The sequence below is a fragment of the Corythoichthys intestinalis genome, chromosome 14, assembly GCF_030265065.1.
Source record: "Corythoichthys intestinalis isolate RoL2023-P3 chromosome 14, ASM3026506v1, whole genome shotgun sequence".
In the NCBI taxonomy this organism is placed as follows: domain Eukaryota; kingdom Metazoa; phylum Chordata; class Actinopteri; order Syngnathiformes; family Syngnathidae; genus Corythoichthys; species Corythoichthys intestinalis.
Genome location: NC_080408.1, coordinates 22,791,386 through 23,075,431, shown reverse-complemented (window position 1 = coordinate 23,075,431; position 284,046 = coordinate 22,791,386). Strand labels below are relative to the sequence as shown.

The following is a 284,046-nucleotide window of genomic DNA, read 5'->3' as shown; positions in this document are numbered from 1 at the left end:
TATATGTTTTTGCATTTAAATCAGTATCAAGAAACAAACAAATACGAATATAAACAAAGAAATATTTGTAGGACAACTGTCAAATGCCAAGATACCAAGAGTGACGCACATATCTTACGCATTATCATAAAATGAAAGATAAATATTAGAACAAATACTAAGTAAGTATGCATAGGGACAGTAGGGACTAAAACACAACCAACTTTTCAGGGTGCTCAAATTGTCCCCACCATTTTTTAAGCAACCTTGTTTGCATTATATAATGAGTTGTTATAAAGATAATTTAGATTGTCTTCCCATATGTTGTAAGAATAGAATTGACCCTACCATTATTAAGTGAATTATTTTCATTATGTTCAGACTTCTATTTACCCCTTTTCACTTGCTGAATGTGGAGGTCCATTTTTTTCACCCTTAAACGCAAAGTTGATTGGCTGATGACATCCCCCCCTTTCCCCCAACCCACCCCCATACACACATAAACACATTCACACAGCCCCGATACAGACAACATGTTGCCAACATGCCGCCTCCTCCGCCCCTCTTTGAAGAGGAGGGTTATTAGAATTTTTTTGGGGGGGCCCGCAGCAGCCACTGTAAGTAATGTAAAAAGATGTCAAAGTTGTGGAAGTATGGGAACACACCACTCATTTTGTTACTGAAACTGCATCAGAGTTCGCACAACATTAAACTGTGTGAATTTGCCAACCTCCAAAACTCGAGTAGGAAGCTGCGTAGGGACCTGTCCTCCTTTCATTTTTTTTGTTGAGTTTGGCTGTGCTTGTGGACAAAACAGTAGTGTTTTACCTGCAGGAAGGCTCCATTTTTATTTATTTTTGTTATTCCCCGGCTAAAACGTTTTTTTCTGTTATATTTAATTTCTTTACTTAGACAATGTTGAGTGGTCTTAAGACAAATGTTTTTTTTTTGGGGGGGGGGGGATTCCTGGAGAGTTAAGAGATTATTAACAAGTTTGTATTTATTGTGTAATATAATTCAAGTTATGTTCACATATTGCAATTTAAATTTGCTATTAAATTCCAGACATTTATTGTGGAAGTTTTCAAAAAGGTTTTTGAAAACAAAGGTTTGAATTAGAGATGTCCCGATCTGATATTTGGATCGGATCGGACGCCAATATGGGCAAAAAAATGCGCATCGGTATCGGATCGGAACACGGAAAAATTCCGATCCAGACTTTGGATCCAGTTTTTTTTACAATTCCGGTCCGGGTTTTCGAGCGGACCGATTTACATAATCCATTCCAGTTTTTGCTCCGGTTTCCCTAAAATCTGGTCCGCATTTTACGGCACACCTTCAACACACTACAGTTACATTACCGTCTCCCTATTTACTGAGAGACTTTATCGGTAAAAATGTCAGCCGTGTGGGATCATTTCGCCTTAAAGGACGACAAAGACGAAGAGGCAGAGTGCAACATATGCCACAATAAAGTCAAGCGTAGTGGTAAAGCTGTAAGAAGTTTTAATACAACCAACCTAATCAAGCATTTAGCGAAATACCACCACAAACAATATGAGTGTGTTAAGAAAACCGAAGACAAAAAGAAAGGTCCTACGCAACTAACACTGGCAGAAACTTTTGCTATGCGTGACAAACTGGCACTCGACAGTCCCAAAGCCCAGGGAATAACAAGAGTCATTGCCGAAGAATTCATTCTTGACGATGACGAGCCATTATCTCACGTGAGTAAAGACGCACCATCCAACACTTAGAACCACGGTACAACATGCCTAGCCGTCATTACATCCTTGAGCGATTCGGCTGTGGAAGATTCGAGAACGATTCACAGACATCCAAATTCCGATTATTGAAATATGTCAAATAAAGTGGAACTAATACACAGCGCGGTCTTCGGGACGCAATGAGAAACTGACCGCATTGCGTCCCGAAAGTAAACATAATGCTTGTCATAGACCCGGGTAATGCCAATGCTCAACTCGCGGCTTTAGCTCAACTCATGCCGCTGGATAAAAAACACAAGAATATCTGACTGCTACTGACAGCCGCTACAAACTACGTCAACGTCGTTTTACTGGAGATAATAGATATCATATGTATGTAGAACTAGATGCTACATGACACACGACTGCCTTAGCAACATTGAAGTATTGAAAACCAGATGCGTTAGTAAACAGCCGCCATCTTAAAGCAGAAGACTTCCCTAGTAGGCTGTTATGAACCTTCCAAGCGAACCTAATTAGCTTTTTATCTAAAATACTCCTAAATCGGCAAAATTTTGACTTGAATATATCTTCAAAACAGTTTTAAAACTTTCACATGTCTAAAGTAGACAGAAGGGAAATTATGGAATAACGGGAGCAATTTTAACAACTTTAACAGTTGATTCGCAAAATTAAATGAATTGAATATAGTTTAAAGCTGCTGATACAGAATGGGGACTTGAGTATTTTATTTCCTGTTTTAAAATGTTAACTTGATACTGAAATAGTCGTTTATTTAAACCTGAGAGACTTTTTATACAATTTTTGTAACTAATGCACGAAACATTAAAAGCATCTAATCGCTCGGGGTATTTGTGGAATTTTCCACTGAGGTTGTTGGTGTGTTTTGCTTTTTTAAGACAGTTTACAATATTATTTGCACGTTTTACTGACTGACTATGCCATTTCTATTTGTTATTTATAATGTTTTGTTTGTCACAGAATAAACAGGTCAGTTTCTTGTTACCAACAGTTGTGTGTTATTCAAACCCACCTAATTCAGCTGGCTAGTTGTTATCAAGAGTACTAAAACCTTTTTCAACATGAGTCTGACAACTAAGTAAGGAGGCTAAATAACTTTAAACTTAACACATGCTCAGATAGGTCGGTATCGGATCGGAAGTGCAAAACAATATCGGTATCGGATCGGAAGTGCAAAAACCTGGATAGGGACATCCCTAGTTTGAATCGAATGGTGTATCACTGGGACCAATATAAATGAAAATGACTATAAGTCAGTCCACATTTGTATTTGCATTGATCATGTAGCCTATTAGGTTCATTTTTGTGAGAAATGTAGCCCAGACCTCTGTTCACCCAATCTATTTGGTTTTATTAATTAATGTCCCATCCCATACTGACTTGTAGCTTGGTCACAGGGAAAATGTGGACTGGATGTGGGGTTCTCTACAGGATTAAGTGGAATGGATTGAATAGCGACACACTGAAGGGGCTTTCTACCTTACTCTATGAACTAAGGGGAAACTGACAGATTTATGATCATATTTACGTTAACAATGACAGGTTATGATTATTGATTCAAACTAATATCCTGGCAAATTATTATGATATTTTTTTCTTTTATCCCAGACTAATAGTTTTTTCTGTTGTTTTTTATACCTGATGTTTTGGCGACTACCTCTGGAAGTAGTCGTCCAAACATGTCAGGTAAATGAAACAACCTCAAACAATGGTCTGGGCTAAAAGAAAAATTCATAATTTATAAGTGTACAACCCCTAGCAAAAAGTATGGAATCACCAGTCTCGCACGAGCACTCTCAGACATTTTATCATGTAGAACAAACTTCGATAAAAAGCATGAAAAAATAATGAATTAGTTCAAAAGTGCAACTCTTTAGCATTCAGGAACAACAAAAGAAACGAATAAAAACATTGTGGTGGTCAGTAAATGTTAATTTTATAGAGCAAGTGCAGGGGAAATACACTGTATATGGAATCACTCCATTCTGAGGAAAAAATATGGAATCATGAAAAACAAAGAAATAACAATCAAAACACATCTATTTAGTATTTAGTAGAACCACCTCTGGTTTTTATGACAGCTTGCAGTCTCTGATGAGTGACAAACAGTATTCTTCATCAATTTGGTGCCAACTCTCTTTGATTGCAGTTGCCAGATCATCCTTGCGGGTTGGAGCCTTGCTGTGGACCATTTTTTTCCGTTTCCATTACAGGTTTTAAGATAGGGTTGAGATCTGGGCTATTTGCAGGCCATGACATTGACTGGATGAGTCTTTCTCCAAGGAATGCTTTAACAGTTTTAGCTCTGTGGCATGATGCATTGTCATATTGGAAAATGACAAACATATTTTCAATTGATGGGATAAGAAAGCTGTCTAAAATTTCAATGTAAACTTGTGCATTTATTGATGATTTAACCACAGCCATCTCCCCAGTGCCTTTGCCTGACATGCAGCCCCATGTCATCAAGGACTGAGGGAATTTTTGTGTTTCAGACAGTCATCATTGCAAATCTTACTGGAACAGCACCAAACATAAGTCCCAGCATCATCACCTTGTCCAATGCAGATTCTTGACTCTTGACAAGGTGATGATGACAAAATGAACTCAATACAAGTAATATTCTGGCACCTTCATAGTGAATATGTCAGCATTTAAAATTTTTTTTTTTTTTTTTTTTATTTATAAAACAACAAATTATATAGAGGGGCTTAAGAATATTTTAAGGGGGCTTCAGTCCTAAAACACCCCTAACGACGCCACTGATTATTAGTATTATTTTATATTATATAATTGTATTGTTGTTATTATTTATTAGAGATGTCCCGATCGGGTCCAATCACGTCATTTTCAAAGTATCGGAATCGGCAAAAAAATATCGGACATGCCTTTTTTTAATATATATATATATATATATATATATATATATATATATATATATGTTTTTTTTTTTTTTTTTTATTAAATCGTTTTCTAATTGTATTTAACGTTACAGACTTAATATGTTTCACTCATCCAGAGTCTTTAGTTTAGGCTTAAAGAGCATATGACACGAGAAAAAAAGTCTTAAATGGCATTATTATGTGAATTAGAATCATATTTTGAGACAATTCGACTATATACAACAATTTAGCAAAGCACAGATGATGAGAAATTAGTCTTTTAATCTGCCGGTTAGCCACGCCTACCATTATAGGCCTTTAGCGTCCCCAACAGGTGGATGACGTCAGCGGTAGACTGGGCTCATCGGTTTTACTATTCAGCCCATTGAGGGGGAATTATTCAGAACGAGGAAAACGCGACGAAGAGAGCCGCAAAATGTCATTGTTTCAGTCTCTCTACTTCAATATTTTTACAGGATATTCTTTTTATCCAAGTATTTTTCACCAATAGCTAAATAAATGGCTTGAGAAGGACCAGTCAGCCCGTCGAGGGGGAACTATTCACAACGAGGAAAACGCGACGAAGAGAGCTGCAAAATATCATTGTTTTTGTCTCTTTACTTCAATATTTTTACAGGATATTCTTTTTATCCAAGTATTTTCACTTCTCTTCAAAGCGGAAAATCACACATAACTATCCTGGATTATTTGACATAACGACCCGGTTGTCGATTGTCTTTGCGGATCGGCAAACCGCCCGGCGGAGAGCAATTTACAGTTCGTTCCCCGGAGGAGGGTGGCTGGAGTTGTTGTGCAGCTAACGTGCTGCTGCTAATGAGCATTAGGAGAGCTTTTTACATGCCTATCAATGATCAAACGTAAGTAGTCCTTCATTTAAAGGAAGTTTGTAGTGTTTACTTTGTAATCGCTGTATTCGTATTTGACATAATACAAAACAAGATGTTTACTCACTTCCTCGTAAGTCCAATGGTCCCACAGTAAATATCCACGGTGAATGGGAACCTTTTGAAACTCCAAAAAGGCGCATACGCCTCTCCCTCATACAGAATGATTTTTCTGCAGCCGTTTGGCTGGCGTGATGCGAAAAATAAACATATTAATCCGCAAAATCAGCTGAATCCTTCGTCCTCATACACAACAGTACACTGTAGCGTGAAGAGGACGTCTTCTACCGTACACGTCACAGCGCCCTCCTCCTCAATGCAAGACCGAAGCCGGAAGTCACTCATTTTCATGGCGCGGGATTCAAAAAACTAAATAAAAATAGCGATCGCTTCCACACACATCCAAGCGGCACATTTCATTCAGGGGCATAAAATACCGCATGTATTATGAAATAAACTTGCTTTTTCGTGTCACAGGCACTTTAAGGTAGAGTTCTCAAATTTATCCCGTTAACGCCGGTAATTAATTTTTTAGAAAATTTATCACGTTAAAATATTTAACGCATGCGCTGCACGACCCACTCACGCACTGTCGCATCCAATCTGTAATGGCGCTGTTTTATTTATATATAGAACTTAAAGGCAGCGTAAAATGAGTAGAGTGAATTTTGGCAGCCTTTGGAGCCTTTTTTTAATTGGCTAAAGCCTTACAATCCCTCTCCCTACGATTAGAAATATCGTGGGAAGCAATGTGGGGAAGAAAGGTAGTAACTGATCTTTTTCTTAACACCCCATGTTATTTCCGAACGCAGAGAATATATCAACTGGTACCACTACGCACAGTCATGGTTGCACTTCCCATCATGCATTTGGGCAGAACAGTTAAATGGCTACAGTATCATTTACTGAAAGCTCAACAAATACACTAGATGGCAATATTTAGTCACAATATACAAAGTCACATTTATCCTTTAAGAATTACAAGTCTTTCTATCTGTGGATCCCTCTCACAGAAAGAATGTTAATAATGTAAATGCCATCTTGAGGATTTATTGTCATAATAAACAAATACAGTACTTATGTACTGTATGTTGAATGTATATATTCGAGTTTTATTCATTTTTTTCTTGATGCATTGTCAAAATGTATATGATCGGGAAAAATTATCGGGAATGATTGGAATTGAATCGGGAGCAAAAAATAGCAATCGGATCGGGAAATATCGGGATCGGCAGATACTCAAACTAAAACGATCGGGAGCAAAAAAACATGATCGGAACAACCCTATTATTTATTATTTTCATTAAAATATTTGTTACTATTATATCGTCCCTACCAAACCTACGCCCTTGCTTTGCGTGTATAAACATATCTAATGAATAATTATTCCGAGGTGTACAGAGGCGCGTCTGAAAGAAAAGCCTGATTGGCCAAGCGGCCTGTCAATGAAATGTAGGCGGGATCAGTGAGAGGGACGAAGGGGGCGGGTACTTGAGACCAACGACGATTGAGCGAGCTGTCAAACGGCAACCATCGCCGCTGAATTATCGCTGCGGGCGGAGAAAAACAGTGAACATGCCTCCACTAGTGGGAAGGAGAACATTGTAGGCAGAGAATTTCTGCAACGCCATCTTAGCCAAGCGTGAGGGGGACGTAGTTAAGCGGTGGGCGAGCTAGCCACAACGTCTCTGCTAACTGGAGTTTGTTGTCAAACGAGCTAAGTCAGCCAGCTAGCTTCCAACACCGAGTTATGACGGACTTCTAACTCTATAAACGCCCCTTTTTACCCTTTTTTGCTCCGGAATTATCCAGCATGAACTCCCATCTGCATGTCCAAACAGGTAAGTCCGCTGTTTTGTATGTGTAAGATGAAACTTACAATTTCCTGCCTAGCGTCACAAAAGACAACTTTCTTTACCATTTGCGTGGCGTCGGACCTACCCAGTAAATACATTAACGAACGGCCTCCAGTTAACACGTTGACGACGATAGACGTCCAATCAATTCAGTGCCATTGACGGCAAAAGACGTCTGATGCATTTTCTCTTGGAGGGCTTTGTAGTGGGCGATCGTGTTTCAGTGCGTTTGACGGCGAGAGACATCCAATCAATATGGGCTGGGAGAGCGGGCGCGGAATGATTACAGCCAACCCTCCCGATCGGACGTCTGCGGCCGTCAATGGCAGCCATTAGTTCATAAGGTTGCTTCAAATGAATCCCTCTTGGCAGCCTCGGCCGTCTGCGGCATCTCGATAATGAGCCTCCCGACCCCCGCGGAGGCTACTCATTAATGTTGCTGGAGCCCCCGCGGAATGACAGCTATGCCGCGTATCGCTGCACTTTGGAGCCAGATGGTCATCGGATAAGCTGGAGCTGCTGCTCTCCGCTCGTTTCAATGTCACCTTGCTCAGGTATCCTGCAGCAGTGCTCTTAGTAGACGTTGAAGTCGGACCAGGGCTTCTCCAACCTTTCTAAAATTCTTCCTTGGATCTCTTTGTGCAGAGGTGGTTAACATTCCCACGTTGAAGTACAGTCTTGTGTGAAAAGTACAGGTATCTGAGGTGCTCAGGTATCTTGTGAGCATTGTTCTTAGACGTATAGACCAGTGGGTTTCCAACTTTTTTTTCCCCAAAGGCAGATGGCAAAAGTACTTGCACTCAGAGATGGGTTGAGTAGCCAAAAATTTGACTCAAGTAAGAGTATAGCGTTACTTCAAAATAATATTACTCAAGTAAAAGTAAAAATAATCATCCAAAAAATTCTGAAGTAAAAGTAAAAAGTGTTTGGTGAAAATAATACTCAAGTAATAAGTAACACTGTGAGTAGCTGCTTATATTTTTGTTGGATTTTTTTTTTTTTTTTAAACATTGTTTTTTTTTCTGAGCACAAAGTTATCTACCGTATTTTTCGGACTATAAGTCGCAGTTTTTTTTCAAGGGCGTATGTTTGCCTAGGGACGGTAGGGACATAACCGTGGGTGCACATAAGTGGTCCGCCTGCGCGCATGCGTACTGGACGTAGACAAACACGCTGGCCCTCAACGGCTTCCATACGCTTTTGTGTACCGATGGCTGACCACTGTATTTGCGGCGGACGCAAGAAAATCACTTGTCAAAATGTCAAAGAGGCAGGCCCACTGAGTAATTATTTCCGTGTTCCCCCACCCCCGTCAAAAGACAGACTGACGACAGAGACTTCATCGGAGCTACCGAAAAAAAGGACTTTTGCTGAAAAGTGGCTGCAGGAGGTACCATGGCTAGAAGCAAATGATGCTCGCACGGAAATGTGGTGCAAAATTTGCCGTGAGAATCCCAATGTCGCTGATAAGAGGAGCGCATTTTATGTAGGGTCAAACAATTTCAGCCATCCAAACTTTGAAAAGCACGAAAAAAAACAGAGCGCATGTGGCAAATAAGTGAACTATCGATGTCAGACAGGGCCCCACTCACCCTATGGACAAGTGGCGGAATAAAGTTAATGAAGAACAGCGCCATACACTGACAGACGTGTTTTTGCTTGCATTTCACAAAGCTAAACATGCACGTTCAACGAGCTCTTATGAGGTGGACATCCCTCTTTTACAAAGGCTTTGAGTTAATGTGGGAGGCAAAAAAAAAAATATGCGCACCCCTGTCTATTTCTTCACATTTCACTTCAAAGTAATGGCAATTTTGTTGTGCCAGTTGATGTTAATCAAGCTTTAATTGTTAATATAATTAATTAAAGGTAATTGGCTCTAAGTAAAGCTTGTCATAATTTTATCGCATCAGGCGGGTCGGCTCTCAAGCTCAATGAGGACCAAGTCAGATCTCCAGGTCCTCCTCTGAGAACCTGGACAAAAAAAATATGTGCACACTAGCAACTTTTCAGGATGCTCAAATTGTCCCCACCAACTTTTAAGCAACCTTATTTGCATTATACAATGACTTCAGCTATAAAGGTTATTTAGATGGTCTTCCCTTGTGTTGTTTGGATAGAATTGACACTACCATTATTACGTGATTTACTTTAATTATCTTCAGAGTTACCCCTTTTCACTTGCAGAATGTGCGGGTTTATTTTTTTCCCCTCAAACGCAAATTTGATTGGCTGATGACTAGAACCCCCACATTCACACAATCCCGACAGAAATACATGTCAATCTGCCGCCTCCTCTGCCCCCTTTGAAGAGGAGGGATATTAGAAGTTTTTTTTTTTTTTTTTCCCGGCCAGTAGCAGCAGTAGCCACTGTAAGTAATGTAAAAATATGTCAATGTTGTGGAGGTGGGGAACACACCACAAATTTTGCTATGAAAGTCCAACCTGCATCAGAGTTGGCATAACATTAAACTGTGTGAACTTACCAACCTGTAAAACTAGAATAGAAAGCTGCTTCGAGAGGTGTCTTCCCGTATGTTTTCTACTGTCGACTTCAATTCGACTGTGCATTTGTGGATTTATTCATTAACCCTTTAACACCGAACGTGTCGGCAGCGACGCGTTTACGCATGTCGTCTTTGAAGCTTCGTCACGCTGTAATTACGTCACCCACGTGCCGCTGGTTGGTCTCATTTGAAAGTGCGGAAGTTGATGTCCACACCAGTTTTTATTTGAAGTCAATCGACCAAGAAAAACGGGAAATAATGTCATTTGAGTTTTATAGTTTTATTGCACTCATAAATATGCATTAAAACGCTGCATGTACCATGTATCTATCTCCATATTTCCATCATTTCTTGTCCTTTTTCAAAACCGAAAGCAGCACAAAAGACTACATATCCCAAGATCCGTTGTGATGTCAAGAAGGACGAACCGAATGTGAACATTTTTAATAAATTGCCGAGCTAGGCGCCAACTAAGGAAAAGGAGGCATGAACACCGGTTGGATTGCACGAGCGACTTCGAAACGTGCAGAATGAATCGAAAACTAAATTTAGCGCAAGCTAATGCATTTTTCATCAACTCAAGGAATAGGATGAGCTGTATTTGTCGTTGTTTTCCTCTGATTAGTCGGCTTCTCGGCGAGTAGAAGTGACAGCAGCGCTCAAACGGCAGAAGAGTAGGCTCTGTGACATTGTATGTGACGCAGCTCAGTGACCTGTTCAAAAACAAACTTTATTGAGAGCGCAAAAAAAAAACAAAAAAAACTTTTTCGGCTCGCATGCCTGAAAAAATGGAATTGAACTGAACTACTTGTCAATATTTTTGAAAATACTTTTTTTTCAATGTTATATATATTTTTTTTCTTCACTATGAATCTTTTCAATTTTTTATATAGATGTGTATTCGAGAAGCTTGATTGCATGTACGCATACTTTAGATAAGGTGATGGGTATAATACCTAACTTCACAAAGAGATATCCTCCAAACCCTCTTTGTGTTAGATAAAATGTATAAAAAAAAAAATTCCTCACTATTTTGCACTGTATATAACCTGTTTTGACCATAGTATGTGTAAAGGCATACTATGTGTAAAAACTCCTATGACCATACCCGCTGTTTGTGTTGAATAGTCAAACATAAAACTATTCAATCTTAGTTTTTTCTATTGAATGTTTATCCTAACAAGTTGAATAAATATTATCAAGCTTTAAAACGGTTGGTCGAGCATGTTCGGTTGTCAATGGGACACCAACATTACAAATTACAAAATGTATTTATTTTCTACATCTTTAAAAAAATAAATAAATAAATAGCAGCTGATACACATTTTTTAAGCCCCCCCCAAAAAACAAAAACACAACCACTGTAAATTTCCTTGATATGAAGCAAGCATTTTGAAAAATGACTTCTTCCCTATGAAAATAATTTTAACTTTTTTCATTTTTATATTGTATTTGTATTTATATTTTAAATTGCTTTCAAGATGACATATCTGTTCTATGTGTTGGATATTATCAAGTACATTTCCTCCCAAAATGCGACTCATACTCCGGTGCGACCTGTATTTTTTTTCTCTTCATTGCGCATTTTTGGGCTGGTGCGACTTATACTCAAGTGTGACTTATACTCCGAAAAAATATGGTATATGTACTATTGTTACAATGATACTGTACAATAACCCATTACATAACCACAATAAGCTAAAGAAATACAAAAAAAATCATTGAATTCCAATGAGAAAAAAGAAAATTACATAAATGAAGCATTATTCGTCCAAAGAGCATGACTGTTTGAATAGTGAAGAGTTCCTTCATAATTACTACAGTACCTCGACATACGATCGCTTCGACACGCGATCTTTTCGACATCAGATGTAAAATTTGACTCGCCATTTGTTTCTACATCCGACGAAATGCTCGAAATACGACGATTTATGACAGCGTCGCAATTTCATTGTTTTCCCGCAAGACGCACACACGGCGGATTTTCTTGTGAGAGAAATCAACATGGGTTCCAAGAATGTTAAAGCAGGTGGTGGAAAAAGAAAAAAGGTGGGGCTTACCAATGGAAAAATATGAGCGTGGAGTGCACGTCCGTGAACTGCTTGACAATACTCCTCCGACATCCGTTTGTCTTTACAAGGAAACGTGACAACCAGCGCCAAAGAGATCACCAGCTTCATCAGGTTTTTAAACTTTTTCAGAAACTGTGCAAAAAAACAACAAAACAAAAAAAAAACACGCTAACAGCCCGCAACAATAGGACGTTAAAAGTGAAAGGAATATCTCAACTGCGCTCTCACTCTGCCGTCAGTCCCGCGGTGCGTTCAGGTACACCATACAAAATACGACTGCTGCATTAGAACCAGATTTGTTACATTATTACAGGTAATATTATTATTATTACTATTATTATTATTCCGATTTTTATTCATAATGCATTTGTTTTGCGCTTTGTAATTGCTATTTGCAATAATAACAGCAGTATTTATTAAGGATTTGGTGTAGGTTTTTGGGCTATGGAACGAATTAATGGAATTATAATATATTCTAATGGGAAAATCCTGCTCAACATACGACCATTTCGACTTGTAAACAAGGTTCTGGAACAAATTAACTTCATAAGTAGAGGTACCACTGTACTGTATTTTCAAATTAAAAGCATCATATCTCCAGTTTTCCGTGGTCAATCGGTGCCAACTAAAAACTGGGAGAGAGGTTAAAAGCCACACTTTCGAGTCATGTTGAGGGCAGCGCTGTGTATGTCAAATACTTCAGTTTTTACGATGCTTTAAAGACGCCATGTGATTGAACAGGCTGGCGAGAAGATAGAACAGCTTGCGTCTGATTGGTATAATGGAGTCATGTGATTATTGTCACGACGTCTCATTGGTGAAATCCGTAGAGCTACCTTGGTAATACACCAGACAGTACTCGACTCTTGGCTTCGCTGGCAAAAAAATAAATAAATCTAATGTGTACAGTCCCTGACAAAAGTCTTGTCACTTATCCATTTTGTAGAAACAGTTGCTAATAACCTGACTTTCAATTATTCAATTGATTTCAGAAATGGCTCATATGAAAGCTAAAACCCTCCCAAATGATGTTGAATGTAAAAAAATATATTTGCTTCACTGAAAAAAGATTTATCATTTAATGAAGACATAAAGGTCAAATTTTGGCAAGACAAAAGTTTTGTCGCTTACAGAAAGTAGTGTGAAAATTTAACAAAAAATGTACTGCAAGTATATCACCATTTACCATTCAAATACAGAAATATGTTACATAATATAAGCGAATTAAGTAGTGGTGTTGTGAGATCCAAATTTAATATTTTGTATGACTTCCATGGGCTTCGGCAAGGGTTCATACAATTTATTGATGAAGTCATCAGGAGCATCATAGAAAGCAGTCTTGCATGCCTCCCAGAGTTCTTGGGTTTCGTCTTCCATGCTTCCTCTTTCATCCTACCCCAGACATGCTCAATGATGTTCATGTCTGGTGACTGGGCTGGCCAGTCCTGGAGGATCTTTATCAGTCGGATATTGCTTGAACACTTTTACAAATATGAATTCAGCTGGCAAAGGTACACACTTTACTTTAGAACAGTACTTCTCAAATAGTGGGGCGCGCCCCCCCCAGGGGGGCGCAGAGCGATGCCAGGGGTAGCGCATGTGACCTCGGGGAACTTTTTTTTTTTTTTTTTGCCGTACTAGAATGAAGTGTACTTGCACATCAACTCAGTGGGTGGCAGTGGCGCTCTCATTTTCAAAGTTCGCGCAGTATTTTTAAAGTAAGCAAGAGCACACGGAATCACGGAAGAGACTCATGAAGAGCTGGAGAGCTGTGCGCCGTTTTCGAAAGCCGTTTTCTGGTCGGACTCACGCAGCGACCCACTGTCTTCTCCGGTTCTCACGTGTCCGCCTGAGAAATGCCATTTTCGGCTTTGGATCGTCACGACCACCGCCCTCACCTACGGTTCTCCCTCGGCTGCCGAGAATGCGCCTTTTTTCGGGCCGTTTGCGTTTTGGCTTTGACATTTAATACAGTGGTAGACGAGGAAAGACCACTGTTTACTGTGTCTAAAAATGATTATAGCGGACAGCCGGAAGCCAAATCAATTAAGACGCCACTTAAAGACATTAGACCCCAATCTCACTGATAAGCTGCTTGGTTGTTTTTCAGCGAAAACGTGCCGAATATTGCCAACAATCGTCCCGCTTTGTCAGTGTGATATCAGTAAACCAGTGAGGACTGTTAGCATGCTCAGTGCAAAATAACCCCACATGATTGCAAACTGGAGGTGATACTTGGAGCAGCGAGCAGCGAAAATAAAAACTGTCCTGTCCAAAGACACTTTTTTCTTCTTCTTCTATTCAGTTTTGTTTTTTTGGTCAAATTTTTTGGCATATTGTCCTCATGAGTTAATGTTTCTAATCAATTTGAATTTGTTATTATTTACTGATTTTATTTTTCAGTATCAAATGGTCAAAAATGTACCTTGAGTGTATTTTTACAGTTTGGATGTGACTTGTTTTTTTTTTTTTTTTTTTTTTTAATTCAGGCAAATTGATGCGCGTTATGTCTTTTCTGTTACAAACAAAACAATGTTAATAAAGTTATACTTTATAAGTTGATCTGTTATTTTCTCTAATAGAAAAAAAAGGATACAATGTGAGGCAGAGGCGTACTTATAATAGTAATATTATAGACAAATGATACTATTTACAGTGGCGGCAGAGTTTGGGGGGGCGCAAAACATTTACGTCTTCTTTGGGGGGGCGTAACAGAAAATAATTGAGAAGCACTGCTTTAGAAAAAAAAATACTCATTTGTGTAACAATAATTCTTATAATAAATTACAATAGAATAGACGTCATTATAGTACAGTGAGATTACTGTAAAGTCGCAACTCCCTTTCAGTGCTTCGCACAATGAATTTGTTATACAGTGGGGAGAACAAGTATTTGATACACTGTCAATGGGAAAACCCATTGGCAGTGTATCAAATACTTGTTCTCCCCACTGTACATAGTTTTATTGTATGTTTGTTTATTTATTTTAAAAACTAAAATATACCCACTAGACAGTGTACGAAGCAAGTAGAGTGTTGATGTTGAAATAAATAAATAGATTGATTACCAGGAATCATTAATAGCAGCAGTCCATGACAATATTAGTAGCAGCGACAATACTGCAACAAGGTCAATGGTTACATGTTAGCATGGAGAGAGTTGATGGCTCTGGGGAAAAAAAACTGTTCTTCAATCTGTTCTCGCTGTGTTGCACCTGTAGCGTCTACCAGAGGGAAGCAGTTCAGGTAAAAAAGGACTGATTTGAACTCCTGTATTTTAGTAATAGTTAAAAAAAAAAAAGTATAATTCATTGCCACTTGACGGTATAGTATGAGGGGCCGTACAAGACATTTTTCATTCTGGCCCTCTCACACACATACATTCTCCTTTCACATACATATATATTCACTCTCACACACATACATTCTCCTCTCACATGCATACATTCTCCTTTCACATCCATACATATTTACTTTCACATTCATACATTTTTACTTTCACATTCATATATTTTCACTCTCACATTCATACATTTTCACTCTCACATTCATACATTTTTACTTTCACATTTATACATTTTTACTTTCACATTCATACATTTTTACTTTCACATTTATACATTTTTACTTTCACGTTCATACATTTTCTCTGTCACGTTCATACATTTTCACTCTTATATTCATACATTTTTACTTTCACATTTATACATTTTCACTCTCACATTCATACATTTTTACTTTCACATTTATACATTTTTACTTTCACGTTTATATATTTTCTCTCTCACGTTCATACATTTTCACTCTTATATTCATACATGTTTACTCTCACATTCACACATTTTTAGTCTGTGAAATGTATGTTTGTATAAATAAAATATATGTGTATAAGAGTGAATATATATATGTATGTGAGGAAAGGATGTATGAACGTGAGAGGAGAATGTATGTATGTATGAGTGAAAGTATAGTGAAAACGGAAGGAGTCTAGTTGAAGCGGAAGCCAGCTCTGATTGGCTAGCTCTGACTGGTAAGCTCTGATTGGCTGAGAACCTGACGCGGGTTACTGTTCATAAAATAACAACTAAGGGTCAGCAAGCATGGAAGAGGACGCACAATCACTTCGGCAAGAAGTTGGACTTTTGCAAAACATTTTGTCGACCCTAGAAACTGTAACTTCTTTGGCTTCCTGTCTCGAGCGGCGGCAAAGGACACAATCAACTGCACCCAACAATGCTAATTATGACGCAGTTGAAAGTGAAATGAGAGACATTTTTAGACCGAGCAACTCTCGAACCTCTTCAACTGTCCAAGCGAGAGCTAATATGACCCGCTCGTAAACTACTGCGGTCAAGCCACCTTCCACTCGTAAAAACGAAGTCAAGCTAGCCGCCCCTCATTTGGATCATTGTTTGCATTGTGTGCATTACAGTAATGCAACGCGCTGGCTTCATAATGGAACGCGGTGGCTTCACAGCGCAAGTCCCCCGGAGGCTTCACAGCGCTAGTCCCTTTATTGAAAAAAATAAATATGAATAAATAAAAAACGGGAAGCCACCCAAGAACGGGTCCACTTGAGAGAGGCACTCGAGCACCCCGAGACCAAAACTAAAGTATTGTGATATAAAAAATAATTTAGGAATTCCGAGTAATACTACTTAGAAAATTGCTAGTTATTTCTGTCATTTACCCTTATTTCAAATATTAATTTAAAAATATCTGGCTGATATCCCAGGACGGATCCACTTCTGAGGTATACTAGACGACCCCAAGACTCGAACTAAAGTACTCTGATAAAACTCCGATGTATCATTTCAAAATAAAAGTACTTTGAAAATTGCCCATTTTTGCTGTAATTTCGCCTGATTTAAAAAATGGATTAAAAAAAATCTGGCTGATATCCCGGGACGGTTCCACTTCTGGGGTATACTGGACGACCCCAAGACTCGAACTAAAGTACTCTGATAAAATTCTGATGTATCATTTCAAAATAAAAGTACTTTGAAAATTGCCTATTTTAGCTGTCATTTCGCCTGATTTCAAAAATTGATTAAAAAAAATCTGGCTGATATCTTTCCTTACATACATATATATTCACTCTTATACACATATATTTTATTTATACAAACATACATTTCACAGACTAAAAATGTGTGAATGTGAGAGTAAACATGTATGAATATAAGAGTGAAAATGTATGAACGTGAGAGAGAAAATGTATAAACGTGAAAGTAAAAATGTATAAATGTGAAAGTAAAAATGTATGAATGTGAGAGTGAAAATGTATAAATGTGAAAGTAAAAATGTATGAATATAAGTGAAAATGTATGAATGTGACAGAGAAAATGTATGAACGTGAAACTAAAAATGTATAAATGTGAAAGTAAAAATGTATGTATGTAAAAGTAAAAATGTATGAATGTGAAAGTAAAAATGTATAAATGTGAGAATGAAAATGTATAAATGTGAAAGTAAAAATGTATAAATGAAAGTAAAAATGTATGAATGTGAGAGTGAAAATGTATGAATGTGAGAGTGAAAATGTATGAATGTGAAAGTAAAAATGTATAAATGTGAAAGTAAAAATGTATAAATGTGAAAGTAAAAATGTATGAATGTGAGAGTGAAAATGTATGAATGTGAAAGTAAAAATGTATGAATGTGAGAGTGAAAATGTATGAATGTGAGAGTGAAAATGTATGAATGTGAAAGTAAATATGTATGGATGTGAAAGGAGAATGTATGCATGTGAGAGGAGAATGTATATGTGTGTGAGAATGAATATATATGTATGTGAAAGGAGAATGTATGTGTGTGAGAGGGCCAGAATGAAAAATGTCTTGTACGGCCCCTCATAGTATAGAGGTCCAATTCATTTTTAACTGTGTGGCCTCCCGGACGTCTATTGCCATCGACGGCAATGAAACATGAACATTGACTGCCAGCTCTACCAGTTCAAATGGATTACATGTCGATCGCTGTAAATAGTGACTGAATTAGTGTATTGATATGATTTTCACCTTGTTCTATTGCATGAGTACAAAAATTATTAGCACCATTAAAAAAAAAAAAGAACAGCACATAAAATTGTTGCCCTGCCTGTGTTGGCTTTTATGGTGCTCCTGAAAGAGAAGCTTGCGTTTATGTCATTGATACAATATGTTTCCTAAGTCGTTCCTAATGTTGTCATCTGACTAGACATGGCAAAAGCACTTACACTCTGTTCTTAAGTAGAAGTAAATGTACTTGTGTGAGGGAGGAAATATTATATATCAACTCTTGTACTGAAGTGCAAGTAGAAAAAACAGACACTGCACATTTCAAGCTTGAAAACAATTGTACTTCTTCACAACTGCCAGCATGTTTGTGATGCACACATTTTATTGCTGATTACTGAAGAAGAGATGTCATCTAGTGAAAATGTTGAGTCATCATAGATGTGAAATGCACTTTTGAAGTTTCACTCTTGTTAATAAAAGGGAGCAAAAAAAAGTCAAGACACATTAAAATACATTTTAACTGGGAGAAGCTGGTACCAAAGATGGCTGATTCGTGTAAATGGCAGACAGCGAGTCAAAGTAGCCTACTGCTGCGAGTTGGACTCCATATCAAAGTTCTGTGTATACATCAAGGGCGTAGGTTTGGCCATGAGAAATAATCTGAGATATCCAAGGACCGAGCTACATCTGAGGCATACTAGACTACCCCAAGACTCGAACCAAAGTACTCTAATGAAATTCTGATGTGTGATTTAATTACAATTTTTTTTTTTTTTCATGTCAGTGTCCCCCTGAAGTGAACCTTTTCTTAAATAGCTCCCCGTTTTTTCCAATAAAGTGACTTGCACTCTGAAGACACCGTGTTGCGTTACTATAATGTACATAATACAAAAAAAGATCCTAATGCGAGACGGCTAGCTTGACTTTGTTGTACTTTGAGGAGGCTGGCCTGAACGTTGTAGTTTTGCAGGTTAGAAAGTTCACACAGTTTAATGTTATGCTAACTCTGATGCAGGTCGGTCTTTCAGTAGCAAAATTAGTGGCGTTTCCCCCACTTCCACAATTTACTTACAGTGGCTGCTGCTGGCCAAAAAATAACTTCTAAATATCCCTCCTCTTCGAAGGGGGTGAAGGACGTGGCATGTTGTCGACATGAATCTGTTGGGGCTGTGTGAGTGCGTGTGTGTCTGGGTGGCGTCAAGTCATCAGCCAATCAAACGTGCGTTTGATGGTAAAAAATGGACAGGCACATTCAGCAAGTGAAAAGGGATAAATGGAAATCTGAACATAATGAAAATAATTGCTTGATAATGGTAAGGTCTATTTTATCCTTACAACATATGGGAGGACATCCAAATAAAGTTGCTTGAAAGTTGATAGGGAGAATTTGAGCATCTTTAAAGGTTGGTAGTGTTAAGCCTGAGTTATACGCCGCGTTGCGGTGACGGCGTAGCGACTACGGCGTCATTCGATAGTTCGGTGGTGAGGGAACGCGTTACTCTGTAATTCACCGCCAAGCCACTAGAGGGGTGTGGCGTTATGTTTGTACGGTTTTGGGGCGTGCTTGTTGACTTCCGCTAGTCGGAGAAAAAAATAAACAATGCAAGATGGAACTCTTGAAAGTAAATATTCTGCTCATCAACAATGAATAAATATTGAACATAGAAATGTTGAGGGGCAGGCGATGCAGAAGACTGTTTCGAGGCGGTCTGGCCGACTTTTGATGCCGCACAGAGAGTTTTAGACTCGGGTGGAGAGAGCTAGCTGTGGCGGCTAGCTTCAAACTGGCGTAGAGCACTGCGTTCAAAGTCTGCAAAGCCCTCCAGCTCGATTTGTTTGCCGTGTCCTACAACCAGCCAGTGGGAAGCCATAGCAGATTTCTGGCGTCTATGGAACTTCCCAAACTGCGTCGGGAGCCTTGATTTTAACGTTATCATAAATAGCCCCGAGGCACTCTCAATCAGTGATGATGTATCGTGTGTGAACTGTCTGTTATTGAAAATTAACGATCAAAACAACTCTTTTGACACCAAATCTGTGCTTTATTCTTCATATACTTGAAGTGTGACACGTAAATAAGTCAGACTCACAGCAAACATATGTACACAATAAATGATGAAGTGCACCAACCAAAAATACGACATAAAGTGATAAAAAGTCGGCGGTTTTTGGCCGACTGGGTCACCGTTTCGTGTGGCCACTCGATTCCGAACACACACGTCTCGGTGGTTCTTCTTTTTTTTTTTTTTTTCCCAATCACCGACCTTGCCATTTAGCAATCACAATAATGTCTTGACGAGACTTGCTCTTCGATGATACTCCCGTCGGCTTGGTCCATTTTTGCGTGTAGAAAATAATGTTTGATTCTATTCTACAATTGCGGTGATTTGGCGCTAAACCGGAAACAACAGTCTGAGCGGACCAATCACAGTCCGTTTTCGCCACTTCATACACGTCTACGTGACGTGAAGGTTAGAAAATTCAAGAGGCGCACGTCAGGCTACGGCGTAGGGTCGTAACTCGGTTCTTCCTTGATGGCGTAGGTCTGACGTGGAAGTATAACTCGGCCTTTATGCCTCTCCTGCCCCTATGCAAACCTATGCCCTTGGTAACATAAAGAAAAGCATGACGGGCTAACATAGTCCTACTTATTTACTTAAAGAAAAAGATTGGACAAAAGTATTCGCCAAACAATTCTTATAGTCGACAACATCATACAGTGGGGCAAATAAGTATTTAGTCAACCATTAATTGTGCAAGTTCTCCTACTTGAAAATATTAGCGAGGCCTGTAATTGTCAACATGGGTAAACCTCAACCATGAGAGACAGAATGTGGAAAAAAAACAACAGAAAATCACAGTTTGATTTTTAAAGAATTTATTTGCAAATCATGGTGGAAAATAAGTATTTGGTCAATACCAAAAGTTAATCTCAATACTTTGTTATGTACCCTTTGTTGGCAATAACGGAGGCCAAACGTTTTCTGTTACTCTTCACAAGTTTTTCACACACTGTTGCTGGTATTTTGGCCCATTCTTCCATGCAGATCTCCTCAAGAGCAGTGATGTTTTGGGGCTGTCTTTGGGTACCACGGACGTGTACTTTCTTTAGCAGGGGGACACGTCTGGCCGTGCAGGATTTGAGTCCCTGGCGGCGCATCGTGTTACTGATAGTAGCCTTTGTTACTGTGGTCCCAGCTCTCTGTAGGTCATTCACTAGGTCCCCCGTGTGGTTCTGGGATTTTTGCTCACCGTTCTTGTTATCATTTTGACGCCACGGGGTGAGATCTTGCATGGAGCCCCAGATCGAGGGAGATTATCAGTGGTCTTGTATGTCTTCCATTTTCTAATACTTGCTCCCACAGTGGTTTTCTTACACCAAGCATTTTACCTATTGCAGATTCAGTCTTCCCAGCCTGATGCAGGTCTACAATTTTGTCTCTAGTGTCCTTCGACGGCTCATTGGTCTTGGCCATAATGGAGTTTGGAGTGTGACTGACTGAGGTTGTGGACAGGTGTCTTTTATACCGATAATGAGTTAAAACAGGTGCCATTAATACAGGTAACGAGTGGAGTCTCTCTTGACCTCGTTAGACCTCGTTAGAAGAAGTTAGACCTCTTTGACAGCCAGAAATCTTGCTTGTTTGTAGGTGACCAAATACTTATTTTCCACTGTAATTTGGACATAATTTTTAAAAAAATCAAACAATCTGATTTTCTGTTTTTTATTTTCCACATTCTGGTTCTTAGGTTGAGGTTTACCCATGGTGACGATTACAGGCCTCTCCAATGTTTTCAAGTAGGAGAACTTGCACAATTGGTGGGTGACTAAATACTTATTTGCCCCACTGTATAGATTCTTATTTACATATTTTTAATTTATGTCATCATCCACTGAGGATGGAAAAAAGTATGAAGTCTAACATCACAAAGGTGAAACTATAGGTATCTGTTCTTCAGCGTAGGGAGCAAAAGTAATCAGTATTTGTGCTTTATTCTGTCGTGTGATTTATTGCTGACAGCCCCTATTAGCGTGTAATCCAGTGGGACACATCTGGGTGGTGTTACTATGGTCTACTTGGCCACCCAACCCTCCCCCCGGACCGCTCCCTGAGGACGCCCATCTGGTTTGCACTAACAACAGGCCACATTGAAATGGCGGAAAAAGAAAATCCCACTCCCTTTTCTTTCCGTCTCTGCTCCTTGTTTTCAGTGAAGGATCTCCTCATACAGTATGTACAAAGGGTGTAGTTTATGCGAGCAAATATAGAAGGAACATGCGCCTGTTCCTTTTTCAAATAAACATGCGGTGGAGTGCCCTTTCACACTTATGATAAGGAATATTTTTATATTTGTGTTGTGATGACAGAAAAATGTAGCAACGTGGCACTTATCAGTCCCTGGCAGTCTATCAAGTAACCAGGGGCGGATCTAGAAAAATATTGATGAGGGGGGCAGAAACGTTTTGAGGGTGGCAAATATTTTATGATAATATACAGTAATACATCATCGATTATTCGTACAGTGTTACGATATTCTGCGACGATCCGATTTATGGGCCATCGATCGATTAAATAAAAAAATATGAAGACATTTAACACAATCATTTCCAATTAAAAATACAAATCAGTTTTGATATGTATGACAATTTTGTCATATTTTTTTAGCCCTTTACAGTCCAAGCATTTTTTGTGAAATTAGGGGTTGATTTTACTATGAGTATTTATAAACTAAAAAAAAAAAAAAAAAAAAAAAACAGTTGAAACATGCCTTGTTGCACAGTCATCAAAGGATCATTTCATTAACTTTATTCCAGATTTTTTACATTGTTGAAAGTGTCAGTTGAAGTATTTCAAATGCCAAATATGGAAAATCACACACATTGCTTGGTTACTGATAAACTATAAATCTCAATTAGGTTTTCACAACTGATCATAAAAATTGAACATCTTGGCTTTAATTTGACATATTGCACATCGAGGTTGAGCAAATGCGCACGGAGTAATTTACATTCCAAATGTGGCAGTTTTGGACAATATTTTTTAAACAATAGACATTGTTGTCACGAAATGTGAAAAATAACATTTTCTATTCATTTCAATGAAATGAAACTTCATCTTTTATGTCTGGGAGGGGTCTGTTCATGATAAATGACAATAATTTTTTCATTTCATTACCTTTGAGAGATCATTGCAATTGTTGATCAAATCCTCTTTCTCTGAATCCATGTCCCCTCTTTCTGGGGTCTCATCTTCAGACGCTGCATAATTCACAGCTTCTACTTGCCTGCTAAGGACCAGATGCTCTTCTACTAGTGTTCTACACCTCTTTTACCCCTGCCTTGATGTTGTAAAGCCATTTTGTTTATGTATTTTAGAGAAAATTTGATTATTCCAGCAGAGACGGGATAGGAAACATTGCGGATGCAAGATGGTGGCCACTGATGTAAACGTCAACTCACTAACTTCAAGTCAACTCAGTAGTTACCATGCGACAGTGCTGCCATCTGGTGTTGAATGAAAGCTACTATTTCTCTGTATACTGGCCAGAAATGATGTTTTTATAACGCGTACCACAGACATTATGACCCAAAGAAGTCAAGGGGATGCTGGCGTCCTCAATTGTACAACTTGGAGTGTAAAGGGTTAATGAAAGAAAATATATTTAACAAAACGGCATATTGAAATTATAATCCTGTATTTTGATCAAATTACATTCATTTGTGCTTAACAAATTGAAATATTGATCAACGTCGATTCTTACTCCCTAGTGTCAACATATGGCAGATGTATATACCGTACATATTGAATTAGAGTTTGCTAAGAAATCGTATGTTCACTAGGGCTGCAGCTATCAATTATTTTAGTAGTCGATTAATTAATGAACTAGTTAGTTTGAATAATCGAGTAATCGGATTAGGGAGGGTAAAAAATTAAAATACCTGATCTGAGCCTCAAACGGTATACAAAAATAAATAAATGAGGATCTGAGTACAACAAAAGAACAATTGACTAACTTACAAGGCAAAAGTCTGCTAACTTAAATGCTATGAAATGCTTTTTTTTTTTTTTTTTTTTTTTCTTCTATACACCATGCTCTTAACAAATGGTTCAAACACACAGTCCCACAAAAACAGCTAAATATACCTATAAACTAAATTACGAATGCATTAAAAAAACATTAGCTTAAAAACGTAGCTTATGTTGGTCTTAACAGGGAGCAGCTGGATTTAGCCATGTGAAATAAGTAATGTCATATTCACCATTGCCACTAGAGGGCAGTGTATCCACCCAAAAAAATAAAACTAAATGCAAACACTTTCAAAACGATCGAGTTAGTCGATTAATCGATGCAGCACAAGTACACACTACAAAAAGCCACAAGTGACATTTACAAATTGATATAAAGAAACTTACTTACATACAATCTTTTTTAATTAATGTTATAATAAGGATCCTTACTGACACCACTACTTAATTGATGGCAGTAAATGTCAAATTGACTGGAGCTTTATTTTTTTAATCGGCACCAACTGGGGTGGCAAGCCTGTCTTTTAAGGTGGCAGTTGCTACCCCATGCCACCCTGGTGGATCTGCCCCTGCAAGTAATTCTTGTAAACAGAAAAAAAAAATGTACAAAATTTGATGTTTCTGAAGTATTTTCACAGGAACCTGAATGTTTACGTTTTTAACCTGTGAACATGACATGCGCACTCCCAAATACAAATGCAGTCGATTGTGTGTGGTTCTGCCAGATGTTTCCAATCAAGCTCGAAATTGAATGGTAATTGCTATCTATTCTCAGCGGCGGCGGCAGCGTTCAAAACAAGCGCGCCTCCCACTCGTCTATTCTCGCCGGTGAAATTAGAGAGGCGAGTTTGAGGCCTGGCACGGGCCGCACTCGTTTTTCTTGGCACGCCGTGGCTTGTCTCGACGTTTGAAGCGGATAGAAAACGAGCGAAGAAGGGGATGAGGAGCCTTTTAAGGACACAGTGATCTCACCAGTCATTCAGCGGCTGGGATAGAACACAACATACGCCGTTTTTAGGTTGTGATCTTATGACAGCGCAACTTGGCTTCGCTTTAATCAAGGCGTCGTTTCTTGACTTTGATACGCGTTATTTATAACGCAACTCGAGTGCCTTACACTATTAAAATACGCAATAAATGAGTGTTCATGACTTCAAGAACTCCTAGTACTCCTAGTGGATTTTTAAAATGACATTATTGAGTGATAAACAAGCTGCTGAAGGAAATACAGTTCTGTGGATTTTCTGGGGCCGCATTACATGATCATGATTTACAGCAGTAGGGGATGTTGGATTGAAGTCTGGAAATTTAGGATTGGAGTGAACAGTTAAATGGTGGCTCTGTGGAGTTAGGGTTGGGGGTTTAGGGTTGTGGGTTAGTTTGGGTTTAGAATGTCTGGAGAGTTTGTGGTTAGGAGGATACCTCTTGGGAATTAAGATCAGAGGTGGTTAGGCTCGGTGATGATTTGTAAGAGTTATGGTTGAGAGTCTGGCTGGCGACTTTGGAGAGTTGGAGTTTTTTGTGATATCAATGAAGGGTTAGCTTGAGGTTAGTTTAGGATGTTGTCTCTTGAATTTTAGGATTGGGAGGATTTAGGGTCAGGATGGTTAGGGTTGAGGTTTAGGTTCCCATTTCTGGAGGTTTGGGTGTGGATGGTTTGGGTTAAGGTGATGACAGTAAGGACCTATTGTTGGGTGTTGGATCAGTTTGGGGGGGGTTAGATTTGGACATTAAGGTTAGGTTTGTGATGAAGTCTCTGGGGAAGGGTTTTACTAAATTCAGAAATCAAGATTAAATATTGAATTTTTTTCCCACTCAAATATTTAATCAACCAAATGCAGATGCAAACTGACTCGTTTGACAGATTTTGAACACGCCCTCGAGTCAAGACAATGGTTTTCAAGCATTTTATTACACTCCAGGTGAGGTAAACTGCAAAGCTAAACACACATAACAAAGAAAATAACACATATTGTGCACCAAAATACATTTAATTTCTCAAACGCCAGCTAGCTTAATGCTAGTATACCACAGTCAACACCACAGTATTAAAAACCACCAGCTAAAACAAAACATAAAAAACAACCTTTAAGGGGATCCACGGATAGAAAGACTAGTAGTTCTTAAAAGAAACATTATTATGTAAATGATTTGATATTAAAACCCCTCTTGTTTTAGTTTTTATACAATTTGTAAAATTAAGTTTAACTACTAGATTGCCATTTTTGCTGACGTCACAGGGCGGTGACGTCACATGGTTACGCTGCCGGGCATCCGGAGTACAACTTTAGCAGCATAAACATGTAATCTGTTCAGCACTTTCAATTTGAACCGGATAGGAACATTAATGAGCATGACAGCACTGTTGATATTTCACAAAATGAGCAGCAAAAGCAAAATGAACAGGAACGACTGAATGAGACTAGACGAGAATATGAACCCGGTGTTCTGTGCTACACCGGCGAAACGTGCTACAAGAGGCAAATTTGACACCCAAAGTACTGCTGTACGCTTTCAGCTTGTTTTATTTAGAGGCATAAAGGAAGAACAAACTAAAACATGCTTTAAGAAAATACTTAAACGTAGTAATGGTAAATGGTGTTATACTTATATATCAAGTAAGGGTGGTTTAAATACACTGTGTGACAAATGTGGTCAACAGATCAACACTCTGCTTTAAAGCTACCACAAGAATACACAACGCTTAAAAGTATGAGAATGAAACACATGCAAAATTATTTTGAGGCAATGAAAAGATAATAAAAGACTCAATAAAAACATAAAGAGGAAGTACTCACCGCTTTTAACCAATGTGTGCATGTGTTGGACGTCTCGCTGTGTAGAAGGAATTGCTGAAGACCGGCAGTGTTCATCGAGTAAGTGACAAACTACTTCCATCACCCTGAGCGTCCATTGTGCGCATACAACATGGCGCCCTCCGTAGGTCAAAGAATGACTAAGAATTATAGATTTTCAAATCAATATCAATATTTTATGTGTTTCTAATGACATATTTTAGTAAAAGGGAACAATTTTGGTTTATTAGAGCCTACAAGTCTTTAAGTCCGAGGTTTCCTTTAAATTCACAGCAGACAGACGGCAAGAGCCACATGATTGGACGTTTCTCATCTTCAATGGAAAGATATTGTGATCGACAATATATTGCAATGTAATTGCTCATCGCATGATTAAGTCAAGAATGGAATGTTTCTATGAATTCCCCTTTTTCTTACAGTAGGGCAAATAAGTATTTAGTCAACCACTAATTGTGCAAGTTCTCCCACTTGAAAATATTAGCGAGGCCTGTAATTGTCAGCATGGGTAACCCTCAACCATGAGAGACAGAATGTGGGGAAAAAAACCCTGAAAATCACTTGTTTGATTTTTAAAGAATTTATTTGCAAACCACGGTGGAAAATAAGTATTTGGTCAATACCAAAAGTTCATCTCAATACTTTGTTATGTACCCTTTGTTGGCAATAATGGAGGCCAAACGTTTTCTGTAACTCTTCACAAGCTTTTCACGCACTGTTGCTGGTCTTTTGGTCCATTTTTCCATGCAGTCCTCCTCTAGAGCAGTGATGTTTTAGGGCTGTCGTTGGGCAACACTGATTTTCAACTCCCTCCACAGATTTTCTATGCGGTTGGGATCTGGAGACTGGCTAGGCCACTCCAGGACCTTGAAATGCTTCTTACGAAGCCACTCCTTTGTTGCCCTGGCTGTGTGTTTGGGATCATTGTCATGCTGAAAGACCCAGCCACGTCTCATCTTCATTGCCCTTGCTGATGAAAGGAGATTTTCACTCAAAATCTCTCGATACATGGCCCCATTCATTCTTTCCTTTACCCAGATTGGTCGTCCTGGTCCGTTTGCAGAAAAACAGCCCCAAAGCATGATGTTTCCACCCCCATGCTTCACAGTGGGTAGGTATGTTGTTCTTCGGATGCAATTCAGTGTTCTTTCTCCTCCAAACACGCGTTTCTACCAAAAAGTTCTATTTTGGTGTCATCTGACCATAACACATTCTCCCAGACCTCTTCTGGACCATCCAAATGCTCTCTAGCGAACTGCAGATGGGCCTGGACGTGTACTTTCGTCAGCAGGGGGACATGTCTGGCAGTGCAGGATTTGAGTCCCTGGCAGCGCATTGTGTTACTGATAGTAGCCTTTGTTACTGTGGTCCCAGCTCTCTGTAGGTCATTCACTAGGTCCCCCTGTGTGGTTCTGGGATTTTTGCTCACCGTTCTTGTTATCATTTTGACGCCACGGGGTGAGATCTTGCATGGAGCCCCAGATCGAGGGAGATTATCAGTGGCTTTGTATGTCTTCCATTTTCTAATAATTGCTCCCACAGTTGATTTCTTTACACCAAGTGTTTTACCTATTGCAGATTCAGTCTTCCCAGCCTGGTGCATGTCTACAATTTTGTATCTGGTGTCCTTCGACAGCTTTCTGGTCTTGGCCATAGTGGAGTTTGGAATGTGACTGACTGAGGTTGTGGACAGGTGTCTTTTATACCGATAATGAGTTAAAACAGGTGCCATTAATATAGGTAACGAGTGGAGCCTCGTTAGACCTCGTTAGAAGAACTTAGACCTCTTGGACAGCCAGAAATCTTGCTTGTTTGTAGGTGACCAAATACTTATTTTCCACTCTAATTTGGAAATCTTTAAAAATCAAACAATGTGATGTTCTGTTTTTTTTTCCACATTCTGTCTCTCATGGTTGAGCTTTACCCATGTTGACAATTACAGGCCTCTCTAATCTTTTCAAGTAGGAGAACTTGCACAATTGGTGGTTGACTAAATACTTATTTGCCCCACTGTACATTAATAAACGCATCAATATGCCCTTTTTGTCTTGTCAGTGTGCAGGACGTCCTCTCACGGGGCATTTGGCTACCTGGTGCTTATCATTTTAGGAATGTTCAACCATGCTGTTGATTTGCCCTGTTCCACTCAAACATGGATTTCATTTCACTTGGAATTTTTTACTTTGTGAAGTAGTCCTCATCAAGGGTAAAAAACATACCATCAAAGGATTCCTTTACTGTCTAATGCCAATTTCCGACTCTCATTTTCATGGAAGAAATTAAGTTTTCTGGAATGGAGAAAGTATTTATGAGCAGAGATAAACACGACCTTTTGTCCCAGCAGAGGAAGTTGTTAAAAACAGACGGTACAAAGGTTCGTGTCACCTGAGAGCCATTTACTTGACTAATCTCCGAACAATCACCCATTATTACAGCCGTTATGTTTCAGGGCTTTATTTAGAAGCGCTCGTGAGAGCCGCTCCACTGGTCTACTTGATATTTCTGGAAAATAAATCTGAACGGTTTATAGACCTTGGATTGTATAAAATCGTTCTCGATGAACCAAACTGTTCTTGAGCGGGAAAAAAAAAAATCACATCTATGGAATTTTTACTAATGGAATCATTTCTAAAAAGAGTTGTTAGAGTAATCATTCATATTCCTTCATTCGGATTTTATTGTTATATTGTTCGAGATGACAAATCTGCTTGAATAGAATGGTTGAAAGTGATACTAAATGGATTCATACTTTTTGAATCGTCGTATCACATTTTTCTCAATGAAAAAATGTTTTTGGAAAATTAATGTATCAATCTATTAGGAGTGGGAACCTCTTGGTACCTCACGATACGATTTGCGATACAAAGCTCACGATAACGATGATCTAACGAAATGGCGATACAACGATTATTGATACATTGGTCAGGAAATCATTCTAGGATATTATACAAACAACTAATTAACAAAAACAAGCCTCTGCTATGAATTGGAATGAGTTTATCACTAGTAGACGTCCAATCGGTTTGAAGTGGGAGGGTGGCAGTCATTCCTCCCACTTCAAACCGATTGGACGTCAATGGCCGTGAGTTGCAGCCAATGCCAGGCAATGAGGTAATTTTGGGCCATTTAAGGTCATTTACCTGTTGATTTTCAGTTACTTCCCGTTGATTTTGGGGTATTTTATGGGTCACTTTCTGTTTATTTTGAGTGACAGAACAGGAAGTGACCTGGGAATCACCCAAATGAAAGGCAGTGACTCAAACTCAAATGGAAATGACCTGTAAATGCCCTAAAATGAAAACCAAGTGACCTGTAAATGCCCTGAAAATCGGACAGAATGACTGTGAATGCTCTGGTTTCGAATAAACAAACGTTCCCAGTCTGAATGGATTGGGCGTTGAGCACCGTCAATGCAGCCTTGGAGTTAACTGAGACACTATTACGATGGAAGATTTTGGTAGCAACTTGTTGGTTCCTTTTTATTTATTTTTTGTTAGACATTGACACCTTTTTAAAACGATATCTCGATTCTTGGCAGGAGCATATCGATAACCTTTTGAGATACAAAGTATCACGATATATCACCATTTTGATATTTTGTCACACCCCTACAATCTATAGTCTGTGAATCAAACTTCCATCTAAAAGGTTTTAAAAATACAAACTCCATTCAATTATACTCTATTAATAGACCTTTATTAAAATTGAATTACATGACATTGTTTTAATAATTCATTGTCACTGTATCTACTTGTAGTTTTCTTAAACCCTCATTCTTTTTAATGAGCCAAATATCGTCCTTAAATTGACTCGTAACCCTCGGAAATGATACTCATGAAATATTTTTTAACTGAATGTTACCCAACCTGATATTATATTTATAGTAGAGCTGAAACGAATACTCGAGCAACTTGAGTAACTCGAGTTTAAAAACTGATCCGAGTAATTTTATTCACCTCGAGGAAGCGTTTAATTTTGCCAGCTCTCAGCATCACGTTTTGCCCGGACTACTTTTAATGCAGGACAACGCGCTGACGTCACGTGCGTAGAGGAAGAAGCAATAATAAGAAAAAAAAAACCTAACTGCAGCCGACAGCCGCTACAAACTACGCCGACGTTGCTAAAAACTACGCCTGCATGATGCTAGTGTGGTAGCAGGTAGTGTCCGATGCGTCTCATAGATTTATGCATTCTCATTGATTCTCATGCATTTAGGACTAGATGCGAAATGACAGACTCGGCCGCGTCTGGGCAGCGTTAGTAAACAGCCGCCATCTTTAAGCAGTAGACTTCTCGGCACTAATAAATATAACGTTACTGTCACTCGCTCACGTAACGTTAGCCCTTCGGAGTGCTAGGTTTCTGTTGATTATGACCACTGTCGATGCGTGGCTAACGTGTCTTACATGCAGGCTTTATTTAATCTGTTAAAACACAGCGCTGTAGAGAGATGAGGGTGTAAAATTAAAACATAATAAGCTAACTGTCAGTTTTAGCTCAGTAGTCATTGCTGAATAAAACACCAAGTAGCACTGGTCCCTAATGTGCTCCAATACAGCAGGTATCATACATTTATTTTGAACACTGCAAAAACACAAAATCCTATCAGTACTTACAGTTTAGACTAACTTAAAACTTAACTAGAACTTAAAAATAGCTCGACACAAATGGAAATTCAACTAAAACACGTGGGAAAAACATGTTGCTTTCAAGTGATGTGTGTTATCAAGTGTAATTACATTTTTAGGTAAGAAATATGTGGGGTTTTTATTTTTCTTTTTTTTAAAATAAGATCTAGAAGTTTTTTGGTAAATGGACAGTACTTATATAGCGCATTTATCTGCATGGTTACCATGCCCAAAGCGCTTTACAGTAGCACACATTTACCCATTCATGCACCAATGGGGCTGCTGCCATGCAAGGCGCTGTCAACCAATTGGAGGCAAATCAGGGTTCAGTGCCTTGCCCAAGGGCACTTCAACAGTGGGCAGTCGTAGCCGGGAATCGAAACACTGACCCTTTGGTCTAAGGACAACTCCAGCTACCAACTGCGCCACGGCCGAGTGAAAGCAGTGAATTTTTTTTTCTAGTCACATCTGAGATGCAATTGCTGGCTGTTTTCAACAATGTACATCAAAAATAAAGACATTGATTGACTGAAAATGGTCCAGTATTGGATTAAATGTCTTTTTTTTCTCATGTATATTTATAATTTCTCTTTTTTTCCCCAAAAATAAATGTTTTATCCAATTACTCGATTAATCGATAGAATTTTCAGTCGATTACTCGATTACTAAACTATTCGATAGCTGCAGCCCGAATTTATAGTGCTTGAACCATATTGAAGAGAGGAGAAAATTAATATTCTTGAATGAAATTTTAACCTTGGAAAATGATATGAAGATCATTTTAAAATGGAAGTTTGTTTTTATAGTCCTACAATCACTTGTACTGTACTCTTCCAGATTGAATCAAATCAGAACTAAGGGAAAACAATACGAATTGAATTGTTTAAAGAAAAAACGAATAGTAGCCTTAGCCTATATACTTTGAATGATGTGATCCTTATTTCCTGTCTAGGTCTCCACCGGCTCAACGCTCAATATGTGAGAGCCCCCCCACTAAGGAGGACCCCCGTAGCCGTGAGCAGCCGCTGCTGAGCCCTCCTCGGCAAGTTGACGACAATCCGGTGCTCTTGTCATGTGGGTACAACACGGAAGAACACTCCCGTTACCCCCACTGGTGTCACCATCTTTATCGTCATCATCATCGTCATGGACCGGAATAAACGCAACTCTATCGCCGCGTTCCCCACGAGACCCGAACGCCTCGCCGAGGATAGAGACGGAGGGCTAGGGGTGTGCGAGATGGGAATGGGACCGCCTTCGCAGGTTAGTCTGTCAGCACGTGCTGAAAAGATATCACAATCACCAAAGTACTTAAGTAGCTGTGATGGACACTGTTACGAACAGATGTTGTAGTTTACATTGTCAGTCTCCCCCCACATAATTTCTTCAATTTTTAAAAAATTGAAATGTCATTCAAGTTGTTTTTTTTTTTTTTACACCTCGATTTTGGCTATCTGGAAAAAAAACTTAAAAAGCATTTTGAGTTAATATAAGTGTGCTTTGGTGGTCATTTTTATTTTTTCAAAAATACATTTTTTTTGTGGTCTGAAATTGTTTTTGCGTATTTTTTTAATCCAGGTTTCTTCACATTATTTTAATGAACACAAAAATCTTAACTCTTTCTTTTTTTTTTTTTTTTTTTCTAAAACTTAAAACTTTGTTTTTTATTTAAAAAATTAAATAAATAAAAGGCAATAACTGTTATTCAATGGACATCCACAATAGGTCAAAGTATAAAGACACTATGTTGGACAAAATGGCTTCGCTGTTTCTAACTCTTAACTAGGGCTGCAGCTATCAATTATTTTAGTTGTTGATTGATCTATCAACTAGTTAGTTCGAATAATCAAGTAATCGGATTAGGAACATTTAATGCATTGCAGAATATATTTAAGGAGATGTAAAACAAAGGCTTGCTAAGATTGCATTTTTAAAAGAGCATTCAATGCGAATGCAAAATAAAATTCCCGGGTTTATCTTCTATTAAGAATTTCACTTTCATTTATAAATTAATTAAAATACCTGTGTTTAGCCTCAAACGGTATAATGAAATAAATAAATTTAAGTACAACAAAAGAACAACTGGCTAACTTGCATAGCAAACAACCGCCAGCTTAAATGCTATAAAATGCTTTTTTTTTTTTTAATTATTATTATTTTTTTAACAACGCTCTTAAATCGTTCAAACACATATTCCCACAAAAAACAGCTAAATATACTTATAAACTAAAATAAGAATGCATTAAAAAAATATTAGCTCAAACAAAAACTTACCTTCAGTTGGTCTTAACAGGAAGCAGTTGGATTCAGCCCTATTAAATGCGTTATTTCATAGTCACACTGTTGCCACTAGAGGGCGCCGAATCCACCCAAAACATTAAAACTAAAATGCAAACACTTTCAAAACAAACCATTGCAACGCCACTCCAATTAAACGAATTCTTGAAGCAGGAAAATTTGTTCTGAAGCTTTTTCGTAATCGAATTACTCGAGTGAATCGATTAATCGTTGCAGCACTACTCTTAATGCTTTCAGAGCCACGGACAATGATAGACGTCAAATTATGTGGCTCTTTTCATCCTTCTGCTGTGACTTAAAATGAGTTAATTACTAGTAGACATCCAATCCATTTGAACCAGAAGGGTTGGTAGCGAATGAAGTTCAAATGGATTGGACGTTTATCGTTGTCAATGGCAGCTAATGAGTTAATGCTTCCTTCTAGGTGGGTAGGGTTTGCCCTTCGTCCTACCGGGCCCTTATCAGTGCCTTCTCCTGCCTTACACGCCTGGACGACTTCACCTGCGAGTGGATCGGCTCGGGCTTCTTCTCTGATGTTTACAAGGTGGGTGAGAAATGACTGCCAATCATGTCAGTGGCTAATTAGAATCAAAGTCATTTCTGGTGTCATCTGATTTCGGTTGACATTTTGAAGTCAAGATGAACACCATCACTTATGAGACAACATGTAAGCCAATGGGGGGGGGGGGGATTATTAACGCTCCCCCTTCCTCCCTTTCGCCACCAGTCCTGAGGATCCAAGTCACGCGAAGCCTCAAGAAATCCTCCCCGATCCTGCCACAGACTTCACTTTGAAATTTAATTTGATCCTCAATTGCCAAAAATATTTAAATATGATAAGGTGAAGTTTCCTCACCACAAAATACGAAAGTCTTGTTCTGTAATCATTATTACAGGCTAAGAAGATTCTACTCATCTTGGCAGGGGGTTGGCTTGTAATGAAACTGGAAAATGGGGAGAAGATGCATGGGGGATGTGAAGTGTGAGGAATCGGGACAAGGGGGTCGCAAGATGAACATTGGGGGCGGTGGTTCTCCTGACGAGTGACCATCTGTTATTCCTGCTGTCCTGTCAAGCTAAGCCCCCACCCTATTTTCCAAGCAGGCATGCTCACATTAAGAAATGCAGTAAATCTCAAACTTTATCCATTATCCAGCATTTCTAACCTGTTATTACATTCGAGCTTATCATAGCAATCTTGATGATGTTCTATGGCTCCGCATGACTGATCTATCTCTTGAGATAGTTTCAAAAATATTGTGATTATTCGGTGCCTGGCATCCACTTAATATTTTAAGGGTAAAGATCACTGTTAGGTGCCTTTAGTTTCCTCATCAGAATCAGTAAATCATGAACGTTTAGCATAAGAATAATATTCTGATGTCTTATCACAATTTCTCAACATTGCACATACTGCATATCAGTTATCAGTACAAAGATAATTCTCTTAAAATGTGTTACACTTGTTTTCAGGGTGGATCTAGAAAACAATTTATAGAGTAGCGAGAGGGAGGCAGCATCTTTTTGAGGGTGGCAAAGATTTCATGATGGTATACGGTCCCTGACAAAAGTCTTGTTGCTTATCCATTTTATAGAAACAATTGCTAATAACCTGACTTTTAATTATTCAATTGGTTTCAGAAATGGCTCATATGAAAGCTAAGACCCTCCCAAATGATGTTGAATGTACAAAAATATAGGCCTATTTGTTTCACTGAAAAAAGATTTATCATTTAATAAAGACATAAAGGTCAAATTTTGGCAAGACAAAAGTTTTGTCGCCTACAGAAAATAGTGTGAAAATTGAACAAAAAATGTACTTCAAATACAAAATAATGTTACATAAGCGAATTAAGTAGTGGTGTTGTGAGATCCAAATTTAATATTTTGTATAACTTCCATGGGCTTGAAGGAGGAGGCGCTTGAGGATTTTGCCACCACCAAACTTCACTGTTTTCTGAGTGAATCTCGGATTCATGCGGGCTCCAGTAGGTCTCCTGCAATATTTGCGGTGACTGTGGTGTAATTCAATAGAAGCTTCATCTGAAAATCCACCTTTTGTCACAAAACAGTCAAGTTTGGTGGTGGCAAAATCCTGGTCTGGGGTTACATCCAGTATGGGGGTGTGCGAGAGATCTGCAGGGTGGAAGGCAACATAAATAGTCTGAAATATCAACAAATCTTAGCTGCCTCTTATATTCCTAACCATAAAAAGGGACAAATTCTGCAGCAGGATGGTGCTCCATCACATACATTAATCTCTACCTCAAAGTTCCTCAAGGCAAAGAAGATCAAGATCCTCCAGGACTGGCCAGCCCAGTCACCAGACATGAACAGGATGAAAGAGGAAGCATGGAAGACGAAACCCAAGAATGTTGATGAACTCTGGGAGGAATACAAGACTGCTTTCTTTTATGTTCTTGATGACTTAATCAATAAATTGTATGAATCCTTGCTGATCCGCATGGATGCAGTCCTTCAAGCCCATGGAAGTCATACAAAATATTAAATTTGGATCTCACAGCACCACTACTTTATTCGCTTATGTTATGTAACATATTTTTGTATTTGAAGTACATTTTTTGTTCATTTCACACTACTTTCTGTAGGTGACAAAACTTTCATTCAAAGGCCTTTGATCGATATAATAGAAGTCAGTTCCAATTTACCTAAAGAAATAAAAAATCAGTTTTGAGGAGTATGAAAATTTTGTTGGACAAAACGGCATACCGAAGAATATAATCATTTTGCATTTTGATTGAATACATTCAATTATGCTTGAAAATCGATATATTGATCCACGAGGATTAATTGTTACACCCCTAATGTCAACATATGCCAGATGTTTACACATAATGAATCAGCGTTTGCTAAGTATTCGTATGTAGATACTAGAAAAAGGCAGAAGTAACATTTACAGATAGAATATGGAGAAATTTAGCTTCAATACGTTTTTTTTCCTATTGTAAGGATCCCCACTGACACCACTGCTTATAAATTGCAGAAAATGTCAAATTGATTTTTTTCCATCAGTGCCAACTTGGGTGGAAAATGGGTTGGCAAGCCTATCTTTTAGGGTGGCGATTGCCCCTCCATGCCACCCACGTGGATCCGCCCCTGCTTGTTTTTTACCTTTATTTTTTCATTGGCATGTCCTCCAAACTATTCAAATGAAAGCATTGGTTCTTAGAGTTATGATACTTAATCCAAACAATTGTTTTATTTTCCACAGCAAATTTTTCCATAAAACAACAATTTTTGATCAAATAAATTCTATCTTCCCATTTTGTATGTCCCTGTAATTGCTGTCAACCCTGTCATTATGAGGTAACCAGCCCTTTATGAAGCCCTCTGATGTTTTTCCAGCGCTAACGCAACCAGCATTTTGTCTTTCGTTAAGTGGATAGTTGGCAAAATAAATATTTATACTAGTGTCTTTTAATTTTCTTCATATTATGTGTGTATTTGGATGTCGCCCTTCACATTCTGGATTGCTGGTAAAATATAAATTGATGTATCAACCTTATATTTGTTAAATAGCGCTCAGTCAACTTGCTAACTGAATTCTATTGCTAGGTGAAAGGCCACCATTGTGTTCTTGAACTGCTAACATTAGTTAAAAAAATGTCGTCCTGGTCAGCAAGATCACAGATTTTCCAATTTTCGTCTAAAAGACACATTGTGGTGTTTTGATATTCTATTTTTTCATTCAGTAATTGCTTGAGTTGGACTTCAAGCTAATGCTTTGTACCAGTCAGCCGACATTTTATGACCGTTGTGTAATACCGAGATAGTGTGATGCGCTTATCAGAGTGTGTACAACACAAGGCGAGCCTCGCTGGGTTACGTGAGCGTTATCTAACCGTCTGATGGATGGAAAGGAAAATCCTGATGATGCCCAATCATTGTATATTGATCTGCGTGTTGTTCCATACTCAGAATGCTGACCTTGCTTTATTTTTCAATGTGCAGAATTTTTCCAGCAAGTGTTAATCAATGGCGACTGCTTGGCTTCGCAGGTGTGTCACCGTGCGTCGGATCAGGTGATGGCGCTCAAGATGAACAAGCTGAGCAGCAACAGGGCAAACATGTTGAGAGAAGTGCAGCTGATGAACCGCCTCTCGCACCCCAACATACTCAGGTTTGCTATTGCATTATTCCCGTCCCAATACTCAATCATTTACACTCCAAAAATGTAAGTCAATAATTAAAAAGTACAAATGCATGAAATACTACATGAATTGAAATGATGTCCCATTCTATTGAAGGGACTATGAAAAAAATATATATTTCAATTAATAGTTATTAAAACGAAACATACAAATGTAAATTTAAAGCTACATTCATTTGTTTATTACGTCATAATCAAAATAGTGTTTAAATAATATTTTCACTTAAAGTTGATCAGTTTATATAAATGGAATAAGGTAATGACATTTTACAAAAAGATTTTCAGTTTGCTCACTTGCCACACATTTAAATACACTTGGAAGGACAAAATGAAGAACATATTTTGTGAATAGCCCCACAATGTAATTAACTCATTCACTCCCAGCCATTTTCACTGGAGCAACCCCCTTCGCTCCCGGCCGTTTTACTGGATTTTGACTGATTTTGCAAGGCCCACAGAAAATTCTGTTATATTCTTATACAAACATGGAACCCACCAAAAGAAAGATTAGACTCTTTCAGCAGGAAAAAATGTTAGTTCATATCTTTTTCCATTCTTTAGAAATCAGCATTAGAAAATAGCTTAGTTTGAGCAATTTTCCAATTTCGGTTGAAAAAACAGAAATTGAACTTTTTGTAAAAGCATACATTTCAAACATAACTTTGACTTTAACACAGCTATTTTTTGCTTTTGTGACATCCCAAACATCTGAATAATGTTTTCCTTCCACAAAATAGCATAAACAACAAGACAAATAGAGCTTTTGATAGCAAAGTAACAATTTATTTACGCATAACTAAACTATTGAACTGAGAGATGACGCTGTTGTGGCTGCAGCTGTATCGGCAGACGGGGTAAATTTTTCCCTCATCACCGCCTGTCTCATCAAGATTTTTTAAAATCTTTTGTAGTGACCACTACCTCATAACAGAATTCGCCTAGGGAACTTGTGTGGGGCATGTGCCTTGTGTTTTACATCGTTCTCCACATTTTTCTCACACTTCTTACTTCTTCCAACTTCCGTTTCCTGACTATTTCTCTTCATTCATTTCCTTTCATGGTCCGATATGTGTTCTTACCAAATGCACTACTGCCCCCCAGTGGCCAGTTTTATTGCTTTAAAATGGATTTTGAGCGTTGTGCTTTGGAGCGAAGTTGCATCAGAACCTAGAGATGTCTCTTGTGGAAAAAAAACGTAAAAGAAATACGTTTTTGCGACACTGAAACAATTAAAAATAGAACGTATTTATACGTTTTTGGGAGCAAATGAGTTAAGAAGAAAATAAGAACAACAAAAAGTACATACTGTAAGCAGCACACTCTATATTTTAATACTTAAAAAAAATATATCTGTTCTTATACAAGCCGCACTTGACTGCAATATAAGCCACTGATCTCATAGCGGGGGGGAAAATGTAGCGGTTTAACGCCCGAAAATTATGGTATTTCATGCAATTAAATTAAAAAAAAAAAAAAAAAAAACTAACTAAAAACTGCAGGCATTAAAAATCACTCACCTTTTGGCAAAATTTGACGTTTTGAAGTCAAAAAGAGTCACGTACGTGAATTGTGTAGATCTGAGGAGAAAATTTTTAAGGGGGTTTCGGGTTGTAATTCCATCTAACTAACTAACGACATGTTTTATTGAAGTTGCTAAGCCTGTCGTGATATGCAATGAGTCTATTTATCGCAAGGTAAACTAAAATGAGGGCAATAATTTTCACGGCTGCGTTTTATCCCCGCGTGCGTGCGTGCATGCATACATTTGTGCCTGCATTTAGATGACATATGAGACTCCAGTTCATTTCACAGATGTTTATTGGTAATCAACACGCCGTAGAATTACAGTTCAGACTTACAAAACAAGGAAACACATGTATATTAAACACTGTAAATGCATTGCTACATTGCGACTAATGGGGAAAAAAAGACAACCTACTTTAGCCTGCTATAAAACATTGGCAATCTTCTCCAAAATGCAAACTTGGCGTTAAAAGGTGACACTTTAAAGAAAAAGAAAAATCTATGAGTGACACAGCAAGCAATGACAGAAAGTGCTTTTTTGCCGAGTGTGAAGCTGTAAGCGGTTTAGCGAACATACTTCCGGTGAACATTTCAAAATAAAAGCACGTCATGTTCATATAAATGACGATTTCTGGAGTTAATCACCCATACTTCAGAATTAATACTTTATTACTAAATGCTATAATACTACAGAATTCAGATTCTACACTAAGAATAGCTTTAAAATGACACCTTTTTTGAAAAAATATGATTGGCAATGAATATTTCGGTATAATACTATTATATATAGTAGTATACTATCATAATAATGCTATTTTATCTAAGGATTGTTTTAAATAATGTTGGAAAGGTGAAGTCAATGTTCTGAATCTGTTTACATTCCATTCTTTTGCACTAGTAAATGCCATCAACATTTGACCTCATTGTTTATGTGTGATTAATTTAGGGCTGCAGCTATCGAATATTTTAGTAATCGAGTAATCGACTGAAAATTCTATCGATTAATCGAGTAATCGGATAAAACAAATATATTTTTAGGTGAAGAGCAATTATAAATATACATGAGAAAACAAGACATTTCATCTAATTTTGAACCATTTTCAGTCAATCAATGTCTTTATTTTCGATGTATATTGTTGAAAACAGCCAACAATTGCATCTCAGATGTAACTAGAATTAAAAAAAAAAAGACTAATTCACTGCTTTCACTCAAAAAACTTTAGATCTTATTACAAAAAAATATATATATATCTTACCTAAAAATGCCGTTACGCTTGATAACACACATCACTTAAAAGTTTGGATTTTTTTCCCACGTCTTTCAATTGAATTTCTCTTTGTGTCAAGCCATTTTTAAGTTCTAGTTAAGTTTTAAGTTAGTCTAAACTGTAAGTCCTGATAGGATTTTGAGTTTTTGCAGTGTTCAAAATAAATGTATGATACAGGCTGTATTGGAGCACATTAGCACCAGTGCTACTTGGTGTTTTATCCAGCAATGACTACTGAGCTAAAATTGATAGTTAGCATGATTAAGTTTTTATTTTACACCCTCATCACTCCACAATGCTATGTTATGTTAAAGCCTGTATGTAAGACACGTTAGCCAAGCATCGACAGTGGTCATAATTAATAGAAACCTAGCCCTCCGCAGGGCTAACGTGACTTCAGAACAGGAACGTTAATCTTATTTATTAGCGCTTAGCGCTCTTTATTAGCGCTTAGCGCTGTACTGCTTTAAGATGGCGGCTGTTTACTAAAGCTGCCCAGACGCGGCCGAGTCTGTCATTTAGCATCTAATTCAACATACATGTGATCTCTATGAGACGCATGAGACGCTACCTGTACCAACGTAGCATCGTACGGGCTAGTATTTAGCAACGTCGGCGTTGTTTGTGGCGGCTGTCGGCTGCAGTAAGTTTTTTTTTTTTCCCCCCTTCTTCCTCTCCGCACGTGACAGAGCGTTGTCCCGCATTAAAAGTAGTCCGAGCAAAACGTGATGCTTAGAGCTGTCAAAATAAACGATTACTCGAGGTGAATAAAATTACTCGGATCAGTTTTTAAACTCGAGTTACTCGAGTTGCTCGAGTACTCGTTTCAGCTCTAGATTAATTATTGTTATTTTCATGTTTATTTGTACTTTAATAAAGAATTTAAGTGTTCCAAAATGTTTGTGGATTAAACAGCCTAAACAAAAATTTCATTGCTAAATTAGTAAAATAATTTTTTATTTTTATTTTTTTATCGTCGCCTAATCGTAAAAATAGTCGGCTGACTAATCGAGAGAAAATTAGTCGTTTGGGACAGATCTACCGGAACATATTTCCTCCACACCCTTCTCACGTTTTTAACCCCTGACCCATTTTCATGCCTGAAACTGTTATTAACATAACCAGATATAATGGTATTTCTAAAAACATAACAAAAAAGGTAAGGTGATGCATTTATAATATATGCTCTTTATGAACTTGCAGCATATTTCGTACACCAAGAGCGTTGTTTTTGTTTTTTTGCATTCTGTATTGTGTGGGTAGGGGGCACACATGCATAAGTGTGTGTTTGTTTTACAATGCCATCTTTGTTGTGTTTGCCTCCTGCAGTAGGGTGTGCATTTCTGTGTGTTGTCGGCCAACATTGAAGGGACTCATTGTTTCACTCCAAACAAGATGACCTTTTCTTTGGCTGGTGGGAGACCCTCCATAATTGTGTTTATTCACAAGTTGATCTCACACACTAAACAAAAACATAAACTATCAAATCTCCAAAATGTGACAAGTGTGGTGGGAAAAGGAGGGTGCATGGATTGGATGTAATCATTTAGAATAGATATTAAGAGAAGAAAAAAAATCTCACTTTTAATTCTATGGTTCTTAAATTAAGAGTTATGAAATTTTGTACACGTATATATTTTACCTCGAAATACCTCGAAATACGATCGCTTCGACATCCAGTGTAAAATTTGACTCGCCATTTGTTTCTACATCCAACGACATGCTCGAAATACAACGATTTATGACAGCGCCGCAGTTTCATGGTTTTCCCGCAAGATGGACACATGGCGGACATTCTTGTGAGAGAAATCAACATGGGTTCCAAGAAGTTCAGTGCAAGTTGTGAAAAAATGAAAAGGTGACTCCTACCATTGAAATGTGGATGTAAATGATAGAAAAATATGAGCGTGGTGTGCCCGTACGTGAACTGGCTCGACAATACAGCCGTAGAATGTCTGCGATCAAAGAAATATGAAGAAATCGCCAGCTTCGTCAGGTTTTTAATAATTTATTTCAGAACTTGTGCAACACAAAAAGCCTACTGTCCGCTGCAATTGACACCAAAAACAACAGGACTTCAAAAGTGAAAATAAAATCTCTACCGCACCTATCTATTTGTCACATCAGTCACGCGGTGTGTTCAGGTACAGCACGCAGAACACATCCTCCTCATTGGAACCCAATTCGTTACATTATTACAGGAATTATCATTCCGATTTTTATTTATAATTTACTCCTTTTACTATGAGCAATTGCCATTTGTAAGGGTACCGGCTTTTTTTATCAGGGATTTTGTGTAGGATATTGGGGTGTGGAACGAATTAATGGAATTTATTAGAATGTTTTACAATGGGAAAATCCTGCTCGAAATATGACCATTTCGACTTACAAACAAGGTCCTGGAACGAATTAACTTTGTATGTAGCGGTTTCACTGTATATTTATATATACTGTACATATAAAAAGAAAGAATTATTGCCGGTTGTGATAGCGCTGATTCTCAAGTTAATTTTTTTCAAAGAAAAACCTTGCCTTCAAAAATATTGGGATATCGATTAAAAATTAATATAAAAAAATACAGATATAAAAAAAATCAATGATTTTCAAATCATATTCAACGTATATTTAATTTAATACACTACTAAAACAAGATATTTAATGTTCAAACTGTTAAACATTATTGCGTTTTTTAGCAAATAATCATTAACTTAAAGTTTATGGCACATTCCAGAAAAGGTGGGACAGGGTCATGTTTACCACTGTGTTACGTCACCTCTCCTTTTTACAACATTCAATAAAGGTTTACAAACTGAGGACAATAATTGTTGAAGGTGGATTCTTTCCCATTCAGCTATTCAACAGAGGGACTCGGTTATCGTATTTTACACTTCATAATGAGCCACACGTTTCAGTTTGAGGCAGGTTGAAGCCACGCTGTTGTAACAGGTGCAGAATGTGGTTTGGCCTTTTTTTGCTGTAATAAGCAGGGGCTTCCATGAAAAAGATGTTTCTTGAATGGCATCACATACACCACTATGTTCATAGGTGGCATAGACATATAATAATAACAATAATAATGTATTTCTTGTTGTTGTTTATTCTTCTCTTCTGTCTGCTTCCTTTTGTCCCCCATAACACTTTCTTGTTTGCTGCTTTCTCCTAATAACTAAAACATAATGAGCAACCACTATTCGAGTATATTAAACTCCCATGTGATACATTAAAACTGTTCAAACCAAAGACACTCTGTTTCCTATTCTCCGTGTGTAGCAGCTGAACAGGACAGGTTAAAAAAAATTAAAAGAATGGCAGCATATGTTTCTCCAAAACCTGCATGTACCTTTTCTTACCCATAAAATTCTGCCTACTGCCCGTAGTTGGCTGGGATAGGCTCCAGCACCTCCGTGACCCTCGTGAGGAAAAGCGGCATGGAAAATGAATGAATGAATGAAAAATTCTAAGTTGATGATTATTTGCTAAAAACAATAAACTTCATCAGTTTGAACTAGAACAGTCAAACGATTAAAATTTTTAATCGAGTTAATCACCAGTGTTGGGCACGTTACTTTAAAAAAGTAATTAGTTACATTACTCACTACTTCTTCCAAAAAGTAACTGAGTTAGTAACTGAATTACTCTATAGCAAAAGTAACTAGTTACCAGGGAAAGTAACTATTTCCGTTACTTTAAAAAGAACTTGTTGTATGTCAAAGAAATTGGAAATTTTCTGAGCAGTATTCGAGTCAGTGGAATAGAGAAGAACAGACAGGTAGTTAACTTGTTAGGTGCTTCAGCAGATTTGAATTGCTTACCACAGATGTCGACAAAAGCTTTGCCCCGGGACATAAATTACACATTACATGCAGGTTCTTTCCTTTAATTTTGATAAACTTGAAATAGTGTCTCTATCTCCACTTCTTAAAGGACAATTTTTCTTCTGAATGCTTTGCCATCCCGACCCTGTGCATCTGTTTTGCGTGTGTGTGTTTGCCGCACGCGCTGTTCTGGTTTGCTTGTGAAATCACCGGCTCTGATTGGCTTACCACGACACATGACTCTAACCCTCAGCCAATCACAATCACTTCCATCGCATCTCTCACGGGGCTGCATTCAGGTAGGCTCGTTTCCCGACAATTCACATCACCTTCAAAGCGTCTGCCGTCCTCAAGATGGAAGCAAAATTATTGCTGGCTGACAGTGGGAGATGGGAACGAGACTAGCATCAGGTGTAGCAAACACAGAAACGTTACCAAACTTTGGAAAGCATTGTCTAATTGAATGAGCAGGGACAAACAGCTTGGGAGTCAGAAGTACGTGCGCTATTCTCGAACTTGAACGCACCCCAAGTCTTGGATGACAAATCAACAGAGCAGAGTCTCGACTCGACACGGCTGGTAGTTTCTTCAGTTTATTCAGAGTAAGTAACGCACCGCTTTTGATCGTCAGTAACGGTAACGGCGTTGTAACGGTGGAAAAAGTAATTAGTTAGATTACCTCGTTACTGAAAAAATAACGCTGTTATGTAACGGCGTTATTTATAACGGCGTTACTCCCAACACTGTTAATCACAGCTTAAAAATTAATTCATCGTAATTAATTGCAATTAAAGCCATCTATAAAATATGCCATATTTTTCTGTAAATTATTGTTGGAATGGAAAGATAAGACATAAGACGGATATATACATTCAACATACTGTACATAAGTACTGTATTTGTTTATTACAACAATAAATCAACAAGATGGCATTAACATTAACATTCTGTTAAAGCGATCCATGGATAGAAAGACTTGTAGTTCTTAAAAGATAAATGTTAGTACAAGTTATAGAAATTTTAGATTAAAACCCCTCTTAATGTTTTCGTTTTGATAAAATTTGTAAATTTTTCAATCAAAAAATAAACTAGTAGCTCGCCATTGTTGATGTCAATAATTACATTACACTATGGTGCTTAAACCCATAAAATCAGTCACACCAAAGCACCAGCAGAGGGAGACAAAAACACAAGTAACAAGTGGACATGACACTGTTCTGTTATTTTAATCTGTTTGAGCGGGGCATGTGCGTTAATTGCGTCAAATATTTTAAAGTGATTAATTTAAAAAATTAATTACCCCCCGTTAACACGATAATTTTGACAGCCCTAGTTTGAACATTAAGTATCATGTCTTTATAGTGTATTTAATTGAATATATGTTGAACATGATTTGCAAATCATTGTATTCTGATTTTATGTTTAACGCAACATCTCAGCTTCATTGGGATTGCTGTTGTAAAACAAGTCAAAATAGATGCCTCTCGCCTCATTTAAAGGAGAAGCATGTTTAAGCCTGTATGTAGGGACACTAGTATGGAGCACACCTTGCCAAGCCATGCGAAGAAGAAAGGCTTGGAACAACAGTCCTGCTAGAAGAAACACTTGTCTTGTCGGGTCTTGTCTGCTGCTGGAATTTCTGGAATTAGCTCTTGTGTTTTCTTGCTTGTGGGCTTTTGTCATTAATAGTTACAAATAGCCGATAACCTATTTTTACATTTGTATAATAATGAAGAAGCCCAATTATTCCTTAGTGCTTTGATGTCATCTTTTCTTAAAGGTTAAATGTGAAAAATAAAACAGTCACTGTTCCTTTTTGCTGCAGGTTCAAGGGAGTATGTGTGCACGAGGGCCAGCTTCACGCTTTGACTGAGGTAAGAGAACACATTCTTTACTGTCCAGCTTCATTTAACTAGTTAAAGAAGCGTGGACGTTATTAAATGCCCTGGCAGGTAAAACATTCGCAGCAGAAATAGACACGTCATGAAATAGCCGACGTGATGTTTGCGTGTGGCCGGACTCGGGTGACGACCTCATGCTGTTTTGCTGTTTTGTCATCTGACCCTCAATTGGCCCTGAGGGCAAGAGGGGGGAGCCTACTTATGAGGCTCACTCATATGGAGAATGAAGTCACCGTGTAGCCAGGGCACAAGACACTCAATTAAACGTGAGGATTTTCAACCATTTCCCATTTCTGAAAGTGTTCTTTAGGCTTTTTATTGCCTAAAAAGATTTAGATGAGGCCTTTATTAGATCAGAGTTCTCTTAATAATCAGCAAATGCCAAGTCATGTGATCCCTTTCTTTAATTATTTCAGTGCCATTGAGGATGATAGCTGTCCAATCATGTGGCTCTTTTTATCCTTCTGCTGTGACTTTAGATTTGTTTGTCACTAGTAATTATCCAATCTATTTGACCTGGGAGGGTTGGCAGCCTATGTCTATTGCTGCTAGTGGCAGCCAATAAGTTAAATAATAATAATTACATATTTTCTTTGTCAGGGGTCGACAATATAAATGGCCCGGTGGCCTGGACGTACTTTCAAAACCGTCAAGGCCACCAGAATGCTTCTACCACTGGCCTGGTGGAGCCAGTAAAAATAATGCGTAGATTAAGAAAAAAATCTTACTTCACATTAATACCCAGTCGTTCCGTGTTTCGATGATGTTACGCTGTCCCGATCAAAGACGACCTTTACAGTCTATGCAGCAGCCGTTGCTCTCCGCTGGGCATAAACACACCTCGTTCGTTCGCTCGCTCGCGTCCACATGAACGCGTGCAACCTGATTACTGCTGCTGATTGATTGTCAATATCTCAGTACCCACCTAACGTTATACTAAAAGACGACATGTTTCCAAAACCCCCAGCACCTAGCCAAGCACCGGGGGGAAAAACACCACTCAGGAAAGACGAAGTCACCGGAGGAGTTGAGGGAAAGTGAAATCCCAATATGAAAAGAAAAGGGAGAGAAAGTTTCAGGCTAGGCTACAAATGAGACAAAAACCAAGGTTTACTGTGAGTTGTGCAGATCAATGCCCACTTATGCAGACAAGTAAGCTAGAGAAAAGTTAACGAGTATGAAACTTTTGGTATGAACATAACGTGATAATTCATCCACGTGACTACGGAGAAAATAATATCGGTATTACGGCGGTTTAGCTTGAAATCGTTAGCCATAATTGCCTTAGTCATTTCTTTGACTTCTAAATTGTTGCCACGACAACCGAGCCGGGGGAGACTTCTAGAGGGCGATCAGGGGAAGACACTTAAGCTTCGCTCAGGCATGGGGGTCTTTCACGGGCCCGCCTCGCCCTGGAGCTCCCAAAAAACAGAAAACATTAAAATATGTTTAAGTGGCCAGTGTAGTCGATTTGGGTTATTTCATGTTTCTGGTTGGGTTATTAATGTTCCGGGTTGGTGAAAACGGGTAAATGCTGACGCCACACGCTAGTTTGTTACACGCCGACGTTACACAAAAATGATAAAAAATTATAAGCATCATTTTAGCGTAAAAAGCCCCTGGTCATATGACCAGTGGACTCAAAATGTGTGGGATGATAGCACTCCACTGGCTGCATGAGTTAGGCTACGCCTCTTGTTTGTACACTATACACTAGATTATGGAATTGGAATAGGGTTATTTGCACTAGGTTCATGTTTCTGCACAGTTTTGCTGCACTTTTCATTAAATCTACCGCAAAAAAAAAAAAAAAAATCATGTTATCCAAGCAAATTGTTCTTTTTCGTGATCATTGGGATCAATAATTGACGCCTTGACCTGGGCCAGTGGTTTTGATAGTGGTGCCAGTGAACTTCAATTCAACTAATTTCCCCTATTGCCTACTTCTGAGAGTTGTTCATTAATGACTTTTTTTCACAGATATCCCGATGTTGTCCAACTCCAAAAATCCGATACCGATATCAAACCATGCGGTTGTGGAATAAACATATTATAGCTAATTGTATTGTGATGCCTGACTGGATACTTTAATACCAACAATGCTCGCAGAAAAAATCCAATTATCATAGTTTAGAGACATCTCATTTGTAATGGTCAACAAGCATAACTGCTGTGCTAAGCTGTGACCAGCCCGTGTACACAGGCAGAAGGCTTCTACATTCACTGTGAAGGCAACATGAATACTGGCCCAAAACTGAAATTACCCGATATCATTAAAAAGTGCTTTTATCAGCCGATATGGCACAACTCTATATTTTATGGTATTATGCATTTTTTTCCTGAAAGGATTTGTATAAAATCATGAACTGTGATATTAATACCATTGGTATAAAAAGTAGTAAATATTTCATTTATTTATTTATTTTTAATTATTTAATACCATTGATATAAAGAGTAATAAATATTTCATTTATTTATTTATTTTTAATTATTCTAGTTGCACATTTTTTTACATTCAATTTAATCACCAAAGTAAAGGTTTTTGCTGCATTTAAATATTTAATATATAACTATGTAAAATACGTGTTTACCATTTCATACAAACATAATACATAAACTATTGTATTTGAGATGGGTTTTTTTGTGTGTTTTTTTTTTCAACGTGGTGTGGAGGGGGGTGTAATACTTTGACCTGTCTTTAAAGTAATGCTATTTCAAGCAATAATAATCTGGACTAACTACAGGATTAGGTTTTTTTTCTTAATGCTAGAAAACAATACTCCTTTGTGTCACTCTTTGCTTAAACTCTCATCTGCAAAAATACCAATTTGCTGTAATCAAATTGATACATGAAACATATTCCGATAGTGGCTGTACACCCCATATGTGCAGGTGCTTTGGGAGGATAGTAACACTCGGCAAGCATCCAATCATATTGCACTTATGTCATCCCAGTTGAGTGTCATTTCTTACTCAGAGTTATTTAACAGCATCAGCCTCATGGCCTAAATCCGGGCCTTGATCCGTGTTAACCACTCGCGTTCCGTGACGCCTTTACGTCGGGATTAGTGCGTCTTTATGGCGAGGTCAGCGAAGTTCTTTCGGATCAAAGAGCCAAAGACACCCGTCGCTCAGCAGAGTAAGAGCTTACTCTACTTCCTGTCAAGCCAATTGAAACGGCGACATGACATTGTGCCTGGCAGGCTTGCCCCAGGGTTGTCTAGTGACCCAGAACCTTGCGACCCATTGGATAGTCTCTGCGTGATACGACTTGCCATCCGACTGGTTCAACTGTGTAATGAGCACCCAGTACTACGCATTAGTAGAGTGGCCATCCAAGTGAAGCTTTTATTTATTATTCAAATATATTTTATGCCATTTGAGAGGTCACAAATGGAATTTTCATTGAATATATATATTTTTTTCGAGAGGACTTTTTGTTTTCTTTTTAATATTTTAATATTTTTATGAAATCTGTGTTTTTAGTATTAGGCTTCCAATCCATTCACGGTGAAAGATAAACGAGAAGTGCTTTAAAAATGAACTGTTTTTACGATGACCAGACAGTAACATCGGCATGAATTATGAATTAACTGTATGTGGGTGTTATCTTCATACCTGTAATTTTTCTAACATTTTGATATTTATTTGTCCATTATTTTAGTATATTCATTTAAAATTTAAAAGAATATTTTTATATATATATTTTTTACAATTCTTGATTTTTTTTTTTAATGTCTAAGTATTATTTATTAATATTCATATTTTTGCATTATTGTTTTTTGGGGTTATATTTGAGTGTTTATTTATTTGTATATCAGTCATCTAACTCTGTCCCCCAATATTTGGGCATTTTGTAATAGTTTTAATCTTTTTAATTACATATACCGTAATTTTCGAACTACAAGGCGCACCTGTATATAAGCCGCTACCCACCAAATTTGACACTAAACCGACATTTGTTCATGGATAAGCCGCACTGGACTATAAGCCGCAGCTGTCCTCACTGTATTATGGGATATTTACACCAAACTATATAAACCGGTAATACTATATTTGACAGCGGCATCATAAAACTGTCATAAGATAAACCACCAAAGATGAACCACCTTTAAGCTTTGAACCAATTGGCTGCAAAGCTTAATTGCTTCAAGAAGCTTTAGTTGGCCATCACAGCTCTCTTTGAGAAGACATTCAACCTCTGCTGCCACCTGCTGTCAACACTGTTTTCGTCAACATGCCTCCTAACATGCATTGCACCACTACAGATGTAAATAACAATCAAATTCATGTTCTATGCTAATTATTTCTTCAGTTACGGTTCTAGTTGTTACATTAATTGCTAGTTATGGTATTCGGTAACACTTTTGACAGTGGCGCCATAAGAGTGCCATAAGACCATCATTATTATAACATGACACTGCCATGAGCATTAATGAATGCTTACGACAGATGTCATTTTGTGTCATCCGGCAAATTATCTCACTTTTGAATGGATGCAAAGATCTGAGCTGGGCATAAATGGAGTTAGTGACATAATTCATAATGTCATTAATGCCCATGAGAGTGTCGTTTAATAATTAGGCCTTCTTCTGGCTGTCTTTTGGTGCCACTGTCAAAGAAAGTGTTACCTATTAATCCAAATAAATCAACAAATACGACGCACTGGACTAAAAACTGCAGGATTCAAAATGAGGAGAAAAAATTAGCAGCTTATAGTCCGAAAATTACGGTATATATTATAACTAGATATCGAACTGGCCAATACATTTTGGGTAAAATACCTGGAATGTTAATTTATCCCTTTGTTGCTTGTTAATTTGTGAGATGCCCAAACCCTCTTTTTATTTTAGCAACATTGTCATTATACTGATAATAGCAATCATTTTTCTGTTTTTCTTTCTGTGGTATCATATGATTCATATTCACTGTTTGCATATAATTCTTTTACTGTTTATGCAGTACATCAATGGCGGCAACCTGGAGCAGCTTCTGGACAGCAACAAGCATCTTAGCTGGCCTGCCAGAGTCAAACTGGCCAGCGACCTCGCCGGCGGTCTGGCCTACCTGCACGCCAAAGGCATCTTCCACCGAGACCTAACCTCCAAGGTGGGCCAAAAACAGAATACTGTGCAGGCTAGTGTTGTGGTACTGTGGGGTAACTTATTACTGCCCTCTACTGATTTGACACATCAGACAAGTGATTTCCAATCACAGTGTCGTGTACATTAGTAAGCTGTTAGAGGTCATCGCATGCTTTCACGATAGCGATCTGGAAATATTGATTTATATCCTGCTAGTAATGTATCTTTTTTCCTCCCCAATCTATGACAGTGATTTATAGTAACTCAAAGAACAATTTCATGCTTTCCCACCTGATGGAATGAGGTAGCATAAACTATTTATGGAGCAGAATTATCAATAGCTTTGTGTTCAGCTGTACAGGCACGCATTTCCCATTCATTTAGGAGTACTTTGGGACCAAATCATGAACATTTGCGCTCAATTTTTTGTTTCCTGTTTGTTTTTTGTCAAGTAAAATACTATGCGCCATGGCAAAGTAATTGCTGGGAAACGCTTGTCTCAGCAATAGTAATGCAGTACTTTTCAATAGTCTTTTAACAGTACTTTCAGCCTAGCAACACTTAGAAAACACTTTTAATGAGTAGTTTTAGTTTTAATTTACAATACAGTGGTACCTCTACGACATTAATTGGTTCTGGAAGTAGTCTTGTAAGCTGAAAATTCCATAAGTAGAGACTCGTTTTTCATGTAAATGCCCTAATCGTTCTAAGCACTACTGAAATGCCACATTAAATTTTACAATCGGGGAAACACTGGAATAAAACAACAGCCAAACATATTTGAATCATTCCATATACCTAACCTAACCGTAAATACCGGTATTGAGGTAGATAATTAAACATAGTGCAAAGGAAAAACGAAAAACAAATCTAACCTTTCGAGTGAGGCAATGTCCTCTTTCACGAGATTGATGGTGCCTTTTGGCTATCTCACTATTTGTGACACAAAAACGTGAGGTGCTCTAATGTGCTACTAATATATTGAAACGTGTGGGGTTAAAAAACACTGAACAAACGCGAGGAGACTTGAGCTCTTTGGCTTGGACGTCCACCGACGGCCACTATATCAACAACACCGTCGCGCCTCTGTACGTTATCATACTGCGACACTGAGATTGAAACGTCATCAACAATAGGCCAATAGGAGAGCAGAATCCTATTTTGAAGCATGAGAGAAAAAAATATGACCAATAGAGCAGCAGGGTCTTATGGTGTGACATTTAAAAGCAGAAAACATGATGTACTTGCGTATCTTTTACATTCTTGTATTGTATTTTTGCCTCTCATAACCTGAAATTTCTTTCTTAACAAGAGGCAATATTTTGTGGAGACGTTTGTAAGTAGAGGTACCACTGTAGTTGTCTTTACATTTGTATGACAATAATGTAATATAATAATAATAATATGTTTCTTAAAACTTGGTAAACCTAATAACTGTTTTATGATACTATTTCACTTTATATGGAGAAAAATAGTTTGACGTTTTGTAATCTACTGTTGTGGGAACCTACATAATATTGACAGTTATGTTGTAAGCGATAATAATAATAGTGCTGACGCTGTTTTTTTCTCGTGGCAGAACTGTTTAATCAAATGCGATGACAGCGGCTACACGGCGGTGGTGGGAGACTTCGGACTGGCCGAGAAGATCCCTGCTAATCTGTACGTGCTACACATCCATTCCACTCCATTTGATTTGCGTGCTTTGGTTGCTGTATGAGAGGGTCCAAATATTAAAAGCAGCGCTCAGTAGAATGCAAACTGTAACCACAAAAGCACATTCCTACCCCCTACCACCACAATGCTCAGTGGACAAATCCCGTTGGTTACTTGCTAATCCCCGCTAGATTGTGCATTTGTAAAACCTTGTTAGTCCCGAGCAGCACTTAAATTGACTCCAGCGACCAAAATGAGGATAAGAGGTTGGGAGCGACGTCTGTCTTCAAGTGTACAGTGCATCTTAATTTTATGGAGCGTTCACATTTGGCTGTCAATTATTAATTAATAATTATTAAGCCTGTCAACAATAACGCGTTAACGACCATGATTAATCTGGAAATATTAACGCAATTAAAAAAAATAACGCAATTTACCGCTCACACTAAGTTTGGCCACAACTGCCTCCCGTAGTCCCACACGGTGATGTTTACATTCTCCGCGCGGCAATGCAGGACAAAATGCAGCCAGCCACGATGAGTGAGGATGATGACCCAGGACTGCTTCATGGCAAATTCCGTTTTAAAAAGCTGCCTAATGGAAATCTGGATAAAACAAAAGTTGTGTGCACATACTGCTGTGATGAACTGTCATTCCATCGAAGCACAACCAGCCTAAAGTACCACCTTCGGGCAAAGCATATCTTCGCTAGTGTTAGCAATGACGCTAACACCGCAAACACAAGCCGCAGTCATCAAGCTACACTGGCAGAGTGCGGACTCGGACTTGTCAACAAAAGGACAACAAGTAGGTTGACTACTGCTGTCGCTAGATGGGTTGCCAGAGACTGTAGACCCATTAACTTAGTCGAAGATAAGGGCCTTGAAAATCTCATCCAGATAGCATCGGCAACCCAACATACAGATCACCTTCACGGGCAACTATTGCCACAAAAATTCATAAATTTTTTGAAAATGAAAAGGCAACGAAGGTGGAGCAACTAGCCAGAGTTACGTTTGTTGCACTGACAGGAGACCACTGGACAAAAAAAAAAGGGTATGACTGGCTAACTTAAGCAGTGTTTCTAAACACCTTTACACACTTTTTAGTGTAATGTTTTTCAGTTAAGTATGTGAAAATTGACAAATTATTATTATTTTTTGAAATCACACAGCTTTCAGGCCATTTAGTGTAAAACTGCAAATGCTGCATTTATTTGTGTGAAATGTTTAATTTAACAGACAAGTTGTTTACACATTTTTTGAAACACTAGCTATTGTTACTGTATTGTGCTTGTCTGCTCTTTAAGTTGGCAGTTAATTTTGGGCAATATGCCAAACGGTACTTGAGCCACATTGTTAGCCTGATGCACTTTAATCTGTTAAGCTCTTTTCTGTATAATACTGAAATTTTATTTTATTTTATATGAGCTGAGTTGTTAAATAAAATTTTAAAACTCTATTTGGTTAAGTATTAATTCATTTATACATCATACATTTCATCTGAAAACAAATTTTAAGTCAATTAACGTGTTTTCCCAGATTTTTTCCCCCTGAAGAGCAACTTTATTCATCCCGAGGGAAATGTAATTAATCATGATTAATCACACAGTTGACATATGATTAACTAGATTAAATTTTTTAATCATTTGACAGCACTAATAATTATATAATTATTATATATGTTGATTTTGAGTGACTTCCTATTCATTTTGGGACATTCTTGAGTTGCTTCCTTTTCAGTAACCCCAAATCAACCAAATCAAGTGACTTGTAAATGCCCCAATAGGAAAAGGGAGTGACCAGTGCTTAATTTATAAATCATAAGGTGCCGGAACGCAAAGTACATATGACAGCGCAGGGATGATGAGACGGGCACAGGTCCCGGAACATACACAGAAAATGGTGCTGAAAACAACACACAAATGCCCACTTGCCATGCTGTGGGACTCACAAGCCTCAATTTCAGATAATATCCATGGTATAAATGTTATGACAACTTTTTACAATTATTTAGGCTATACTCTGCACAGCACGGGCAATTGCCCACATAACCACAGATGGGACTTACAGTGCACAGTCAGCAATTAGTTTCTCAACGTGTCTAACTTGTAAAAGATTAACAACAACAAAAAATCTGAGATTACAATAAATAGAACAAACTTATTATTTTCCTAGTTTTATCTCCCCTGTCTTCTATGGCCCCAAAGTTCCCACCGGCTTACAAATTGTGCAGCCCAAACCTGAATTTCCCATAAGGGTGCTAGCCTGTTGCTCCGGCTGTTGGTGGTCCACCTGGCTTACTGCTCTCGCTGTAGCTGGACCCCAGTCTGGGTGGCGCTGAACCTGACCAGCTGCTGCCACGGTAGCAGCCTTCTGCCCTGGCTTGGCTGGCTGTCCGTGAACCTGGCTATCTGCTGCAGCACTTACCTCCTGCTGCACCCGTTCCTGCCCGTTAGCACGATCGCTACAGCTTCCCTCATGCTTGCTGCTTTTCTGACTCATTTTTAACAGTCTTCCTTCTTTTTGAAAAAAGAGAGTAAATGCGACTGTGTTTTTGGCATGTTATAAAACCGTTTGATCCTGGCTACATGCTCCCCAGATGCCGCAAATTACCAAAGGTTTTTTTTTTTTTTTTTATGTCAGGGGCGTGATTTGTTGGTCCAGCTTTTCAGTGCATCAAGAAATCTCCGACTCTTTCAAATGACGTTAAATTTTCATGAACAACATGCAATTCTTGGGATTTGTTCTTTAAATGAATTGATGCATGTTATTATTTTATTTTATACATTTTTAAAAAACGTTTTTATATTATTATCAATACACGAGAGGTGCCGGATCTGCCCAAATAAGTCACAGAACACAGGCAGGCCAAAATCAAGAGGTGCTGGATCTTGTTCCGGCAGGATCTGGCACAAATTAACCCCTGGAAGTGACCGAAAATCAAATTGAAAATGATGCGAAATGCCCCAAAATTAAAACATTGCCTGACATTAGCTGCCACTGACGGCCATAGACGTTTAATCTGTTTGAAGTGGGAGGGATGGCAGTGAATGAACGAATGTTCCCAAAACCTCCCAGTTCAATGAGATTGGATGTCTACTAGTGATAAACTAATTTCAATTTGCAGCAGAAGGATTAAAAAGTACTGACCCATGTATCGATAATTTTTGTATCGCCAAGTCGTGAGATCATCGTCAATGTGATCCTTGTGTCGCAAATCGTATCGTACCCCTCATACTAATGGTATTTTTAAAAAATGTGTGTTTGTTCAGCACGGAAGGAGCAAAGCTTTCAGTGGTGGGATCTCCTTTTTGGATGGCTCCCGAAGTTCTGAGGGATGAACCTTACAATGAGAAGGTACATGCGCACAGACTGAGGAACTACCAATGGAAGACACGTAGCTAGCGGTACTGAATGATTATCTTCCTCCTAGGCTGATGTCTTCTCCTACGGCATCATCCTGTGTGAGATCATCGCGAGGATCCAGGCTGACCCTGATTTTCTTCCAAGAACAGAGGTGAATGTCAAATTCACTCAATAGCGTCCCCTGGAAATAAATCGTGTCTTTTCACACTGTTTCTTGTTGATACTGAGCAGAACTTCGGGCTGGACTATCATACATTTCAGCACATGGTTGGAGACTGTCCGCCCGACTTCTTACAGCTGGCGTTCAACTGCTGCAATGTAAGTCATTCTAGAGGCCATTTGACGGTTTTATCTTTAACTTCCTGAAAAGACAGAAGCAGCAATCAGATTACATCTCTAATCTGAAGACTCCACTCTTAGGGGTCTTTTAGAAAGCTGGATAAGATGCTGGTCTATATAGATTATTTGTAAAAGTCATGAAAAGACTAAAGAGGATCATTTAAAGGGGTTTACTGTTGATCATTTTCTAGCCATGATGATTTTTTTTTTTGCTCCTCCAGATGGACCCCACGCTGCGGCCGTCCTTTCCAGACATTGTGCGACACTTGGACGAGATACTGACGCGCCTGAAATTGGGTGAAGAGGCGCAGCAGTGCCCTCCACTGGTTGGAGAGGTTGACAAGAAGACTACAATGTCCAAAGGTTGGTTCAATACAGGTAGTCCCCAGGTTACGACGTACCACTATTTACGTGATTTCAACTTTACGATCCCAGAGTTTCGGCCGCCATTTTGTCTCCAGTCGGTTAAAAAAAAAAAAAAAAAAATGATAATAATGTAGGGCTGTCAAACGATTAAAAATTTTAATCGAGTTAATCACAGCTTAAAAATTCAAAATTCAAACCATATATAAAATATGCCATATTTTTCTCTAAATTATTGTTGGAATGGAAAGATAAGACACAAGACTGATATATACATTCAACATACAGTACTGTATTTGTTTATTATAACAACTCAACAAGATGGCATTAACATTATTAACATTGTTAAAGCCATCCATGGATAGAAAGACTTGTAGTTCTTAAAAGATAAATGTTAGTACAAGTTATAGAAATTTTATATTGAAACCCCTCTTAATTTTTTCGTTTTAATAAAAGTTGTAAAATTTTCAATCAAAAAATAAACTAGTAGCTCGCCATTGTTGATGTCGCCGAGCGGTGACGTCACATGAGTGTGTTTTGTCCCTCGACCGACGCCGTAGTTCCCTGTTTACTTGTCCATCCATTGTACATCATTTGAGTGCTGGCTTTACAATGTACGAGACCTCTGATCGTTTGTATATTGTGACTGAATATTGCCGTCCAGTGTATTTGTCGAGCTAAACGACAGCTAAACGAAATGTTTGAATAGTTTGTCCAAAGTCTGAGCATCATTAATACGGATAGAAGCGCTTTTCTTTTTGTGAACATTATTTTTGCTCTGTATTCTGTCCTCAATGTGTGTGAGTACACAAATTGACAGATAGCGAACAACAGGAGCTCCAAAGAGGAATCAGACGTTGTGGCAAACTTGAATGGGCTTTACTGTAGTCATCAATTCTCTTGACAGGGGCACGTTTCTGATTATTGTAAAACTGAAAATAATAAACATTGTGCCAATAACTTGCACAAGTCACAAAATAACACAAAGTATACACACACGTTTCCATTTGAGCAGTAGCACTAGCCAATTAGCTCACAAGCAACAAATAATGTTACAACATTGCACCATATATGTACACGAAATGTACATCACCAATAATTACACAATGCTCATGAATATATACAAAGAAAGAATGCAAGAATGCAACTCACAAGCGATGCATGTATAAGAGACAAACTGTAATGAGACAGCGAGAACTGCCACTGAATACTGGATGCAGCTGGTCTGTATAGCACTGTATTGGGATAAGTTCGCGTCGACCTATAATCACGTCTGCAGAGTGTGCTGAAACCCATAAAAATCAGTCGCACCTAAGCGCCAGCAGAGGGCGACAAAGCACCAAAAAACACAAGTAACAAGTAGACATGACACTGTGCTGTCATTTTAATCTGTTTGAGCGGGGCATGTGCGGTAAATGCGTCAAATATTTTCACGTGATTAATTTGAAAAATTAATTACCACCCGTTAACGCGATATTTTTGACAGCCCTATAATAATGATAATGTTGACTTTTGTTTTGTGATGCATGCTTTTATTTTGGCGCAGGAAGCGCAGAGCAGGTAGTACTTCCCCATGCGAGTAAGAGCGCATGACCATACAAAGAAGAACGCACGCGCACACACGAGGAAGAGCCCATTTACGCCCACGAAGAAGTGGGCAAGAGACAAGTGAGAAAGAGAGGGGATAGATTACAACTGTAAGCCTGCGCGCACATTTGTTGCTTGTTAAGCATCCACAGAGGCAACACCTCTATATATAGTGGTATGAAAAAGTATCTGAACCTTTTGGAATTTCTCACATTTCTGCATAAAATCACCATCAAATGTGATCTGATCTTTGTCAAAATCACACAGATGAAAAAACAGTGTCTGGTTTGACTAAAACTACCCAAACATTTATAGGTTTTCATATTGTAATGGGGATAGCATACAAACAAGACAGGAGGAAAAATAAGTAACCATCAAATTAAATATTTTGTGGCCCCCCCTTTGGCAAAAATAACTTCAACCAGACGCTTCCTGTAGCTGCAGATCAGTCTGGCACATCGATCAGGACTAATCTTGTCCCCTTCTTCTGTACAAAACTGCTGTAGTTCAGTCAGATTCCTGGGATGTCTGACATGAATCGCTGTCTTTAGGTCATGTCACAGCATCTTAATGGGGTTCAAGTCTGGACTTTGACTTGGCCACTCCAGAACGTGTATTTTGTTCTTCTTAAACCATTCTGAAGTTGATTTACTTCTGTGTTTTGGATTATTGTCTTGTTGCAGCATCCATCCTCTTTTTAGCTTCAACTGTCTGAAAGATGGCCTCAGGTTTTCCTGCAAAACATCCTGATTAACTTTTGAATTCATTCTTCCATTATGATTGCAAGTTGTCCAGGCCCTGAGGTAGCAAAACAGCCCCAAATCATGATGCTCCTTCCACCAGCTGTTGGCAGCTGTTCCATTTTTCCTCCACACTTGACGTTGTGTGTTACTCCCAAACAATTCATCTTTGGTTTCATCAGTCCACAAAATATTTTTGCCAAAACTTTTGTGGAGTGTCCAAGTGCCTTTTTACGAACATTAGACGAGCAACAATGTTTTTTTTAGACAGCAGTGGCTTTCTCCGTGGAGTCCTCCATGAACACCATTCTTGGCCATAGTTTTACATATAGTTGATGTGTGCACAGAGATATTGGACTGTGCCAGTGATTTCTGTAAGTCTTAGGAGATGCTCTAGGGTTCTTTTTTACCTCTCTGAGTAATTTGCGCTGAACTCTTGGCGTTGTCTTTGGTGGACAGCCACTCCTTGGGAGAGAAGCAACTGTGCCAAACTCTCTCCATTTGAAGACAACTTCTCTGACTGTCGATTGATGAACATCCAGACTTTTAGAGATGGTTTTGTATCCTTTCCTAGCTTTATACAAATCAACAATCCTTGATCGCAGGTCTTCAGACAGCTCTTTTGACCGAGCCATGATACAAATCAGACAATGCTTCTCATCAAGACAGTTCTTACCAGGTGTGGGTTTTATAGTGGGCAGGGCAGTTTTAAACCACTCATCAGTGATTGGGCACACTCCTGACTTAAATTGTTTGGTAAAATTTGGTTTCAACTGCTCTAAGTCTCCTTAGATAGAGGGTTCACTTACTTATTTTCCCCCCTTCTGTCATTGTTTGCATGCTATCCTCATTAGAATATGAAAACCTATTAATGGGTGGGTGCTTTTAGTTAAAGCAGACACTGTTTTTACATCTGTTTGATTTTGACAAAGATCAGATCACATTTGATGGTGGTTTTATGCAGAAATGTGAGAAATTCCAAATGTTTCAGATACTTTTTCATACCCCTGGAACACCTTTTATCCTGTTTATTGTGCGTTTTTAATTGTGGTCGAATACTTGGGCCAAGTTTATGTGATTGTATTTGATGATGTGCGGACGCTAACTGATACATGATAATCGTTTGTGTGTATTGTTATTGCTGTATCAGCAGCTAGTTATGAAAGCAAATTTAATTTGCTGTTATTAAAGATTAAACTAATTTAATTTCATTGTTTTTAGTTTCATTATGCAAGTGTTGATGTCATGATCAGCTGAATAAATTTCGCAAACCACACGGATGTCTGACATCGTCATTTCGGTGCTTAGCTCGCTGTGTAGCTAGGAGTTAGCTCCATCGTCTTGGCGAGGACAGTACAATGAGATATAATAAATGTTTTTGGATAGTTATTTTGAGATTAAGGGGTACTTAAAGGTTAATTCCGATTTACGTGGAAATTTGGGTTACATCGCCATCGTAGGAACGGAACTCGTTCATAACCCAGGGGCTACCTCTATACCTTTGTAAAATTTAGTAGAGATCTGCTTACATAGAATTATTTTCACATGTTCCGGCACGTTTTGTGCACATTTTGTCCTATTAGGACACTGTTCTCATAGCAAGCGGCATGTATATTAGGCATTTTTTTCATTCATTCATTTTCCATGCCGCTTTTCCTCACGAGGATTGCGGAGGTGCTGGAGCCTATCCCAGCTAACTACGGGCAGTAGGCAGGGTACACCCTGAACTGGTTGCCAGCCAATCGCAGTATTAGGCATTTTGTCATGTTCATTTTCGATATACAGTTGTTTAATGACAGACCACACCTAATATAATGACTTTTACAAAGAAGATGCTTGCTGAAAGTATGGCGATATAGTACTGGCATTGATAAAATGTTTGCATGCCTTTAGGGCAGCCATCGTTAGGAAATACAGGCTTTTATTTATGTGTTTGTCCAATACTGCATATAGGAAAAATGAATTCTTAGTGTTATTTTTTCAGTTCATTAAACAAGATTATTTCTGATGAGATTCACATGATAAAGGTGTTGTGTCCCTTTAACTCGTTGGCTACCATTGACAACAGTAGACGTCCAATTCATTTGAACTGGGAGCTGCCAGGCCTCCCAGCTTAAATGAATTGCATGTCAGCTAGTGACAAACTATTTTAAATTCACAGCAGAAGTATGAAAAGAGCCAAATGATTGGACTGCTATCATCATCAGTGGCATTGAAAGAGTTCAATTATTTTGACCTTCCTGTTTGTCCAATCAAAGGGGAGAAGATCCAGGGCCTGAAGCGACTCAACCCGCTGATTTTCCCGGACGACAAAATTCCCCCCAAATCACCTCGCCCCCGCCGCAACATCTGGCTGAGTCGCAGCCAGTCGGACATTTTTTCATGCAAGGCAGGAAGGAAGGTGAACGTGCGGGACCCTTACTACGAGCCGCCGGCTTCACGGCGAGCCAGCAAGCTACGCAAGGTTAACCCGTTCACAGCACGCGAGGACCTGTGCGGTGGGAACATCAAGTTCTACGACGTGCCCAGCAAGTCTGTGTTTTCGCTGGTCTTCGACCTCCGCTCGCCGCCGGGAAGCGCCTTCACCAGCCGGCCGCCGGCCCACACATCAGCCGCCGCCACGCCGGTGTCCTTCTACTGGCAGCAGTTACCCGGACGGCAGTGTCACTCCCTGCCAGTGTCGCCACTGCTGCCTCGCTCAGAGTTCCTGTACCACCGCCACGTTGCCGCAACCACGACTGCCTCAGCCGTCAACAACAACAACAATGGCCTCCTACCCTGCAGCGCACACCTGCCAGCATCTATAATAACACGTGAGTAAGAAATCAATCAGCTCTGCATCAAAATTCCATTTGCTGCACACTTAAACTAAACAAAAAGAGTGAAGAACTCTTAACATTGAAACCTGAACACTGTCTTGACAACTTCATTTGAAACTTTAACTAGTGACTCCTCAATCAATTCTTCTCAGGGGTGACCATCAGTGTTGTCAGTAACGTGTTAGTAACGCGTTACTGTAATCTGATTACTTTCTTTCAGTAACGAGCAATCTAACGCGTTCATTTTTCCAAGCCAGTAATCTGATTAAAGTTAGTGTCCTCAGTTCCTGTGCGTTACTATTTTGTTGTTGCCTCATACCGTATGTAGAATGAAGAATACTGTAGTCACGTACGAAGAGCATTTGATTAGAAAATACTGCTCTTGAGTTTGGGAGTGACATCACATCTCACGTTTTCTCATCGGAAAAAAAACGGGTCACGTATATTACAATGCTGTGTGTGCGCCGTCTGCCACGGCGGTCAACAACATAGCCTGGCTACCTATCAGGATGCTAACAGTAAAGGAGCCGGAGAGATACAACAAACGGCTGCATTCGCTCACTGGAGATACAGCCATTACTTCACATATCCGTCCAGTGAAGATGACAAAAATATCTCCGTGCGTTGCAAACTCTGCACTGGCTCAGAAAGACTGTCGACCGCTATAGACTCGACATCCAATTCAACAAGGAAGCACTTGGAATTACAGCACAACACATCGCAAAAAAAACTCGTTTTGGCTAAGTAAAGCAAAGGATAGTCTCCAAGGTGCTAGTCACATGATCTGTTCGAAAAATGATTTTGACTCATTATGAAAACTGTACGTTGTAGGATTTTTGTTCATTTCATTCATTTTTGTTGTTTTATTGCTTTACAACTTTTATAGACAACATTTTAACGGCTAGGTCTTTATTTCAAAGGGGAAGTTCAGAATTTTTTACATTAGGCTTAATCTTGGAGTTAGCGGGGATTTAATTAGTCGTTGAACTTTATTTAAACAAATTTCGGGCAGTTTGTCAGTTATTTGTTAGTTTTAGGGCTCCGGAATGGCTAAGCTAGGGTGAGTCAATGGTGGTTGAAATCAACTCCATCGACTAATTAAACCCCTCTAACTCAAAGATTAAGCCTTATGTGAAAAACTCAATTACACGCGATTACATTTTTCTGTTATTTTTTTGTTGAGGCAGCAAAAGGAGAAAAATTGGTAAAAAGTAATTGATAAGTTACTTTTAAAGTAACTTAGTTACTTTGATAATAAAGTAATCATTAAAGTAACTAGATTACTTTTTTGAGGTGTAATCAGTAATCAGTTATTAAATTACTTTCTTAAGTAATCCGTGACAACACTGGTGACCATATAATAGTGCTGTACGATATGACGATATATACATTGCCAAATCAATATAAAACTTTCAACATTTTACATGTCTATCGCCATTATCGCCATAAATAGATTTATTCGGTCAGCAGATGGCGCCCAATTTGCTCTAACAACAATGAAGGGATTCCATCAATAGAACAGCAGTACCACCAATCGGCCTCAAGATGTCTCTATAGCCACTCATTAGTTAGCCAATTGGCTCCCTCTGCCAACCGTATGTGAGTAATGCATGCAATACAATTGAAAATAGCAACACATGCAGTGGGGAGAACAAGTATTTGATACACTGCTAGTGGGTTTTCCCATTGGCTGTGTATCAAATACTTGTTCTCCCCACTGTATATTCCACACAATTCGTCCCAGTATCAATATCAATTCATTTACTATTAATGATATTAAACTAACTTATAATAAAGCAGTCTTAAAAGTCAAAACCACTAATCACAAGTATTAGTAGGTAATTAGATATGTTGAACACCTTGGTTTTGAATCTTATCCCAGGATTAAAACTTTAAATTCTGAAACGGTAACCTTATACTTGAGATGTACCGAAAGCAAAATTCTTCGCCGAAAGTGAACATTGGAAACACTTGGCCGAAAACCGGAAGGCCGAAAAATACACATGTATACAATTCATTTTTTGTTTCATTTAAAAAATAAATGTATTATTTGTTTTCTGATTACTGGCCTTTGCCTTGGCATGGGTTCTACTACCCCGGAGGCTTGAGAAATTTAGTTTGAAAGGTGTCGACTCTGAAACCCCATTGGAGGATGCATTCCCAGTGACAGTGAGTGTTTTGTGGCAAACTCTGAACACGTCTTATAGCAGAGATGCTGGCATTGTCATAGCATTCTGTTCGATGGATGGAGACACACGCGTCACGGCCGATGAAACCTTAATAATTGCGATTTTTTTGGGGGGGAAGTTTGGGACACTCAAAAAAAATGAATCTCACATCTCCAATTACTAAGATAAATGAGATCTCGATGTACCTTTGTGTGAAACTGTAGTTCACAACCACAAAAAACTATTCTGTTCTCGACGAAACTAGTAAAGCTCTTAAAGGCCGATTGCAATCTCTCCCATTACTTAAAATAAGACTCGCTGTTACCTGTGCAACAAGTGGATTCGATCGAGAGCCAGGCGAGTGGACCGAGTTCTAGCGGTGACGAAGCCGAGCGAAGTCTCTCCCGGTCGGATTAAACAGTGACTGGAAGAGGAGTGTGGAAGTCGCGGGGAAAAAAATGTGACAAAAAGAACTGGTCATGCCGTAAACGTATTGTATTAAACCACAGCAAATGCACATGTATGCATTTAGACTTGTAAACTGGTTGCTTGATTAAACACCACCAAACTACTCACGCACGGGCTCAAATGCACTGTACACGGGGCGCGGGCCATTGTTGCTTCTCGCCATGTTTTGATCACGTCCATCACAGGAGGACTAAGATTCTTTACACTATTCGATGGTAAACTTTGGGCCTTCAAAACCAATAGCCAATAATGTATTTTGAGGTCTTTTCGGTGCCAAATTTTTTGGTGTGTTGGAATTAGACTTTTTAGCCAGATTGCCGGAATCAACCCAGCCAAACCCCCGGAACCACGCTAACACAATTGCAATGACCCGGTCCAACGCATCCCAACAACCCGGCCAAAAGGCCAAACTCTTTTGCCTGGTATACCAGACTCATCGCTGTTCCAGTGCTTGAGTCTGGCGACCGTCCGGCAGATCAAATTCCGAGGGCGGAGCAAGCCACAGCAAAAAGACAGCGGAGTGGACCAATCAGCGACGGGCAGACGTGATGTTTTTGAAGCAACAAGTAATTAGCGTGAGCGGAGAATGGAGAAGTTTATTCAACATGGCTAGCGCGAGCCATGTTGACTGTTGTCAATGACTTGTTTCGATGTGTTTTTGGTCAATTAAAACTGGTTTTACCGCGGATTGGGACATATTCTCGGCTCTCCCGTTCGCCATCTGTGTTGTTGTAGACACGACTTTCGGCGCGCAAGAGTGACGTTACTCGTTAAGAACACGTCACGCAAATAAGCGAATCTGATTGGACGATTGATTTTGTACCTTGCTCGAGAGGCTGTTAATGGGCTGGGTCCCAGACTATTTCTCACAGTGTTTGAAAAACACAGGGAGAATAGTCTGGCTGTGCCAGGCAACAAAATCTTAGCGTTTACCTTAGTTTAAACCCCTTGTATTGACTCCATTTTAAAAGCTGGAAAAAGGCTTTGAAGCACAAGTGGACAATTATCCCAAGTCGACAGCAATCAGACAGCAAGGCAAAAACAGCAAACAGACCCAGACAAAGAGGAAGGCTGGATCCAGGGTCACAATATCACAGGTCAACAAAAGATTCCTGAGGAAAATGACAACATTTAGTTAAACATTGTCTTTGAAAGGCTCTGGTAAGGCGGGATGTGGTCCGGAAGAATGGTGTGTTTGGGCGTTGTTTAGGGTTATTGTCTGTTGTGGATTGGGCAGGAGGTTTCGGCGTTACTTATGTCAGGGGAACGAGAGTTGAGGATTTTGCCAGCCACACGCCATGTGAGTGCTGAGTGCCAACTTCTTAGTCGCGGGTTCCTCTGTTATCAGATTTTCATTGTGGGAGGAAAGGATGTCCTTTCATTGTTGTGGACTGTCTATTGTCGGTTACCAGAAGAGCTGATGATGGGGTATGGTCGGCCAGACGTGTGCTTGTAGATGTTTTGGCCATCACCTGCTTGTCTTGCTCCATCAGCGTCAATCTCGCTCAGTCAGCTGTATGACACGCGCGTTGTCAGCAGGCATCCTGTAGTTGTTATTGCCCTTATCTGCCCGTTGTCTTTACGCTGTAGTTCCAATCACGCCACGTCCAACTCCTCACACTTCAAATATATTCTACTTGTTTTCTTAAACTGATTTAAATGCTATTTATTTTGTATTGGGTGTGTTACAGTAACACAAACAGTTAAACAGTACATATGGGGAAGGATACGATTCTCTTCAGGTCACATCTCTACTTTATACCCTTTCCCCTGTTGGAAATTCCAGTCCTCATTTGAATCCAAAACACAGGCAAGAACTCTAATTGGAAAACCTCATCCTAATCTGAGATTTTTTAGTTGGTTTTTAGTAACCAAATCTGCACCTCCTTCCTCACAGCGGCCGTCTGCCGGTCAGAGACCGTCCTAACGGGCACCGAAGTGCGACACAAGCCGGGGCTGAGTGGCTGGGCCCGGAAATATACAGTTGTGGAGATCCCGCCGTACAGCGGGCCAGTGGCGCCAGACGGGACGGACAGCGAGGACGATGATGACGTGTTTGGTGAGAGCTGGTCTCCGAACGTCCCCCTCGGCGAAGCAATGGACTGCTCTAGCATGTTGGAGGACCAACACATGCATGTCATGCCACCATGAGGGAGGCGACATGGACTAAAGAATGTGAAGAAAGCCGATTAAGAGCTTTTCTAACACAACCGCGACATTGGTCGCAATCAAAACGCTGATAATGCTAATATTGTTTATATTTATTACGAATATTACGGAATGACTTTGATTGTTTCCCTCCATGTCTCCCTGCCCTCGAAAGATTACGTTTATGCTTTTGCTTTGGAACAGATCTCTTCGGTAAAAGTGAATCGAGCGCTCTGGTTACTTTCCAGCTTCCGACGAGCATTTCTAATCTGTTGTGGTTTTACTTGGTGATCCTCGATTGTCTTTAATGGACGTCTTCGATGCTAACGTAATTAATTCAAAGACAACGTAATGCAGTTCCACATATTCACCAGCAGTCATGTTGTCTTTTTTTTTTTTTTAAATGAATCTGCTAAATGCAATTAAGAGATTAAGATTGCCTCCGTAGGAACTAAAATGCACTATTTTGTCATCTTTTCTATGCAAAAAAAATAATAATTTCACACTGTTGCGCAGAAACGAGGATGTGATGTGTTTTAAAAGACAAAAAAACAAGTCTTACCTTTGTATATTTGTGTAAAAAAATGTGCAGACTGATTTTGCTTTGAAATAACAAAGCTTCGCCCAGGTTTAATTTGTTTCAATAAAAACTATTTGACACGGACCCACTCAGAAATTGTGCAAGTTTATGGAAATAGTCAAGGAAATTGGAGGTACCGTATTTTTCGCACGATAAGTCTCACCTGACAATAAGTCGCACCAGCCAAAAAAATGTGCAATGAATGGTAAAAAAAACATAAGTTGCATTGGAATATGAATCGCATTTTGGGGGGATATTTATTTAATAAAATACAACGCCAAGAACAGACGTGTCATCTTGAAAGGCAATTTAAAATAAAAATGAAATAGAACCATTTTTAGTGCTATTTTGTTCAGCCCTTCTCAGTTGTTTTAGTTTTAGCTCTCGCCAATGTTGAAACACAGGCCTTGACTGCCCTCTTGTGGTTTAGTGTGAAAATAATATGTGAAATGATATGATAATGTGTGAATAATTTCGCACATAAGTCGCTCAAGAGTATAAGTCGAACCCCCTGGCCAAACTATGAAAAAAAAAAAAAAAAAAAAAAAACCTCGCTACTTCGCGCTTCTAACTTCGCACCTTCAGTCCATCGCGGATCCCCCCCCAATAAAAAAAAAAAAAATACAGCTGGAAATGTCTGTCATTTTTAGCGTAGAATCAATCATTAATCAGTCTAATACCGTATTGGCCCGAATATAAAACTGTGTTTTTTGCATTGAAATGAGACTGAAAAAGTGGGGGTCGTCTTATATTCGCGGTCTAGACATTATACCCATTCACGACGCTAGATGGCGCCAAATATCATTGAAGCAATGTTCTGTCATGACCGATCTCAGATACTCTTAAGTTTAACTAGTTTGCATTAGTTTATTGCAATGTTTTTCCTTATTCAGATTTGTTTCAAGACTCCAGTTACAGTTAGACTTCACTTTGATGGTTAATGCAGTTGTTGCAATTTTGTTGTTTTATCACGATAGATTGGTTTATTCTATTTCAAAAATAGAAGCCATTCATTTACGAATGTGACTGCACTTTAGTTTACATATTTAAATGTTCAGATATTAAGATTTGAATGTGGCAAAACAACATGCTTTTCTCTCAAATATATTGTTATAATCATTTGTTTCAGATGTACTGCAATTATTTTCTGTATAAAAATTAATTTGGTGTTCAAAAAGTCTTTTTTTCAAACTTGTCTTGAAAAAGAGGGGGTCGTCTTATAATCAAGGCAGTCTTATATTTGAGCCAATACGGTATTTCGTTCCCCAAAAAAACTATTTAAAAAAAATTATTCACTCGCATATTTTAAACTTTTAAACAAATGACGTCACAATGAAAAAATTTGCGTCTAAAAAAGTCACGGATATCTACCTCATAACTATAGCTTAATTGTATTTTTTTTCGTTTTTTTCGTTTCGATGATAAATAATCAATCCTAACAAAGAAAAATAGAAAAAAAAAAAAGTTTAAAAGGTTATATATATGAAAAATTCTGCGATTTCTGCATCGCGACCCTTGTTATATTACCATATTTCACCCATTAAATCCCCCAAAAATCCGGCTGTGGCCATTCACAGCTGTGTCTTGACACTTGGTGATACACACTACATGGAGTTTTTGGGTCAAAAAGAGGCAAGTACGCGATAATATCTCGTTAAGATCATGGTGTCTTTAATTATGCTGTCGTGTGCTCTCACCTCCAGCTGTTTAAAATGTATTTTTTAAATGCCCTCCTGTTCAACTTTTTCTTCCCCCAGAAAATTGAGATTTTAAACTTTCCGATGATGTATCGCACATGCATATAGGACAATTTTGAAATTTGGCCAAATTGGGGGTCTCAGAGCAGAACTGTCAACTGAGTGTTTTCCGCCATATACATATATTTTTTTCATTATACTGCGGGGGGAAAAAAAGTGAGAAAGCATATCTTATATTTATCTCTTTCCGATGATAAATATGAATACAGTGACCCCTCGTTTTACGCGGTTAATGGGGACCAGAACCCGCCGCGATAAGTGACAAATCGTGAAGTAGCGCCCCCCCACACACAAAAAAAATCCTTAATCTTCTTCACGTTGTCTCCAAATCGTCCATGTCAAAATAAAATTTTATAATTTTATTTTTATTGTGTGTTTAATGTATTTATTCAGATTTAGTATTGGAAAGATAGATAGATAGATAGATAGATAGATAGATAGATAGATAGATAGATAGATAGATAGATAGATAGATAGATAATAACAATAACACAGCAATGGGTCTCCTAGTGACCCACATTCAAAAGGCACGTGTACCAGTGCCTCCAAAACCGTGACAAGTAGCGTGTACAGCTTTACAAAATGTTGGTCAGGCCCAACACGATCACATTTTTTTAACTATTCAGATGACTGATAAAAGTAAACATGTATACCCTTAAAAAAGACTGGAGGGTTTTCACCCGAGCTGCTACAAAAATTTATGAAGCACTGGTCCATCTGGGCCTTTTCAACAAGATTCTCAGGGAATCATTATACAGTGCCCTCCATAATGATTTGACTTATAATAATTATGTGTTTTTTAGCTGCTAATATTTTTTTTCTAAATAATATGAGACCTTAATGGAAAAAAAGAGAAAAATGTGGTGCTGTCTACACGCCAACAAGCTGTTTGGGAGGCATGCACGGAGAAAACCTTTCCTCACTCACAATCATAAACGCTAACATCTGGAGTTCACCAAGCGGTATTGGGGCTTAACTGGGACCGTGTGCTTTGGTCAGATGACACCAAGATTGAGCTTTTTGGCAACAAACACTCTAAGTGGGTCTGGCGTGCCACGAAAGATGCGCATGCTGAAAAGCACCTCATACCCACTGTGAAGTATGGGGGTGGGTCGCTTCCAAAGGCCCTGGCAACCTTGTTAGGGTGCATGGCATCATGAATGCTTTGAAATACCAGGACATTTTAAATCAAAATCTGTTGCCCTCTGCCCGAAAGCTGAAGATGGGTCGTCACTGGGTCTTTCAGTAAGACAATGACCCTAAACATATGGCCAAATCTACACAGAAATGGTTCACCAGACACAAAATCAAGCTCCTCCCATGGCCATCTCAGTCCCCAGACCTCAACCCCATTGAAAACCTGTGGGGTAAGCTGAAGAGGAGAGGACTCAGGTCTCTGAATGATTTAGAGAGATTCTGCAAAGAGGAATGGCTGAAGATCCCTCTTTGTCTTTTCCCATCTTGTGAACATTATAGGAGAAGATTAGGTGCTGTTTTGTTGGCAAAAGGGGGTTGAAAAAAGTATTAACACCAGGTGTGCAAATAATTGTGACACACATTATTTGATGTCAAATAATTATTTCTTTATGTGGGATTTTTTCCCCACTGAATAAATGCACTTGTATTGAAGGTTGGATTTTTCTCTTTTTTTTCCCATTAAGGTCCCATATTATTTAGAAAAAAAAAATTATTGGAAGCTAAAAAACACATAATTATTATGAATCCAATAATTATGGAAGGCACTGTATGCCACTCGTAGTCTCTTGAAATTTGCTTTGTGATAATTAGACCACAGATGCGTGAAGTGTAAATGTATTGAAGTATAATTTTTTAAAAAACAACAAAACGTATGTATATATATATTTTATTAAATGGTTTTTAAACACTTAAAATGTATTATTTATCATATTTTAAGAATGTTGCTTTGCCGCTGAATTATTTTAAAACAAGAATAAAGTATTAAATGCTTCATTGAGTGAGTCCACTCAAATCTGCTCAAGCTGCTCTCTTACAATGAGTTGCCACAGCAACTGTTTAACAAGTTGACGCATGTGGCGCTTTGAAGCTTCGGCTTCCAGGCATCTGTGGCAAGATCAAACATTAAACGTCTGTCAATCATCGTTAACTTTAATAAGCAACTCCAGTGCAATGTCTGTCCAACAAAGAGCAGAGAGAAAGGGAGGGAGAGGGAGACTGCAATCGCCTTTTTTTTTTTTTTTTTTTAAATCCACGATGGACTGAGGGCGCGAAGTTTGAAGTGGAAGTAGCGAGAGATCAATGTAAATGCATTAAACACACACACAATTATATTTTATATTTCTAGATATATTTCTATATTTATATTTATTTATATATATTTGTTGGGGGGGGCGCTACTTCACGTTTTTCACTTATCGTTGTACCGCGAAAAACTAGGGTTCACTGTAGTCCAAAAAATACGGTACTCAGCTGTACTAATCCTTCTTAAAAAATTAGCATATTGTGATAAAGTTCATTATTTTCTGTAATGTACTGATAAACATGAGACTGTCATATACTGTATTTTAGATTCATTACACACAACTGAAGTAGTTCAAACCTTTTATTGTTTTAATATTGATGATTTTGGCAAAGTCAAGAAAAACCAAAAATCTAGCATATTTCATCCGACCAATACAAAAAAAGTGTTTTTTAATACAAAACAAGTCAACCTTCAATTAATTATATCAGCTATGCATTCAATACTTGGCCGGGAATCCTTTTGCAGAAATAACTGCTTCAATGCGGCGATGCATGGAGGCAATCAGCCTGTGGCACTGCTGAGGTGTTATGGAGGCCCAGGATGTTTCGATAGCGGCCTTAAGCTCATCCACAGTGTTGGGTCTGGTGTCTCCCAACTTCCTCTTCACAATATCCCACAGATTCTCTATGGGGTTCATGTTAGGAGAGTTGGCAGACCAATTGAGCACAGTAATGCTATGCTCAGTAAACCATTTACCATTGGTTTTGGCACTGTGAGCAGGTGCCAGGTCGTGCTGAAAAATGAAGTCTTCATCTCCATAAAGCTTTTCAGCAGATGGAAGCATGAAGTGCTCCAAAATCTCCTGATAGCTAGCTGCATTGACCCTGCCCTTGATAAAACATAGTAGACCAACACCAGCAGCTGACATGGCACCCCAGACCATCACTGAATGTGGGTAATTGACACTGGACTTCAGGCATTTTGGCATTTCTATCTCCCCAGTTTTCCTCCAAACTCTAGCACCTTGATTTCCGAATGACATGCAAGATTTGCTTTCATCTGAAAAAAGTACTTTGAACCACTGAGCAACAGTCTAGTGCTGCTTCTCTGTAGCCCAGGTCAGGTGCTTCTGCCGCTGTTTCAGGTTCAAAAGTGGCTTGACCTGGGGAATGCGGCACCTGTAGCCCATTTACAGCACACGCCTGTGCACGGTGGCTCTGGATGTCTCTACTCCAGACTCAGTCCACTGTTTCTGCAGGTCCCCCAAGGTATGGAATCGGCCCTTCTCCACAATCTTTCTCAGGGTGCGTTCACCTCTTCTGGTTGTGCAGCGTTTCCTGCCACACTTTTTCCTTCCCACTGAGGTCCCTTGATACAGCACTCTGGGAACAGCCTATTCACTCAGAAATTTCTTTCTGTGTCTTAGTCTCTTGCTTGAGGGTGTCAATGATGGCGTTTCAGACAGCAGTCAGGTCGGCAGTCTTGCCAATGATTGCGGTTTTGAGTAATGAACCAGGCTGGGAATTTTTAAAAGGCTCAGGAATCTTTTGCAGTTGTTTTGAGTTAATTCGTTGATTCAGATGATTAGGTTAGTAGCTTCTTTAGAGTACCTTTTCATGATATGCTAATTTTTTGAGATTTTTGGTTTTTCTTGACATTTTTGCCAAAATCATCAATATTAAAACAATAAAAGGCTTGAACTACTTCAGTTGTGTGTAATGAATCTAAAATATATGAAAGTCTAATGTTTATCAGTACATTACAGAAAATGATTAACTTTATCACAATATGCAAAAATTTTTTATAAGGACTAGTATAAAACCCTATTAAATGACTTCAAGCGCAAATTTAAAACCCTAATGTGAGAAGGAATGTTCTCTAGTCATTTATTTTCACATTTCAAATTGTTTTTGAAAATTAGGGATTTCTGTCCTCAGGGCCGAAGAGGAAAAGACCATCTGGACTACTGTTATCACAAAGTTCAACGGCCAGCATCTGTGATGATTTATGGTCCATAGAATGGATAACTTGCATATTGGCCGGCCACTTACAAAAAGACATGGCGCATTAGGATGCTCAAAACTGACCCCAACTGAACTCTAGTAAAAATGGAAAAGAATTTCACTTGAAAAGCTTTAAAAAATTAGCGACCCCAGTTGCCAAATGCTTATTGTTGCTTAAAGGAAAGTTAATGTAACACGGTTGTAAACCTGCCACTGTCCATTTTTTCTGCTAGCATAGACTGATTAGCTTTGAAATAACAAAGATTTAGCCGAGTTTTGTTTCAGTGTCAATAAAACGCTGGCTTAGACCCAACTTGGCAGTTGTGTAAGTGTCTCGAAAGAACCCAGAAGGGAAATGGGGACGCCACGAAGAAGAAGCAGTGGCAGCAATGTCTTTTGTCCAATCAGAAGGCTTTGAAGCGAGGCGATGTTCAGGAAGTGAGCAGAGAGGAAGTTTGGTGGTTTTCTTGCGTCATTTGCGCCTTGTATTTGCTGATGCAGAGTCAAGGTAGGACAGCAATTTTATGTCACGTTTTATCAAAAAGCGTACCGTGTTAATGAGCTTATGGTTTGGGCTGAAAGGAGCAGGTGTCGGGATATCTCATAGGGGAAGTGATGGGAGGTCTGAGTGACTAACTTCAGGTTTTTTAAACTTCTGATGCTTCCACAGCGGGGCCTACTTGCATTCGTGAAATTGTCAGGAGAAGGGAAGTAGGTTGGTAGTTCACCCAGGTCAAGTACCTAATGTTTGGTTTTTCTAGGTTTAAGGAGCTCTGATCTGGAAACGATTGGATAGTTTTGCTTATTTGAGTCTGAGGGTTCTGGGTGTGGCCTTCTGAAAATAAATCATTTGCCTCAGTTCTGGCGGGAAGTGGTGAACCACAAATGGATAATGACGGAGGTTCTCATACCTGTTTTGTCCACATACCCTACCTGAAAAGAATCTTATAAGGACTTATGCCAATTAAACGTAACTATTGTTTAATGCTGTAGGAATGAAAAAAAGTTTCCCTTAAAAGTCGTAATTTGAAGTCCATCCATCTTCAACCGGTTATCCGAAGTTGGGTCTGGGGGGCAGTAGTTTCAGCAGGTCGCAAACTACCCTTTCCCTGGCCACATGAACTAGCTCAGACTAGGGGGATCCAGAGGTGCTCCCAAGCCAGTGTCGAGATATAATCCTTCCACCTGGTCCTGCCCCGAGGTCTCCGCCCAGCTGGACGTGTCAGGAACACCTCCCTAAGGGGCGCTCCGGTGGCATCCGCAACAGATACCCAAACCACCTTAATTGACTCCTTTGTACGAGAAGGAGCAGCAACTCGACTCTAAACCTCTCGCAAATAGCAGTGTTTCTCACCCTGTCTCTAAGGCTAGGTTAATACCACAGGTCTTAACGCAAAATTCTGATTTTTTTTGTCATATCTGTCTTCTTGGCGTGCCCGTTCAGACTGCCTTTATCCATTGAGCCCGTTCAAGTATTCCCCATGCGCACTAATTCGCAGTCCGAAATGCGTTGAGCAAACTGACCTGCATGCGCAGGACCATCAAAACAAACGACTACTGTAATTTTCGGATTATAAGCCGCCCCCCCACCAAATTTGACACGAAAACGGCATTTGTTCATAGATAAGCTGAACTGAATTATGAACCGCAGTTGTCCTCACTGTATTATGGGATATTTACACCAAAAGATATTAACCGGTAACACTTCATTTGACAGCGGCATCTCAAGACTGTCATAAGACCAAATCAACCACCATGAAGCTTTGAACCAATTGGCTACAAAGATTCATTTTTTTCAAGAAGCGTAATGTGGCCATCACAGCCCCCATGGGGGAGACAGTCAACCTCTTCTGCCACCTGTTTTCAACACTGTTGTCATCCAACATGCTTCCAAGCTTGCTTTGCGGCGCTACAAATGTAAATTACAATCAAAATTCATGTTCTGTGATAATTATTTCTTCAGTTACTGTTCCAGTTGTTTCATTAATTGCTAGTTATGGTATTTGGTAACACATTATTTGACAGTGGTGTCATAAGACAATCATAATTATGACATGACACTGTCTAGAGCAGCGGTTCTTAACCTGGGTTCAATCGAACCCCAGGAGTTCGGTGTGTAAGTCCAAGGGGTTTGGCGAAGGTAAAGAATTCCAGAGACCGATTTTCGTAGGCTGATCAAATCAAGGCAAAGTGAGTTTTTAGACCAGGTTTTGGACTGGTTTGCTCCCAATTTACAGGCTTAATCCTTTTCATTTAATTGCTACTCCTCAATCCGATGGGAGGAAGAACTGGTTTGCTCAGTGGAAGGTTGACTCGCACTTAGTATGAGGGAATACAACAGACCAATGGGCAGCGTGGTCTGAAATTTTGGCCTGTTTGTAAAATATGCTGGCAAAACTCGAAGAATTTTGAATAGGAATTTGCTAAATTATTAGCTTGCTAGCTTTGATATATTGTTTTTGTAATTTGAAAAAAATTGCTAAATTATCTAATTCCAAAGGGTTCGGTGAATCCACGTGAGAAACTTGTGGGGTTCGGTACCTTTACCATGGTTAAGAACCACTGGTCTAGAGCATTAATGAATGCATATAACGTTCGGGTCCGATCACGTCATTTTCAAAGTATCGGAATCGGCAAAAAAATATCGGACATGCCTTTTTTAAATATATATATATTTTTTAATTAAATCGTTTTCTAATTGTTTTTAACGTTACAGACATAATATGTTACACTCATCCAGAGTCTTTAGTTTAGGCTTAAGGTAGCGTTATCAAATTTATCCCATTAACGGTGGTAATTAATTTAAAAAAAAAAATTGTCACGTTAAAATATTTAACGCAATTACCGCATGCGCTGCACGACCCACTCACGCATTGTCGCATTCAATCTGTAATGGCACCGTTTTACCTATATATAGAGCTAAAAAACAGCGTAAAATGAGTATAGTGAATTTTGGCAGCCTTTGGAGCCTTTTCTTAATTGGCTAAAGCCTTACAATCCCTCTCCCTACGATCAGAAATATCGTGGGAAGCAATGTGGGAAGAAAGGTAGTAATTGATCTTTTTCTTAACACCCTATGTTATTTCCCAATGCAGAGAAGATATATCAATTGGTACCACTACGCACAGTCATGGTTGCACTTCCCATCATGCATTTGGGCAGAACAGTTAAATGGCTACAGTATCATTTACTGAAAGCTCAACAAATACACTAGATGGCATTATTTAGTCACAATATACAAAGTCACATTTATCCTTTAAGAATTACAAGTCTTTCTATCCATGGATCCCTCTCACAGAAAGAATGTTAATAATGTAAATGCCACCTTGAGGATTTATTGTTATAATAAACAAATACAGTACTTATGCACTGTATGTTAAATGTATATATTCGTCCGAGTTTTATTAATTTTTTTCTTAATGCATTGCCAAAATGTATATGATTGGGAAAAATTATCGGGAATGATTGGAATTGAATCGGGAGCAAAAAAAAAAAAAAAAAGCAATCGGATCGGGAAATATCGGGATCAGCAGATACTCAAACTAAAACGATCGGGATCGGATCGGGAGCAAAAAAACATGATCGGAACAACTCTACTTATAACAGAGGTCATTTAGCATCATCCGGCAAATTTTCTCACTTTTGAACAGATGTAAAAGATCCGAGCTGGACATAAATGGAGTTAGTGACATGATTTGCCGGGTGACACTTATTGACATCTGTCATAAGCATTCAGTAATTCCCATGATAGCGTCATGTCATAATTATGACGGTATTCTGACGCCGATGTCAAATAAAGTGTTACCTATTAACCCAAATAAATCTACAAATCAGCCACACTAGAAAATGAGGGAAAAAAGTAGCGCTTTATAGTCTGAGAATTACGGTACACATGCTTGCTCATTTGGAGCACAGAAAGAAAATCGAGTATTCTCAGGCTTATCCTTTTCCACTCCATTTTCTTTTTTATGACTGTTGTCAAGCCCGCCTCTTCCCAAAAAAACGAAATCAAGCTAAGCGCTAACGCTAATGTACAGCTCCAACGCTGCCTTCCTGCTTACCTCTCGCTCTTTGCTGACGTAATTGCTGCATGAAATCCGATTCGGGAGACTTGACAGTTCAGACCGCAGCCATATTCTGGAAAAATGTGGCCCAGATCGGATTTTAACCACATATGAAAGTGACCTAGATCGGATTTGAAATGGTCCACTTTTGTGCGTTCAGACCATCAAGTTAATGCCTCACTCGAGTCGGAAAAACATGAAAAATTCGGATTTGTGCATTAAGACCTGTGGTATGAACCTAGCCTAAGGGAGACACCAGCTATTTGCCTGAAAAAAACCATTTCGACCGCTTGCACCCGCGATCTTGTTCTTTCGGTCATGACCAATTGCTCATGACCATGGGTGAGGGTCGGAACGAAGACAGAATGGTAGATGAAGAGCTTTCACTCTCGGCTCAGCTCCCGCTTTGTTGCAACTGTGTGATAAAGCGACTGCAATACTGCACCTGCTGCCCTGATTCTCCATCCAATCTCATGCTCCGTTGTTCCGTCACTCGTGAACAAGACCCCGAGATACTTGAACTCCTTCTCTTGAGGCAGTACCTCATTAGAAAATGTTATTGTTATGTATTTTGCCAAGGTAAAAGGTCATAATCTCACTAGAATGAAGTTTTATTTTTCCAAATGAAGTCAAAGAAATATGATATTAAACGAAGCGTTTGACAAGCAAGAAATAGTACAGCTAGTACAGGGAGTGGGTTCAACTCTAAGCTAGGAGTGGGAACCTCTTGGTACCTCACGATACGATACGATTTGCGATACAAAGCTCACGATAACGATGATCTGACGATAAGGTGATACAACGATTATCGATACATTGGTCAGGAAATCATTCTAGGATAGTACAAACAACTAATAAACAGAAAAAAAAGTTTCTACTGTGAATTGGAATGAGTTTATCAATAGTAGACGTCCAATCCATTTGAACTGGGAGGGTGGCAGCGAATGAACATTCGTTCATTCGCTGCCATCCCTCCCACTTCAAACGGATTGAACGTCTATGGCTGTCAGTGGCAGTCAATGCCAGGCAATTAGGTAATTTTGGCCCATTTAAGGTCTCACTGGAACAGGTTCTTCAGGCAACAATCTTTGTAAATCTCACTGGAATGGCACCAAACAAAAGTTCCAGCATCATCACCTTGTCAAGAGTCAAGAATCTGCATTGGACAAGGAATCAAGAATCTGCATTGGACAAGGTGTCAAGAGCCAAGAATCTGCATTGGACAAGGTGATGATGCTGAAACTTTTGTTTGGTGCCATTCCAGTGAGATTTACAAAGATGGTTGCCTGAAGAAGACATCAAAATTCCCTCAGTCCTTGATGATGTAGGGCTGCATGTTAGGCAAAGGCACTGGGGAGATGACTGTGGTTAAATCTTCAATATATTTCAAGAGTTTACATTGAAATTTGACATTTTAGATTTCTTATCCCTTCAATTGAAAATATGTCATTTTCCAAGATGACAATGCATCATGCCACAGAGCTGAAGTCCTTATCCAGTCAATGTCATGGCCTACAAATAGCCCAGATTCCAACCCTATTGATAACCTGTGGTGGAAACATTGACACCTTTTTAAAACGGTATCTCGATTCTTGGCAGGAGCATATCGATAACCTTTTGGGATACAAAGTATCACGATATATCACCATTTCGATATTTTGTCACACCCCTACTCTAAGCCTATGAAAAGCTAAATAACTTTCAATATCCTGAAGATATAAATGTACTAAATGAGTGAAAGACTATTCATTGCTTTTGTCAGCCAAATAAAATGATGCCAGTTTTGACACCCATGCCTCAAATGATCCCGATTTGTACTTTGACAGATCGAAGTGGATTAAAAAAAAACACAAAAAAAACCACAATGCCTCTGCACTGAGAAGGAGGCCTCAATTCACTAGATTCCAGTCGCATCTGGTCCAAAACAGATCTGGACCGGCGGTCTTAACGGAACGTCTGAGAAGCCATGAGAAGAGTCTGGAGAAAAGGGGCCAGCAAAGACAAGGTGTTTGGTTGTGACCTTCTTGAGCACTTGAACACCTCTGGCCAGGACGGTACGATGAAGACTGAACAAAAGCTGAACATTCAAACTTGCTTATTGGGCTGAATCATGGAGGTTGTCCCCCTGCAGTCCCTCAGGTGTTGCGGTGCTGCAGCCAGTTCATTGAGGAGCATGGCATCGTGGACGGCATCTACAGGTTGTCCGGTGTTTCATCCAACATCCAAAAACTCAGGTGATTTGTCACTCTACCCTCTGAAGTGACCGTGTCTTCCGTTGCGATCGTAACCCCATTGTCGCCTCCGAAAACAGGAGCGAGTTCGAAAGCTACGGGACCCCCGATCTCAGCAAGGAGGTGTACCTGCAGGACATCCACTGTGTCAGCTCACTGTGCAAAGCGTACTTCCGGGAGCTGCCCAACCCTCTCCTCACATACCAACTTTACGACAAGTTTGCTGTTGAGTAGCAGCCGACACCTCGCACTCCTCCACTTGTCCTTATGTTCTGATTCAGTTTAATAATATTCAAAACAAATTAATTGGACGAGAGTTGACAAACATACAGTTGTGTTTAAAATTATTCAACCCCCGCAGTGGACAATTGTTTTTGAAAGTTTGACATTCATTTTTCATCTCGTTTATAATCACATCAAATAATGACATGACAAATAGACAAATACAACTGAAATAACAACAATATTTTTGGGGATATTCCAATTAATGGCCTTTCTGTGATTACCTCATAGACAAAATTATTCAACCCCCAAGTCCGCCACGCTTAAGAACAAAGGTTTCCATCAGCTGTTGTCAAACTGAAAACATCTGTAGATGTGAACGGAACCCTAATGAACAGCAATTAAGCAGATTTAAAAGGACTGTGACATATGGCTCTTCTTGGCAGTTAATGACATCTTTACAACATGGTGAAGTCCAAGGAATGGTTAAAAAAAGTTCATAGAGGAGGTCATTTCACTTAATAAGCAGGAATATGGATAAAAAAAAAACATAGCAAAAGGACTAAAAATTTCAATAGACACAAATGGGAGCATAGTCCGCAAGTTTAAAGCTAAAGGCACAGTGGAAACGCTACCTGGGCATAGTGGAAAGAGGTTACTGTCTGCAACTGCTGTGCGAGACCTGAAGTGAAAGGTGGAGAAAAATTCCCTGGTGACAGCTGAGGAACTATGACAGGACATGTCATGGGAAAGTATTCAGGTTTCATCCTAGACAATAAGACGCACACAGCGAAATGATGGCTTCCACGTAAGCTTGAGAACGATAAACCGATACGACCGGATATCCGGTTTTACAGGTGAGAGATACGACTGTATCGATAGTAAGGTTATTATTCGATAGTAATTAGCCATCAATTATTCAAAGTGTTAGAACCCACTGCAGGCCTGTATGCCTTTTCCTTTTTTTTCCCCTTGCAGTCATCAACACTAATTCCACACACCTGTCCTGCACACCTGGTCATTACCTCAGCCTCCCTACGTAAACACCCACAGCCCTCTAAGCCATTGCGAGTTTGTTAGCCCTCACTGCAACTTACGAGCGTTCCTAGTTACCTTGTCTTGTCGGTTTTTTTGATACACTTTTTGACCTTGTGGAGTTTTGCCTCTAGCCTGCTCCTCGTCTGTGCCTCTGCCTTTGATACAATTTTTGACCTTGTGGATTTTTGCCTCTAGCCTGCTCCTCGTCTGTGCCTCTGCCTTTTCTCTGTGACCTGAACCTTGCTACAGGACCAGCTCTAGACGCATCCTGCCTGGGCCTTCGCCTTCCTCGTCCCCCCCTGCTCGAACAGCCTTCCGTGCCTCTCCAAGGGCCAAGACTTCTTCCTCTCTGAACCATTGTTAATAAATCTGCTCTGAGCACTGCATTATTGGGTCCGTTTGTTCTCTGAGCCCTGTCACAAAGAACCGATAGTAGAGATAGGATTCGGCTTTCGCGAACAAAAGAATCGGCATTGGTCAATGTGATAATAATTGACCATTTACTTCATATGCAGCGCTTGTGTCATACACCACCGCGTACTTAGAGTGTGACCGCATGCATGATATAATATGGACAAGCACCACTAACAGTCGTGGTTGCCTCAACTTCCCATCATGCATTTCGGCAGAACCGCTAGTAGTTGCCGTCATTACCCGATTGTCACTGGCGTGTCATAGCAACGTGAGAGCTAACAAAACCACTCTAATGCACGCTCCGTAGCGTTTTCGTCATAGCCCAAAACGAAAACAGTAGTGGCAACAAAGCAACAGCAGGTTTCATTCTTTTTTTTTCTAGAGCTGCTGCATACAATTAATATTTTTTGTTCGTAAGATGTTTACATTGAAAGTTTGCACTTAAGTTACTTCGTGTTCAAAACACCAGGAAATACAGTAATTGAATTACTGCACTTTATTGTTGTCTGTCACTGGAGTTTTATTTTATTATCAATCCCATCCAGCAAAATGACGGTCATTTAGTAAGCCAAATTTTTTTTTCATAAAAAAATAAAACATATTGGTATGAAATTTTGTTTTTTAATTTTGCGATTAGAAATGTGGTCTTTTTTATGTTTAAAATACTGTACGAACACACACAACAAATGTTTTCTATCGTATCGTTTTCACTCTGTATCGAACCGTATCGTTCTTAAACTGTATCGAATCGTATCGAATCACTCACCCTTAAAAATCTATCGTTTTTTAATCGAATCATAACCTGTGTATCTAGATACATATCGAATCGGCTTCATGCCAGAGATTCCCAAACCTATTTCCACGCAAGAACTTCCAGGCACATCCCCAGCTGACTCCAAAGTGCAAGAGGTATGCCAAAAACCATGTGGACAAACCACAAACGTTTTGGGATACTGTTCTATGGAGTGATGAGACCAAACTGGAAATTTATGAGCCAATGGATCAACGGTATGTGGGGAGGAGAAAGAGTGATGCTTATACTATAGAAAAGAACACCCTAACTACTGAGAAGCGTGGTGGAGGGTCAGTCATGCTCTGGGGTTGTTTTGCTTCTTCAGGTACAGGGAATCTTCAGCATGTGCAAGGTATTATGAATTCAGTTCAATACCAGGACATCTTGGATGCAAATGTCATGAAGTCATTGACAATGCGGAGGCTTAGGTGAGGTTAGATCTTCCAACAGGACAATGATCCTAAGCATACCTCTACATCTACCAGATCTTGGTTGCAAAAGAAGTGCTGGAAGATTCTGGAGTGGCCATCGCAATCACCAGACTTAAATCCCATTGAAAATCTCTGGTGGTACTGGAAGAAGGCAGTTGCAGCACGCAAGCCCAAAAATGTTCATGAACTGGAGTTCTTTGCCCATGGGGAATGGTCAAAGATACCTGTGGATCACTGAAAGAAACTTGTATCAAGCTATGCTTCACGTCTAAAGGATGTTATTGTTGTAAAGGATGTTGTACTAAGTACTAATGTTATACATACCGAAGAGGTTGAATAATTTTGTCAATAAAGAAATCACAGAAAGGCCATAAATTGGAATCATCCCCGAAAATATTTTTGTTATTTCAATTGGATTTGCTTATTTGACATGCCATTATTTAATGGGATTTTCTCGTAGGCCACACAAAATGATGCAGCGGGACAGATCTGTTCCCCGGGCTGCCTGTTTGACACCCCTACTGTAGACATGTCAGGGATGCCGGCAGGCAGGCAGGTTGTGTGGACCCATTTGCAGGGAACAAAAAGCGGCAGGGCAGATGGCGATGAACTCAAAAAACGTTTTAATGATATCTAACAAAAACACAAAGTACAACCAAAACCACTGGGGATCAAAAGGGCAAGATTCAAACAAATCTTACTTCAATCGGAGGGACGCATACACGAGGGCTTGGACAGGATCTTGGCTTTGACACGGACATAGACGCTGACACTGACAATTATGCAACAAGGACTGAAAAGAAACTGGGAGCTTATATACACACGCAGACAAAGGGTAACGAGACAATGAGGAACAGATGGGTGACACAGGTGGACGCTGATTGCAGGATACACTGGGAGAACACACACAGGTGAAAGCAATGGGCAATCACAGGGACAAGTCACACTAGGAGAAAACAAACACAAAACCTAACAAGACATTTATGTTATTGGTTCATACAATTGCCTGATATGTTGTTATTTTGATCCCATGTGACCTGTGATATCCAAATCAGATTTGATTAGGCTTAACCTGGTAAATTAAAGCTTCCATAATAAGTTTACATCAGTTCTACACATGTGAGGATCAGATTCAGATTGACTTGACAGGGAAAGTTTTTGCAATGTATGGCTTTCTATCCACTAAGAACGCTAACATTTCACTGCAGGAGGCTGTGGCTGTCCAGCTGGAGGAGGAGCGGCTGGTGAAAATCCGAGATGTCCTGCAGGAACTTCCCAAACCTCATTACAGGTTTTTGTTCCAATGCGCCGTTTCTCACAGAATTGTCTTTTTTCTCGCCGACTGAATGTTTTTTGCTTGATTACCTTCAGAACTCTGGAGTTTCTGATGTCCCACCTCGTCAAAATGGCGTCATACTCGTCCGAGACCAACATGCATGCTAGAAACTTGGCCATCGTCTGGGCACCCAATCTGCTCCGGTGTGGATACCGCACCGCATCCTGATCTGGTCAAGGCCGTTCGAGAACTCAATCTTTTTAATCTTCTTCTTAAGGTCAAAGGACATTGAGGTGTCCGGTTTCAATGGTACTGCAGCCTTCATGGAGGTCAGGGTGCAATCCATTGTAGTGGAGTTCATCCTTACACACGTCCCTCAACTGTTTCCTGAGCCAGGTGAACACAGCACAGACAAGCAAGCATGTCTTCTGAGTGCAGTTTTTTAAAATGTCCGCTTTCTTCAGGTGTGGCACATGTCAGGAGAAAATCTCTTCCTTCTCCAACGGCTATCTTCGGCCAGGAGGAATCACTGTTCAAGGCTCAGCCTCCCGCCAACTTTGGACATATCAGTCCAGGGGATGGTCCCCTTCCAATGAGACCATATCATGCTATTATAGAAGGCACGGACAAGTGAGTAGAGTAGCCAATATCTGAGAACCGCTCAGAAACCCAGAAACCTCTGGTTTTCGTTTTTGGGGGGGTTTTGTTGACATGTTGGCACACTTTTCTCACCTCAGAAGGAAAGGCTCCTTCAAAGGAAGGAAGTGGATGTCCATCTTCAACATCGGCAGTCGCTTCCAAGACCCCAAAAGACGGCATAAACACTCGGCCAAAGGTAGATTTTGTAGAGCCGCTGGCACTAATTCCACTTGGTCGATGTGACAGCATTTTGGTCACCAAAATGTGGGCAAGACACAAACTGACAGTCGAGGCCAATTTGAGAGAATGGAGTTTGAAATTGAATCAGAATTGCTTAATTGCAATTCAACTGGTAATGATTGTGAAAGAGCTAAAGAAACAACTGAGTTACAGGACATGAATATATTGCTTCCGGGGAAGCAAGCCTCTGCATGGTGGTAGGATGAATTTGCGCATTTCAACGTTGCATTGAAAACTAAACACATCCTCTGCTCTAGGAGAGGGTAGCACTCAAATGTCATTTTGTGCGTAACCCTTTCACATACAGTGAGAAGCAGAAGTATTTGCACCCCTTGGGATTTTGCAAGTTCACCCAGTTAGTAAATAGGTAGAGGCCAGAAATTTCAATCATAGATGCATTTCCTTTTACAGTATAGAGACATAATCTAAAAAAAAATCCAGAACTCACACTGTATGATTTTTCAATCATTTATTTGTAATGTACTGGGGTTCATAAGTATTTGTGCCCCTGAGAAAATCAGTGCTAATATTTAGTCCAGAAGCCTTTGTTTGCAATTACAGAGGTCGGATTCTTTCTATAGTTCTTCACCAGGTTTTCACATATGGAAACAGGGATTTTGGCACATTCTTCCGCAAAAATCTTCTCTAGATCTGTCAGGTTTTGGGGCTGTCGTTGAGAAACACAAAGTTTCAGCTCGTACCGAAGATTTTTTATTGGGTTGAGGTCTGGAGACTGGCTAGGCCACTCCTGACGGATATGCTTTTGACGCAGACACTCCTTGGTTAGCTTGGCTGTGTGCTTCGGATCATTGTCATGTTGGAAGATCCAGCCACGACTCATCTTCAAGTCTCTGACTGAGGAAGGAGGTTGTGGCTCAAAATCTGACGATACATTTCACCATTCATCCTCTGTTTTATACAGTACATTCATCCTGTCCCCTTTGCCGAAAAGCAGCCACAAAGCATGAGATCTCCACCCCCATAATTCACAGTGGGGATGGTGTTCTTGGGATTGTACTAATCCTTCTTTTTCCTCCACGCGACGAGTAAAGTTTGCACCAAAAAGTTCTACTTTCGTCTCATCTAACCACATGACTTTCTCTCATGACCCTTCAGCATCATTCATATGGCAAACTTCAGACGGGCCTTCACATGTACTGGCTTTAAAGGGGAAATGTGAACTAAGGTTGGCCAACCATGTTTTTGAATAATATCAATGGCTAAACAATTGTAAGCATATTTTCATTTTTTTTTTTGTAACGCAACCCTTCCAGATTCTTTGTTTAACCCATAGCAACGCCCTTGACAACGAAAATGCTTTTCTTCGGCAATCTTCGGAAATCTTCGGAAATTACGTCACACCGGGAAGTGCGAGGGAAGTCCGCCATAGAATAGTATTGTTTGTTGCATTGCTTCTCGGTAAGATGCCACGGCGGTGAGTGGCGATGTTTTGTTCTCACTCAAATGAAAAGTTGTATGAGTGGCCAAAGGATAGCAGGGCACCAATGGACATATTTCGTTCGCACAAAGTGAATGAATTTCATGCCATCATCGAGTAGTGTTCTCTACTGCAAACACTTCAAAGATGCTTGCTTCCTTAACCGGTCTGTTTATGATCAAGGATTTGCCAAAAAATATGTGTGATTTTTGGATAGATGACTGATGACTTTGTCAAAGCAGAGCTGCCAACTGTTGTGGAATGAACAGTATAAGCTAGCGATGTTAGCCGAGGCTATCCCCGATCATAGTTGTCGTTGCGTTCGCTAGGTTAAGCGTGTTTAAAATGTGCGTCATCTACGATCTTGTCCGAAAGGGTTAATCCACTGTCAATCGGGAAAGGGGTGTGGATGTGCACATAAGCGGGTCGGCGTCGCGGTAATTCACGGTCACGTTGCAGTATGAGACACACACCGCCGGTGAGTTTTTGCACATTTATTTGTATTTGTATTATGTATTTTCACCTTCATGCTTCAAGCATTGCATTGCATTTGTACGGTTCGCCGTTTTCTTTCACGGTGATCGCTTGATAGCCTTCTAGTTTGTGTTTCACCGCTTCGCGAGAGCCACTGACAGGTGACAAGTGTTGCTTTTAATGTCTGGCAGCGAATCAGCGAGCGCGCAGGCCACGCAGTGAATCATGGGAAATGTAGTGTCGGGACAACACTGAAGTGGTGCTTTGTAATCTGTTCGCTTGTGTGAAAAAACTACATTTTCTCACACCATTAGACACCACTTTGTTTTCTTATTGTTGCCACAATAAAGTGGAGAAAGCCATCGGCGACTGTGATATAGTGGATATTATTTAGTTGTAATACGGGAGTTCACCATCGAGTGTACGCATGTCATTTAGATGTGTTATTGTTTGTGCCTTACTCCTTCACTAAAAGAGAGAAAAGTTGTTCAGAGTCACTTGGCAAGACGTTGAGTAAAGTTGTAAAAGCCTATAAAGGTGTCGTGTGGGTCACTCGGTCAAGATATAACAACGACTCATCTCCTTCTTTCCCCCCAACGTTTTTATATTATTATTTTGTATGCACGAGAGCTGCGGGATCTGCCAAAATGAAAATGAAGTCTGATTATTGTTTTTTTTTACAATGTCATCAGATAGACAAAAACATAAAATTATGCGCAAATGCCTGCATCTTCAAATCATGAAAATAATAACAGCCTATATCTTACCAATGTTGTAATCTCGATGGGTCTTGTATCCATTCCATGTCAGGAAGTCTGGGCACATTGTTTGCATCCTGATTAGCGTCTGGCTAATAACATAAAATTCCAATCCCTTCTTCTTCCTCCAACTCTTCAAAAACTTGGATCTCCTCCCTTGCGCTTGATCTATCGCTTATATCGCTGTTTGAATCATTGTTTGAAGGGCTTTGTATGGCGGCCGTATGTATGGAGGTGCCATCGCCTTCCCGGTGTGACGTATCACTTCCGGGTTCGTCCCCTTTCAGGCTCGAACTTCGGAAACGCGATTATTTTGTCAAATATACAACATATAAATTATTTTTTCATGCTTTATTTGTCGGACAATGTTTAATTACTTTACTTGTGACCCTATTTGGCATGTGAAGAAATTACTTCACATTACTGCTTTAACAGGGGAACCTTCTTATTGCACCGTAGTGTTCTACTGACAGTAGCTTTTGAAACTGTGCATTCAGCTCTCTTAAGGTCATTGACCAGCTCCTGCCGTATAGTTCTTGGCTGAGCCCTCACTTTTTCTCATCATGAGTAATGCCCCATGAGGAGAGATTTTACATGGAGCTCCAGTCCGAGGCAGATTATCAGTCATGTTTAGCCTTTTCCATTTTCTAACAATTGCTGCAACTGTTGATTTATTCTCACCATGCTGCTTTCCAATTGTCCCATGGCCTTTCCAGCTTTGTGGAGCTCACCAATTTTTTTCTCTAGTGTCTTTCGAAAGCTCTCTGGTTTTGCCCCATGGTCGCCGTTGGATTATGACTGACTGTGGGGTGTACAGGTGACAATAAAGAGCTCAAATGCGTGGTGGGTGGGTTGTTACCCATGGGGTAAAGGTGGACTTTTTACAAGGTAGACTGACAACTCTTTGAGTGTCATAATTATTGCTGATTCTCAGGGGTGCAAATACTTATGAACCTCAGTAGATTACAACTAAATTACTGAAAAATCATACAATGTGACTCCCGTTTTTTTTTTTTTTTTTGTTTCGTTTTTTGAGATTGTCACGATAAGTGGAAATGCATTTACAGTGGGGCAAATAAGTATTTAGTCAACCACTAATTGTGCAAGTTCTCCCACTTGAAAATATTAGAGAGGTCTGTAATTGTCAACATGGGTAAACCTCAACCATGAACGACAGAATGTGGGGAAGAAAAACGAAAATCACATTGTTTTATTTTTAAAGAACTTATTTGCAAATCATGGTGGGAAAAAAATGTATTTGGTCAATACCAAAAGTTCATCTCAATACTTTGTTATGTACCCTTTGTGGCAATAACGGAGGCCAAACCTTTTACTGTAACTCTTCACAAGCTTTTCACACACTGTTGCTGGTATTTTGGCCTATTCCTCCATGCAGATCTCTAGAGTAATGATGTTTTGGGGCTGTCGTTGGGCAACACAGACTTTCAACTCCCTCCACAGATTTTCTTAGGGGTTGAGATCTGGAGACTGGTTAGGCCACTCCAGGACCTTGAAATGCTTCTTACGAAGCCACTCCTTTGTTGCCCCGGCTGTGTGTTTGGGATCATTGTCATGCTGAAAGACCCAGCCACGTCTCATCTTCAATGCCCTTGCTGATGGAAAGGGATTTTCACTCAAAATCTCTCGATACATAGCCCCATTCATTCTTTCCTATACACAGATCAGTCGTCCTGGTCCCTTTGCAGAAAAACAGCACCAAAGCATGATGTTTCCACCCCCATGCTTCACAGTGGGTATGGTGTTCTCCGGATGCAATTCAGTATTCTTTCTCCTCCAAACATGACAACCTGTGTTTCTACCAAAAAGTTCTATTTTGGTTTCATCTGACCATAACACATTCTCCCAGTCCTCTTCTGGATCATCCAAATGCTCTCTAGCGAACCGCAGACGGGCCTGGACGTGTACTTTCTTCAGCACTGGGACACGTCTGGCAGTGCAGGATTTGAGTCCCTGGCGCCGCATTGTGTTACTGATAGTAGCCTTTGTTACTGTGGTCCCAGCTCTCTATAGGTCATTCACTAGGTCCCACCGTGTGGTTCTGGGATTTTTGCTCACCGTTCTTGTTATCATTTTGACGCCACGGATTGAGAGCTCTTGTTGGAGCCCCAGATCGAGGGAGATTATCAGTGGTCTTGTACGTCTTCTATTTTCTAATAATTGCTCCCACAGTGGATTTCTTTACACCAAGTGTTTTACCTATTGCAGATTCAGTCTTCCCAGCCTGGTGCAGGCCTACAATCTTGTCTCTGGTGTCTTTCGACAGCTCTTTGGTCTTGGCCGTAGTGGAGTTTGGAGTGTGACTGACTGAGGTTGTGGACAGGTGTCTTTTATACCGATAATGAGTTAAAACAGGTGCCATTAATACAGGTAACGAGTGGAGCTTCGTTAGACCTCGTTCGAAGAAGTTAGACCTCTTTGACAGCTAGAAATCTTGCTTGTTTGTAGGTCACCAAATACTTATTTTCCACTCTGATTTGGAAATAAATTCTTTAAAAATCAAATAATGTGATTTTCTGTTTTTTTCCCACATTCTGTCTCTGATGGTTGAGGTTTACCCATGTTGACAATTAACTTGCACAATTGGTGGTTGACTAAATACTTACTTGCCCCACTGTATAAGTGAAATTTTAGACCTCTAGCTATTTTCTAAGTGGGTGAACTTGCAAAGTCACAATGGGTGCAAATACTTCTGCTCCTCACTGTATGAGTGGGCAAAATTAATACAACGACAATCGGATGTCAAATGGGGGCAACAAAATATTGTTCTGTGGGCCGCTGGTTTGAGACCCCTGTCAAAGATGAATGTAATTAAAACGCTTAAGAAAAAAGAAATTATGCATGAAAGGGTTAAATGACGCGGATCCAAGAAATTTTACAGTTGATAGGACTTTTTTGAATTGGTGTTATGGAATGACTCTTGTAACTGATTCCACATCAGCCCTCAAATCATTCAGAAGCTCCAAAATGCTAATGATTTAGGATGTTATTATTTTAATTGGAAATCTTACACAGCAACCAATAGATTTCATTACATTTCAGTCCCCCAAAGAGAACAATTACAATGCGGCAATAAAACCGCATGCCTGCCAGATCGTTGCGACAAATTTTGCTTTCTTGTCCCAAAAATGTTGACCCAAACTGCTTGACTCATGCGGCTCCTCCTCATGGGGTTTGACAGTAAGTCTTGTTAGTATCACAACTACGATATTTTTTACGTATAGAGAAGGAAAGACCAGTGTTGCGACCAGCCCGAAGCATGGACTCCCTCAGCATTCCGTCATATAGCAATGAAGGTGCTTCTCTTTTTATCATCGCCACAGTCATCTCACTGAGAGATTCATGAACCTCAAAGTGCAGTTCTGTAATTGTTCCTTTCATTCCAGAGCCCATACGTCCTCTACAAACATCTCGATCCACCAAAATCTCCGGCTTGGAAGTTTCAGCCACACCTAGTCCATTAAGCAGAAGTGAATATGCCGTGACCTACCGCAGGGGGACAGGACTTGTAAGCGGGGGCACTCAGGGCACGTACACGGCTCTTGAAGGTGATAAGGAGGGAGGAGATAATGTGGGGACGAAGGACATTGGAAGACTGGAGTTGAAAGTTGAAGAAGTAAGGAAAGCAAAGAAAGAGAACCAAGTGGTGTCAATCAAGAAGGAAATTGTTCTTGATGAAGATGCAAATACATTAGTTGACAAGGAAGAAGAGGAAAAGAATGAGGTACCAGTTAAGGAAGACTGTAGATCAGAGCCAGCAGCAGAAGAAACACATGCAGAAAGCCTGAATTACCATGTTGATGATGATGTTTATCAACAAGATCCCTACGAAGGTATAGTCCCCCCCCAAAAAAATCCTTTGATGCCACTAGTTTATGTTTAATTTTAAAAAATTCTCAATTGCAGATATGCAAGGAGCTGCAGAAGCCAAAAGCGAGGACAATGTTTTTGCCTCTTCTGATATAAACTCCACGGATGTGCAACAGCAGGATGACCAGGAGCTTTCAGGCTACATTCAAGACAGCTTTGAATTCCTAGATCACATGGACTGTAGCATTTCCTGTCAGGTAATTGTGATTTTGGTCTGTAGCTGCATTGGTTTGTTAATAAGGGTGTAACGGTACATGTATTTGTATTGAACCGTTTCGGAACGGGGTGCTCGGTTCGGATCGGAGGCGTACCGAACCGGTTTCTGACGTAATGTAACCCTTACTTTTCGAGACTGTGAGTCGATCGGGTTACAGTTTCTTTGTGTAGATTATATTTACCCCATCTTCTTTACTATAATGAGGACCAACTTGGACACTATATAACCCAGAAACGTCAACGGCGCGACAACGTTGCTGCCGCGAGAACGCAGTGAAACGTTAAAGCGTTTAAAGCGTTGAAGTCAATCAGCCAATGCACACCAGTCGCAGTGCAGCCGCATGTAGACGCGTCCCAGAAGCGGCTCAACGCAACGCACGTAAAAAGAACGGCAGAGTTTATAATTTGACGTGAGACGCGGCCCTCCTGCGTCAATACTACTAGCTAGGATCGGGCAGACTCGTGTAAAAATACAGTGGATCCGGTCAATTTTCAAACTAATATGCAATCGTAACCCACTTTTTGAGTCCATCAGATTTCTTGAGTGGTAGATCAGGGCACAGTTGACATTGCTTTGCTGATTTACTGCTGTCTTCTCTGCTCTAATAATAACCCACATGGCCCCGTGTTCAATACAAAACCCTCCAACCACAACAAAACAAGTAGGAACTAATATTCACATAGGAACTAAAGTTATACAACATAAACTATACAATATAAATGAATACTACATAACATTTGTAAAATATAAACACATAATAAAATAAATAATAGCCCATTTAAATAAAATAAATTGAAATAAGCTAAAACACCTGTAATTAAATAATAAGAATAATACACAGATCCTGCTTACACAATTAAATTTATTAATTTCTGTGTGGTGGTTTGACTTGAGAAAATCCACCAATAAAGCTTTTGAAAACCATTCATGAGAAAAAAAAAGATTAATTGAGGCATTTCATTTGTAAAATACATGTTAAAATCTTTGTCATTGGGATTGCAGAGGACATCTTTTTTCTTCCTTCTTTCAGAAAGAAAGCTGAACAATACGCGAGGTCTGAAAGGCAAATTGTTGTTGGATTATTATTTTTAAATACCCGCTACTTTTTGAGCAGGATTCTAGCTTTGTATAGGCTAATGTTCCTATTGTTGAAAGCACAAAAGTGTGTAATAAACAAATAGCACATTTATATTTTGCATTTTGTTTTCTTACTGTACCGAAAATGAACCGAACCGTGACCTCAAAACCGAGGTATGTACCGAACCGAGATTTTTGTGTACCGTTACACCCCTAGCTGTAAATATTATTTTTAACGGAAAATGTTGTCTGAAGATAGTTCTTGTGTAACCAGACAACCATAACAACATGGGCCTTGTTTGAAACCGTTTAAAGACCTTAGGCTTAAGACAAACGGTTTTAGCTTGTCATGTGCTATCTATTTGACAAACATAGACTGATTGAGCCAAATGTCCAAATCCTTAAAGTCCTAGGTGTATCTTTGAACAAAATAAGAAAGACCAATACAAGAAAAGTAAATACAAGAAGATCAAGGACTGCCAAGATTTAGATCAGAAGATCGAGGTCTTGCCAAGTACTTAAATCAAGAAATATGGACTTAGATTGGAGTACCAAGTAGTAATAGATTTTATTTAAGACGTGGGACAAATAATCTTTTCCTCACCCTAAGACCTTGGCCTGTCTTTGCCCAATATAGAAGGATTTTTTAAATAATAAATAAAGGTCCTGTCTAAGAGTTGTTGATACCTTGGACAGTGGGTTCCTTTAAGTTACCAGTGACCCAAAGAGTTAATCTTAGCCTAAAATACCTTAGCTTGCTTAATATCTGACCTTAAGTTAGACTTAAAATTTAAATGTTAGCTTGCTTATGATTATATGTCATATAGTTCAAGGTGTACAGTGCCTGGAATATACAGTCCCTGACAAAAGTCTTGTCGCTTATCCGTTTTGTAGAAACAATTGCTAATAACCTGACTTTTAATTATTCAATTGGTTTCAGAAATGGCTTATATGAAAGCTAAGAGCTTCCCAAATAATGTTGAATGTACAAAAATATATTTGTTTCACTGAAAAAAGATTTATCATTTAATGAAGACATAAAGGTCAAATTTTGGCAAGACAGAAGTTTTGTCGCCTACAGAAAGTAGTGTGAGAGTTGAACAAAAAATATACTTCAAATACAAAAATATGTATACCATAAGCGAATTAAGTAGTGGTGCTGTGAGATCCAAATGTAATATTTTGTATGACTTCCATTGGCTTGAAGGACTGCATCCATGCGGTTCGGCAAGGATTCTTACAATTTATGGATGAAGTCATCAGGAACATCAAAGAAAGCAGTCTTGCATGCCTCCCAGAGTTCATCAACATTCTTGGCTTTCGTCTTCCATGCTTCCTCTTTCATCCTACCCCAGACATGCTCAATGATGTTCATGTCTGGTGAATGGGCTGGCCAGTCCTGGAGGATCTTGATTGAAGTATGCGATGGAGCACCACCCTGCTGCAGAATTTGTCCCTTTTTATGGTTAGGAATGTAAGAGGCAGCTAATATTTGTTGATATTTCAGACTATTTATGTTGCCTTCCACCCTGCCGATCTCTCGCACACACTCATAGTTGATGTAACCTCAGACCATGATTTTGCCACCACCAAACTTCACTGTTTTTGCGGCAAAAGGGGGATTTTTCAGATGAATCTTCCATTGAATTACACCACAGTCCCCGCAAATATTGCAGGGGACCTACTGGAGCCCGCATGGATCCGAGATTCACTCAGAAAACAGTGAAGTTTGGTGGTGGCAAAATCATGGTCTGAGGTTACATCCAGTATGGGGGTGTGCGAGAGATCTGCAGGTAGGAAGGCAACATAAATAGTCTGAAATATCAACAAATGGTGTTAATGGTAAATGGTGTTATTAGCTGCTTCTCACATTCCTAACCATAAAAAGGGACAAATTCTGCAGCAGGATGGTGCTCCATCGCATACTTCAATCATGTACCTCCAGGACTGGCCAGCCCAGTCACCAGACATGAACATCATGGAGCATGTGTGGAGTAGGATGAAAGAGGAAGCATGGAAGACGAAAGCCAAGAATGTTGATGAACTATTGGAGGCATGCAAGACTGCTCTTTTTGATGTTCCTGATGACTTCATCAATAAATTGTATGAATCCTTGCCGAACCGCATGGATGCAGTCCTTCAAGCCCATGGAAGCATACAAAATATTACATTTGGATCTCACAGCACCACTACTTAATTCGCTTATGTTATGTAACATATTTTTGTATTTGAAGTAAAGATGTCCTGATCGATCAGGATGCCGATCGATCGGGTCCGATCACGTCATTTTCAAAGAATCGGAATCGGCAAAAAAATATCGGACATGCCTTTTAATATATTTATATTTTTTAATGAAATTGTTTTCTATTTGTATTTAACGTTACAGACAAAATGTATTACACTCATCCAGAGTCTTTAGTTTTAGCTCAGAGTAAGGCTATCAAATTTATCGCGTTAACGGCGGTAATTAATCTTTTTTGAATTAATCACGTAAAATTATTTAACGGCATTAACGCATGCGCTGCACGACCCACTCACGCATTGTCGTGTTCAATCTATAATGGTGCCGTTTTACTTGCATATCGAGCTAAAAGATAACGTAAAATGAGTAGAGTGAATTTAGGCAGTCTTTGGAGCCTTTTTATAATTGGCTAAAGCTTTAAAATCCCTCTCTCCACAATTAGAAATATCATGGAAAGCAATGTGGGGAAGTAAGGTAGTAGTTGATCTTTTTCTTAACACCATGTGTTATTTCCCAAAGCAGAGAAGATATATCAATTGGTGCCCCTACGCACAGTCATGGTTGCACTTCATTTACTGAAAGCTCAACAAATACACTAGATGGCAATAGCTAGTCACTATATACAAAGTCACATTTATCCTTTAAGAATTACAAGTCTTTCTATCCGTGGATCCCTCTCACAGAAAGAATGTTAATAATGTAAATGCCATCTTGAGGATTTATTGTCATAATAAACAAATACAGTACTTATGTACTGTATGTTGAATGTATATATTCGTCCGAGTTGTATTCTTTTTTTTTTTTAAATGCATTGCCAAAATGTATATGATCGGGAAAAAGTATCGGGAATGATTGGAATTGAATCGGGAGCAAAAAAAAGCAATCGGATCGGGAAATATCAGGATCGGCAGATACTCAAACTAAAACGATCGGGATCGGATCGGGAGCAAAAAAACATGATCGGAACAACCCCAATTTGAAGTACATTTTTTATTCAATTTTCACACTACTTTCTGTAGGCGACAAAACTTTTGTCTTGCCAAAATTTGACCTTTATGTCTTCATTAAATGATAAATCTTTTTTCAGTGAAACAAATATATTTTTGTACATTCAACATCATTTGGGAGGGTCTTAGCTTTCATATGAGCCATTTCTGAAACCAATTGAATAATTAAAAGTCAGGTTATTAGCAATTGTTTCTACAAAATGAATATTTTGTCAGGAACTGTATTGTGGGTTCACAAAATGTCAACAGTATCAAAATTTGTCTTTTTAGATCCCTGTCCACTTCTTGCCGGATTCTTCTTCTCAAATGAACGAGTTCTCTGTTGAACCTCCCGGTTATTCCGACGACGAGTACGAACTCATGGAGCAACCATTGCCTTACACCGAGGGGCCCAACACGAGCCTGAGCACCAGCCCCAGCACAAACGATCAAAACAAGCTCAAGTCCCACCGGCCGCCCAGTGTTGATGCGAATGAACGGCATGGAAAATCCCTAAGCTTGCCTTACATGACCTCACCTGTTTGTGAACCAGGGGAGTGTTGCACTGATGACGGAGATAACACGGAAGATGACGATGCTGTCCACTACTATAGCAGTGATGAAGAAAGCAGCTTGCTTGCTACAAGCCTTCCTGCGGACTTCTTTCTAAGCAGCCCAAGTGATCTTGAGCCGGACAATGTTCCAGCTAGTACTGCTGAAAACGTTTCCGTGGACGAGTCATCTGAAGAAATGGAATTTAACCCTGAATGCTGTACGGCCAAACAACAAAATAATAGCGATAAGAGCCAGGATGACGCAGACGTAGGCGAAAACACAATACCACAAAACGAAGAAAGACTTAAGGACCAAGAGGACAAGAGTCTAAGGTGAAAAGCACTTGCTTGAAAATATAAAATGCCTTAAATGACATGAAGGAAATAATGATTAAGAAAGAAAAAAACAATAACTTAGCTCTCTGAAAGAGCACCCAGCAGAGGGCGGACAATATTTCCAGAACTAGAAACACATTAGCACATTACCGTATTTTTCGGATTATAAGTCGCAGTTTTTTTCATACTTTGGCTGGGGGTGCGACTTATACTCAGGAGCGACTTATGTGTGAAATTATTAACACATTATGATTAGGGCTGTCAAACGATTAAAATTTTTAATCAAGTTAATCACAGCTTAAAAATTAATTAATCGTAATTAATCGCAATTCAAACCATCGATAAAATATGCCATATTTTTCTGTAGACTATTATTGGAATGGAAAGATAAGACGCAAGACGGCTATATAGATTCAACATACTGTACATAAGTACTGTATTTGTTTATTATAACAATAAATCAACAAGATGGCATTAATATTAACATTCTGTTAAAGCGATCCATTGATACTTGTAGTTCTTAAAAGATAAATGTTAGTAAAAGTTATAGAAGTTTTATATCAAAAACCCTCTTAACATTTTCGTTTTAATAAAATTTGTAAAATTTTCAATCAAAAAATAAACTAATAACTCGCCATTGTTGATGTCAATAATTACACAATGTTCATGGTGCTTAAACCCATAAATTCAGTCGCACCAAAGCGCCAGCAGAGGGAGGTAAAAAACACAGGTAACAAGTGGGCATGACATTGTGCTGTCATTTTAATATGTTTGAGCGGGGCATGTGCGTTAATTGCGTCAAATATTTTAAAGTGATTAATTAAAAAAATGAATTACCGCCCGTTAATGCGATAATTTTGACAGCCCTAATCATGATATCATTTCACATGTTATTTTGTTGTTTTGGAGTGACACTGATGGTTTGGTAAACTTGTTAGCATGTTCTTTATGCTATAGTTATCTGAATAACTTAGTAGCTATGGCCACGTTCGCGTTCTGCCTTTGGCAATGAGTGTTCAATTGTATTATTGACTTTTTTATATTGAAATGCATGCTTTTAGTTTGTGGCGCTTTCATGCCCACATGGGGGCGCACTTGCACTTGTTTACGTGAAGAAGAGCGCTCACACGCCAGAAGAAGACCGACAGCTACGTAGCTCTGAGTGAGTGGGCGAGTTAGCGAGAGAGAAACACGGCTGCGAACCTACGTTCATTGTTTATGCTTATAAAATATCTCTACCGAGGCAACGCCTGTGTGTGTCATCTTTTCTGTTGTTGTTGTGTGTTTTCCACCCGCGATCGGACATTTAGAGCCAGTTGTGTGGTTGTTTGAACGATGCGCTAATGCTAGCGAACGCATGCTAACCGTTTGTGTCATGTCATTGCTGTAAAAGCACCTAATTATTAGAGGTGTGCATCAACACTGCCCTCACGATTCGATTCGATTACGATTATGAGGGCCACAATTCGATTCGATTCGATTCAGAGGGTCACGATTCGGTTCGATTCGGCAATGCATCGCGATGCATTAAAGCCTGGGATGCATTAAAATTCGAAAGCAAAGCATATTTTTCGTGAAACATTAGAGAACACAAGCGGTCAAACATTAAACAACTTTTTATTGGCTCTTGTGTCACTCCTGGTTGAAGTCAAATGAAAATGCTTTCATATATATATATTATATATATATATATATAAAACATCACAGCATTTAATTAGTGCTTTGAATGAGACCAGGGCCTTTTTCTTTTTCTTACACACAGTAGCAGCCTTTCACACAGGACAACATCTGAACTCCTGTGCAAAATCAGTAATAACAGTCACTGTATTTTAGTCACAACGACCCATCAATAAAAATATTCAAGTAAATATTAAAGAAAACGACAAAGAAAATATTGAAGTGCAGCAGCATCTTTATCGCAATATCAATCCAGGGATCAGTTCAGTTGCAAACAAAACATCAACTAAATTGCAATGTAGAACAAAAGTAAAATGTAGGCCCAGCCCACTATATATGTGCAATAGAGGTTAGATCGGGCCTAAAAAATCCAGCCAAAGTTTAATATAAATTTTTTTTAAAAAACAGGAGAAGATTCAAAAGGATAACATTTCTGTTGCCTTTGTCTGCATAAATAAAGGTGTCCTTCGTAACGAATTCTCAAGTTTTCTTAATGTTTAAATAGTCTACATATTTTTATGAGCATTATAAAAGCATTTACACAACGAAATAACGGCAGGAAAGTTTAATATAAAAAAAAAACACACAGAGGAGAAGATTCAAAAGGATCACATTTGTCTTGCCTTTGTGTGCATGAATAAAAGTGTCTTTCGTAACGAATCGCAAGCGCCACAGTGGGAGGAGAAGAAGAAAAGCGAGCGGCGCCATGGCATTCATGTGCTTGCACAAGCAATTGCACAATACAGAGAGCCTGCTCTCGGTTTTATCCCTTTTTTTTATTTATTTTTTTTATAATTTATTAGTCGGCGCGGCGGCCCGACCTGTCCCGAACGTGAATGCTTAACATTTTGGGCCCGACCATCTAACCTCTACGAGATAGGACATAACATAACAATGGCTAAAGCGGAGAAAGAGGGAGTGAGAAAGATTATTGATGCACCTAAGACATTGAAAGTAGACATCTGGAGACATTTTGGCTTCTAAGAGGTTGGTGGGAAACTTGACCAGAGTTATGCGTGTGTAAAAAATGAAACATGACAATAATAATACAAATGGGTAAACCAAATCCGTTGCATCACCGGAATTGCGCAGGGAAGATTTTTGAACGTACTTATATATTTTAAAATGCGCTGAATCGATTCGGCTTGTTGCCCGCATCGACTCGAATCGTCCATGCCCCGCATCGGGATGCATCGCCGCATCGATTATTGTTGACACCACTACTAATTATCATTTATTTACGTCGATGCGAACCTGTTTGGTATCGAGGACGAAATTGATTCAGCAAATTATATGGACGTTCAGCATCGTCATTTGGGAGTTTAGCCCGCTGAATAGCCAGGACCGAGCCGTAGCGTCCTGGTGAGACAGTATATTCGCATTTCGTTGTTCATGCACTGTACACTGTGCACTTATTCCGAATGTTGTTCTCTATTGTATTTTTATATTAAAGTGCCTTTCAAGATGACATGTCTGTTCTATGTGTTGGATTTTATCAAGCAAATTTCCCCCAAAAATGCGACTTATACTCAGGTGCGACTTGTACATGTTTTTTTTTTCCTCTTCGTTGGGCATTTTATGGCTTGTGCGACTTATACTCAGGTGCGACTTGTAGTCCGAAAAATACGGTACTCAACATCCGCACCAGGTTGTTGACATTTTCTGCATATTAGTTAAGTGTGTTTGGCACAGTGGCTTAATATCTTAAGATTTTTTAAATGTACGACCTCACGTGACCCCCCAAAAAAATCACTTTGCAATCTCCTCTCACACGAAGTGTACTTGAAATGACTAACAGCAAGCACACTACACCTAAATTGATGTCGAATAGTACCATGTAATGGTATCATAGTACCGTAACTTACCTGTGAAAGGCAGCATGGTGCCGTAGGGCTTAAACACTGCCAGAAATCACAAAGTAGAAGATTGAGTATGTAGCAGAATAAGAAATGGAAGGCTAACACTTAATTTGTGTAGTAACTAAATTGTGATTGCAAATTCTTCTCAAAATTTTATTTTGGTGAATGATTTGTTAGACATGTGGCACAAACACTCTACACAACTAGTTACTCCTTTGTTTGTGTCCAGGAATAGCTAGCTTCAGTGAACTTCCTAATTGAGCGACTATAAATGAACACATTCAATATTGTTGGACCTGTCTGTTTTCTGAGAAGATCAGGGAGAACAATAAACTACCCACACCAAACAATAATCGCTCATGAGAATCTAGCCTTGGCTTGTACTGACCACAGATGAGGGAACAAAACTCATTTGTTGGTACGCATGTCTCCAGCATTCCAAAATTCTGTGCAGAAATGGGAAATATAAGAAATCGAAAACAGACACTGAGCTGCCCATGTTTTCTAAAATGGATGGCTAAATTTCTACAAACCACTTGTTATAGAACCTGTAGAACCTGAATACAAACTGTAATTGTTTCTTTTCTGTGCAGGAATGAAGATCTCATAATGAAGGAAGCTGGGCCTGAACCTTTCTCCTTAGAAATGCCATCAAACCAATGTCTAGACTTAGCAATGCAAGAGCACACAGATGAATCAAGTGTTGACACCACTGATGATGTAGCAGTTAGTAACGTAAGACAGGAAGAAGAGGTCCTTCACTACTCTGTTTCTGGTTGTGCTCAGAAAGAAACATCCGAAGCAGAGGAGCTCCTAGATGTTTCTGAAGAGGTGACAGCATCTGTTAAACAGGACACGGATGAGGGAGAAGATGGCAAAAACACAGAGGATATGAATCCTGAAACTATAGGAAATTTGCCTAAAAATCTCTCAAAAGAAGAGAACAAGGAACTGAGATCAGGAAAGACGCAGGAGGAAGACTTCATGATAGTCTGGAAGGAGCTTGAGGAGGTCGTTTGTGAACTGATTGAGGAAGAAGAAAGAAAGACAGTGGAGGGTGAATACAGCGAAGAGACCAACAAGATAGAGACAATTCCAGGACAGAAGACTGAGGTGAAGGAGATGAACTCTACAGAGAGATTTGACCAAGTAGCTGAGGTTGTAAAAATGTTGGTGCCCGAAGCACCAACTTGTGTGGAAGTGGAAGTGACCCCAAGTCTTGAAGATACACCTCTGAAAAAGGTCAGGTCTGACGAATCAGAGTCTAGAGAAGGTGTGAGTCTTGACGAGAAAGGTCCAGAGAGATGTGAACAAGAAGGTACTGTTCGGGAAAAGCTTGTGCCTGAAGAAGACAAACCCTTTCGCAAGGAAATGTCCGTGACACCAACTCTTCGAGATAGATCCCTGAAAGAGGTCAGGTCTGACATTCAAGATTCTGGAGAAGCCATGAGGGTTGAGGAGCAAGAACTAGAAAGGTGTGAACTAGATGTTACTGTTAAGGAAAGATTTGTGTCTATAGAAGTGAAACCTATTAGTGAGGAACTGACAGTGACACCAAGTCTTATAGATACACCCCTGAAACTTCTCAGGCCTATTGTTTCGGGGGCTGGAGAAGCTGTGACGTTTGAGGAGCAAGGACCAGAGAAGTGCGAACCAGAAGCTACTGTTCAGGAGAATTTGTTGACTGAAGATGAAAAACCTGTTGGTGAAGAAGTGACAGCAAAGTCAAGCCTTAGAGATATACCACTGAGAGAGATCAGGTCTGACATCCCACTGTCCGGAGAAGACAGGAAGCTTGATGAACAAGTTCCAGACAGATGTGAACAAGATGTTCCTGTCAAGGAAAATTTGGTGCCTGAAGAAGACAAACCAATTTGTGAGGAAGTGATAGTGACGCCAAGTCTTAGAGATATACCCCTGAAAGAGGTCAGGGCGGAAGTTCCAGAGATTGGAGAAGCCATGAGCATTGAGGAGCAAGGACCAGAGAAGTGTGAATCAGATTTTATTATTAAGAAAACGTTTGTGCGTGAAGAAGAAAAGCCCATTTGTGAGGAAGTGACAGTTACACCGAGTTTTAGAGATGCAACCCTGAAAGTTGTCAGTTCTGATGTTGCGCGGTCCGGATTTGCTGTGAAGGTTGAGGAGCAAGGATCAGAGAGGTGTGACCCGGAAGTTACTCTTCAGGAGAATTTGGAGACTGAAAATGACAAACCCATTTGTGGGGAACTGACAGTGTCACTAAGTATTGGCGATGAACCCCTGAAAGAGGATTTTCCCAAGTTTGAAGAAGCTGCAAGGACTGAGGAGCAAGAACCAAAGTGGTGTGAACCAGAATTTACTGTTGAGGAAAAGTTGGTACGTGAAGAAAACAAACTCATTTGTGAGGAAGTGACAGTGACACCAAGTCGTGGAGACACACCCCTTAAATATGTTGCGGAGTCCCAAGAAAATGTAAAGTTTGAAGAGCAAGGACTAAAGTTACCCAAAGAAGAATGTACCCTAAGCGAAAAGTTGGTACCCATCGAGAACAAACCCAATTGTGAAGAAGTGATAGTGACACCAAGTCTTCGAGATACACCCCAGAAAGATGTCAGATCTGATATTCTGGAGTACAGAGAAGGTATGAGGTTTGAGGATCGAGGAGTAGGAAGGAAGCTGGTTATCTCAAAATTGCCCAACGTTTACCAAGTGAAAGCGGTACCAATTGTCCCACCCAAGCCCCAACACTGTAAATTGGTTGCCCGGAGTCTTCGACAACAGCAACAACAGCGAGAGAGGAGGGATGCCGACACGCCAGATGATGTCGGTGCCACCTGCGGCAAGGACTCGCCCCGAAACAGCCCGCTCAGCATGTGCTTCGACGAGGCTGTCGCTATAGCTACTTTGAGGCGAGAAAAGGAGCGTGAAAGCGAGCGGGAACGGCAACGGGACAAGGGGGTTGAATTCCAATGACATTTCAAAGTTGCATTATTCACAAAAGTTTTGGATATTGGCGTTTCGAGTGAATTTTAGGATGGACAAATCATGCACTTTGTACAACGTTTTTGAATGCCCATTCTAACTATTCTTTATACTGTTCTCTAACACAGAGCTAAATGGCAAAATTCAGCCCGAGTACAGTTTTACACAAACCTCATGCTGGGAATAAAACATGAAATCCCAATCATAATTCAAACAGGATATGTACTTTTCCAGTACATGTTAAATATATCTTAAACTTACACCTTCGAGCATCTATATTGGAATCATTCTGTGCAGTGTATTTCTATGGAATACCCATAGGCGGAGTTTGACTTTTGAGACAGGAGGGGCACAACATGTTGATGACCCCAAAACGCAGTGTCAACAATAAAATTAACTAACAAGAATATTTATAATAATAAGATTATTTTATTATTGATTATGTTTACCATCATTCTTGAGGGGAATTTTAAATCAGGCTGCCTAGGACAGCTATACTTTTCGCCAAGATCATCATCCATTGAATATGGTACGCCCGCCAGTGTCGTGCCAATGTAGTTACCCTCGTCAAATATTGTATGCCCTGGGCGGACCCGCTGTGCAGCACTGATTTGCTTGATTTCCATGTTTTGATGATGTAGTTATCTACGAGGTTTTAAAACATGGCCCATCCATCTGTCGTATAACGTAACATACGTACTGAACGTAAAAAAAGGCAAAGTTTCACTCTTTTACTCGTAGAGTGACCTATAACTGTTATTACTGTAATTCAAGTCCTGTATGGAGTTTCTCCAGTTTAATAAACGTTGATGTCCAAAATTTATAACTGTGGTTCTTTTCTGGCTTCAAATGACTTTTTTAAGTCGACATAACTCATAACTAATATGTGTGTGCGCTCCGGCGGACAGGGGACAGAATTTTTGACGGGGGTAACTACATTGGCAAGTCACTGGTGGTGGCTCTGTTGTAAAATTAGCGTCTTTAGTGGGGCAAATTGAAAGTCCGCTCACCATTTCGATGGTGGTCCCTAGCGTTTGATGGTCCACATTTTCAATCCTTGGTTCTTGCTCAGTAGTTGTTGTCGCTTTTGAAAGTTTAGGTTTTAAAAAATTCCGTATATCCATCTTGCCTCTTTGGTCCTCAGGTGGTTTTGGCTAAGCAAAGCAAATCACCGTCTAAGGTGCTTTTTTTTCTTCATTTCATTCATTTTTGTTGTTTGTTTTACTGTTTTACAAGTTTTATAGACAACATTTTACCAGAAAATTCTAAATTTTAAAATCATACACAGTATAGGAAAGTCAATTACATGCAATGACATTTTTCGGCCACCAGGGGGCCTGGCCCCCTTGCCCCCCCCACCCCTTAAACTCCGCTTATGGGAAAACCCTGGATGTGCATGCACTGATTTTTGGTGAGCTCATACATTTACAAAAGAATTTCAATATTTTGTACAGCTAAATAGTTTTGATATCGTTAGTCTTGACCGAACTTGTGCTAGCTTCAGTTTTCTATCACTGCAAGTACAGTATATGTACAGGTTTTAAACAATGAATATATGAATTAAACTGGGTTTGTATTACCTGTCTGCAATTTCATTTACTTAAAAAATACATTAATGATGTAGTTTGCCCATTTTTTATTCTTTGTTACGTGTAGTCATTTTGTGTGTAGTCACGTGTCAGGATGCATAAGCAGCTTGGAAGATGAATGATACACACAAATAAATATAACATTGATCCCTCGTTTTTCACGGTTAATGGGGACCAGAACCCGCTGCGATAAGTAAAAAAACGCGAAGTAACGCCCCCACACCCACAATTTTTTGTGTGTGTTTGTGTGTGTGTTCAATGTATTTATTCAGATTCAGCATTGGCTAGAGATGCACGTTTAATGAACAAAAACTAATTATTTAAATTAAAAAATGTATTATATATTTTAATAAATGGTTTTTAAGCACTTCAAATGTAATAATTATGTTTTAAACATGTTACTGTCCAACCGAATTATTTTCAAACAAGAATGAAGTAAAAAAAAAAAATGCAAGTCCCGATTAAATGCTTCATTGAATGAGTCAACTCAAATCCATTCATGCTGCTCACTTACACACAAAGAGTTGCCACAGTGACTGTTTAACAAGTTAAACGATGATTGACGCATGCGGAGCTTTGAAGTTTTGGTTTCCAGGCATCATCTGGCAAGATCAAACCTTAAAGTCTGTCAATCATCGTTAACTTTAATAAGCAACTCCAGTGCACTGCCTGACCAAGAAAAGGAGCAGGAGGGAGAGTGAGACTACCTGATCGGATGGGGACAGCTCATCTGTATTTTTTAATTGGAAAAAAAATCCGCGATGGACTGAGGGTTCCAAGTTTCAAGCGCAAAGTAGCAAGGGATCACTGTATTCATGTTGTGTACCTTTACTGTATGTTGTGAAGTTGTCAAGATGTGGTGTTATGTGCATTCATACTGTTGAAAGACTGTTATGTTGTATAATAGGGAATGTTGTTCTAGTCGTTTTATGTGCATAAAATCCTATACTATGTACCATAATTTCCGGACTATAAGGCACACTTGTCTATAAGCTGCCACCCACCAAATTTGACACGAAAACTGGCGTTTGTTCATAGATAAGCCGAACTGGACAATAAGCCCCAGCTGTCCTCACTGTATTATGGGATATTTACACCAAAAGATATTAACCGGTAACACTTTATTTGACACCGGCATCATAGGACTGTCATAAGACCAAATGAACCACCATGAAGCTTTGAACCAATTGGCTGCAAAGCTTTATTGCTTCAAGAAGCTTCATTTGGCCAGTCCCTTGGGGGAGACAATCAACCTCTGCTGCCACCTGCTGTCAACACTGTTGTCATCCAACATGCCTCCTAGCATGCATTGTCGTGCTACAAATGTAAATAACAATCAAACTTCATGTTATTTCTTCAGTTACTGTTCCAGTTGTTTCATTAATTGGTAGTTATGGTATTTGGTAACACTTTATATGACAGTTTTATGGCGCTACTGTCCAAGACCATAATTATGAAATGACACTGCCATGAGCATTAATGAATGCTTATGAAATGTGAAGGTGAATAAGAAGTAATGATGTGTTAATCAAAGCAGCAACTTATTTAAACCTTAACCCAGGTTTGAAACCCTAGCCCTGGTTTTAAACCCTACGTTGACAACTTAACTCTTGTTAGAAACACTACTTCGGACCCGAACCCAAGATTAAAACCCTAATCGAAACCCTAAACCTGGTTGTTGACTAGAGCAATATAATTTTGAGTATGGTAGTGTTAAATTGTATTTACTTACGTTTGTTTAACCTTATACAAAAAAACTACCCAAAACAAAATATTTATCAGTATTAAAAAAATAATTTATTTGTTCAACATAAAAACCATCACCAGTAAAAAGTACATTGACTTGCATAAAAACGTCAGCTGTAATCATCTGTTACGAGCCAAAATAGTTTAATTGAATAACAATAGGATTAATATAATCTTTATAATAATGTAAATCCCAAATACACGAACATTTTTAACTTACAAATTTGGCTAAAACACTTGGACCAAAGCGCCAAGAGTTTGCTATGGCCTTAGACTCCAAAACCTTGGACTGGTTAAAAAATAAGACATTGATTTTGCTGAAGAGTTGACCAGAATACAACAACCAATGCCTTGCTTTTGACCTGGGACCTAAAGACATCGAGTCAGTTGAATTCAATCAGAAACCCCAAGATCCTAGTCTAGCATTGGACTTTTCCCAAAAAAAACTAGGACCACAACATCTTGTTCTGGCTAGGAGTTAAGCTAAAACACCTGAAACCGAAGATAAATAGTAGATCTGGTTATAAACTTTCTCAGGAAGACATGCGTACGTTTGGGGTTTTTGGCCAAAGCATTAGGATCAAACACCAATGTCTGGATCAGGACTTCTTTAGAAGAATTCCTATAAGTTGAGACAGAAATGTAGACCTGACTTTTCCCCAAGAATTGTTAGCTTACAACAAACTACAGTGGATTCTGTTATCCAGAATCTGACTAAATCCTAAAAATAAGAGAAGCAGCATTTACAACTCATCAAATATGAGACAAACTATATCAAATGAGTGTCTAAAAGACCAAAGAATAACAAATCTAAATGTAGAGTCCGTCATCCATGAGGATGCTGGAATGATGGCGAGAACTTCCACGACTATGTTTCCGCTCTCTGTCACTTTCTCTCCTCTCCCGATCACTTATTGTCGTGTCTCTGTGACTTTCTCGCCTTTCCCGATCACTTCCTCTCCTCTCCCGATCGCCTCCTGTCTTGACTCTGTCACTATCTCTCCTATGATGCTCCGTGCTCCCTCGATGCTCCTCCACGTCCTCAAAATCTCTTTCAAACTTCTTTCGGGCGCTCTCGATTCGGCTCACTCGTTTGTCCTCGCCACGCACTTCTGCTTCCACCTCTCCCGTCGACCTCCTGTGGTAACTCTTCTGGCTGGCTATCTTATCATCTGAATAGTTCCTTCGGCTCGATTTGTGACTCCGATGCGAACCCCTCCAGTCGTCACTTCTTTCGTGAGAGTCCCTCATCATTGACCTCTCCCAATCTTGTTCTTCTCTACTTCCCGTTTCTGTCCTCGAGTCTTTTGCTCGAATCTTGTCTGTCAGGCTGCTTTTATTTTTGGCGTATCTATTGCTTCCTCTCTCATGATTGGCCCGCTCACCAATATTAGCTCTTCCATCAGGATTCCCAGTCGTCATTCTTTCTTCTTGGTGGCTTCTCTCATGTCCTGGCTTCCTTTTAGAATCCCCTGTATCTCTACGTAGTTCCGTCCCTTCACTTTCTCTGTCGCGTCGGTCATGTTCTGGCATCCTAAGGGAGTCTTGTGTTTTGGTAGGTGCTTCTTTCAATCTGTCTTCGGTAGTTTTCTCATATTCTGACTTCTTTCTGGATTCTACTGTTCTTTCATTTGGATCCTTCCCAACATTGTCCTTCTCTTTGGGTTTCTCCTTCTCTTTTTTAAGTGAAGATGTTTCCTCTTTTTCCTTTTTTCCCTTCCAGGCTGTGATCTGGTTCTCTGTTTCCTTGTCCAGTTTGTCTTTCTTCCTTGTCCCTTCCTTCTTCTCCTTGGATTCGCTTTCCTTTTCTGCATTTTTGCCATCCTCAATCCTCTTGTCTAATTTCTCTTCCATGAGGTCCAGCTCTTGCTCTAGCTCAGCCAGCTTCTTGGGATCAGACTCCAGGTCGTCATCCACTTCCACCTCCACTTCCTCGATCTCCTCATACTCTTCCACTTCAATGCCGTCCATGGTTTTCTGTAGTTGGGTCTTGACCTTGTTGAGCTCCAGAAGACCATCCTGCAGATCTTTGCACACGTCCCTTATCTTGGAGGCGAACTTGGTCTTGGCACCTTTGCGCAACTCGTGGGAGTCTTTGGCGAGGAAGAAGACATCGAGAGCAAGGAAGAGCGCCGACATGACACCTGTGGTGACACTTATGGCCTGGGCGGCTTTGGCTGCTCCAGCTCCCGCACCCAGAACTTGGACGGTGCTGATGAGCTTGTCAGTGTTTATCATGAGGGCTTTCCCTGCCCGGCCGCCTTCCTTTACCACGTGCTTGATGTTGTGATTCAGGGCCTTCTTCGCGGCACTCTGCGAGTATTTCTCAAAGTCCCATTCCTGTAGGGTATCTATACCCTCCTGCACAAAATCCATGCAGTCCCGGATATCTTTGATCCTCTCCTGATAGTCTTGGATCATCTTCTCCACTTTCTTGCGGTCCATGTTAGAATGGACAGTGTCAGTGATGTTGGCGGTGGCCGAGGTGATGCTTCCCGCTGTGGCCACGCCGATGCCCACCGCTGTGACAATGATGGAGGCGCCGAAGGTGAACGGTGCCAGGATGAGCCCCGTGATGGTGGTCAGGCTGCCGGCCACGCTCGCCACGCCACCACCCACGGCCGCTGATACAGTCTTCTTGTGGAACTGGTCAGCGGCATCGGCGATGGCCAGCAGCTCCAGGATACACTGTTGCAAGGACGCCCCCCGCTGGTTGAAGAGGTGCACAAACAGTCGTGCAGCCATGTAAACACGGTCGGCTGCCTCCTCCATTGCCCTGCAGATGCAAATATTACAGATGTTTGCTGGACACTTCATTAGATATGCATGCAATGCATTCAACAGATTCTCGATGACTTCTGTACATTTACAAATCTGTAAATCTGTATCTGTTGAGTCCTACAGTCATCCATCTAACACTCTATTAATGTACCACTTCAACCATCAATCTGTCCACCCATTCATCACCATCAGTCTTATCTTTTTATCAGTCCATCCATTAATCACATATCTATTTGGTGTTTAACTGTCCATCCGTCAGCCATGTATCACTTCACCCATCTTTTTTCCTACCCAATCATTTCAACAACCTTTTATTAATCTGTCAATCGAATAAAATATTTGTGTATCCACTTCTCATCTGTTTTTAGACCACCTGGAGAAAGGGCTTAAACATTTACTTCCTTAGGTCTTGTTCTTCTTGCGAAGGACACAAACAAAAATGGGTACTCCTTTCACAATTAAATTTGGTATATATATTGCAGCGATGCAAACGCATCGATTTTCAGAGCTGGTTTAATATTACAGCTGATAATTGCACTAATTAATTACAGACTTATTGTTGCCGGTAGGTCCCCCAGTTAGCCAGTAGAGGGCATGCTGATGAGACGTTTAGGGAGCAAGCTGAATGGTGGTTGTTCATTTTGAACTTGTTTGATCTACACCATCATGCTTAAAGCCATCCAACCATCCATCTAACACTTTCCTTTATGGAGGAGTCTATCATCCTACAAGCTATTGTCCATCATCATCTATTAACCATACATCTTATCTATCTCATTAGCCGCCTGTCACTCGTCATCAGCTTTACAATATAATTTAACCGTCCATGTAGTGTTCATACTCCCATTCATCTCTCCTACCATCCATCAAACACTCACCGCCTATCTGTATCTGCAATCAACATCCATCTATCATCAGCTATCACTCATCCATTCATCTTTCCTTCTTACAAGCAAGCATTTATTTATCAAGATGTCACAATCCATAACAAAGAAAATAAATAAAGCATGCGCGTACATTCCCTCCTCATCTTCTTGAAAATTGGCTGTCTCGTTCCATTCAGCCCAGCCTACAGAAACAGGACGTGAAGACCAACCACATCAGACATTTGCATGAGGAAACAAAAAAAAAATTAAAATGTCTAGACATTACACTCACCTTCGACATTATTCCACCATTCCAATAGGCCGTCATTTTCCTTCAAGGAAAAAAATACATGACACTCATCTTTGACCTTATGATTAAAGGTCAACCAATACAGTGGTACCTTCAAGATACAAAATTAATTTGTTCCGGAGTGGCTTTCATATCAGGATTTTTTTCGCGATGTCAATCGTCCAATTTTTTCCAAGCTCAGAACACCACAGTCTTTATTTGTGATGCTTTTTCGCCCCTAGTGGCGTTTAAGTGTAACTAGTTTGTTACGTTCCAGCTCATTCTACAGATGTTTTTACATGACTACTTGAGCTCGTAGCAAATAGAGAGAGCTAAAAGACAAGCTAACTTCGGCAAATACTAAAAGACAAGCCAACTTCGGCAGCCATTGCTTGGCATTTCATCTCGCTGAATGTGCCTTGCTAAAGTTATAAGTTATATTCTTCTTGTGTTTCAGATACTGTACATGAGCATTGTGTAGCACATTGTGGTATGTATATTTCGTTTACATTTACAGTCTAACGTAGTTAAAATATTACATTGCTGCGAGCAGGAATTATCTATAACATAGTATGTGTTATCTTTTGTATGATGAATAAATTTTCTTAAAATGAAGCAAAAAAAAAAAAACTTCGTAAAATAAATTTTTCGTATCTAGAGGTACCACTGGATATCTGCCGTATTACCGTATTGGCCCGAATATGAGACGGTGTTTTTTGCATTGAAATAAGACTGAAAAAGAGGAGGTTGTCTTATATTTGCGGTCTAGACATTATACCCATTCACGACGCTAGATGGCGCCAGATATCATTGAAGTGATGTTCTGTCATGACAGATCTCAGCTACTCTCCCATTCACTCCGCTAGATGTTGCCAGATATCACTGAAGCGATGTTCTGTCATGACAGATCTCAGCTACTCTCAAGTTTAACCAGTTTGCATTATTTTATTGCAATGTTTTTCCTTATTCAGATTTGTTTCAAGACTACAGTTACAGTTAGACTTCACTTTGATGGTTAATGCAGTTATAGCAATTTTGTTGTTTTATCACAATAGATTGGTTTATTTACATTTCAAAAACCAGAAGCCATTCATTTACGAATGTGATTGCACTTAAGTTTACATATTTAAATGTTCAGATATTATGATTTGAATGAGGCAAAATAACATACTTTTCTCTCAAATATATTGTTATAATCTTTTGTTTCGGATGTACTGTAATTATTTTCGGTATAAAAATTAATTTGGTGTTCAAAAAGTCTTTTTTCAAACTAGAGTTTCGAAAGATATATGAACGAAAAGAAAGAAAGCTACATGGACTTTTTCAAGATCGGCAAATATAATAGGATAACTTTGTTCACTGTTATGGTGATGATTTTTCCTATTAAGTCGACCGATATATCGGGCCGGTATATGGTCTTTGTAGGAGATCGGTCGATATCAGCCAATATAATAAGATAACTGATATCCACTGTTTGGGTGATGATCTTTCTAATGAAGGTTGCCAGATATATTGGCCAGTTGATATAACAGGCAGTTATATGGACTTTTTGAAGATCGGCCAATATAAGCCGATATTATAGGATAACTTATATTCACTGTTTTAATGATGATCCTTGTTAATTGTGATTTTGCACCACCTAGAGGCCAGTATTACAAAAGCAAGCAACAGAAGAAAAAAAATACTTCCAATATATACATTTATATAACGAGTGCTTCAATTGTCTTTCATAATCAATGTGCTTTATAAAAGTCTATCGGACTCAAATATTTGCTTACGAAATTTTTACTTTATACATCGGCATTCGGCTGATTTTTTTTTTTTTTTTAATCGACATCAACCTTTGTCCCATACAAGTCGACCTCTACTTATGATATGATATTGCATATGGACACACACCTCCTCTGATTCCAGGGGGTTTCCACTGGATGGGTATGCTGCCATCTCAACCGGCAGGATCTCCACAGTGCTCTCCTGAAACAAATCACAACATGAAAGTGATAACATCACTGAGCTTGGAAACATCACACACCCTCCTAACCTACATCGTATGAAACCTAACTTTAGCAAGATGGAAGGATTGATGAGGATTAAGAAAAACATACCTGTGGCGGGGTTATCTCCTGCATCTCCACACTCTCTTCAATGAGGGGCATCTTTTCTCGGGCCTGGGCGAGCAAAAAGGGATCAAGTATCACTCAAGAATTGTACTTTTTATTGCTCAAATTTGATAGAAATCAGACAAAATCTATAGAAGTCTGTCTTCAAACCCTTATAGAGCAATGTTGGCTGCCATCGACGGCACTAGACGGCCAATTTATTTTAACTGGGAGGGGGCGAATTAACATTCATTCATTTGCCCCACCCAATCAAAATAAATTGGACGTCTAGCGCCGTTAATCACAATTAAGGTAAGCATTTACAGTCAGTCCTTCCAGTTCAAATAAATTGGATGTCTATTGTTGTCAATGGCGGGCAGTGAGTTAATAGTAAATATTCTCTTATTTTGTTATTTTGAAAACGATTAAACTTAGTTTTATTTTTATATTTATTTAAAGAAAAAGTGGGGAATAAAACCCTACTCTCAATTCTATTTTTTAATTTTAAAATAACTAATAAAAAAATAAAATTATTCTCTTTACTCATTTAAAATTTCTATTTATTTTAATTGTTTATTAAAAACAAAAAAGGGAATTTAAAAAAAATGTCATTGAATAATAGGATTCATAATTTATCGACTTAAGTGTTGTTGGGTGTCATAACCAGGGTATATTTTTGTTTCGATTCATTTTTTGTTTTTATTAACATTTTATTAGTTTATAATTTTATTTAGTCATAATACATATATAAATAACGATTCATAATAATTTTATATATATATATAGCGGAAAACACAGACAAGGCTGAAAAAGCAGTTTCTGCTCTTGCACCCCTCTTTAAAATAAACTGCTGTATTTTAAGCCAAAAGAACTGCTGTGTTTGATAGAACAATATGTCGATATGCTGCCATAGCAGTTTCATGGCGCATTAAGCCCCTGAACTATTTTTAATTTGCCCGTTTTACCCTGGAGACCCCGTTTACAGAAACCGCGCAAACGCTTTTGTTTCAACCTAGCCATAAAAAGAAGGTAAGTAATTATATTCATTATTTGAAATGACTATCGTTTTTAGCTTAGAATCATTAATTGATGTCTAATATTTAGTTTAAAAACAAAAAACAAAAAAAAACTTTATAAAATTATTTACTCACATATTTTAAACTTTTAAACAAATTATGTCCCAATGAAAAAATGGCATCTCTAAAAAAGTCACGGATATCTACCTCATAACTATTGCTTAATTGTACTGTTACTATTGCATTTCCCCTGATATTTTAGATGATAATCGATCCAAACAAGGAAAAAAAAAAACATTTAAAACTGTAAATATTTGAAAAAGAAAATCTTAACCATTCCTTGATGTCTGCGATTTCTGCATTCCGACCCTTGTTATATTACCGCGTTTCACCCACAAAATACCCAAAAAGTCTGGCTGTGGCTATTCACAGCAGTGTCTTAGCACTCGGTGATACATGCTACACAGAGTTTTTTTGATCGAAACAAGGTAAGTACGCAATAATATCTCGTTATAATCATGGTCTTTAATTATGCTCTCTCATGCTCTCACCTCGAGTTAGGTTTTAATTATTTTTTTTTTTAATGCCCTCCTGTTCAAAAATTTTCTTTCCCCAGAGAATTGATATTTTAAGCTTTCCAAAGATGTATCTCACATGCATACGGGACAATTTTGAAATTTGGCCAAATTGGGGGTTTCAGAGAGGAACGTCAAGTCACCTGAGTGTTTTCTGCCATATACTGTATATATATAATTGAGACATGGCATCCACATACTGTATGTGGACATCAGTTATTTTAAATTACCCAACTGACGTAATAATTTGAGCTCATTTTTGAAAGACTTGAGGAAACAGACTTCTAAACTTTTTCAAGACGGCTACTTGAGATTTTTTTTTTTTTGTTTTTTTTGTGGATCTACTTTTGATAGACAAGCTAAGTCTAAGTAAATTGCATGTGGCTAAGTGGAACTTGCTCGAGGTTTACCTGCGCGTTTAGCTTTGGCATTTTGGGAAGAGTCGTCTTGATTCTGAAGGACACGATCTGGAGAAGGATCAAAGTTAAATGACACTCAGACATTATGCAGATCGGTAATTAACAAAACAAAGTGCTGACTCGTCTTTTCTTTTTGATGGTCTTCCTGCGTCTCAGCCCTCCGCCCTTAGGTGGCGCCATGTCATCCTTGTCGTCGTCCTTGTCCTGGAAGTATCAGGAGTGTATTAGCACTAGGGGTGAAAGTGGTGCAGAACGGTCTGGTACGTCGTTCCGGCATAAGATTCGGGGCGAGTGTTCTGACAAAATGTCCTACACCGGCGAGATGTGCTACAAGAGACATCTCTGGGTTCTGATTCAACTTAGCTCCAAAGCACAATGCTGGAAATCCATTTTAAAGCAATAAAACTGGCCACTGAAGGGCAGTAGCGCATTTGGTAAGACCTGCAATCCGATTCAACAGGACGAACGGCTGGCCGCACGGCCGGGGCGCCCGCGGAAGATGACCGAATGGACGTCCAGGATGCCAGGCGGCAGACAACCGAGCGGAACGAACCGGACCACCAGTGCAGCGGACGATGCCGTTGAGTCCGTGCTGCTCGCCGAGCAGAGACAGGCGGCGATGAGGGAAAAGTTTACCCCGGCTATCGCGGCCACAACAGCGTCATCCCTCAGTTATGTGTAAACAAATAGTTACTTTGCTATCAAAAGCACTATTTGTCTTGTTGTTTATGTTATTTTATAAAAGGAAAACATTATTCAGATGTTTAGGATGTAAGTAACTAAAGCATAAAATAGCTGTGTTAAAGTCAAAGTTACAGTGCCCTCCATAATTATTGGATTTATAATAATTATGTGTTTTTTAGCTTCTACTATTTTTTTTTCTTGTTCTAAATAATATGGGACCTTAATGGAGAAAAAGAGAAAAATCCAACCTTCAATACAAGTGCATTTATTCAGTAGGGAAAAAAATCCCACATAAAGAAATAATTATTTGACATCAAATAATGTGTGTCACAATTATTAGCACCCCTGGTGTTAATACTTTGTACTACCCCCTTTTGCCAACAAAACAGCACCTAATCTTCTCCTATAATGTTTCACAAGATGGGAAAAGACAGAAAGAGGGATCTTCAGCCATTCCTCTTTGCAGAATATCTCTAAATCATCCAGAGACCTGGGTCCTCTCTCTGTACTCTCCTCTTCCCTCACCCCACAGGTTTTCAATGGGGTTGAGGTTTGGGAACTGAGATGGCCATGGGAGGAGCTTGATTTTGTGTCTGGTGAACCATTTCTGTGTAGATTTGGCCATATGTTTAGGGTCATTGTCTTGCTGAAAGACCCAGTGACGACCCATCTTCAGCTTTCGGGCAGAGGGCAACAGATTTTGATTTAAAATGTCCTGGTATTTCAAAGCATTCATGATGCCATGCACCCTAACAAGGGCCTTTGGAAGCGAAACAGCCCCACAGCATCACTGACCCACCCCCATACTTCCCAGTGGGTATGAGGTGCTGTCTACACGCCAACAAGCTGTTTGGGAGGCATGCACGGAGAAAACCTTTCCTCACTCACAATCATAAACGCGAACGTCTGGAAATCGCCAAGCGGTATTGGGGCTTCAACTGGGACCGTGTGCTTTGGTCAGATGAGACCAAGATTGAGCTTTTTGGCAACAAACACTCTAAGTGGGTCTGGCGTGCCACGAAAGATGCGCATGCTGAAAAGCACCTCATACCCACTGTGAAGTATGGGGGTGGGTCAGTGATGCTGTGGGGCTGTTTCACTTCCAAAGGCCCTGGGAACCTTGTTAGGGTGCATGGCATCATGAATGCTTTGAAATACCAGGACATTTTAAATCAAAATCTGTTGCCCTCTGCCCGAAAGATGAAGATGGGTCGTCACTGGGTCTTTCAGCAAGACAATATAGGAGAAGATTAGGTGCTGTTTTGTTGGGACAAGGGGGTTGTACAAAGTATTAACACCAGGGGTGCTAATAATTGTGATACACATTATTTGATGTCAAATAATTATTTCTTTATGTGGGATTTTTTTCCCCACTGAATAAATGCACTTGTATTGAAGGTTGGATTTTTCTCTTTTTTCCATTAAGATCCCATATTATTTAGAAAAAAAAATTATTAGAAGCTAAAAAACTCATAATTATTATAAATCCAATAATTACGGGAGGGCACTGTATGTTTTCACAAAAAGCTAAATTTCTCTGTTTTTTTCATCAGAAATTGGAAAATTGCTCAAACTAAGCTATTTTCTAATGCTGATTTCTAAAGAATGGAAAAAGATATGAACTAACTTTTTTTTCCTGCTGAAAGAACAGAGTGTAATCTTTCTTTTGGTGGGTTCTATGTTTATATAGCAATAGAACAGAATTTTCTGGGGGCCTTGCAAAATCAGTCAAAATCCAGTAAAACGGCCGGGAGCGAATGGGGTTGCACCGTTAAAAATGGCTGGAAGTGAATGAGTTAAAAAACATTTATTAAAATATGTACATAAGTTTTTTTAAAATTATACTTTTGGGGGGAAAAAGTGAAAAAACATGTCTTATATGTACTGTATATCTTCCCAATGCTAAATCTGAATACATTGATTATACAGCAAAAAAAAAAAAAAAAAAAAGACCGGGGGGGGGGGGGGTTTGCACTACTCTGCGGTTTATCACTTATCGCAGCGGGTTCTGGTCCCGCGAAAAATAAGGATCACTGTATTATCAAGTATAGGTGCTTTAAACATGCTATGTGACTAATGTGGGCCACAGATCAACACTCTGCTTTAAAGCTACCACAAGAAAACACAATGCTTAAAAGTACGAGATGGAAACACACGCAAAGAGTATTTTGAGGCAATGAAAAGGTAATAAATGACTCAATAAAAACAATCTTTTTTTTTTTTAGGTTTTACATAAAATTACAGAAAGTTTATAGCAGTAGCCGAATGCATGCGCAAAACCTGTTGTGTTTTTTTGTGTGCTGCATTTCGATGGTTTTAGTTAGAACACAAAACAACAACAAAATTCTGGCTCCGTGGCAACCTTTATGCCAGGGAGCTCCGGAAAGAAATTCTAGCCACTTTCAGCCCTGATTAGCACATGTTGGCTAGTCTTTCCTCGTGAGTCGAAAAGTATCCTAACCTGTTTGTCAGCGGTTTTGGGCGTCCTCTTGAACATTCCGGCGAAGCCTCCCTTTTTCTCCTGCTCAACATGAACATGCAGTAATGCGGTTCAGTATGTTCTGACATTTTGTTTTTTTTCCTGACGCTGAAAGGCATACTTAAGACATACTGTACTAGTATATGTATGTACATAGTGTATCGTGTACTCACTTTTGCAGTGGCAGCTTCAAGAATGACAGCATCACCTGATAGTTCGTCACCTGACAAGTCGTCCTTAGGGAAAAAAAATAAAAAAGACCAATAATAAAGACTTAATGAAACCCAAAGAGAATAATTGTTCCAAATGTTATTTAAAATAAAAAGGGAAGTTTGCTTAAAATGACAAAAATTGACAAAGGCTATTGTGAAATACAAAAATAATACAGTAAATGGCTATTGTTGTATTTGTTGACGATTGTAGATTTTCCTCCTATCGCCTCTACTCCGGTAATTTACCTTGTCACTTTCTGCATCCTTGGCATCACTGAGAGGATCCTAAAAACAAAGTTGATGTCAGTTTCCACCATTTTCTCATTAAAAAAAAAAAAAAAAAAAAGAAAGAATGAGAACACTGGGCGTCAAAGTCACCTTGTTGACGACGGAGCGTGGCGCCGGTTTGGGTGACTTTTTGAACATTCCTGCCAGACCTCCAGTCTTTTCCTGGTAACAAAATATTGTGTTAGAAAAGTGGAAAATAATCCTAGCAACATCTGTCAACTACATTTGTACTTTTGGAGCGTTTTCTTCGGTCAGGTTTTCATTGCTTGCAGATAATAAGTTCTTGTCCTGTCCGCTGTTGGACTCCTGCTCAGAAAAAAATAATTACAGTGAAACGGCATGGATGCTACCACTACTAATACTACTAATAATAATTTGATTTTTAAAAAATTCTCTCTTGGGTAGTCGGTCACCTACCTCATCAACTGCGGCCTCATCTGCTGCTTTCGGTGCTTTCTTGAACATTCCACTGAAAATGCTTTTTTCCTTGAGGGAAAAGATTTTTTTTTAAAAACAGTATTTAAAAAAAAAAAATCAAATTTTCAGTGCAGTTAAAACATTAAAATACTGAAAAAATATGTCTACATGTAATATTTTTAAATTGTTGCAAAAAAAAAAAAATCTTGATTTTTTTTCCTTATAATTTGAAACGGAAAAGGTAACAAAAATCTGAATATTTTACAAAACATCTTGAAGTTCATTTAATTAAAAGATATTTACAAATTATGAATAAAAATGTTGAAAAACAAGTTAAAACTAAGAGTTCATTTTAAAATGTTTACGAGTAAAAAGAATAAATAATAAAAAGAAAATATTTGTTCTAAATATAAATTTAAAACAAAATATTTTAAACTAAATATGTCACAAAAAACTTTGCACCCAAATAAATATTGTACAGAAATAAAATAAATTTAAACCATCTGGTGCGCACCAGAAACAAACAGGTGTACATTTAAAGTGCTTAAAGAGCATACGACACGAGAAAAAAAGTCTTAAATGGCATTATTATGTGAATTAGAATCATATTTTGAGACGATTCGACTATATACAACAATTTAGCAAAGCACAGATGACGAGAAATTAGTCTTTTAATCTGCCGGTTAGCCACGCCAACCATTATAGGGCTTTAGCGTCCCCAACAGGTGGATGACGTCAGCGGTAGACTGGGTTCATCGGTTTTACTATTCAGCCCATTGAGGGGGAATTATTCAGAACGAGGAAAACGCGAGGAAGAGAGCCGGAAAATGTCATTGTTTCAGTCTCTCTACTCCAATATTTTTACAGGATATTCTTTTTATCCAAGTATTTTTCCCCAATAGCTATATAAATGGCTTGAGAAGGACCAGTTAGCCCGTCGAGGGGGAACTATTCACAACGAGGAAAACGCGACGAAGAGAGCGGCAAAATGTCATTGTTTCTGTCTCTTTACTTCAATATTTTTACAGGATATTCTTTTTATCCAAGTATTTTCCCCAATTGCTAAATAAATGGCATGGTCATGACAAATAACATGGAATATGAATGGAATATGAAATAATAAAAATGCATTTATTCAGGACGACATGGCAAAATTACTCCATAATGGTCAAAACTGTCGACTTCACCTTTACTGTCGCACCTCCTGAACGATATTTTATGACACCTAAATCGGACATATGTCATTTTCCTTCCCCGGCTTCGGAGAATGTAAACAAACCAGAAGGCGTAACAGCTAGCCGACATGCTAACCCGAACCGAGTGATGTTTCAAAGTCTTCGAAGCAGAAAATCACACATAACTATCCTGGATTATTTGACATGACGACCCGGTTGTCGATTGTCTTCGCGGATCGGCAAACCGCCCGGCGGAGAGCAATTTACAGTTCGTTCCCCGGAGGAGGGTGGCTGGAGTTGTTGTCCAGCTAACATGCTGCTGCTAATGAGCATTAGGAGAGCTTTTTACATGACTATCAATGATCAAACGTAAGTAGTCCTTCATTTAAAGGAAGTTTGTAGTGTCTACTTTGTAATCGCTGTATTCGTATTTGACATACCGTATTTTTCGGACTACAAGTCGCTCCTGAGTATAAGTCGATCCAGCCATAAAATGCCCAACGAAGAGAAAAAAAACATATACAAGTCGCACCGGAGTATAAGTCGAATTTTTGGGGGAGATTTACTTGATAAAATCCAACACATAGAACAGACATGTCATCTTGAAAGGCAATTTAATATAAAAATACAATAGAGAACAACATGCTAAATAAATGTGCAGTGTACAGTGCATGAACAACGAAATGTGAATATACTGTCCTACGCTACGGCCTGTCCTGGCTATACAGCGAACTCCCAAAAGACAATGCTGGACGTCCGTATAATTTGCTGAATCAATTTGGTCCTCGATAGAAAACAGGTTCGCATCAACGTAAATAAATGATAATTAGGTACTATTAGTAATAAGTAACAGGTTAGCATGCGTTCGCTATCATTAGCACATCGTTCAAACAACCACACAACTGGCTCTAAGTGTCCGATCGCAGGTGGAAAACACACAACAACAACAGAAAAGATGATACACGCAGGCGTTGCCTCTGTAGAGATGATTTAAAAGCATAAACAATGAAAGTAGGTTCGCAGCCGTCTATTCTCTCTCGCTAACTCGCCCCTCACTCACTCAGAGCTACGTAGCTGTCCGTCTTCTTCTGGCGTGTCACATAAACAAGTGCGAGGGCGCCCTTACGTGGGCGTGAAAGCGCCACAAACTAAATGCATCCATTTCAAGATAAAAAAGTCAATAATACAATTGAACATACACTGCCAAAGGCAGAACGCGAACGTGGCCATAGCTATAAAGAGTTATTCAGATAACTATAGCATAAGAACATGCTAACAACTTTACAAAACCATTAGTGACACTGCAAAACACCAAAATAATATGTGAAATTATATCATAATGTGTTAATAATTCCACACATAAGTCGCTCCTGAGTATAAGTCGCACCCCCAGCCAAAATATGAAAAAAACCGCGACTTATAGTCCGAAAAATACGGTAATACAAAACAAGATGTTTACTCAATTCCTCGTAAGTCCAATGGTCCCACAGTAAATATCCACGGTGAATGGGAACCTTTTGAAATTCCAAAAAGGCGCATACGCCTCTCCCTCATACAGAATGATTTTTCTGCAGCCGTTTGGCTGGCGTGATGCGAAAAATAAACGTATTAATCCGCAAAATCAGCTGAATCCTTCGTTCTCATACACAACAGTACACTGTAGCGTGAAGAGGACGTCTTCTACCGCACACGTCACAGCGCCCTCCTCCTCAATGCAAGACCGAAGCCGGAAGTCACTCATTTTCATGGCGCGGGATTCAAAAAACTAAATAAAAATAGCGATCGCTTCCACACACATCCAAGCGGCCCATATCATTCAGGGGCATAAAATACCGTGTGTATTATGAAATAAACATGCTTTTTCGTGTCACAGGCACTTTAAAAAACAGCTATTTTGTGGTTTTTCACTTATTGCAGCGGGTTCTCGTCCCCATTAACCAGGAAAAACAAGGGATCACTGTAATAATGTGTGAATAATTTCACACATAAATCGCTCCAGAGTATAAATCGCACCCACGGTCAAACTATGAAAAAAAAAACTGCAATTTTTAGTGCCAAAAATATGGTAATCTTTTTTAAGCAAATTAAAAGTAAAATGAAATTGTAAAATACTTTAAATAACAAAAAAAAGTTAAGGGAGAATGATCATCTCTGATGCGGATATTTGATTCTCTCTTTGCGTTCCCTTTTGCCTTACCTTGGGCTTTTCCGACAGATTGTCGTTACTCGAGGACTTCTCCTTGTCCTGTGATTACAAAAACAGATGTTTTCTGTCCTGTCATATTTAGGTGCCAAGATGTGTTTAACTTGGAGTGCCATGACCGCTATCTCACCCCTGTAGCTTCGTCATCTGCAGATGCTTTCGTTGTGGTTTTCTTCAGGCCGCTGAAGAGTCCACCTTTCTCCTATATGGAAAAATATGTTAGGATCACAAAAGCGTGGCCAGACACGGAAGGCTCACATTGTACAAAAAGTGAGACTGACCTCATCCACCTCGTTGTCGTTACTGTAAGATCTTTTGAAGATGCCGGCCAGACCTCCTTTTTTGCCCTAAAAGTACACTATTTGGCTCAAAAACCAAAGAAAAATCAAAGACATGCAAAATGAAGATGGTTTTTAATACCTTAGGGACGTTTTCGGACAAATTCTCCGAACTCCCGAATGCCGCTGCTTCACTTTTTGCTTCCCCATCCTGAACAATCAATCAGAATCGTTAAGTCATTGGTTGCCAATGTTGTCTACTAGTGACAAACTAATTTAAATTCAAGGCCTCATAATTGGATGTCTATCGACGTCAATGGAACTATAAAAGCTAATAAAACCATCACTTAGCAGCAATGAAGCAATGAAGGCACCTTGTCGCCCTCTGTAGGCTTCTTGAACATGTTGCTGAAAATGTTTTTGTCCTGCAGGGGGAGACAAAAATGAACGTTAACACAACAACTAATACGTACTGTGCTTGGTGTGGATTTAAATTGACACAAATGCAATTGAAAAAAAAAATGGGGAGAGGTTACTTTTTCATATGTATTTCAATTAGAATATGATTAAAAAAAATAATAATAATAATAATGCTACAAGTTCACTACTATTCATTGAGGGAGGCAAAAGAAAACATTAAATTGAACTAAAAAATCAATTTCTGGAGAAACTGCATCGGTAGCGCTGGTCGGTAAACTCCTAGTACACGCATGTACACCTACTTGTAGTAGAAGTAAACAGAAGTACACCTATGTTTTTTACTGGTATGGGAAAGTAAAAAAAGGAATTTTTCACATGTAGTGCAAGTACACGCAAGTACATGTAAGTATAGTACAAGGACACGCAAGTAGACGCACCTTTAGTACAAGTACATGCAAGTACACGTACTTGTGGTACAAGCACACGCAAGTACACGTACCTGTAGTACAAGTACACGCAAGTATAGTACAAGTACACTTAAGTACACATGCCTCCAATACCAGTACACATAAGTACAATACTAACAGTATAAGTAATTGTAGTTGAGTAGAAGTAAGTCCACGTATTTGTCGTTTAAGAAAACACACTTATTGTACAGTGCATTGACGTAGGTGGCCATCTTTGACATTGATGTCTTTGGCAGTGTTTGGCATTAACTGAGACTGCAAATTTTTTGTCAAAATAATTCCAAAAGTAAAAGTATTGCATGCAAAGCTACCCACAATTCCATTTATTATTTATTTAAGATTTTAATCATATTGATATGTAATCAAACTGGTAATTGGATAAAAACATGCACAAATGTACAACAGATTAAATAAAATATATTTAAATTAATTTAAAAAGTTATTAATAAATATTAGTATTAAGTAGCATTAAAATGAATCCCAAAATCCAAAAACACTAATAATTGAATTTAAAAAAAACAACAACAAAAAAATGTAAAATCCCTTCATTTTTTTTCCAATTACAATTATTCAAAGATACAGCTAATAACCCATGAAAGGTTGGAATAAGCCAATTTTAAAAACAACTAATACAACACAAATAGTCCACTGATATTTTATAATTATATATATATATATATATATATATATATATTAGGGCTGTCAAACGATTAAAATTTTTAGTTAATTACAGTTTAGAAATTAATTAATCGTAATTAATCCCAATTTAAACCATCTATAAAATATGCCATATATTTCTGTAAATTATTGTTGGAATGGAAAGATAAGACACAAGATGGATATATACATTCAACATACGGTACATAAATACTGTATTTGTTTATTATAACAATAAATCAACAAGATGGCATTAACATTATTAACATTCTGTTAAAGCGATCCATGGATAGAAAGACTTGTAGTTCTTAAAAGATAAATGTTAGTACAAGTTATAGAAATTTTATATTAAAACCCCTCTTAATGTTTTCGTTTTAATAAAATTTGTAACATTTTCAATCACAAAATAAACTAGTAGCCCCCCATTGTTGACGTCAATAATTACACAATGCTCATGGGTGCTTAAGCCCATAAAATCAGTCGCACCCAAGTGCCAGCAGAGGGCAACAAAACTCCAAAAAGCTCCAAAACTATGCCCGCTCAGACAGATTTAAATGTCAGTACAGTGAAAGGCCAACTTGTTAATTGTGTTTTATGGAGTTTTTCCGCCCTCTGCTGGCGCTTGGGTGTGACTTGCATATGTTATGTGGCGTAATGTCGCCCTCTGCTGGCGATTCAGTGCAGCGGATTATTTGGGTTTCGGCGCGCTTTTCTGACGTGATTATATGTCGACGTGAACTCACACTAATAGACAGTGCTATTCAGACCAGCTAACGTCCGCATCCAGTATTCAGTGGCAGTTCTCATAGCCCCATCACACTGTTTGTGTCTAATACATGCATCGCTTGTGAGTTATATTCCTCCTTTGTTTATATTCATGAGCATTAGATAGTTATTGATGATGTGTATTTGAATTTGTTCACATATATGGTGAAATGCAGTTACATTGTTAGATGCTTGCGAGCTAATTGGCTAGTGCTACTGCTCAAATGGACACGTGTGTGTACATTTTATGTTATTTTGTGATTTATGCAAGTTATTGACACATTGCCTTGTTATTTTAAGTTTTACAAAAATACAAGAAACGTGCTCCTGTCAAAAAGAGATGACTTCAGTAAAGCCCATGCAACTTTGCCACACCGTCTGATTTCTTTTTGGAACTTATGTTCGCTATCTGTCAATTTGTGTACTCACACACATTGAGGACAGAATAGGGCTACTAGTTTATTTTTTGATTGAAAATTTTACAAATTTCATTAAAACGAAAACATTAAGAGGCGTTTTAATATAACACTTTATCCATGGATCACTTTAACAGAATGTTAATAATGTTAATGCCATCTTGTTGATTTATTGTTATAATAAACAAATACAGTCCTTATGTACCGTATGTTGAATGTATATATCCATCTTGTCTTATCTTTCCATTCCAACAATAATTTACAGAAAAATATGGCATATTTTATAGATGGTTTGAATTGCGATTAATTGCGATTAATTACGATTAATTAATTTTTAAGCTGTAATTAACTCGATTAAAAATTTTAATCGTTTGACAGCCCTAATATATATATACAGTATATATATCAACTACCTATATTATATATATCAACTACCTACCATATTTTTCGGACTATAAGTCGCACCTGAGTAAAAGTCACACCAGCCCAAAAATGTGCAATGAAGAAAAAAAAAAAACATATAAGTCGCACCAGAGTATAAGTCGCATTTTTGGGGGAAATTTACTTGATAAAATCCAACACATAGAACAGATATGTCATCTTGAAAGGCAATTTAAAATAAAAATGCAATAGAGAACAACATGCTGAATAAGTGTACAGTTTGATAATGTTACATGATGCATGAACAATGAAATGCGAACGTGGCCGGTAACATAGCTATTAAGAGTTATTCAGATAACTATGGCATAAAGAACCTGCTAACAAGTTTACTAAATCATCAGTGTCACTCTGAAACACCAAAATAACATGTGAAATATTATAATGTGTTAATAATTTCACACATAAGTTGCTCCAGAGTAAGCCTGAACGATATATCGTTTAAACATCGCCATCGCGATGTGCGCATGCGCGATAGTCCCATCGCAAGGACGTGCGATAGTTTTTTTGTTTTTTTTTCTGATCCCCATCGCTTGATCTGCTTCATTCGCTCGCACAGCCTCTCTCACCCCCTTTCCCAGCTCTCAGTCACTGCAGCACTTGCTTATTAAAGTTAACGATGGCTTTGATCTGGTCAAAGAAGCCTGGCAGCAATCTGTCAATCAAACTGTTTAACTTGTTAAACAGTTTCTGCAAAGGAGCGCTGGCTGGAATGAATGTGTGTGTCTGTGGGGGGAGAATGTGGAGACGTTCGAGACATATAAAATAAACGCCAGAAGTGATTATGAGGAGTTTGTAATTTCAACATGTCACTCTAAGAGTCACAGCCATGTTAGGTAAACAAAAGCATTTAATAAAGCCAAGCATTTTTCTACTACAGTACTTTATTCTTGTTTAAAAATGATTCAGTAGGACAGTCATGTTTAAAACTGATCATAATTATTACATTTAAAGTGCTTAAAAAGCATTTATTAGTAAAAAAAAAAATATATATATATATATATATATTTTTTTTTTTTTAAATCATACTTTGGGGGGAAAAAGTGAAGAAAAAACATGTCTTATATGTATCTCTTTCCAGTGCTAGATCTGAATAAATACATTGAGCACACACACACACAACAAAAATGGGGGGGGGGGCTACTTCGCGGTTTTTCACTTATCGCGGCGGGTTCTGGTCCCTATTAACCGCGAAAAACGATGGAATACTGTACACTGTGGTCATGATGAGTCATCCAAAGTCTTTCCAAAGAGCCATTCAAGTCATCTAGTAAAAATGTCTTTTAAAATATATATATATATATTTTTTAGGGCTGTCAAACGATAAAATTTTTTAATCGAGTTAATTACAGCTTAAAAATTAATTAATCGTAATTAATCGCAATTAATCGCAATTCAAACCATCTATAAAATATGCCATATTTTTCTGTAAATTATATATATATTCTGTAAAATAAATTGTTGGAATGGAAAGATAAGACACAAGATGGATATATACATTCAACATACGGTACATAAGGACTGTAGTGGGCATTTCACTCTACTGTCATTTAAATCTGTCTATGCTGTCCTCACTCCGAAGCGTCTACTTTTTCCAAAGCTAGACAGCTAGTGAACGACGCCTTAATCATCAGACTTCTTCCTTTTTCATCTGATTTATTAATAAAATGGCCTCAAAACATTGTCCTCTTTAGACCGTAGTAAAACTACACAAAAAAAGTACACAAGCATTGCATTAGCAACAACATTAGCTTAGCACGCTATACAGGTTCACTAAACATAAACAAAAAGCGTCTCATACAAAAAATATAACATTTCGCTTACTAACATAATATGTACATTCTTTACAACAACCATACTTACGGACAAATCTTGTCCAAGGATCATATAAGCACAACATTACAACGTAGGCGTCAGCCCGAGACGTCGTGCAGCCATATTGAACTGGCAAGAAAGCAATAAACCATGTCGCAAAGCGACCACAAGAGTTCGCTGTTAGACAGCACAAAAAACCTTGCTGTAAAACATACCAAAAGGCAGAATACTGTCTGAGCGGGACGTGCGTTAATTGCGTCAAATATTTTAACGTGATTAATTTAAAAAATTAATTACCCTAATATTTTTTTAATATCGCAATATAATATCGCAATATATCGCAAACCCCAAAAAAATCGCAGCAATAGTTTTTTCCAATATCGTTCAGGCCTACTCCAGAGTATGTCGCACCCCAGCCAAACTATGAAAAAAAACTGCGACTTATAGTCTGACAAATACGGTACATTAATGTTAAATTAATAACTAATTTAGTGTTTTCTGTAGCAAACTCCTCCTTGGGATGACATCAGCCGTTTTGGGTTACCTTGGTCACGTGCTTCTCAGTGGCGTCGTCGCCGACCGCTGCTGCAGTTGTGGCCGCCCTCTCCTTGTCTTCTTCGTCATCCTCAAATCAGGACATCGCTCCATTAGAATGGGGAAGAATAAGAAAACAAAATTACAAAGGAAATAACTCACTGATGAATCAGCCCGCTCTCCTTTGGGAGTCTTCTTCAAGAAAACACCAAACAGCCCTCGCTCTTTCTCCTGATCCCAAACAACAACAACAACAACAACAAAAATCACGTTGGCAATATCCAAACACAATATAGAATTTGATACAGAAATATAAAATGTTCAATAATGTACCGCTTTTCCCTCAGATAAATTCTCACTGCTGGCTGACAACTTCTTATCCAAGTTCTCATCCTGCAAAAAAAGAAGCAACAATAAGAACATATGTTTTTTAAAATACTTAAACACAAAAATGTCTAATTAAACATGAAGAAGGGAAAAAGTAAGGTTTAATTTTATTTTCATGAGATGTGAAAAATTCCATATATTTTTTTTAAATTAAAAATAGGCAAACAAAAAAAATATTATCAAAGTCAACTAAATTAAAAAGAAACACTTTAAATACTTAAAGACTTATAGGCTCTAATACAGCAACAATTGTGGCAATTGTGCTCTTTTACTAAAATATGTTATTAGAAACACATAAAACATTGCCCTTTATTTTAAAAATCTATAATATTTAGTTCATGTTTTGACCTACGGAGGGCGCCATGTTTTATGCGCGCAATGTACGCTCGGGGTGATTAAGTAGTTTGTCACAGTCAATTGACTAACACTAGCGGTGTTCTGCAATTGCTTCTACGCGGCGAGACGTCCAACAAATGCGCACATCGGTTAAAAGCGGCGAGTACATACTATTTGTGTTTTTATTGAGTCTTTTATTACCTTTTCATAGCCTCAAAATACTTTTTGGATGTGTTTCCCTCTCTTTTAAGCATTGTGTTTTCTTGTGGTAGATTTAAAGCAGATTGTTGATCTGTTGACCACATTAGTCACGAAGCGCATTTAAACTACCATTATTTGATGTTACTACATTTAAGTATTTTCTTAAAGCATCTTTAGTATGTTCTGTCTGTATGCAAATAAGTAAAACAAGCTGAAAGCACACGGTAGTACTCTGGGTGTCAAATTCGCCTCTTGTAGGACGTTTCACCGATGTAGCACATTTTGGCAGAACATCGGTTTTGTCATACTCTCGTCTCGTCTGATCCTGTCTTTCCTGTTCATTTTGCTTTTGCTGCTCGTTTTGTCAAATATCGACAGTGTTGCCATGCTCATTAATGTTCCTCTCGGGTTCAAATTGAAAGGGTTGAACAGATGACATGTTTATGTCGCTAGAGTCATACTCTGGAAGCCCGGCAGCGTAACCCAGTGACATCACCACCCTGCGACATCAACAACAATGGCGACCTACTAGTTAAACTAATTTTACAAGTTGTATTAAAAGGAAAATATCAAGAGGGCTTTCAATATCAAGTTATTTAAGTCATAATAACGTTTATCTTTTAAGAACTACAAGTCTTTCTATCCGTGGATTTAAACACGATTGTTAACCTATTGGCTGCCATTGATGGCAATAGACGTCCAGAAGGATGAAAAGAACCACATGATTGGGTGTCTATCATCATCGTCAGTGACAGTTAAAGAGATTAAATATATTTCATTAAATGAAAATCTAAAGTAATATTCAGTAATACTGTATGTCAAAGGTGTATTTATTTACTTGTTCAGGCTGAAGCGCTTTAGCAGCTTTCTTGAAGAATCCACCAAATATTCCTCCCTTTTCCTAAAACAGATTTTTATCATCACTTTCCTACCAATGGATTTCCTTCATCAAAGATGAGGGAAAAAAAGTCACCTTGTAATTTTCCTCCGAAGGTCCGTCGCTGCCCACTGACCGCTCGTCGTCTTGTGGCTGTTTGCTCACCTGGACAAAACAGCAACACTATCACTTATGAAGGCCATTTCACACTAGCGGCAGCCCTGCGTGAATGGACTCGCGGCAACCCATTCATTGTGTATGTTGGAGGTAACTTCTCAGCGAACTTAGCAGTGGAGGCTGCTTTCAACGGATCGGCAAGTCTTGAGTGAATTTTCGCCGAGTGGCGGGGCCCAAAATAGAAACTCTATTTTAACAGTGTTGCCACATTGACATCAACAACATATCCAATAGCAGAGAGACAGCCGTACTGATATCTGTGCTATCAGGCTGTTTTCGCAGACGAATGCGCACAAATTACGGCCGAGGAAACCTTGATAAATGCGCTTTAAGTTTGGCGAGCTCTGGGACACTCGAAAAATGGCTGTCACTCTTCCTCCTAAGCTAAATGATATCTTGATGTGCATTTGTGTAGCAATGTAGTTCACGAAAACAAATAAAAAAAATACTTCACCTTCTCAATGAAACCAGTAAAACTCTTTACACGGCTATTGTAATCTACCCTTCTCCTTGAAATTGGAAAAGTCGCTGTTTTCTTGTGCATTGGTGCTTTGGACTATCGTAAACTAACTGTATGGCCCGGCTAGGAGGGCCATACTACTTGTACTGGGTTGTTGGGGCCAAGGTTTGTTAAATTGATGCATAAGAAACCTCGAAATCAGAGCTTCCCAATGAATTTTTTTTAATGTATGCTGGATGGATTTATTGAGCAGTTCTTGAAAAAACTGAAAATTGGCAAAACCACAACGTACAGCACATTTAAATGTGTACATGAAACCGTAAAATTTGAAAGCTAACTTCGACATTGCAACTGCAAGAGACGTGTCTTTTGCCTAAAAAACGACGCTGTCGCCTCCACAATCAGGTTGGATTAACTATGCTAATTTTTGGCATTTTTAATTCATTTTCCGCACCAAATGGAGGCCTACAGGGATCAATCCCATCTAAGAACACTCCCAGACACATAAAGCACAACTGTGTAAAATTTCGTCAAAATCAGCCCAGCCGTTTCAGAGTACATAGGGAACGAAAACACACATGCACCCCCCACACACATAGACAGACAAAGTTCCATTTATATATAAGAATAGATATGCTTTCTAGAGTCTACCCGCTTTTCCCTTCCAGACAACATCTATGTCAGCCCACGTGGCTCCTCCCGTTTTGTGCTTGCAGCTGGCTGCTTTTAACACTCTGCTACCGTTAGTGTGAAACGGCCTTAAAATTTCATCGCCTCATATTTTTTCATCTCGTCTTGTCACATTGTGTTTTATCATTGATAATTACATATGAGATGAGAAGCTTCTTACTTCTTCTGTGTTGGATGCGTCGCTTGTTTTGGGTGACTTCTTGAACATTCCACTGAATGCGCTTCCCTTCTCCTGAAACAGGGACCCAAAATATGGTGTTAGTTTAAATTAGATTTATTTCACCCAACTTTGGCAAGAAACACAGACAGGGAGGTAGGTTTGGACTTTCTAGAGAGAAGCTGGCAGCAGGGTTCAGCTCAAAATGCTTGATCAGCTTGCTCTGAACACCGCCACTCGCCACTACTCCATTATTTGACAAGGGGCAGGAGGAAATTAACATACAATACAGCCACTTGTAACTGAGCAGGTCTACAGAATACTCACTCATACTGTACATGTTTACAGTACACTGAGCTACCCTCAGTTCTTGATTGATATAATCATTGATTCATCCACTCAGACTTCCAATCACACTAATCACAGAGTGGTCCCACACAGTCAGTTCAAAGGTACAAGAACTGTGCCACATACAAACATCATTGGAACTGTTTTATGTAACATTAATGCATAAGGCAACATCAAATCAGAATAACATAAGGAAGGAATATCATGAGTTAGCATGTTGTAAAATTTCTCCAACAGTTTACAATAACAGTGTTGAAAGCTGATACCCACACAGTACCCCGCCTAATCACAGCAAAATCTACCCAGTTCAATAAAAACCCAAACAGCCCAAATTCCAACCTCCCGTTCAAGATAAGATGTTTCCCTTTCATCCCATACATATTTTTGCTTTATAACTACCCTAGTTTTAGCACTATAAGGAACACCTGGCTATAGACCCGACTCACCTACGTCACTAAATGACGTGTCGCTGTATCCGGCCGCCATATTGTACCTATTTTTTAGACCTATTCTCATTGTTTTCAATTAGTCGTGCAAGTTATAGAGCAATTCATGGAAGCCCCGGTGTTATCTGACGCTGTAAACTCATTGGATGCGTTGCATAAAAGGCATTACGTGGAAAAGCTTCAGTTTATCCGTTCACCAGATCCGTATTTGATGCCTAAATCGATTTTTTTCAACCCGCTGCCTTCGCCGTCTCTGCCTGACCCTGATATTTACAACTATCTTGTCCACACAAAATCAGCCTATTCTCACGAAAGTTTGAAAAACTTTAAGAGCTTGGAGGCTTATAAATGCTACGTTGCTGGTTGGGTGAAACAGGTCCTCTCGTACACGAAAATTCGGCAGGAATCTTGTGCTCGGAAGGTGAGTTACAAAATTTTCAATTCAAAATCTTTTGTTCTTGCTAACATCCACTGTCAAGCCTAATGTATTTCATGTCATTTGTCAATGGAGCTAGGGCTTTTAATATTTATATGGTTTAGCGATAGCACTCTCACTACATACAAATATAATATGTAATAAATATGAAGTGCGATAGCACTACTCCAGATTGTCCCTAGTTGAATTTATTTTTTGGCTTTTGACCTCAATAGTGAAATTGTAAATTAAGTGTATGACAACTGTCTGATTATGCCCTTATAATTATATATTTTCAGGTAGTTCATTCACAACGTCTGAGTGTTGTCGGCGATTAGCCTAGCAATGATCTTAATTGTGGTTGTCAGCCCAAAACCCTCTAAATATATATTAAATGCATCTTACCAGATATAAAATGACTACTACATAATCTGTGGTAGTCGTTTGGAGCCCAGTTTTCTCGTCGAACTGCAGCAGTCAATCTCGGTCTCCTCTCCAGGTCTCTCGGAATACGGTAAAACTTCAAGTCTCTCCGTCTATCTTCTCTGTTTTTGCAACCGACCGCCACACACGACATCACCATTTTGATTATTAATGTTAACGAGCAGAAAAACACGCCATAATAGGAGGATTTTACGAAGCGCTAATGCATTAACATGACGAGTATACGGACAACATGGCGCGGGGGCGTGGCAGTGACGTCACGTGAGTAGGGTCTATAAACTGCCACCCACCAAATCTGACACGGAAACAGCATTTTTTCATAGATTAAGCCGGGACTATGAGCGGCAGCTGTCCCCACTGTATTTTGAGATATTTACACCACACGATATCAGCTGGTAACACATTATTTGACAGCGGCATTATAAGACTCTCATAAGCCCAAATGAACCACCACGAATCTTTGAACCAATTGGCTGCAAAGCTTCAGTGATTCAAGAAGCTTCATTTGGCCATCACTGCTCCCTTGAGGGAGACGGTCAACCTCTGCTGCCACCTGCTGTCAACAATGTTGCCGTCCAACATGCTTCCTAGCATGCATTGCAGCACGATAGATGTAAATAACAAATCAAAATTCATGTTCTGTCATAATTATTTCTTTAGTTACTGTTCTAGTTGTTTCATTAGTTGCTAGTTATGGAATTTGGTAACACTTTATTTGACAGTGGCGCCATAAGACTGTCATAAGATCATCATAATTATGAAATGACACTGCCATGAGCGTTAATGAATGCTTATTACAGATGTCATTTTGTGTCATCTGGGAAATCATCTCCCTTTTGAATGGATGCAAAAGATCTGAGCTGGACCAAAATGGAGTTAGTGACATAATTTGCCAGATGACACTTAATGACATCTATCATAAGCATTCATTAATGCTCATGATACTGTCATGTCATAATTATGACAGTCTTATATCAGTCTTATGACGCTGCTGTAAAGTAAAGTGTTCCCTATTAACTCAAATAAATTAACAAATAAGCCGCAAATGATGGAAAAAATTAGCTGCTTACAGTCCAAAAATTACGGTAGAAAAAAATAAGTCAACAGTGTTGGTCACACTGCAGTTTCGCTAATAAGCATCATGGTAGTAGTTCTTCTTGAAAAGGTGAAAGCTATCTTTTGTTTCAATAAACAAACTAATTGGTAACTAACCATATTTTTACACGCTATTAAATGACAAAAATATTTAGAACATAATCAATGTCACTGTTTAAGTACAACTTTGACATTATTTTCTAGAACTGATTCTTAAGTGCATTCTTGGCAAAGTAAAAAAAAATGCAGTGCATCTAACGTATTTTAATGTTATGTCATTTTAGGATTTTTTTTTATTTATTTATTTTTTTTTGTCTTTGTCCCTACAATTCCAAAATGATATGCAGTTCACAGCTCAGGCATTGAGAAGTGCTAAAATGCTAGTTGGACTGTTAGAACGAATCATAACGGTTCCTTCCAAACCTGCCAAATTTTGTCAAATGTAGCCCAAATGAACGCACAAGTTACAAGACAAAATGTAACACAAAAAATGGGGGTGAACTCACTTTAGTTTTCGTGACATCGGACAGACTGTCGTTGCTCGCTGACAACTCTTTTTGCGCGCTCAAGTTCTCCTGAAATCAAACTTTGGATTCAGTGCATAAAGCAATAGTAATCTTTTAGTACAAATGACCATGTCAAAGATGGTTGCTCAAAGAATCTAAATATGCAAATTATGAATTTTTTAGAACCATGATAATGAGAAAAAATATTGTTTTAACTATCAAAATGGAAACCTTAGCTGTTAAAATTTTGGAACAAATGTGACGTCAGATACACCCGAATTCTCTTTTGCCGCAAGCAAATTAGGGCCAAGATTATTTGGGCCGCGAGGCAAATTAAAATAGCGATTGAAGTTCAGTGGTTCATCTTTTCTAAAATTATGTATTGGATGCGGGAGCGGCTGCAGCCAGTTTTGAGCCTAGCCAAGCCGAGCCAACATTGGTTTTAGTGTCTTCATTGAAGAAAGAATCTGCGTAAGCGATCAAGATAGAATTAATAGAATAGAGAGAATAGAATAGATTTTCTTTATGCCATTTTTCCGAGTAAAATCTGTGTATGAAATGACTGTATCATTGCTACAAAGGAGTAAGATCGCCACACCAAATGAAATTTTGGCAAGAAGTCTCACCTACAGTGACATGATTAGGACAAAATACACAACATTCTCCTTGTCATATATTGTTTTTGTTCGAGCAAAATTGGTGTATATATATGTGAGTATAGAAGTGATGACTTGCATGTAAACATTGCCGTCGCAATAGCACATGAATTTTTGGGTGTATCTGACATCACGAGCAATGGCGGAATATCTGAAATACTTTCATCTGATTGGCTAAATTACCGCTAGCATTAAAAATTGGCCTTATTGAAGCGTTTTTCAAGTATTAAACAGCAGAAAAAACTATGTGAACTCTTAAACAAAATTCTTTCTGCTGGTATGCACTTGATCAAAAAGAACACAATCACTAATGATACAATCGTCCTAAATGATATAGAGAGGAAAAGCAAGTTGTACCTCAGCGCCAGCTTTGGGCGTCTTCTTGAGTAATCCGCTAAACAAACCACCTTTCTCCTGGATAAACAACATGTAGGACATGGGTCACGAATGAGAGAAAGTACAACGTGTCTATCTGCTTAATATCCATAGACAGAATCTGAAAGAAAACACTCTTGCATCCTCAAAGAATCTCAATGTCAAACTTGCCCTCAATGTTATCAGTTGTCATTGTCAAGATTAAGGAACTGTCAAAACAAACGTGTCGGATTGGAAGTTTCAAACAAACACGCTTCTCGTTTCCATTTACAGAATCTTTCAATATCACATTCAGTGAACGATACTGTGAATGACTGCTGCACCTGTTTTTAGCCTGTTTAGAAGTTGCTATATGTAACTATAACAGTGTACAGAATAGGCATGTGCCGGTATGAGATTTTGAAGGTACGATAAACCGTGAGCAAAAATACCGAGGTTTCACGGTATTGCAATTATAGCTCCAAAATGTGTTATTTTGAGATTTATGGGTTAAAAAAATAACTTTTTTCCATTGAACAGGATTTTTTTTTTTTTTCCAGAACATAGTTGCAAATTGGAACATGAATATATTGTTAAAATAAATAAATAATCAATTAAAAAAGCATATTTTAAATAAAATTAAAATATAACTTATAGACTATACCCACAGCCACAGCTCAAGTTGCTCAAGATTAGAGGAAGAACAAAATAATTTCTATAAAAAAGTAAAAACACTTCTGAATAAATTTTTAAAAAATTTATACTGCATGACTTTTTTTTGAGGGTGGAAAAGCTCAAGTGAAGTTTCGCCATTTTCAGCCACTGTGTCAACTCTAGTCTACATGATGTCATGCCTTTGTGTTAAAAAGAACATGAATAATTCATAAGTTAATAAGTTAGTTAAAAATGTAAAAGTTAGTTATAATGTACATATTGTTGTGGAAAGGTTTCATCTAAAAAAAAAAAAAATTGGGAGTGCGGCCTCTCCTTGATCCAGCGAACGTGGATTTGTGCTTAGGGCAAGATCATCTTTCGCAATTAACGATCTTTGACGATATCCGTTTTTTCCCTTCATTCAAGTGAATCAAGCTTGTTTTCTCACTCTGCGGCTGTAACACTCGACGAAGTTGCTCTCCCAGCTAAGTCTAGGCTAACATTCGTCTTTGTAAGCTTTCAGTTAGTTTGTATATCGAATTTGAAAGAAAAATGTGTGTGTTGTTTTTGGCGAACTTTTTCATGGTGCTAATCTGTTGAAGCTGCTCACACATGGAAAAATACAATTGTACAACGTTTTAAATGTATTAATTTTGTATATTCCACCTACCAGGATTTGAGAGCTCAATAAATTTAAGAAAAGAACGCCTTTTCTGCCACTTCCGGCTGCATTTTTGACACATGAAAAAAAGCGAATACCGTACTACGGTCTGACGGAAAATTTTAGTGGTTTTGAAACCGCAACGTTTTCACACCACGGTAAACCGTGAAACCGGTAACCGGCACATGCCTAGTACAGAATGATGATGGATTGACTTCATGGTGCACATTACTGAATACTGATATATTCAGTTTAGTTTATGAACTAAATACAGCAAATAAAACAAAAAATATTTAACCATATTTTTGGCAATTAAAAAAAAAAAAAATTAACCTAACCCCACAAATTTCTGTCGTTCCCTAACGTGGGTCATGTAGGCCACTATAGCATTTAGTATACATATGCGGTGTCAATTGTAATTGTTATGGATTTTATTTATCATGGTGAGCACGTCCTCCTCAAAGTTCTGAGATCAAGGGTTCAATCCCGGGCTCCGGCCTTCCTATGTGGAGTTTGCATGTTCTCTGCGCTCCTGCGTGGGTTTTCTCCAGGTACTCCGGTTTCCTCCCACATCCCAAAAACATGCATGGTAGGATGATCGAACACTCTAAATTGTCCCTAGGTATGAGTGTGTGCGCGAATGGTTGTTCGTCTCCTTGTGCCGTGCGATTAGCTGGCAATCGATTTAGGGTGTACCCCGCCTACTGCCCATAGATATCTGGGATTGGCTCCAGCACCCCCGCGACCCTCGTGAGGATAAGCGTCTCGGAAAATGAATGAATGAATGAATTATTTTTAGATATTTTTAATAGGGCTGTCAAAATTATCGCGTTAATGCGCGGTAATTCATTTTTTAAATTAATCACGTTAAAATATTTGACGCAATTAACGCACATGTCCCGCTCAGACAGTATTCTGCCTTTTGGTATGTTTTACAGCAAGGTTTTTTGTGCTGTCTAACAGCGAACTCTTGTGGTCGCTTTGCAACATGGTTTATTGCTTTCTTGCCAGTTCAATATGGCTGCACGACGTCTCGGGTTGACGCCTACGTTGTAATGTTGTGCTTATATGATCCTTGGACAAGATTTGTCCGTAAGTATGGTTGTTGTAAAGAATGTACATATTATGTTAGTAAACGAAATGTTATATTTTTTGTATGAGACGCTTTTTGTTTATGTTTAGTGAACCTGTATAGCGTGCTAAGCTAACGTTGTTGCTGATGCAATGCTTGTGTACTTTTTTTGTGTAGTTTTACTACGGTCTAAAGAGGACAATGTTTTGAGGCTATTTTATTAATAAATCAGATGAAAAAGGAAGAAGTCTGATTATTAAGGCGTCGTTCTCTAGCTGTCTAGCTTTGGAAAAAGTAGACGCTTCGGAGTGAGGACAGCATAGACAGATTTAAATGACAGTAGAGTGAAATGCCCACTACAGTCCTTATGTACCGTATGTTGAATGTATATATCCATGTTGTGTCTTATCTTTCCATTCCAACAATTTATTTTACAGAATATATATATAATTTACAGAAAAATATGGCATATTTTATAGATGGTTTGAATTGCGATTAATTGCGATTAATTATGATTAATTAATTTTTAAGCTGTAATTAACTCGATTAAAAATCGTAATCGTTTGACAGCCCTAATTTTTAATCAAGATGTTATTATTTTTACTTCAGTTCTTGCTTTGAAAAAGATACTAAATCAAGTTGAGAAAGTTAATTAAAATAAATAAAATAGTAAGTCCAAGAGTTGTCCGATAATAACTTTTTAATCAGGAACCGATATCCCGATATTGTCCATCTCCAAAAATACGATATCAAACCGATAGCGATATAAGCGGTCATAGACTTAACATATTATGGCTAATTGTATTGTGATGCCCCACTGGATGATTCAATCATGTAACAACAACGTTTTCCAAATAAAACAAACATTCTGTGAAAAGTAAGAGAACAACTTCAACTTAAGTTATGGGAAAAAGTGCCTACATTTTACTACTATATTCATTCTTGAAATCAAAATATTGCAAGCTTAAGTTTTTTGGGGGGGATCAAGTGCAAGTGCAAAGTGCCAATAAGGCACATATTTTGTCTTCGGTGTGTGTTGGGGTTCACAAGTCAACAGATCGCTAACAAATCAGGCTCTAAAAAGAAGTTAGACGCTGGAGTAAATTTAAATTGCAATGCAGAATATATTGTATGGCATTTGCAGCCACTACTGACAGTCATGGTTACACGTCTTCCCATCATGCATTTGGGCAGAGCAGGAGACGATCTGTTTCTTAACAGCTTAATTGAACACAACGCAGATCATACTGTATACCATTCACAGCCACTACTGACAGTCATGGTTGCACATCTTCCCATCATGCATTTGGGAAGAGTGGAATATGATCTTTTTCTTAACACGCTTAATTGAACACAACGAAGAACATACTGTATACCATTTGCAGCCACAACTGACAGTCATGGCTGCCCAACTTACCCTCATGCATTTGGGCAGAACAGTTAAGTTGCTACAGTATCAAAAATAATATTCCTATCTCTAAAAAAAATTATGTTCACAAAAAGAAAAGCGCTCAATGCAAAGAGAACTGGCATTCCCAATCAAAATAGCTATACAAAATACACATAAAACTTACTCAGACTTTGCCTTGGCTAGATCTCTGATTAATTTGAAACTCGCCATTGACACCTTGTTCAATCAGTACTTTACTTATCTTTCCATTCCAACAACAATTTGCAGAAAAATATGGCATGATTTAGAGATGGTTTGAATTGCAATTAATTCATTCTTCTGCTATGATTAACTAGATTAAAAATTTTAATCGTTTGACAGCCCTAATTATAATTCCATTAATTCGTTCCACAGTCCAAAAATCTACACGAAATCCTAATAAATACTGCTGGTACTATTACTAATGGCAATTACACACAGCAAAACAAATAAATTGTTAATAAAAAACGGAATAATAAAATAACAATAATTCCAGTAATAATGTAACGAATCGGATTCTAATGTGGCGGACGTGTTTTACGAGCTGTACCTGATCACTTTTAATGTTTTGTTAAGAAAACCGTCAACTGCAGTGGACAGTAGGCCTGTTGTGTTGGACAAGTTCGGAAATAAATGATAAAAACCCTACGAAGCCGGCGATTTCTTTGGCGATGTTGCCACAATAATATTTGTCACCTTGACTTAAGACTAAAGACCTGCGAACGGAGGTCGGAGGAGGACCGTGGAAATCGTAGACATTCTACGGCTGTATTGTTGAGCCAGTTCACGGATGTGCACCACACACTCATATTTTCTATCATTTGCATCTTCATTTCAATGGTAAGTGTCACTTTTTTCCTTGATTCACCACCTGTACCAACATTTTTTAAACCTGTGTTGATTTCTCTCATAAGAAAATCCGCCGTGCGTCCGTCTGCGGCGCTGTCATGTGGTCGTATTTCGAGCATGTCGTCGGATGTAGAAACAAATGGCGAGTCAAATTTTACTTTGGATGTCGAAAAGATAGTATGTCGAGGTACCACTGTTTTGTCATACCCCCAATAAAGGCTTGAGAAAAGACGTATGGTAAATGAAAGCCTGACCTTTTTGTCCAACTGGTTGTCCTCATTGCCGGAAAGGTCGCTGGGAAGCTCGTCGGAATCCTACCAGGAAAAAAACGGAATACCAAGTGCCCCAAATAAATCGTACAAGACAATCCGTGTTTTACCTGCTCGGGTGACGCCTCTTTACGAATCTTGGGAGGTTTGCGGAGGATGCCGCTGAAAAATCCTCCTTTTTCCTGCAAAGTAAAAACCGGATGGTTGTTGGTGACATCATCGATGAATATGATGATAATGTTCTAAAAGCGCCCCATTGACCTCTGAGGAGGGCTTCGCAGACAGATCGTCGCCACTGTCCGACAGCTCCTGGAAGATGAAAGAAAAGCTTGACATCATTATTCTAAAACTGAATTCATAATACAATACAAAACGGAATGCATGCACTTTATCAAGCGATTAGAGAGAAGAATTTTGACCTGGTCCGACTTAGCTTCAGCAGCTTTCTTCTTGAACTTCCGGTTTAAATTTTTTCCAGCTTTCGATCGTTCTGACGTTTTCTGGTCGTCTTCATTCTCCTCCAAATCACTGTCTGATTTTCCCATCTGACAACAAAATGCAAAAACAAATTATGATGAATGGAATTGCCTGGAAAAAAAAACATGATTAACAAAGCAAAAGTCGAAACGTGTTACCGTCACCACAGCAGGTTTCCGGAACATTTCGGCAAGTCTACCGCCAAAGTCCTGAAAAAAGAAAAACCAACATAAGGTAAGTTTTTGTTGAAGCTAATATGGTTGTTTATGCATTTGTTATTAAGTTTAGAACAGGGGTGTCCAAACTTTTTGCATAAGGGGCCAGATTTGGTGTGGTAAAAATGTGGGGGGCCGACCTTAGGTAACGTCCTTTACGTAGAACAATATATTTAGGCAAATTTTAGCAAGCCATTCTGTGTGTCACATTTGCTTTATTATTTTTTTAAATTAATAATTTCAACAATATCGCAACTAACCTTTGTGGCGTTCTCTTTCGACTCTTGGGCTCTTGTGAAATATTGCTGCTGTAAAATTAAACTAGCTTCAAGTTGCTTCAATTTCTCGCTGCGTATCTTCCCTGTAATCTCGTACATGTCAGCGTGTCTTGTTTGGTAATATCGCCTCAAATTGAACTCTTTAAAAACACCGACTGTCTCTTTGCAAATGAAGCAGACACAGTTGTTGCGTATTTTAGTGAAGAAATAGTCCATTTTCCACCTATCCTTGAAGCGTCGGCTGTCGCAGTCAACTTTCTTTTTTTTTTTGTTGATTGTCGCCATCTTAGAATATTGGGAATAAAGGGTCACACCGGGTAATGTTGCTGAGAGTGCTGCCGACTTTTAGTGGGTAACTGAGGAGCAGCATTTAGTGTGTAAGCTGGTAGCAGTACTGCTGACCAATTTATGAAGTCTGTGTGCCAGACGTTATTGATTTTATGACAGAGGCTGGGGGCAGGATAAAATTTTACCACGGGCCGCATTTGGCCCCCGGGCCGGACTTTGGACATGTCTGGTTTAGAAGTATATTTACCATTTTTTGTGGGAATACGTGTTTTTATTATTTGTTAAGAGCATTGTAAAAAAAATTGCATTTTTTAGCGTTTAAGCTAGCGGACTTTTGGTATGCGAGATAGGCAATTGTTCTTTTATTGAACTTAGATCCTCATATATATATTCTTTTGATGTTGTTTGAGGCTAAGCTCAGGTATTTTAATTTTCTTTTTAACTGCATTTAGGTTAGGGTTTGTGAAATGAAAGTGCAATTCTGCAAAGTTTGAAGAAACACTCAGGAATTTTATTTTGTATTCCTATGTAATGCTCTTTTTGAAGTGTAATATTAGCAAGCCAAAATAAATATTATTTCAAGCATTGACACTTGATGTGTTTTAGATATCCTAAAATTTATTCTGCAACGCATTAACTATTTGTAATCCGATTAATCGATTATTCGAATGTACTAATCGATAGATTAATCGATTACCTACAGTGCCCTCCATAATTATTGGCACCCCTGGTTAAGATGTCTTTTTTAGCTTCTAATATTTTTTATTTAATTCAAATAATATTGGACCTTAATTGAAAAAAAAGAGAAGAATCCAACCTTCAATACAAGTGCATTTATTCAGTGGGGGAAAAAAATCCCACATAAAGAAATAATTATTTGACATCAAATAATGTGTGTCACAATTATTAGCACCCCTGGTGTTAATACTTTGTACAACCCCCTTTTGCCAACAAAACAACACGTAATCTTCTCCTATAATGTTTCACAAGCTTGATTTTGTATCTGGCGAACCATTTCTGTGTAGATTTGGCCATATGTTTAGGGTCATTGTCTTGCTGAAAGACCCAGTGACGACCCATCTTCAGCTTTCGGGCAGAGGGCAATAGATTTTGATTTAAAATGTCCTGGTAATTCAAAGCATTCATGATGCCATGCACCCTAACAAGGTTCCCAGGGCCTTAGGAAGCGAAACAGCCCCACAGCATCACTGACCACTGAACCTGTTTTTTTCCATTAAGGTCCCATATTATTTGAATTTTTAAAAAATTATTAGAAGCTAAAAAATACATCTTAACCAGGGGTGCCAATAAGGGTTAGGTTAATGATGATGGTATTTGGACAAAACTGATTCAATTAAATTCACTTTTGTTCTCCCCCAAAAAATAAAGATATACATTAGAGATGTCCCGATCGATCGGCATCGGACCCCGATTACGTCATTTTCAAAGTATCGGAATCGGCAAAAAAATATCGGCCATGCCTTTTTTTAATATACTGTATATATTTTTTTATTAATTAAATCGTTTTCTAATTGTATTTAACGTTACAGACATAATATGTTACACTCATCCAGAGTCTTTAGTTTAGACTTAAGGTAGGGTTATCAAATTTATCCCGATAACGGCGGTAATTAATTTTTAAAAAAATGTATCACGTTAAAATATTTAACGCAGTTCATGCATGCACTGCACGACCCACTCACGCACTGTCGCGCTCAATCTGTAATGGCGCCATTTTACCTATATAGAGAGATAAAAGGCAGCGTAAAATGAGTAGAGTGAATTTTGGCAGCCTTTGGAGCCTTTTTTTAATTGGCTAAAGCCTTACAATCCCTCTTCCCACGATTAGTAATATCATGGAAATCAATGTGGGGATGCAAGGTAGCAATTGATCTTTTACTTAACACCTTATGTTATTTCCTAACGCAGAGAAGATATATCAATTGGTAGCACTACGCACAGTCATGGTTCCGCTTCCCATCATGCAATTAGGCATGGCTACAGTGTCATTTACTGAAAGCTCAACAAATACACTAGATGGCAATATTTAATCACAATATACAAAGTCCAAAGTCTTTCTATCCGTGGATCCCTCTCACAGAAAGAATGTTAATAATGTAAATGCCATCTTGAGGATTTATTGTCATAATAAACAAATACAGTACTTATGTACTGTATGTTGAATGTATATGTTCGTCCGAGTTTTATTCATTTTTTTCTTAATGCATTGCCAAAATGTATATGATCGGGAAAAATTATCGGGAATGATTGGAATTGAATCGGGAGCAAAAAAAGCAATCGGATCGGGAAATATCGGGATCGGCAGATACTCAAGCTAAAACGATCGGGATCGGATCAGGAGCAAAAAAACAGGATCGGAACAACCCTAATATACATGAATAAATCAAAAGAACAAATGCATTTGATGTTGGTTTACTTGTTTGGGTTCTCCACTTTTATCTCGTTTGCTTTTGTCGCCGGCGGTTCGTTCCTTTTCCGAAGCGCCCTCGTCCTTGTCGGGATCCGGGAGTGCCTCTCCTCCCCCGCCGCCGCCCTTGGAGGAAGTCAAACTTTAACGTCTGCGCACGTGATGACAACATCAACAACACCAGTGGTCCATACCTTAGGTGTTGGCTTGAGGTGCTTCATAACGCCCTTCAGGGCCCTCTGTCAAGAACAAGTTACACACTGTCACATCCCATGCACTTGCAATAATACACGCAAAATATTAGACAGGTACGTACAGGTTTGCTAGCGATGGCCCGTTTGTCTGCAGCGTCGTCACCTCCGGCCTCGATGTTAGTCACATGACTCTGAAGCAAACACAATTAGTGTGAGTCATAGTCAAAAAACTGGTTTGGACATTTTTTTGTTTGTTTGCAAGTGTGTGTTGCACATTGGACCACGCCCACACGCTCCCAGAAAACCCGTTTAGCCACAGATTCCAATTGAACAATCCCTTTTGGCTCAGCTTGTGACATAAGTCATCTGTATCCATTGTACAACATGGCCGCCGCTCGTATTTGGTTTGACTAGTCAAGTGTAGTCGAAAAATAATGTTTTTCTCATTGGTTGTCAATGAGTTAAGTTATGAAATTGTTTGGACAATAACCTGAACTACAGCGGCCATCTTGTGTATTTAAAATGAAAAAAAAAATCAAATAAGGTTTGATTAGCATTGTTAGCATTAGCAACCCTGTTGCTTACGATGAATGACGGCCGTTTGTTTTTCTGGCTTTTTTGTGACTTGGTCATCACAACGGGCGGGCGCATCTGCACGCGAGGGGTATGAATGGTGTTTTACAAAAAAAATAAGTAAATGAGAAAAATGTGAACCCAAGACTCCAGTAACAAACCTGCTTGATGTCAGTAGCCACTTCCGATGGGACGCTTCCCGCGGAAATCTTGAAGATGACCACATGTTTAGCACAGCAACAATAAGAACGGCATCACAAGCTGGCGTACCTTCTTGCCTTCGCCTTCGTGCCGGTTATGTCTCGTTGGCTGGTTCTTCTCCTGTCATTAGAAAGAGAAAAAAAATGAACTCAAACATGATTTTGTGCAGCCAAGTCACCGGGAAGTACCAGTACCGAACCTGTTCAGCTCGTCGAGGTGCTGGCACTGGAGGTTCTGCATTTTTCTCCTTCGTCTTGCTTTGCGTCACATTTTGTTTGGCCTGAAAAATAAATGTACATTTTTTAATAACAATGACAATAGTTTGAATGAATTTTCAGAGGAAATAATAATAACTGATTGTTTTCACCTCGCTATCAAACACTGATCTTTTTAGACGATATTGGGTTTGGCTCGGTTCCTGCAAGAACAAGACAGTGCTTTAAATATGACAATCAATTGTCAAAATGCAGGGATGACAGGCAATTACCATGTTACAGTCAATTAGTTAATGAGAGCTTACGTGAAAAAAAAGGTACGGAAAGCAAACGCTATTAACGTCAGAGTTAACTCTGAGTTTGACACTAACATTGCGTTTAGTGCTGCAACGATTAATCGATTAACTCGAGTAATTCGATTAGAAAAAAAGCTTTGAATCAAATATTGCTGTGTCGAGGAATCGTTTAATTAGAGCGGCGTTGCATTGATTTGGGCGGAAACACTACCCTCTAGTGGCAACAGTGAATATGACATAACATCTAACATGGATGGATACAGCTGCTCCCTGTTAAGACCAACATAAGGGTATACGTTTTTTGTTTGAGCTAATATGATTGTTTATGCATTCGTAATTTAGTTTAGAGGTATATTTAGCAGTTTTTTTGTGGGAATATGAGTTTGGATGATTTGTTAAGAGCATTTAAAATAAAAGTTTGCATTTTATAGCATTTAAGCAAGTGTTAAGTAAGCCAATTGTTCTTTTGTTGTACTTCAATCTCCATTTATTATTTTTTTAAGCTCAGGTATTTTTAATTTGTTGTTAAATGTATTTATTGCTCTTGTAAAATGAAAGTGCAATAGCGTACAGTTTGAATGCTATTTTTAGACCGTGACGTCGCCATCGTAATGCGGAAGTGGGACATTATGGACACGCCCTCACATACAATCCATGTTATTTCTGCTATTTTTTCTTTGGTAATGTTTCAAAAAAGAACAAGCCGATCAAACACTGCTGCCATGGAACTTGTGGAAACGACTCCAGACATTATGACATAGGAAGGATGTTTTGTTCATACGTTTCCCGAAACCAAAAACTCTGAGGAAAAAATGTGATGGATGAATGGATCAACTTGCCCAGATGTCCAAAAGACCAGTTTAACGGCAGCAAAGTGAAGCCATTCACATTTCATATGGTGGAAAACACAGACAAGACTGAAAAAGCAGTTTCTGCTCTTGCACTCCTCTTGAAAAGAAACTGCTCTATTTTAAGCCAAAACAACTGTTGTGTTTGATAGAACAATGTCTATATGCTGCCATAGCAGATTCATGATGCATTAAGCCCCAAAACTATTTTTAATTTGTCCGTTTTACCCTGGAAACCCCCGTTTACAGACGTCGCACAACCACTTTTATTTCAACCCAGCCATAAAATGAAGGTATTATATTTATTATTCAAGATGTCTGTCATTTTTAGCTTACAATCATTAATTGATGACTGATATTTCGTATTGAAAAAAAAAAAACGACTTTAAAAGATTATTCACTCACATATTTTAAACAAATGAGGTCACAATGAAAAAAATAGCGTCTGTAAAAAAGTCACTGATATCTACCTCATAACTATCGCTTAATTGTATTTTTTTGTTAGTGTCTAATTTTCTCCCATATTTTAGATGATAAATAATCGATCCAAGCGAAGAAAAATTGAGAAAAAAAAAAAAAACGCTTAAAAGGTAAATATATGAAAAAGAACATCTCCACTCCTTGATGTCTGCTATTTCTGCATCGCGAACCTTGTTATATTACCATTTTTCACCCATAAAATCCCCCCAAAATCCAGCTGTGGCCATTCACAGCTGTGTCTTGACACTCAGCTATATATGTTACATGGAGTTTTTGGATCAAAACAAGGTGAGTACGTGATAATATCTTGTTAAAGTCATGGCGTCTATAATTCTGCTCTCTGTGCTCACACCTCCAAGTAGGGTTTTGCTGTTTAAAAAACATTTTTAAAAAAAAAAAGCCCTCCTGTTCAAAATTTTTCTTTCCCCATAAAATTGAGATTTTAAGCTTTCCAATGATGTATCACAAATGCATATCGGACAATTTTGAAATTAGGCCAAATTGGGGGTCTCAGAGCGGAACGTCAAGCCACCTGAGTGTTTTCCGCCATATGCAGTAAACATTTTGTTGGGAGCCATGGTCCTACCGAGGACGAAGAGGTAAGCCATTTTGATATTTTTACTTATTTTTTTAGCGTAGCGTTTTGCTGCGCTGCTTCTGTCTGACAATGATTGACCTGAAAGAAATTAAAATGGTATCTGACTGCCACTTTTACCTTTTCTGAACAACTTTAGTAAGGGGGAAGTGTAAAGAAATTGTAGAATTAATATTTGTTACTCATGAAAAAATTTAAAGTGTTCGTTGGCTGTCACTGAGTAGCATTTGCGATCGCTACACAAAAATTGCTATGTAAATTGCCCCCCAGAACGCTCTGAGGAGTAAGACAACCAAAGGATATACTATATGAGAAAAGCAGGGCATATGGTGGTAAAGGATAGATTGTTGAAACATGAGAATGTCATTGTCAGTGGCGTAAGGCAAGGCACACAAGAAAAAGGTGTTGATAAAAAAGCTAACTCTGGATCAGGTCGGCTTTTTTCCCCGTCTTTTTCAGCCCTCGACACTCAAGCCATCTCTTTAACTGAACATTTGTATGTTCTTCCACATCTTTACCATTGAATTTGGCACCGGGGACATCATTTTCGGACAAAGTTGGTAGGTTAAACTCAGTAAACATCTCATTCGTACACTATTTCCATTCATTTACTGTTAGGGACAAACGCCTAGCAACAATTGCTAACGTCATAAATCTTAACGGGCAAAAGTGACGTGTTGCTTGCACCATTCTGCATAGTTCGAAAAAACACTCAGGAATATTATTTTGTATTTGCGTTTATGGTAATGCCCTTTTGAAACTGCAACACTTTGTTTTACATCTCCTGAAATTGATTCTGCAATGCATTAAATGTTCCTAATCCAATTACTTGATTATTAGGAAGTAACTAATGGATAGCTTAATCGATTACTTAAATAATAATTGATAGCTGCAGCCCTAACTGCGTGTAAAATCCATCTTAAAACAATTTTAGTATGACATTTAAAAAAAAAACAAAGGCCTCTACACGCTATTTTAACTTTTTTTTTGTTAGAAAAATATTCCTTTGCACGTACATTGTCCTGTGGTCGTGGAGGCAGAATGGGGACAGGCTTGTCTGATGATTCTGCATTGTTTTTTTGTGGCTGCAAGCAAAATTGTCATATTACAAAACAACATTACTGGACACTCAGTTGCCAGGCAGATTAGGTACCTCAGGAGGCCACGGAGGCAGTTTGGTCTGAAATAACAACACAGAAAATTACTAATATAATTGAGAGGAATATAATAGTTATTTCCCTATCTGTTACAGTGTCATCTCATCTCACAGGTCTGGTTTTCTTCTTGGCTTCAGGCTTTGTCATGCACGACTCCATCCCGCTTCCCTAAAAAAAGACAAAAGGTTGCATTCAGAAATGCCATCGCCAGTCCACTTCCATGTATGCAAAAAGGTGTAAGTTAGACTTAATGAGCACATTTTAATCATTCAAATCAGGCACTATCAAGGCACTAATGCCTTGATTAGTTTAATCAAGCTTAATTTCCCCATGGAAACGAAATGACAAACTGTTCCTACATACATTTTAACTGTTATTCAGTTTAAAAAACATGAAGACAAAAAAGGTTACATGTTTTAATGATTAAAATTTGCACAGTAACACTGCTAGTTTTATTCTTAGTCATTTTCAACAAGAAATGACAACACAGCTTTGAATCATATCTTGTACAACTTGTATATCGAGGTATCATTGTACTCTTCTGGATTTCAGGAAAACAAAATAACATTTTTTTAAAGTCTTATTTAAAATAATGGGAATGATAAACAGAGTGAGAGGTCTTCACACTCGTTGCAGTTCTAAACCTAATTTCTGGATAATTTTGGCACCCGGAAGTTGCATCTTAATGACAACTAAATTGTGAAGACACATTTCCTGGCTAGTTGATAGTGAAAACACACATTTCCTCAATTATCACGTGCTTCCTGTGGGACGCGGGTGGACAAAATAACAACAACAACAAAAAATGCCATTCGTACTTTCAAAAGAACGCTTCAGTCCTTATACTGCAGAGTCCGGAGAAAAGCGGTGGATTTAAACGCATCAGAAGGACAGCAGCCGCTCAAATACAACCTTTTCCGAACACTTTAAATCCACCTTAAATGGTAATTAATTGTTATTCGCGGCTCACCTGGCTGTTACTCTTCCGTCACTGGGATCCAAACACGAGCGCACAAAGATTATGAGCGCCTGTGGTGAAGTTTTCCCCAAGTTTTCACCACACCCCGCGACGCATCTGCAGCCGCGGAGGCGTTCAAGGCTCCCAAAGAAGCTCCGAAATGCAAGAATCCTCACAAATCATGAGGTCGCTACACGACAACAGAATTTCCCCCTCACAAATTTCCCTATCGGTCAAAACGCCAGCAGAGTCGTTTCACCTTGAGTCATTACTAAATCATTTTTGTGTTGCTAGTAAGAATAATAACACTTTTGGGGTCCAACGAGGCCGTTTTGTAATTAAATGCTTAGAAAAGCAATTACTTGCAAGTAAATCAAAATCAAGTCATTTAAATTTCAAATTAAGAAAAGTGTGCCAATTCAAATGTTTGATTAAAAAGAATATATATGGCAGAAAACACTCAGGTGACTTGAAGTTCTGCTCTGAGACTACAAATTTGGACAAATTTCAAAATTGTCCGATATGCGCGTGTGATACATCATTGGAAAGCTTAAAATCTCAATTTTCTGGGGGGAGAAAAATTTTTAACAGGAGGGCATTTAAAATCTGTTTGAAAATTGTGTTAGTAAAATAAAATTCAAAAACGGCAAGTGACTATTGATTAATGGATTTGTTTTTAGTGATCTACCATTTGAGGGCGGTAACATGCTACTATTAATTCGTTCTTTAATTAGATCAAAAATATTTAATTTAGGTAGATTAAAATTTGATCAAATACAACGTGTATCAGGGAAATGTTCTGTGCATATGAATTTAAGGGTCATGGTTAAAGAGTGAGACTGACTAGTCAGAGTTTGTTGTTGATGGATTGGTTTGTGAGTTTGAGGGAAACTGCTTTGCTCGTTATTAAAAGCAGCAGTTTTCCATTGCAAAGCATATTTGACACAAAAAGACTTAATAGTTTTTCAGTGCTTGATGTAGTTGTACATTAGATATTATCAGGATGGCCGAAAACACTGCAGGGTTGTTATATATATATATATATATATATATATATATATATATATATATATATATATATATATATATATATATTAGGGCTGTCAAACGATTAATTTTTTTAATCAAGTTAATTACAGCTTAAAAATTAATTAATCGTAATTAATCGCAATTCAAACCATCTATAAAATATGCCATATTTTTCTGTAAATTGTATATATATTCTGTAAAATAAATTGTTGGAATGGAAAGATAAGACACAAGATGGATATATACATTCAACATACGGTACATAAGGACTGTATTTGTTTATTATAACAATAAATCAACAAGATGGCATTAACATCATTAACATTTTGTTAAAGCAATCCATGGATAGAAAGACTTGTAGTTCTTAAAAGATAAATGTTAGTACAAGTTATAGAAATTTTATATTAAAACCCCTCTTAATGTTTTCGTTTTGATAAAATTTGTAAAATTTTCAATCAAAAAAATAAACTAGTAGCCCGCCATTGTTGATGTCAATAATTACTTACACAATGCTCATGGGTACTGAAGCTTATAAAATCAGTCGCACCCAAGCGCCAGCAGAGGGTGGCAAAACTACATAAAACACAATGAACAAGTGGGCATTTCCCTCTACTGTCATTTAAATCTGTCTGAGCGGGACATGTGCGTTAATTGCGTCAAATATTTTAACGTGATTAATTTAAAAAAATAATTACCGCCCGTTAACGAGACAATTTTTACAGCCCTAATATACACATATATATATATAGAATATGAACTTCCGGTATCGATATCGGATTGGGATCACAATATTTGGCCTTGGTATTACTTGGTATCGGATCGAATCCAAAATCACTGGTATCGCCCATCTCTAGCCACAGCCGGATGTATTGTGGATTTTATAGGTGAAACATGGTTTAACTCCTTCTTGCCAAATGTATCACTTTTGATACATTTAGAATTTCATGATTTTGAGACTAATTCAGAATTTTGAAATATCTTTCCTCAAAAAAAAAAAATAATAATAATAATAATGGATGCAAGTCAACTTATGCATCTGCAGGTTCCATGAGGGGAAAAAAATGATTTAGCAAGGGTTATAGATATTAGAGCGCTTATTACACATATTATTTTTTTTCTTTTTTACAAATTTGAAAAAAAGGTTACGGTAAGACCTTATTTTTCAAATTTTGTGATTCTCTGACAATTGCTTCATATTGCAGGCATTATGCAAGTGAATATTTTTTTTAAGTCGTTTTTGTTTTTGTTTTAAACGAAATATTACACATCAATTAATGATTCTAAGCTAAAAATGACAGACATGTTGAATAATAAATATAATTACTTCCCTTCTTTTTATGGCTGGGTTGAAATAAAAGTGGTTGCGCGACGGGGGTTTCCAGGGTAAAACGGACAAATTAAAAATAGTTCGGGGGCTTAATGTGCCGTGAATCTGCTATGGCAGCATATAGACATATTGTTCTTTCAAACACAGCAGTTCTTTTGGCTTAAAATACAGCAGTTTATTTTAAAGAGGAATGCAAGAGCCTAAACTGCTTTTAGGTCTTGTCTGTGTTTTCCGCCACATATATACAGGTATTAAAATGTGCTAAAATAATAGGACAAAAATCAAGGAATTCATTTTTTTTTAATTAAAAAAAATATATATACATGCAATTAAAAATTCTAAACGCTTGACAGAACTTTATATATACATATATATATATATATATATATATATATATATATATATCACTCATACAGTGTTTATGTATATACACCGCTTTTACTGTGTATCATATAATTGTGAAAAACTAAAGGGTAAAAAATTCTAAAATAACAAAATGTATTATAATAGAAATTTTAAAAAAATCTAAAATCACATTTCACTCGAAAAAATTTTTTTAATTATTTGCATTAATTCTATGTATTTTGACTATATTTACTTTTAAATTCATCCCCCCCAAAATCTTTTCCATCTATCTGTTGTAATTATTGGCACAATTTATCCATTGTCTTGTCCTAGGCAATGTGTCGTCATGCTGCTAATATGTAGACCGAGTTTCTAAATATAATACTTTGCATACTCTAATGTTGAGCATGTTGCTGCTTGTCGGGTCTTCTGGCAATCCCCAGAGATCTTCTATTGCATTGAGATCTCTTGCTTGATATGATCTAGTGTACCAATAGTAATGTAATGAGCAAACACTACAGTAATCCATTTTCTAAAATGTTTATCCTCATTCAAGCTGAACATACACATTGACCTCAATACCAGCCAACACAGAGCACATTTTGACAAGCATTCTCACTGTGGGTCATTGTGCGAATACAGTCATGACAATGAAGGTGACATGGATGTTTTTTAGATCTTTGAGGAAACTGGAGTACTTGAAGAAAGCCTACACAGAACACACCCAGTAATCATCATCATCAGGCCTCAGATGACAAATTCGAGCATCTTACCTTTCGATGATGTCGCCGAAACCCTTTGTTTTCTTTTGTGTGACTCACCTGAGGAGGAGGAGCCTAGGGAGGAAGAAAAGGTGAAAAGGGAGGGGCCTAACACACCTGCGTTTTGACCTCTTGACAGGGTTGACACATCAGTTTCCACCTTAAATCTGAGGGAAGAGGGCCCAAAAATAGGAAAAAAATCCAATGTATTGTTGTTAAACAGAAAAACATATGAGTGCTGTCTGCCAAACACAGACACAACAAATAATAATCAGGGCATTATCACCATTAGAATCTTTATTGCTATTGCACAGTGTACCGTCATGTTTGTATGATTACACATTGTTTGTATTGCACATAAAAACTACCCCCACAATATAATACAATTCACAATAAATACCAAGTTCATTTAAAAAAAAAAAAAAGTAGAGATGATTCATCCAGCAAAAAGCTAAGTAATGCTGCTAGAGTCAATCTAGTGCACAAATATGAAAAATATTGTTCCAAAAACATGAAACGTTTCTACATTACACAATGTCCTGTGAGTTTTGGCACAAAATATAATTAAGACAGTAGTCTAAAAGAATTACTAAAACATTACTTGTAAAGGAGAAATGTGATTAGTACAATATTCTGACCTCTGAGGAAAAAAAGTGAGGCATTAGGTTCCAAACAGAAACTTGTGATTAGCATGAGCATTCCTGAAACCTGCTTTCCCTCACTCTTACGTCACCTTAAAACAGTGGAAGGGCTAATCTTTCTGAAAATTCAAGACCCCAGCTGGTATGTAAGCTAAATTTTTGTTCTGGTTATGAAACAATAAATTGTGATATTGCACAACAACACAACAGCATTTGGAAGATCTTTTTGTTTCCTACTTATCTTCGATCTAAACAAGTGGCAACACATTATAGATCCCTCAACTGGATCAGAAACAAATCCAAGACGAGCTCGTCTGTCACACGTATTGTCTGTTGTCTAGGTCTTTCTTGATGGCTTTCTTGATGCGGTCGATCTCATCTTCTTCGGAGCTGTCGTACTCGTAACCCTTCTTTTCCTTCTTCTCATCTGAGACGTCGCCACCATTTTGGTCGTCTTCTTCTTGTTTGGTGGTGCCCTGCAATTCCTCACGTATAGTGTTGAGCTCCACCAGGCCGTCGTGAAGCTGAGTAGCCACCTCGCGGATCTTGGCGGCAAACTCCGACTTCGCGCCCTTCTTAAGCTCTTTGGAGTCCTTGGCCACGAAGTAGATGTCCATGCCCACGAAGAGTCCCGTGAGGACACCAGTGGCCATGCTGGCGATCTGCACGGCACGTGCCGCCGTGCTGCCCGCCACGTTGGCGATCTGCACCACGCGCATGATCTCGTTAGCATTGATGAGGATGGCCTTGCCGGCCATGGCGCCGTCCTCGTAGAAGCTGGAGCTAAGCACGGGGAAGTCTCGGTTGTACGCGTTGTTCTTCATCTTGATGAGGTCGAAGCGCCGCAGGTTCTCGATTCCCTGCTTGATGAATTTGAGGCACTTGTTGAGGTCCGCCATCTTTTCCTGGTAGTCCTCTACGATTTTTTCCACCTTCTTGCGATCCAAGGTGTTGTTGACCTGGTTGGAGATTCCGGCGCCGGCCGAGGTGAGGCCGCCAGCCGTGGCCACGCCCAGCCCGACGGCCGTCACGATTAGAGAGGTCCCAAGGGTGACAGGCGCCAGGGCCAGCCCGGCGATGGTGGCTACGCCGCCGATGGCGCTGGTGGAGCCGCCAGTGATTTGGGCGATCTTTGTCTTCTTGTTGAACTTGTCTAGGCCGTCGGCAATGCCGTTCAGGTCGATGACGTGCTGCCACATGCTCTCTGCGCGTTCCGAGAACAACTTGTTGAACACCCGGATACCCTTTTGGACTTTTTCTGCAGTCACCGCAAACGCCCTGACCAAAAGAAACAGTAGTTGCTTTTTACTGGCAAAGGTAACTGGAACAATAAATTAATCCAACCAAACCTAGTTTAGCGTAGTCAAACTAATTAACTTGCCCACTAAGTAACTAATTGACTGACAATGTACTGATGCTGCTAATGAAAGTTTAGTGTTACCTTCAGTAACATTTTCTCACAAATGCACCGATGGAGTTCCCCCACTGATTGACCAACGTTGAACAATAACATTGTAGGAGCCTAAATAACGGTTTGGTTATTTATTAATGTTAGTTGTGAATAATTTATTTTGGTTCTATAAAACATGTTGTGAGTTGTTTATTTGATTTCGTGGAACTAGTTTGTGACGTCACGACGTACGATATATATAGCGGAAGTGGCTGTATGTGGGCAGTCGCGCTACGCATAAGCCAGAGAGAGCCAGACAGTTTTCCGACCTCTCCCTCTCTGGATTAATATCTCTCTATTTCTCTCTATCGATCTCAGTTGCTCTTTTGTTTGAATTTGGATGTCAAGCTGTGGATTACTTTTTTGTTGGATTAAACGAACGAACTCAGAACGAGCAGCTTAAAAGAAATTTTTTGGCCGCTGTCCAGTGTGCATGAGGGAGACGAAGCGGGGAGAGCGTCGGGCTGGACTTTTTTACCTTTTGGGACCTACAAACATTTACCAATCAAAGTCTAAAGTTAATGGTATCCAACAACATTTATGGTATCTTTTACAGAACCCTACTGAATGTAAACTACTACTACTACAAACAATCAAAGTTTCTCCAGTTTGTAACAAATTAATGCTACCACTAAACATAATCCCACAGCTCAGCACTTTTAAAACGACGTAAAATAACTATGTAAAATGAAATCTCAAAGCAGATTTTAGTTGAATATCGTAAAGCAACCTGCCGATAAGACCCAACACTCACTTTGCCTCTTCTTTCTCCGTCATGTCTTCGTCCTTAGGTGTATCCTCCCAAGCTGAGAAAGACAGTATCTTTTTTTAAAAAACATACAACTAAAAGATAAAAGACCACAAGAATGTTATACATATTTAATAACCCAATCGTTTTCGCCATTGATGGCGATTGACTAGTCAGTGTCCCCAGGATTTCATTTTGGACTTACACTCCACAGTGTTCCACCACTCCATAAGACGCTCAAAATCCTGCGGAAAAAAAAAAAAAACACTTGATGGAGGCCAATTAACAAGGCCCTGCCAGGGAGATGATTATTCCAAACCGACCTGTCGCTCTTCAGGCGGCAATGGATCGATGCGGAATTCCTCCAATTGCTCAAACAAGCACCTGTTTTCCCCCTCATTCTGAAAAGAAAAAGGGATTACAGTATTATCAAATATGGAGCAGGAAATGTATAAAATGAAGTGGGAGGGGTGATTGCATTTTGGGGTCATGAGGTCAAAGGTCACAGAAGTTAAAAAAAAGTAATTTTGCCATAATCGGTTTATGTTGTTAGGCTAATAATACTGTTATCATTATCAATTAGGCCGAATAAGATTTTCTTTTGTTGAATGGTGACAAACTAATGAATAAAAACAAAAAAGGAGACCACTCCGATTAAAGTAAACATTGATTCATTCATTCGTCTTCTGAACCACTTAGCCTAGGGTCACTTGGGTGCTGGAGCCTAAAAACAGGCAGGGTACACCCTAGGAGTGGGAACCTCATGATACATAGCTCACGATAACGATGATCTGACGATAAGGCGATACAACGATTATCGATACATTGGTCAGGAAATCAGTCTAGGATAGTACAAACAACTAATAAACAGAAAAAAAGTTTCTGCTGTGAATTGGAATGACTTTATCACTAGTAGACGTCCAATCCATTTGAACTGGGAGGGTGGCAGCGAATGAACATTCGTTCATTCACTGCCATCCCTCCCACTTCAAACGGATTGAACGTCTATGGCTGTCAGTGGCAGTCAATGCCAGGCAATTAGGTAATTTTGGGCCATTTAAGGTCTCTCTGGAACAGGTTCTTCGGGCAACAATCTTTGTAAATCTCACTGGAATGGCACCAAACAAAAGTTCCAGCATCATCACCTTGTCAAGAGTCAAGAATCTGCATTGGACAAAGAGTCAAGAATCTGCATTGGACAAGGTGTCAAGAGCCAAGAATCTGCATTGGACAAGGTGATGATGCTGAAACTTTTGTTTGGTGCCATTCCAGTGAGATTTACTAAGATGGTTGCCTGAAGAAGACATCAAAATTCCCTCAGTACTTGATGATGTAGGGCTGCATGTCAGGCAAAGGCACTGGGGAGATGGCTGTGGTTAAATCTTCAACAAATTTCAAACGTTTACATTGAAATTTTAGACATTTTAGATTTCTTATCCCTTCAAATGAAAATATGTCATTTTCCAAGATGACAATGCATCATGCCACAGAGCTAAAACCGTTAAAGCAGTCCTTGGAGAAAGTCTTATCCAGTCATGTCATGGCCTACAAATAGCCCAGATCCCAACCCTATTGATAACCTGTGGTGGAAACATTGACACCTTTTTAAAACAATATCTCGATTCTTTTTGGATACAAAGTATCACGATATATCACCATTTCGATATTTTGTCACACCCCTAGTACACCCTGAACTGCTTGCCAGCCAGTGGCAGGGCACATAAAAACAGACGACCATCCTCGCGCACACTCAAACCTACGGGCAATTTGGAGTCTTCAATCAGCCTACTATGCATGTTTTTGGGATGTGGGAGGAAGCTGGAGTACCTGGAGAAAATCCACGCAGATACGGGAGAACATGCAACCTCCACACAGGGAGGCCAGAGCTGGGATTGACCAACAATCTCAGAACTTTGAGGCAAACATACTACTAACCACTCTACCACTGCGTCGCTACAGAAAACATTTTCATCAAAATCTAATCTAATAGAAAAACTTTAGTTAGGATGAAATGAAAACTACATTTACAAAAACTACAATAAATAAGCCTTTTATTAGAATAAATACAATTCAAATTAGAAGAAACTAGCAGTATAGCCCGTGTATACTACTTGTACAGTGTTGTTGAAGCTAAGGTTTGTTAAATCAACACATACCAAACCTCGAAATCAGGTAATTTTTTTGAGTTTCAAATTTAGTTTCCGCACTAAATCGAGGCCTACAGCGATCAAACATATCTAAGAATACTCCCAGACACAAAGTACAACTGTGTAAAGTTTTGTTAAAATCCAACTGGCCGTTTCAGAATCTATATGGAATGAACATGCACACACAGTTCCATTTATATAAGAGTATAAAAAGTGATTTAAATTCAATTTTAAAACTTTTAACAGAAAAAAAAAATGCATTAACCGTAATTTTCTGGCTATAAGCCACTATTTTTCTCCCTCATTTCGAATCCTGCGGCTTGTAGTCCAGTACGGCTTATTTGTTGATTTATTGGGTTAATAGGTAACACTTTATTTGACAGCGGAGTCATAAGACTGCCATAAGAAAGTCATAATTATGACATAACACTATGATGGGCATTAATGAATGCTTATGACAGATGTCATTTTGTGTCAAACGGCAAATTATGTCACTAACTCCATTTATGTCCAGCTCGGATCTTTTAGATGCATTCAAAAGTGACATAATTTGCCAGATGACCCAAATGACATGCCATAAGCATTCATTAATGCTCATGGCAATGTCATGTCAAAATTATGATGGTCTAACGTCAGTCACTGTCAGATAAAGTGTTACCAAATTCTATAACTATCAATTAATGAAACAACTGGAACAATAACTGAAGAAATGATTAGCACGGAACATGAATTTTAATTGTTATTCACATCTGTATTGCTGCAATGCATGCTAGGAGGCATGTTGAATGAACAGTGTTTACAGCAGGTGGCAGCAGAGGTTGACGCTCCTCCATGGGAGCAGTGATGGCCTAATGAAGCTTCTGGAAACAATGAAAAATTGCAGCGGATTGATTCAAAGCTTCATGGTGGTCTTATGATATGACAGTCTTATGATGCCACTGTCAAATAAAGTGTTACCAGTTATCTTCTGGTGTAAATATCCCATAATACAGTGCAGACAGCTTCGGCTTATAGTCTAGTGCGGCTTATCTATGAACAAATGCCGTTTTCGTGTCAAAATTGGTGGGTGGCATCTTATACTCAGGTGCGCCTTATAGTCCGAAAATTACGGTACTTGAATTCAAAGTAAATGAAAATTAAATGTACTGTAAGAAAATTAAAAAAAAAAAACACACACAAAAAAAAAAATGTACAGCTCAAAACAAGAGTTGCTGAAGCATATCTAGGTTTAGTATGGGCTAAATTTAATATAATCCAGCCAAAAATACATAGTAATTAAGAGAATCACTTTGGTTTTGATTTAAGTATTATTGGGTGATTTACAGTGTAGTAGTACAGTGTAGTCTCATTTGAACAGGTGAGCCTTCTGTGTGCTAAAGAGAGGGAACTGTAACTTTGGTGTGTTGTGTTTTTGCGGAAGTCAAATCTCAAAGGAAGCAGACAAACAAGTCAGGACACATTGCGTTGGCCTCCTCTCTTCTCGCATGCCTTCAACACGGCAGCGGCTTATGTATCGGAATGTCAGGTGGGGGGGTTTAAAAAAATAGGAAACAGATGTTTACAAAAAGTTTGTAAGAAGAATGAAGAATATTTTTGAAGAAGGCCAGGTGACCGAAACAGCGGTTTGAAAGATGAAGTAGTGTCATTGTGTGGGAAGAAAGCGCTGACTGGGCGGGACCTGATTGACATCTTTGTGGAGGACAACATTGAGGGTAGTAATTGTGTCTCTGGGACAAGAGGGTGTCATGTTTAACGTGTGACCTTATCAAACAAAATCTCTAAAGACTAAAAACTAACAGAGGCATGAAGACAACCTGGAAACCTGGCTGGAAACTGCCTCTGGTATCAATTTTCTTTGGGTTTATTTTGTGCTTTTACACACACACATAAATGAATACATGTTACTAGTAACTTTTTTAGTGCTGTTGACGATGATATTGCTTTAAATTTAAAAGTTTGTCACTAGTAGAGGTCCAATATATTTGAACTGGGAAGCAAATGGAACTGCCAAGTTCAATTCGCTTTCAAGTTCAAATGGATTGGACGTCTATCGCCGTCATTGGTAGAAAATGATTTAAATATTAAGAATAAAAATTAGTTCATTTCAAACAAAGCATATTAGTGAAAAATCTATTTAAAAAATAACATGAGGAATATCTACATTAAAAATATATAAATACAATGAATACAAATAAACATTTAAACAATCCAAAAATTGAAATAATTTCAAATATAATAAAATATTGTAATCAAATCTAATATGATCAAATTAAAATACAAAGAAATCAGGACTAAATACAATAAATTGAAACAAAATGATATTAAAATGTTAAAAAAAACAAATAAAATGTTAACATTTAAACGAAATTTAATTCAAACAAAATTACAATAAACCTACCTCTGCATCTGCATCCGCATCCCGTCTCTGTACCACTTTGGTCTGCACACACAAATTAAAACAATAATTAAAACACCTCTGCTGAATGCATGAATAGACAATTATCCTAATTGACTTGCTTTACAACATAACATGTTGAAAACAATTGCAGACAAACACGCTGGTTGTCAATGCTGTGATAATAAACACTTGAGATCGACTACATGATTAAACGTTACCTTGATGTGCTGCATGAAGGGATTGCGTCTCTTTGCTTTCTTGGCTTTGACCTAAAAAGTCAAATACAAAAAAAAATTGAAACATTGAAAAGAAAGTTCATCTTGATAATGAAGCAAGATGAAAAAGAATACCTGTTCTGATTTGGTGGTACCATCCTCCTCCTTTTTGTCCTCCTCATCCTCCTCATCATCATCATCCGCTTTTTCTTCATCTTTCAACGCTTCTTCATCCGATGCCGGCTGTTGTCACGTGACGCAATCAAATGTTAAATCAGCCTGACACCCTTAATGGAACACTTGACATTTACGTACCTGTACCTTGGCAGCTACTTGTGGCATAAACGGGTTGTAGCGCTTTTTCTTCTTTTTCTTCTGAAATAGTGACATATGCAAACACAGTCAACTCCTACAAAACTACATGACAGTTTTGAGCAACTGTTTCTTATACAGATGCTGACAATCCCGACGTAGCGTCTGTACGAGTAGCATAGCGTGGATGCTATTGTAGTTTTGACAAGTTTCTCATGGGATCTCACCGCTTTGCTCTCCGCCAGGGTCACCTCATCGTCCTCTCTGCCTTCGCCGTCGTCTTTCAGCAACTCGTCATCTGATTGGCTCTGCAAAATAATGCCCTCGTTAAAAGACGTCTGCCCAACTGACATTCCACGTGACTCATGGTACTGACCTGATGCTGGTTCTCCTGCTTTGGCACAAGCGTGTTGGCGCCTCGTCTCCTCATCTCCTGGAATCCAATATCCGTGTATAAGGAGCAAATCACGTGCGAACACACACTTCTTAGGTTTGGACACTGATGCCCCTTTCCCACTGAAACTAGTGGGTCAGCGCGCGTTTTTCCAAGCCGATGAATCCCACTAGCGATTGGCATTTGGCACCTTTCCCATTGACAAAAAAAAAGCTGTGTCTTTTTTTTTTTTTTTTTTTCATCCGTCGAACCCCCACCCCTCCTCAGCCGGGCGTTAGGTTCGTGACGTCACCACGCTAAGATGCGCTTCGACAAGTGCGAACGAATTCATTCAGTTCAAGGAAGTAAACGATGCAAAGCAACATAGAAGCCTCCTTTCCATTTGTGTTCTCTGTTTTCATGCTTTTTACTGCCCTCAAAATGGTCGAAGTGCAGCAAAGGATCAACACTCTGCTTGTGCTGAGGCAACGTAGGCAACTTGAATTTTGGCTTGAAATTGAAAGGAGTCGTGTACGTCACAGAAGGAGGAGAAGCGCCTTTGTTTTATCTGTTATGGCTATTGCTAACGCTGCTACACCGACTGTTCGCCGTATGTGGATCCGGGCTAGAGCACATGGTTTTTGTTTTTTGTTATGACGCATCACGTACTAGCCTACGTCACCACGTAGATTAGGGTGTTGACTGTTGACCCGGGGTTTTGCTTTCACACTGCATCGCGATCATAGCCGAGGGGATTTTAACGCAGGTCGCTTGGCGGGTTGATTGACACGGGTCGAGGCGGGTCGCTGCACTTTCCCACTGCCACCAAAAGCCGATTGTTAGTGGGTTGACACGGGTTTTTTGGCCAGTGGGAAAGGGGTATGACTGTGTTATAATATATTACACTGGCAAGGTTTTAGGACAATTTAATGACTCTTTTAGTATTCGATGCTGAACTATCTTTATAAAGTTTATCAAGTTTATTTCTGTTTTGAATGTAACTCAGACGGCGATTACGCCTATTTCAAAACCCTTTCCGAGAGTTTTTGGGAAAAAATTAGTGTTATGCTTTAAAAAGCTACACTGATTGTTATTTGTTTTATTTATCTATTTATTTGTTATTTAAATTTGACTTTTTTTCCTGGCTTAAATGTAACAAAGAGTTTCTTTTGGGATAGTTTCAGAACTTCAATGTGGAATTCAGGTCTCAATTTATATTATACTGTGTGTATATAAGTATTTTCACCCCTTTTGATTTTGCAAGTTCACCCACTTAGAAAATAGGCAGAGGTCTAATATTTCAATTATAGATGCATTTTCACTCATTGAGATGTAATCTAACAAAAATTCAGAACTCGCATTGTATGATTTTTAGAAATTAGTTATTTGTAATTTACTGGGGTTCATAAGCATTTGTATCCATGGGAATCAGCAATAATTATGACACTCAAAGAGTTGTCAGTCTACCTTAAAAAAAAAAAAAAAAAGTCCACCTTTACACCATTACACCCACCCACCACCTGTTTGAGCTCACATTTGTTACCTGTGCACCCCACAGTCAGACATAATCCAACTGCTACCATGGGCAAGACCAGAGAGCTTTCGAAAGACAGCAGAGAAAAAAATTATCGAGCTCCACAAAGCTGGAAAATGCTATGGGACAATTGGAAAGCAGCTTGGTGAGAATAAATCAACAGCTGCAGCAATTGGTTGAAAATAGAAAGGGCTAAACATGACTGATAATCTACCTCGGACTGGGCTACATGTAAAGTCTCTCCTTGTGGGGCATCAGTCATGATGAGAAAAGTGAGGGCTCAGCCTAGAACTACACGGCAGGAGCTGGTCAATGAACTGAAGAGAGCTGGATGCACAGTTTCATAGGCTACTGTCAGTAGAACACGACAGTGCAATGGTTTAAAATCATGCATTGCTCAGAAGGTTCCCCTGTTGAAGCCAGTACATGTGAATGCCTGTCTGAAGTTTGCCAGACATCATCTGAATGATGCAGAGGGGTCATGTGAGAAAGTCATGTGGTCAGATGAGACCAAAACAGAACTTTATGGTGCAAACTTAACTCATGTGTGTGAAGGAAAAAGAAAGATGAGTACAATCCCAAGAACACCATCCCCACTGTAAAGTATTGAGGTGGAAACCTCATTTTTTGGGGCTGCTTTTCGGCAAAAGGGGCAGGACGACTGTACTGTATAAAGCAGAGGATGAATTGTGAAATGTATCGTTAGATTTTGAGCCACAACCTCCTTCCAACACTCAGAGACTTGAAGATGAGTCGTGGCTGGATCTTCCAACATGACAAAGATCCACAGCAAAACTGACCAAGGAGTGGCTGCATAAAAAGCATATCAAGGTTCTGGAGTGGCCTAGCCAGTCTCCAGACCTCAATCCAATAGAAAATCTTTGGATGAAGCTGAAACTTCGTGGTTCTCAACGACAGGCCCGAAACCTGACAGATCAAATGAAGATTTGTGTGGAGGAACGGGAACGAAACGAACAAAATCCCTGTTTCCATATGTGAAAGCATGTGAAGAAAGCATCTGACCTCTGTAATTGCAAAGCCTTCTGCACTAAATATTAGCACTGATTTTCTCAGGGGTACATATACTCATGAAACCCAGTAAATCACAAAATAAATTATTTTTAAAAATCGTAAAACGTGATTTCTGGATTTTTTTTTTTTTTTTTTTTAAGATTATGTCGCCATGAGTGGAAATGCATTTATGATCGAAATTTCAGACCTCTACCTATTTTCTAAATTGGTGAACTTGCAAAATCACAAGGGGTGCAAATACTTCTGCTCAACACTGTAATATGTAATAGATATAATTATAGAAAATATCTGTATGAATAGATACAGTCATACAATATAAAAATGTTAATAAAACTAAATAAAATTTAAAGGAATAAAAACAAATAGACTACATTATGTTACGGACCCCCATAACAATTAATTGTATTTCATAGTATTTTCTCATTGCCTTCCATTGACAACGAGAGACGTCCAATTAATTTTGACTGGGAGGCATGGCAGCGATCAGTCGCTGCAAGCCCTCCCAGTCAAAACTGGATTGGACGTCTAGCGCTTTCAGTGGCAGTCAATGAGTTCAACGAGTAAATAAAGCTAAACAAAAGAACAAAAACCTATATAGTATTAAAAAAAAAAAAAAATGCAAATGCCTAGAATTTAACAAATAACTAAAATGAATTTTATCCAACAAAAATATACATGTTGATAGAAGAATGTAAAAGTTTTCATTTTACAATTTAAAAATAAATTAATAAAAATGAGAAAAACAAAATGGCTAGTGCAAGATTAAAAAATTAAAAAATGAATTAATATCTTTAAATTAGAATTATAAAATTTAAAAAACAGATTACGAACATATATTTCCTTGAATTTAAAATATAATAAAAACAATGATCCGTAGAAACTTTTAAAACTATCTTTGACCCTTTCAACAGGACACTGTTTTAAGTTGAGTTCAGAAAGCTTTGGCTTCTTTGGGACAATTTTAGGCACTTCTTCATTTTGAATGCCTTGCTGAATGTGCTGTCGTCCCGTTTCAGAGCCTTTCATGAATGTTTTTGGATGTACACAAACAACAGCAGAGGCTCCTCCTACCTCCTGTGAAGGCTTATTCGGAGGAACTTTGGGAACTTCCTTGTCAGCCTTCTGCCGGGACGTCATGTCCTTTTTTTCCTTCAGGGGGGCAAATACATGCTATTTGTTGCCCAACAGCATACAAAAAAACTGGTATCAGACAATCCAGTAACCAGTCAGTAAGTACCTTAGAGTCTTCAGATGTTTTGGACTTAGCTTTGTCTTGAGCCGGTGTCCCGTTTTTCTCCTGTGAAGACACGAGCGGATGTGTCGGCACACAGGCGCCAAGTGAAAATCTATTTCTGACAAACCTCATGAGCGGGTCGACGTGGAAGCAGCGGCGTTTCACTTCTCTGCTTTCTCTCTCTGTCAACGTCGTATTTGAGCTAGCCAGAATAACACACAGGAAGGATTTAAAAAGACAGGATATGTGCGTGTGCTGCCACTGATTACTCATGATAATAAAAATGCAGTACTTTCTGCTTCCCCTCCACTTGCTTGTCAGTGTCTTTGAGCATCTCGGGGTCTTCGGTGTCTTTCTATGTAAAAGAGGAGGGTTCAGTGCAAGTTAGATCTTTGTGCTTTATATGAAAACATTCAGATGTCAGCAAATCAGTTGTTACTGTGTAAGCAAGCCACATGTATCCAAGCCATCTCATCTCATGGCCATCTTTTCACGGTTGCCAAAATGCAGCAAAATGCTGTTTGATTTGCCGTGAGAGAGATTACAAAGCAGTTTTTAAGAATGAAAGACTCCCCGTATTGTATGAAAGTGCACTCTGCATCACGTTCAATGTTGTCCCACAAAGAAGTCGCATAATTGTTCATCAATGGCAGTTAATGTTAAACAACAAATGAACTCTAAAATTTTACAAACGCTACCAATATTATTTCCATTAATTGACACAGCATAGTAATAAAGACCAAAAGTTGTTTAAAACAGTCAGACAAGATTCTAAAACACAGTGACTACAAACAGAGTTTGCGAGTTGCTATACAAGACGGTATTGCCAGACCAGATTCCCAAGATTATACAAAAGCAGACAAAAAGGCCTCTGAAAATGCCATAACAAAATCAAGAATCCCTAAACGCTGTCAGTATATACACTTAATACCAAAACAGTCCAAATATTGACATAAATAATTCATTGCCATTGACGGTGATAGAGTAACTGGTAGGGTTCGCCGCTGATGGCAGTCAATGAGTTCAAACACTTTCCGTCTTTACTTGAAAACCAGGCGACTGAAAATATATAAAAACAGTCAAAATTGGTCTTAAAATTGATAGGAAATGTAGTAGCAACGCCTTTAAAACCAGACATGTAGTTAAACAATAAAGCCAGACCAAAAGAGCAGTCACCGATAAGCTAACACCGCCACCATTTAGCTAAACTAAAGAATGGACCTAATCAAGTTACTTTATTGGCAGACTTGAACGGGTTCAGTTTGGACATAGCTTCCACCATGGCATTCTGATGGAGGAGAGTACACATTCAAATATAGAAGATAAGCACTACCTTTTTGGCCCCTCCCCCTCCAGGTATCACATGACGAAGGTTTCAGTACCTGTTTGTGGCCGGATGACTTGCTGCTAGAAGCGGGCACATCTTCGTCGCTGGAGTCACTCTGCTTGTCCTTTCCGGATCGGAATGGATTCAGTTTGTTCATGGCGTCTGAGAGCTTACTCTGAAGAGAAATGTTGAAAAATGATGAACATAAACATAAGTAAAAAGGCTAACGATTTCCTCAAAACAACTTGTAGTACCTGTTTATGGCCAGCCTGATTCTCGCTCTTTTCCGACGTTTCCTCAGTGTTATCCTCATCCTAAACAACCACAAGCAATATCATAAATAAATAAAATAAAGGTAGCCATAGATTTCATAATATATTGACAGGAAACGGGGCCGATCTCCGTCAAAGCTGACTGAGTGGATAAACACAGACAAAGAGCTTTTTACGTTGAAAACTCTTGTGAATAAATGCTTAAATCCCTGAATTCTTTAAAGATATGAGCGGAAAACAGTCTGGATTCTTGGTTAAAAGCAAAAAAAAAACAGGCAGTTAGCATTTAATGTACGTAAATATGTTGAATGTGCTGCTAACATTATCACCATAAAGAGCTTTTTACGTTGAAAATTGTTGTGAATAAATGCGTAAATCCCTGAATTCTTTATAGATTATTGGTTAAAACAAAACAAAACAAAAAAAAAACGGGCAGTAAGCATTTATTTTACGTAAATATTGCAAATTATGACGCCAATGCCGTAGTAGTTTATGTCTCCCATTGATTTTTTTCACGTTTCAAAATGGATGCATGGTACACAAAATATAATAATTACCTTGAATCCTCGAACAAATCACTCCTGAGACAATCTTTCTTGTTTGTATGCGATACAGCTTTCATACTTTTTCAACCTAAATCCGGCGTTGGCTCGCTGCATGTGTTTGAGAATAGCTGCGACCGACTGAAGCAGAGTGTGGGACGGCCCCTACTTAAAGGCGTGGCGCAGTATCTGGGGAAAGTGTCCCGTCAATATCATTATGAAGTCTATGAAGCAGCTTTTAATTAATTTATTGACGGAAAAAAAGACATTCAATCCATTTGAACTGGAAGAGCTGGCAGCTAATTAATATTCCTATATTCCTAATATTCATTCCATGATAACCCTCACAGTTCAAAGGGATTGGATGTCTGCTACTGACAAACTAATTTAAATTCACAGCAGAAGGAAGAAAGAAGCCACACGACTGGAAGTCTTCCATCGTCAATACTACTGAAAGTAGAAACAAACAAACGCACGTGTTTGTCAGAGTGGAAGGCATTCTTCATCATGGCGCTGAAGCCGTTCTGAAACGCAATCACACTAATGTTAATGGTCGCGCTCTCCCCAACAAAAAAAAAACAAAACCCTTGATTGATGAGCTTTATTGATAACCTGTTTGACTTTAGGCTTCTCCATCAGGTTTTCTTTGAAGCCTTCAGACTTCTCCTTAGACGTCTTCTCCGTGAGGTTGTCGCTGCTGGCAGACAGTTCACTGCTCGCAGTCAGATCCTCCTAAAAGACACAAAAAATTTAATAGTTCTTTACACAAAAAGTTTCATTCAAATTGAAGACAGTCAAATCAAATATGTGAATATAATACATATAAAAATGTTCAACATGTTAACTCATTATATGCTTCACATATAAGCATGTGCCGATTACCGGATTCAAGGTTTACCATGTTATGAATAGAGATGTCCCGAGCCGATATTTGGATCAGATCGGACGCCGATATGGGCAAAAAAATGCGCATCGGTATCGGATCGGCCAACACGGAAAAATTCCGATCCAGACTTCCAATCCAGTTTTTAAAAAAAAAAGTCCTGTCCAGGTTTTCCAGCGCACCGATTTACATAATCCATTCCAGTTTTTGCTTCGGTTTCCCTAAAATCCGGTCCGCATTTTACGGCACACCTTCAACACACTACATTTACATTACCGTCTCCCAATTTACCGAGAGACTTTATCGGTAAAAATGTCAGCTGTGTGGGATCATTTCACCTTAAAGGACAACAAAGATGAAGAGGCAGAGTGCAACATATGCCACAATAAAGTCAAGCATGGTGGTAAAGCTGTAAGAAGTTTTAATACAACCAACCTAATCAAGCATTTAGGGAAATACCACCACAAACAATATAACGAGTATCATGTTAAGAAAACCGAAGACAAAAAGAAAGGTCCTACGCAACTAATACTGGCGGAAACTTTTGCTATGCGTGACAAACTGGCACTCGACAGTCCCAAAGCCCAGGGAATAACAAGAGTCATTGCCGAAGAATTCATTCTGGATGACGAGCCATTATCTCTCGTGAGTAAAGACGCACCATCCAACACTTAGAACCACGGTACAGCGTGGCCAGCCGTCATTACATCCTTGAGCGATTCGGCCGTGGAAGATTCGAGAACGATTCACAAACATCCAAATTCCGATTATTGAAATATGTCAAGTAAAGCGGAACTAATACACAGCGCGGTCTTCGGGACGCAATGAGAAACGGACCGCATTGCGTCCCGAGAGTAAGCATCATGCTTGTCATAGACCCGGGTAAAACGTGGTGTTTTTTCGTTCTGGCAACTGTCTGTGTTGAGAAAGAGTGTGTGTATAATTTAAACATGATACGAGTCATACACACATGCTTTTTATGGAAAATAATTCAATTATTTTTGTTCTGATGGTAATAATGTTGAGCTGTGGTTGTGGGTTTAGGCTACCTAAAGGACTGCATTTATTTTCAGTTGATTTAGATTTTTTTTTTTAACTTAACATTATACTTATTTTCCAATTTCCTATACGTTTTGAAAAGTTAAAATTCTGTTGAGTGGAAAAAAGTTTTTTTTCCCCATTTTTTTATACTCAGATATATCAAAGTAACACATGAAACATTGATATTTTGGCTTAAGGTTATCATACCGTCAGAATATCATACTGGCACATGCCTATTCACATAGATTGTTATGATTTGATGTTTCCTTATACATTTATATCACGTGAAACTGTTCCAAAAATATTTGTATGTTGCACAGTTCTTATACTTTTGAACTGACTGTGTGACCACTCTGTGATTAGTAGTCTGAGTTGATGAATCATTGATTATATCAGTCGAGGACTGAGGTTACCTCAGTCTTCTGTAAACATATATGAGTATTCCGTAGACCTGCCCAAACACAAGTGAATCTATTGTATGTTAATTTGCTCCTGCCCCTTGTTGAATAAAGTAGAAGTAGCGAGTGGCAGTGGTTAGAGCAAGCTAATCAAGCTGAACATCTGCTGCAAACTTCTCTCCAGAAAGACCAAACTTCCCTCCCTGCCTGTGTTTCTTGCCTTGACCTAAATTCAAGGCAAAATAGTAAGATAGTAGTATTTTACAAAAAAGTTCTCAAAATGGGCTCTAAACCTGACCTTTAAAAAAAAAAAATTCAACGACAACATTTTGTAATGCTTTATCAACAGCTACTATATACCAAAGTGCTATATAATTAAAGAGCACATGTTATAAAAACAAAAATATAATGAAAACTTTCCGTCCATCTCTTCGTCCTCTTTGATTCGTGAAGCAATTAGGTTCGGTAACTCGATTTCTTTCAGCAGTGTGTCAATTATACCATACTGAGCTTGACTTATTCAACCAATGTATCATATCTTTAATTTTTCAATTTCAAATAAAAGAACTAGATCAGCCAGAACATGCGCTTTTGGAATTTCTTGTTTCGTGTAAAAACATCACCGAAAATTGATTAGATTTTACATTTTCATGAACATGCAGGCTCGGAGGATGACTTTATCATTAATTCTGATTTATTGAGATCACAGACACAAAGTTGTTTGCTTATAATATCCGTGTTGCAAACATGAATTTGTTAAAGCAAATTAGCACATTTGGTGTGTGATTCCTTAACTTCCAACTTTTGATGATAAAATCATGGCGCAAGCCTGTACTTTTAAACTTTTTTTTTTTTTTTTAAATATAAACATCAAATTGAAATCAAAGCTTATTTTGGTTGATTTCATGTCCGTCCGTCCATCCATCCATCCATCCATCCATCCATCCATCTATCCATCCATCCATCATCATCTGCTGCTTAACCCGGGGTCGAAAAATGTTAACAACACACATTTCTGGCTATTTTGTTTCTTGTTTAGAATTGAAAATTGCTAAATGACTAGTACACAGAGTCTTTCCTCACCTGTACTATTAAGCCTGTTTTGAAAATGAGCAGTTTTTCAAGATCAAAAAGTCCAGGAATTAAAGATGTCCCGGTCGATCGGGTCCGATCACGTCATTTTCAAAGTATCGGAATCGGCAAAAAAATATCGGACATGCCTTTTTTGAATATATATATATTTTTTAATTAAATCGTTTTCTAATTGTATTTAATGTTACAGACAAAATGTCTTACACTCATCTAGTCTTTAGTTTTGGCTTAAAGTAGGGCTATCAAATTTATCGCGTTAACGGCGGTAATTAATTTTTTAAAAATTAATCACGTTAAAATATATAACGCAATTAATGCATGCGCTGCACGACCCACTCATGCATTGTTGCTTTCAATCTATAATGGCGCCGTTTTACCTATATATAGAGCTAAAAGGCAGCGTAAAATGAGTAGAGTGAAATTTGGCAGTCTTTGGAGCCTTGTTTTAAATGGCTAAGGCGTTACAACCCCTCTCTAAACAATTAGAAATATCGTGGGAAGCAGTTTGGGGAAGAAAGGTAGCAGTTGATCTTTTTCTTAACACCCTATGTTATTTCTCAACGCAGAGAAGATATATCAATTGGTGCCACTAGGCAAGTCATGGTTGCACTTCCCATCATGCATTTGGGCAGAACAGTTAAATGGCTACAGTATCATTTACTGAAAGCTCAACAAATACACTAGATGGCAATATTTAGTCACAATCTACAAAGTCACATTTATCCTTTGAGATTTACAAGTCTTTCCATCCGTGGATCCCTCTCACAGAAAGAATGTTAATAATGTAAATGCCATCTTGAGGATTTATTGTCATAATAAACAAATACACTACTTACTTTATGTACTGTATGTTGAATGTATATATTCGTCCGAGTTTTATTCATTTTTTTCTTAATGCATTGCCAAAATGAATATGATCAGAAAAAATTATCGGGAATGATTGGAATTGAATCGGGAGCAAAAAAAAAAAAAAGCAATCGGATCGGGAAATATCGGGACCGGCAGATACTCAAACTAAAACCATCGGGATCGGATCGGGAGCAAAAAAACATGATCGGAACAACCCTACCAGGAATTATTCTAAAACAGCTAGAAGTGTGAAATGGCCTAAAAACACAATCCGTCTTGCATACAAAAGGCCTGAAACCGTCCAGATATGAACAAAAAATGGCTATGAATTAGTCTTCACATGTCCAGACTATTGCACGAGACCAAAAGAGGTCTAAAATAAAACAGTGTCAGTGTTGCATTTAAGACCACGAGAGTGATAAAACTGTTAACACAATCCATATCATATTAAAAGATAAAAAGTATTAAAAAGTTTTATAAATTGTCTTATACAGTCAGTTCTACTCGAGACAAAATCATGTACAATATTAAGATTGTCATTTAACCCAACAAGTTAAAAGTTAAAGGCACAAAAAAGCCTTGAAAAACATGCAAAACCCATCATACAGTTCGTGTCACATTTAAGACTGCACCTCTCTCTGACCTGAGACTTGGTTCTTGCAATATTAGGTATTTTGGGCTTTTTGAACATCCCGCCAAAGAGTCCTACTTTCTCCTGCAGACACAACAGGAAGCATTAGTGTTTCGGTTGTCACGACACTGTAACACAAGTACGCTAACTTCAGTGCTACTGACCTTAGGCCCTCCCTCAGACAGGTTTTCATTGCTGGCCGACAGCTCGTTTGTTTGAGACAAATCATCCTGGAACAGTTAACAAATAGGAAAAAGTTGCTAAATAATACACTTATCTAAAATGCTATAAAAAATGGACTGAACTGCTCACCTGAGACTTTGTCTTTTCTTTTAACGGCTTTGGTGACTTTTTAAACATTCCGCTAAACATGCCGGCCGACTCCTGGAAATGAGAACACATTATTTTAGCATTATTTTTACACTAAAGTAAGTACTGTTCACACACATTGTTATTGTCCAAGAATAAATGAGGTCTAAAATGGTCCTAAAACATTCAGCCAAACGGTCCTGGAATTGTTGTAAATAAGCCTTAAAAACCATAAAAGGATGAAATAGACTAAAACAGTCAGTGCGCAACACTTACTGTGTTTTTGGTCTATTAAAAGACCAAAAGAGTCATGAAAGTGTACTAATAACACCTACTTTATGTTCAAAAACATAAATTAGTTTTATATTTAAGACCATAATAAATATGAAAATGTCCTAAAACAAATTCAGTGTTTAAGTATAAACGAGCCCTAATGTAAAACACATGCAATATTACACTTACATTTAACCACCCTAAACTGCCATATGTTAACACTAGAGATGTCCCGATCGATCGGGTCCGATCACGTCATTTCCAAAGTATCGGAATCCCCCCAAAAATATCGGCCATGCCTTTTTTAAATATATATTTTTTTTTTAATTAAATTGTTTTCTAATTGCATTTAACATTACAGACATAATATGTTACACTCATCCAGAGTCTTTAGTTTAGGCTTAGGGTAGGGTTATCAAATTTATCCCGATAACAGCGGTAATTAATTTTTTAAAAAAATGTATCACGTTAAAATATTTACCGCAATTAATGCATGCACTGCACGACCCACTCACACATCGTCGCGCTCAATCTGTAATGGCGCCGTTTTACCTATATAGAGAGATAAAAGGCATCGTAAAATGAATAAAGTGAATTTTGGCAGCCTTTGGAGCCTTTTTTTAATTGGCTAAAGCCTTACAATCACTCTCCCTACGATTAGAAATATCATGGGAAGCAATTTGGGGAATCAGGGTAGCAATTGATCTTTTTCTTAACAACTTATGTTATTTCCCAATGCAGAGAAGATATATCAATTGGTAGCACTACGCACAGTCATGGTTCCACTTCCCATAATGCATTTGGGCATGGCTACAGTATCATTTACTGAAAGCTCAACAAATACACTAGATGGCAATATTTAGTCACAATATACAAAGTCACAAGTCTTTCAATCTGTGGATCCCTCTCACAGAAAGAATGTTAATAATGTAAATGCCATCTTGAGGATTTATTGTCATAATAAACAAATACAGTACTTATGTACTGTATGTTGAATGTATTCGTCCGAGTTTTATTCATTTTTTTCTTAATGCATTGCCAAAATGTATATGAAAGGGAAAAATTATCGGGATTGATTGGAATTGAATCGGGAGCAAAAAAAAAGCAATCGGATCGGGAAATATCGGGATCGGCAGATACTCAAACTAAAACGATCGGGATCGGATCAGGAGCAAAAAAACATGATCGGAACAACCCTAGTTAAAACCACATCACCCAATGTCCAATATTCATTTACATGCAATATTCTATGAGCAATAATTGTTTACGTGCAATATTCAATGCCTTCACTGTCTCACTGCTGCTTCACTTCGATTATTTGCACTGCCTGAACATCGACTATCTAAAACACATTTAAATTTATTTAGATTTTATACTTTTATTTGCAAGTCAATTTGAGATTTTAATTTACCTTATCATGCACTGTAAAGGGAGATGCTCCACAATTTAATCGTACAACGGTATAATGACAATAAAGGGCTATTCTATTCTATGCTATAACAAATCCAGAATTGTGTTCAAGAACAAAGATAATTGTAAAACAAAAGAGTTTGAAACTGTTCAAAAACATTCAGCATTTAAAAAATAAATAATCCACTCCTAAAAGTTCAAAATCCCAAAAGAACATTCAGGATTTAATTCTGGGAAAATGTTTGTAAAATTGTGTTACAACCTTACAGGATTAAAAAGACTCCCAAAAATTGCATTAATACTCGCCTTATTGTTGTCGTTCACATTGTTGTTGCTGGCAGACAGATCAATGTCCAGAAGATCCTAAAACAAAAATAGGATATTTTACAACACTGTATAAGAGTAATCCTACTACTGTATTGTCACCTGTGAGGGCCTGCGTGCATGTCCACGTTTAGGTTTTTTCAGTATCCCGCCCAACACACTCGATTTATCCTGCTCGGTACAAGCAAGTTTAGCATAGGAGGCTAGCTGGTGTGAGCTAACCGTAAAAGAGTGCACTCACTTTGGATGGCTTGGAGTCATCTAAACTGCCGTTGCTGACCGAAAGCTCTGGATTATGCTGCGAGACCGGGGCCTAAAATAAACCCAATGACAGTGTTCTTGAGAACAACTACAGCAGTGTTGCATTCAAGTCCAATAGGGTCCTAAAGTTGTCCAAAAGCAATCAAATGAAGGACTTCAGAAATGGATCAGAAAATGTTGCAGTCATGTCCAAAAGAGTTTTGTGAGAGCCAAAAGTGACAAGGCAACTCTACTTGTCCTTCTCAAATAAATAGCATAATGTGATAAAGTTCATTATTTTCTGTAATGTACTGACAAACATTAGACTTTCATGTATTTTAGATTCATTACACACAATTGAAGAAGTTAAGCCTTTTATTGTTTTAGTAATGATGATATTTGGCAAAAAAGTCAAGAAAAAACAAAAATCCCTATCTCTAAAAAATTTCATATTTCATCCAACCAATACAAAAAAAGTGTTTTTATTTAATACAAAAAAAGTCAACCTTCAATGAATTATATCAGCTATGCACTCAATACTTGGTCGGGAATCCTTTTGCAGAAATGACTGCTTCAATGCAGCGTGGCATGGAGGCAATCAGCCTGTGGCACTGCTGAGGTGTTATGGAGGCCCAAGATGCTTCGATAGCGGTCTTAAACTCATCCACAGTGTTGGGTCTGGTTTCTATCAACTTCCTCTTCACAATATCCCACAGATTCTCTATGGGGTTCAGGTCAGGAGAGATGGCAATTGAGCACAGTAATGCCATGGTCAGTAAACCATTTACCAGTGGTTTTGGCACTGTGAGCAGGTGCCAGGTCGTGTTGAAAAATGAAATCTTAACCTCTATAAAGCTTTTCAGCAGATGCAAGCATGAAGTGCTCCAAAATCTCCTGGCAGTTAGCTGCATTGACCTTGCCCTTGATACAATACAGTAGACCAACATCAGCAGCTGACATGGCACCCCAGACCATCACTCACTGTGGGTACTTGACACTGGACTTCAGGCATTTTGGCATTTCCTTCTCCCCAGTCTTCCTCCAAACTATGGCTCCTTGATTTGCGAATGACATACAAAATTTGCATTCATCTGAAAAAAGTACTTTGGACCACTGTGCAACAGTCCAGTGCTGCTTCTCTGTAGCCCAGGTCAGGCTGTTTCAGGTTCAAAAGTGGCTTGACCTGGCGAATGCGGCACCTGTAGCACATTTCCAGCACACGCCTGTGCACGGAGGTTCTGGATGTTTCTACTCCAGACTCAGTCAACTGTTTCTGCAGGTCCCCCAAGGTCTGGAATCGGCCCTTCTCCACAATCTTTGTCAGGGTGCGGTCACCTCTTCTGGTTGTGCAGCGTTTCCTGCCACTTTTTCCTTCCCACAGACTTCCCACTGAGGTGCCTTGATACAGCACTCTGGGGACAGCCTATTCGCTCAGAAATTTTTGTGTGTGTCTTAGCCTCTTGCTTGAGGATGTCAATGATGGCCTTTTGGAAAGCAGTCAGGTCGGCAGTCTTGCCCATGATTGCGGTTTTGAGTAATGAACCAGGCTGGGAGTTTTTAAAATCCTCAGGAATCTTTCGCAGGGGTTTTGAGTTAATTCGTAGATTCAGATGGTTAGGTTAGTAGCTTCTTTAGAGTACCTTTTCATGATATGCTAATTTTTTTGAGATTGGGATTTTTGTTTTTTCTTGACTTTTTTGCCCAAATCCTCAATATTAAAACAATAAAAGGCTTGTGCTACTTCAGTTGTGTGTCATGAATCTAAAATATATGAAAGCCTAATGATTATCGGTACATTACAGAAAATAATGAACTTTACCACAATATGCTAATTTTTTTCAAAAGGAACAGTCAACTCTATTTTCCGTTAAACACATTCAGCATTAACTCCAGAGCTAAATAATCTTGAAATTGCGCTAGAACATCTTAGTATCATGTTCAAAACAGTCTTCGTGAGGTGCCCCTATAATATGCTCAGTGTCACTACTTACTTTGTTGTTGTTCACATTGTTATTGCTGGCGAACATGTCAATATCTAGAAGATCCTAAAAGTACAAAATGTTTTTTTTTAATTTAAAATAACACGTAACTTGCATATGTTACTACTGTACAAGTGATCTTAATATTGCATGTCACCTGTGAGGGTCTGCGTGCGTGTCCCCGTTTGGGAGTTTTTTTCAGCATCCCGCCTAAAACACTAGACTTTTCCTGTTTTGGACATGTGAGATTAGCATAAGAGGATAACTGAATTTGTGTGAACAAAGGGATTATTGCATGCCTACCTTGCTGTCTTCCGTGTTGCCATTACTAGCCGAAAGCTCAGGACTGTGCTGGGAGAGTGCTACCTAGAAAAAAAAATTGTGTTATTTTAAATTGTGTTCTTGGAAACAACTCTAAAATTATCCTAAAACGTAATTCAGAATGTCAAAACAAAAACAGACCTGTGTTGGCTCTTTGGATGATTTATGCTGCTTCTTGAAAATACCCTTAAACATGTTTCCTTTATCCTGGAATTAAACAATTTGTACATCATAATTAGCATCATGCACACCACAGAACAGTCGATATAAGACCGTAACCTTGGTATTGTCGTTAAGACTTTCGTTGCTCTTTGACAGTTCACTGCTGATTGACAGATTGTCCTGTGTTGGAAACATTCAAATGGGAATATGGACAACAATGTCACAAAAGTTGACCATTACAGTATTATGTTTATTGTTGTTCACCCAGTTGTGGTACCTGCGGTTCTGTAGACTTGGTGGATCTCTTGAACATGCCACCGAACAATGCCGCCTTTTGCTGAAAGGTGAGAAAAAAAACAATTCTAACTGGTTATTACATGTTCTAATTATACATTTGTTAAACAATGTTGGCAGTGTATTGGATTTAGCTCAAGAGAAAGTCGAGTTAAAAACAAATTATTCTTATTTCTTTTATTCAGATAGTTGAATTTGTTATTGTTGCCTTATAAAGGTATTTTTGGGAGTTTGAAATAAAAATAATTTCCATGAATGTTTTTTTTCTAGGTGCAAGAAATAACTTTCAACAATTCTTACATAGATGTATCTATGCGTGTTTTTATTTTATTTTTTAAAAATCATTCATATGTTTCAATATGTATTGATCAACTATTCTAAAGAATATTCAAAATGAATACATTTTGAAATCATAGCTTTTAATTTCACATATATAAAAAAGTAAAACAGCAATTAATTTCACATCAGCGTGTTAATAGTTATAGTAACAGTTAATAGTTAATTTTGAAAAATATAGCAAATACATTTTTGGATTTGCCATCTACCTTTGGCTATCATTGTATTTGTACGTTGGTATCGTACATTTTTTAATATCATAGAATGAGTTAAGCCAGTAGCGTCGTTAGGCCTATTTTAGGGGCGGCTTCAAAAGTTCCCAGCATTCCAGCTCTAAAACAACGCTGCTACTTAGCTGCTCCTAGCTCGTTAGTTTGAAAAACATTGTGAAGGTCCTTGTAGAGTTAAGCATGCACTCTTTTTACCACAAACCTTTAGGTTCCTTCTGGAGCATCAGCTGTGTTTCTCACTTTACGCATAGATGAGTACAGGCGCTGAGCTCATTCACGTATGATTATCATCAGTGGATATTTATTAACATAGTCATAATAATAACACTGTAACCCTTTCAGGGTTGATTAGTCAAATTTATTGCATTATCAATCATTATCAATTTGTGTTGCATTGAACTAGGTGTGTCCAAACTTTTGACATATACTGTATGTACTGTATGCATGTATGTAAATATGATATGTATAATGTTTGTATACATTTTTGTGTGTATGTGTGTAAGGCAAATTAGCATGACCCAGATATTAATAAAATACAAGTAATTAGTAGCATTTTTCAGAGTTTCAAATTACAGGATTTTTGTTACATATGTGCCCAAAATGTAATCTGTGTAACTAACATCCTGTGTAACTCCTGGAGACTAAGCCCCCCCCCCCCCCGTTCTTAAAACCTAGTGACGCCCCTGAATTAAGACAAGGTATTTTACAAATTTTGTATTATATTTTATTTAAACCGGAAAAAGTTCCATTGACTTAAAAAACACATTCGGACATGGAGCCAATTTTGAACTCTTGGCCCCCAGCAGGACAACAAACTGAGTAAAGCTAACACAGTCAGCACATTTCTATCAATGTCACGGACCTGTGTTGCGTTTATACGTTGGTTTTAGGGTAGGAAACCTGCCTCGTAAACACCATTATCGCCACACAATTGCATTAATTGATGAAATTAGCACTTGCCGCGACATCTCCTCCTCCTCCATCATCACATTCCAAGTCGATTTCCAAGTTGCTGTACCGATCCTGCCCATACACGTTGAACACGTAAAATAGGTTTAAAACATCAACCCAACGTGTACGGTTAAACTAATTTCGCTCACCATTTTGACTCTTCCTTCAGTCTCCGAAAGAAACTCGGGAAGAATATTCGTCGCTTCCCGGTACTTTCTGTCAAGGAGCTTCCAAGGCTTCTGAGCTGAAAAGTTCCACCCACTCCTGTTCACTTGAAAAAACGAGAGAAATAAAACAACCTTCACCCAATTCCGTGTGACGACTTTTTAAACAACAATGCTTAAAATACCTGCCGAGCCGGTTTTACAGTGTACGTCGTCATGATGACAGGAAAGGAGGAGGAGGAGGAGGGCGTGGTCTGTCTCACCTGGCAGCGGGATCGTTGTTGTGGTGCTGCGTTCAAGCAACTCGGGAATTTGAGAACCATTCCGCATGATTAATAGCTTCAGTTTCATAAAAACAATATTACAAAATATTAAGTCAAATGGTTAATATTTGCGTGGTGTATTTAGTATTTGGTGTATTTATTTCATCTTTTGGAACGTGAACGGAATGTTATAAAGCAATGTCTAAAAAAATTGTAATAACCGCAATACCTTCTCATTTAAATTGAATCCACATGCTCTATTGCAGTGGTCCCCAAACTACGGCCCGCAGGACGGATACGGCCCACCTCCACGTTTGGTCCGGCCCCCTGAACAATACTAGCCTGGTACTCCAGACTCACCGCTGTTCCAGCTATTGAGTCTGGCCACCATTAAGCGGATAAAATTTCCAGGGCGGAGCAAGCCACAGCAAACAGACAGCAGAGTGGACCAATCAAGGATGGGCGGGACGAGGGACTTGCGCGCGGAAGTAAACATACAAGGAGAGTAGAGTTTATTCAACATGGCTAGTGCGAGACAGACTGTTGTCAATGACTTGTGTCGATGTGTTTATCGTAATTTAAAACGGATTTTTACCGTGGATTGGAACATATTCTCAGCTCTCCTGTTCGTCATCTGTGTTGTTGTGGAGACGACTTCCGACGCGGAAGAGTGACGTTGCTCGTTAAGAACACGTCACGCAAATAAACGAATCTGATTTGTCGATTGATTTTGTACTTGCTCGAGAGGCCGTTAATGGGCTGGGTCCCAGACTATACTCTCAGTGTTTGAAAAACACAGGGAGAACAGTCTGGCCGTGGCAGGCAAGAACAATACCAGAGAGCATTTAAAAAAAAAAATTTCTCAATAGTGGTATTTATTTCCTGGCCTTTTTCTGTGAAGAACTCAGAGAGGGTTATTTGGTTATTATCTATTTAATTAATAGTGTTATTTTTATTTATTATTATTATATTATATTATTATTTTTATTTTACTTACTGTTGTTCCATGAAGAATCCAGAAAGGGTTATTTGATTGTGGCTTTCTGAAAAACAATATTTTTTTACATTTAGGCACTCCTGCAATCATCACACTTTTTCTGTTACAAACTGACCCCGGACTCTCATCAGAGAAGGGAAAAGTTATGTAGCCCTCACAGGAAAAAGGACCCCTGCTATTGTAATGTTTTTTTAAAAAATTTATTTATTTTTTACATACGCATTTAGATTGTTTGAGCAACTATAATTTTACATTAAGGAATCAATGTGTCTCAACCAGGGGTACGTGTACCCAGGGGTGAAAGTGGCTAGAATTTCTTGCCGGAACTCCCCGACGTGAAGGTCGCCACGGAGCCAGAAATGTTATTTATTCATTTATTTATTTACTTACATATTTGAACCAATCAGAGTTAACCATCTCTGCTGATCACTTGTTAGTATGTCAGCCAATTGAACGGATAAATGAGTCCAGGCGTTTTGCTTTGCTGCGTGCATTTGCATATTGTCATCGTCAGACTCAGATAACTGCAGCAGCTGGGGAAACCTCCATGCCGTCCGTGGAATAAAATCAATAATAAATATTGGTGGAAACGGATTACGCTACACAAGCACTTCATTATGCTTGTTGTTAACACTTGTGTATGTAAATCTGATGTTGGTAGATTGTTTTCGTCTTGGAGCTGAAATGCAGGAGTGGCAGTTTAGCATGTTTTTTTTTTTTTTTTTAACATAGCGTTTTGACAGTTGCTGTCATATTTTCAGAATCAAAGCACCGTGTACCGGAACAGCATTCCGGCCCTGAATCTTATACCGGAACAGCAGTCTGGCCCTGAATCTTCTACCGGAACTGCGTTCTGGCCCTGAATCTTATACTGAACTGCGTTCCTGACCGTTCTGGCTCACTTTCACCCATGCGTGTACCCCTTGGGGTACATGAGCACATTGCAGAGGGTACATGGAAAATTTAGGAATTTATTTCCAAGTTGATAAAAATCACTTAGTCATTTCATAAGTCCGTCAATAAAATGGTACGTGTGTGCTATGACGTGTTTTCCTGAGTGAGGAACCCATTCATTGTGAGTGACAGCTGCAACAAACTTCCTGCAAGGCTGCAGGAGCATCTGGTGGATTTATCATCTGATCAGGGACTGAAAATGTCACATACTGAGAAGACATGAGTTCTGGTGTGATGTGGAGAAGGAGTACCCTGAGCTGGGAAAAGATGCACTGATTGAGCTTTTACCTTTTGGTTCTACTTATGTGTGAGGTGACCTTCTCAGCTTTGACCCACATTAAAACAAAGCAGAGGAACAGACTGGATGTGGAGAAGAGCCCTATAACAGCTGTTTCCACACTGACTCCAGAACTATCAAAGCTCAAGAAAGACAAGCAAGCTCAAGGTTCCCATTAAATCTCAGATTACTAAAGAAAAGAAAGTACAGCTGATAGTGATTTTAAATATATTGTTAAGTGTTTTGTTCCTGATATTTGATGTTTAAATGCCTGTTTAAAGGGGACATACACTGCCAATGGGTTTTCCCATTGTGAGTGTATCAAATACATGTTCTCCCCACTGTATTCAAAGAGGCTCCTTTTGTGGTAAATGTCATAAAAGTTATAACAAAGGCAGGTTAATTATTTGCTTTGTATTTATTTATATAACATCTTTATTCTTATTTTTTTATAATAAACTATTTGTCTTTATTAAATTCTAGTATTAATAATACAGTATTAATGCAAACATTTACAGTATTATTTCTGATATCTTTATAGCCTTGAAGGCAACATAATTTGTTTAAATTAAATAAGTAGATAATGCCCAAATATTAATTGTTCAGTTTAAGAAGATGAAATAAAATGACTTGTGTTGAATATTCAGCTGTGTTATGTTCCAATTTTGGAAAATCATGAACACATATAGTGAGGGGGTACTAATGGTATGACAAAAAGGCTCAAGGGCTACACAAGACAAAAAAGGTTGGGAACCGCTGAAGGTCATTTATACTAGTTCATCATTTACTTTTATGGTATTAACGTCACACTGCCCCATAACATTTTGCCTATGGCAAAAATAAGTGAACAAATTGATTTAAGTTCCTGACATTGTGAAGAAATGTTTCATTGATGTGTATAAAGAACAACGCTAGAGGACTCCACCATTAGGTTATCAGGAAGGACCGCTCTCCTTGGATCCCACCTATGGGGTTTCATCTCACCAAATGGATTTTCAAGCCGTTTTTGATGTCATTGTACAGCATCATTCAATCTGTTAAATGTTGCCAACTGGACATCAGTTACCTGGTCATCCTGGAAGGAGGATCCCCTATCTGTGGCCCTTACCAAGGTTTCTTATTTTGTCCTGATGGAGTTTTGAGTGTTTCCATCCTCTAGTGCATGTTCTAATTGTCAATTATGGACCCTTTTAGAAATTTGTTATGATTATGAGCTACATAAATAAATGATTTGACAAACAAAGTGCACATAAAAATGTCATTTATTATTCGCAGCTGTAAACAGAAATCAGACTCAACATTTGCCCTTTAATGATTTTCAAATAAACATTTTGCCCAAACAAAACCTAAAAAAAAACTTGGGTACGTAAAGCAAGCATTCCAACAGAAATCATCCTTCATATCTAATATTACACTCATTTTTCTTATTGAGTTATATTGCACATAAGCATAATCTTTGGTGATAAGTAAGCTTTAGTTAGTGTCATGCAGGTTCCTATTCCCTCCAGCAGAGGAAGTAGAGCTTTCCAAGCGCATCGCCGCACACCATCTCTGAGGGATTTTCCGGGTTCACCTCTAGCAAGACTACCGGACCCCCGCACACAAACATTCCCACCTGGAAAAAGAAAGAAGAAATTATTATTTTGATGAGAGCACATATAGTGAGAGACTTGGTGCTGTCATCTGACTTGTTTCTTGGTGCTTCTGTCCCAAAGCTTCACCGTGCGGTCGGAGGAGGCAGAGATGATAAGGCTATAGGTGAGCCTCAGCACACTGACCTTGTCCTGATGGGCCTGGGTGAGGGTACGAAGATACACAATTGGAGAAAAAATAGGGCTGTGAAAATCATCGCGTTAAGGGGCGGTAATTAGTTTTTTAAATTAATGCAGTTAAAATATTTGACGAAATTAACGCACAAATGCCCCGCTCAAACAGATTAAAATGACAGCATAGTGAAAGGTGTACTTGCTGTGTTTTTCGGAGTTTTGCCGCCCTCTGCTGGCGCTTGGGTGCGACTGATTTTATAGGCTTCAGCTCCCATGAGCATTGTGTAAGTAATTATTGACATCAACGATGGCGGGCTACTAGTTTATTTTTTGATTGAAAATTTTACAAATTTTATTAAAACGAAAACATGAAGAGGAGTTTTAATATTAAATTTCTATAACTTGGACTAAAATTTATCAATTTATAAGTTTAAATTATCCAATAAATTTTGTTCCACTTCACGATTGTGTCCCACTTGTTGTTGATTCTTGACCAAAAATTAAAATTTTATATCTTTATGTTTGAAGCCTGAAATTTGGCGAAAGGTTGCAAGGTTCAAGGTGGCCGAATACTTTTGCAAGGCACTGTAACGCCCATGCCCTGCTCAAAGAGATTAAAATGACAGCACAGTGCAATCTCCACTTGTTACTTGTGTTTTTTGGAGTTTTGTCGCTCTCTGCTAGCGCTTGGGTGCGACTGATTTTATGGGCTTAAGCACCCATGAGCATTGTGTAATTATTGACATCAACAATGGCGAGCTACTAGTTCTTTTTTTTTTTCATGAAAATTTTATTTAAAACAAAAACATTAAGAGGGCTTTTAATATAAAATTCCTATAACTTGTAGTTCTTAAAAGATAAATGTTAGTACAAGTCTTTCTATCCATGGATCGCTTTCACAGAATGTTAATAATGGTAATGCCATCTTGTTGATTTATTGTTATAATAAAGAAATACAGTACCTATGTACTATATGTTGAATCATTCAACATATGGTACATAAGTACTGTATTCTATGCAATGGAATTTAAAGTTTTTTTCTTAGGGGTGTCAAACGATCAAAATTTTTAATCAAGTTAATTACAGCTTAAAAATTAATTAATCGTAATCGCAATTAATCACAATTCAAACCATCTATGAAATATGCCATATTTTTCTGTAAATTATTGTTGGAATGGAAAGATAAGACACAAGATGGACATATACATTCAAGTTGAATGTATATATCCATCTAAGAAAAAAACTTTAAATTCCATTGCATAGAATTATACATTATGGCGACTTACAAGCTTCCTGCTGCTCCACGTGGATAATTCTGGAGGTTGATTGAACCATATGTTTCCCGCCACGTCGCCACAAACCACAAATCCTGAAAAGGCCAATTTCTGACAATAGGAACAACAAAAAACGCGAGAAGCAATGGTCGCAAATTGGTGTGCTTGTCACCTTCATCTATGGTCACAGCGGTTATCCAATCTTTTTTTTCATCCTCCGCGTCAGTCTTTAAGGTCATAGTGCTAAAAGATGTGTTAATGGCGTTCTCCGGGCCCATGGCAAACTGAAAACAAAAAGAATGCTCAAGTACAACATTAGATAATATCATAGAAGCAATATGTATAAATTGCACTGATGATACAATACTGTTGCGATATATTTCCAGCCAATCATAATGCACAGTCAACATTTCGATTCACCTTATCAACATCATACATAGAACATTTCAGAAAAAAAGGTGCATATTTCCTTTTCCGACTGACCCAGTCTTTCCTTTTATTGCATGTAAACACACTGAGAAATGTTGCCGCTATCACATGGAGCGGAGGTGGCGTTGGACATAAACTCACAATAAAGCCGAGCTCGACCTTTCCATCCGACACGCCCAACATCCACATGCTGTTTTTGTCATTTTGGATGAGTTCCAGAACTCCGACTCTGTGGTTCCAGCTGTGAGAAATCACAAATGCACACATATGTAAATGTTGCGTATCGTTTGTCAAATTTGACAATAAAAATACCGCAAGTGTAATCTTTTCCCCAAAAGATTTCAAAATGCCATTTTCGCGCAACAATTAAGGCTGCATCCACTAATTAAATCGAATAAATCGACTAAAAACGAATAATTCAGGCATGAAAATGGGTCAAGGGTTAAAAAGGTGAGAAGGGTGTGGAGGAAATATGTTACGGTACACTGTACAACCCAACAAAATACTGAGGTCTGTCTGTCGACACACACTGTGTTTCAGCAGGGTCGTGCAGAGACCGGTGGAGGGGCGGGTGCTCGTAGATCAAAAGGGGCACATGAACAAGTACTTAATACACCTTAAAACAACATACTGTAACTTCAATTTTAACCAGCTTTAGATAATAATTGGCTGCAACTGTGACATACTTTAATTGGGAGGGGGCAACAGTGAATAGAAATCAACACTGTCATCAACACTTTCTGGCTGTGACTCAGTCAGTCTGCCTCTTTTCTTCCTTCAACCTCTGAATCAAAACTTCCTTCCTCAACTTGTTCTTGTCTGAACAAACCACATCAGATGGTCACTGAGCCACCAACAGCACAGTTTTCTCAAAACTATTATTTCATTATTATCCATACTTAACAACTCTAGCACCCAATAATAAAGCAATGGCATAAAATCTTATAGAAAAATAACATTGTAATTGTGTTTATAATTGTATTTTATACCCGACTATCCTTGCAAACTTATTCTTACCAAGTGTGCTATTCACCTAGCTGATGAGGTATCCACTGCCTTTAGCAGCTTCATCAAACTTTTTTTTTTTTTTTTATCCCTCAATCTCCTTTCCTTACAAGGCATATCTATATAATGAAATATAAATCTTAAATAAATAAAAAAAATCTGACTCCCCGGTGGCTTTTATTTTTAAAGCTTTCTTAATTTCTTTCTCTCTCAAAAACTACGGAGGTGGATTTGTGTCTTTATTGTTCAATCCAAAAAAAAGTTGCTTCAATCAAAAACAAAGTTGCTTCAATCAAAATATATATTTTTAATCCCAAAAAAGTCACTTCAATAAAAAATTATTTTTGATTGCAGAAATAAATTTGAGACCAAAAAAAAGCATTTGAAAACAATATTTCTTGATTGAAACAACTTTTTCCATTGAAGTAATGTTGTTTTGCGTTTGGGCCACATTTTGGCTAGGACAATCGTGTCTTTATTATTATTCAATCAAAAAATACGTTGCTTCAAACAAAAAAACAAAACAAAAAATACAAAAAAAACCACTTAAAGAACAAAAAAAACAACAAATTAAATCATAGAAAACATTTGCACGTGTCTATCATCGTTTAACAAAGTGAGCAGCCTCAAAGGGCTTGAGTAGACTCACTATGAAGCATTTAATAAAGCCAAGCATTTCCTTTTACTACTTTATTCTTGTTTTAAAATAATTTGTAAAAACATGTCTTATATATTTCTTTTTTCCCCAATGTAAAATCTGAATAAATACATTGAACATGCACAAAAAAATTGAGGGGGTGGGGGGGCCCTACTTCGCGGTTTTCACTTATTGCAGCGGGTTCTGGTCCACATTAACTGCGAAAGACGAGGGATCACAGTATTTCTGAAAAGATTTAAGAAGCAAGAATCATTCCCATCAATCGTCGGGCCGGTGTTGTGCCGACACCGGCCGTCAGCTCAAGTCCCAGCCGAAAATAACGCGTCTCAGGCGGACGACGGGAGCGATGCGAGGCGCCCCCCTCCAGCCGAGAGAGCATGCTGCTTAATTTGACTCAACAGTGCGTGTCTTTGTTTATATTACCGCTAAATACACAAGCTTGACGCCAATTTAACGGGAGCTATTTTTTCACGGGAGATTTGGCTAGCTTTGGCAGTGTTCAACGCAAGCTGCAACGAATGGCAGTAACTTTATTATATCGCAAAATATGAAAACGATTGAAACCATTACTCACCAAATTCAATCTGCTGGCAAATACAGGCAAGTGTGTATGCTGCGCTCTGGTCTGCCCTGGTGTGGATAAGGCCTGCTTTTTGTTTTCGCAGCTTTGCAATGGAACCAAAGGCTCTCCATGTACACGTAAAGAGTGCGCGCAATTGGAATAATGGAACGCAGTTTGGGCCAATGATTGGTTCTCGTCAGCGAAGCATCTAGAAGGATTTGCTGACAGTCCAAGTGTCACTTTTTTTAAAGGACCGATTTTTTAATTGCTCAGTTTACGTACTAAGTTAATCACATGATAATAATAATAATAATTAATCAAATAAAATCTCCTGACCCCCCCCCCCTCCCAAAAATAATTTCTCCTCGGATCAACGCAGTTCACGTAGGTCACCCTTTTTGACTTCAAAACGGCGAATTTCACCGAAAGGTGAGAGATTTTCATGCCTGTAAATTAGTTGCCAATGAATTTGATAATCAATTTTTGCCAGCAGCAATGAGCAGTCCCGTTTGGGTCCTTGTTTGTGGGTAATGTGACGCTGTGCGCACGTGCCAATGAATAGAGCAAGAGAGAGTTCACTGCTACATTCAAGTTGGGTTGCTGAATCAATATTACGAAGTGTCCAGAGTTAGATTGTCTTTTGTGTTGTTCGATCCAGTGTGCCTCTGTCAGAATGGAGTAAATTAAGCATATTGTACTGTTATTATTCTTTGTTGATGTTACTACTTAGCACAGAGTGCTAAGCTAGGTGTTGATTATGCTAACCAATGTCTTAAGTGTCTGAATTGTGTTTTGGAGAAGCATTATAGCACTTGAGTTATTGTTTGATAGTAAAGCTGTCTCATTTCTTCTCATAAAGAAACCACACACATAAACCGATTCATATAACAGCTTAGAGTCTCCTTAGTTTCAACACAAACTCCCATTCAAACTGGTAACTGTCATACAAGAGAGTGGGCTTTGAATTTGGATTGTATTTGTCAACAACCATTGGAAAAAGAAAACCAATTACAGTCTGCCTCCTCCTAATTCGATTTGTTTGAAGAAAATAAATGAGTGACACTATCAGCGCTTTGCCCACAAAAAAAGTCAGCAGCACTTGTTTAAAATTTGAATGAACATCACTTTTGTCTGATTTGTGTATTGAGAAATTCTTGTTATGTTTTATACTCAGAACCTTTATTCAAAATTATGACAAGTTTATATACTTAAAACAGTACAGTTGTATACTACAGTTAAGTCAGGAAGCGGTCATCAAATATTTATGAAGAAAATAGTCCTCCATTTTGTCTTCATTGCTACTTACAAAATGTCGAAAACAACTTCGAGTTAAATTGTGAAGGTAATTGAAAAAAGTGCCATTTATCCGACTAATCGATTATAAAAATAATCGTTAGTTGCAGCCCAAGTAACAATGCAACAATTTTTGTACCGTAATTGGTCAAATTTGAATTGACCAGTGTCTACAAAAAAAAAAAAAAAAAAAAAAAAGAGATGGAGAAGTTGTAGGAATACTGAAACTGCAAAATATGTGTATTTTTATGGAACAGTGCTGAGAGCAGCTTATCCTTTCACCACATGTGTTACAAAAGTAAACCACGCTATCCCAAGATGGAGGACACTGCAAATTACCTGTTGACCATCATTGACCACTGATAATTGTCATTTTCATTAGGAGTGACATCAAAAATCAATCCGCTGTCGGACACGCCTATGAGAATGGAGCAGTACGCCAGGAAAGCCACTTGGTCTGACACCTGGTGCGACATCACCTTGATGATGCTGGAACACACAAGTTCTATTAAAATAAAAATGCTATACAAACAACCAATGCTATTCTTTTTACTTACCTGGCAGTGGTGTGCTCCTGATTCCATGTCAGCTTGCACACATCCACACAAGAGCCCAAGCAGTAAAATGCAAAGCGGCGGTTAGGCATGGAACAGATGGCGCAGACCCTGCTGTCCGAAGCCTGAAAATAACAGTAACAACAACACGATGTGAGTGTGATGAGCTCGTTGTCACCTGACCAACATCATTACCTGCATTCGTCCGACCACTCTGTTGCGCTGCCACACCTCCAGCAGGCCAGACTCGTAACCAGCAAGCAGCACGTTGTAGTTCCGATCGGCGAAACAGAGGGCAGTGACGGGGCCTCGCAAGCTAGGGGGTCTCTCTATGAGGATGGCAAAAGATGGACTCTGTTAGCCAAGATACGTTTCACCACCATGAATCTATGTAAATTCATGAAGGAGGAGTCTGTCAAAAGTATTGGGATTATATAAAATTAGCTCTTACTTTATATGCACGTATATAAACGTACTATGTTAAGACTGATTTTACGTTACGGTACTTGATAATCTAATAATCTGTATATTAGTTTGATTACACTTGTTTATGAACTGAGAGAAAGCACTGATACTTCCGCTATTGCGTACTTTGTCCGGATCAGGGAACTGTCAGCCAGAATTCTGTATCGGTATTTACAATATCTCTGGAATCAATATACTTGGAGCAAATACGACATGAAGTCCGTGGGTGTTTTCTTGAGTCAATTATTGTATCTTTTCAGTAGGTACTTTCAATTCACGGTGATAAATGAACACGCAGACCATAAGTATAATATAGTTAAATAAATAATAAATAGTAAATAATAGAGTTTCCTTCGAACCCTACTTGGGTCCTGTGGACTTTAAAATGCCAATTTCGAACAATCAAACTAGGTAGAAAAAAAAGTATGATATATTAATGAAACAATCTAATTGCATTGTGTTTCACTGCATGTTATTTGGTAGAAAGTAACACACATAGTGGCTAAATTTTAGTAATTTAAGTAGGGGAGAATGGGGTAAGATGAGCCAAAGGGTAAGTTGACCCACCCCTTGTATCTAGTGATACATAAGCTTTGTCATGTGACCATAAATTCAGGAAGCGCCCATCATTTCTATCGTGCTGTGTTAAAGAGAAGTATGTGTGATAGAGGTTAGGACTTGTTTTACACACATTTTTTTTTTGTGCATGTCAAAGTAAATTTTCTGCATGTCCAGTAATTTGAGGATTATCTCAGGGCAAATTCATCTACGTCTAAAATTACAGTATAAATTATACATGTTATGGCTTTGTAAATCACTTTCATAAAGATGAGGTTTTTTTCCCCAAAATGGTGAGTATTATACAGATTGATCCAAAAGCTATGGGGTAAACTGAGCCATCATTACATTGGCTTGGTTGGCAATAAAGTGAGTGCCAGATTTCTCAGAAGGATCAGAGGAATCACTAGCAGTGAGAAACCCTCCATTGCATTCAAGGAAAATGACAAAGCATCTTTCCCTTGGAATGATGGACTGAAAAAGCTCCCTGAACCTCAAAATAATGGAGTTGTCCTGCAACTTAGACAGTTGGAAATAGGAATATTGAATAGTTAAGTTTTGATCTTATGGCTAAATTGCTTCAAAACTAAATGATGATTTGCTGATGGTAGAAGTTCAAAGCTGTTGAAACATGTGGTTCAACTTGCCCATCGACTTGGTTCAACTTACCCCTTTCCTGGGGCAAGTTGAGCCAGAGGACAACTTTTTCTTGAATGGTCATAATTTTGGGCAGCTTTGTCAGAAATGGATCCTGAGAATTTTATTTGATAGGAAACATCCTGAAGTAAAATAATGTGTTGTTATTATGTCTCTGTGTATTCTTTCCTTATCTGCATAGCAAGTAGTTGTCCGAAATTTCCGATTGTTAGATTGTTTGCGATTCGACTGTGGAAGATTCCATAACGATTCACAAACATCCAAATTCCGATTATTGAAATATGCCAAGTAAAGCGGAACTAAAATAGAGTCGGCGCGGTCTTCGGGACGCAATGAAGAACGGACCGAGAGTAAACATCATGCTTGTCATTACCCAGGTAATGACAATGCTCAACTCACGGCTTTGGCTCAACTCATGCAGCTAAATAAAAAAAATAAAAACTTACTGCTGCTGACAGCCGCTACAAACGACGCCCACATAATTCGCGGAATGACAGACTCGGCGGCGTTAGCAGCACATGTATAGAAAACTAGATGCAAAATGACAGACTGGCCGGTGTTACTAAACAGCAGCCATCTTAATCTTACAAACGATCCAAATAACTTTTTATCTAAAATACTCCTAAATCGGTAGAATCTTGCCTTGAATCCATCTTTCAATGATAAAACAGTTTTAAAACTTTCACATGTCGAAAGTAGATGGATGGGAAATTAGGGAATAACGGGAGCAATTTTAACAACTTTAACGGTTGATACACGACATTAAAATAATTGAATGTAGTTTAAAGCTGCCGATACACAATGGGGACTTGAGTATTTCATTTACTGTTTTGAACTGTTAACTTAATACTGAACACTGAACTAGTTGTTTATTTAAGCCCGAGAGGATTTTTGTACAATTTTTGTAACCAATGTACGAAACATTAAAAGCAGCTATTAGCTGGGGGCCTCTGAATCGTAAGGTGCCCAAAGCCTCCCACCTCTAATTGCAACATAAGTAAAAAGTGGCTCATCTTACCCCACTCTCTCCTACGTATTAAAAGGTACAAAAAAAATAATAAATTGGAAATTTACAATCGTGTGAATTGATCCAACTTTACCGGTTTCCCACGTCCAACTTCGCAATGAGCGATCTTCCGACACGGTGAGGAACTCTCGGATGCTCCCATTGCGAGCGATGCTGCAAATTCCACCGCTGTGACCCTGGAAGGTGCTTAAGTGCTCCACCTGTGAAACAACCAAAGGAAAAAAAATGTTTTTCTTGTTGTGTTAATGTCACGCAAATGCATCATATTCAGAGAGCAGCTTGTAAATTAGAATGTTTTTTTCAAAAGAATACATTCTACATGGTAATCAAAACCTGGTTTGCTTGTTGATCATGCATGTGTGGCATTAGATTTACACACAAAAAAAATGATCATCAATCTCAATAGCTGCCATGTCGTCAAAAATACCCTTGTGAATGTTGAGAATGTCAAGTGGCTGAACCCAAAAAACAGGTTAGCAGAATCCTCTGCATGATAGATGACATGACAGTTTGAACAGTATTTTAGCAAGTTCAAACATGAACTTAGGTTAAACTATTATTGAATTAAATTTAAAAAAATGGACCAACCTGTAATGGTTTCCAGAACCGAACCTTTCCATCTTGGGCAGCAGTGAGTACAGTGAGATCCTCGGGGTTTGTTTCTTTGTCTAGAAAGAAAAGATGAAAACGTGAAAATCAACATATCGATAATCATATTCATTTGACGCTTACCTGCATCAGTGAGGACGGCGCATGCATGAACCCGTCCCTCGTGGGCGGGAATGTTGCAGATTTCCATAGTGGTCTCCCATTTCCACAAATGCAGGTTGCCGTCAGCGCATCCAGCTGCCACGTAGGGCCCCTGCCAGTGCACGTGCACCCAATAAGACATCCGCAGAGACATTCAACGTAATGTGTATAGTGTCTCACCAGGCAGCAGAGGGATGTGAGAGGACTCTTCCAGGTGATCTCTCGCAGGTTCAGGGATGCCTCCACATCCCATAAGCAAAGGCTGCAGTCATTGGAGGAGCTTATCTGTCAATCAACAACAACAGCACATTTAAAAGTATATAAGAAAAAAGAGGCAGATTTTCAGTTTTTAGATATTGTAATATAAGAAAAAACAGCTATAATGAAGGAAATATATACATTCTGGATTGAATTAATACAAATATTTTGAATAAAAAATAAACATCCTTAGTTTTTCAGTTTTGGTAAAATAGAAAAAAAAAAAAAAAAAAGAATTCTGGAAAAAATGCCTACCACACAATCTGAAGTCCAAACACAGTCAGTAATCCAGTCTCTGTGGAATGCCGGTAGAACTTTGGAAAGACCAGGAGGAGATAAGGTCATGTCCCATACCATCAGAGCCTGCAAAACAAAAACACACACATGAAAGTGTGCACACACATAAACACTTCATTTTTGTATTTGAACTTCAAAAGCTTATTCGTACTTTGTCTTTTCCACCCGAGAGCAGCTGTCCACCATCGGGGCTGAAGGCCAGGCAGGTCACCCCTCCACTGTGGCCCTTGAGAAGGCTATCAGGGCGCCCAGAATGGTCCTTATCATTCAGTTCGTTCAAAAGCCAGAGGAATATAGTACAGTCATCTGTACACCAAACAAACTTGGTAAAAAATAAGGACTGCGAGCAGTGTGGTTTTCGTCAACAATGACTATAAGGAAAATATATTGTCGACGAATAGTTTTTTCATGACCATTAAGTCAAAATGACAAGCTAAAAACATGGCTTGGGAGACTAGAAAAGGAGACAAATGCCAATGCTGCTTTAGCCTTTAAAGGTCTGTGCTGAGTGTTTATCAAATGCTGAATGTAACTCCTAGCATTAGCATTAGCTTCAGAATGGAGCATGTCCCCTTAAACCACTGGCCAGTCTAAAGAAGAGCCACTTGGCTTTTCTGGTCAGTAAGTCAAGAGGAGAGCTAGTTAGCGAAATGGCATTTAGCTAATAGCCCACTTCAGCTGTTTTGTTTGGTAAATGACCAATTACTGGGAAATACTGATTGCTTGCAACTTCTGGCTAGACTCTAAGAATAACAAAAAAAATCCCAGACTTTCCAGTGTTAAACGCTTGGATTTTTTTTTTTTAACCTACAGTCCGTGCCTTCCGGGTGGGTTTAATTGAAAATGATGTACTGCTTTTCCTGCTGTGTGTGTGTGTGTATAGTATTATAATCACCAAGTTGGCATCCTTGTAGATCACGGGTGTCCAAACTTTTTGCAAAGGGGGCCAGATATGGTGTGGTAAAAATGTGGAGGGCCGACCTTTGCTGACGTCCTTTACGTAGAACAATATGTTTAAGCAAATTTTAGCAAGCCATTCTGTGTGTCACATTTGCTTTATTATTATTTTTTAATTTAGGGCTGTCAAAATTATTGCGTGGTAATAAATTTTTTTAAGTTAATCACGTTAAAATATTTGACGCAATTACAGTGCCTTGCAAAAGTATTCGGCCCCCTTGAATCTTGCAACCTTTCTCCACATTTCAGGCTTCAAACATAAAGATATGAAATTTAATTTTTTTGTCAAGAATCAACAACAAGTGGGACACAATCGTGAAGTGGAACAACATTTATTGGATAATTTAAACTTTTTTAACAAATAAAAAACTGAAAAGTGGGGCGTGCAATATTATTCGGCCCCTTTACTTTCAGTGCAGCAAACTCACTCCAGAAGTTCAGTGAGGATCTCTGAATGATCCAATGTTGTCCTAAATGACCGATGATGATAAATAGAATCCACCTGTGTGTAATCAAGTCTCCGTATAAATGCACCTGCTCTGTGATAGTCTCAGGGTTCTGTTTAAAGTGCAGAGAGCATTATGAAAACCAAGGAACACACCAGGCAGGTCCGAGATACTGTTGTGGAGAAGTTTAAAGCCGGATTTGGATACAAAAAGATTTCCCAAGCTTTAAACATCTCAAGGAGCACTGTGCAAGCCATCATATTGAAATGGAAGGAGCATCAGACCACTGCAAATCTACCAAGACCCGGCCGTCCTTCCAAACTTTCTTCTCAAACAAGGAGAAAACTGATCAGAGATGCATCCAAGAGGCCCATGATCACTCTGGATGAACTGCAGAGATCTACAGCTGAGGTGGGAGAGTCTGTCCATAGGACAACAATCAGTCGTACACTGCACAAATCTGGCCTTTATGGAAGAGTGGCGAGAAGAAAACCATTTCTCAAAGATATCCATAAAAAGTCTCGTATAAAGTTTGCCACAAGCCACCTGGGAGACACACCAAACATGTGGAAGAAGGTGCTCTGGTCAGATGAAACCAAAATTGAACTTTCTGGCCACAATGCAAAACGATATGTTTGGCGTAAAAGCAACACAGCTCATCACCCTGAACACACCATCCCCACTGTCAAACATGGTGGTGGCAGCATCATGGTTTGGGCCTGCTTTTCTTCAGCAGGGACAGGGAAGATGGTTAAAGTTGACGGGAAGATGGATGCAGCCAAATACAGGAACATTCTGGAAGAAAACCTGTTGGTATCTGCACAAGACCTGAGACTGGGACGGAGATTTATCTTCCAACAGGACAATGATCCAAAACATAAAGCCAAATCTACAGTGGAATGGTTCAAAAATAAACGTATCCAGGTGTTAGAATGGCCAAGTCAAAGTCCAGACCTGAATCCAATCGAGAATCTGTGGAAAGAGCTGAAGACTGCTGTTCACAAACACTCTCCATCCAACCTCACTGAGCTCGAGCTGTTTTGCTAGGGAGAATGGGCAAGAATGTCAGTCTCTCGATGTGCAAAACTGATAGAAACATACCCCAAGCGACTTGCAGCTGTAATTGGAGCAAAAGGTGGCGCTACAAAGTATTAACGCAAGGGGGCCGAATAATATTGCACGCCCCACTTTTCAGTTTTTTATTTGTTAAAAAAGTTTAAATTATCCAATAAATTTTGTTCCACTTCACGATTGTGTCCCACTTGTTGATTCTTGACAAAAAATTAAAATTTTATATCTTTATGTTTGAAGCCTGAAATTTGGCGAAAGGTTGCAAGGTTCAAGGGGGCCGAATACTTTTGCAAGGCACTGTAACGCCCATGCCCTGCTCAAAGAGATTAAAATGACAGCACAGTGCAATCTCCACTTGTTACTTGTGTTTTTTGGAGTTTTGTCGCTCTCTGCTAGCGCTTGGGTGCGACTGATTTTATGGGCTTAAGCACCCATGAGCATTGTGTAATTATTGACATCAACAATGGCGAGCTGCTAGTTCTTTTTTTTTTTCATGAAAATTTTGTTTAAAACAAAAACATTAAGAGGGCTTTTAATATAAAATTCCTATAACTTGTACTAACATTTATCTTTTAAGAACTACAAGACTTTCTATCCATGGATCGCTTTAACACACAGGTGTCAAACAGATTCCAGAAAGGGCCAAGTGGGAGCTGGATTTTGTTCTAACCGATACCGTGCAGAGAGTTTAACCAATGAACTTCCTACTGAAACAAGCAGCACCTGACAAAGTTTAACTGATTACACGTGTGAAAGATCTGATTGGTGAAAAGGTGTCCTCTTCATTGGTTGGAAAGCAAACCTGCACCCACTTGGCCCTTTCTGGAATCGGTTTGACACCTGTGCTTTAACAGAATGTAATTGTTAATGCCATCTTGTTGATTTATTGTTATAGTAAACAAATACAGTACTTATGTACAGTATGCTGAATGTATATATCCGTCTTGTGTCTTACATTTCCATTCCAACAATAATTTACAGAAAAATATGGCATATGTTATAGATGGTTTGAATTGCGATTAATTATAATTTTTAAGCTGTGATTAACTCGATTAAAAATTTTAATCATTTGACAGCCCTAAATTAATTATTTCAACAATCTCGCAACTAGCCTTTGTGGCGTTCTCTTTCGACTCTCGGGCTCTTGCGAAATACTACTGCTGTAAAATAAAACTAGCTTTAAAGTGCTTAAATTTCTCGCTACGTATCTTCCCTGTAATCTTGTCCTACATGTCAGCGTGTCTTGTTTGGTAATATCGCCTCACATTGAACTCTTTGAAAACAGCGACTGTCTCTTTGCAAATGACGCAGACACAGTTGTTGCGTATTTTAGAGAATAGTCCAATTTCCACCTATCCTTTAAGCGTCGGATGTCACAGTCAACTTTTTTGTTGTTGATTGTCGCCATTTTAGAAATGGGGAATAAAGGGTAACACGGAGTAATGTTGCTTAAGAGTGCTGCTGCCTTTTAGTGGGTAAATGAGGAGAAGCATTTAGTGTGTAAGCTACTTCATATGCTGGTAATGGTATTGGTGTTATATAGCGCTTTTCCACCTTTCAAGGCAGCAGTACTGCTGACCAATTTATTAAGTCTGTGTGCGGGCCAGACGTTTTTGATTTCATGACAGAGGCTGGGGGCCGGATGAAATTTGACCACGGGCCGCATTTGGCCCCCGGGCCGGACTTTGGACATGTGTTGTAGACGCTACAATATGTGCTCGTTTATGTTCATTCGAAATTGTTGGAAACCCCCATTTATTTTGGGACAGAAGCTTTTGAAATTTTACGGACGAAAACATTATGAGTAACTGTCGACTAAAACTAGACGAAATTTGTATGAGATTTTGTGGACTAAAACTAGACGAAGATGAACACATTTTGAAATGAGTAAAAGACTAATAAGTTTTTTTGTCCAAAATACTAAGAGTAAAAAATGTAAAGGGCTGCCAGAAACAACACTGATTACGAGCAATAATGAAAGGGTCTCGCACCACCCCATCTGGCAGGGACCAAGCGGACTTTATGTAAGTAACCACACATTGGACGTGAACCCAAATGTTAGCATCGCCAGCCTGTCTAGTATCTAGTTCAAATCTGGTCGCAATCTGAAATTTTATAGTTGGAATCACTACATCTTTGAAGAACTCCTGAAAACTATACTCAGGGGGACTACTTAGAAGCAAAATGTTGGGATTTCTGTTTAGAGATTTATTTGTGAGTTTATTCATGTTACCATGCCAAATTACAAACCCCTCCCATCTAGTCTCTTCTCACCTGATGCGGCAGCCAGATAAGTGGCATTGTGTTCCATGGCCTGGACGATGCCAAGCTGGCTGCCAAACATATCCGTCATCTCCAGCCCAGTCAGCTCTCCATCCTCTCCAAGCGTCCTCTGCCACAGCCGCATGCACTTGTCGTGCCCCGTGGACAGCAGCAGCGGCGGTGGCGGGTCAGTGGCAGAGGTCTCTGCACATACCCAAAGCAGGGATGGCACAGACAAGTGGGAAAGTTCCGACTCCCAAATCATCTCCCCTGCCAAAAGAATGTTCAAATCTAAGATGTCCATAAGGTACTTTAAAAAGATAACAATAAATTGCATCTATTTCAAGCGTGTCTAGAGTTGCCATCAGGGCATGTCAGAGTTATTCAGTGTCTCTAAGTTTGAACAAGCGAAATTTAAGACTTTTAAAGACTAAGACAATAATGACAACAGTTTAAGACCCATTTCACATCCATACCGGCAAAAAACGTACAGAAGCCTGGAAAGAAAATGATCGGGCAGCACAGGTAGTTCCACTTTGTAGTTACTGTATAGCGTCCTCAAAACATTTAAAAGCCAGACTTGAAGTTCATTCATTCATTCATTTTCCATGCAAGTTCTAAATAAAAGTAATGTAAATAGATTTTTAAGACCTTTCAAAATCGTATGTAAGACCTTTTGTGTGATTTTCGGTGAATTTCAGACATTTTACTGCCTTAAACTAATTATAGGATTTGTGACTTTTTTAAGACACCACGGATACCCTGTGATTGTTCCCATTACCACATTGGCTGCCATTGACTGTGATAGAGATCCAGTCCATTTGAACTAGGAGGGCACAAATGCTCATTCGCTGCCACCTTCCCAGTTCCCATGGATTGGACGTCAACTAGTGATAAACTCATGAAACGGCAGATATCAAAATCATATCTCCGCGATTGTTTGTGAATGTTCATTCCATGCTATCCCTCCAAGTTAAAATGGATTGGACCTCTACTCATGAAAAACTTATTTAATTTGACAGAAGAAGGATGGAAAGAACCACATGATTGGATGTCTATTATTGTCATTGGTACTAACAGAGTTAAAAGAAATCCATCAAAAAATCTCTCAGTATAAACTAACATTCTAATTAGGTCTGCAATGGCGGACCACACGCATGCTATTTTTAAGACCGTGAGGTCGTCTCGTAAAGCGGAAGTAAAGCGAACGTGGGACATTATAGACCCGCTCTCGCATAGAAACCGTGTTAATTCTGCTACTTTTCTCCGGTAAGCTTTCAAAAAGGAACTTGCCGATCACACATTGTTTTTTTGGAACTTGTATAAACGACTCTAGACATTACGACATATGAAGGATGTTTTCTTCATGCGTTTCCCGAAACCAAAAACTCGGAGGAAAAAATGTGAAGATTGAATCAACTTGCATGGATTTTTAATGCCAGCTTATATGCAGTAAACATTTTGTTGGGTTGGCATGGTCTTTCAAAGGACAAAGAGGTAAGCCCTTTTGATATTTTTATCTTATTTTTAGCATGACGTTGTGCCGTGCTGCTTGTCTGACAATGAATGAGCTGAAAAGAATTAAAATGGTATCTGACTGCAACTGTTACCTTTTCTGTTGTAAAAAAAAAAAAAAAAACACGACTTTAGTAAGGGGGAAGTGTAAATAAATTATAGAATTAAGATTTGTTATCAATGACAAAATTAAAAGTGTTCATTGGCTGTTACTGAGTAGCATTTGCGATCGCTACACAAAACTAACAATGTAAATTAGCCCCAAGAACGGTCAGAGACGTAGGACAACCAGAGGATATAATATATAAGAAAGACAGGGCAGGTGGTAAAGGAAAGCTTGTTGAAACCGGAGAATATCATTGTCAGTCGCGTAAAAAAAAGGTGTCGATTAAAAAAAGCCAAGGCTATGCTTAAGTTGGCTCGTTTTTTTCATTTTTTTCAGCCCTCGACACTCAAACCATCTCTTTAACTGTACATTTTTAAGTTCTTCTATATCTTTGCCAGTGAATTTGGCACCAGGGACATCATTTTAAGAGAGAATTTGTAGGTTTAGCTCTGTAAACATCTCCTTCGGACATGATTTCCATTCATTTCCTATCAGGGATAGCGTGTCCCCCCTTAGCAGCAGTAGGTAACGCCATGAATGTTAATGAGAGGAAGTGACGTGTTGCTTGCGGTACGCCCTTACACATGCTCAGATACATTGTACATCAATCTAACCTAATGAATATTTAGCCTTCAAGGATCATTTGAAATCTGTCATTCCAACATACGATGGCGTGATTTTCCTGATTGTCTTTAAATGCTTTGTTAGATTTACTTCTGATTAGGGCTGCAGCTATCGAATATTTTAGTAATCGAGTAATCGACTGAAAATTCTATCGATTAATCGAGTAATCGGATAAAACAAATATATTTTTAGGTGAAGAGCAATTATAGATTTACATGAGAAAACAAGACATTTTATCATTTTCAGTCAATCAATGTCTTTATTTTTTATGTATATTGTTGAAAACAGCGAACAATTGCATCTCAGATGTAACTAGAATTAAAAAAAAAAAAAGACTAATTCACTGCTTTCACTCAAAAAACCTTTAGATCTTATTTACAATATATATATATATACTGGACTGTCTCAGAAAATTAGAATACACAATATTCTAATTTTTTGAGACAGTCCTGTGTATATATACAGGACTGTCTCAGGAAATTAGAATACACAATATTCTAATATTGGTAAAGGAAAGCTTGTTGAAACCGGAGAATATCATTGTCAGTCGCGTAAAAAAAAGGTGTCGATTAAAAAAAGCCAAGGCTATGCTTAAGTTGGCTCGTTTTTTTCATTTTTTTCAGCCCTCGACACTCAAACCATCTCTTTAACTGTACATTTTTAAGTTCTTCTATATCTTTGCCAGTGAATTTGGCACCAGGGACATCATTTTAAGAGAGAATTTGTAGGTTTAGCTCTGTAAACATCTCCTTCGGACATGATTTCCATTCATTTCCTATCAGGGATAGCGTGTCCCCCCTTAGCAGCAGTAGGTAACGCCATGAATGTTAATGAGAGGAAGTGACGTGTTGCTTGCGGTACGCCCTTACACATGCTCAGATACATTGTACATCAATCTAACCTAATGAATATTTAGCCTTCAAGGATCATTTGAAATCTGTCATTCCAACATACGATGGCGTGATTTTCCTGATTGTCTTTAAATGCTTTGTTAGATTTACTTCTGATTAGGGCTGCAGCTATCGAATATTTTAGTAATCGAGTAATCGACTGAAAATTCTATCGATTAATCGAGTAATCGGATAAAACAAATATATTTTTAGGTGAAGAGCAATTATAGATTTACATGAGAAAACAAGACATTTTATCATTTTCAGTCAATCAATGTCTTTATTTTTTATGTATATTGTTGAAAACAGCGAACAATTGCATCTCAGATGTAACTAGAATTAAAAAAAAAAAAAGACTAATTCACTGCTTTCACTCAAAAAACCTTTAGATCTTATTTACAATATATATATATATACTGGACTGTCTCAGAAAATTAGAATACACAATATTCTAATTTTTTGAGACAGTCCTGTGTATATATACAGGACTGTCTCAGGAAATTAGAATATTGTGTATTCTAATTTCCTGAGACAGTCCTGTATATATACACAGGACTGTCTCAAAAAATTAGAATATTGTGTATTCTAATTTCCTGAGACAGTCCAGTATGTATATATATATACACACACCTAAAAATGCCTTTACGCTTGATAACACACATCACTTAAAAGTTAGGATTTTCCCCCACGTTTTTCAATTGAATTTCTATTTGTGTCAAGCCATTTTTAAGTTCTAGTTAAGGTCCTGATAGGATTTTGAGTTTTTGCACTGTTCAAAATAAATGTATGATACAGGCTGTATTGGAGCACATTAGGGACTAGTGCTACTTGGTGTTTTATCCAGCAATGACTACTGAGCTAAAATTGATAGTTAGCATTATTGAGTTTTTATTTGACACCCTTATCACTCCACAACGCTATGTTATGTTAAAGCCTGTATGTAAGACACGTTAGCCACGCATCGAAAGTGGTTTTAATTGATTGAAACCTAGCCCTCCGCAGGGCTAACGTAAGATGAGCTAGTAGTGACAGTAACGTTAACCTTATATATTAGCGCTTAGCGCTTTTTATTAGCGCTTAGCGCTCTACTGCTTTAAGATGGCGGCTGTTTGCTAACGCTGCCCAGACGCGGCCTAGTCTGTCATTGCGCATCTAGTTCAACATACATGTGATCTCTATGAGACTTACCAGACGCTAGCTGCAACTAATGTAGCATGTGCGGGCTAGTATTTAGCAACGTCGGCGTCGTTTGTAGCGGTTGTCGGCTGCAGTAAGTTTTTTTTTTTGCTTCTTCCTCTACGCACGTGACATCAGCGCGTTGTCCCGCATTAAAAGTAGTCCGAGCAAAACGTGATGCTTAGAGCTGTCAAAATAAACGATTACTCGAGGTGAATAAAACTACTCGGATCAGTTTTTAAACTCGAGTTACTCGAGTTGCTCGAGTATTCGTTTCAGCTCTACTTCTGATTCTAAAATAAATCTGTTATTGTCTCCAAAAACCCTATGAAGCCAAGCAAGTTTAGATAGATAAAATGTGAAATTTAAATTCAGAAAGGAAAAAAAAAATTAATTCGTTCAACTCGTTAAAGTATAACACTGTTGTCTGAGTTGAAACCCACCGGAGCTGAGGCGGAAGAGCTTGAAGCCATCATCATGGTAACCCACAGCAATGTAATCCCCGCTGATGGCTGCGCAGAGTGCGCCACCGGCCTCCTTTGGGGTGTCGCACTTGCTCCTCTTGTTAGGAGGCTCCTGCACCTCCTGAAGGAAACATGTTAAAAAAAGGTGAAAATGTGAGTTAAGACTTTCAGCCAGAATCATTTGAGAGGATTTACCAGAATTTATGCACCTTTGACTACAACCACTTTCACGTTAATTTATAGATGTTTTGATCATCAAACAAAGATGTCCGTCACACATGTTGTAATAACAGGGGCTTTTTGGAGAATATAAAAGAAAGCCTGAGACAGTTGTTTGCATCTGTCCACTATAATTTTTGAAATGATGATAACTACTACATTGGCATTTCCGATATTTCAGTTGAATGAATTAGCAATAATCCATCAGACTGTTGTTATCGCAAACTACTTGGTCAAGTGAAATCTTGCCGGAACAGGACCCGGTACATCTTGTTTTTGGCCTGACTGCATTCCTGTTCATATTTGGACCAATGAGCCAACCTATTGACCGGCTCTATCTTAATAGACTTTCAGACTTGGCAACAGTTGTGGAGTATTAAAAATTCAAAGCAATTGTTATTGGCCCTTTGGCTTTTTCATGATGTAACTTTATTTACTTTAAGGAAATAAACGCAATGCAGGTTCGACGGATGCGGAAGAGAGAAGTCAGTCTGGCAGCATTGGTTACAGGACTTATTTGCTGCTAGGCATAGGCAGGAAGTAGGAAGCATAAGAGCCCAGACAATGTTTTTACCTTTACCTCATTAACTCTCTGGAGTAATCTCCTTCTTTATGGATCTCAATTGCCCTTTTGTTTCAGTTTTTGAATGTCGCTCGGTGGAGTATTTTTTTTGTTGGATTAAAGAACAAACACATAAAGAGCGGAGTGAGTTTTTTTCTTCACCGCTGTCCAGCGGTGTGCGAGGGAGACGAAAGAGGAAAGAGTCGGGTTGAAGGGCTTTTTTACGTTGTGGATCCTACAGTATTGTTGTCTAAAAGAGCTGTCATTCACTTTAAAAAAAAAAAAAAAAAAGACGCCCATCTCAGTCTCTAAATGAGGAATCCTACACACAAGAATGTGTTCCAAGGCAAGCGAGCATTTCCATGCTTAATTTCAACTATCTCTGTGTTCCAGAATAAGTGTCCGATTGGGCTATCATATCACAGTACTGTATACATTTTTTTTAATGTGCAAAACTTTTAGGCAGGTGTCCTGCCTAAAACTTTTGCACAGTACTGTATATTTTGCACCCCGGAACTTTATAAATTACAAATTAAACACAAGTTACAACGGTATAAAAGAAACTTACCTGGGTATTCTTTAAAGCGGCGACTGAGCGTCCTAGTCCACCTGACCACATCTGGAGCTGTTGAGAAAAAAAGTTAATCTACTGGTCTTTTCAAGTGGGCTTAAAACAGATCTACACATCAGGAATTTGGTTATACCAACCATGTTATCTGAACCGGCGGTCAAAAGCAAGCGGCCCTGGTTCAGGAAGGCGAGAGCATCGGCAGCTCCAGCGTGTGCTTGGAAACATCCCACGCAAGTGGAAGCCTCCACAGACCATATGCGCACTTCCCCAGACACGGAGCCAGAGCAGAGAGTAGATGAGGATGACGGTGAGAAAGACAGGCTGCGCACTGAGCGGCTGTGCCCACACAAACACTGACGGAACAGAACATAATGAACACATTGTTCTCAAATAACACTTTTTAAATTAAAAAAAAAAAAAAACTATAAAAAGTTATTTAAAGTCACTTTGATGCATATGAACCCAAAACTTAATTAAAAGGTCATCATGATAAAATAAAATTTTGATCTAATTTAACTTTATAAGGGCAACGCACAAACTGAACTGATATACAGTTTTTTTTTTTTTTTTTTTTTTTTTTTAAATCAATTTAACTGTATGTCTACAGGGCATCTGATCACAAGTGACCTTTTTACCCCAATATTGCTCTTAATTCATGCAAATTTGACCAAAGTTAACCATCTTTAAAAGGTAATTTTGACCACATTTTATAGTTTTAAAGAATGGAATCGTCTCCTTAGCTCTTTCAATGCCATTGACAATGATAGTACTGCAACGATTAATCGATTAACTCGAGTATTCGCTTGGAAAAAGATATACGAATTAAATTTTATTGCTTTGAGTATTCGTTTAATTAAAGTGGCGTTGTAATGGTTTATTTCGAAAGTGTTTGCATTTAATTTTATTGATTAGGGTGGATACTCTGCCCTCTGGTCTGCCACATTTCACATGGCTGAATCCACCTGCTCCCTGTTAAGACCAACATAAGTTTTTTGTTTGAGCTAATATTTTTTATGCATTCATAATTTAGTTTATATGTATATTTAGCTGTTTTGTTTTTTTTGTGGAAATGTGAACCATTTGTTAACTCATTTGCTCCCGGAACCGTATAAATACGTTCTATTTCCAAATGCTTCAGTGTCCCGATTACGTATTTATACGTCTTTTGCGTTTTTTTGTACAAGAAGCATCTAGAGCTTTCGATCTATCGCCAAAACAAAAAACAAGCCTCAAAACCCATTTTAAAGCAATAAAACTGGCCACTTGAGGGCAGTAGCCCATTTGTTAAGAGCCCACAACTCAATTCAAACAGTACAACTTTATTACGGAAGCTAGCAGAGCCCCTCCGCAGCTTGCTGCTCACTTCCACCGCACGCTCGAGGGTCCTGCACGGAAACGCGCACGGCCAAACCAGTTCCCCCCCAGGAACATAAGTTCCCCTGGTGAATGAGACAGTGGTCACCACAAAAAAAGACTTTTAAAAAAATCCATCTTTACGAGACAGTCGGCAATGAGGGAAAAGTTTAACCGCTGTCGCAGCCACCAAACGTCATCTCTCAGTTAGGTAAGTGTGAATAAATTGTTACTTTGCTATGAAAAGCTCTATTTGGCTGGTTGTTCATGTTATTTTGTAAAAGGAAAACATTATTCAGATGTTTGGGATGTCACTGAAGTTAAAAATAGCCGCGTTAAAGTCAAAATTATGTTTGAAATTTTTGCGTTTACAAAAAGCTCATTTTCTCCGTTTTTTCATCAGAAATTGGAAAAATGCTCAAACTAAGCTATTTTCTAATGCTGATTTCTAAAGAATGAAATAACGTATGAACTTACTTTTTTTTTCTGCTGAAAGAAGAGAGTCTAATCTTTCTTTTGGTGGGTTCCATGTTTATATAGCAATAGAACAGAATTTTTTGTGGGCCGTGCAAAATCAGTCAAAATCCAGTAAAATGGCCGGGAGCGAAGGGCCTTGCTCCGGTGAAAATGGCTGGGAGTGAATGAGTTAAGAGCATCGTAAAAAAAAAAAAAAAAAAGTTAGCATTTTATTGCATTTAAGCTAGCAGACTTTTGCTATGTAAGTTAGCCAGTTTTTCTTTTGTTGTACATAGATTTTTTTTTTTTTTAAATAATGTTTGAGGCTCAGCTCAGGTATTTTAATTTTTCATGTTCCTTATCCGAATACTCGATTATTCGAACTAACTAGTTCATCGATTAATCGAGTAGTAAAATAATCGATAGCTGCAGCCCTAAATGATAGCCATCTAATCATGTTGCTCTTTTTGTCTTTCTGCAATGAATTTTAAAAAGTTTTATCACTAGTAGACTTTCCAGTTCAAATGGATTGGACGTCTACCACCGTCAAAAGCAGCCAATGTTGAGTCAAGGATCCTCAGAGACCCAATTCTTAAGGCCTAGTTTTTAATCCACGAGAAACTCCACTATTGACACAATGTCTGCATCATTGACTCACAACTTTGGTGTTATCCTGAAGCCACTTCCACACAATAATCTTCCCGTCCCAGCAACCAGCAGCCAGCAGGCGATCCTCAGAATCAAAGGTAATGCAGTTCAGAGGGCTGTCGCTGGGCAGCGCGGCCACCTCGTCACCCTTGGTCAGAGACCACACCTGAGGAGTGCAAGATGTTTGATCAATCATTCCAAAAAGAGACAAGTAGGAGAAATGGAAGCTTGCTAACTTTTAGTGTGAAGTCCAGCGAGGCTGTGGCCATGTGCTTTCTGTCAGCTGTGATATCACTGCCCGTTATCACGTTGGTGTGGCCCTGAATGCGGGACATCCTGGCAATAGCAAAGAATTTCACAATTAGTCAATACTGGCCTTTATTTGGGATCCACTCAAGTAGATGTTGCTCACCGGCACCCGTTGGCGGCATCCCAGATCTCAATTTGCCCATCAAAGGAAGTCGTGGCGAGGCATCCGTCCTTGAGGAAGACGCAGCTGGAGATGCCGTCACTGCTGCTTACTAGAGCCTTTACTTCCTGCATTGGAGTAACACAGAAGGGGAGATTTTAACTTCAGATTTGAAATGTTGAAGGTACATCCATCTTATTTATTACAGTGTCTTTTTACCTGTCCTGTGTTTCTGTTGATGAAATGCAAAGTTCCCTGTCCAGTTCCGACGATCATCTCCCTGTCACAGCCCACTGCCAAGCAGGTGGGCTCTGTTGTGAAGGTAGACACCAGCTGGCTGGAAGACATAAATAGCAAACCCATAGGCACAACCGCACAAAACTAATAAATACATTGAATAAGACACTGAAAAAAAATAAGACCTCTTTGAAATTTACCTTAAACAGTTTCAAGATTATGTTTTTTTTCTTAATTAACTGGCTGCTTACTGACTGCAAGAGACGTCCAACCCATTTTGACTGAGGAGTTTGGCAGCGATCGTCTTCAAAGGCGCCGAGTCAAAATTATTCAGTGCCAGCCCTCCTAGTTTAAATAGAGCTGAAGTATATCTCTGTCAATGGCAGTGAATGAGGTAATGTCCATTTACACTTATTTTATTTAGCCTACTTTTCATTTTATTTAAAAGAACTATTATAGAACATACATTAGGAATATATTTGTGGCATCTCTTTTTTTTGTTGGTAATTTAAATACACTCACCGGCCACTTTATTAGGTAGACCTGTCCAACTGCTCGTTAACACTTAATTTCTAATCAGCCAATCACATGGTGGCAACTCAGTGCATTTAGGCATGTAGACATGGTTTAAGACAATCTCCTGCAGTTCAAACCAAGCATCATTAGTATGGGAAAGAAAGGTGATTTGAGTGACTTTGAACGTGGCATGGTTGTTGTTGCCAGAAGGGCTGGTCTGAGTATTACAGAAACTGCTGATCTACTGGGATTTCACGCACAACCATCTCTAGAGTTTACAGAGAATGGTCCAAAAAAGAAAAAATATCCAGTGAGCGGCAGTTCTGTGGGCGGATATGCCTTGTTGATGCCAGAGGTCAGAAGAGAATGGCCAGACTGGTTCGAGCTGATAGAAAGGCAACAGTGTTTCAAATAACCACCCGTTACAACCAAGGTAGGCAGAAGAGCATCTCTGAACGCACAATACGTCAAACTTTGAGGCAGATGGACTACAACAGCAGACGACCACGCCGGGTGCCACTCCTTTCAGCTAAGAACAGGAAACTGAGGCTACAATTTGCACAAGCTCATCGAAATTGGACAATACAACATTGGAAAAACGTTGCCTGGTCTGATGAGTCGATTTCTGCTGCGACATTCGGATGGTATGGTCAGAATTTGGCGTCAACAACATGAAAGCATGGATCTATCCTGCCTTGTATCAACGGTTCAGGCTGGTGGTGGTGGTGTAATGGTGTGGGGAATATTTTCTTGGCACTCTTTGGGCCCCTTGGTACCAATTGAGCATCGTTGGAACGCCACAGCCTACCTGAGTATTGTTGCTGACCAAGTCCATCCCTTTATGACCACAATGTACCCAACTTCTGATTTGAATCTCTGAACTTTCAGCAGGATAATGCGCCATGTCATAAAGCTGGAATCATCTCAGACTGGTTTCTTGAACATGACAATGAGTTCACTGTACTCAAATGGCCTCCACAGTCACCAGATCTCAATCCAATAGAGCATCTTTGGGATGTGGTGGAACGGGAGATTCGCATCATGGATGTGCAGCTGACAAATCTGCACCAATTGTGTGATGCCATCATGTCAGTATGCCACGAAGAATTGAGACAGTTATGAAGGCAAAAGGGGGTCCAACCAGTTACTAGCATGGTGTACCTAATAAAGTGGCCGGTGAGTGTATATTATAACACAGTATTAACAAGAACACAGACCCGTGGGTGACAAAGCAAACAATACCTATTTTTTCTGATATCCTCTTTGTATATTAATATATTGTTCCCGTCTTGTTAAATATCTTTTTACTAGTCATACCAAATTATGTATTTTTCTAGTTTCCTGAATAGGACTGAGTGATCAATTGTGTAAAAATGTCAACTATGATACCATGTGTTTATTATTTCTGATTAAGAGCGCCGGTGAATTCTCTAATTTCTTCAACTATAGCCGTTATTATGTCTTTATGTCTGAAGCTATATTGGCCGTCTAAATTTAGTATTTTTCTCAAAAAAGCTTTCAAATCAATAGTATGTGAGCCACTTTGCTAAAAATTTTAAGGGTGTTTCCATTAAATTTAAGACTTTTATGAAGAAAATGACCCTTTTTAGCACCACTTTGATCATTTTTAACCTATTTTTGAGGCCACTTTGCTCAAATTTGGTATTATAACAGTTCGCATTTTAAATGTTTCCAAAAATGATTAAGCTCGAAGGGAAAGCATCACTTTGAAAGTCGCCCAATTTCACGTAAAAGATCTGGCTTACCTGCTGCCCATGAAAGTTTGATGGTCATTGTTGAGCCACTCCACTGCACGCATGCTCCCACTACCCAATAGGCCACGGGCCCAACTGTGAGCAGCGGTCTCAGGAGATTCGTTGAGGGCCTGTTGAATGAAGAGAGCTGGAAATTTGGATAGCACAGCGACATGCCGTTGCAGGAAAGATTTGCAGTCATCCATAGCGGCCTGCTGGTCGCTAGTTAATGAGGGTGACTTCTTATCTGCAGAGAGGAACAAAAAACGTGGCAGAAAAAAAAATGAAATTCTATGTAAGGCAAGTGTCCTGTACTAAAGACTTACCATAATCGTTGTAGGTGTTGAGTAGGTGGTGCAGGAGGTTGTTACGCACATTAGCATGAAGAAAGTAAAAGTTGGACAGCAGTGAGTGCAGCACCTCAATCTCATCACTTTGCACCTGAGCAGCAAAAATAAAATTGTTAAAAATGGTCAAATACAAGTGCCTTTTTAGTATTAGAAATCCAAAAATAGGAACTTTATTACCGTAATCCACACACTATAAGGTGCACCTGACCAGGGGTCGCGTTAACCGAATATTTTCCGTCGTTGACCGTTTTTTTAAAACGGTGACGGAAAAAACTGAAGTCCATCCGTCATTTTGACAGGTTGCAATTCACACCCCAGACCACAAGATGGCGAGTGAGCATATTAATTAGCTATTGTCTCTCTTGATGCATGACGTCGTTGGCCTTACTCGGAAAAATGTCCGAACTAGCATTCAGGTGTAGCAAACACGGAAACGTTAGGAAGCTTTGGAGAGCTTATCTAAGGCTACGTTCATTCTACAGGTCTTAATGCACGAATCCAATTTTTTCGTGTTTTTCCGACTCGAGTCAGGCATTGACTTGATGGTCTGAACGGGACAAATCGCATAGATGTGGACCATTTCAAATCCGATCTGGGTCATTTTTGTATGTGGTTCAAATCCGATCTGGGCCACATTTTTCCAGACTGTCGCGGCGGTCTGTACCATCCAGTGTCCCAAATCAGATTTCAGCTGTGCGTTATTAGCGCCTAGCTTGCGGTGAACACTGCTTTTGGGGAAGGGCCGGGCTTGACAACAGTCATAAAAAAATTAAAATGGGTTGAGGATAAGCATGAGAATGAATGGTTTTCTCTCTGCTCTATGTGAGCTATATTTCAACATTTCCTACACGGCCGAGAGTCGGGAGAGGGGTCTGGCTGCAGCCCGTCTTGGAGAGTCGGGGCAAACTGCCCGTATGTGTGTGTGACATGCACGGACAGTGCGTGCATGCTATCAATCCATATAAACTGAATATAAGCCTAAACGGGGATTATTTAGGTCTGTTATTTGTCTCCTCCTTTTGAAAAGCAAAATATGATATCCCTGGAATGACGGATGACTTGTCATTTGTTTTGATGCTTCTGCGCACCGGCGCGTGGCGGACTGCAAATTAGAGCGCATGCGTAATACTTGAATGGTCTCAATGGACAAAAGCAGTCTGAACGGGCACGCCAAAAAAACGGATATGACAAAAAAATCGGATTTGTGCATTAAGACCTGTAGTATGAACGTAGCCTAATTGAATGAGCAGGGACAAACAGCTTGGAGTCAGAAGTACGTGCGCTATTCTCAAACCTGAACGCACCCCGAGTCTTGGATGACAAATCAACAGAGCAGAGAGTAGACACAACATGGCTGGTAGTTTCTTCAATTTATTCAGAGTTGAGTAAGTAAGGCACCGCTTTTGACCAACACTGCTTTTGAATATGTCATTATTATCATTTTAAAAATTTAAGTGACGGGTAAAAATAGATTATGACCGGATTTTTATGACCCTGTCAGTCAAAATGACAGACAACGAAAAAGTCTAGCGCAACCTCTGCACGTGACTATAACCCCCCCCCCCCTTAAATTTGGGACGACAACGGCATTTGTTCATAGATAAGCAGTACTGGACTATAAGCCGAAGCTGTCCTTACACTATTATGGCATATTTACACCAAAAGATATTAACTAGTAACACTTTATTTGACAGCAGCATCATACGACTGTCATAAGACCAATTGAAACACCATGAAGCTTTGAACCAATTGGCTGAAAAGCTTCATTGCTTCAAGAAGCGTCATTTGGCCATCACATCTCCCTTGGGAGAGAGTCAACCTCTGCTGCCACCTGCTGGCAACACTTGTCATCCAACATTCCTTCTAGCATGCATTGCAGCGCTACAGATGCAAATAACAATCAAAATTCATGTTCTGTGCAAATTATTTCTTCAGTTACTGTTCCAGTTGTTTCATTAATTACTAGTTATGGTATTTGTAACACTTTATTTGACAGTGGCACCATAAGACTGCCATTAGACAATAAATTATGACATGACACTGTCATGAGCAATGATAAATGCTTATAACAGAAGTCATTTAGCGTTATCCTCCAAATTATCTCACTTTTGAATGGATTCAAGCTTGACAAAAATTGAGCTGGTGACAATTTGATGGATGACACTTAATGACATCTGTCATTAGCATTGAGTAATGCACATGATAGTGTCATGTCATAATTATGACGGTCTTATGGCAGTCTTATGATGCCGCTGTCAAATAAAGTGTTACCTAGTAACCTAAATAAATCGACAAATAAGCCACACTGGACTATAAAACGCAGGATTCAAAACGAAGGAAAAAATTAGCGTCTTAAAGTCCGGAAATTATGGTATTCTAGAAAATTACAACTGTTTCCCTATAGGATGTCCTTTTATATTTTTAAACATTCTTTAGAAATAAGAATACATCTAAATTTAAAAATATCTTTCTGAATATTTATTTTTTTAATCTGAAATGTACACCACTAAAAACATTCTTAGCATCATACAATGCAATTTACCAAAACATTTGTTTAATTAAATGCAATTCTGTTGCGCATGTGGCAAACAAATCAAAATGAAATCAATACAGTTGAGCGGCTTGTGTGCGATTGATTAAAAAGCGACCAACCAAACTAGTAGTTAGCTGCTGGATGGCGTCTGCCTCTCCATGAAGAAAAGTATCTGCACCCTGAGAATCAGCCAGCACCCACAAGTGACCTGCAGGTGAACCCGGAGAGAGGAAAAGACATAATTTGTGGCGCTTCTCACAGACAAATAAAAGGCTGGGAAGAAATGATTGGGGGTGGGGGTTCACCTGCTAACACAAGGTGAGCTCTTTTTCTGTGGTCTTCAGAGGGCAGGAGGACATTTTCAAAGGCTCGCCTCACATCAGGGTTGGACAGAGCCAGCACATCGTCAGTGTTGTGGTGTTGAGACAGATTTGTCAGACTGGAAAATACCATTTACTTGGATAACTTCACCAAGCACAGAAGGGCAAGACAGTACATTTGTTTACCAGAAAACTGTTCAGCTCAAGGAATTTAATTTCACCTGTTCATTGTGGTCCATTTGCATTGGGGTCAAGCAGTGGCACTGACAGACCCCAACCCCCGCTATGATCACATTCAAGGCCACTTTGTTATACATTGACCCTTTGAAAGTCACTTTAATTGATTAACTGCAATTAACAGTCTAGTGACATCAGTGGCACTGAAAAATGAATTTTCACAGCCAGCCCTTCCTTAAGTCAGCCTAGTATTTACACAGGAAAAGACAGAACTTGACTTTTCCAATCAACCAATATCACTTGAATGGATAAGTTTTCATGAAAAACGTGTATCAAGTTAAGAGTTAAAACTTGACATCTTAATTTTAACTGGTCTTCAGTTTCAGTATATATAATATTTGGTTCCAAGCAGGAATCAAACAAGCCACCACAGTAGCAGTGGAGTGCAGAGACAATTGAGCTAAACACCCTGGCTGACTATACTGGTGCCAGTGCGCTCTTTTGAAGGCATTTGGAGTAAGGCAAAGGCTAAATTTACACAATTTATCATTTCAGTAAAGCCCACATACTTGATCATTTTAACTTAATTCAACTCAACTCATTCAACCACGTTCACAATATTAACTTAAAATGAGTTCGGAATACTCAAAATATGTTCAAGAGATCTATAGAAGGTAGACGGGAACGCAAGCTGAACTGAAGTTAAATGACTATAAATAAATGACTACGGGAAATGTATGAGTTAAAAGTGCCTATGACAGCAAAAAGCATGTTTATTTCTTATTCCCCGTGGTATTTTATGCTCCTGAATGAAATGGACCGCTTTGTAGTGTGTAGAAGCGATCGTTTTATTTATTCAATTTTTTAAATCCCGCGCCATGAAAATGAGTGACTTCCGGCTCCAGTCTCTGTTTGAGGAAGAATGCGAATGTAACGTAACCCAGGTCAGCATCTCACAACAAAGCCACTGCTTTATAGCATGCAGATGGACTGCAGATTCAGCTGATTTTGCGGATTAATTTGTTTATTTTTCACACACCAGCCCAATGTGCTGCAAGCTTTTGTTACTTCACCAGCAAGAGTGGTGTGAGGCTTTTTGGATATTCAAAAGATTGTTCACATACATGGGCAAAACAAGTCCGACAACCAAGAGACCAATGGACGGATGACTAAGTGAGTAAGCTTTGTGTTTTACATTATGTCAAATGCCATGGCAGACGTTTAAATAAGGCGGTGGCTTGCATTTCGTGGGTGATAATACTACTCCTGTTTTGTTTATTTTCGGCGTTTCCCCTTCTTACCCTGGTGACGAGCACTGCCTGCCCGCCGCGGACTGGCCGATCAGTGAAGACAATCAACCCTGCCGCCGTGTGTGACATGTGATGGGGTAGTTTTGTGCGATTTGTCATTTTTGGCGTTCCCCTTCCCTCCACGGCGATGAGCACTGCCTGCTCTCCGCAGAAAAAACTTGGAAACGCCGCACAGTTCGGGTTAGCATGTCGGCTAGCTGTCACGCCTCCCGCTTTGTTTACGCTCTTTCCTCCGTCTCCGAAGCCGGGGCAGGGGAAAGACAAAAGTCTGACCAACTCCGGTGGCATAAAATACCATTTGGGAGGTGCAAGAGGTCGACAGTTATCCGGTAGGAATATTGGAGTAGAAAGATTGAAACAATGACATTTTCCTGCTCTGTCGCAATTTTCCTCGTTCTGAATCGTCCCCCTCAATTGGCTGAATCTTAAATCTAAGGATGGGAATTGATAGGATTTTTACGATTCCGATTCCATTATCGATATTGCTTAACGATTCGATTCTTTATCGATTCTCTTATCGATTCTAATTTGGGGAAAAAGAAGAACAAACGTTTTGATTGGCATCGAGTTTGTTTAATCTGAACTCACAACCTTACAAACTCACAACGAAATCAAAAGAGGCCCAAAGCCTCAATGTTAACTATGGCAATAAGTGGCAAATACACAAGAATGTGTAACATTTTACTGAAACATTTATCTAATAGAAATAAAAAATATTGGTATATATTGGCAGATAGGTTGTTGTTCTGCCTTTGGCAATATGTGTTAAATCAGGGGTCCCCAAACTTTTTCCTGTGAGGACCACATAACTTTTCCCTTCTCTGATGAGGGGCCGGGGTCAGTTTGTAACAGAAAAAGTGTGACGATTGCAGAAGTGCATAAATGTAAAAAAATAATTGTTTTTCAGAAAGCCACAATCAAATAACCCTTTCTGGATTCTTCACGGAATGAAAGTAAATAAAATAAAAATAATGATATAATAATAATAATTAATAATAAAAACACTATTAATTAAATACATAATAACCAAATAACCCTCTCTGAATTCTTCAAGGAAAAAGGCCAGGAAATAAATAACACGATTGAGAAAAAAAAAAATTTCAAAATGGCCGGACCAAATGTGGAGGCGGGCCGTATTTGGGCCGCGGGCCGCAGTTTCGGCACCCGAAGAAATGCCGAATCCAAGCGAGTGAGCGAGCGAAGTGAGAGAGGGAAACACTTCTACGAGCCTACGTTCTTTGTTAATGTTAATATCTACAGAGGCAATGCCTGTATGTATCATCTTTTGTGTTGTTGATGTTGTGTTTCCACTCGCGATCGGACACTTAAATCCAGTTGTGTAGTGGTTTGAACGATGTGCTAATGCTAGCGAACGAATGCTAACCATACTGTTATTAGCAGCTAGTCATCGCTGATTTACGTTGATGCAAACCTGTTTGTTATTGGGGACGAAATTGATTTGTTTCATTTCTATTCTTAGTTTCACTCTTCAAGTGATGGTTGAATAAAGTCAGCAACTTATACCAACGTCTTCTACATCGTCATTTGGGAGTTTAGCTAGCTGTATAGCTAGAACTGAGCCTTGGCCTCTCTGTGAGGACAGCGCAGTCGTATTCCCTCCCGATGCAGTAATCTCCACCTTGCAATGACTGCAAGTCGCTTTGTTGTAATTTTTCCTCGTGAAGTGAAGACACACTTTCGAGCGTTTGAACCTACGTGCTGTCATTGTTACGTTTATGGCTGCAATGCTCGTGCTTACCCGTCGTAACCTTTCATTTTCACACTCTTTCCTGGTGAAGTGTAGTCAAACTTTGGACCGAGTGGTTTTTGGCGCCATGCTAGTTTGATGCGTCTGGACAACAAGACACGTCACGACGCAATACGCGTCTTTAGGAATCGTTAAAGGGATCGTTAAGGCTTTTTCATTGTGATGTCGAGGCCTCGAAACAGTCGGAACCGGTTCCGAATTGGAATCGGATTTCAATTCCCATCCCTAGCTATAATGACAGGTGGGGCTAAACAGCAGATTAGAAGACTAATTTCTCGTCATCTGCGCTTTACCAAATTGTTGTATATAGTAGAATCGTCTCAAAATATTATTCTAATTCACATAATAATGCTATTTAAGAATTTTTGATGCTATCACAGGCACTTTAAAGCAACTTTGATTATATTATACCGTTTCTGAAGTTACTTGGTTTATAGGCAAACTTGTTTCATGCCACTATTGATGAAATCTTGATGTATTCACCTTCGCAGGCTCTGCATAACTCGGGTAAATGCCACCATAGGAACGCGACCTTTGGGGCTCCTGCAAAGCGGCAGCACCTCCTCCCATGCAACCCGTCTTTTGGGCGAGTACAGTTCGTTACATGTATTCAGTAGCGAGTATAAATCTCGATCCCTCAAGCCTGGAGATGAAGAGAAGAGGGTTCGTTAATCAAGCAAAATTGATGAAGCTCAGCGGTTCCTCATACCGGCATTGCTGACGGTGAGGGATGCCAGAGCCCAGCGGAGTCCTACAATGCCCCCGTGGTCAGAGCAGATTCTCTTCAGGCAGTACTGGACCAGCAGATTGAGTGACTGAGGCAAAGCCAGTAGGTTCTCATTCAGCTGCGGTACAAAGATACGAGGTCATTTTCAAGATGGAGATGATAATGTAATCATTTTTGTTATATCATCTTATTTATTCAAGTTTAAGAAAGGGATTAGAAGGTCACTTTGATTTAATGAAAAAAAAAAAAGTTCAGATGTTACAAGAATTTAAATGAAAGTATTAGACTACTCCATTTTAAAAATAAAAGCTAAAATATTATGGCAAGGTCTTATTTCAAGAAGATGTTTTTTAAAGGAGTAATATCGCAAGACAAAATTCTCAATTTGGATATGAAAAATTAAGAATTTTGTCTAGTGATATTACTTTTCTGCAAAATATTGCAGTAGGAGGAGAAAGTTTGTCAAGAAAAATTTTTGGGATGATTTAGATCTACATCATGATCCTAGAAATGTCTTTTTAATTCAAATAAAAAAAGTAACATAATTTTGAGAATTATTTCATTTTAAAGTTCAACATTCAAATCAGTTTAAGTTTATTGTCCCCTAAGAAGGGGAAACTTGCCTTACAGCAGGTGAGCATACAGATAACAACTCATACACATACAATAAATAACACACGGACTACAATTTAAAAATGCTATACACAGCTTCGCATTCTAAGTGCAAGAATTGTGCAAATTTAGCAACCTAATTGCACTTGGTAAGGAGTTTTTTTGTCCTGTTGGACTTAAAACAAGGGACTGAATCTCCTGCCTGAAGGGAGGACCTCAAATGAACAAATAAGGGGATGATTTACACAATCCAGTATGTCAAACCCAGAATTTGTTCTTTTTAGGTAATCAAGACAAGTATTTTTTTCCTCAACAAAATGAGAATTAAGTTTCTAGAATGAAGCTTATTTAATAATTAAAAAAAAAAACAAAAACAAAAAAAAAACGCATTATGTGCAAAAATAAACTTTTACAGCTTTGGGGGAAAAAGTTGTATCATTATGGAAAAAATCTCTTTTTAAAAGGAAAACAAATATAGGCTGCATTTAAAAGATAAAAGTCACAACATCAGAATAAACCCTAGAGCTGCATTATTGAGAATGAATAAGCTAAGTAAAATAAAATTGTGGTTTTCAATGTAGTTGTTTATTTGAGAAAAATTGATTAAAAAATGTTTAAGCTCAAAGTTATATTAACTCTGACCTACTGTATAATATAAAATTTTCTAGTTTTTGGAGAGGAAATTGAACCTTGTCAAAGGAGGCAAAGTTCCTCAGGTCTTCACATGCCAAGTGCAGATAGAGAGGACAGTCCGCACCTTTTTTCATGATCAGCGTCTGCAGCTATTGCAAGTGAAACACACAAGTCATTGAGAAGGATCAAATGTCGCAAAACGATAACGCTGACATTCGCGAGAAAGAACCTGGTTGTTGAAGGCGGCATCTCCGAGTTTCTTCCCGAAGGAATCCAATTCCTTCTCAACGATTTCCTTTCGCTCAGTCATAGTGAGCGGTGGCAGGGTAAAGAGCAGCGTGGAACTCTTCTTGGACAGGGCGTGCAACAACACCGAGGTGGATGTGGCACTCATCACCAAACAAACACCCTGTCACAGCCAAAATCATGATAACGTTATGGTTTAGTAAAAAAATGAGTCACATTAGTTTAGTGACAGACCTGTGGTAATTGCTGAGGTATCCAACCAGAACTGAGCTGATCCCAGTTGTCACACACAAGATCCACCCCATCCACCAGCAACACAAGAGGCTTGCTCCTCTTTATGTCTTTCAAAGTGGTGTGAAACTCTGACAGCAAATCCCTTTCAAGATTTCAAGAAACATCCTTATTTAATGATAAACAGCTGGCTTTGGTTGACGAGACTATGTTAACACACTTGTAGGAGAGGGGAAGAGGAGATTCATCCTCCGTCAGCCGCCTCATGCCGCAGACGAGACATCGCAGGAGGTTCTCCACGGAGCGAGATGTTTGGCTCGCAGTTGTAGAGTATGAGATGACATCACAGATCAGGTTCTTCTTGGATTTTGTGCCACTTCTGAGTGCCTCGGCTAGCGCAGCCTTTGTACAGGGAATTGAAATAAAGTAAATGTGTATTCTCGTGACAAAAAACAAGGTCTAACAATTGTTGTTTTCGTCAACAATGACGAGATCGAAAATATTTCATCGACGAACAATTATTTTCATGATGATGAGCTGAAAACGCGGTTTGGGAGACTACAACATCACGGAATAAGTCTTGCTTATTTGGAAACAAATGGTAATATTTGTTTTCTTATCTTGGCAAGAGTATGAAATGATGCTTTAGCCTTTTAAGGTCTGTGCTGAGCAGGGTTGTTAATAACTGCGTCAGAGTATAACAGCGTTACTAAAGGCGTTATTTTTTCAGTAGTGAGTAATCTAATTAATTACTTTTCTCAGCTTTGCAACGTCGTTACCGTTACTGAGGATGTAAAGGTGTGCGTTACTACGTTGGTTGAATGACGCGAGAAAAGTATGAGAGACACGGAGAGAGAAGAGCGGGAAGGGAGATGTGACACTGTTGCAAACGCGATGCTAGGCTAGGTGGCTCCAATAATACCTGACTTTAGCCAACAGCCTACAATCTAAGCCCACATGATGCTACGCTAAATACCACATGCATGTAGAATTAGATGCAAAATGACAGACTCTGTGGAGTTAGCAAATGTGTTGAGAAGTAGATCTGAAATGATACACTAGCCGGCGTTAGTAAACAGCCGCCATCTTAAAGCAGTAAGCAGTAAGTAAAGCAGAAAGGCTCTGTTGTAGAGAACCTTCCTAGCGAACCTACAGTAAGTAACTTTTTATCTAAAATACTCTTAAATCGACAAAACCTTGACTTGAATCTATCATTAAATGATGAATCGGATAAAATTTTCACATGTAGAAAGTAGACAGAAGGGACAGAAGGGAAGTACTGCAATAATGGGAGAAATTTTAACAACTTTAACATTAAATGACTTCCAAACATAACAAAGGTTAGTATCTAGTTTTCACATTATCCACAATACCCATGTGTCTAGATAAGTTAAGGGTAAAGAATTGGGCTAGGGCGAACTGTCCCAAAAACCCTTTGAATTTCACATAGTTACCGGGGGTAGCAACAGTTACTTTGCCAAGTAACTAGTTACTCTTACATTTGCGTAACTGAAATACTAACTTAATTACTTTTTGGGAGAAGTAATTTGTAACTGTAATTAATTACTTCTTTCAAAGTAAGATTAACAACACTGGTGCTGAGTGACTATCAGACGCTGAATGCAACCCGTCGCGTTAACATAGCATTCCCGTTACTATTAGCATCAACTTTAGAGTGGAGAGCATCCTTTTAAACTCCCGGACAACATTTTTTCCCCCAAACAGAGTTCGTGGCCTCTCGGTGGGTTTAATTGAAAATAATGTTCTGCTTTTCCTGTATTTTCATCACAAAGTTCACATTGTCATAGTAGACGCTACAATATGTGCTCATCTGTCTGTTTATTCGAAACTGTTGGAAACCATTATTTATTTTTGGACTAAAACCTTTGAATTGTACAGACAAAAATATTTTGAGTAACTGTCGACTTAAAATTTGTATGAGATTTTGTCAACTAAAACTAGACTGAGACGAGTACATTTTGAAATGAGTAAAATGTAACAGACTAATAAGTACTTTTGTCCAAAAGACCAAGACAAAAATGAAGAGCTGCTAAAAATAACACCGTCTAACTTTTCCAACAAAATATTTCTTTGAAGATGTACTTTTGAAAAGCCAAATTGTAATAAAAATAAAAATGAAGCCAAGTTTTGAAAGGAGTGGTTTACCATGAAAACTGTCTTGCCCTGGCCAGGCCCTCCCTCAACCAACAAAGTCCCTCCTTTGGCTTGTGACTGTTCCACCATCTCCACTGCTGCCAACAGGAGCCTAGCTCTGCTGAGGAACTGCTGCTGCAGAGCCTCCTGGTGAACTTCTTGTTCTATGATCACGCCATCTGCATTGGGCTCATCCTTCTCGTCGTGCTGAGGGAATAAAATGAGATGCTTGTTTTGGCAGGTCGGATGCCAGGATGCCATCCAACTGCTTACGTTGACGAATTGCTTGACAACGGCCTCCCAGAGATCGTCAAGCACTGCTTTGGCAAAATACTCCAAGTTCTTCAGGTAGGGTTTGCCATCCACCAAACCCCCCCACTCGCACGGGTAACTGGCACAAAGAGATCGACACTTTATTAATTCCTTGCTAAGGCAGAGTGTTCCAATTTTTTCTACAGAGTGAAAATGTATTTTAAGTAGTGATGCGGTGAGGTGGCCAAAATGTGACTGGAACTGTGGCTTTGCTCGCCATACTTTTTTCATCAAAATAATTGTATCGAAACCAAAAGTTGTCAAAAGGCACAAAAAAGCGAACATAAAATTTAATTAAAAATATAATAAAAACATTTAATTAAAGCTGACATTCCACCATGTTTGCTATTTTAAATATTTACTAGCAGCGACTGCGCACGGCCAAAGTTACATGTGCGAGTGCTGATGTAGTCGGAGCGAGAGCATTCCATTTATATGGTTCTGGAGCAAGCACCGCGATCGAATCCTTCCAATTTGGAGGCTGGAATAAAAAGTTTGCGTCTTCGCCTTCAGTTTTCGCCATCACCGTGACAAGGCGAGACATAGACATCATTATTGACGGGTCAGCTCGTCCATGCACTGTGCAACTCCTTCAAGCAAGGGGCCGGCCACATCAAGAGGAGCTATTCACAAACACATACAAGCAGTGAACTAACGGTGGATTTCGGTTCAAAAGTATGAAAGCTGTACCACATAAGAACAGGAAGGATTGTCTCAGGAGTGATGTGTTCGAGGATTCAAGGTAATTATTACATTTTTGGTACCATGCATGCATTTTGAAACGTTGTGGAAAAAAAAAATGGAGAAATTAGCCGCTAAGGCATTGGCATCATAGTTTGCCATATTTACATAAAATGCTACCTGCACGTTTTTTTTGTTGTTGCTTTTAACCAAGAATCAAGACTGTTTTACATCCATATCTATGAAGAATTCAGGGATTTAAGCATTTATTCACAAGAATTTCCTATGTAAAAAGCTCTTTGTTGTGGACTTGTGGTAAGGTAGCGCTACAGTGAACTTATAGACGAGCCTCACATTCAACATATTTACGTAAAATAAATGCCACCTTCACGTTTTTTTCTTCTTTTAACCAAGAATTGGGACTGTTTTATGTCCATATAAAGAATTCAGAGATTTAAGCATTTATTCATGTGAATTTTCAACGATAAAAAGCTCTTTGTGATTCCACTGTCAGCTTTGACAGCCTCGCCAACAATTCAGGCCCCCCGATTTATCGGCCCCGCGGCAAATGTCCCGTCAATTACATTAATAAGTCTATGGGCGAGGCCATTCCGCAACTCAATCGCTCCGTCATGGTATCGCGGCATCACCATGTAAACTGCCCCTGAGATTGAAACCCATTATTCTTAAAAATATATAGTTTGAAAAATAATTGGTTTTAGTTTTCGGTTTCAGTCAAGAATTTTCATTTCTGTATTTTATGATGGTTTCATTTCGGCATTTTAAACCCTGGAGGTCACTTACCCTGTGACCTTAAGCTTGTGCATTTGGATCCATTGCTTCAGACGTGCCATTCTGGACTCAGCCTCTTTTGATTCAGGGGCAAAGTCTGACTTCCATGCCACAGGTATTGTCCTTAAGAAAAAAAAAAAGGAAAAAAAAGTTGTTTTTTTCATTTCAGATTTTCATTGACCCAGAAAAATACTTTATGACGTCGGGATCCCTGAAGTAGCACAACATTCGCTGCTTCGCAGTTTCACCATAGAGAGCCTGAAAATGTCTGATCTCCATGTCTGTGATCGACAGGTCCGTGGGTCCTGATGCCAGCTAAGAAGCACAAAAATAAGGCACATTTTATCAACGACATCATTCATGCCGATAAATCAACAGATGTCTCACACGCAAAATTTATGTTAGTATTTTAAGTGAATTAACTTTTTCAGTGCTATTGATGATGATCCACGTCCAGTCACGTGGCTCTTTTCTTCCCTCTGCTGTGAATTTAGTTTGTTATTTGTAGGCGTCCAATCAATTTAAACTGGGAGGGATGGCAGCGAATCGTTCATTCATTAGTAACCTCCATAGTTCAAATGGATTGGACGTCTATCAATGTCAGTTGCAGCCAGTGAGTTAATTATATAGTAGCATGACTTTCCAATATCTAATGGAAAGTGTGAAAATATTTTTTTACATGGATGCATATTAGGTACAACCATGTTGTTGTTTTTTTAATAGAAAACTCAATGTTACGGGAATGGTCAAGTCCTATGATTAGAAATGGTCCATTTTTAGAGGGGAAAAAATGATATTTTTATGACTATTGAAGTAGTAAAATTAAAAAGTCTGAGATTCTGTTTCACTGTTGTAACATTGCTAATTAGAGAATTCACTTGAGAAAAAAAATGTAATACTACAAAAATAAAATTGGAGTTTTGAGGGCAAAAATGTGATACAAGACAAATAATTTTTAATCTTAAAAAAAAAAAAAAAAAATACGTTGAGTCAAGAAAAAATGTGTAAAACATACAAAAACAGGTCAAATTATCTGGGGTAAATTAAATATTTGGAGGAAAAATAATTACAGGGAAAAAGTTGTAGTTCTTAACAAGGGTGTAAGTTTGCATAGGGACGGTCGGGACAAATCACTACCAACTTTTCAGGATGCTCAAATTGTCCCCACCAACTTTTAAGCAACCTAATTTGATTATACAATGTGTTCAGTTATATAGGTCATTTAGATTGTCTTCCCATATGTTGTAACGATTGAATTGACCCTACCATTATTAAGTGAATTATTTTCATTATGTTCAGACTTATATTTACCCCTTTTTCACTTGGCGAATGAGCAAATCCATGTTTTTTCCTCAAATGCAGGTTTGATTGGCTGATGACTTGACCCCCTACCCCCCACCTCCTCCGCACACACGCGCACGTTCCCACAGTACAGAATTATCTACACTGTAAAATATTATAAGTTGACTTTACTAAAAAAAAATATGCAAACTTGCTGCCTTAAAAAATTTAATTTATGTTGACTTAGATGAATTAGATTTGATTAACTTAATTATTTTGAGTTGGCAGTACTCAAATTAACTTAAAAATGTTGGATTATAGTCACTTGTTTATTGTGAGTTGGCAGTACTCAAATTAACTTTAAAAAATTGGATTATAGTCACTTGTTTATTTTGAGTTGGCAGTACTCAAACTAACTTAAATAACTGGATTACAGTAACTTGCTTATTTTGAGTGTACAATACTCAAATTAACTCAAATAATTGGATTGTAGTAACTTTTTTTTTTTTTTTGAGTGCAGTATTCAAGTGATAATTGTGTATTAATTATCTTTAGTTTTCCATTTCATCCATCATATTCAGGTCAACTTAATTTTCTTGACCTAAAAGAATTCCACAATAGAAATTACAGCTGCACATACTAATTTTATTAAAAACACATTATCTAATAGTAATGACCCCCAAAACACAATAAATGGAGAACACTCATTGGATTAACTCAGTGGAATTAAAGTTTACTTTAAAATGCTCAAAAGTGCATTTAATGGGAGACACTGGCTCCTGGCAGGCTGAACAGTGTTTGGTTAATTCTCAGTATCAATGAACAATCAGTGGATTAATTATAAACCCACTTTTGCCAACATTTTGCACTTCATACAAAGTACAGTATAAGTACCTAAGATAACCTTTTGCGACAGAAATTACTGAATAATACCTGAACTGCATCAATGTTCACTCCTATCCTGTGATTTCCAAAGACTAACAGGAGAGATCCTATTTTCATAATTTCAGGACATTAACTTAGCATTGAAGACATGGCAACAAACTAGTTGCCCATTATTTTTATTTATTTATTTAATAGGGACAGTGCACATTGATGAACATCTAAAAAGATGTAAATATGCCAGATTGTAGCAAGTATATGCTAATTTACATCTGTAGTCCCTAAACAGGTGACACAAAGATACAAAAAGGAAAGAAATAACAAAAGATTACAATAAAACAACAATACAATACGTTACTAAGAACTTAAAAGTCAGTGATTGCAAGACTGATTTGCTTTCAACCACTGCTTGAGCTGAGTTTGAAAGTTCGCATTGTGGGACATTGCCTGATGGCCCATTACAACATGAGCTTGAGCTCTGGTAAAGCTAACAGTTCTGATTTCTTCAACAATATTAGTGATCACAACGAACTACAATCAACATTGCCCCATGGTTTAAACTGTGCAGCAGTGATAAAATAAATATAAAAATACAGAACTCTTTTTAAAACACACAACTCAGTTCAAATTCAAATTTCACTTTAACACCTGAAACAGTGAACAAGATACCTTGTTTTTTTCACATCACCAGAAGAGTACATGCAAAACGTGTACTGGAGTTATACACCTCAGAAACCTAAAATCTTACCAAGAATATGTGTCTTATTTTTATTCAAATTCTAATTTCATATTAAGCTCTATCGTCTAAAAAAAAAGTAATTTCTAGTCAAAAGTATGTCATTAGTAGATATATATATTTTTTCAATCGAAGAAAAAGTAACTTTAAAAAAATCAATTGTAGAAAAAAAGGTTTGAATGTGAAAAAATATTTGAGACTCAGAAATTCACATTTCAACACTTTATTTTTCATTGAAACTGTTTTCTTTGATCGAAGCAATCCTTTTTGTGTTTGAGCCATATTATGGGTAGAGGACATTTGTGTCCAAATCATTCAATCCCAATAAAAGTTGCTTCAATCAAAAAAACTATTTTTAATCAAAGAGAAAAAAATCTTTTGCAACATTTTTTAAAATTTAAATATATATTTTTTTATTGACGTGTCACTTTTTTTGAAAAGCAAAACGTTTTAAACGCCTTTTTTTTTTTTTCTGAAGTGGAAAAAGTTTTGAAGGCACTTTTTTTCGGTTGAATCATTTTGACACGAAGATACAACTTCAACGCTACTTCCGACATGTTTGAGTGGCAGGTGATTACGCCAATGGCATAAAAGCAGGCAGCAAGAATAATGGCCACCAGGGCTCCATCCAGCCATCGGACTCTGCTCGAGTCCAAGCCAAAAATAGGGCACCGGTAGGGGGGGTGTGACATCGGCATCTCACCGGAGTGTCCGCGATGGTACGGTGCCCTGTCTCGGCACACTGGCGGACCCCGATATCACCCCCCCTCCCCGGCGCGGAGGCCGGCTGTTGAGTGGACGTCCCACGAGTGACACAACACTCATTCAAAGCTGAAGTGACGGGGCTCCCGAAGGGGGCTCCCGGCGCGGATGCGGGCGACTCGCCGGTAGTCCACTCGCTTACTGGGCAGGCTAGTGTCGGGCCACTCGTCAGCCACTCACGTACCGGCGCGTCGCGACACTGCGGTTGGACCACGATTGCCAACTATCACGTCAGGGCAGCGGGTGAAGTTCCCTTTGTTGAATGACATTAAGCAGCAGCGCACCATACCATCGCAGGCACTCCGGTGAGATGCCGATTTCACACCCACGTACTGGTGCCCTATTTTCGGCTTGGACTCAAGCAGAGTCCGATGGCTCGATGGAGCTCTGGTGGCCATTATTCTTGCTGCATGCTTTTATGCCATTGGCGTAGTCACCTGCCACTCAAACATGTCGGAAGTAGCGTTGAAATCGTATCTTTGTGTCAAAATGATTCAATCGAAAAAAAGTGCCTTCAAAGACTTTTTCCACTTCAGAAAAAAAAAGTTTAAAACTTCATGCTCTGCAAAAAAAGTGACACGTCAATAAAAAAATATATATATTTCAAAAAATATATATTTTCAAAAAAACATTTTAGCAAGAGGTTCTTTTTCTTTCAATAAAAATATTTTTTTTGATTGAAGCAACTTTTATTGGGATTGAATGATTTAGACACAAATGTCCTACCCATACTATGGTTCAAACTCATTTCACATTTCTGCTTTTGTGTGCAGTGAAGGTAGAATAAACAGTGCTCTGAAAGTTACAGTCTTGATATATGCAAGTAACCATTTGCCTCAGCTTAAGATGTCTTCGCAAATGGGTAAAGAAGTCTGCTTCTTAATAAGGCTCCACAAAGTTGCACAACTGACAGTCAAATGCAGTTTCTCCACTTTTGTCTGCATCTTTTTGAGAGTGGCATGTCGATAGGTGTACTTTGAGTGCATTAAAAGATTTAAATGTGCAGAGGCAGTCCTTATGAAGACATGGGGAGTAGGGATGTCCGAGTGTGGTATCCATGTTTTAAGCGGTAATGCTTAAGCAAGTAGCCTCTCTTTCCAGCAGAAAATGTGCAGTACTTACAAGTCCACTGCATTAGAGAATACTGCTCTGGTTGACCTGAAAAGACATAATAATTTCAGCATTGAGAACTTGTTAGAAAAAAAAGTTACATTTTTTCTTAACAGTTACAAATTAAAATGTCCAATTATTTTTAATCACAAATTAAAATCTGCAATGAATTAGTTTAATATTCACAAACTGTGTAATAATGAGTTATTTTTAAATTAATGTAATTGATTATTTTTTTAACATTCAAATTGAGATGTACAATTAATTTCTTAATCCATCTGTAAAAACATTAATGCATGTTTGTTATCCCAACCCAACAAATACAAATATTAAATAATTCATTGATCAGTGTATGAGACATACCTGTAATTGCAGAGACTGAGGTATGTGTGGACTTCTGACCATTTGCTTCAGCCTGATTGGGGGACGGTGAAAAAGAACACAAAATTAAGGCAACAATTTCAAAATATAGGCACATAAATGACCAACCTTCAACACACCAGGTTGTTATAGGATCGACTGTGATCTCTGCACTCTGAAATGTGATCTAGTCCTCCGTTTTTGCGATTAATGCATTTTAAAACAATTTCAAATTATCAGTGCAGTTTGATCAAACATGGAGGGGGAGCACTGCACATGAAGAAAAGCAAATGGAAGTGCAGATGACAAACACTCTAAAGCAGGGGTCCCCAAACTTTTTCCTGTGAGGGCCACATGACTTTCCCTTCTCTGATGAGGGGCCGGGTCAGTTTGTAACAGAAACAGTGTGACGATTGCAGCAGTGCCTAAATGTAAAAATGTATTGTTTTTCAGAAAGCCACAATTAAATTACCCTTTCTGGATTCTTCACGCAACAAAATAAAATAAAAATAATAACATAATATAATATGATATAATATCATATAATAATGAATAATAATAACACTATTAATTAAAGAGATAATAACCAAATAACCCTGTTTGGGTTCTTCACAGAAAAAAAGCCAGGAAATAGATAACACTATTTGGGGGGGGGGGTTCAGGAGGCCGGACCAAATGTGGAGGCGGGCCGGACACGGCCCGCGGGCCGTAGTTTGGGGACCACTGCTCTAACGCAAGAACCGATTACGTTGGCGTACATAAAGTCTGAGTGTGCATTTAGCTCTTACCTGAGCCGAAATAGACAGGCTGAAGCTGACTTAATTCTAGCACTAACTCTGTAAATAAATCACTTTATCGACATTTCTAACATTTTTACGTGAGAAAGTAGCCGTTTAGATCCACAACGTGGAAATTCGCGCTACTCAAGCTGGCCGTAGTGACTAAGGCACTTCCTGTTATTTTCACAAAATAAAACACCCACTAACGATAGAATTACTGTTTTTATTTTGAAAACAGGAAGCGAACCTCCTCTCGGTCTAGCTAACTTAACTGCTCGGTAACACAGGAAGCGAACCTCCCCTCGGTCCAGCTAACTTAAAACCGCTCGGTAACTGTTTTAAATCGGTTTTAAAAACCTCTCCCATCGCCTAAAAAACGTTACGAGCCCCGTCTGTCAACTTAATCACCAAGAATTCAAAACGCCGGCATAAATGGTAGTCTACCATAAACTGTAGTCTACATTTGTTTCTGAAAATTATGAGGTTACTGTCACGGTCATATAGCATGCTTGCTAGCGGTGATATTTGATGTAATTGACACTTTTCCTCCCTGGCAGCACACAGGCTACTACACTACAACAAGACAAATAGACGGTTTACAAAAGAGTAAAATATTTACTTACCAAATCAGGTTGCTGAGGACAAATAAACCCACAATGGCGAAAATAAATGAGAAAGGTGTTGGAAAGAGCGCGAAAGTAGGCAGGGCAGATCTGCGCATGTCTGATAGAACGCGCAAAGGACACTGGGTACGATAAATTATTTTTTCTAATTTGACTTAACTGGGATATATCAAGTTAAGCAAGTTCTCCAACCCCAAATTACTACTTACTTATTTAAAAGTAGTGTTCACAACAGGTTGATGAAAACTGAGTTTAGTTCACTTATCAAATTTAATTAATTTGAATGTTAGCATTTACAGTGTACTTGACATGTCTACATGCCGCCTCCTCCACCCGCTTCGAAGAGGAGGGATATAAGAAGTCTTTTCGGCCAGCAGCCACTGTGGTCTGTAAGTATTGAGTAATGTAAAAAGTCATTGTTGTGCAGGTGGAACACGTGCCACTAATTTTGCGACTGAAAGTCGGACCGGCATCACAGTTTAGCATTACCATTACATTACTATGAACTTGCTAACCTTAGTAGGCTTAGTAGTAGCGGTTTTCCTGAAAGAAGGCTCCATTTTTATTTATGTTTGTGTTTCCCTGACTAAGATGTTTTTTTGTTATACCACTAAAAACTGTCTAATTTTTAAAATGGCATTAAAAAAAATATAGTGGTACAAATGTTATTTTTTGGGCATTCCTGAATACTTAAGAGATGATTAACAAGTTGTGTATGTTAATATAATTTGTGTTAAAATACTGCTATTTAAATTTGCTAATTAAATCCAGACATTTTATTCTTGAAGTTTTCAAAATGTTGCTTTAGTAGTTTTTGAAAACAGAGGTTTGAATGGAATGGTGTATCACCTAAACCAATATATATATATGCACTGCAAAAACACACCTCCTTTATTCAGTGTAAATCTACTAGAAATGCGTAAAATGATCTGCCAGTGCTTCAAGTAAATTTTACTCAGATTTCTAATAAGAAAAATAGCTAGCTGAAAATAATATGACTTCTTTTAAGCAAAAAGTGTGTATTTTTAATCTTAAAAAGACTTGTTTGTCAGAAATGTTCTTAATTCAATAATACAACTAGCTAACAATAGCACCAACATATTCATAGTTAGTGTAGGCGTTCAATGTATTTTTTGTGCTTCTTCTCTCTCTCCTTCTATACCCTATAACCCATTCCTTTGAGCTGCTTTCTCCTAATAAACGACGTACATTGAATGATCACAATGGGAGTATGTCATACTCCCATGTGATTTATTAAAACTGTTCAGATTTTCAAGCTGCACAGTTGAGACATTTGATTTTTTGGTGTAATGAGGGATATACGGCAAAATGGAAGGATATAGAAGTTTTATAGAAGTACCCGTTACAATCACAAATTGGACAAATTCAAAACCTAACAAAAAAAAATCGAGGATGGAGCTGGCAATGTGTCAACTATATATCGCATATTGAGAGACTCAGTAACTGAGTCAACACTATATGTGAAAATGAAATGGGAAAGAGAGCTGGGCGAACTGATACCAGAGGAGAAATGGAACAACATGTGGCGGTCACACTTATTGATTGATTTTATTTCGAGCACTAACAACAAAAAACAAAAAACAACAAGTATGGAAAAAATAAAATACAATAAAATAAAAATTAAACAGTCATGATGAATGTAACAAAAATTATAACAATACATACACGTGTAGCTCGAAAAGGAGTGGGAAGAAGCCGAGCTTTTTGAGTCCCACCCCCATTTCACTCCAAAAATTCCATAGGAATGCAGTCACTTCCCTACAACAGCTGTACTAATCATAATGATTACATTGACAATAATAATAATAATAATAATAATAATAGTTGCAGTAATCATAATAACACCTATATATATATATATATGCATAATATATATATATATATATGTGCATATATATATACATATATATATACACACATATACATACACATCACTAATAATACATGAGTAACTATTACATATGTACAAAATATTATACATAAAACATGTAATATTTCTGCATACACCCAAGACTATTAAAGACCTCTTTCTGTATATCGTGACCAGACCTGATGTTTATACAGCAATTTGAATTTCTGAATACTTTGACATTGCTTATAATGTAATCCACAACTGTTCCAGAGTTTTACCCCACATACAGACACGCAGAATCCTTTAAGAGTAGTACGAAATTTTGGTTGTGAAAAGTTGGCAAATCTTCTCAAATTATGAGATTGCTGTTGCACTGTAAAAAGACATTGTAAATTGAGGGGTAATAACTTATGAAATGCTTTAAATATTGATGTGTTGTATTTCACAAGATCATTCAATTTCAACAGTTTTGATTGAGTAAATAAATCATGAGTGTGATCTAAAAAACCCACTTTATGTATAATCCGAATTGCTCGCTTCTGTAATGTAATAATGGATATAATGCACTTTGGTAAGTGTTCCCCCATACTTCGACACAATATGAAAAGTATGGGAGTACCAAAGTGCAGTATAAAATCCAAAGTGCATTTACATCAAGGTATTGTTTTGCTTTATTTATGATTGACAGGCATTTGGAGATTTTGTTTTTCGTGTATCTGATATGGGGTCTCCATGACAGCTTTTTATCAATTATAACGCCGAGAAATTTAGCTTCATTTACATTTTCAATTGGTAGACCTTCAATTATTATTTTCAACTCAGAATTAGCTATTTGATTACCAAATAACATTGCCTTTGTTTTCTTAATATTTAGGGATAATTTATTTATATCCATCCACTTCTTTATGGCTTTTAGTTCCTTATTAACAGTAGTTACTAGCTCGCTATAATTATCACTACTATAGAATATGTTGGTGTCGTCAGCAAATAAGATAAGTTTTAATGCATTGGATACGTGGAAGATATCGTTCATATACACAATGAAAAGTTTTGGTCCCAACACAGACCCTTGAGGGACACCACAGCTAATGTGAAGTGTGCCAGATATGTTCTCGTCCATCTTGACATATTGTACCCTTTCTGATAAATAGCTTTTCACCCAGTCCCAAGCCACACCTCTAATTCCATATTTTTCCAACTTATTTAGTAGAATTGAATGATTTATTGTATCAAACGCCTTTTTAAGGTCAATAAAAACACCGATGGCATGTTTTTTCTTGTCTATAGCAGTCGTGATTTCTTCAAATGCATCAATTATTGCCATTGATGTCGTTCTATTGGCTCTGAAACCATATTGTCCTTCATGTATTATCTGATGTTTGTCAAGAAACTTTTCAAGTCTGGAATTGAAGAGTTTCTCCAAATTTTTTGAAAACTGGGGCAACAGAGAAATTGGTCTGTAATTGAAAAAACAATGCTTGTCATCATCTTTGAATAATGGGATTACTTTGGCAATTTTCATCTTTGCCGGAAAACAACCAGATTGAAATGATAAATTTAATATGTATGTTAGGGGTTTTGCAATGTTTCAAATAACTCTTTTAACCAAATTCATATTGATATCATGGCAGTCAGTAGAAATCTTACTTTTACATTTAAGTACAGTGTTTATGACTTCCTGTTCATTTGTTGTTGAAAGAAAAATAGAGCATGGATTATGCGTAATATTTGAGAAGTGTTTGTCAGAACCTGGGTCAGGAATATCAGCAGCCAAATTTGGGCCAACATTTACAAAAAAATTATTGAATTTAGTCACTATTTCGTTCATTTCATAATTCTCTCCACTTTCATCTAAAAAATAGTTGGGATATGTAGACTTTGGTGGTCCATGTTTAATCAAACTGTTCAGTTTGTTCCAAGTTCCCTTCATGTTATTTTTATATTCGTACAATTTGTTTTTGTAATATAACTGTTTGCTCCTTCTTATAACATCAGTTAATTTGTTTTTATATTTCTTATAACGTTCTTCAGCTTCTATTGTTTTGAATTTGATAAACAATTTATAGAGTTTGTTTTTCTTTTTACAAGCGCTCTTTATTCCTTTTGTAAGCCAAGGGCTTTTTATACATTTTTTCTTAATACAACATTCACTTAATGGGCAATGCTTGTTTTGCAGTGAAGTGAATATATCCAAAAAATTGTTGTAGGCAATGTTCACCTCTGATTTGTTATATACTGCGCCCCAGTTTTGACTTGCTAAACTAGTATTCAAGGAATTAATAGTTTCTTCCGTTACTATACGTTTAATCACAGTTTTTAAAGGATCTTTGGGTTTTTTAAAACTACAATCATACAGGGAAAAGACAGGCAGATGGTCAGTAATGTCGCAAATAAATAGGCCACTGGTAATTTGATTTTCCATAATGTTTGTAAAAATATTATCAATTATTGTGGCACTATGTGATGTTACTCTGGTAGGTTTTGTAATTGTTGGGTATAAACTCAAACTGTACATCGTATCAAGGAAGTCATCAATGCCTTTTTGTTTCATGGGATTTAACAAATCAATGTTAAAATCACCACAAATAAATAATGTTTTGTGATTCAGAGTAGAAAACAATGTATCCATCCATTCATTAAAAGTTTCTATATTCGAACCTGGCATCCGATATATGCACGATATAATTATATTCTTTTTTTTATCATTTATAATCTCTACAGATAACCATTCCATTACTCCATCAATTGCTAACGTCATATTTGCTAGGACAGTAAATTTAATGGATTTATGAATATATAGGCCCACCCCACCCCCTACTTTATTTGCTCTGTTCATATAAACTAACTCATAATCATCAAGAAAAAAATGTATACCCTTCTCCATATTGAACCAAGTTTCGGAAATAGCTATGATCTTGAAAGGATGGGAAAAAGTATTCAAATATTGCTTGATAGATTCAAAATTAGCATACATGCTTCTGCTATTAAAGTGTATGATTGACAGTTTGTTCTCAGATTTTACACTGTTCCTGTACTGTTCTTGGGTGAAATAATTACAGCTTTTAACTATAGCAGAAAAAAAATTCTTATCCGGGTCTCTTTCAACCTCTACTTCATTCATAGTGTCCACATATCTTTTCACAGTTTCCAGTTCCATTTGTCCATGCTGTAGAATTTTTTTAACCATATCCATGTCCTTAATTGCTATCTGTTCGTTTGGAGTGTTTAACATTGAATCAAAGATTCTAGAAGGACATACATAACTAATTCAGATTGGTGACATTATACGAACATACCTGTATAATATCTGGTGAGCTGTTTCACCCTTATTGACCCGCTATTGCACTCCTTCATACTTGTTCAGTTCTTCAATGTTTCTAATAACTAGTATTTTAGCATTTTCGGGTGGGCCATTAAGTTTGATATATACTTTACAGTTCATAACCCAAGTATTCTGAATTTTGTTTTGCTTCCTTAAGATTCTTGCTTTTTTGGCGATATCAGCATTTCTTTTGATTAGATGGTCATTTAGATAGACATTAGTACCTTTGAGCTTTTTTCCTTGTTTCATCAGAGCTACTTTGTTCTTCCTGTTTGTGAATCTCATGATCACTGCTGGTAGATTGTTCACTTTCATGGGAAGAGGATGGCACGCTTCAATCGAATTGGTATCCACGTGTATGTTTCTTGATGCAAGGAAAGCCATCACCTGCTGTTCTGCAGAGCTGCTGTCCGAGTCACTTATTTGCACCTCTTGTCTTGTTCCCATTGTTGTCGCCTGAGCATATGAACGCGGTTGAAGCTTTAATCCAGTCACAATGACATCATTCGCTCTCGAGTGTTGCTCCAGATCTTTGAGATTTCTTTCCAGCTCCGCCACCTTTTTGTCTCTTTCCACAAGCCGCGCACGTAGATCGGCGACCTCTTTTACAAGATTCAGAATCATATCTTGCTTTATTTTAATGTCGTTCACGTCCTGCGAGAGAAACTCCAGTGTTCTTTTTATCTCCTCCGAGTCTTCTACGATTGGGGTTTTTTTCGGTCCCATTTCCTGGCCTTTTTTCCGCCACTTTTTTTTATGGTCCGTCTGATTCCTTACAACTCTTTTTAAGTTTAGCGTTTCATAAGTTTAGCGTCTATGGTATCCGCCGTCTTGCTGCTAGCATAGTTTGCACGCCACTCTCGCTCGGGGGACCGCACGGGCCGATCAGAGTTGACAGCACCACAATCCTTTTACCGCTCACCGAACACTCAATCTGAAGATGAGCCAGATGAGCAACCAAAGTTCTTTGTAATTCAAAAAAGAAAATTTGGCAGTCTTCAGTCGTCGTTTTGATGAGATTCACACAACGCGGAAGTGACAGCTTATCAACATCACAATCACCTAAATGGAAGGAATTCAATTGGAAAAACTTAATTCGATACTTCATCACACCCAAAATTAAAAGTAAACAAACAAGTAGCCAACAATCTTGCTGGAGACGATGCAACGACTTGAATCCAGACCATACACATATATTTTGGACATGCATTAATATTCAATTATTCTGGGAGAAGGTTCACTCAGCTCTCTGTGTTATGTTGGGATACGCAATTCCCAAATCCTGTCAGGTATTATATCTGGGACTTTTAGAGGATGTAATATATAAAGAGGACCAGTATATTGTAAAAATTCTCCTTGTCGCTGCAAAAAAGGCCATAACAAAGAACTGGTTCAGAACTGAATCTCCAACATATGAACAATGGCTGCTAATAGTGGATGAAATACTCGACATGGAACGGCTAACATATAGGCTAAAGATAAAAGAATATTTGTTTTGGAAAAACTGGGGGAAGTGCCTGTCTTACAGGGGAAAAAGGGGGATAATATGGATTTCTGGCTCATCATGATAGAGGAGAACACAGGCCCGTTTGGTGCTCATTAGTTATATTTTTCTTTATGTTTGGTGTTATTCGGTGGTGGGGAATGTTGTATTTGTGTTTTTGTGTGGAAAATTAGAAATAAATTTTTAAAAAATTGTAAAAAAAAAACAACAACAAAAAACTGTTCAGACCTATCGGACACTCAGATCTCCATTTTCCGTGTCAAGCAGCTGAACAGAACAGGTTAAAGAAAAAAAATGTTCAAAAAAATTAAAGAGATAATGTTCAAAACATTATTTGAAAGCATTTTTTTCTTGATTTGTGTGAAAAATGACTGACTTTTAGATGTACAGGCTTATAATGAACAAATGATAACATTTACTAAGAGTAAGTGGAAGAATCTGATGCGTTAATCTGTAACTATCCTTTAAAACTCAAAACAAGATGATAATTATTCGACTAGATTTAAGAAAAATTATCAGATTAGGACGTTATACGGTAAATTTGCAGTGTGAAAGTTATTATAGGTCAATACAGATTTATTTTGCATCAATCATCTGCAGCGTTCCGATGCTCACTCATCGAATGTGATTTTGTTGTCATATCTGTGTGTCATTAACTATTTAAGCTCTGTATTCTGTATTCCTGTCGCCTATCAATCATTTTGGTTCTTATTGGACAGAAATGTAGCCCTGACCGTGTCACTCAGTCTATTTAGTCTTATTAATGTCCCGTCCCCAGCAAAAGCGTACATTCAGATTATGCTATTATTTCGTCCCTACCAAAATTGAGACCAAACCTACCCCCTTGGTTCTTAATAAAAAGAATTTTTTTTTTTTTTTTTTAAGGGGAAAATTATGTTCCATGAAATAGGTCATAATGTAATTATGAGGTCAAATCTTTCATTCAAAAATTCTTGGAATATTCATGTTTGTATTTTTTAATGGAAAAAAATTCTACCGTTATGAAACTTAACGTAACAAAAAACACTGTAAATATACGTATATTGTTTCACTTTGTTTTTTTTTTTTTTTTTTTTAAATTAGTATTACAAGAAAAATGCGGGATTTCTTTTTACCCATTCATACTGTGGTAGATCCAGTTGAGCAGGTGTGTCCGGCACCAGGCCGTACCTCTGTCCCAAGATCGCCACCATCATCTGGCTTCGACCAACCTCCGCCAAACAGAGAGCAGCGGCCCGGTCCGACTCCTCCTCTGTCACACCCCAGCGCAGCTCTACCTCCTGCACATGGATGCAGTGTTGCGCAGCACGTCTGCGAAGCTCTGGGAAGACGCTGCGCACCAGGACGTCGCGTTCGGCGTGCATGTCGCGGAAGGTGGACGAGATGAAGACGCGCACACCACGCCACCTATGGATGGACAAGATCTTTTTTTAAGTCAGTGGTTGCCATTAACTACATTAGACGTCCAATCCATTTGAACTGGGAGGGTTGCAGCAAATGAATATTCATTCATTAATTAACCAAATCTTTATTACCTTAATTTAGGAGTGGCAGGAATGGACACCATGCTATTGGTTGACTCAGGATCTTTGGCTCCTACTGGTGGTGGAACATTGTGCAGTTTGTCCAAATGCTCCACGTGGTCCAAAAGCCTAGATGAGCCTCTTTCAACCACAAACCTGATTTCAAAATGTAAAGAAAAACATGTATAAACATTTAGATATATCTTGATTAATTGTAAAATTGTATAATACTCTAGTAGGTAATTTTGTGTTTCATATTTTTTTTTTTTTTTTTTAAGTTTTCTTTACATTTGTTCATTTGTACATTTGTCGTTGGCAAAATTTATTAAAATACTATGACTTCTGAAAAAACCTGAACTAGCCCTTATGGCAACGTATAATATGTTGAGTCCCTTTTTAAGATGGAATGAAGTTGATGTTTTACCTCAACATTTGTTCACTGAAGCCCCGTATAAACACGTGGTTCCGGTCAGAGGGCTTGGTCTCACCGCCACTTGCAAAAAGCCAAAAAAAAAATACATTAAATTCAGGAGATATGTAAGGGATTATAACCATTTTTGTTTTGCCAATATTATTAAGCCCGAAACGCCTTACTTGTCTGACATGGTCATTTCAATGTAGAGACATTTGTTGCTGGTTTCCTTCCTGTACTTGTTAATGGCCCAGGTCACCTCGTGACTATTCCAGTACTCAGTTAGCGAGATGATGTTGTCCGCCTGAAAGCGCAATTTTTGGGGGGGATAAAACAAGTTACCGGTACAAAAAAATAAATAATGTGATTTTCTGGGGTTCCCCCCCGGGGGCCCCCCAAACCCCACATTCTGTTGGTTGAGGTTTACCCATGTTGACAATTACAGGCCTCTCTAATATTTTCAAGTGGGAGAACTTGCACAATTAGTGGTTGACTAAATACTTATTTGCCCCACTGCACATACAGCTAGATGCGAAATAACAGACTCGGCGGCGTTTGTAAACAGCCGCTATCTTAAAGCAGAGATCAAGTATTTGATACTCTGCCAATTTTGCTAGTTTTCCCACTTGCAAGCCATTTAGAGGTCTGTAATTTGTATCATAAGTTCTCTTCAACTGCGAAGGACGGAATCTAATACAAAAATCCAGAAAATCACATTGCATAATTTTTAAATAATAAATGTGTTTTTAACTGCATTAAATAAGTATTTTATACATTACCAACTAGTAAATATTTCGGCTCTTAGTTCTTTTTTAAGAACCCCTCCTGTTCTCCACTCATTACCGGAAGTAACTGCACCTGTTTGAACTTGTTACTGATAGAGACTCGGCCCCTCCCTCCGGAGCCCTGGCCCACCTTGGGCAGGTGTGAGTGTTTTTATTGATTTGCAGGTTGGACGCCAGACGGGCGGAGCGGCCACAGCTGCTGGCAATGACAATCAGCCATCTTCATAAGCCAGTGGACGCCTTGCCTGGTACACTAGACTCACCGCTGTTCCAGCTATTGAGTCTGGCCACCATTCAGCGGATACAATTTCCAGGGCGGTGCAAGTCACAGCAAACATACAGCGGAGTGGACCAATCAGCAATGGGCAGACGTGCCATTAGTAAAACGACGAGGGACTTGCGCGCGGAAGTAAACATACGAGGAGAGCGGAGTTTATTCAACATGGCTAGCGCGAGACAGACTGTTGTCAATGCCTTGTGTCGATGTGTTTTTGGTCATTTAAAACTGATTTTACCGTGGATAGGAACATATTCTCGGCTCTCCAGTTCACCATCTGTGTTGTTGTGGAGACGACTTCCGACGCGCAAGAGTGACGTTGCTCGTTAAGTGCACGTCACGCAAATAAACGAATGATTTGTTGATAGATTTTGTACCTGCTCGAGAGGCCGTTAATGGGCTGTTTCCCAGACTTCTCTCAGTGTTTGAAAAATACAGGGAGAACAGTCTGGCCGTGCCAGGCAAGTGGACGCCACCACCTCGTCGCCCGATCAACTAGTCTGTTTACTACGTCAGTTGCATCTCGCGTACTTAATTATTTATCTGATCCCCGGCTCACGACTTTTATCTTCTCGCCCCAGGTCCTGACTTTGCGCGCCCCTGTCGGATTCCACGCCTGCCTTTCTTCCGAGCTTCCACTGCATTCCACTGCAGCTGTCTGCATTTGGATCCCCTCTCGTTGCACGCCCTAACAGTTACCTGTATAAAAGACACCTGTTCACAAGCTCCAACCTCTCCACAATGGCCAAGACCAAAGAGCTGTGTAAGAACATCAGGGATAAAATAATAGACCTGCACAAGGCTGGGATGGGCTACAGGAAAATAAGTAAGCAGCTTGGTGAGAAGGTAACAACTGTTGGAGCGATTATTAGAAAATGGAAGAAGTTCAAGTTGACGGTCAATCTGCCTCGCTCTGGGGCTCCATGCAAGATCTCACCTCGTGGGGCATCACTGATCATGAGGAAGGAGAGGGATCAGCCCAGAACTACACGGCAGGACCTGGCCAATGACCTGAAGAGAGCTGGAACCACAGTCTCGAAGAAAACCATCGGAAACATTATGCCGTCATGGATTAAAATCCTACAGCGCACGCAAGGTCCCGCTGCTGAAGCCAGTGCATGTCCAGACACGTCTGTAGTTTGCCACTGACCATCTGGATGATTCAGAGGAGCAATGGGAGAAGGTCATGTGGTTGGATGAGACCAAAATTGATTTTTTTGGTCTAAACTCGGCTCGTCGTGTTTGGAAGAAAAAGAAGGATGAGTACAACCCCAAGAACACCATCCCAACCGTGAAACATCATTTTTTGGGGCTGCTTCTCTGCCAAGGGTACAGGACGACTGCACCATATTGAGGGGAGGATGGATGGAGCTATGTATCGCCAGATCTTGGCTGACAACCTCCTTCCTTCAGTGAGAGCCCTGAAGATGGGCCGTGGCTGGGTCTTCCAGCATGACAACGACCCAAAGCACACAGCCAAGCCAACTAAAGAGTGGCTCAGGAAGAAGCATCTTAAGGTCCTGGAGTGGCCTAGCCAGTCACCAGATCTGAACCTGATAGTAAATCTATGGAGGGAGCTGAAAGTCCGTGTTGCCCGGCAGTAGCCTCGAAACCTGAAGGCTCTGGAGAAGATCTGCATGGAGGAGTGGGCCAAAATCCCTGCTGCAGTGTGTGCAAACCTTGTCAAGGAAACGTTTGGTATCTGTAATAACAAACAAAGGTTTTTGTACCAAATATTAAGTTCGACTTTTGTGATGTATCATATACTTATTTCATGCAATTAAATACAAATTTATTATTTAAAAATTATATAATGTGATTTTCTGGATTTTTGTATTAGATTCCGTCCCTCACAGTTGAAGAGAATTTATGATACAAATTACAGACCTCTACATGCTTTGCAAGTGGGAAAACCAGCAAAATCGGCAGTGTATCAAATACTTGTTCTCTCCACTGTAAATAAGATTAACGTTACTGTCCCTTGCCCACGTAACGCTAGTCCTGTGGAGGACTAGGTTTCTATGAATTATTACAACCGTTCATGTGTGGCTAACGTGTCTTACATACAGGCTTTATTTAATCTGTAAAAACACAGCGCTGTAGAGTAATGAGGGTGTAAAATAAAAACGTATAAAAGCACTGGTCCCTAATGTGCTCCAATACATACAGCAGGTATCCTACATTTATTTTGAACACTGCAAAAACTCAAAATCCTATCAGGATTACACAACTTTTAAGTGATGTATTATCAAGCGTAATGACATTTTTAGGTAAGAAATAAGATTTTTTTTTGTTTTGTTTTAATCTAGAAGTTTTTTGAGTTAAAGGAGTGAATTAGTCTTTTTTTCTAGTCACATGTGTGATGCAATTGTTGGCCGTTTTCAACAATGTACATAAAAAATAAAGACATTATTAGATGAAATGTCTTGTTTTCTCATGTATATTTATATTTGCCCTTTACCTAAAAAAAAGTATTAAGTTTTATCCAATTACTCGATTATTTGATAAAATTTTCAGTCGAATACTCGATTACTAAAATATTCGATAGCTGCAGCCCTTAAATTAATTGCTTTTCCCGTCTTTGCAACGCTGTTACCGTTACTAAGGATGTGAAGGCTCGCATTACTACAATTTAGGTGAATGACTTGGGAGAAACGGAGAGAGAAGAGCAGGAGGGGGGAGGAGGGTGGTTGTGACTTAGTTGCAAACGCGATACGAGGCGACTCAGAGCGTTAGCATAGCATTCGCGTTCTTGCTAGCATTAGCATTTAGCTGGTCGAGCATTATTCTAAACTCTAAGGTCACTTTTTTATCATGTGGGTACAATTAAATAAAATTAATGGACTTTTTCTGCTGAGTGTGGATTACCATCACCAAGTGGGTGTTGTCCTTGTAGATGCTACGATAGAATAATTTGTTTTTAATACCAAAAATATTCACTTGCCCTAAACTTTTCTGAAACGATAAACCTTGTGAGATTTTTTAATTTTTAATAAAAACAACTAGAGCAAAGCTAGAAGAGGAGAGATTCAGAGCCATAGCCGCATATTGAAAATTACATCTATATACAGTGGGGCAAATAAGTATTTAGTCAACCACCAATTGTGCAAGTGGTCCTACTTGAAAAGATTACAGAGGCCTGTAATTGTCAACATGGGTAAACCTCAACCATGAGAGACAGAATGTGGGAAAAAAACAGAAAATCACATTGTGTGATTTTTAAAGAATTTATTTCCAAATTAGAGCGGAAGTATTTGGTCACCTACACACAAGCAAGATATCTGGCTGTCAAAGAGGTCTAACTTCTTCTAACGAGGTCTAACGAGGCTCCACTCGTTACCTGCATTAATGGTACCTGTTTTAACTCATTATCGGTATAAAAGACACCTGTCCACAAACTCAGTCAGACACTCCAAACTCCACTATGGCCAAGACCAAAGATTGTAGACCTGCACCAGGCTGGGAAGACTGAATCTGCAATCGGTAAAACGCCTGGTGGAAAGAAATCAACTGTGGGAGCAATTATTAGAAAATGGAAGACATACAAGACCACTGATAATCTCCCTCGATCTGGGGCTCCATGCAAGATCTCACCCCGTGGCGTCAAAATGATAATAACGGTGAGCAAAAATCCCCAGAACCACACGGGGGGAGCTTGTGAATGACCTACAGAGAGCCTGGACCACAGTAACAAAGGCTACTATCAGTAACAATGCGCCGCCAGGGACTCAAATCCTGCACTGCCAGACGTGTGCCCCTCCTGAAGAAAGTACAAGTCCAGGCCCGTCTGCGGTTCGCTAGAGAGCATTTGGATGATCCAGAAGAGGACTGGGAGAATATGTTATGGTCAGATGAAACCCAAATAGAACTTTTTGCGAGAAACACAGGTTCTCGTGTTTGGAGGAGAAAATACTGAATTGCATCCGAAGAACACCCTACCCACTGTGAAGCATGGGGGTGGAAACATCATGCTTTGAGGCTGTTTTTCTGCAAAGGGACCAGGACGACTGATCTGTGTAAAGGAAAGAATGAATGGGGCCACGTATTGAGAGATTTTGAGTGAAAATCTCCTTCAATCAGCAAGGCATTGAAGATGAGACGTGGTTGGGTCTTTCAGCATGACAATGATCCCAAACACACAGCCAGGGCAACAAAGGAGTGGCTTCGTAAGAAGCATTTCAAGGTCCTGGTGTGGCCAAGCCAGTCTCCAGATCTCAACCCCAAAGAAAATCTGTGGAGGGAGTTGAAAGTCCGTGTTGCCCAACGACAGCCCCAAAACATCCCTACTCTAGAGGAGATCTGCATGGAGGAATGGGCCAAAATACCAGCAACAGTGTGTAAAAAGCTTGTGAAGAGTTACAGAAAACGTTTGGCCTCCGTTATTGCCAACAAAGGGTACATAACAAAGTATGTAGGTGAACTTTTGGTATTGACCAAATACTTATTTTCCACCATGATTTGCAAATAAATTCTTTAAAAAAAAAAAAAACAATGTGATTTTCTGGGGTTTTTCCCCACATTCTCTCATGGTTGAGGTTTACCCATGTTGAAAATTACAGGCCTCGCTCATATTTTCAAGAGGGAGAACTTGCACAATTAGTGGTTGACTAAATAGTTATTTGCCCCACTGTATATTAGGGGTGTGACGGTATACACAAGTCACAGTTCAGTACATACCTCGATATTGGGGTCACGGTTTGGTGCTGGTTCAGTACAATAAGACAAGCAAAAAGGTTTTTCAAAAGTTAAAGTTTGTATACCATTACCAGTTCAATTCAATCGGTTAATATAAATAAATTTGATGTGAAAGACGTTTTAGAATGGATCATGAATTAACGTCTGTTACTTTGCCGGTAACTAATTACTCTTACGCTGAGGGAACTGAGTTACTGACTCAATTACTTTTTGGGAGCTGTAATTTGTAATTGTAACTAATTACTTTTTAAAAGTATGACTAACAACACTGCTCGTGACGTGCTGTGCACCCCCACACGCTAAATGGAACTCATAGCGTTACCATCGTCCTCTTAAACTCCCGGACAACTTTTTTTTCTTCTTTTACTTACAGTTCGTATCATCTTGGTGGGAATAATTAATTGAAAGTAATGTAACGTTTTCCTGCTGAGTGTGTATTCTCACCAAGTTGGCGTTGTCCTTGCAGATAGAACAGTGGTCTCAAACCGGTCCTCAAAGGGCCGCAGGGGGTACTGGATTTCATTCCAACCAAACGAGACAAATACCTTTTCACCAATCTGGTTTCTTACAAGTGTAATCAGTTGATTGCAATCAGGTGCTGCTTATGTTAGTAGAAACCTCATTGGTTGAACTGTTTGTGCTGGATCTGTTGGAACAAAAACCAGGACCCACTGCGGCCCTTTGTGGAGTCGGTTTGAGACCGCTGAGATAGAAGCTACAATATGTGCTCGTCTGTCCATGTTTTTTTTTTTTTTTTTTTTACAAACAAAAACATTTGTTGCATACGTCGGCTATAACTAGATGAAGACAAACACATTTTGAGATGACTATAATATGACCAAGAATAATAAGTATGATCGTCCAAAAGACTAAACCTTAAAGATTAAAAGGCATGCCAAAAACAACGCTGGTCTGAACATTACAAGAATGGAGACATTTTTTGTTATATGACAAGTATTTTTTCAAGATTTTTTTTTCATTTTACAAGGATAAATTTCGAATTTATCAAGACACAAGTAATATTAAAAATACACACCTACAAAAAACAAACCAACTTTCGGACAAAGTAATATCAGTGTAAACAAACCTTGTTTTTCTGGAGGACCTTATGATAGAAACTGCTGAACGGGAGCCGGTTGACCTCTGCGTTTCCCAACGTCTGTGAGAGGAAAGTCAACGGCTCAGTCAGTCTGTTGCTACATTATTCTTTAAATAGCCCTCATGGCAATTTCACAACATTATTTCGCTATACCTTGATTCGCTGCAGCACACTTCTTACGTTCTCCAAAAGCATGTCAGACTCCAGCTTCACCTCTGTGTATTGATTATATTCTAGCAAGTAGACTGAGGCATCCTCACAGCTACTGGCGATCATCAGTGAGAGCATAACAGTAACCTCCAACATCTGAGGAGCAAAAGCACATGTGACTTTAAGGGGACATAATATGGCATATTTGCTTTGTTGAAGAAAAAGTAAGATGAGCAGTTAAAGTACAGCACTTTAAAAATATGCAGGGCTGACTCTTACCAGAGGAGACAGCTTGTCTTCCTCCTTCTTTTGTTTTTTCTTCTTCTTGCTTTCATCCTCCTCTTCGTCTTCCTCATCCTCACTGCTTTCTGAGTCAGGTGGAAGGCAAAAGTCAAGCTTTTTCCCCAACCGCACTCTGTTCATGTGGACGTTGATCAAGATGACCGTGCGTCCCGGCATGGGCGGGATATTGTAGCGGCATGAGATCTGCACCGCCCCTTCCAAGGCTTGACGGTAACGGTCCAGCACATCTCTGGTGTACTCTCTCCGACTGTGTGCCATTACAAGACAATGTTTAAAACTCATTAAAATATTTACACAAGATTATGTATTATGTACATTTTTTTACAGAGCAACTGACTATTTTTTTGTGTTTAAAAAAAAAAAAATAGAGTAAACGTCTATCGCAATCAATGGCAGCCAGTGAGTTAAATGATTGCCGTGTAATTAGGGAAATTTTTTTTTATAGAATTTCCGAACTTTGGATCAAAGGTCTGTAATTTCTTCACTACAATAAAAATTTTTCTTATCTTACTTGGCTTTGAAGATTTGTGCTTTCTTCGTGCGGTATAGTCGATAGACAAATGGCACTGAGAGTGCCGCACGCAACCGCTTCCTGCTAGATGACTCCCAGTCTAGGCGGCGGAAACGCTTAGTCTTAGGAACCTGTTTGAGGATCTTCTTCAGGATCTCCTGGTTGCCCGGGGCCATTTTCGGTGACGCTGTAGAGGTCAGGCAGGAAAGATTGGGTGGATTTATTTGAGGTTTGGCCTGAGAACACTGGCACTGCTTTTCTTCAGTCTCAGATTTTTTGATAACCCATCTTTTTCCAAACTATGGATGGGTTTTCTCAGTTTCCTGATGTACCAGAACTTTAACACAAATGGTGGCATCAAGCCAATAATGCGAAGTGGAAAATGATCCTAAGAGTTATGAACTATCCACTGCTACAATGCGACCATGATAGGTGAATACAGTAATCCCTCGTTTTTCGCAGTTAATGGGGACCAAACCTGTCGCGATAAGTGGAAAAACCCGCTAAGTAGGACCCCCTCCCAAAAAAAAAAAAAAAAAAAAAAATGTGTTTAGTTTATTTATTCAAGTTTAGAATTGGAAATAGATAAATACAAGACATACTATGTTTTTCACTCCCCCCCCCCCAAATTAAGAAAAACTTATGTACAGTATGTACTGTATAAATATTTTTTTTCTTTATAAATGGTTTTTAAGCACTTCAAATGTAATAATTATGATAGGTTTTAAACATGTTACAGCTCACCAAATTATTTTTAAACAATACTAAAGTAGAAAAATGCTTGGCTTGATTAAATGAGTCATTGAGTGAGCCCACTCAAATCCGCTCAAGCTGCTCACTTACAATGAGTTGCCACAGCAACTGTTTAACAAGTTAAGAGATGATGGATGCATGCGACGCTTTTGAAGCTTCAGCTTCAAAGCAGCTGTGGCAAGATCAAAAATTAAACATCTGTCAATCATCGTTAATTTTAATAAGCAGCTCCGGTGCACTGCTTGACCAACAAAGAGTAGGGAGAGGGAGGGAGGGTGAGACTACACGATCGGCTCGGGACAGCTCATCTGTATTTATTATTTTTTCATTTTTAAAAAATCCGCGATGGACTCAGGGCCCAAGTTTGAAACGTGACGTAGCGAGGGATCACTGTATTTGATTACTCACCAAGCCCACGAAGCTCCATGATGACTTTGTAGGCAGACAAAAAACGGAAGGGAAGCTGTCGGCTCTGAAGGACCGCTTTCTGTTAACAAAACATAACTTTTTTTCCCCCTGTACGTGAACCAGGGCTGAGGAGATCGACAATGACGATGAATGGGAACATCTCACTTTATTGGTGAGCCTGTTGAGGATCTTCTGGTGATGCGCCATACTGATGCCCTGGTTGATCATGTTCCTAAGGTTCCTCAGCATGGCCATGAAGGGCAGAGACTTATTGTCTGAATACAAAATAAGTACATATAACGTATGTTGAGTCAGACCTAAGTAGTTGGTATGGGTAATAGCCCGTTTCATAACAGATTTGACTTTTATTTCCTTTTTATCGGGTACAAAGAGATTTTTTTTATTGCCTAGAATTTTATTTCTTACAACCGAAAACGTAAATACCTCATTGCATTCAATTGACAACGATGGGCATCCAATTCCTTTAAACTAGAAGGACTGAATGTGAATGCTCATCTTTCAGCCCAATTGGTGGCGCTAGATATCCAATCTATTTTGACTAGGAGATGTTTGCAGGGATTATTCGCCAGATTGGATGTCTAGCTAGCACCATCAATGGCAGTTAAAATTAGATGCAAATTGTCTGAAATATTCTTGTGGCGTGACAAATAAGATCGAATAGATGAAGTCTGAAGGAAGTAAAAAAAATAATAAAATGCACCAATGAGTTTCTCCCAGGTGGCAGCCTTGTTGCCCTCCAGACTAAGCAGACGCTCCCACGTCTCCGCATCCTTGAGCTTCATCCTTTGACCCGCCCTCTCCTGCTCCCAGTCGCCCTTCAGTCCGCTACAGTTGAACACCTTCTGGTCGGATGGATATCTGCGAGTAGCAAAAAGGATAGGAAGAAGCCACCGATCCCTCTTGGTAACAGTGTCTCATCTTCATATTTCCTCCAGCTTTGGTCTTACTTTCGTCCTAAAATGGCCATGACATGCTCTGCTGGTTCCTTGATATGAAGCCTCTTGATCATATTCTTCATGTTGAACTCATTTTGTTTTTTGTCCACAGTTTTTTTGGCATCCACTTGCAGCTACAAACACACAAGACAGAATTCATGACCATAAACATTAACGTTGTGGATTATCTATAATATTTTATTGATTATGGACATATTTAATTTACATATTTCTGGAGAATTGTCTCATCTGATCGGAGCATGTTGGCCCACTTTTTCAAATCCGTGCTGCTTGGTTTCTGCAGAATATTAAAGGGATAAGGAACTATTAAATCATCCTCGGTATTTTTTTAAGTAAAGCAACTATTTAAAAGGAGGCCTTTGCATAAACACTGATATTAGCAATACAAGATATACTAAAAATTCATTAGATCTGAGATTAACCACATGAGAGGATATATGGTGGATTGTCTGTCATGAATGCATCTAAGGCCATGTCTACACGAAACAGGGTATTTGGCAAAAAGAAGTTTTTCTACACGTACACTTAAACGACTGTTCTTAAAAACGCCGTCCAAAGAGATGATGTGCGAATTCTGCGTTTGTGGCACCAGATAAATGTCATCACATGTAATTGTAATGGACTTTCCGATCATTGAATTTAAAGGTGAATATCAGAATTTTTCACATAAGCACCGATGACTCGCGCTAGCTTAGCCCCTCCAGAGCCAAGAAGCTAACAAATATCTGAAAAACTGCATTGAATTTGTTGAAATCAACTCCACCGTCTAATTAAACCCCCCTAACTCTGAGATTAAGCCTAATGTCAAAACTTTTGAATTTAGGGTTATGGTTAACAGCCTATCAGTGCCAATGTAAAACAATGCAAATTGAGTGCACAATAATCAACTACACATAAGTGAATTGTACAGTGCAACAAACACAAAGGTTGGGGCGGGCGCGGATGCGCGCGCACAAGGCCACAAAACGTGGCGGCAACAAAGCAATTTACACTCAATCAGACTTACATCACCTCACGGCATAAATGTGCAACACACACATGATGTAAACAAAGCCTGTCAACTTGGATGACTGCCCATCGTTGCAACGGCAAAGCTACGAAACAGCCGCGCATGTAGGGGGTCCAATCTTTTGCTGATACCTTCCAGAATGAAGGAAAAATACTCACCTTCATTCATGGATATCCACAGATCAACATTCCCTCGCACATCTCAACACTCGGCTCGGATGTCCACCCGCTTGGCCCATGCCTTTCTCAGTCCCACAACACGTGCGACTCGAAACCAAAACAGGAAGTAGCTGAGCGGTTGCCATGGAAGCACGTTATTTGAGCATTTTCTATTAAAAATGGTCTTCGCACATGACTACAACATTCTTCATTCTACATACCTTATGAGGCAATGACAAAATAGTAACACACAGACATTAAGGAAACCAAGTTTAATCAGATTACTGTTGTGGAAAAATGAACGCGTTAGATTACTCGTTACCGAAAGAAAGTAATCAGATTACTGACAACACTATTGTGGACACTGATAACCGAAGATTTAAGTGTGGAAACTTCACTGACTGCGACAAACTTTGTCCCTACGTCACACTTGAGACCAATGTTTACATTTGGAATAGATTGGACAGATGCTTTTTTGCTTCCATTTATTTACAAACTCTTGCAGTGCTTCATGTTGAAGAACACACGCGAAGAATGGGGGTATTATGGAAAAAAAAAATTCACGCGATGTTAATCAGGGCCAGAGTACTCTTCCTGCTCGGTGTAGCCATGGCCTAAATGGACTGTAAATGTTTCCTTAAGTAGCACATAAAATGACAATTTAAATAAAAAAGCTCTAATGCCACAAAATACTATACCTTGCTCTTGCACTTGTTTCGGTTGTGCTTACACCGGTGTTTGCGTGTGTTGTATTTGGCCAGCTGATACTCGTTAAACTGCTTGAACTTGTCCACCATGGCCTTCTTGAGGCACATGGGTAGTGAGCGGCTGAAGCACTGCATGCAGATTCAAAGAACCAGACGGAAGGGAGGTCAATCAAGGCAGAAAAGCCTGCTGCTGATACGTTGCGATGGGATCACTGTCCACATACCGTGCTGTAGATGCGCACCACTTCCAGCCAATCAGACGGTAGTTGGACACTGGCGCAAAAATAGCGGCGCACGTGACACTTGGTGGTTGGGTGATTAGCGGCCAGGGCCAGCAAGAAGTTAGCGGTGATGCGGATATTTAACTCTTGTCTTGTGTACAGCGCCACCTAGAAGGAGGGAAGCAGAGAAAATATCCATGAATGACACATGCTGTCAATTGTACATGTGATGACGTGACGCTTTTCTTCTTGTACCTTAAGAACAAATTCGGAGTCAAACTCTGCAATATCCTTCACTAGGCTGGTGATTTTGGTCCATATGCTCTCCTCAGAGTTCCAGCCCTCCTGACCCGGTGCAGTGCTCTTGTTGACCAGGGAGAGGCACACAGCATTCAGCAGGAGATACTGAGGGGACATGACATTAAAGTAGTAGTTTGGGGGAATAGAAAAAAAAAAAAAAAAAAAGGGAAAATGGAGCAAGTGGGTGTTTGGTGTCCTTTTTTTCCTATGTCGAGTGTTTTGAGTTTTAAAGTGGAACTGAAGTTTTTTTGTTTTGTTTTTTTAAACACTGTTTTATAACCTTGGAGTTCATTTTACAGGCTTGCACACACAAGAAAAAGTTGATTGAGCACCAGCTAAGAAAGCTTTTGCTGGCATGCAGGCCGAGAAAAGTCTGCCAACTAGATGGTAAACAGCAGCGCAGAAATAGAGGTCTTGGACAAAAATGTCAAAGACTGGTCAGGAACTGCTTGTGTGACAAAGTATTGTAAGCAACCCAGGGGTGAAAGGGGCCGGAACTGTCCGGAACACCGTTCTCGTAAAAGATTCAGGATCCAGAAAATATGACAGCAACTGTCAAAAGCCCAGGTTTAAAAATAAAAATAAAAATTTTTTAAAAAACTGCCAGGCTGCCACACACGCATCTCATCTCCGAGGCGACCTTCATTTCAGGGAGTACCGGCAAGAAATTCTAGGCACTTTAACCCCTGACTAAACCACATCAAATGCACATATATATGCTTTATTTATTCAGTGTATGGTTAATGCAAGAAAGTGTCAACCTTAAGATTTCACTTTTTTTCCCCCCTTTTCTCAGTGTTCAGCATTCTCAATATTAGAGCGTGGTGAAAGAACAAAGAAGGCAGGTATTATACTGTATTGTGCTTGCATGAGGCATGGTGCAATGTCATACCATGGCCAATTTAAAGAACCTACTGTTTGGAGAACAATTCAACTTGCAAACGTGATTGCAACCAAATAAAAACTACGCAGATAACAAGGTTCTTCCATAGCATCTTCCCATTTCAAACCCATCTTGTGCACAAAAGTCTAAAATATTGGAAAATTACTAGTGCCTCTTTGTCTGCTTTATTTTGTATGCTAATGTTTAATTATACCTTTTTCTGTCATCTAGACAAAACAAAGCAACACATTCACACATTACTTTCAGTAGCAAAAGAAAAAAAAAAAAAAAATCATCTTTATGTATTTTAGATTCCAAATGTTCCTTGCCAAAGACATGTAGATGTCCGCTTTGCTTCATATGATTGCAATAAGGTAATTTCCTCTATTTGTAAAAGCATCAAAATTTGTGAAACTTATCACTGTTCTATTGCTAATGACCTTATTTGGCATTTTCTCTTTACCTTCTTATTTTTGAGCTCCTCTTCAATCTGCTGCTTGCCACGGACCACATCTGCAAATTCTTCTGGTCTGGTGCTGATCACTGTTTGGTCTTCCTTGCAGAGCTCTGGAGCTTGCACCTCCATGGCCTTGGGTGAAACCACACTCTCTTCGCTATCTTCTTCCTCCTCAGAATACATCTCGTCGTCTTCAGAATACATCTGAAGGGATGAGGCTGTAAATCCATTCTGCAACACTCAGATAATTAACCAGGTACATATAAAATGATGAATATAGTCAAGCATTATCATAAAACATAGTATCTATTAGAGATGGGAATCTTTGGGCACCTAACGATTCGATTACGATTCAGAGGCTACAATTAAATTATAAATCGATTATTGAAGCACCCAACCCCAGCTATTAGCTGCTTTTAATGCTTCGTACATTTTTTCCGAAATTTCTGGCTTCACGGTAAGTCAGCAACCAGCACACTTTTGCTCAATAAACTATGTTCATTGATTAGAAAATGCAGAATAAATGAGATTTATTGATTACAATTCCACAAGAGCAAGCAAACACACATCAAAAACAAGAACAAGTGGTAACGATGACGTTAGATCTAGTTTGTCAATCCCAGAATCCCCGCGTTACTGTTACAGCACAACAAACTGTTCCTTAACAATGAAAATCGCTTACCGTGACAAATGAGCGGGGAGCCAACGCTCCGGCAAAGCGGCAAAGGAACAAAGCCAAGCGACCCGTACGTAATCCTCTTGCAGTCTTCTGGGGAGTTGGGGGAATCTCCCGACTCTTATAGGTACGTCTGACGCGGAGACACGGGTGGCCACTCCCTGCCCCCACGAAAACGCACCAACCGAACTCGTGAGACCCCCCCCCCCCCCGCAAGGGTATGAGATTCCCCCCCAGTTAAGGCCTACCAGCTGTTAAAGTAGAATGTTTATTTAAGTTATCTCGTGAGATTCCCTCCTAACTATGGAACTCAAGCGCGTACCATGGTGCAAAACAAGTTATCTAGTGAGTTTCCCTCCTAACTATGGAATCCAAGGTGAAAAACAATCGTCGAAGTGGCAGAGTAAACAAGGAGAGGTTGTTACAATCTAGGTCACAGAGGCAATCATACATCACAAAGGCATAATGTGCTAATGTTAGGGCATCACATAATATTTTCCCCCATCAGTGCATTAGTTCCAAAACTGTTCAAAAATCCTCTCGGGCTAACACTAACTACTATTTTAGTATCAAGTTAACAGTTAAAAACAGTAAATAAAATACTCAAGTCCCCATTCTGTAATAGCAGCTTCAAACTAAATTCAATTAATGTTGTGAATCAACCGTTAAAGTTGTTGAAATTGCTGCCGTTATTCAATAATTTCCCTTTTGTCTACTTTCCACTTGTCAAAGTTTTAAAACTGTTTCATCATTTAAAGATAGATTCAAGTCAAGATTTTGCCGATTTAGGAGTATTTTAGATAAAAAGTTCATTAGGTTCGCTACAACAAAGCCTTACAGAGAAGTCTACTGCTTTAAGATGGCGGCTGCTTACCAACGCCGGCAAGTCTGTCATTCGCATCTAGCTCTCTATACATGTTCTAACGCCGCCATCTTCATTTCGCATCTAGTTCTACATATATTTGATATCTACCATAGCTTTATTGTGGCCATATGTTTGTAGCAACTAGCAACTGGGCATTGTTTGTCGTGGCTGTCGGCCGCAGTCAGGTATTATTGTCTTTTTATCTAGCGGCATGGGTTGAACATGATATTTACTAAGCTTGAGAACGATAAACCGATACGACCGGATATCCGGTTTTACAGGTGAGAGATACAGATGTATCGATAGTAAAGTTACCATTTGACAGAAATTAGCCATTAAATATTCAACGAACCGATAGTAGAGATAGAATTCAGCTATCGCGAGCACAAGAATTGGCTTCTAATGACTAGTTCACTGCATTGCTTAATATGATAATAATTTAGCTTGTACTTCACATGCTGCGCTTGTGTCATTCACCACACAGCGCACTTAGATCGAGACCGCACCCATGATATAATATGGACAAGCACTACTTACAGTCGTGGTTGCCTCAACTTCCCATGCATTTCGGCAGAACCGCTACTAGTCGCCGTCATTACCCGATCGCCACGGGCGTGTCATAACGCGAGAGCTAACGAAACCACTGTCACGCACGCTCCGTAGCATTTTCTTCACAGCCCAAAACGAAACTAGTAGTGGCAACGAAGCAACATGCTAAAACAATGGACAGTGTGATCACAGACGCCAGATACGTGCAGCGATTGATTTTCAACGCATCCAGGAAAACAAAAGTCGGACTTTGAAGTGATGAAGGCAGCCAGATCTGTTCGCATGGGACAGAGCTTGTGTGAATTGTGGAGCGGTAAACAGAGATCGTGAGTTTTTAACCCTGAAAAATAACCCACTACAATGGTGGAAAGGGCGGCATATTGTTTCCACAAAACGCAGTCTACTTAAACATGTGGATTAGTTGATCTTCCTCAAGAAAAATCTGCCCTTCAAAAAAAAAAGATATGGACAGTGATGAGGAATAAAAAATGAGGAAGCACAGGAATAAGTGAATGACTTTTCTGTGTATTAGGTGAAAGTAATGATTATTGACCTGTCTGTCTAAAATGTTTTTATTCCCCCAATTATACAGTGGGGCCACCAGGGGGTGGCCACGGCCTCCCCCTATAAATTTGTTGGCCACCCCACTGGCCACCCCGCTTGCCAGTATATTGTTAGATTGTTGTAGCATCAGTTATGCATTTCATATATGTTATAGTCTGGTAATCTGTTGATCCCTGTCGGGAAGTACTATTTTATGTTTTGTTCATTCAGTAATAATTATTTTTGTGTCACATTAACATTGTGTTGGCAAATATCCAGTTAATATATGACTGCCTCTGTTCTTGGTTTTATTTGTATCTGCCAGCACCTGCTTTTCCCAGTAATTATTTTATTTTGTTAAATGTATACCTTATGCCTAATATATACATAACACAATAAAACAGAATTGTTGTGGAACTCAAAATGTTGACTGGACAGTTATGGACTATGCAAAATAAATCATTAGTAACATCAAATATTACACAATACACCTGAATATATCAGTAGCCGTGTCCTTTAGTCTTTCTAATAGTTTTCCCCTGACCTTTTTACTGCAATAATATAATGAAAACCTGAAATTATGGCTTTTAGTTTTGGTGTGCCACCCCAAGATTTTAAGTGGCCCCATCTGGCCACCCCTACGAAAAATTTCTGGAGGCGCCACTGCAATTATACCAGTCGTAAAACATAATTTATTATTTATTTATGATAACACTAGCAGGTTTAATTTTTTTTTTCTAGAGCTGCTGCATATAACTAATATTTTTTGTTTGTAAGATGTTTACGACGAAAGTTTGCACTTAAATTACTTACCTCTTGTGTTAAAAACACCAGGAAATACAGTAATTGAATTACTGCACTTTATTGTTGTCTGTCACTGGAGTTTTATTATCAATCCCATCTAACAAAATGACGGTCATATAGTAGGCCTTTTTTTTTTTTTTTTTTCACAAAAAAATAAAACATAACATTGGTATGAAATTTTGTTGTTTAATTTTGCTATATTAGAAATGTGGTCTTTTTATATGTTTAAAGTACTGTACAAACACACACAACAAATATTTACTATCGTATCGTTTTCACTCTATCGAACCGTATCATTCTTACACTGTATCGAATCGTATCGAATCGCTCGGCCTTAAAAATGTATCGTTTTTTTTTTTTTTAATCGAATCGTTACCTGTGTATCTGGATACATATCGAATCGGCTTCATGCCAGAGATTCCCAACCCTAATATTTACTCTCGATCCGTTCCTCATTGTGTCCCGAAGACCGCGCTGTGTTTTAGTTCCACTTTACCTGGTATAATTCAACCGGGATTTGGATGTTTGCGCATCGTTCTTGGATCTTCCACGGCCGAATCGCGAATAATCTAAGAATCGGAAATATTGCATGCCTATATGCAATATAGATAGTGTCTACGTATATTGCCTATTCTGCTTTGCTACCAACCTATTGCATTCACCTGGAAAATGCCCAAAGTTTTTTTGTGTGTAATTTAGAGACAAGGCACAGTTCACTTACAACGCTTGATTCCTCGAACGAGCATAGCTGTGCTTCCGATATTTCCTCTCTGCCGTCATCATCCTTTTTCTGGTCTCCTACCCGTGGAAGGAAAGACGGCGGCTGGGAAACACCAGAGAGGAGAGCTTGGCTGGTAGAAGAGGTGGAGAGGAGAGGGTTGATGGTGGATGGTGTCAAAGATGCAAGAAGGGAGGAGTTCAGAAGTGTGTTATTGGTGCTTAGAAGCGGTGATGAGCTGGTGGATGACATGGAGAGGAGTAGGCCTGAGGAGGTAGAGGTCAGGCCAGTGGGCTGCAGGGAGGAGCTCAGCAATGAGGAGGATGTCTGCACCAGGAGCTTGTTCTCCAGACATGGTGGAACGTAATTGGAGGACAAGCTTGTCCCTGCTGTGGAGCAGGCCAAGTTTGTTTGCAAATCCAGCGCCCTCATGGCTGAATGGAAAGAAATCAATCAAATCACCACAACCTGCTTGACATATCAAGCTGAAAGGTCTAGCTTTACTCAGTTGAGCAAACATTTTAATACAGAAGGGTGTGTTGATAACGTCAGCTACAGCTACCCATTGAATGCGAACAAAGTCTCAAACACTTGAAGAGGATCAATTGTGCAACCATTTGAAAACAACGCCACTGAGGTGGGGCGGAATTATTTGTACTTTTAATCCTATAAAATATATAATAAGTATATTAATATGAAAAAATTAACGATAAGAAACCTTCAAAAGCTCGGAAACACATTTTATTATTTCTTAACGACTTTAGGAAGTTTGCAGTTAACAAAACACCCATACAGCAAAGCCTTGGGTCATCTTTTTTTCGCTCATTTCTACAGTTGAGAAATGTATTGATGTTTAGAGTTGACTGCTTCGTTTCTTCAAAAACAACTTAAACAACTGAGAGCCGAGTGGCAGACTAAAAGCACGGCGGCGCAGGTAATCAAGGTGCAAGCAAACGCTGCGTTGTTTTGCTATGTAGGTGTGGCTACTTAGCAGTGAGTGATACGCATATTTCGACAAACTCAAACGTAAAAAAACAGAAAATACAGAACAATATTTAAATACAAGTCGCACCTGTTTTATCTGAACCTGTGTAGTCAGCTTCTACTGCTCTGCTATGTTAATATTTCGCGAAGCTCGTTCAATGAAGCCAAACACGAACTGTCAACTTTTCCTGTAAAATGCTCTCACGCGGCCCATCAGTTTATCTCGAGGACGCTGATTGGCCGATGTCGGCCAGCTGTTTCTTACAAAGTCACCGATTGGTCGGTGGGAGGTGCTCATCTGGTGCTCGTTAACTCAACCGTGCGCTGATTGGTTGACACGGTGACCATTATTTTTACCGTAATCATGCAACTTCACGTTCCTTTTGATTCTGAAAATTGCCTCAAATGACGTTAAATTGAAATAAGGTTTTAAATAGCAGGAGTTTATATAGCTTTATATAAACACGAAGCGAGGCAATGACTTTAAAGGAGGTGTTTAATGATTAAAATGTCAAAGCCGTCCCATAAATCAGTGACATTACCGTAACTGTTGGTCACAGTTTAAAGCAGGAAACGAGAGCGCCCTATTTCCGCTGCAGCAACGAGAAGTAGTACGTCATAAAAGAAAGGAAAATGTGGACTGGAAGGACGAACTAAGGCCAGGAGAATAACCGCGCGCCCAGTTTAAGTCGCTCCCCGACGTTGGTCGCCAGGCAGCTGCTCCCTGTTGTTTCCATTCGAGTACGCCGCAGCTGAAAGGGTCGAATCGAGGTCGTTGTTGGCGTATCGTAAGCATTCGATAGCTCGGCTAGCCAAGCTCTATTAGCCCGCTCGCTAGCGATGGGCACGAGAGCGAGTCGCCTCCAGGAAGACCCGGTGCCGTCCACACTCGGGAAGGACGGCACCGCCAGGAGAGAATCATACCGACGGCCCCGTTGCGCCAGGCCCACCAGTCTCATGGTGGACTTCTCTGGCAGCTTCGAGGACACCGAAGTCAACCGGAGCCGTTCGGAGGAAGGCAGCGACTCCGACCTGGGCCAGCATGGCGCGAGCGCTGACGGCAGCCCCGCCGACCACCACGGCATCGCGGCTAGCATGAGCCAGGCGTCCCCGACGGACGACAACCACATTGAGAGCAAGGCTGAGGAGGACGGCAGCACGAGCCCGGAGGCTCCCGTCAACGCCGAGCATCAGCCTGGGGAGGAAACAGGCCGCACACCCCACCGCACTTTCTCCGAGCGGCTGCCCGGAAATCGACACGCTGGGGGCCGCAGCGTCGGCGCCAGGTCGGCGCGGGTCAGGGGCACCCACCAGCGGCCGGTGTCAGAGGCTTGGATCGGCCTATACCGTGTCAACAACCGCCATGGCAGTAAGTCGAGACGTGACCACTCAACATTCCCAAATCACGTTAAACTTAAATCATTGTCGTCACAACTAGTTTAATTGAACGTTCACTTAGTCTTAAGAAAAGTAAAGTAGACATTTATAATATCAAGCCATGCCATTCCTTTTGTTTACTAAAATTGATTTTAGAGTTGAAGAAAATCGAGGAATATGGAACTAAAACTAAACGAATGAATTTTTTGCATGAGACAGTGAACACTGTTCAAAAGGGAGCTTAGCTCATTGCTGCTATTGACGATGGACGTCCAATTCATTTAAAGTAGGAGGACTGCTTGTGAATGTTCATCTTTCAATGCCATTGACAGAATCGGGCATCAGATCCATTTTGACTGGGAGGTCTAGCACTGTCAGTGGCAACCACAGAATTAAACAATCCCGAGAACTGTCAGTGCACCACATTTTTCACAGATTGTCCAAGACACATGCTGCATTTAGTTGATTATAGGTTTAGCGATGCCACGATTAATAGATAAACTAGAGTAATTCGATGAGAAAAAAGATTCAAAATAAATTTTTCTGCTTCGAGTATTCGTTTAATCCAAGTTGCGTTGTAATGGTTTGTTTTGTAAGTGTTTGCATTCAGTTTTATTGGTCTGGGTGGATACACTGCCCTCTAGTGCTAAAAGTGAATATGACATAACTCATTTCAGATGGCTGAATCCAGCTGCTCCCTGTTAAGTCCAACATAAGCTTTTGTCTGAGCTTTCATGTTTTCTTAATTCATTCGTAATGTAGTTTTCAGGTATGTTTAGCCGTTTTTGTGTGGAAATATGTGTTTGAACCGTTAAGCGCATTGTAAAAAAACAACAAAGTTTGCATTTTATAGCATTTAAGCTAGCGGTTTTTTGCTAAGCAAGTTATCCAATTGTTCTTTTGTTGTACTTTGATCCTCATTTATTTTTGTATACCATTTAAGGCTCAGCTCAGATGTTTTGATTTTTAATTTTTTTTTTTTTTATGTTCCTTATCCGATTACTTGATTATTTGAACTAACTAGTTAATCGATTACCGTATTGGCCCGAATTTAAGACTGTGTTTTTTGCACAGAAATAACATTGAAAAAGAGGGGGTCGTCTTATATTCGCGGTCTAGACATTATACCCATTCAGGACGCTAGATGGCGCCAGATATCATTGAAGCGATGTTCTGTCATGACAGATCTCAGCTACTCTTTTTAGTTTAACCAGTTTGCATTATTTTATTGCAATGCTTTTCCTTATTTAGATTTGTTTCAAGACTGTAGTTACAGTTAGACCTCACTTTGATGGTTAATGCAGTTATTGTAATTTTCTTGTTTTATCACAATACATTGGTTTATTTACATTTCAAAAACCAGAAGCCATTAATTTACGAATGTGATTGCACTTTAGTTTACATATTTAAATGTTCAGATATTAAGATTTGAATGAGGCAAAATAGCATGTTTTTTCTCTCAAATTTATTGTTATAATCATTTGTTTCGGATGTACAGTAGTTATTTTCTGGAGAAAAAAAATTTGGTGTTCAAAAAGTCTTTTTTTTTTTTTTCCAACTTGAGTCTTGAAAAAGAGGGGGTCGTCTAATAATCAGGGCCGTCTTATATTCGGGCCAATACGGTAATCGACTTCTTAAAAAATCAATGGCTGCAGCCCTAGATAGGTTAATTTTGATTGTGTAAGAGTTAAAGAAAACTTGTATTAAAACTGTAAAAGAGTATTAAAAAAAAAACTCTTATAAAAAAAAAAAAAAAAAAAACTCTTGTAGGGTGATCTGAAAAAGGCACAAGATTGACTGCAAAAATACCCTTTTACCCGAAGCTCATATTACTAACTGATAATGCGTGAATGAGAAAATAATTGGATTTATATTAGAGGCAAGCACGTTCAAATAAGTGAGCAGTCCATCACATCACATGAAACTGAAACAAGTTTGAGGAACTTGCATTCTTGTGCAGATAATCTCTCTTCTCGTGCTTTTATGATGAGGGGAATCATCTGAGGCAGTATTGTGTAAATTGAGCTGCTGGCGTAAGACTTGATGGAATGACATGAGACCACCCTTCTGTCATGTCACGAGGTCTTGATGACAGTTGTCACAGTAGAGGCCTGCCAATTGATAGAGAAAGCATTTCATGTGTTTCTTCAAAGGAGGCCTAGTTTCCTTTCAATAAAGCAATATGGCAGCACAAGACGGGGCAAAACATCGCCGTGTGCGTTTAGGCTTTCCCGGGAAAGCCCTCCAGCCAACGTGAAGGGGAAATGGGGTCGGGATATGAGGAAATGCTGGCGCTGAAAAAGTAGGCCGGGCGGGAGCCAACTCTTTTGGACCATCTGCCTCGTCCTTGGATGGTCGAACACATAGTGGAATTTTATGTGCATGTAGAAGACCCCCACGAGAACCTCTTTCACAAAAAAAAGCCTATAAAATGGCCACATCACATTGTAACAATTTTGCCAATGCTAATGAAAACAATTCTACGATTTACGATTCTAAACTTTGGACAAGTTCCTCAAAACGACGGTCATTTCTAATGCTCAACTTCAAGTAGAACTTGCGTGGAGCGAATTTTTTAGCACTCAGTCAGTCCTACTTCCCAAACCTGAAAGTGTGACATCATTTATGGAACAATATTAGACTTGTATACATAGCGAGCATAGCAGTAGCAGGGATATCTGTGCCATTTCCAGTGAAAGTAGCCGTTCAGGATCACTATTTAGTGACAACAATGATAGAGAGGGCTTCTAGGGAAGGATAATTACAATTAATCTGTTCATGTATGAAACTGATGTGTCAGATGACGATGATTTAGTTGCCACTGTAAACAGTGGTGATGACGCCAATTGGTGACTTGATACGTCACTAAGAGCGGTAGGCCTATTTCTCTCTGAATTTAATTTTCCAGTCAGTCTGTGATATTATTCATTATCAGTGATCAATACCAAGAAGTATATATGCCAACCCAAACTCCAAAATGGTACCCAACCAAACCAAGTCAGTCTGCGATATTATGGTACCCAACCAAACCAAGTCATTACCAACTCATCAAAATCAATCAAGTGCTGCAACGATTAATCGATTAACTCGAGTAATTCGATTAGATAAAAGCTTTGAATCAAATTTTGCTGCTTCGAGTATTCGTTTAATTAGAGTGGCGTGTTACTGGTTAGTGTTGAAAATGTTTCTATTTAATTTTATTGATTTGGGTGGATACAGTGCCCTCTAGTGGCAAGAGTGAATACGACATAAGTAGTGATGCACGATAATACATTTTTCAACCGATACCGATAACCGATAATTTCCTCCTCATTCCAACCGATAATGTCAAGCCGATAATTCTATTTATAAAGATTTATGTAAAATTTTAAAGTATACACAAAAGAAAATATTATTGTGCAAAAATATAATTTATTGCTCTTTTTTTCAACATAAAATATGAACAAGTCGTCAATTCCAACATCTAAATAATGACAGATTGTCTGACATTGTGTAATGGTAAACTTTTGGCAACAATTACTTAGAGTAAATACCTAAATTGCACAAAAATGCCTTTAAAAGTATGTCATTCCTAACATATATAACAAATAATACACTGCAAAACACACCTCCTTAAAACTATTCAGTTTTAAGTGTAAATCTATTGGAAATAAGTGAAATTATTATTATATCATTTGGGGCACTAACGACATGTGCTTTACAGCAGCTAAACTGATACACGGCAGTACTATTTGGATGGAGTTGGAGCTCGCATCTCCGTGCGTGTTGTTTTGTGCCTGAGTTTTGTTAAGCCGAAAATAAAGGCAGCGTTACAAAGTCATCTGACCGCTCGTCATTTTACATACTGAATGCATTATTGGCTGGCTGACTTCATTTTCTCCATGTTTAAATTATCATCTAACCACTGTGCCGTCATGATAAGCTTGCTTACTGGACATCACTTCTCCAAATGTACATGGTGAAAATGTGATTGGCATGTTTTTCATGAAGAATGGTGGTCGTATAAACTGCATTATTTTTTTATCCAGGGCTTTGGCTCTCGGGTCATTTCGGTAAAAAAAAAATCGTATCTCGTCTCGGCGGCGGCTACGTTCCTACCAGATAATCCGCCCGCACCGGCCGGTTCGCCGCGGCGTATTCGGGGGCTGGCTCTGCTCGCACGCCGTGAGGGAACGCTCGAGAAACCGGGGTGTTTGCCGGAGGTCCTGAAGCCGTGGAACTGGGCTCTGCCCGCCGCGGCGGCCTGCCGGACCAGCCAGAGCGGCGGGCTCCGTCGGAGGACGGCTACTTGCCGACTATCGGTCTCCAGTCGTGCCGGTGTTTAGCCTTAGATGCGAGTTTACCACCCGCCTTGGGCTGCTTTCCCAAACAAACCGACTCTGTATCGTCACAAGCCCCGTAGTTTAACTTAGTGTTTGCAATAGCTTTAGCATTCCCGCTAGCAGCAGCAGGCTCGTATTCGTTCCAAAAATCTTTGTGATGCAGTTTTAAATGGATGCTGGGTTAGTGGTTTTGAATGAGGACGCTTTCTTTCGGTCTCTTCTGCGGTTCATGTTTCGAAGATGGCGAGAGCGTCGTTTTTTTAGTAACAGCCGCCATAATATTCAACTATTTCTTGTCGTGTAACTCCGCCTCCTCAACCCCTCCTCCCTCAGGGGCTTCAGAGAGGGGAGGGGTTGAGGAGGCAGGATGCTGAATTCTTCGGTTGTGCACATTTGGAGGCTAAATCAAGTATATAATTATCGGATTGCATTATCGGTTGAATTTTATTATTATCTGGATTATCTGTGTGACGTCATAATTGCCATAATCGACCGATAATTATCGGCGACCGATATTATCGTGTATCTTTAGACATAAGTCATTTAACATGGCTGAATCCAGCTGCTCAGTGTTAGGACCAACATAAGGTTGTAAGTTTTTGTTTGTGCTAATGTTTTTTATGTATTCTTAATTTAGTTTATAGGTATATTTAGCCGTTTTTGTGGGAATACGTGTTTGAACAATTTGTTAAGAGCATTGTTAAAAAATGTGCATTTTATAGCATTTAAGCTAGCCGGCTTTTGCTATGCAAGTTAGCCAATTTTTCTTTTGTTGTACTTTGATCCTCATTTTTTAAAAATATTGTTTTAGGCTAAGCTCAAATATTTTAACTTATTTTTAAATTAAAGTGCATTCTACATACATTGAAGAAACACTCAGGACATTGCTTTTTGTGTTCACATTTATTGCTCTTTTAAAAGTGCAATCCCAGCAAGCCTTTGTTTTACATCTCCTAAAATGTATTCTGCAGTGCCTTTAATGTTCCTAATTCGATTACTAAATTATTCAAACTAAATGGTTGATAGATTAATCAACTAAATCAAATAATCGATAGCTGCAGCCCTAGTTCAATCCAAAAATATTCTGTGATTGGTGAGAATGTGGTTACTTGATTAGAATTATAAATGCCTGGGGGTACTTACATCTTTGAAAAAACAATGTTGTATTTTGCTAGGTTTTCAAAGCTGTCATGGCTAAAGGTTTGTAGCATAGAACCTCGCCGTCAATGTGAACTTGTGAAGTTCTTCCACTTCTTGCAAAAGATTGTTTTTTTGGGCCACTGATGAAGTCTCGATCCTTCATGTGAGCAATTCATTGATACACATCGACATGGCATGATGAATCTCGCTGGTAAATCGTTGATAATTGTTGTGCAATAAGGTGAGGATAGCGTGATGTTATACTTCCGTAAATGGAGTGTTAGTGTGGTTGTTTGTAAATGACATCAGCTGGCAGAGGCTGGCAGCAAGGAGCGTCACTGTTGCTGAGGTCTTGCTATGGCGGTAACTCAAAAACTACGTGGTCAATTTAAATGTTTTTGTTGAGTTTTGAAATGGCAAATTATGCTTTCAATGAAATTTAATTAAGTAATACATTCTAGAGTTGAACACTTTATTAGCCTTTTAGGATAGGAGCTTACATACTTAAGCATTCTACCGATTATCCCATCATTTAGGTCATTTTTTTTAACACAAACATGTACTGCAGGTATTCGTGTCCACTTGGAATCAACATTGTTATAATTTACAGTCATATCTGTGACTGAGGGTTTGTCGCTTAAAAAAGGATGGCCTGTTTAGTGAAGTTTGTGCCAGCGAATGTGTAGAGTAGACTGCGTGTTAACTGGCTAGTGATGCGTGACTGCGTTAATAGGGAATGGGACGTACTACGTCATTGTTTGGACGCGCCTCCATGCTGGCAATATGATTCACTTCCGGGCCAGCAGACTCAATGCGGATTGTAACGTGTGGTCGTGCTAAGCTAACTCTTTCGGTGTTTTAGAAAGAAATTATGGGTGTGTATTGTTGTGTTACCGGGTGCAACAGCTTCTCCTACGACTGAAAAAAGGGCGAGGAAAACTGGACTCACTTTTCACCGTTTTCCTGCATGGAGGACCAAATATCAGATCACAAAGGATGGCTGGGGCGCAGCGGTTCGTTGGAAAAGCATTTCTCTTGATCATATGTCTGCTGGAATTAGAGTGTATTCCCCTCATCTCTACTCTTGTAAGTTGAACGATTTATCCGTTTTGGTTTCAATACGTTTTTTTTTTGTTTCTTTACTGTTGTGTAAATCTGCCTCGGTAGCAATGCTAACCTTCTCCTCCTCCTCACCTACCTGTTGTGTTACTAGGAAAACCTGCATATGAAATGCTGACAACACATCCCGATTGGTCACCATATCTCTTCTTGGGTTATTCTGAGGTCAAGCGCACCACATCGGAGCGTTATGAGAGGTTGGAAAGGCGAAGAGTGCACGCTGAAACTTTAGTTTGCTCTGCTCTTACAAACACGATCCCAAGTGTTGTTGTGAAAAGTCAATAAAATATGAATACCAAAACATGACTTGAACAACTTCTTGACAAACTGTAACTGCTTGTTGCTTACTTCAGGTCTTCATAATAAACAGGTGTAATAATTACAAAGTCAGGTGACTTAATTTTGTTATTCTATTTGGAATATGCATTGACAATTTTTGGACAGTGTTGTAGACAAGAACTGGGACTGATAAGTTGCAATAGATTTATTTCAAGTAATGCAATTTCTCCAATACGATATTTGAATTGACAGTTTAAAATCTTTAAATTAGTGCAAACAAGGCCCACCCTCTGACGGTGGCAGCAAATATTATATAATTATAAGTGATACACAAATACAAGATCACAATAAACGTGTCTTTGTCAAAGCAGTTTAAAACACTGTTTACTGGCCTTGGGTAAATTGCCAGACAGGATAAATATGTGCTTTAAAGTTCTTGCATTTCCATTTTAAGTATTGCAAGTACTAGTCTCCAACACAGTATTTGAACTGACAGTTTAAAATCCTTTTAGTACAAAATGGCCCACATTCTGGCAGGGGGCAGCAAATATTATAATACATAATACATTATAAAAAGCTATATACTATATAAATACAAGATCACAACAAAACCTGTATTTTTCAAAGCAGTTAAAAAACATCCAGTGGCCTTAGGTAAATAAAGGTGTATAAATATGTACTTTACAGTTCTTGCATTTCTATTTTAGGTATTGCAACTTTTCCAACACTATTTGAATTGACAGTCTAAAGTCTACATAAGTGCAAATAAGAATATTATAATTTAAAAATGATAATGGAATATATAAATTCAACATTACAATGAAACGTGTCTTTGTCAAAGTGGTTAAAAAAAAAAAAAACGTCACTGGCCATAGTTAAATAGCCAGGCAGAATAAATATGTGCATTAAAGTTCTTGCATTTTCACAAGTTAAAAGCCCGCAGTTCATCGACGAGAAGGGCAGACCCAGATGGCGTCTGCTGCAGGGGCTTGTTTGAGTCCGACACAGGACAAATGGAACCACTCCATTGAACAAATTTTCTTTGTCAAATGATCCAAGAAGAGAGATGGTGACCAATCGGGATGTGTTGTCAGCAGGTTTACCTAGGAACACAACAGGTAGGTGAGTCGTAGTAGGCGAGCATTGCTACCGAGGCAGATTTACACAACGGTGTAAAAAAACAAAAACGTATTGAAACCAAAAGTGGATAAAGCGTTCAACTTACAAGAGTAGAGATGACAGGAACACACTCTCATTCCAGCAGAAATATGATCATAAATGCTTTTCCGACGAACCGCTGCAATCCAGCCATCCGTCGTACCTTCGTGATCTGATATTTGGTCCTCCATGCAGGAAAACGGTGAAAAGTGAGTCCATTTTTCCTAGCCCCTTTTTTTGTCGTAGGAGACGCTGTTGCACCCGGTAACGCAACAATAAGCACCCATATTTTCTTTCTAAAACACCGAAAGAGTTAGCTTAGCACTACCACACGTTACAATCCGCATTGACTCTGCCGGCCCGGAAGTGAATCATATTGCCAGTATGGAGGCGCGTCCAAACAATGACGTAGTACGTCCCATTCCCTATTGTACCAAACTTTTTTTTTTTTCTTTTTTCCAGGTAAACTTTTTGCTGACAAATCAAGTGGTTTGGAGTTCTCCTTTTCCAAACCATTGTTGGTTTTATAGGTTTGGCCAATGATTAAAATCACTCAGATTTTAAAAAATCAAAACCAAAAAAAAAACTATTATCAACTAGCATTCACTGTAGTAGCAAATACTTAAACGTAACTAATATTTCTTTGCAACAAGTGTTATCGGTTTATCTGTCATAGCGATGTCGTACACTTGTACACTTCCACACAGCAACACAACACCCCACAATCAAATATTTAGCTGAAAGTCAGCATTTGGTGTGAAGTATGGCATGAACTTGTGATAGCAAAAAACACTTAATGGAACAGAGCAGCAGACATGAGTCAGTGTCAGCAGTTAAAGCTTACTTGTTACCACCTGTATCCTATCTTTCCGCCATTTCCTTTACACGCAGACAGGAGAAGTGCTAAACATAACACCCCTTTTCAGTCTTACCGTAATTGCACTGCACACGGGCTGTGTCCCTACTCTGTTACGACTCTGAGGTGACCTCCCATTTGCAGCAAATTGCCATGCCAACATTTTGCCTTTTAATTCTATTGTCAATCGAATACAGAACAAAGACATACAGTAGTTGGTGACAAACGTATCATCCATGAGGTTGGCCGCCCCATCAGACATAGTATATTTATTAATAAATGTTTTTTAAGCACTTCAAATGTAACAATTATAAGTTTTAAAACATGGTACTGTCTCACCGAATTATTTTTAAAAAAGAATTCAGTAGAAGAAAAATGCTTGACTTTATTAAATGCTTCATTGAGTTAGTCTACTCAAATCTGCTCAGAGCTGCTCACTTACACACAATCAGTTGCCACAGCAACTGTTTAACAAGTTTAATGATGATTGACTCTGGCAATATCAAGCACATTCATCTGTCAATCATCGTTAACTTTAATAAGTTACTCCAGTGCACTGCCTACCTGCCTGACGAACAAAGAGCAGGGAAAGGGAGGGAACGAGAGTGAGACTACACGATCGACTCGGGACAGCTCATCCGTATTTTTTTTTTTTTTTTTAAATTTAAAAAAAATCTGCAATGGATTGAGGGCGCAAAGTTTGAAGCAGAAGTAGCGAGGGATCACTGTACAAACAAACGGCACCATTGCACTTTCATTCCGGCATAGATGGAGGGGGCTGCATGACATCATTACTACAAATTAAAAGAATATCTGAAAACCGTGGCAGTACAAACGAATATTTTTACAGCACAAATGATTGACACCACTTTTAGCCACCTCTTGACCTCAGATTTACCTGTAAAAGAATTATAAATATCTTAGAAATGAAAGCAGCACAGAGAAAAATTTTTACAACACAAAACGGCGCAAATGTAGCACACACGACAGATATCATTTTTAGGTAAATGTATATATTTAATGATACTTTTGGGGAAAAAAAGTGGGGGGGGGATTCTTATATGTATCCCTTTCCAATGCTAAATTTGAATAAATGCATTGAACACTTTTTTTTTGGGGGGGGGGGGGGTTGGTTGCGCAACTTCGCTACTTTTTTCACTCATCCCGACGGGTTCTGGTCCCCATTAACCGCGAAAAATGAGGGATCACTGTACTACGTTTGTGCTGGTTTGTGGTGTAAAAAGTTTTGTTTGTGCTACCACGGTTTTGCAGTCATTATCTTTTTTTTTTAATGGGTCCTCTAGAGTTCACCCAGCATGCTATACATCAGAATAAACTTCCTAACCCTGGGCGATAAAACAATAACAATAATTATCGTCATGTAATTTTTGTCAACAGAAATAAAAAAAACTTTCAATAGTCCGATTCTGTCCCAGCTGCCTTCAAACAGGCTGTAGTCAGACCCCTTTTTAAAAAAAAACATCTCGACTCCTCTCTGCTGTCCAATTTTAGACCCGTCTCCCACTTGTCTTTCCAAAATTTTAGAATTGAATTTTTTGTTCAATTGCAAACCTTCTTACGCCCCTTTCCCACTGAAACTAGTGGGTCAAAGCGTGTTTTTTCCAAGCCGATGCAACCCACTAGCAATTGGCATTTGGCACCTTTCCCATTGACAAAAAAAGCTGTCTTTTTTTATTTTTTTTATTTTTTATTTTTTATTTTTTTACCCGTCTAACCCCCCACCCCTCCTCAGCCATGCGTAAGGTTACGTGACGTCACCACGCTAAGATACGCGTCGACAAGTGCGACCGAATTCATTCAGTTCAAGGAAGTAAACAATGCAGAGCAACATGGAAGCCTCCTTTCCGTTTGTGTTCTCAGTTTTCATGCGTTTTATTGCCCTCAAAATGGTAGAAATGCAGCAAAGGATCAACACTCTGCTTGTGCTGAGGCAGCGTAGGCGACGTGAATTCTTCTTCTACTAGCTTTGTTGTGAGCCTCGACGTAACAACGGTTGTGGGGCGTGTTAAATGGGAGGCGACTGGCACGTTGTTATGACGCATCACGTAAGAGCCTACGTCCCCACGTAGATTAGGGTGTTGACTGTTGACCCGGGGTTTTGCTTTCACACTGCATGACGATCAGAGCCGAGGTGATTTTAACGCGGGTCGCTTGGCGACTTGATTGACACGGGTCGAGGTGGGTCGCTTCACCTTTCCCACTGCCACCAAAAGCCGATTGTTAGTGGGTTGACATGGGTTTTTTGGCCAGTGGGAAAGTGGTATTGGAGACAAACTCCACCCTTGACAAGTTCCAATCAGGTTCAGGTCCAGACACAGCACTGAGTCAGCACTGTTAAAAGTACATAACCACATTGTCCTTACTGTGGACAATGGAAACCAAGCTATCCTTGTTTTACTAGACCTCACAGCAGCATTCGATACAGTCGACCATACAGTCCTTCTATCTCGTTTAGAACATGTCATAGGTATCCTTGGTCACGCTCTAAAATGGTTTAAATCGTACCTGCAACATAGAACATTCTCTTTAATGATTGGGGAATTTTCCTCCTCACAAACTTCGCTGTCTTGCAGGCTCTATTTTAGGGCCTGTTCTTTTTGCGCTTTATCTCCTACCTTTAGGATCAATTATTAAAAAACATAATATCGCTTTTCATTTTTATGCTGATGACCTGCAGCTTTATCTGCCTTTGAGACCCAACAAACAAACTGCTCTCGCTAAATTGATGGAGTGCATATTTGATGTGAAGCAGTGGCTTGCACAAAACTTCTTACATCTTAACGAGGGCAAAACTGAATTTATTACTTTTGGCACACCTTCTATGATGAATGCCCTTGAGCCTAACTCTGGTTGACATTTTTAAGACACACGTTAAAAATCTCGGAGTGATATTCGATAGCAGGCTTAACTTTGAAAAACAGCTTAGTTCTTTTGTAAGAGCAAGTTTTTTCCAGCTCAGTCTCTTAGCCAAAGTGAAACATTTTCTTAGTCACCACGACCTTGAAAAAGCAATTCACGCTTTTATAAGCTCAAGGCTGGACTACTGCAATGCACTTTGTTGGCCTCCCCAAGTCCTCAATTTCTCGTCTGCAACTTGTTCAAGATGCTGCTGCTTGATTTTCAACAGGTACACCTAGACATGAGAATATTACCCCCGAGCTATCATCACTCCACTGGCTTCCAGTCCATTTTACTTTTACTGTTTGTTTTTAATTATATGAATGGCCAGGTTCCATCTTATTTATCGGAAATTTTAACCTTCCGTAACTCTGGCAGGACTCTTTGCTCGACCGGCCAGCTTCTTTTACACGTTCCAAGGTCGAAACTTAAACAGTGGGGAAACCAATCTTGTGGTTGCTGCCCCCAAGCTGTAGAATAGCCTTCCCCCTGAAATCCGCACCACTACGGATCTAGGTCTTTTTAAGTCTTGGTTAAAAACACACCTTTTTAGACTCTACTTTTACACAGATTAGGATAGCCTGGTTTTATTTGCTGAAGGGTTTTTAATGTTTTTTGGTTTTTATCGGTTTTATTGTTTTATTTGCTGGACTTTTATTACGATGCGCTGTCTTTGTTTCATTTTTTTTCTTAATGTCATTGTGTAATATTTTCCTGCCTTTTATTTATCTTGAGCCATGTTTTGTTGTAAAGCACTTTGAGGGCCTTTCGGGTTTTGTAAAGGGCTATATAAATAAATTTGATTGGATTGGATTTGATTTGATAGTCGATAGAGCACCCGAACACGGAAAAAGGCTGGTGCGACCTGAACGCTAGCTGAGAGGGGTTTCAGTACAGGAGTGAAAATGACCTGTCACAGAGAAGCATTGAAGCCTGATACTGTGGACAGACTTATTTTTCTGGCCTGTATCCTTTAAAGCAATGGCTGTCTTGTTTATTTGCCACGTTTTGGAAGCTAATCATTTTCTTTCGTCTATTTTGTTGACATTGTCAGACACCTTAAATGGGAAGTTCAGAATTTTTGGCGTTAGGCTTAATCTTCAAGTTAGCGGGGGTTTAATTAGTAGGTGAGGTTGATTTTTTTTTTTTTTTTTTTTTTTAAATTCCGTGCAGTTATTTAGTCATTTATTAGTTACAGGGCTCCGGAGTGGCTAAGCTACCATGAGTCAATGGGCCCGTCCTAGCATACTAATTTAACCCTCGCTAACTCGAAGATTAAGCCTCACGTCAAAAATTCTGAATTTCCGCCACCTTAAAACATCATGCACCAAAAGGCTTTAACATATTGCTGTGTGTAAATTAAAATTATTTTGTCTATTTAGGGTTATTAAATTTTTGGGATTGCATGTCTACCTCAGATTTTATGCAATATTGTGGATTTTCATTACCTCATGTGCAATGTTCTGCATTTTGTTAAGTTTTAATTTTGTGCAAAATTCCTCATAGTTGGGAAATGCTGTGTAGTAGTTCGCCACCATGCATGCATCTTTGTTCTGACATTAAAGACCTGTTAAAGCAGGATGTGGTTTTGTCAACTTACACTCAGTGCCAAAAGTCAGACTTCAGATTTGAAGGAAAAAGATATTGTGATCATTATTGATATCGAGTATCGACTGATAAAAAACTTTTTGTCATATTGCCCAGGCTTGATTTACCAAAACCTTGTTTGTGGTGGTAACGCCAAAAGTAAACAAAACAATGTGCATAATTTATTAAAACCGTAGCAGAAGATATGAACGGCACCATTTCCAGGTCAACTGGCAGGAAAAAAAACGAAACAAAACATTATTAGTAATGGCTGCAACACCGTAGCAGAACAAACGAACGGCACAATTTTTAGCCTGTTTAGACCAAAATGGGGGGCTGTTTGACCTCTTATTGCCCTATAAAATAATTGTAAATATCTCAAAACGATAGCAGCACAAACAAAACTTTTCAAACCACAGACCGGTACAAACGACTGACATCATTTTTATGTAAATTTGCACTCATCGGGCGCCAACTGCACAAAGGTACAAAGCACCATCTATCATGTCTGTGCAGATATCCGCTGTCCTTTCTGCTCCAAGCCGTTCCCGGGCGGCCGCATTGAGGATCACCTATTGAGCTGCCTCACGTCTCCGCCGCTTCCCTACAACAGTACGTTTCCCCGTGCTCCTCAAAGCTATGTGCCGATCAGAATCTATGATGACAACGTGTTTTTGCGTCTCTCCAGCGGATGTGCTTAGCAAAGACAGCGGCGAGTGCTCCATCTGTCTAGAGGATCTTGTGCGGGGCGAGACCATTGCCAGGCTTGCGTGCCTCTGCGTCTACCACAAGAGGTAACAACCTGCACTTGACTCGCAATTATAATCAGTGTCACGCAAGCTCACACACACAGGCGCCTTGGATAAGAGTCAAGGTTATTGGATACATGCTTTAGTAAAATTGGGAAAGGTCGCACCGTTGCAAAATCAAACACCCACTGAATACTTCTTTAAGTACAATCTAATGAGCTCTTTTACAAATATAAGGCAGAAATTTTCTGATTGACACTCAAATTTGAATTCAGTTCAGCATTTTTTGTTGAAATCGTTCTAAGAGGCAAAACACGGGAGGCGATGGCGAGATGCGAAAGTCATCGCCATTTAGCTGAAAGCCAACACATGGGGCACGATGCGACTGTAGCGGCAAGAGACACACATCGCCCCCTGGCTGTGTGTCGTCGCTCGTCTCTGATTGGCTCTGATATTTGGAGGGCATTTTAAAATTTCCGGTTTTCTGAGCACCAACAACTTCCCATACTGCTGTGTTTTTATTTATGTCTCGGAAATCATGCCAAGAGGTGTATACTAGTCCTTCTCAAAAAATTAGCATATTGTGATAAAGTTCATTATTTTCTGTAATGTACTGATAAACATTAGACTTTCATATATTTTAGATTCATTACACACAACTGAAGTAGTTTAAGCCTTTTATTGTTTTAATATTGATGATTTTGGCAAAAAAGTCAAGAAAAAACAAAAATCCCCATCTCAAAAATTAGCATATCATGAAAAGGTACTTTAAAGAAGCTACTAACCTAATCATCTCAATCGAATTAACTCAAAACCCCTGCGAAAGATTCCTGAGGCTTTTAAAAACTCCCAGCCTGGTTCATTACTCAAAACCGCAATCATGGACAAAACGGCCGATTCCAGACCTTGGGGGACCTGCAGGAACAGTGAATTGAGTCTGGAGTAGAAACATCCAGAGCCACCGTGCACAGGCGTGTGTGAAACAGCGGCAGAAGCGCCTGACCTGGGCTACAGAGAAGCAGAACTGAACTGTTGCTCAGTGATCCAAAGTACTTTTTTCAGATGAAAGCAAATTTTGCATGTCATTCGAGAATCAAGGTGCCAGAGTTTGGAGGAAGACTGGGGAGAAGGAAATGCCATAATGCCTGAAGTCCAGTGTCAAGTACCCACAGTCAGTGATGGTCTGGGGTGCCATGTCAGCTGCTGGTGTTGGTCTACTGTGTTTTATCAAGAGCAGGGTCAATACAGGTAGCTATCAGGAGATTTTGGAGCACTTCATGCTTCCATCTGCTGAAAAGCTTTATGGAGCTGAAGGTTTCATTTTTCAGCACGACCTGGCACCTGCTTACAGTGCCAAAACCACTGGTAAATAGTTTACTGACCATGGCATTACTGTGCTCAATTGGCCTGCCAACTCTCCTGACCTGAACCCCATAAAGAATCTGTAGGATATTGTGAAGAGGAAGTTGAGAGACACCAGACCCAACACTGGATGAGCTTAAGGCCGCTATCGAAGCCTCCTGGGCCTCCATAACACCTCAGCTGTTCAAAATTTTCTTCCCCCAGAAAATTGAGATTTTAAGCTTTCCAATGATGTATCACACATGCATATCGAACAGTTTTGAAATTTGGCCAAATTGGGGGTCTCAGAGCGGAACTTCAAGTCACCTGAGTGTTTTCCGCCATATACAAGTTAAAAATAGCCCTGTGAGAAGTTCATATAATTCATACATTTCATATTAATTGTATTAATAATAAATAATAATAAAATAATTATAATTCTGCATTTTAAATTCATATAATAAAAAAAATCGAGAAGTTAAGACTCGAGCTGTCCCGACTAGTCGACGTCGTCGATGACGTAAATGTGTCGACGGGCAAAACATACCGTCGACGGGTAATGACGGGTTAAAAAAAAAATTAGATGTGGTTAAAGTTTAGAATGGTGGGCGCTCGCGATGCAAGCGGTTGTTACTGGCACCTCAAGGGGGTCGCTGTTATTTCAACCTGACCGGCATTGTCAGATTGAGCAAACACGAAGAAAGTGGGTGAGCGAGAGAGCGGGAGCAAGATCAGTGAGTTGGGAAAGTGCGCGGGTAGCGCGTAGTTGACTGGTTGCATCCCACACGTTTTGGTTTTGGTCAATAAAAGTATCCATAAAGAGCCTTCCTGAGGAGGAAATCGGACGAACCGAAGACAATGAGCCAAGTGAATCGCCGGTTCACTCCTCACTAGGGCGAGGATTTGAAAACACCACCACTTACCAAAAAGGGCAGAATTGGTAACAGGTGAAAGCGGCATGAAGGCAAAAAAAAAAGGGGACCAGAATAGCCAGAGCCTGGAATTATTTCAAGGCAAATATGGAGGGTGCCACTGTGTGTACTCTTTGCTAGGCTGAGCTCTCATACCACGGTAGCACGTCGGCTATGAACGAACACTTGAAGTGCCGTCACCCAAGTGTAATTTTCGAAGACAACAAGAAACAACGAGCTAGCGGATTGTAAGTCCATACAACATTCTAACGATTTTTTAAATGGAGGTTGCCTTTATGTGCGTCGTATCAACGTGCATTTTTATTCAATAAAATAATTAATATATATATAATATAATTATATATATTTTTTTTTTTTTATTATTCTTAAATTTATTACGATCATGGAAGCTCCCACTTGGGGAAATTACATATATCCTGTATATACATAATCTAATAAAATATATATGGAAACAGCACTGGCCTGCTTACTGTAATCCATGACTGCCCTAATGTTAGTTACTTTATATTATAAAGTATTATTGTGTATATACATATAGTAGTATACTATAAAATACAATATTTTTTAATTTATGTTACTGTGAGTATGTGGGCCTTTCATTCAAAAAAATTTTAATATTTCAGTGTGCCCTCTATCTATTTTCAGGTTAGAACAAACAAAAATTGAACAGTTTTTCCCCTCCCCCAAAAATGTGGATTGCACACCAGAAAAAGCATCTGAACTCACACAAAGTATTCTAAAAATGGTTGTCCGGGACATTGCAATTCATTTTAACATTTAGAACAATATAGAGTAGACAATGACATACCACAAAAAGAGTAAGAATTGTTTTGACTCCTGTTAAAAAGGTGAAGTCACAGTGTTTCCGTTTACATTTTTTTTGCACGAGTTAATGCCAGCAGCATTTGACCTCATTGTTTGTGATTTATTATTGATATGTTATTTATTTATACGGTAATAAAGAATTTAGGTGTTCCAAAATGTTTTTTTGTGAATTAATAAGCTTCAACAAAAATGTCATTATTAAAGTAGTTTAAAAAAAAAAATTATTAGATTAGTCGACTAATCTAAAAAATAGTCGGCTGACTAATCGGGAGGAAATTTTGGGACAGCCCTAGTTAAGACATTAATATAAACTAATATATTTTTAAACTATAAATTTTTTTGACCCTGCCTTTTTGACCCGGCCTCTTATAAGAATCGGAATCGAGAATCGTTCGGAACCGGAATCGAAACATGGAACCGGAATCGTTCAATTTCAAACGAACCCTATTCATAGTCGCTGGTCCGCATGTGCACGTGTACGAGCGCGAAATTTCACGTGCACGAATGTTGCGTGTCGCTTCGCCGCAAGAGTGTTGGCGATTTTCACCTCATCGAGTTTGTTCCATTAAAAAAGTATTTAACGCGAGCGACGTCGCCTCCCGTGTGTTTAAGCCCTTAGTCTGGAAGAAATTTTATTGAATGGAAAAATACTTGAAAAATTTTGACATTTATTTCAATTTTACATTTACAGCCAGAACTTAAAAAGAAGGTTCACTGCAAAAACACTGTAACATCAGTCCCCAAAAAATTCAGAATTGATGTGGTCACAAAATAATGGGATTTGACTCGGGAACATTTTTATGCAGATTTGTCATTGTGAGTTTTTCTCTGGACATTGAGCCTTCAACCCCCTCCCCTGTAATTGAAGTGGAGGAAATGTTTATGTGGTTAGGCAATGCACATATGCACATCAGACATGGTTACGTCACATGAGCCTGACATCAGTGTGTGCAGATGTGATGTTTCCACCCAAGTCGCACACAAGTTCCTTCTTTGAAAAAGCATATGTCAAGAGGTGTGGCCCCATTTGGCTTCTCGCACTCAAATACAGATGAAATGCGGATACACCCAGAAGACAGCCTGCAATTGGAACCGGTCCATGGCTCTTTGTATCTTTCTCAATCGCTCAGTCAGTCCTACTGCCTTTCAATTTGAGTCACTCTCTTAACACGGCAAGGGTACACTCCCAATCTCTTCCTCAAAGTCTCACAATCACGCACTACAAATCTGTCACGTTTTTAGTCTACACAATTCCCAATCTGTTACTCACCTACTTGTGTCATAATCTCATTGATTTAATCTGTCACTCAACCATGTTCTCACACTTTCAAAAAATCTCACTTCCCCTCGCTTTTTCTGTGAATTAGTTAGTATAATGAAGTATGTACTAGTACATCGATGAATATGTTGTACTAAGACAGCTGCAATAGAAAGGCAAATATTTGGTAATAATGGACCATCATTTAGTTTCAATGGAAAAGTAGTTTGGTCAAGTTCAAATGTGGTTCGACGGTGCATCGTATTGCGTAATTGCAGCAGGGAAGGATATGTGGTAACTGCCTTCCGAGAACCAACCTTAACCAACTTGTGTGTGGCTGCAGCTGCATTGACGCGTGGGCCAAGGTGAAGCCCTGCTGCCCCGAGCATCCCTCAGATTGAATCCCAAGTCACATGACTTCCCCCGCCATGACTCAGGTAGGCCCAACATTTTTATTGTCAGATAGTTTACCCTCATTTAAATGCATTCCAGTAGTTAATGTACGAATGAGACTCAAGATTTGGTTGGATTTAGTCATTTCAGCAAATTCCACTATTTTAATATTTAACATTGTACAAAATGGAATTGTAACTTTCGTCTCTATCGTGTCAGTCCGACCAATTTAAACCCCCATATGCCTTAAAATGTCTTTTATTGCAGTGGTCTCCAACTTTTTTTTCCCCCAACACAGACCGGTGTGACATGGGCCTTTTTTCATGGACTGCCATTGTGTGTCAGAAATTCACAGTAAATTTGAAATGACACGATGGAACTAAAAATTAACATTAAGTGCAGGGAAAATACAACTTACCATTAGACATGTGCCGGTTACCGGTTTCACGGTTTACCGTGGTGTGAAAACGTCGCGGTTTCAAAACCACTAAAATTATCCGTCATACCTTAGTACGGTATTCGCTATTTTTCATGTGCCAAAATGCAGCCGAAGTGGCTTGGTGCGGCAGCACTCACCCCTTCCCGTTTGTTGCCGTGAGTGTCAGTGATGCTATTCTGCTAAACAGCCAGCAAACCCAAAAACAAATCCTCCAAACACAAGGCGTACTTTTCTTCAACTTATTGAGCTCTCAAATCGTGGTGAAATATACAAATGAATACATTTAAAACGTTGTACAATTGTATTTTTCCACGTGTGATTAGGTTCAACAGGATATCAGTAGCACCATTAAAAAGTTCGCCAAAAACAAAACGCACATTTTCCTTTCAAATTCAATATACAAACTAACTAAAACTTAAAGACGAATGTTAGCCTAGGCTAAGCTGGGAGACCAGCTTCGTCGAGGTTTTATGTCTCACAGCCGCTGAGTGAGAGACAAGCTTGAATGAAGGGGGGAAAGAAAAAGAATCGCGTCAAAGATCGCTAATTGAGAAAGGAAGTCTCACTCCTCACTTTTTTTAAGATGAAACCTTTCCTCAACAATATTTACATTTTAACTAATTTATAAAACCAACTTATACATTTTTAACTAACTTATTAACTTATGAATTCTTTGTTCTTTTTAACACAAAGGCATGGCATCATGTAGACTAGAGTTGACAAAGTGGCTAAAAATGGCGAAACTTCACTTGAGCTTCCCCCCTCAAAAAAAGTCATACAGTATATATTTTAAATTTTATTTAGAAGTCTTTTTACTCTTTATAGCAATTATTTTGTTCTTACTCTTAATATTGAGCAACTTGAGCTGTGGCTGTGGGTATAGTCTAGATTCTATTTATTTTAATTTTATATAAAATATTTGTTATTTTTTGTTTATTTATTTTCACATTATATTCATGTTCCAATTTGCAAATATGTTTTGAAAAAAAATCCTGTTCAATGGAAATTTTTTTATTTTATTTTTTTAAACCCATACATCTCAAATTTTGGAGCTATAATTGCAATACCCTAATACCGTGAAACCGCAGTATTTTTGCTCACGGTTATCGTACCGTGAAAATCTCATACCGGCACATGCCTACTCACCATACGCTAAATCAAACTTTTTTATCAGCGGCCCCTCCTCAAACTTGACTGCAAGTATCCTTGGTCGCAAGCATAATGAGTTCTCCATTCGTAAAAGGTTTCTTGTGGAGGTGTGACAAAATATCGAAATGGTGATATATCGTGATACTTTGTATCCCAAAACGTTATCGATATGCTCCTGCCAATAATCGAGATATCGTTTTAAAAAGGTGTCAATGTCTAAAAAAAAGAATAAAAATGAACCAACAAGTTGCTACCAAAATCTTCCACATTGATAGTGTCTCAGTTAACTCTAGGGCTGCATTGACTGTGCTCGACGCCCAATCTATTTAGATTGTGAATGTTCGTTTATCCGAAACCAGAGCATTCACAGTCATTCTGTCAGATTTTCAGGGCATTTAAAGGTCATTTTCTTTTGAGTTTGAGTCATTGCCTATTCTTTTGGGCGATTCCCAGGTCATTTCCTGTTCTGTAACTCAAACTGAACAGGAAGAGACCCATAAAATACCCCAAAATCAACAGGACGTAACTGAAAATCAACAGGAAAATGACCTTAAATTGCCCAAAATTACCTTATTGCCTGGCATTGGCTGCCACTACGGGCCATAGACGTTCAATCCGTTTGAAGTGGGACTCCCACTTCAAAGGGATTGAATGTCTACAAGTGATAAAATCATTCCAATTCACAGCAGAAGCTTGTTTTTCTGTTTATTAGTTGTTTGTAGAATATCCTAGAATGATTTCCTGACCAATGTATCGATAATCGTTGTATCGCCATATCGTTAGATCATCGTTATCGTGAGCTTTGTATCGCAAATCGAATTGTATCTTGAGGTTCCCACTCCTAGTTCTTGGCTTTAGCAATTCGGTTCGCCACGAGGTATGATGCTCTCAGTTTGTTTGCTAGCTGTTAGCCACATGTAATGCAGAATGGACTTGGTTTTAGGCTCCTCTTCTGGCTCAGCAGGTGGCCTTTTATTAGTAAAAAGCTGTCCAAAGACGTCGCCACCCGCTGCACACAGCCAATAGCAGCTAACATTAGTGTTTACATTGACTGACGCTTGGCTGCAAACAACCCTAGTAAGGACGACCAACCAATAGAAAGCGACATACACACATCTCTTCTCGGATTAGTACGGATGTGTCAAGAGGCACAGGCTAGATTGCAGTTAACATAATTATAATCATATAATTGCATCGAATATTTTTGCGTATTGAAGAGGGCATATCGAACAGTTCAAAATAAAACCGAGTATTGTTACATCCGTAGTATTTACAATTGTCATAGTATATCGCTCACAGGTAACTCCACAAACTGTAGCTGTAAACGTAATTACAAATGCAGACACAAACTTATATTAGCTGAAACAACCTACAGCCTTGTGTAGGCCACACCAGAGCGCGGCTATCCTTTACCCATGTCAGACGTCTGACTCTGCTTCTCAGTCATACAAGGCGACAGTCCAGCCAGACTCAACGCTGCCACCAGTGGGCAGTGTATCCTCCATCATTAAACAAAATAAAATATTTTGGACTTTATGGATAGTTATTTTGCAGGGGCACTTAAAGCAAAACTAGGTAACTTTTCAACCTTAATGAAATATTTTCATAACATTTGCAGGCCCAGAATACAGTATACAGTGGGGCAAATAAGTATTTAGTCAACCACCAATTGTGCAGGTTCTCCTACTTGAAAAGATTAGAGAGGCCTGTAATTGTCAACATGGGTAAACCTCAACCATGAGAGACGGAATGTGGAAAAAAAACAGAAAATGACAGTTTGATTTTTAAAGAATTTATTTCCAAATTGGAGTGGAAAATAAGTATTTGATCACCTACAAACAAGCAAGATTTCTGGCTGTCAAAGACTTCTTCTAACGCATTCTAACGAGGCTCCACTCATTACCTGTATTAATGGCACCTGTTTTAACTCGTTATTGGTATAAAAGACACCTGTCCACAACTCAGTCGGTCACACTCCAAACTCCACTATGGCCAAGACCAAAGAGCTGTCGAAGGACACCAGAGACAAAATTGTAGACCTGCACCAGGCTGGGAAGACTGCATCTGCAATAGATAAAACGCGGTAAAAATGGTGTAAAGAAATCAACTGTGGGAGCAATTATTAGAAAATGGAAGACTCAAGACCACTGATAATCTCCCTCGATCTAGGGGTCCATGCAGGATCTCACTCCGTGGCGTCAAAATGATAACAAGAACGGTGAGCAAAAATCCCAGAACCACACGGGGGGACCTAGTGAATGACCTACAGACAAGTGGGACCATAGTAACAAAGGCTACTATCAGTAACACAATGCACCGCCAGGGACTCAAATCCTGCACTGCCCGACATGTCCCCCTGCTGAAGAAAAAACACGCCCAGGCCCATCTGCGGTTCGCTAGAGAGCATTTGGATGACCCAGTAGAGGACTGGGAGAATGTGTTATGGTCAGATGAAACCAAAATAGAACTTTTTGCGAGAAACACATGTTCTCGTGTTTGGAGGAAAAAGAATACTGAATTGCATCCGAAGACCACCATACCCACTGTGAAGCTTGGGGGGTGGAAACATCATGCTTTGGGGCTGTTTTTCTGCAAAGGGATGAGAACGACTGATCTGTGTAAAGGAAAGAATGAATGGGGCAATCGAGAGATTTTGAGTGAAAATCTCCTTCCATCAGCAAGGGCATTGAAGATGAGACGTGGCTGGGTCTTTCAGCATGACAATGATCCCAAACACACAGTCAGGGCAACAAAGGAGTGGCTTCGTAAGAAGCATTTCAAGGTCCTGGAGTGGCCTAACCAGTCTCCAGATCTCAACCCCATAGAAAATCTGTGAAGGGAGTTGAAAGTCTGTGTTGCCCAACAACAGCCCCAAAACATCACTGCTCGAGAGGAGATCTGCATGGAGGAGTGGGTCAAAATACCAGCAACAATGTGTGAAAAGCTTGTGAAGAGTTACAGAAAACGTTTGGCCTCCGTTATTGCCAACAAAGGGTACATAGCAAAGTATTGAGATAAACTTTTGGTATTGACCAAAAACTTATTTTCCACCGTGATTTGCAAATAAATTCTTTAAAAATCAAACAATGTGATTTTCAGTTTTTTTTTGCACATTCTGTCTCTCATGGTTGAGGTTTACCCATGTTGACAATTACAGGCCTCTCTAATATTTTCAAGTGGGAGAACACAACACAACACAATTAGTGGTTGACTGAATACTTATTTGCCCCACTGTACCTTGACTTTTTAAAACCTCGCTATGCGTTCAAACTGGTCATCAGCACATGCCTACCTGTTAGGGAGGTTCCACTGTATGCCTTCTTCCCATTGTTCACTTCTCCTTCTTTGGTCCTCACAGGAGACCACATGCCAACACTCTCTCCTTATGAAAAGAACAATGTCAGCCAACCCATAAAGAAGCTCCGGGCAGCGTGGACCTCCTTCTATTGGTTCGGAGCATTTCACCAGGAAACTGTAAACTTTCAAACAAACAACGATGGCTGCTTTTGGTTTCAACCCCTTGCTTGTCGGGTCGGTTTCTGATGATGTAATCTCCCCCGCCCGCTGTGATGAGGGTCACCTCCTTTGTATTTTGAGTAAAAGTGTTGCCTCCAGCTAGGGGGCCGATCGTTTGACGGAGGTGGGTACGGGTTTCGTCGTTACCGGGTGTTTAGTGTTTTAACATTTCAAGGGGGCGTTGGTTGGTTAGTGCTCCATTCTGCGCTGGCGTTTGCACCCATTTGAGCACTTTTTGTCCCTTGAGGCTTTTTTTTTCTTTCGTGCTTTCTTGATTCAGTTGCTAAAGAGTGTTCCCACAAGATTGGACCGGAAATGATGCCGAGTGACTGTTTTTTGTGAATTACCCAGAATTCTTTGTTACGTTTGTTACAACATGTTACACAAAGCAATGGTACTGCTTTTTGAACCCCGACAACACCTTCCCTCCACGACCCGTTTTCCGGAGTCTGCTTTTCAATCGCCGTTTCGGCCAAGGTCGCGTCGGCCTTAAAGGGACAGCGCCACCTTTTTCTAATCAAAGGTATTTCAAAGTATATCATCAAAATGACCGTGATTATAGCTCAATGTATGGTTTTCTTTTAAAGCCTTCGTGTGTGTGCTGCCTTTGCCTGGACAGGGTTTACAGGGGGAAGGCTTTTGCAAAGTGAAGAATTAACAACCTCAGCTTCTGGAAGTTTTTCCCAATCTTTTCCTCTGGTATTGAAAGCTCTTTAAGTATTCATTCCGTGTCCTTGATATCCAGTTTGAGGTCTACATACAAATACATCTTTTCTTGACCTTGAAAGTACCAAGATATTAAGACTAATAACGTTATTACATAAACACATTAGTAGTCCAAAAGTGACACGACAAGTTGCGTGTATTACTACTACACTGAACCGAACTCATTGGCTTACATTCACGTCCAGTCAATTCAGCCATCCCATTTCAAACGGATTGGACGTCTTTCACCGTCAGTGAGGTAAAGTGGGTGTCAAGTATACGGAATAAACGGCTCTCTGTACGCTAGTCCTTGCTGAGGTGCTACACAACTCATCCTGCCATTAGACGGCAGCCATGTGCATGTTGAAAAAAAACTGATGCCAAATTCTTGTGTGTGCGCGTGTGTAGAGGCTCATTCGATGTTACATTTGTTGTGGTGATAATTTATGACGTGTACTCTTGAGGTGCGTGCGTGCGTGCGTGTTCTCATCAAAGTGGGCGGACAATCTTCCGTGCCCACTTATTTAATTCCCTCTCGAGCCGTGTGGTGCAATACCTCAAATTTTTACCAATGCTAACTATATAAAAGCTCTCCGTGTGTGCGTGAACTACATCAAGGATGTGATTTTGTATGAATAGACCCCCAGGTCTAGTCCCCTGTCAGACGCCACAGCTTTCATCCCAGCATAAATGGGCAGTCTGAAAAAAACAAAACGGCGTCTTTTTATTTATTGAATTGTAAATATGTAATGCAGTTAAAAAAATTGCTGGTCTTTGTCTGTTGGATATACTGTTTCTAAAGCTCCGATCTTTTGTATGTCTCAGAAATTGTTTTTATATGTATTTTTTACAATAAATGTGTGAGGAGAAACTGTGTGTGGCATTTTTATTTTCGTAAAATGTTTTTATTTCTATTAATGTTAAGAGCAGGGGTGCCCAGTTCTGGGCCTCGAGAGCCGCTATCCAACTTGTTTTCAATGTCTCCCTCTTCCAACACACGTGAATCAAATAACCAGGCTCCTTCAGAGCTTGCTGATCACCGAATCGAATGATCAGCTCATGATTTGATTGATAAATCCTGCGATTTTAACAGTGTTCAGGTATGTGTGAAAGGGACATCGCTGGTTTCCTCAACACGGCCAGGAGATGACGGCGTGGAGCACAGTACAGCCATGTTTTCTATCATCATCTTGTTTTTTGTTGGCAGTTTACTAGAGGTGTGCGAAATTTCCGATTCTTAGATTATTCGCGATTCGGCCGTGGAAGATTCGAGAACGATTTACAAACATCCAAATTCCGATTATTGAAATATGTCAAGTAAAGCGGAAGTAAAACACACTCAGCAAGCCGCGCGGTCTTCGGGACGCAATGAGGAATGGAGCGAGAGTAGCTAAACATCATGCTTGTCATTACCCGGCCCCTCGGGTAATGCCAATGCTCAACTCACGGCTCTAGCTCA

At 39.0% G+C, this 284,046-nt stretch overlaps 6 protein-coding genes across 14 annotated transcripts; 3 read left to right on the top strand and 3 right to left on the bottom strand.

Annotated features, from left to right (window-relative positions):
- The first annotated feature begins 6,976 nt into the window (after window positions 1–6,976).
- On the top strand, window positions 6,977–69,935 carry tesk2 (testis associated actin remodelling kinase 2). The gene is made up of 13 exons (XM_057857566.1): window positions 6,977–7,355; window positions 32,370–32,680; window positions 34,140–34,259; window positions 37,735–37,856; window positions 46,319–46,367; window positions 51,357–51,503; window positions 53,058–53,140; window positions 56,409–56,493; window positions 56,570–56,653; window positions 56,734–56,820; window positions 57,063–57,204; window positions 61,790–62,344; window positions 66,884–69,935. Exons 2-13 carry the CDS (start codon window positions 32,564–32,566, stop codon window positions 67,135–67,137), a joined length of 1,845 nt encoding a protein of 614 aa, XP_057713549.1. The 5' UTR covers window positions 6,977–7,355; window positions 32,370–32,563; the 3' UTR covers window positions 67,138–69,935.
- Window positions 69,936–74,177: 4,242 nt separating this feature from the next.
- On the top strand, window positions 74,178–104,877 carry si:dkeyp-68b7.12 (rho GTPase-activating protein 30). 2 transcript variants are annotated; one of them, XM_057858418.1, is made up of 14 exons: window positions 74,178–74,203; window positions 79,586–79,813; window positions 79,891–79,993; window positions 80,071–80,215; window positions 84,097–84,179; window positions 84,260–84,367; window positions 84,442–84,560; window positions 84,629–84,794; window positions 84,905–84,999; window positions 90,956–91,027; window positions 91,118–91,564; window positions 91,638–91,798; window positions 96,415–97,010; window positions 101,143–104,877. In XM_057858418.1, the coding sequence occupies exons 2-14, from the start codon at window positions 79,726–79,728 to the stop codon at window positions 103,499–103,501; spliced, it is 4,542 nt and encodes a 1,513-aa protein (XP_057714401.1). In that variant the 5' UTR covers window positions 74,178–74,203; window positions 79,586–79,725; the 3' UTR covers window positions 103,502–104,877. The 2 variants fall into 2 exon arrangements, with proteins under 2 accessions (XP_057714401.1, XP_057714400.1); XM_057858417.1 differs by having other exon boundaries at window positions 84,902–84,999.
- Window positions 104,878–106,873: 1,996 nt separating this feature from the next.
- Window positions 106,874–149,979, bottom strand: apold1a (apolipoprotein L domain containing 1a). 2 transcript variants are annotated; one of them, XM_057858180.1, is made up of 43 exons: window positions 149,837–149,979; window positions 148,978–149,034; window positions 148,863–148,889; window positions 148,726–148,794; window positions 145,643–145,693; window positions 145,475–145,555; window positions 145,345–145,395; window positions 145,236–145,283; window positions 145,087–145,152; window positions 144,624–144,692; window positions 144,502–144,546; window positions 144,317–144,433; window positions 141,257–141,307; window positions 141,041–141,166; window positions 140,883–140,930; window positions 140,732–140,803; window positions 140,607–140,666; window positions 135,691–135,747; window positions 134,678–134,746; window positions 131,427–131,498; window positions 130,036–130,104; window positions 129,901–129,963; window positions 128,472–128,531; window positions 128,301–128,369; window positions 128,149–128,229; window positions 123,001–123,051; window positions 122,769–122,837; window positions 122,630–122,695; window positions 122,479–122,550; window positions 122,343–122,390; window positions 118,971–119,039; window positions 118,785–118,859; window positions 118,644–118,715; window positions 118,512–118,550; window positions 118,227–118,289; window positions 118,036–118,095; window positions 115,011–115,094; window positions 114,882–114,938; window positions 112,887–112,949; window positions 112,681–112,755; window positions 110,785–110,824; window positions 110,644–110,695; window positions 106,874–109,621 (listed from the first exon to the last, which is right to left on the bottom strand). In XM_057858180.1, the coding sequence occupies exons 2-43, from the start codon at window positions 149,023–149,025 to the stop codon at window positions 107,656–107,658; spliced, it is 4,590 nt and encodes a 1,529-aa protein (XP_057714163.1). In that variant the 5' UTR covers window positions 149,026–149,034; window positions 149,837–149,979; the 3' UTR covers window positions 106,874–107,655. The 2 variants fall into 2 exon arrangements, with proteins under 2 accessions (XP_057714163.1, XP_057714164.1); XM_057858181.1 differs by lacking the exon at window positions 145,087–145,152.
- A 3,576-nt stretch (window positions 149,980–153,555) lies between these two features.
- Window positions 153,556–179,679, bottom strand: apol1 (apolipoprotein L, 1). 5 transcript variants are annotated; one of them, XM_057858289.1, is made up of 34 exons: window positions 179,662–179,679; window positions 179,384–179,505; window positions 179,244–179,306; window positions 177,701–177,760; window positions 177,541–177,603; window positions 177,403–177,468; window positions 177,244–177,306; window positions 177,098–177,169; window positions 176,953–177,006; window positions 174,963–175,034; window positions 174,824–174,892; window positions 174,704–174,760; window positions 172,718–172,789; window positions 172,570–172,635; window positions 172,418–172,489; window positions 168,124–168,243; window positions 167,988–168,035; window positions 166,952–167,011; window positions 166,753–166,872; window positions 166,605–166,658; window positions 165,663–165,725; window positions 165,498–165,572; window positions 165,374–165,433; window positions 165,208–165,285; window positions 161,574–161,630; window positions 161,425–161,505; window positions 161,201–161,260; window positions 161,021–161,128; window positions 160,889–160,939; window positions 160,671–160,712; window positions 156,449–156,526; window positions 156,331–156,370; window positions 156,132–156,183; window positions 153,556–155,205 (listed from the first exon to the last, which is right to left on the bottom strand). In XM_057858289.1, exons 2-34 carry the CDS (start codon window positions 179,384–179,386, stop codon window positions 154,245–154,247), a joined length of 3,060 nt encoding a protein of 1,019 aa, XP_057714272.1. In that variant the 5' UTR covers window positions 179,387–179,505; window positions 179,662–179,679; the 3' UTR covers window positions 153,556–154,244. The 5 variants fall into 5 exon arrangements, with proteins under 5 accessions (XP_057714272.1, XP_057714270.1, XP_057714271.1 ...); XM_057858287.1 differs by lacking the exon at window positions 179,662–179,679 and adding an exon at window positions 179,584–179,657; XM_057858288.1 differs by lacking the exon at window positions 179,662–179,679 and adding an exon at window positions 179,584–179,631 and having other exon boundaries at window positions 179,384–179,498.
- A 3,443-nt stretch (window positions 179,680–183,122) lies between these two features.
- Window positions 183,123–256,781, bottom strand: tep1 (telomerase-associated protein 1). Of its 2 annotated transcripts, none has more exons than XM_057856837.1 (55): window positions 256,612–256,781; window positions 255,543–255,973; window positions 251,391–251,615; window positions 250,000–250,149; window positions 249,748–249,912; window positions 249,515–249,652; window positions 247,855–247,926; window positions 247,641–247,762; window positions 247,394–247,551; window positions 246,838–246,947; window positions 246,673–246,751; window positions 245,512–245,698; window positions 244,977–245,247; window positions 244,701–244,853; window positions 244,536–244,607; window positions 237,874–237,995; window positions 237,704–237,772; window positions 237,292–237,435; window positions 236,872–237,163; window positions 222,718–222,839; window positions 222,537–222,647; window positions 221,013–221,130; window positions 220,752–220,946; window positions 218,806–218,987; window positions 218,589–218,730; window positions 218,338–218,517; window positions 218,165–218,257; window positions 216,846–216,981; window positions 216,620–216,779; window positions 212,867–213,000; window positions 212,681–212,769; window positions 210,005–210,119; window positions 209,691–209,925; window positions 207,391–207,508; window positions 207,175–207,299; window positions 206,999–207,098; window positions 206,773–206,928; window positions 204,443–204,658; window positions 204,303–204,359; window positions 202,933–203,074; window positions 198,191–198,448; window positions 193,594–193,748; window positions 193,401–193,508; window positions 193,068–193,172; window positions 192,870–192,999; window positions 192,726–192,805; window positions 192,211–192,337; window positions 189,626–189,759; window positions 189,434–189,555; window positions 189,216–189,365; window positions 185,500–185,599; window positions 185,102–185,213; window positions 184,942–185,024; window positions 183,578–183,682; window positions 183,123–183,504 (listed from the first exon to the last, which is right to left on the bottom strand). In XM_057856837.1, the coding sequence occupies exons 2-55, from the start codon at window positions 255,969–255,971 to the stop codon at window positions 183,385–183,387; spliced, it is 7,773 nt and encodes a 2,590-aa protein (XP_057712820.1). In that variant the 5' UTR covers window positions 255,972–255,973; window positions 256,612–256,781; the 3' UTR covers window positions 183,123–183,384. The 2 variants fall into 2 exon arrangements, with proteins under 2 accessions (XP_057712820.1, XP_057712821.1); XM_057856838.1 differs by having other exon boundaries at window positions 251,391–251,588; window positions 256,612–256,779.
- A 241-nt stretch (window positions 256,782–257,022) lies between these two features.
- zgc:66427 (uncharacterized protein LOC406256 homolog) lies at window positions 257,023–283,477 on the top strand. Of its 2 annotated transcripts, XM_057856839.1 has the most exons (5): window positions 257,054–257,892; window positions 271,797–271,892; window positions 271,969–272,074; window positions 276,729–276,822; window positions 281,725–283,476. In XM_057856839.1, the coding sequence occupies exons 1-4, from the start codon at window positions 257,364–257,366 to the stop codon at window positions 276,784–276,786; spliced, it is 789 nt and encodes a 262-aa protein (XP_057712822.1). In that variant the 5' UTR covers window positions 257,054–257,363; the 3' UTR covers window positions 276,787–276,822; window positions 281,725–283,476. The 2 variants fall into 2 exon arrangements, with proteins under 2 accessions (XP_057712823.1, XP_057712822.1); XM_057856840.1 differs by lacking the exon at window positions 276,729–276,822 and having other exon boundaries at window positions 257,023–257,892; window positions 281,725–283,477.
- The last annotated feature ends 569 nt before the right edge of the window (window positions 283,478–284,046 follow it).

Coding starts and splice junctions, on each gene's coding strand:
- tesk2 (XM_057857566.1), top strand. CDS start 32,564: ATGGACCGGAATAAACGCAACTCTATCGCCGCGTTCCCCACGAGACCC. Junction 32,681..34,139: donor GAATGGGACCGCCTTCGCAG/GTTAGTCTGTCA, acceptor GCTTCCTTCTAG/GTGGGTAGGGTTTGCCCTTC. Junction 53,141..56,408: donor GAGAAGATCCCTGCTAATCT/GTACGTGCTACA, acceptor GTGTTTGTTCAG/CACGGAAGGAGCAAAGCTTT.
- si:dkeyp-68b7.12 (XM_057858417.1), top strand. CDS start 79,726: ATGAGAAGAGTCTGGAGAAAAGGGGCCAGCAAAGACAAGGTGTTTGGT. Junction 84,368..84,441: donor TGGGCACCCAATCTGCTCCG/GTGTGGATACCG, acceptor CTTCTTCTTAAG/GTCAAAGGACATTGAGGTGT. Junction 85,000..90,955: donor GCATAAACACTCGGCCAAAG/GTAGATTTTGTA, acceptor TTTTACGTATAG/AGAAGGAAAGACCAGTGTTG.
- apol1 (XM_057858289.1), bottom strand. Junction 177,761..179,243: donor GAGGAGGAGGAGATGTCGCG/GCAAGTGCTAAT, acceptor CTCACCTTTCAG/CAAAAGGCGGCATTGTTCGG. Junction 165,434..165,497: donor CACGTCGACCCGCTCATGAG/GTTTGTCAGAAA, acceptor GTGTCTTCACAG/GAGAAAAACGGGACACCGGC.
- zgc:66427 (XM_057856839.1), top strand. CDS start 257,364: ATGGGCACGAGAGCGAGTCGCCTCCAGGAAGACCCGGTGCCGTCCACA. Junction 257,893..271,796: donor TGTCAACAACCGCCATGGCA/GTAAGTCGAGAC, acceptor ATGTCTGTGCAG/ATATCCGCTGTCCTTTCTGC. Junction 271,893..271,968: donor TCCGCCGCTTCCCTACAACA/GTACGTTTCCCC, acceptor GCGTCTCTCCAG/CGGATGTGCTTAGCAAAGAC.
- apold1a (XM_057858180.1), bottom strand. CDS start 149,025: ATGGAGTCGTGCATGACAAAGCCTGAAGCCAAGAAGAAAACCAGACCT. Junction 145,694..148,725: donor CTCCACGACCACAGGACAAT/GTACGTGCAAAG, acceptor TTGTTCTTGCAG/GAACCGAGCCAAACCCAATA. Junction 118,860..118,970: donor ATGAGGCCGCAGTTGATGAG/GTAGGTGACCGA, acceptor TTTTCTGAGCAG/GAGTCCAACAGCGGACAGGA.
- tep1 (XM_057856837.1), bottom strand. CDS start 255,971: ATGAGGGCGCTGGATTTGCAAACAAACTTGGCCTGCTCCACAGCAGGG. Junction 237,773..237,873: donor GAAATGACCATGTCAGACAA/GTAAGGCGTTTC, acceptor GCTTTTTGCAAG/TGGCGGTGAGACCAAGCCCT. Junction 222,648..222,717: donor AGGGATCCCGACGTCATAAA/GTATTTTTCTGG, acceptor TTTTTTCTTAAG/GACAATACCTGTGGCATGGA.